Genomic DNA, 266,448 nt, shown 5'->3' on the forward strand with positions numbered 1-266,448 from the left:
AGTGGCTAAAGGTTTTTGCACCAAGGACATGGAATAGCGCCAGTCAAAACTGTTTTGCAATCTGGCCTACGCTCTCTGTAGTATCTTTATCTCTCGGTTAGTTGTTTACACACTGCATGTGCAAATGTCACTATTTGCAAGAAAAACAAGCTACAAAGATAACTTCTTTGCTTTTTAAAGCCTCAGATCTTAGTTGATTTGTTGCTGAAACGGACAGTTTCGGTGGCAGTTGATGGAGTGGGTGGCAGGTGGGTCTTGTCGCATTTGTTGAACTTTCAGCCTCGCTGGATCCGCGTGTCTTCCGGGGGCAGATTTGTTGAACAGGTTCGTGGGAGGTGCCACAGTGACACTAGAGTTGTCCTCTCGGTCGGGGGTGAGGGTAGGAGGATGGGTAAGGAAGATGAACAAGACAGGAGGACGTGGACGACTCCTCCCTTGGCTTGCTGTGGGTGAAACACCACAGCAAGTCCGTGGGAAGCTTGATTGCGGGGGCTTCTGTGAACCACAGCACTGAGGCCCACCCCCCACAGACTGTGTTGAAGGCTCCAAGATAAGGCGACCACATCCTACATGATGTCACCGGTGCACTAATATGCTACTCACATTTGACAAAGCGGCGCATTCTGGGAACTGTAGTCACGCAACTCCATACAGTCACGTGGACAGCCAGAACCAGAGTGCAGCTGCCAAAAACAGGAAGGCAGGAACCGGAAACAGTGTGCTGCTGACAAGTAGCAAAAGGACCAATGGTTAAGACCAAGACACCCTAATATGTTACTGTACACTGGTGCCAGGGGCGCGCGCCGGAAGTGCACTTGCCAGCAGGGTCCCTGATGTCACTCCTCTCAGAGAGCAAACATCTTCACACGTTCACAACTGCCCCGAGTTGCAAATATAGGTCTTTTTTTTAGCTATTTTATTCTTTAGTGAGGGGCACTTTTTTAGCTTATTTTTTTTAATGAAGGACACTTTTTAAGCTATTTCAATAAATAAATAAAGATTTATGAAATGAAATGAAGCTATTTCATTATTTAATATAGTCACTATATTTTGGTGCCTGGGCCTATTTGCTGTCCTAGTTCGATCCTGGACCCCCCACCACCTTCCACCTCCCTTCCCCCACCCAGCTGTCAGGAAATATATATAGCAGCAGGGAGAGCTACTGCTTAACATGCCGATAACAGCAGAACAACTTAATATGACATAAAGAGGCACTAACAGCCAACTTAGTAGTAATTGAAGCTGAGCTCGTTGTAATGCCACCCCCGACTTGTGAACCGGACTACTGCCCCTCGCTGGGCACACTCGTGACAGGCATTTCATAGGTTACTCGTGCCGCAACTTTGTAGCACAGTCCGTCACCTTCCTGCCCCCAAGTTTTGTTTTTAATTATAGCAGGTCGAGGCCTTCACAGCTGCTCACGAGTGGCAGGTGGGGCCGCTCCAGTCACATCTTATCCCCTTTGAGACCATTCTCTTAGAGGCAAACACCCCTGTCCATTAGCAGCCTTAAATCCTAATTAAAAGGAACTATATTTTCAAAAGGGCCAGGGGGCACAAGGGGTGTTTACAGTTGGCTTCCTTCCTTTGGGGTTATAAAGGAGGCCATAAGTGCATGAACCACCCTTTCTGCAAAGTTCATGCTGTAGGCACAAAGAATATTCACCCGTTCTGCCAATGGGTTCTCCTCAATGCACATGAAGAAACGTGTTTGCCTGGGCTATATGAAATATGCCAGCGCATATACAAATAGGCTTTTGAGAAGGCTGACCCAGTGCTTAATTTGAGTGGGTGGTTTCCGGTGCTCAGCACCAGCACTTAAATGTTAGCACCAGCTTCTTTGACAGTTTGCCACATGGTGGCACTGTCTGTCTAATTAAGGATGAGCACAACAACGGCTGCTCAATAAACGAATCAACACCTTCAGCGTGGCGCGAATTCTCGCGCTGTGCTGAAGGTTCTAATGAGCCAACGGGCTCATGACGGAACGGTTCCGTCATGAGCACAGGCCAACCGACGCTCATGACGGAACCGTTCGAAGGGGTTAACAATGGATAGTAACTGCCATCTAAGCCATTCTTATAGCTTTGGTGGCCTAGAATAGTGTGAATTGTCACATGTGTTAGAGTGTGATGCTCAGTAGTTGAGTTGGTATTGTCATTGGTGTGGCAATGGATGCTACTACAAGTGGCCGTGGGTTCCACACAAGGGCCCTGGCACCTACTTTTTTTTTTTTTTTTTTTTTTACAATTTAAGCACTAAGGTGACCAGATGGCTTTATATCAGTGGAACACCACTTTTCCTTTCCTAAACTTTACTTTTACTCATCAGGTGTATAGGTCCAATTGCCTGAATTAAAATGAACCAAGACTACAACTCCCAGTATGCACTACAAAGTAAAAGCAAAGTCCAGGAATGGAAAGGTGGGGTATCAGTGACATGGAGCCATCTGGTCACCTTCGCCTTTGATGGAAGTGCCAACTGCACCCTCAGTGGTGGGGCACAGTCAGTGTGCCCACAACAGGCACCCATTGGGAGGGAGACCAAGTGCCCAGGGATTAAGGCACAGACCCCCCTCCAATGGTAAGCAAGGTGTAGGAGAGTAGGGTCTGCAATCCTATGATCACCCAGATTTTTTGCTTTTGTTTCACTGGTTTACGACTTTCTCTGGCTGTGGGCCTGCCAATCAGACCCACAGCCTAGCTGTTCTCTTTCTAAATTACCTCATGTACCCTAGGTGCATCTACCAATTGGTACTGGGCCACCTTATCAGACCCTGTAACTCAGGGCATAGGTGTACCCAGGGCTGCCAGGGGCTGCAGCATGTATTATGCCACCCCTGGCTGGCCTCCTAAATTTGACACAACTGGCTGCATGACAGCTGGGGCAAAGTCGTGTAATCACCCTTTGCTGTAGGTGTAGTATACCTATACCTAACCCTAAAATGGACACACAGATTCCTATCAGTCACTCCTATGGCAGGCCTTGACAATCCTGAAGGCAGAGTGCTTGGAATCGTGTGAGATGGTGCTCTGGCATGAGCTGAGCCTGTCTGCAGCTTGCGGAACCAAGTCCTAATAGCTGTTCCATGATATCGCATACCATATACTCTTAAGTGCATTATAATCCTTGCGGTTAAATGCTAACTTTGGTATTGCTTTATCAAAACATGTCGAGTAAGGTGTCATACGAATTGGAATACTAACCCCTCGCCAATTCTGGCGACGGGGTTAGCATTCCACCCTTCTAGAGGGACACGACATGTATGTAACTGTGAACCCCGGTTAAAGTTAACTGAAGCCTCAGCTCCACAAAATGGATGCTGCCACCACAGACACGAGTCTGACCTCCTGCTGCTGGGAGTCCTTCCAGCGAGGGAGGCCTGGACAAAGGGTTTCCTGTCCGGGGCGGTGCTAGCACCGTCCCAGACATGGTTTTGTGTATCCTGGGTAGGCAGGGCTTTTCAGGAAGGTGACTGCTGAGTGGCACCCCGGTGCTCACTACGCATAGGCCAGTCAGAACCAGTTCCAGGGGCACACCAGCCCCTGGCCTGGGGAAGTCCGGCAGGGGAGAGGGGTGTAACCACCCCCCTCCTGGTCCCACCCATAGGCAGGACCTAGTCACCGGGTCAGCCCCCTTTTTTAGTATAAAGATAGGAGCGGGCCCCCTGTTCAAATTAGATCATCTTTGGAATCAAGATACCACTTTCTTCGAAAGGACTTCACGATTTCTTCTTCAAGATTCTCCCTTGTGGCTAAGGAGTAGTCACCCTGCATCCGCAGGCACCATCCTAAAGAACACTGCGGTCTGCTGCAAGTCCTTCATCACGAATCCGACGACCCAGCTCGACGAGACCCGGCTTCCCTGGCACCTCTGACCTCTACTCACCTCTACAGCCAAGCTGAGAACCGTGAGTGCGACGAGACCTCAAGGGACCGACGATCGCCAAGACTGCACGACATCTTTACTGCAAGCCCACCGTGTCTTCCACTGGTGAGTGCTTTGGGGTCCGAGAAGCCCCGACCCAGCGCAGCTCCAGCACCCAAGGTCAGCCTCCCTGCATCTCCACGATCGGCGTGGGGCCCTTCTGCTGTTTGCTGTGCACCGCGTTGTTTGGCTACTAGCCGGCTGGCTTGTGGCCTTCTGAACGACGCCCGACGACAACTCTTCTGCTGGTCTGGTTGCTCCAGGCTGGCCCTTGCTTCCTTGTTCAAGAGAGGCACCCCGGACCCTCCTGGTCCACTCCAGACGCCATTTTAGGTCCACCGCGTGGGCTTGAATTTGCCAAGGCTTTGTTGCCCAATCCTGGGTCCAGCGACGCCGACAGCTTCCATCTTCGTGGGACAGCTCGATCCTCCATCCTGGTCGCCGACAACGCCTCCTGGTCCGTGAGATCTTCGAGTCAAGCGTCACCCACTCACCTTGTCGAGGTGGCTACCATCCGGTGCCCTCCTGGTGCCCACTGACTACTGGCTAGTAGTCTCGAACTTGGTCCCCTCTGCTTTCAGGTGTCATCTATCTTCGAGATCCAGGCTTGGATCCAACTGAACTTTCTTCACTGGTCACCGGCCAGCATCTTTTCTTCCGGCTCCTGGTCCGTCTACGAGGATTCCCGACGTCTTTTCAGACCTATGCAGCTGCAGCCCCTGGGCTAGGTAACTTCAGCATTTCGGTGCCCCAGCATAGCCTCACTATCCAAGGGTCAGAATCTATCTTCGTTTTCTCCCTACCAGGTCGGGTTCGCCCGAGAACACTAACTTTCTATTTCCTAGCTACCATAGACTTTTGTCCGCATCTCGCGTGAGAGTGCACACACTGCACCCGAGTCCCCTAGGCCTCCTAGTCGTAATCTAACGATTCCCTAGTCAAGTCCTAGCGATTCCAAAAGCTATTAGTATTGTACTTACCTGCTAGGAATTTCACATTCCACTTTTAGGGTATATGGTTTTCCGTGCCCCTCGGGCATTTGTATATACTGTGCTAACTTAAGTATTTTTGTAAGAGTTTTGGTTTGTGCTTAGTACCCTGTCCTCATAAAGAGTACAGGGCTGTTGTGATTCTTAATAAATAACTGTTTATTTTCATAACACTTGTGTGGTGTCCTTTCACTTGGTATTCAAGGGGTATATGTGTGGTAAACAGCTGGCTTAACACGCCCTCTCGAGTCTTTAGCCTTAGACTGCTCGTATCCATGCTACTAGGATAGCTGGTCTATAAGGTTGACTTACAACCAATCATCAATAAGGGTTGCTGGACTGATACATAGTGTTCACTAGAATAGTGAGCACTGCATATCAGGCCACCTTCTCACATTGGTGAGCAGCGGTTGGGATTTGAGCTTGCTGTTGTTTTACCACACGTATCCTAAGAATATCTTGTTGAAAGATCACATAAGTACTGTTAGGTACATATAACTAAAGCTTAGAATACTCTGAGTTCTACTGAACCAGCTGTTGTAGCTCCTCAAGGCTTAGCACACCTTGGCTGCAACTCTAGCAAGGGATCAGTAGGTAACACATAGTGTAGGTAGGTGCATCACTTACACCACACTAGAATCAGCATGTCAGACAAAGGAGGAAACACTGAGTCTCCCCTTGTGTCAGTTGACCCTCCACAGGTCATACCTTCAAGATATGCTGTGCTTAGCTTCCAGGAGTTACGACAAGTATGTACCTCTAGGAAGATTAAGCAGGGATCTAACCCCACAACTGCTTTTCTGATTGGTCTCTTAGAGACTCATGATGCAAGGAGGGCTGGTAACCCAGACCCTTCTACTTCAGAAGGCAACATGCCCTCCCTACGGGGTCCCTTTGATAGCCAAGACCATCCCCTTCAGGAAGCAGATGATGCTGATGATGAGGATGATGACTTGGAGTCTAGGGGTGAGGCAGACCAGGGACAGGTAGAAGTCGTTAGACTAACCCGGACCAACTTAAGCAGACATGAGAGGGACTCTAGGGGAGCCCTGGGGCCACTCTCAGGTCAGCTTAACATTGGGAATGGACGAGTTAGGTCTCTATCTAGAGGCTCTAACAGATCCCTTCATACCAATGACTCTCAACGTTCCTCTCAAAGGGGAATGACATCTCCCCAGAGGAGAGTGTATGAAGCTAAGGAAAAGGCAGCCAATCTGAGGATTGAAAGGGAAGAACTTGCCCTGGCCAAAGAAAGGCTTGCCTTTGCTAGAGAGCAACAATTGAGTGGGGCAGTCCCCACTGGTGGCAGCATTGTACCTAGCAATAGGGAAAGGAGTTTTGATACAAAACACCTTGGTAAGATAGTGCCCCCCTTTAAACAAGGGGATGACATCCACAAATGGATTACTGCTTTGGAGAGGGCCTGCACTGTGCAAGGTGTTCCCCCAAGTCAGTGGGCAGCTATCTGTGGCTCTCCTTTGAGGGTAAAGGAAGAGACAAGGTCCTCACCACAAGGGTAGAGGATGCTAATGATTACCAAGTCTTGAAGAATGCACTGGTTGAAGGGTTTGGCCTAACCACTGAGCAGTACAGGGTGCTGTTCAGGGATACCCAGAAAACTCAGTCTCAAGATTGGGCTGACTTTGTAGATTGTGCCACTAAGGCTTTTGAGGGCTGGTTGCTGGGCAGTAAGGTTACTGATTATAAAGGATTGTACAATTTGATGATGAGAGAACAAATTTTAAACAATTGTCAGAACCAGTTGTTGCATCAGCATCTTGTTGACTCAGATCTGACCTCTCCCCAAGAATTGGGAAAGAAGGCAGACAGATGGGTTAGAACAAGAGTTAAGCAGAACCAGGGCCAGAATCAAGGTGGTCAGAAGAAAGCAGACCAGAAGGGTAAGGATTCTAAAGGGGAACAAAATGACCAGAAGTCTTCGACAGGTCCCCAACAACCCAAAGAGGGTGGGGGTCAGGCTCCCCAAAAGAAGAAAGAAGGCCAATCTAAAAGGTGGTGCCAATACTGCAAAAGTAAAACTCACTGGTTTAGTGAGTGCACCAAGAAAGGAGGAGGGCAGACTCCTGCCACTGCAGCCCCTAAGGCACCTGTGCCCCCTAGTACAGCCAGCAGTGGTAGTGCACCTCCCAAGGGTTTAGTAGGGTTAACCCTGGGTTCTGAGGGGAGTGACAACTTAGTTGGCACCCTTACTCAAGCTGTCCTTGTCAGTACAGGGGATATGGATATGTCCCCTGACATCAGTCCCAATACTTTGGGCAAATACAGACAGACACCTTTTATTAATGGAAAAATGGCTCAGGCCTATAGGGACACTTGTGCCAGTGTCACAATGGTGACACCTAGCTTTGTGGACCCTGGACAGATCATGCCAGGTACAGAATTCCTGGTGACCAATGCAAGCAATGTCACTACCAATCACAGTATGGCAATTGTAGCTTTCTCCTGGGGAGGGGTAACTGGCCAAAAGAAGGTTGTAGTTAGTTCAGACCTCCCAGTGGATTGTTTGTTGGGCAATGATTTGGAGTCATCACAATGGTCAGAAGTGGAGCAGAGGACTCATCTGGAAATGTTAGGCTTGCCAGCACATGTGTTTGCTGTGACCAGGTCACAGGCCAGAAGATGCCCCACTGAACAGGTGCTGGATCCTGGAACAATGGACCAGACACCTTCCAAGAAAAAGAGCAGTAGGGTTAAGGCTGTGCCTTCCCCCTTGCCCCAGGTTGTGGATCAAGTCTCAGAGGAGGCTGACCTACAGGAATTGAGGGAAACTGAGCCTAGAGAGTTTGAACTTGATCAAGTTGAATTCTTGGGTTCAGGGGGACCCTCAAGGGAAGACCTGGGGAAGGACCAGTTAGACTGCCCTTCTCTTGAACCCCTCAGACAGCAGGCTGCTGCTGAGGCTGCTGGGAACGCCACAGGTACCCACAAGGTATACTGGGAAGATGGACTCCTGTACACTGAGTCAAGAGACCCCAAGCCTGGCATGACCAGGAGGCTGGTTGTACCCTTGTCTCAGAGAGGTTTCCTACTTACCTTGGCCCATGAGATTCCCTTAGCAGGTCACTTAGGCCAGACAAAGACTTGGGACAGGCTTGTCTCACACTTTCACTGGCCTCACATGAATGAGGATACCAAGGAGTTTTGTCGCTCCTGTGTCACTTGCCAAGCCAGTGGTAAGTCAGGTGGCACAACAAAGGCCCCCCTTATACCAATGCCTGTGGTGGGGGTGCCCTTTGAAAGAGTGGGGATTGACATTGTTGGTCCAATGGAACCCCAGACAGCATCAGGGCACAAGTTTATACTGGTGGTAGTGGATCATGCCACCAGGTATCCTGAAGCTATTCCACTTAGGACCACCACAGCACCTGTGGTGGCAAGGGCCCTAGTTGGAGTGTTCTCCAGAGTGGGCTTCCCTAAGGAGGTTGTCTCTGACAGAGGTGCAAACTTCATGTCAAGCTACTTAACTGCTATGTGGAAGGAGTGTGGTGTCAATTACAAATTCACTACACCCTATCACCCACAATGCAATGGGCTTGTTGAAAGGTTCAACAGGACCCTAAAAGGGATGATTCATGGACTACCTGAAACACTCAGGCGTAGATGGGATGTCCTGATGCCCTGCCTTCTGTTTGCTTACAGAGAGGTCCCACAAAAGGGGGTTGGCTACAGCCCTTTTGAACTTTTGTATGGGCATCCTGTAAGAGGCCCCTTGTGTTTGGTGAAGGAAGGATGGGAGAGACCTCTCAAAAAGCCTGCAACCAACATAATGGACTATGTACTTGGTCTCCGCTCCAGGATGGCTGAGTATATGGAGAAGGCATCTGAAAACCTTAAGGCCAGTCAAGAACTTCAAAAAGCTTGGCATGACCAAAAGGCTGTCCTGACTGTTTACCAGCCTGGACAGAAGGTGTGGGTGTTGGAGCCAGTGGCCCCAGCAGCACTCAAAGACAAATGGTCTGGGCCCCACACAATTCTTGAGCAAAAGGGAGAGGTCACCTACCTGGTGGACCTTGGAACTCCCAGGAGTCCCCACAGGGTACTCCATGTCAACAGGCTCAAAGCATATGTCGACAGGAAGGACATGAGCTTGCTCATGGCCATAGATGAGGGACAGGAGGAGGAGAGTGACCCTCTCCCAGACCTGCTCACTCAGAATCCTGATGATGGGTCAGTAGATGGTGTTGTCTTTTGTGGCAGCCTCTCTGAACATCAGCAGAAAGACTGTAAACAGGTTCTTCAGTCTTTCAGACGTATGTTCTCTCTGACACCCAGTCAGACCAATTGGTGCACCCATGAGGTTGACACTGGTGACAGCCTACCTGTCAAGAGTAAAATCTACAGGCAGCCTGATCATGTTAGAGACTGCATAAAAACTGAAGTGCAGAAAATGTTGGAGTTGGGAGTCATTGAACCCTCAGATAGCCCCTGGGCTAGTCCAGTAGTTCTAGTGCCAAAGCCTCACACCCAAGATGGTAAGAGAGAGATGAGGTTTTGCGTAGACTACAGGGGTCTCAATGCAGTCACTAAGACTGATGCCCACCCAATACCAAGGGCAGATGAACTTATAGATAGATTGGCTTCTGCCAACTACTTAAGTACATTTGACTTAACAGCTGGGTATTGGCAAATCAGGTTAGCTGAGGATGCCAAGCCCAAGACAGCATTTTCAACCCCTGGTGGGCATTATCAATTTGTGGTAATGCCCTTTGGTCTGAAAAATGCACCTGCCACCTTCCAAAGGTTGGTGAATCAAGTCCTTACTGGGCTGGATGACTTCTGTGCAGCATATCTAGATGATATTGCTGTCTTTAGCTCCACCTGGGAGGATCACCTGGTCCACCTGAGGAAAGTGTTAGAGGCTCTGCAAGCAGCAGGCCTCACTATCAAGGCCACCAAGTGCCAGATAGGGCAGACACAGGTTGTATACCTGGGCCACCTTGTAGGTGGAGGCCAGGTTCAGCCACTGGAGAGCAAAATACAGTCAATCAGGGACTGGGCTCCTCCAACCACCCAGACTCAGGTTCGAGCTTTCTTGGGCCTGACTGGATACTACAGAAAGTTTGTCAGGAACTATGGTTCCATTGTGACACCATTAAATGAACTGACAAGTAAGAAAATGCCAAAAAAGGTTCAGTGGACAGCAGGCTGTCAAAAAGCATTCGATGACCTAAAGCAGGCCATGTGCACAGCACCTATCCTTAAGAGTCCAGACTACTCCAAACCATTCATTGTCCAAACAGATGCTTCTGAGTTGGGTGTGGGAGCTGTTCTTTCTCAACTGAATTTTGATGGTCAGGATCAGCCCATTGCTTTTATAAGCAGAAGGCTGACCCCCAGAGAGAAGAATTGGTCAGCTATTGAGAGGGAGGCCTTTGCTGTGGTTTGGGCCCTGAAGAAGCTGAGGCCATACTTGTTTGGCACTCACTTCAAGATTCAGACCGACCATAAGCCCCTCTTGTGGCTAAATCAGATGAAGGGTGAAAACCCCAAACTGCTTAGGTGGTCCATTTCCCTACAGGGGATGGACTTTACAGTGGAACATAGACCTGGTACTGATCATGGCAATGCCGATGGGCTCTCCAGATATTTCCACTTAGAACAAGAAGACTCACCTGGTCAAGGTTAGCTTATTGTCCCAAAGTTTGGGGGGGGGGTCATGTAGGAGAGTAGGGTCTGCAATCCTATGATCACCCAGATTTTTTGCTTTTGTTTCACTGGTTTACGACTTTCTCTGGCTGTGGGCCTGCCAATCAGACCCACAGCCTAGCTGTTCTCTTTCTAAATTACCTCATGTACCCTAGGTGCATCTACCAATTGGTACTGGGCCACCTTATCAGACCCTGTAACTCAGGGCATAGGTGTACCCAGGGCTGCCAGGGGCTGCAGCATGTATTATGCCACCCCTGGCTGGCCTCCTAAATTTGACACAACTGGCTGCATGACAGCTGGGGCAAAGTCGTGTAATCACCCTTTGCTGTAGGTGTAGTATACCTATACCTAACCCTAAAATGGACACACAGATTCCTATCAGTCACTCCTATGGCAGGCCTTGACAATCCTGAAGGCAGAGTGCTTGGAATCGTGTGAGATGGTGCTCTGGCATGAGCTGAGCCTGTCTGCAGCTTGCGGAACCAAGTCCTAATAGCTGTTCCATGATATCGCATACCATATACTCTTAAGTGCATTATAATCCTCGCGGTTAAATGCTAACTTTGGTATTGCTTTATCAAAACATGTCGAGTAAGGTGTCATACGAATTGGAATACTAACCCCTCGCCAATTCTGGCGACGGGGTTAGCATTCCACCCTTCTAGAGGGACACGACATGTATGTAACTGTGAACCCCGGTTAAAGTTAACTGAAGCCTCAGCTCCACAAAATGGATGCTGCCACCACAGACACGAGTCTGACCTCCTGCTGCTGGGAGTCCTTCCAGCGAGGGAGGCCTGGACAAAGGGTTTCCTGTCCGGGGCGGTGCTAGCACCGTCCCAGACATGGTTTTGTGTATCCTGGGTAGGCAGGGCTTTTCAGGAAGGTGACTGCTGAGTGGCACCCCGGTGCTCACTACGCATAGGCCAGTCAGAACCAGTTCCAGGGGCACACCAGCCCCTGGCCTGGGGAAGTCCGGCAGGGGAGAGGGGTGTAACCACCCCCCTCCTGGTCCCACCCATAGGCAGGACCTAGTCACCGGGTCAGCCCCCTTTTTTAGTATAAAGATAGGAGCGGGCCCCCTGTTCAAATTAGATCATCTTTGGAATCAAGATACCACTTTCTTCGAAAGGACTTCACGATTTCTTCTTCAAGATTCTCCCTTGTGGCTAAGGAGTAGTCACCCTGCATCCGCAGGCACCATCCTAAAGAACACTGCGGTCTGCTGCAAGTCCTTCATCACGAATCCGACGACCCAGCTCGACGAGACCCGGCTTCCCTGGCACCTCTGACCTCTACTCACCTCTACAGCCAAGCTGAGAACCGTGAGTGCGACGAGACCTCAAGGGACCGACGATCGCCAAGACTGCACGACATCTTTACTGCAAGCCCACCGTGTCTTCCACTGGTGAGTGCTTTGGGGTCCGAGAAGCCCCGACCCAGCGCAGCTCCAGCACCCAAGGTCAGCCTCCCTGCATCTCCACGATCGGCGTGGGGCCCTTCTGCTGTTTGCTGTGCACCGCGTTGTTTGGCTACTAGCCGGCTGGCTTGTGGCCTTCTGAACGACGCCCGACGACAACTCTTCTGCTGGTCTGGTTGCTCCAGGCTGGCCCTTGCTTCCTTGTTCAAGAGAGGCACCCCGGACCCTCCTGGTCCACTCCAGACGCCATTTTAGGTCCACCGCGTGGGCTTGAATTTGCCAAGGCTTTGTTGCCCAATCCTGGGTCCAGCGACGCCGACAGCTTCCATCTTCGTGGGACAGCTCGATCCTCCATCCTGGTCGCCGACAACGCCTCCTGGTCCGTGAGATCTTCGAGTCAAGCGTCACCCACTCACCTTGTCGAGGTGGCTACCATCCGGTGCCCTCCTGGTGCCCACTGACTACTGGCTAGTAGTCTCGAACTTGGTCCCCTCTGCTTTCAGGTGTCATCTATCTTCGAGATCCAGGCTTGGATCCAACTGAACTTTCTTCACTGGTCACCGGCCAGCATCTTTTCTTCCGGCTCCTGGTCCGTCTACGAGGATTCCCGACGTCTTTTCAGACCTATGCAGCTGCAGCCCCTGGGCTAGGTAACTTCGGCATTTCGGTGCCCCAGCATAGCCTCACTATCCAAGGGTCAGAATCTATCTTCGTTTTCTCCCTACCAGGTCGGGTTCGCCCGAGAACACTAACTTTCTATTTCCTAGCTACCATAGACTTTTGTCCGCATCTCGCGTGAGAGTGCACACACTGCACCCGAGTCCCCTAGGCCTCCTAGTCGTAATCTAACGATTCCCTAGTCAAGTCCTAGCGATTCCAAACGCTATTAGTATTGTACTTACCTGCTAGGAATTTCACATTCCACTTTTAGGGTATATGGTTTTCCGTGCCCCTCGGGCATTTGTATATACTGTGCTAACTTAAGTATTTTTGTAAGAGTTTTGGTTTGTGCTTAGTACCCTGTCCTCATAAAGAGTACAGGGCTGTTGTGATTCTTAATAAATAACTGTTTATTTTCATAACACTTGTGTGGTGTCCTTTCACTTGGTATTCAAGGGGTATATGTGTGGTAAACAGCTGGCTTAACACGCCCTCTCGAGTCTTTAGCCTTAGACTGCTCGTATCCATGCTACTAGGATAGCTGGTCTATAAGGTTGACTTACAACCAATCATCAATAAGGGTTGCTGGACTGATACATAGTGTTCACTAGAATAGTGAGCACTGCATATCAGGCCACCTTCTCACACAAGGTGCTGCTGCAAAGACACAGACGGGGCTACAGCAGGCGTCCTGTCTGTGCCTCTGCATGCACATCCTGCACCCCACTATCAGAAGTCTGACCCATCATTCCCCCCCCCCCCCTGTGGTTCTTTAGTACAACCTAAAGCAGTGGTTCCCAAACTTTTTTGACCCAGGGCTCCCTTGACCAACTGACTGTTTGCGGCGGCTTCCCGTTACATTACTTACTTTTGGCGGGGGATGTAAGCATGGGATCTGTAGTACTTGGATTTTTTTTATCCCTCAAAATAACTGGGATGAATGTTAGGAGAAAAGTGATTGCAATGCAAGGATATGTCTACTACCGCTTTTCACAATATCTGGCCATGCGTGACTGCATCAGTTTGCTGTTCGTGAGCGCTCAGCCTGGAGCTGGACAGATCTAGTCTAAACCAGCCAGAGGCACAGTTTGGAATCCACTGCCACATGTACTCCACGTTCCATACTCTTCCTGTGCCTGATTTGTCCATTTTTATACTCACTCACATCAACTCTCTCCATCTTACAGTTCCTCAATAAGCACTGCTATATAGCATGTTCGTACTCACTGAACTGTAAGCTCATCTTCCCTTTTATTCTCATACCAATGTCACTCCTTTTGGTGATTTTCTTCCCTGTTCTTCTATTTGTCACACTACTAGTGCCTTCCTTCTTTGCCTTCCTTCTTACTGGATAATTTGCAACCTTCCACTGCTGAGTCATTTTTTTCAATTGCCGTTTAGCATCCCACGAGGGGGTAAGGCTTTCTTCTCTTCCTCCCCAACATCCTTGAGCGTTCACCCCCACCCTAATTCATTCCTCCATAGTTCATCCAATACGCTTTATTTTTCGTAAATACTCAGTAGGAAGGCCAGCTGCTTTGCACTGCTACCAAGTTCTCACTTTTCTGCTCAGAAGTGCTACCAGTTCATGCTTGCTTTAGACTTTTTTTTTTTACTTTGTTAGAGAATGCCCTAGGATTTGGTAACCGCAGCGCTTTACAAGTGCATATAACATAACATAACATAACATTAACAGAGTAAGATATCAAACAGTGGCGAAGTGTTTCTGCATTGATACATACACTGCTATTAGCACTTGCTTTTAGGAATTGCAAATTATCAAAAAATATCCGAAACAATGCTGGAAATGAAATACTGTCCAAAACAGCATTGTAATGGCTACCAGCAGTTTTTGCAGCTACAAGGTGAAAGGTATGTCATAGGATCAGGTACACTCTAAGGCAGCCTCCAATTGCAAAGACCACACACACGCAGCAGGCAGTAAGGCAGTTCCAGCTTGCCAGCACCCTGCCTGTTTGAAAAACATCTCCCTTATCTAGATCTAGTGAAGTACATTTCCTGCACTTTTCGGAGTGAAAAGTTTTGATGACCTCCTCTGGATTAAAAGAGAAAGTAAGAGCGGGTTCTCCGGACGCTGTGAGGCCACCTAGTAATGCACCGATGCCATACACTCTTTTGTAAAGTTGAGCATACACATTTTTTTCACAAAATGACAAGTTACCTGCATCCTGTAGCCGCCTGTACATTTCTGCTTCGGATTTGTAAATCAATCCAGAGTGTCCATAGCCCTAATATGCACCGATGGCCAGGGCCGGACTGGGAACCAAAACCGGCCCTGGCAAAGTGCTCGGCCGGCCCCCCTCCCCACTCGGAGGGGGGGCCGGCCGAGCACTTTGCCGGGGCCGGTATACGGCCGATTTTGTTACAGGGCCGAATTTACAGCTATGCTACAAAAACGGCCCTGTAACAAAAACGGACCCCAGAGGCCCAAAACCGGCCCCTACCCGTGCGGCGCACCGGGGGATTGCCCGGTCCCCGCTATGGCCAGTCCGGGCCTGCGGATGGCTGAGAGACTGGCTCTTCTGCAGGACCTAACAGACAGCGCTGCCTCTTGTGGTGAAAGGGAAAGTTGCTGAAGCATAACACATTAGAAAGCTGCCTGCTGTAATGCTTCCTGCGTACAAGTGTGTCACTAAGTGCAAGCAAGTGGGCGCCAGACAAGGTGCACTCGGCCTGCAATTGATAATGTGCTCTGCTCAGCTACTGTGACCGCGGTGCCCCTGGACAGTTTTTGCGGCGCACTGGGGTGCCGCGGCGCACAGTTTGGGAACTACTGACCTAAAGTATGAGAGTTTAGTGTGAAACAAAGAGCGGCAGATTTATGTCTCCATCTCTCCCTCCTACAGTCTCACAGACAGTGATGATTTGTTGTTCTCATCAGGCATATGAACTAACCAAATTAATGCATTCTTCAGAGCAAACTAAATTAATGTTAGCCATAAATCACAGTCACATTCCAGTACAGTGCATTTCACCCACGTTGCCACTCTGGGTGAGACCAGTAGGGATGGGTGGAATTTGCGTAATTGCGTTACGCAAATCTCTGCAAAACGGTAAAAAATCTCTGCAAACATGCAGAAATTCCACGAACACGCGGAATTGCTTGTTCACGATGCTTTTTTACTGTTTGCAATCGCTGTTTGCATGCTCGGGGGGAAATATCTTGCGAATACGCATTTGAGAACGCGAGCAGGCAAAAAATTTCACGAACTTGTGGAACGCAGATTTTTGGGCAATTTTGCGTTCTCTGCGGAATGCGAAATTACCCAAATTCCGCAAATTCTGCGAACGGAACGGAATTTGCCACCCAGGCCTAGAGACCAGCCACATGCAAATCAGGCTTGGCCTTGCTCCAATAAGAACAGAATGGTCAAACTGTCAGGCCAGGTCCGCACCAAAGGGAACCACAAACAACCCCAGATCAGTTTTGCAGTGGCGTAACATTACCCCCAAGCTCCAAGCCCACCCTCCGGCACTGTCCCGGCAGTGCTTAATTTAAGCAGGTGGTTCCGGTGCTCCGCACCAGCACTTAATTATCAACACCGGAGCTTGACAGTCTGCCATAAGGTGGCGCTGTTGGGCTAATTTAGAGCTGACCACAACAACAATTAATAATAAATAAATCTACATTAAAATGACTATTGCGTGCCACACAAATTATTCTTATAGCTCTGGGGGGCCTGAAATAATCTGAATTGTCATGCTTGTTGGAGTGTGATGGTTAGTAGTTGAGGTGTTACTATCATTGGCAATATAGAAGGGGCAATGTGTGGTGCAAGCTTCAGTGGCCCCCTGGCTAGAGCCCTGGCAACTATCTTTTTATTTTTACAAACTAAGCCCTGCACGGTCGGTAAGCACCATTCCTGAGAGCTCCTGAATGGGTGGGTGGGGGGGGCGCCCTACATGTACTTTGCAGTGGGGCCCCTCAAGATCTGTTACGCCACTGCAGCGTTGATCTACCTGTCAGTAAGATATATATCTTGAGTCCTATGGCAAAGTGAACATGTGACCCACGTCCAGACATACCCTTTGACTTAAGGATGCGAATGCAAGCGAGGCTTTGCACCCAGTTCTGCTCTACCTTCCCGGGGACAAGAATTGTTTTTTTTTTTATTTGTTATCACCACTATTAAAAGCAGCTTGAAAATTAGTTTGTAATTGATCTTCAGGATCTTACTAGTATGACCCAACAGTCTCTAATGTTACCAGTTAACGCTAATCGGCTCTGTTGAATTGCGTAAAAACTACAGCTCCCAGAATGCACTGTCTAAACTAAGAACTGTTGAACAGAATCCCTCATGACAAGCGCCCATGTAATAAATACCGCTGTCATGTAACTTTAAGTAGCACACTAGGTAACATATATACATGCCAACATTTTAGAAGAGGCTAGTGCTAGAATTTAAAGAAATAATGGGGAGAATGTATTGCAGCAGAGGCTATTCCAGACGGGAAAAAGCCAAAACAAAGCAATTTTATATTTTTAAATCTGGAGTCTCCCGTATAAACCGGGATAGTAATACAGCATATGCACTATCTGTAGCTGCAAGCCAGGACGTTCCGCGCTGCCGCTGTTTCCGGGGGACGGTTTTCATCGATGCACAGACTCCTGGTAGCTCCACGTGTGCCGGGAGATGGAACTCCCAGAGCTTGTCTTTGTGCGTGCCCGGTGAGGGACGGGGGAGAACGGCGTTGCATATCAGGAAAGGCCGGGGATTCAATGAGGCCTACAAGCCGGATGTCACTCCCGCCCCCAGGGGCTGCCCATCTCTGCCCCGGTGCCCTCGCCCCCTCCCTCGGGTGGTATCACCCGCCCTGTGAGCGGCCCCCACCCCCTCCCCGCGGTTGTACTGCCCTCCTCCAGCACCTCCAGCGGGGCTCAGCTCGCTGGCCGGAGAGATGCAGGCTCTGCCGGGCTCCAACGCGCTGTACGCCTCGGTGCGGTTCTGGGACGGGCGGTACGGGGCGGACGGGCCCCCGCGGGACTGGTTCGGCGGCCTGAGCAGCTTCAGCGTCCTCCTGGAGGCGCAGCTGCGGACGGAGGACCGGCTGCTGGTGCTCGGTACGTGCCCGCCATCGCGCCGCCTCCCCGGGGGTCCCCGTCCTGTCCTTGTTAACTAAGCTTGCCTCCACCCTTGTGTAATTTAGTTATACATAGGGCTTAAAGTGGGCCGGGTCTTGCCGGTCTCAGCACAGCAGCTCTATAAGCAGGGGCTGAGAGAGACGGGTCCCTAAAGCCCAGGTTATACAGACCCAACAAGTTTAATCCTCACTTTGTTTTTCCCGCTATTTTGAGCTGGCTAACATTTTTAGACCTCTTGATTCATTTTCCACATGTATTGAGCTCCTACATTTCCCAGATTCACCCCTGAGTAGCTCACCCAGTACCTATCTGTATGTGTGTTTTGCATTCTGGGATTTGTAGTCCCATTGCCTCTGTAGCTATAGGACTACAATTACCGCACAGAGAAACTGAGGACCAAATGAGCTGCTTGCTTTCTGTGACAATTAAGCACTCTAATGTATTCATAAATTTGATGGTAAACGTTAAACATCAAGCCCCAGAATGCACTTAGTTCTTGGCTTATTAGCTAGAATTGGCTGGGGTGTTGATACAGAAGAGTTGTTTTGTAAAAAAAATGTTTAAACAATAATAATAATTAAAAAAGATACTGGCATGGGCGTTTGGGAAGTCTCGTGAACGTGAGGCTCTTTGGAAGGACTGACTCCTGGATACAAGTGAGAGGAGCCAGATAATTAACAGGGAGAGTTGAACCAGGAACCTCTGCGCGAGCTGACTCTACAGATAGATGGCATATGAATCATACATCATGTGAAGATATGACAGTCTCTTTAAAAAGTAGAAACCGTATTTCTTTAACATGCAGAAGCGTTTCACCTTAATAACTCAGATTATTTCTGTACAGTGCACACCCTGAATTCATGTATTGGATAGCACTATCATATATGATAACGAAGAAAAGAGGCTCTATAAAAACATTTTTTGCCTAGGATCACACAGTTTGGTCAAGCGGGGAAGGCAGCATTGATCCCACATTTTCTCATTTCACGTTATGCAATTCAAGCACTAGATGGCTACCTCTTTCGCTCCTGTTTCACACAGAAGCTGGTATTATGCAGACGCCTCCAGTCTAGATGGCTGCATGATTGGCACATGTCAGCTTTTTTTTTTTTTACAGTAATGAACAGTATTTTAATGTCCAGGTTGGTGCAAAAATTTGTATAATAGCCAAAAGCTGCCGTCTTCCCCTATATCGGTACATAATTGAAACAGAAAATATATGGGTAAAGCACTTTAAAACATATCCTAGAGCTGCCTTAACGACCCCTGAATTCTAAAGTAAACCAAGACAGAAAAGCAAGTTTAAAAATGAGCACAGGGAATTTAAAAACATTTTTAATTAAATATCCTGCTTTGGCGTAGCAGATTCTTAAACCATGAACACAAGGTTAGTATTTTTCTCAAAGGAAAGATGGCATCCCTAATGGCTGCTAAGCGCTTTATGCAGAGGAGGGCAAGCTAACAAATTAATAATAAGAGCCAAGTCAAGGTTCTGACTTGGCTCTGAAAGTCTTGAACATGCCATGTAAATCATGCAACAGCTACCATGTTAAATTAATAAGGTCCTTTACAATGTGTATTTATTTAACAAATAGAAGTGTTTGTTCACCTACGTTTATACCAATACACTGAGAGGTAGTTATTAAAAGTGATAGTTTTTAAATTGAACTTAGAAACATTCCCCCCCATAATTATAATTCGGAGGGCTGGCTCTACGGCATTGTGACCGGTGCAACTGCACTTGGCGCTGACTTGCAGTGAGGGTGTTGTGTTTTCTAGCTTATTATGGTTTTAAAGCACCTTCTGCCATGTTCCTGGCCTCCAGTCATTTTCAGGCAACAAAAATGTCAAGATAACGCCAGTGATAAATGTTCTTCCAATAGAGAGTTCTGAGGTTTGTCTAGTGGAAGTTTTGACTCAAAGTAAAGTTGGTCAAGTTTCACAGAGGGTTAATGTGCCTGCTGCAAAGAACATGTACCACGCAGATCACAAAGTGCATCACATTTAAATAGGTCAGTGGGTTACTGCTTTTATTCGAGAGATACTTTGGTTATTTACAGTTTCTAAGTTTAAATCCTAGCATATAGAAGGGAGCTATTAACTGTCATCAAAGAGCTGCATGCAAACTGCAAGGTCTAGATTAGAGCATTAAGATTTTTTTTCCCCATCCTGTTATTATCCTAATGTTGGAAAAGGGTTCATTTGGATACAAATCAATTCAAATCATTAAAGTTAGCCCCTAACCATGGTGTTACGTTTTAAATTCTGAGTTTGTGCTTCTTCAGAGCAAGCACTATTAAACAACACTGCTTTTCAGTATAGATAACATGTGACTCCTACACCTTGTAGTCATTGGCCTTATATAGAATTTACTATACACTGATTTAAACACGTGTGATTGATTGTCTCTGTGTAATGTGTGCGATGTAAAGTGCTCAGACACCCTACACTGGTATGAGTGGCACTATAAAACCAATTGAATGCATCTGAGAGAGAGTGGTTATGGAGACTTGAGGGGCACTGTTAATGGGTGGTAGAGAGGGAATCTGTGGTGTTGGTGGTCATTGGGGTGTGCCAACGAACATTGTTGCATTGAGAACCACATGTGCTAAAGCCGGCCCTGTCCATTAGTTGCCTAAAAGGCACGTCAGTTGTCCTAAACACCCTAATTGCGGCCTACATTTCTATTATAGATGGAGGAATATTATAGTCTATTAAATCAAATACGAAGGTTTTTATACAGCACATTTCCTGAACTCACTTATTTGAAGTTGTTCTCATATGTGATAATGAAAAAAAGGATGTTCTCTGAAATACACTATTTGCCTAAGGCTACTTGATTTACAAAAGTGTGGCAGTCGTGTTTGATCACAGGTTCTCTTGTTTCCCATTGTGCAGTCCTACCATATAAGGGTATATTTTCTGTCTCCAGTTTTATATTGAACAGTAATTCTTTGTAGTCAATTATATGTGTGTGGTTAGAGCGTGGGTGGCAGACCTAAGCCAACTCTTTCTGGCCTCAACGGTCCATGAAGAAGACCTTTAGTTGGGCTGAGCCAGAGGCAGGCACCTCCTCAAGCTTGCAGTGTCTCGCCCACCTTTAGTCGCGATGTAGTGTGTCACAAAATTGGCAGAACATTGGCAGCAGGCACTAATATCACTGGCAGACGTTTCTACAAATTTGGGACATGGAGGAAGATTTTAGAGGTTAACAAGAGGAAAGATTGAACAGTAGGGCAAGTTTCAGGTGGAAAAAGTCTACTGTAAACCATTTCGGACAATTAACGGAAGATGTAGGGTATGAACGGGTCAACGCCTTGTAGTACGTCTGCCTTTCCTGGTGATTTCAAAGTTTTAATGCTCCATCTTGTAAGAAATATGCTCTAATCAGATTACCTGATTTTTGCTCCTCTACAGCGTCGCAGGAAGATTCTTAATGTCTACCTCACGATGGTGGGTTAAAAGGGAAAGTACATATTTTGACGTGTAGTGGTTGGTGGGTAAAAAGTAGGTTAAGATGAAATTTAAATTACACAGGTTATATTCGCGAAATTTCGAGATTTTGCTTAATTTTGGCACAGGCAATGTCTTTTTTCAAGTGCTTTTCTACAGGAACCGTTCTTGTATTTTCCTTCACTTTTTTTGAAGTGAGGTATGTTTGCTCTTGTTTGGGAAAAAATCAGGGAAGGTTCTGGTAAACAACATTTCGTCCTCAAAATATAATTTCGCAAAGTTTTCATGACATTTCACCAAAAAAAAAATCTAATTTCGCAAACCGTTTTGCAAAAAGCCATGTCTGGCTAACTATGTTAGTCATTATAAGGGGACACTTGGCAGCTTTGCTAATAATGGGCGAAGTTCCCAGCATCCTATGTTTCTTGGTGTGTTCCCCTCAAAATACAGTTCTTGAAGGCGTGGCCAAGATGGTGGCGTGAGCAGACGTGCTTAGCGATCTCTCCACTCTGGCCCCGGATTAACACATGATTATCGAAGTGCCCCGTGGTTGAGTGGGGGCAGCTGTTGCATGAGGTGGTCTGAAATACGGGGCCCTGTCAGCAATGCCTGTGACCAGTCCTGGTGGGTGATCCAGATGACCCTCTGTGGGGAGCGAACCTCCGGGACGGCTGAGGCCTAACCGCCAAAAACTGAGAGTGGTGTACAGTGACTGACACCTGTGCCACGGGGCGCCCTGTTGGGACACTCGCTGCCCCCCTCGCGCGGCACTGTACCTGCTGGGCCTCCATTCCAGCGCTCTGATCCCTGCCGACATGGAGAGACTGGGCCCAGGCCGGGGATACCACGAGTCCGGCCCTCCCCCAAGAAGGCAAGTGCGCTGCGAGCCTCTGTGGGCCATCTTGATGTTGCCTGGCCCTGGCTGGCCCCTGAAGTACTTGGGCAGCCCTGAGGGTACCTTCAGTGCCCCCCCCTCGGCCCAGGGGCGTTGTGGGCCTGGCCTACGGTGCCCGGGTAGAGTGTGTGAGGGGGACCAGAGAGAGGTGGCAGAGCTCAAGGTGGATGGAGCCTGAAGGAGAGTGGCCCTGAAATTGGAGCAGCATGGCGTCCCTCGACCCCTGGAGGAGGTAGGAGCATCCATTTTGCCTCAGTGCTGGCCGAGCGCGGGGGACGAGGGTGGGACCAGGAGCTCAGCTGGTATCGGGCCCTTGACTGGGGCACAGACCTGGGTGGCGGGCACCGCTAGGGGAGGAGGGTCTGATCAGCGAGGAGGAGCAGGCCCCTCTACAAAACATAACCGGCTGGCAGGCGCAGGGGCCCTGGTGGTGAGGAAGAGCAGAAGCAAGAGACCCAGAGGACGGCTTGGTCCAGCTCTCTCGAAATATACCGCAATTAAATATTAGGAAGCAAGAGACTGCCAAAACTGAATCCTGGTGACGATCTTGGGAAATACACCGCTGGGCCCACCCCATTGCAGATCCACAGTACGGGGAGCCCCGCCCTGAACTCCCCAAAGAAGGACACAGATTTTAGACTTGGGTCCCCTTGCATGGGGGTCGGACTTTACGCTGGATTGCGCAGTTTGGGGGTTAAGAGTGCCAGGATACCGGCAACCCCTGCTTCGCATTTTTGAACGGACCTGCTTGGCTGTGGCGAACCGACTGGGAAGGCAGGGACCCTGCTCCCCCTGCTTCGTTCCTGTAGACGGGGATCACTCTCCTCCCTCCCTAAGCAATCCCTGGACCCTAATCAACAGAAAGGATGGCGACTGCCTGAGTGAAAAAAGATTGCACGTTAAAAGACAAGCTAGTCAAGGCACTGGCTCAGGACCTCCCGGACGCCCCAACAGCTTCTTTATCCTCGGAGGGTGCGGACGATGGAGATGCCCCATCGCTCGCTCCTGCCTCGAGTCCGTGCCTCGAGTCCCTATTCACGTCGCTTAAAGAGGATCTGCACTTGATCAATGGAGACTTGGTCCAGAATTTGCAGGGAGTCCGGAAAGAGAGCTCTGATATTGGTGGCAGAGTGGACACACTGGAATCGAATGAGACCGCCAGAGAAGAGGAACTGGAGCAACTTCAACAAAAAATAATCCGCCTCTCTGACCCACAGATTGAACTACAGGCCCACGCCGAGGACCTTGAGGAAAGGTCACGGCGAAACATCATCAGGATCCGGACCGCTCCCACCTCCGCAGAAGCAAGGAATGTGGAGCAATACGTGAAGGCTCTCTTCGCCCAGATCCTAGGCGGCACACCTGAGTCGCACATCCGCTTGGACAGGGTCTACTGGGCAGGGCCCTCGAGCGCCGAACATGCTGCCCCTGGATATTCTTGCCTGCATGCACAGTTTCCCCTTGAAGGAACGTATTCTTACGGGCTGTCAGAGGCCCTGATCTAACGCACTTTAGAGGGCATCCGCTTCAATTGTACCAGGAGGATCGCTCTCGAGAAGAGAATTCCACCCAGTGACCTCCTTTCTCAGAGACCATAACATCTTGTACACCTAGGGTCACCCCTTTCGCCTGATCTTCACATGGGAGGGAAAAAACCCGCCAGATGCGCTCCTTCAGTGCGGCCTGTGCCCTACTGCAGATCGAGCAGCTGGAGGCATCAGCGGGAGAGGCGACCGGAGCAGAGACCAGAGCTGGCCGTTGGGAGCAGCAAACACTGAGGCTGAGGGGCGGGGGGCCCCTAAAACCCGATCCTGAGGTGATGGCACAGGAGAGAAAGGCGGTCCTGGAGAACTTGTTGAGGGGTTGAGCGCCCGGGGGGCGGACTGACACAGCACAGCTCGCCCTGCTTACCGCTGGGGCACACACTGTGCTTTCCGGGGCCTTGAGGCGGTGATCCCCAAGAAGACTTTAGGTCACTATGGACCCCATCTTGTGGTTCCCTCGTTGGAGGGCGGAGGCTGCGTTACTGGCCATCTTCTTCCAGAGACTCCATCTAGTATCCCGGGGAGTTCTATTTTATTCGGTTTATGAATGTTTGTTCGAAATGTACCACTGTGCTGCCCTACTGAGGGGTACTGGTGTATCACTTTTCATATTTCAGGTTTTTGTGTTACACTGCAACACTGTAAGAGAGAATGGCGCCCACTATAGTGTTTTAAGGTCCAAGAGGAGGGGGGATAACAAAAGGTACTAACAGTGAAAACCTCTTGTCTGACCTATATTGCTTTTATCATGACCTATAGGTTCACTGTGTCAGTAACCCACCTATATTTTATAACATCTCAAAGTTTTAAGACAAACAATATATATTTTTAAAAATTTTATTAACTTTGTTACATCTTTTCTTTTTTCAAATAGATAGATACTTTTAATTCACATTTCATTATTATATCATTTAATACACACATGAAATAGAGAAAATGACAAAAACAATCCTAAGTGCAAAACAATATACATCTTCTGACAATCTAATCAGAATTCATGGCTTATTGCAATTAGGTTTACTAAAAATAACAAGAATACCTATACCAGCAGCAACCTATGATTCATTCATTCGCCAAGATTCACACTCATTCTAACTGCAAACATACTATAAATACGCATCACTGGCGATTCAGCCCTCGTAGAGGTCTCAGGTTGTTTTAGAGAGATCCATATTAGTAGATGTCATCAACCAATACTAGATGATGAAATTGTCTCTCCGAGACCACTTCTCTAGGGCAGGCTTTATCTACGCGTGTTTCAGTGGCAACGCCACCTTCTTCAGGACCAAAGATTATGAAGGTAGAATCTCGCATGCATGAGGGTTGTCTACAATGCAACTATCCGTTTCTAGAAGAAACCTCCTTTGGTAGAATTGCCAATGTACAATTAAAAACAGTCAGTCATTTCTGTACACTTTTTAAATCTTGCAACAATGTGTGGGTGCATGTGGGGTCCCACCACTGCTAACGATCCCGGTCGGTGTCAGCTTCCAGGCTGTCTGCCAGCCGTGGCTCTTCTCCAAGTGTAGGGGGGTAGCGGTCGACGGACAAAAGTGGTCACAAAGCGTACATTACGAGCAGGACCTGGAAGAGGCTGCAGCTGGCGCCGCGCTGCTGCTCCTAGGCACTGCAACACTGACAGGGGGGCGACGGGACAGACCAGTTCTTCACAGCTAGATCACACTCACCCGCAATGACTATAGGCAACACCTTAAAGGTGACCTCTCAGAACATCAAAGGGCTAAATAACCCAGTGAAATGCAAGGCTGTCCTCTCTTAACCTAAAGCCCACTGGGCAGATATTTGCCTCCTACAGGAGACCCGTCTCCTGGCGGGTGACTCTCAGCGGCTTAAATCTAGATCCTTCCACAGCAGCTGTTCTCATCAATCAATCAATCATAACATTTGTATAGCGCGCTACTCACCCGGAGGGGTCTCAAGGCGCTGGGGGAGAGGGGTCCGTTACTGCTCGAAAAGCCAGGTCTTGAGTTGCTTCCTGAAGGAGAGATGGTCCTGGGTTCGCCGGAGGTGGATGGGGAGGGAGTTCCATGTCTTGGCGGCCAGGTAGGAGAAGGATCGTCCTCCAGTGGTCGCTCTGCAGGTGTGTGGAACGGCGGCGAGGGCGAGGCTGGTCGATCGTAGCTGGCGGGTGGGAGTGTAGAAGGTCAGGCGGTTGTTGAGGTACATCAGGGTGCAAGACGGCAGGGGTGGCCATCTTATACACACGCACATTTCGAGGCTCAATTGGCCCCAAACTGATGGAGCTTAAAGGACGTCTTCTGGCTTACCAAATACAGTTGGGTTCACACATGCTTACACTGGGCACCCTTTGTGCACCTAATGAAGGGTGGGAATGCTTTATCCAGGAGGGGACGTTAACAGCGCAGGGGAGCCTGGTCCTGATAGGGGGCAACCTTTTATATAATTCTTGACAAGAATATGGACCGCTCCGTACATAGGGAGCAGGGATCTGGGTCACTGTCAATGGATGGCCTCGCCTGGTTAAAAGAGGCGGGCCTAATAGATCTTTGAAGAGCATCCCACCCCGCACTCGGGACTTCACATTTTACTCACACGCCGAATGAATGAGTGCTTAGATTCTTTTCTGGGTACCCAAGGCACAGCATCCTTTGTTTTTACCCAAGATTTACACCAACTCTTCTGCATGGTTGACATCGAGCCAAGAGCCCTCTCCGATCACTCGGCACTGATGCTCGAGATACACAATCCCCAACAGACGCACGTACGGTGACACTGGCGGCTCAGGGAGTTGCTGTTGCCTAAACCTGAGGTGATATCGCGGCTTAAGACGGGTATCAGAGACTACTTGGAAGCTAATGACAATTAGGAGGTGCCGCTTCTGGTCATTTGCACTAAAGTCAGTGGTCAGAGGGGAGTTGATATCCCTTTCGGCCGCTGAGAACAGACAGAGGAAGCTTTAGCCGGCTGAGCTGCAAGAAAAGGTGAGGGAGCTGGAGTTTATCCACCACCGTACCGGTGCCCCCAGGGTCTGGCGCCAGCTGGAGGCTGCACGAAAACAACTGGCTGGTTTGGACCTTGACAGGGCGGAATTCGCCCTGTTGCGCCTCAAACACTCATTTTACCTGAACGGGAAGAAGAGCGCCAGATTCTTGGCCACCAAGCTCAGTGCCCAACGACAAGCCAATACAGTCCAATCTCCCCTGACAAAGAATGGAGAAGAATTGGTGAGCGACGCTTCCATATCAGCCCGGCTTAGGGACTTTTATGCAACGCTCTACTCGGACCAACCCGTCCCCCCTGAGGCCATAGCACACTATCTGTACAGCTCGCCCCTGACCAGACAGACCGACTCCCAAACATCTTCCCTTGATGAGCCAATACGAGTGGAAGAAGTCATCTCCGCCATTTCGAGGCAGAAGCCATTGAAGTCCCCGGGCCTGGGTGGCTTTTCCTCCGGGTTCTACAAGGCCTTCTGCTCGGACCTCGCCCCAGTCCTCACTCGGCTGTTTAACGCTATTGCGTACTCTGGCTCTCTCCCGGCCTCTATGCTCAAAGCGACCATCGTAGTCATCCCCAAGCCTGGGAAGTACAAGCGGTCCTGCGCCAACTACCGCCCCATATCGCTCCTAAACACAGACTCAAAGCTTTTCACAGGCATCCTCGCAGCTCGCCTCAAACCCTTGATGCAGGGTCTTGTCCACCCTGATCAAGCGGGATTTGTTCCACAGAGGCACTGCGCGTAAAACACCAAATGACTCCTGCACATTATTGACAAGGTGCATCGCAGGCAAGGCTCCAGCATATTCCTTGCAGTGGATGCGGAGAAGGCCTGTGATCGGATCCACTGGCCCTTCCTTCAGGCGTTACTGGTGGATTTCGGTTTTAGGGGGAAATTTCGATCCTGGGTTGTTGGTGGCTACGGGGCCCCGTCGGACTTGGTGAGAGTCAACGGGATGGCTTCAGAGAGCTTTCCTATACACAGAGGCCCGAGACAGGGTTGCCCGCTTTCCCCTCTCTTATTTGCTCTTTATATGGAGAACTTTGCGCAGCGGGTGCAAGACCATCCCCAAATTAGTGGAATTCCCTTGGGAGGGGAAGAACACCGCATTAGCCTGTTTGTGGATGACGTTATGGTAATGCTGCATAACCCAGTCAGGAGCCTGTCCCCCCTTTCTTATGAATTACCGGATTCTGGATAAATCTCCACACGTCTCAGGCTCTCAGCCTCACAATCCCCCCTGTTGAGTTGTAGACACTAATTCGAGTGTCCGCGATCTGCTAGGCATCCAACTCTATCCCCTACTGAGGAGTTGAGCTATGCCGGACATTAGAGAAGACAAACGTCCTAAAGTACGGAGCACTGACGGGTCGAATTTATACTGAACTGGACCGATGGCGTCACTACCCCTTTTTCGTCCTGGGCCGTGTTGCGGCCATAAAAAGGACTACTCTACCCATGATCTTTTTATTTCAAGCCCTACCACTGCCCCCCACCCGGCTGGAACGATTACGACCCTTCAGACAGCACTGAGCCACTTCATATGGGCAGGTAAACACCCCATAATGAGCAGGAGGCGGAGTTGGCTCCCCCCGCCCCCTGGTGGAGGGGGAATTGGGGGTGGTTTGCCTTATTGGGTATTACCAGGCCACCCAGCTTCCCAGTTTAGTGGAATGGACTAGGGCCGAGTCAGAGAAGCACTGGCTATTTATGGACAGGGCCCTGGCCGGAACATCGCTGGCGAAGGTCCCGTTTCGGCCACAAAGTCACCGAGCTCCCAGCCTATACATCTCTCTGATAACACATTCTCTACTACAGGTATGGGATAGTTGAGTACGCAAGGGGATGCTGACCTCCCTGCCGTCCCCCCTGACTCCATTAGCAGCTAACCTTGATTTTACACCTGGATTGGGAGCATCGTTCCAGGTATGGCGGGAGGCGCCCTGCAGCGCGATAGGACATTCTTTTCACCAGGAAGGGCTGGTTCCATTTGAACCCTAAGAATGGATTAAGCTATCCCTGTATCTGAACGCTTTAGATACTTCCAAATTAGGCACTGGGTAGTACACCCGTCCATCTGTCAGGGAGCTGGGAGGTTGCCAACACTGTACCAGAAATGGCTCCTGGGCAAACGCACAGACAAACCCCTCATCCTCTCCTAAGGAATGGCGCGACATATACCACCGAGCCCGACACCACATACAGCATAGCGAGCACTGAAACAGCCGTTAAACGTACCTCCTAATGGTACTTAACTCCGGTGCGAGTTCATAGGGGGAACCCGGCCCGCAGTGACGTATGCTGGCGCCAGTGGGGGGCAAAAGGCACGCTCCCTCACTTATTTGGGGTCCGGGGATTGCCCCTGGGGTCACAGCATTCTGGGCCTCTGTATTGGATGACATTTACTCTCACTTCTCTATACAGCTTCCCAGATTACCATCATACACACTACTAGGCCACCCTAACCCTCTCACTTTCCCTCTCTCATCCTGCAGAGGGCGCCAGATAAGCATAGCCCTGGGGGCGACCCATCAGACTATCCTGACCCTTTGGGGGTACACCCGCTGCTACGACACAAGTGGCTTGGCTCAGAAGCCTATGGGACATATTGGTAGAGTGACCAGGCGTCCCCGTTTTGCCAGGACGGTCCCTGTTTTTAACCAGCTGTCCGAGCAAATTTCAAGAAATTCAGCTCACGTCCCGGTTTTTAGAGAGGGTCGACTGAAAACGGTGGGAGGTGTTTTTTATGTTTTACAAAGCAGGGATAATTAGCAGTTGTTTCAAGAAAGCAATTTAATTAACAGGCATGCTACTGGGCTTAAAAATTGCATTTTATGTACGTAAGCAGCACTGTAAAATATTGTAATGTTTCCTGTATTGCACTGGCCTCTCCAGGGGAGAAAAGGGGGGCTCTTCTCCTTAAAACTTCTTTCCTTAAAAAAAAAAACATGGGGCCAGATTGGTCATTGTCAACAATTTTGGATGAAAAGTGTAGCCTCCGAATACGCACCCCACTTCATTCGGTGTGCCCCCCGCCCGTCCCATATTTGAATCCTATAAAAGTTAAAACTGGCTTGGGCTGCCCTAATAGTAAACCCTGGAAAGAACGCGGCGGCGTTGGAGCTGGCTGTGTGCCGGGGTAACTATGTTAACCCTCTCCTTGCAGACGAGGCATCCACCATCAGAAGCATGCCAGCACCAAACAAGGGCTGAAAAGGATCAACATTCTCCACTCCGGCCTACAGGTGGCGCTGTTTGACTAGTTTTGAACACAGAAAATGAACACCAGTGCACGCCCTGCATTCTTTCAACTTTATTTCAAAGAGGCTACAAACGTCCTCTCAGGCACAATGGCCCTCTGACCTATTCCAATACTTCAAGGCCTGACACAGTAGCCAGGAGTATTATTTCTCGGCAGCAGCTAATGATTCCTTTCATGGGAGGATGTGGCCTAACGGCTAGAGCTGACCTTCGAAGCTAGGGAACCGGGTTCGAATCTCAGCAGGGACGTTCAACCTCCTGTGATTCTGGGCAAATCACTTAATCTCCCGGTGCCAAACAAAACTGAATGTGTCCGTCTGTAACGCAACTGGTGCTCATGTAAAGCGCTTTGATACCTTCGGTTCGAGTTTGTGCTTTATAAAACTAAAACAATAATAACATGTACGAAAACTGCGTGCTGCACCCCTTGGACTCCAATTGGGGCTTTTTAGAGATAGGTTCTCCCTGCCCAACTATTGCAGAAGTAGCTGCTGGAATTTACAAAACTTTGTCCCAAATTATATTAGTTGTACCCCAGGGTCCTTGCACGATAGTCAGATGCCACTCCCTAGCCACGTTTGCCCTCCAAAATATATGCATAGAGAGCAGTCAAGACGTCAAACACAGGTATTGTCCCCTATGTCTCAGGTGGTCAAAGAGTCTCATAGGATGCCAAAGTGTATGTATGTATGTGCTCCCTCCTCAGAACCCACTAATGACAACTCATGAGGAACTGTTGCACCATCTGTGCCCGTGCAGTACCACTGCCCACCTCAGAGAGGATCCGGTGTGCCCACTGCCACCACCATGAGTCTGGATGGGGGCGTTGGAGAGGAGGCTCCAGGAGTCATGACACCTCTTCTCCCCAATACACCGTTACATTAAGCATGCGGGTAAAGTGCAATGTACACCATAGCTTTTTGGCGCTATCGATTAACAATGTGTGTCTCAGGTGACAACATATTTGGTTTTGCGCCTTCTGCAAGCCCCAGTTTGGAAGACTGCGGGGTACAACATGGCTAATAAAGGTTAAAACTTTGCAGCCAGGAAAGGCATTGCGGATTTCTTGAACTACAAGTAGTGTCTTAATAAAAATATGTTCTCAGGTCGGTAGACAGTGTAAAGCATGCATGATCGCCGGGTATGACCATACCCCTGGCTGGGGCCTGCCATACAGTACTTAATTTCTGCCAGTGTTTGCCTGTGCTCAGCACCAGCACCTAGGGCCAGATGTAGGAGAGGAAATACCGGTCGGTAACGGCCGAATTTGGCCGTTACCGACCGGTATTTAGGAATCGGCATGTAGGGGCCAGCATTTTACAGAATCGGTAAATTTACCGATTCTGTAAAATACCGAATCGGTAATTTTACCGATTCGGTAATTCCACATGTAGGTGGCTCTCCTGAGAGTGCCACAGGCCCTTTAGAGTCAGTATTTTACCACCCAATCCTATTGGGTGGTAAAATACCGAATGCAGGTGTGCATGCACATCTGTGCATGCACACCTGTGCCATGTGACACACAGACATGCCCTTAGGGCATGTCTGTGTGCCACATGGCACACATGCCCGTATTTGGGGTGCTAGAGGGTGTCAAAGTGACACCCCCTGCACCCTTGCAGGATTCGGTATTTACCGATTCGGTAAATACCGAATCGGTATTGCCCATTGATTCCTATGGGCTTTGAGGCCCAGATGTAGGTAAAATAGATTTACCGAATTTTAACTACCGAATTCTACCGATTCGGTAATTAAAAATCGGTAAATCTTAGGGGTGGATATGTAGGAACATCCAGATGTTCCTTTTACCGAATCGGTAAATATCTGTATTTACCGATTCGGTAAATACCGACCGGTAATGCCCCATTCATTCCTATGGGCTTTGAAGCCCATAGGAATGAATGGGGCATTACCGGTCGGTATTTACCGAATCGGTAAATACAGATTTTGACAAGGGTGCAGGGAGTGTCACTTTGACACCCTCTAGCACCCCCAAAAAAGATTCTGGGGCCATGTGGCAGGCATACCTGCCCTAAGGGCAGGTCTGCCTGTCTTATGGCACAGGTGTGCATGCACACATGTGCATGCACACCGGAATCGGTATTTTACCATGAAGTTGGATTTCATGGTAAAATACCGATTCTGTAAGGCTTGTGGGACTCAGAAGTGTCCCACCTACATCTCATTGTTACGAATCGGTAAAAATACCATTCGGTATTTAACAAATTCTGTAAATTTACTGATCGGTAAATTTACCGAATCTGTAAAATATGTGGCCCTACATACCATTTTGTGAATCTCGGTCGGTAACGGCCGAAAATACCGATTTTCGGCCGTTACCGACCGACCTACATCCGGCCCATAGGCCCATAGGAATCAATGGGCAATACCGATTTGGTATTTACCTAATCGGTAAATACCGAATGTTACCGATTCGGTAATTGAAAATTAAATTTTACCTACACCTCCCACCTTCTATTTTACCGATTCATAAATACCGAATCGGTAAAATTCGGTATTTATGAATCGGTAAAATAGAATTACCTACATCTGGCCCTAATTCTGAACAACAGCAGTTCTTTATGCCAGTTCACCACATGGTGGCACTGTTTGACTATTTGTGAACCAGGACATGAACACCAGTGCTGATAGTCCCAGTGGTCACATTTGTAGGAGTGGGCTGACTGTTGGGAGTACTGGCAGGGGCAGTGACTGGTAAAATCTGCAGTGGCTTCTCATAAAACACTGTGGGCTCAGGTATTTTTGTTATTATTATTAAACTCTGCTGCCATTCAACGCTCAGATCATGTCACTTTGTGATTCCCTCTCCGCCATATTGAAATAGCTGTCCAGTAGGCCCACATCTGGTGGATTAATGCAGCTGGTTTTGGATACACCCCCTTCGACAGAACCTTAAGTTGGCATCTCGTCACCAGTTTTTTTATTTTAATAATATTTCCCTCACCACCATAGGATTAATTACTCTCTCTTCTTCAGAGTATTCTATTCAGACCCCCTTGGCATTATCGGCAATGTTGACAAAAAATGCGGAAACAAAAGGCAAATAACGCAGCACATTTTGTGATAGTATTACTTCATTTTTTTGTCATTTTTATACATGATAACACTGTCTAGGAAAAGATTTCACCCATTAGTACCAGTTTAATACCCAAATATAGCAATTTGCAGCTGAAAGATGACCAGTCACCATTTGTAAATGGCCTTCCACTGCGCAGGAACGTGCTTCAGTATACTTTTAGTGACTTTTAATCAGTTTGCGGTAGAAACAATTTTTATGTTAAAATCTGCTGAGGATTGTGGAATATGTGGCAAATCCTTAATAATACAGAAAACGCTGCATAATCTCATAATTCCAGTGGTCTTGATTATAATGTAGCTCCATCATTTATTTTAATGTTCAGCTGAATTTTGAATTTTCAATCTCAGAATAATACCTGAGCATTTGTCATAATCTCACTTCATCACCAGTCATTTAAAACTGAGCTATCACCAGTCTTTAAATTTCTACCTGTTGGGACAGACATGTCCTCTGTACGTTTCTGTAATGTAGGAAGCTGGCTCTGTATATAATATCCCAAAGTAAGGTATAGTGTGCACGAAGTCCAGTGGAACCCAAAGGTAGGCAGAGGTCAAAGTAGATGGCACCTTACTCTCTGTTTGTGGTAGTGTGGGCGAGCAGTAAGGCTTTATCAGAGGGTAGTTGTAAGCATTTATTGCACACACTAAGGCAAGGAATGATGTCACATACTCGGAGATTGAACTCAGACCAATTTGTTTGTATAAAAATATTATTTAGTTGTATTTTATTTTCTAGAACCAAGCCAGGCCTGGTGCAGGTACGTATAATAATACTTTGTAATATTTATGCAGTAAATTACAGTTGCATGCAGGTTTAATGCAGTTGGTTGATTTACAGGTAAGTCATCATTCAAAATTACTTTTCAGTTACTTTGAAGATTACAGTGTAGGTTACTTCTTGGATTAATTTTTAAGTTACTTTTATCACTGCGTGTGATATGTTTAGATATCACATTGGGACATTTCCTACACAAAAGGTAAGTAATTCAGTTTTTACACATTTGCAGTTTATTAGGGTTTTCATACAAACCAACTCCATATTCAGAAGTTATTTCATAGAAAAGCAGTCAATGCAGTCCTAATGGGAGAAAACAGTGTTATCGGTTTACGGATAAGTGTTCGGTCTTGGGAGTTGTTTACCTTGGCTTAGAGGCAGGGTTCCCCCAGGGTCAAGGATGCACTCTCAGCTGCACGAGTGCAGCCGGGTGCAGAGTGCTGAGGCCCAATGTTATCCATTGGGGAATAGCAGGCCTCCGGTTGGTGGCTGCTCACGAGCGGGCCACAAGGCTGTGGGAGTAAAGCTCCTGGTGTTAGGCTCGGGGCAAAGGGGAATCTGATTTAGCACACAAAGTGCACCCACAGCGGAACCTGGCTGGCCGGGTGCAAGGTGCTTATTGGCGTTGGGTGCCCTGTTGATTTTCAATGGGGATTCTCCGGTTGCAACAAACACTGCAGGCTCGGGAAGAAGATCTTCTGGAGGCGACCACCAGTTGGAGAGGTAAGTTGGGATGTCTTGGGATGCCAGGACACCGTCGGTTGGGACACCCAAGGCCGTGGGTCGTCTGGTGCAGGGGTGTCATTTGGCGTCAGGTTTTTCTTCCCGGCTCCAGTCGTGGTTTGGCATGTCTTCCAGAAAGGGTCTGCAGGCGTCAGTTGGAGACTTGAGGCAGATCAGGGGTCACCAGATCCCTGGGCAGGATTTCCGGGGAGACCTCCTTGTGGTGATGGACCACTCGAACTCGGGCCGTGGCATCAAGTGCAGAGAGGTGCAGACTTGCGGATTTGGCCGGAGTCAGAGTCTGCGGGTGAGCAAATCCGATGCTCACACAAAGTCTGGATTGGTAAGGCAGGGCAGGTCCTCCGGGTTCTCTTAGTGCTGCTGGTTGCTGGACACATCAGGATTTTGCTGTGGTCGGTTGAGGTCGGGACTGGCCGGTAGGGCTGGGGCCAAGTCCGTTGGTGTCCTCCTCTTCTTCCTCAGCACAGCTCTTCAGTCCTTCTTCTTCTTGTTTCTTCTTATCTGAGGAGGCAAGGTTCGGGGTTGCCCCTAAATACTAAATTTAGGGGCGTTACAGGTAGATACAGGTCGGGACCAACAGGTCCCTTCTTTGGGGTGGGTACACCCCCTATTATGCCACCCTCCAGTGGAAGGGGGGCATAAGCCTCACTCTGGATGGCTGTGTCCACCCATCTGCAAAATGCTGTGGACTGAGAGTTGTTCTTCACCTTACCTCCCCACCTCAGGGGTGGAGTTGGCAAAGGTGGACACACTTCTCCTAACATGCTTTTCCCGATGATTCTACCACCCAACATGTGGGTCAGAACCGGTGGGGGCCAGTTGCTGGGAGCAGCAAATAGCTGCAGTAGCTCACAAAGGCAGAAAGCCTTTGAAGCTTCCACTTCGTGGACCCTGCCCAACCTGGTGGAGGAGGCTTGGCACCTCGTCCCAGGATGTGCTTTGTTTCAGTACCCTGAGAGCAGCAGGCTCTCGAGCCAGGGGTCCAGAAACATGTCTGGTGGTGGCGGCTGGCAAGCAGCCACTCAGCATAGGAAACTAAACTTAGGTCTTTTTTCAGGGGGCATCTCTAAGTGTGGGTTTAATGGGCTGAGAAGTTTGATACCAAACTTCCTAGTTTTCAGTAAAGACATTATGGTGCTGTTGCGTTCTTAATGACAAACTCCCAGACCATATACTCTTTATGGCATTACAACACGTACAATGTCTAGGAATTGGCTTAGACACTGTAGGGGTATAGGGCTCATGCACCTGTATCCTCGCCACTGTTATAGTGCACCCAGCTAGAGGGGAGGCTGACCTATGCCAGGGCAGTGGGTTGTTGGCTTGGTACACAGGGATTTGTGCCATGTTGACTCTTCACTTTGTTTTTCACCAAAACACGCAGTCTGTAATGGCAGTATGTGTGTGTGTAAAGGTACAGGGCCTCTAAGGGTGTCACAATAAGTGCTGCAGCCCTTAGAAGCCTTCCCTGTTCCTTGGTGCCTATAGTACTTTTTACAAGTGACTTACAAGTGGCCAGAGAGTTGCCAATTGGGTTTTGCAACAGTACAGTTTGGAGAAAGAACATAGGCCTTGGGTACCTGGTTGGTAGGAACCCAGGTCACACTCCGTAAAAGTACATCAACATTAGGCAAAAAGTTGGGGCAACCATGCAAAAAGGGGCACTTTCCTACAAAGCACCCCTATTGTGAGTTTCCTTAATCACGAGGCTCTGTGGGGATTTTGCCGAAGGGTGCACAACCATTCATGTTCACTGCAGGAAACACTTGATGTGAAGCTCCGATTGGAGCTCTGTGGTCCAGAGGGACACCAAAATGACTACCACCATCTCCCAGAGAAGTAAAATGCTGTCAGTAGCTGCAGCATATTCATTCTATTGGGAGGGCAGGCCTTTGTCCTTTTACCCTCCGTGAGAGAGTGCTTTTTGGCCTCCCCTGTGAAAATTGTTCTGCCAGTCTGCTTAAAAATCTGGATTCTTAGCTCTATGTATGTGGGACGTAGATGATAAATGCTTGTTTATTGTGTCTGCATGTGGTAGGTTGAGCGTGGAGGGTATGTGTCTGCTTAACTATGGACAGAGGACTCCATTTTTAAACTCCTGTGTATAAGTGGCTGCCAAAATGGAGGACAGAGTGTGCTTGCCATACATGTATTTGAATTGTCGGAAGCCCCAAGAAAATTGGATTTTGGGTGGACCAGGCGCCCCTGTAGGATGGGTGGGGATCAAATTGTCGTTGGATGTGTCTTCTTCCTGCTTTCCTCTTCTCCAGAGTTGTGGTTGCAGACAATTATTTGTGGTGGCCAGGTGGGGCTGGGCCATTTTCCTTTGGTGGCTTTCTTCTTTATGTTCAGTCAGGGCTCATTCTGTTCTGACCCTCTTTACTGGCAGATCAAACGCTTGATGCCTGATCAGCACCTGGCAAAGGGTGTGGTCCCCAAAATCAGAAATTTCCCAAAACAAAGCAGTGTTCTGGAATACACATTTTAGTCTGCTGGCCTAGTAAGAATGCTGGCTAATGTTTTCGGGGCAATGGTCACAGGATTTCTTACTGACCAGTGTCCAAACTGCATGCCTGGTGCACTTGAAAACATTTCTGAGCACCCGGGTAGGTGTTAGCCAATGTCCTTGTTGGAAAGGCCTGCTAGTAGCGCTGCTTGGGAGGAGGAGTGTGGGAAGGAGCTATCACTGAGAAGAAATCGGCATTAGAGGTATTACTACAGCCAGGGCACAAGTCCTAAAAAAGAGAAGTGGGGGGACTAACCTAGTTAGGCAGTATGCAAGTGGCATCACAGTGTGGGACATTACGGCGCGTGACATCACGGCGCATGACATTACATGTGACATCATAGGAATTGACATCATAGGAAGTGGCATCACAAGCCACGACTTTATGTACGTGTGATGTAAAGTGCTCTGACACTCTGCTTTGGGATGAGTAGCGCTATACAAGAAGAAATAGTGGTACTTCAATTATTTCAATACCTCCTCAGGGGTAGTAAGCGCTATATTAATTACATTTCGTATTACGTAACTGCTGGGAGAGACCAACACATCTGACATTCTTAGAGTGCATGCATATCTATTAAACAGAGCCTGAACAAAGTGGAAAGCAGCCTCTCTTAAGTATGTGTGAAGTGCTAACCTTTCTTCCCCCTCCGCTGCAGTTGCTTCTAGGTGTGAGGCTCCTGACTGCTCCCAGCAGGAGACTCGAACAAAAGGAGGCCTTATGATCCCACAGATTCGGCCTTTGTTATGGGCCCAGCAGGAGTCTAAAATAAGAAAGCCCTGTCCCCCCCCTTCACGTTGTTGCTTGTTGCAATTGGAAAGCAGACAAAGTGCAGGCACTGCTGAAAATGTCCTGTTGTTTGGAAATTACACCGTTCGGCACATTATGTAGTGGGGCCCAGCTTCTTGGCAGGGTGAAAATAGTGGTTGGACGCCATCCACCAGCGTGCACCCCCAACTCGTGCCCTGCCTACAGCAACAAAATATAGAGTATTTTAATACTGCTCTGTCACCAGAGACTTTTAAATCTACCTCGTCGCCAGAATGTTTTAATACTGCCCTGTCGCTGAGGGGGCGTGGCTTGGCAGCAACCAAGATGGCCGCATAATTTCGCGGTGCTCCTGAGGCCCAATTACCGACCCCTAAAATCCGGCACATATCCTGCTGCTACGCCACATTCCACGACGGCATCTGCGAGCCGCCGTGCTTCGGTGCAGAAAGGTGTACTTCCCGCCCCGCTCCGACGCCGGGAAGTCGAGTACCGGTGTTTGGCGAGTTGGGGCCTATTGGGGCCTCGGCGGCTGAAGCGTGGCTAAGCGTGGAAGGGTATTCTCAGATGTGAGACCCTTGCTCATTGCACCATCAGGATTCAAGCAAACCGGGCCGAAGACGGCTGCAATGCCAGAAACCGGTCCCCGGGAGCTTGTTTCCTTCCCAGTGTAAGAATTGGCTTTTGTAGTTTGGTTTGCTCTGTTCCCATCATGCACTGGGACAGGAACAGACTAATTTGCATACAGCCAGGTTCTGAAACTGGGATGGTGCAGTGAGCTAAAAAACGGTGTTGGATCTAGCCCTGATCTCTTGACAGGGTGAGAGCTTTCAGCTTAATTCTGAGACTCTGTCCCTCACCACCCCTTGTTGTAAATATTTTTGTCCACCCTAAGCGTGGAAGGGTATTCTCAGATGTGAGACCCTTGCTCATTGCACCATCAGGATTCAAGCAAACCGGGCCGAAGACGGCTGCAATGCCAGAAACCGGTCCCCGGGAGCTTGTTTCCTTCCCAGTGTAAGAATTGGCTTTTGTAGTTTGGTTTGCTCTGTTCCCATCATGCACTGGGACAGGAACAGACTAATTTGCATACAGCCAGGTTCTGAAACTGGGATGGTGCAGTGAGCTAAAAAACGGTGTTGGATCTAGCCCTGATCTCTTGACAGGGTGAGAGCTTTCAGCTTAATTCTGAGACTCTGTCCCTCACCACCCCTTGTTGTAAATATTTTTGTCCACCCTAAGCGTGGAAGGGTATTCTCAGATGTGAGACCCTTGCTCATTGCACCATCAGGATTCAAGCAAACCGGGCCGAAGACGGCTGCAATGCCAGAAACCGGTCCCCGGGAGCTTGTTTCCTTCCCAGTGTAAGAATTGGCTTTTGTAGTTTGGTTTGCTCTGTTCCCATCATGCACTGGGACAGGAACAGACTAATTTGCATACAGCCAGGTTCTGAAACTGGGATGGTGCAGTGAGCTAAAAAACGGTGTTGGATCTAGCCCTGATCTCTTGACAGGGTGAGAGCTTTCAGCTTAATTCTGAGACTCTGTCCCTCACCACCCCTTGTTGTAAATATTTTTGTCCACCCTAAGCGTGGAAGGGTATTCTCAGATGTGAGACCCTTGCTCATTGCACCATCAGGATTCAAGCAAACCGGGCCGAAGACGGCTGCAATGCCAGAAACCGGTCCCCGGGAGCTTGTTTCCTTCCCAGTGTAAGAATTGGCTTTTGTAGTTTGGTTTGCTCTGTTCCCATCATGCACTGGGACAGGAACAGACTAATTTGCATACAGCCAGGTTCTGAAACTGGGATGGTGCAGTGAGCTAAAAAACGGTGTTGGATCTAGCCCTGATCTCTTGACAGGGTGAGAGCTTTCAGCTTAATTCTGAGACTCTGTCCCTCACCACCCCTTGTTGTAAATATTTTTGTCCACCCTAAGCGTGGAAGGGTATTCTCAGATGTGAGACCCTTGCTCATTGCACCATCAGGATTCAAGCAAACCGGGCCGAAGACGGCTGCAATGCCAGAAACCGGTCCCCGGGAGCTTGTTTCCTTCCCAGTGTAAGAATTGGCTTTTGTAGTTTGGTTTGCTCTGTTCCCATCATGCACTGGGACAGGAACAGACTAATTTGCATACAGCCAGGTTCTGAAACTGGGATGGTGCAGTGAGCTAAAAAACGGTGTTGGATCTAGCCCTGATCTCTTGACAGGGTGAGAGCTTTCAGCTTAATTCTGAGACTCTGTCCCTCACCACCCCTTGTTGTAAATATTTTTGTCCACCCTAAGCGTGGAAGGGTATTCTCAGATGTGAGACCCTTGCTCATTGCACCATCAGGATTCAAGCAAACCGGGCCGAAGACGGCTGCAATGCCAGAAACCGGTCCCCGGGAGCTTGTTTCCTTCCCAGTGTAAGAATTGGCTTTTGTAGTTTGGTTTGCTCTGTTCCCATCATGCACTGGGACAGGAACAGACTAATTTGCATACAGCCAGGTTCTGAAACTGGGATGGTGCAGTGAGCTAAAAAACGGTGTTGGATCTAGCCCTGATCTCTTGACAGGGTGAGAGCTTTCAGCTTAATTCTGAGACTCTGTCCCTCACCACCCCTTGTTGTAAATAATGAAGACCGTACGTGAAGCACCGGCCTCGAGTGGTTGGCTGGCCGGCGGAGGAGCGCCCTTGGGCGACAGCGGAGAGTACTGGGCTTGGCAGTTCGGGCTGGACTGTTCCCATGAGGCACAGGGTCAGACTGATTTGCATATAGCCATGTCTGAACTGGGGTGGCAGAGTGGGCTAAAGAACGGTGATGGATTAAACCCAGATCTTTTGACTGGGTGTGAGTGTTTGATTGATTCAGATGCTCCGTCCATCACCACCCCCTTTTGTACCGCTTTTGGCCGCCATAAGTGTGGCAGGGTATGCTCAGACGTGAGCCCCTTGCTCACTTTGCCACTGGATTCAAACAAGCCAGACTGAAGACGGCTGGAATGCCTGAAACCGGTCCTCGGAATCTTGAGTCACCTTAGGGATTTTGTACAGGCGATGGGCTTGGTGGATCTATGGAGGGCGCACAACCCACAGCTTAGGCAGTACACGCATGTCTTTGCGGGTCACGGTTCAGGATCCCGGATTGATTATTTATTCACACAGACGGACTGCATGGGCCTCTTCCGAGATGGACACCATAAAGCAAGGGGGATATCTGATCATTCACCGGTGGGGGTACAGTTGACGGGTCCTAGGCGTGATTGGAGTGTTCCCCCACGGCTCGACACCTTTTTATTTAAAGATCGGGAGTTCCAGGAGAAGTTCCGGGAGAGGGTAGATCAATATTTTGCGGGAAATGTAGGCTCAGTTAGTTCCCCTGGATATAGTCTGAGAGGCGTATAAGACCGTGACTAGAGACTTTGTGCAGGCGGAGGTCGGACGACGGCGTAAGGAAAAATATGCCCAAATTGATTAGTTGGAACTGGAGCTTCAAGCTCTGGAGGACGAGGGGGGCATTCCCAGGAGCAGGAACAGGACAGGCAACACAGGGCATGCCTCTTGAGCAAAGAACTGAGGGATGTACTTACGGAGCAGGCACACTCACGTGCACTTGCAACCCAGCGACGAGTGTACGACTTGGGGGATAAGGCCAACAAAACAATAGCATGGCTGGAGAAGAGGGATAGGGAACGAAACTGTGTGCCGGGAATAGAGCGGCCGGATGGGACAGTGCGTGACACTAGCGCGGCGATAGCGGAGGAGTTTGCGCTCTATTACGAGGCCGTATACCGGTCTCAGACGGCTAGGGAGTAGCGGGAGTGTCGGGATTTCCTGGCCCCCTTACAGCTGCCCACACTGGATCCAGCTGACAGAGACATCCTGGACTCTGATATTAGATCAAGGAAGTGGAGGAGGCCATGGAGGACTTACAAACGGGAAAGGCCCCGGGACCTAATGGGTTCCTGGCAGAAGCGCTTGGGTGTGTGGCAAGTAGAACGGCACCACACATGCATAGCATGTTCGTCGAGGCGCAGGAGGTTGGGAAGCTTCCGAGGAATTTACGATTGGCGACAATCATAGTGATCCATAAGGCAGGAAAGCCACAGGGGGAGTGCAGCTTCTACAGACCTATATCCCTCCTTAACTATGAGACAAAGGTCCTTGGAAAGATCCTGGCCACAAGACTTGGGGCGGTTGTACAATCTTTGATCCACCCGGATCAGTCGGGCTTCATGCCTCACAGGAGCACGCGGCTCAGTCCTGCAGGCGGTGTCTGCGCGTCCCGAGGTACCTGCAGCATTATTGTCCCTCGATGCCCATATGGCTTTTGACAGCATGGAATGGCAGTACATCTATGCGGTCTTGGAAAAACTAGGATTTGGAGACAAGTTTTGTTCATGGGTGAAACTGCTGTATACGGAGCCGCTTGTGCGGGTCCGAGTTAATTTTGCTATGTCAAGGGGGTTCCGGCTGGGGCTCGGCATGAGGCAAGGCTGCCCCCTTTCCCTGACCCTATTTGCCCTAGCGCTGGAGCCGTTGGCCCACTGGATTCGGGTGGACCCTGTGGTGTGGGGCATAGATTTAGGAGGAGGATGGGAGGAACGCATATCGTTATATGCCGACGACATTTTATTGTATGTCTAACAGCCGGCTGCGTCCATCCAAAGGCTGATGAATATTTTGCGCAAATTCGGGGAATACTCCGGATACCGCATCAACTGGGGCAAGTCCCTGGGATATGTCTTGACGGGACCCCAACCGCAAGTGATGGACGATTGCAGGGGTCTGGTTTGGCGAGAAGTGTTCCGCTATCTGGGAATATGGGTCACACCATCCGATACCGAATTTATCCGTTTAAATGTGCTGGCACAACTAGAACGGCTCCATGGTGACGTGGCACACTGGAGGACTCTCCCGCTCTCCTTGATGCGACGTGCCGTCTTATTCAAAATGATGGCCCTTTCACGGTTGATATACGTCCTGCAGAGCTCACCCTTTCCGATCCCGGAGCAGATTTTTAGAACGGTGGAGTCGGAACTACGCTCCTTACTGTGGAGTGGAGGATGCCCAAGAATAGCTCTTAGAAAACTGCAACAGGGCCATATGAGGGAAGACTGGCTGTTCCAGACATCCGCCTGTACTACTGGGCGACGCAGCTGATCAATGTTAATGGTTGGGTGTTTTCCCCTCATGAGGAACCTGCCTATTGGGTGGACCGTATGGCCCTAGGAAGCGAGACCTACCTAGCAGCTCTCTACACCAAGGGTAGGTGCAGCCGGACCTTGCCGCCCCAAACAGCAGTGGTAGTAGGGGTGTGGAAGCGGGCGACGAAATTGTTGAGTTGGGAGGCGAAGCTCACGGAACACACGCCATTATGGGCTGGCAATTTCCTCCGGGAAGTTGCGGGATCTACGCCAATGGAGTCTGATTGGTATTGACGTGCTGGGGGATGTGTGAAAGAGGGGGACTATGGTGGACTTTGCGACCTTACAGACTGAGTATCAAATGGGCAACGGAGAGTTCTTGCACTATCAACAGCTCAGACACGCCATAAACGTCCACATGAACCAGGGGGATCAGCTGCCCGAATATGCCCCACTTGAGGATAGGCTACTGTTGGACCCCATGAGAGATAAGGCTATCTCCCTTACTTACAAAAAGCTTGTTAACAATCTTCCGGACCCGCTGAGACCCCTGAGAGAAAAGTGGGAGTCAGATCTCGGGCTGTTAGAGGATGATGATTGGAATGAGGCCTTGCAGTGTCCCAGAGAGGTGGCGATTCACGCTAGATTCAGGCTGGTCCAGTTGCGTATCCTCCATAGGTCCTACACCCCACGTACGGTGCAGTATAGGATGGGTTATACAGCTTCGCAATTTTGTTTACGGGGATGTGGGGAGGAGGGCACTTTCTTCCACATTCTATGGGACTGCACCAAAATTCGAACATACTGGGTCAGACTGATAGGCATCATGGAAGAGGTAGTAGGGGCGGAGGTCCCGCTAGAGGCCCGATGGCACGTTCTAGGGGGGACGAGGGATGCTACCTGGCCAAAATGGGACAAGACATGGTTAGCCCTAGCAAGTATGGTGGCCAAGAGAAATATAGCTAGGCTATAGGGGAGTGACCTTTTGCCAACGGTGGAAGAGTGGGAGCGGGACCTGTACTGGTGCCAGCGGGCGGAAAAGGTTATTTATAGCAGCCGGGGTTGCCCCAAGAAGTGGGAGAGAATATGGCTGGCGTGGAGGCGATACAGGGGGGGCTGGATGGACACCCAAACTGGATCAACGGTGGGGTGATGGGGTGTTCGCTAACGACATTTTCCTTTCTGTCTGATTGGTTTGTGATAAAGAAGTGGACTGCTCTGTACACTCGGGGCTTAACCAACCGCAACCAAGGATGGCATGGACATATTGAGGCGCGGGGGAGAGTATGGGACCGGGAGTGGTTGACAGTGTCCGGGGGGGTTAGGGGTACCGGAGGTGCCTTGGTACTGCATACTGGTTTCTGTAGGGGTTTGATCCATGGGCGTAGGCCGCTTGGGTACTGAAGAGGGGCCTTACTTGATTGAATTGTTTGCATTTGCCAATGAACTTCCGATGCTGACTGATGTGCACTGTAATGGAGCTGTTTTTTGTAATAAAAAGATTTTCACAAAAAAAATACTGCCCTGTCGCTAGTTTTTTAATACTGCCCGGTCAACAGAGTCTTTTAACGCTGCCCTGTTAGTCTTTTGCCACTGCCCTGTCATCAGAGTCTTTTGATACTGCCATGTCATCAGTCTTTTGCCCTTTTGTCAAATTCTTTTCACACTGCCCTTTTGTAAGAGTCTTTCAACACTGCTCTGTAGTCAGCGTCTTTTAACACTGGTTTTAACACCGTCTTTTCATACTTTCATTTGACCAGTCTTTTAATACTGACCCATTGCCAGATTTTTTTAATACTGCCTAGTTGCCAGAGTGTTTATTAACTATCCCGTTGCTAGTATTTTAATAGTGCCTGTATCCAGAGTCTTTTAATAGTGCTATTCGCCAAAGTTATTTATCGAGCCCCATCCCCAGAGGTTTTTTTAATAGTGCCCCATGTGCCAGAGTTTTTTTTAATAGTGCCATAGTTTTTTATTAGTGCCTTGCCGCAAGAATTTTTAAATAATACTGCCGGTCGCCAGAGGCTTCTAATGGTGCCCCTTCATCAGAGGCTTTTAATACAACCCTATCAACAGGTTCTTATGATCAGGGCCACTGGAATTATGCGGTAAGGGAGGCTCAAATAATGCGGCAGGGGTGAGGAAATTCTGGAGCAAGAAAAGACAAATTACGCTGCACATTTTGTGATAGTATCATTTCATTATTTAGTCATTTTTCAACTTGTTAACATTTCTGGGCATTAGTTGAACCTCATTAGTATCAGTTTAACACCCAAATATAGCAGTAAGACACAGAAAGGTGACCAGTCAACCTTTGCCAAGGTCCTTCCACCGTGCTGCAACACGCCATTGCATTTTAACTAACTTTTGAACCGTTTGAGCTAGAAACACATTTTTTTCGGTTAAAAATCTACAGATTACGCGTCAGATGATGCATTATGAGGCAAACAACATCACCCACAGATTCACCGTTTCACCAGCGGTATTTGCTGGCCTTCATCCCACCTGAACTCAGCAGGGAGAACTTACCTGTAAGCAACTTGGGGTGAAGTCATCTTTCAGGGCTGAAGCGCTTTGCCTGGTGTAGCGGTTAGAGGGCAACCCTTGTCTTCTACTGGAGGGAGATAGCTGCATTATTATTGCACTCTCAGTAAGGGAATGCGCAGATGGGGTTTGTGTCCTAATCTAACCAACAAATAGTGTGTACTAATTGTGCCAGTATATATATATATATATATATATATATATATATATATATATATATATATATATATATATATATAATATAAATGTGTAGTTTTTTTCTCAAATAGCTTCGAAATGAAGCGCACTCTCAAACGTCCAAGTGCAGGAAGCAGTTAGCTCTTTATTTCTCAAACGTTACCCGTTTCGACAAATTAATGTCTTGATCACACGATGAGTTTGACGGAAGTACGTGCATAAATAAACAAACAACATGAACGTGCAACAACATATGCAGTAATATGTATGTTACAATATGGGCGCTGCCTTCACCAACCATTGTGATTGACATGTATCCTTAGTCCTGCGTTCATGTTGTTTGTTTATTTATGCACGTACTTAAGTCAAACTCATTGTGTGATCAAGACATTAATTTGTCGAAACGCGTAACGTTTGAGAAATAAAGAGCTAACAGCTTACTGCACTTGGACTTTTGAGAGTGCGCTTAATTTCTAGCTATTTGGATTACCTAAGTCCGGTTTGGGGTATTACCCGCACCATGCACCACCCACTTGACCACAGGCTTGATCCTGGAAGGACCACTCTCTGTGATGAATATATGAATATATATATATATATTTGTATTGTATTTATATAGCGCTTACTACCCCTGACGAGGTGTTGAAGTGCTTTTTCGGCTATATGTGCCAGGTCTCTCGTCAGGAGGCTGCTACAGATTACAACACACATTGCCCCTTCCACTGTTCACTAACCAACTCTTCAAGACCCTCAAACGTAAAAGAATGGCTTGGCCAGCAGGTAATTTGTAATTTTTAATTCACAAAAATTCATTTTAATTTAATTTCAATGTATACTGAATTAATAATTAACTTGTTGATGTTGTCTCTAAATTAGACAACGCCACCTTGTGGCACACTGCCACAAGCGCCGGTGTTGACAAATAAGTGCCGGTGCCGAGCACTGGAATACACCAGCTCAAATTAAGCACTGAGTTGTGTTTTGACTTTGATGCTTGGTCCTTGGAAATGAGTGATCTGAGCCAGCGGTGATACTTAATTCATCACGAAAGTCCACATATAAGCATCTGTCCTGCCCTCTTTGAAAATCAGGACTCCTGTATTACCGAGGGTTTCCCCGGACTTGGCAAACGCTGAAATACCACATGTAAGCTGCTGGTAGATACATCCAGGGTTTAAAACAGAAAAAATGTTTCCTGCACTGTGAGAACACGCCCTGTTGATGGGGAGGGGGGTTGGGCCTTTGTCAGCAGCAGGAAACAAACACCTTACATACGTAAACGTAATTCAAACAGGGAGGCAAGAACATCCCTTCTTTGCCACGTTCATATTTTGTTTCACTCTTCTTGCAAAGTCACGGTTACATCACCGAATAGGTCCTTAAAGCAGCAGTTATTTCGCAGGCACTGTTGCATCCATGCCCACATTTTCAAAGTGGGAGATTTTTAAAAAATTCGGGAGATTGTATTGTCCCCATTGGGTTATATGGAAGCAGCGGCAAGTTTAGGCGGGTGACACCTAACTCAGGGGCGAGGGGGTGGTTCATCGTGGTGAAGGCCGCTGAAAAGTCCAGAAGACTGAGAAAACTTGAGTCCCTCGTGGTCTACATTCGAAGGACTTTGGTGACTATTTTTAAAGTTGAAGTTTCCGTGCTGCTTCCGCCTCTGAAGCTTGAGGGGAGTCCCTTTGACCGGTTATTTTAAGTAATGTATAAATCGTTTGAGCTTGGTTACAATACAACTTTCCAGCATTTGCACCAAAAACGCCAGTGTGTTGGGAAAAATGTTTTCAAGTGACTTAAATTTGGGGCCTAAGGTCCATAATACGTCAAACAGACTTAGTTCAACTTTATGAAAAATTAAAAGAAGCAGGAGAGATAAACAGATCTTTATCGGTTTCTTTTTATTTGCATTTGCAACTACGTTCCAGCAGGGGGCACTGTTGCTCCTTCGAACGCGCCGTGCTGCTTGCTTCTCTGATCATTAAACACGCGGGAGGGACTTCTCATCTTCTCGCTCCCCGCCCCTCCCCCACCTGGCCTTTATGGTGCATCCCCAGCTACTGTCTGCAGGCTTTTCAGAAAAACAAATCTTTTTTTCCAGTTCGTGGTGGTAATTGTAAGCCCCGGTGCTTAAGGCGGCAGTCAGCGGCTCTGATGAAACGACAAGGCGCTATTGCACGAGTCGAAGCACAAAACGGGGCTTTGCAGGAGATAACTGTCCAGGGGGTTCACACTCGCCAGGAAAGCCACCTTGTGAAGGATAGGTTGTTAAGATTTTCTTGATGGGGATCATCACGTACTACGTAAAGTCCATGGGAGAATACGACTCCCGGCGTTACCCCACCATCCTGTGATTCTGAGCAAATCACTTTATATCTCTCTCTAAACAAGAATCCGATTTTGTGTAATATAACCAGGTGTTTATGTGAAGCTAGAGTCCAGTTCGCGCTCTGTAAAACTGCTCAAACAAAAGTTTAAATTCACTATATGTACATTTTGCTTTCATTGCTACTCTGAAAATGTGACTGGTCTGGCCCGGTATGACCTACCTTAAACAACCCATCCCTGTCCAGATGGAAATACGCATCAAAATTAGAACCTCTAAGTGGGAAATATGCAGTCTCTTCGTTTATCACCGTTCTCTAAGCTATTGAAAGTCCAGGGAAAAAAATCACAACATTGTATAAGAACCTATAGATCAGACATTTATGGCATTGTGATTAAACTATGACTTCCAGCAACTAAGAGAAGTAACCTTAAAACAATGACGTCCAGTGTTTTTCCTTTCGGCTGATTGGGTTTCATACAAATGCGTCGGGGGACGTTGACGATCAGTCGGGCGGAGGCGTTTTGGATGCGTTGTAGTCGTCATAGGTGTTTGGCTGGGATCCTGCGTAGAGTGCGTTGCCATAGTTCAGTCTGCTGCTGACGAGGGCCTCAAGTCAAGTCTAAATTTGTATAGCGCACTACTCACCCAGAGGGTCTCAAGGCGCTTGAGGGAGGGGGGGAGCTTTACTTATCAAATATCCAGGTTTTTAGTTGTTTTCTGAAGGAAAGGTGGTTCTGTGTAAGGCGGAGGTGGGTGGGGAGAGAATTCCAGGTCTTGGCCCCTAAGTAGGAGAAGGATTTTCCCTCCATGGTGGATCTCTGGATGCGTGGAATTGCGGCGAGGGCTTGATTGGACTATCGAAGTAGGCGGGTGGGGGTGTAAAAGGACAGGCGCGTGTTGAGGTATTCGGGTCCTAGGTCGTAGAGGGCTCTGTGTGCGTGGGTGAGAAGGCGGAACGTTATTATCTTGTTGACGGGGAGCCAGTGGAGGTCTTTCAGGTGACCTGAAATGTGATCTTGGCGGGGAATGATGTCAAGGATGAGTCTGGCTGAGGCGTTTTGGATGCGTTGGAGTTTTTTCTGTAGTTTGGCTGTGGTTCCGGCGTAAAGGGTGTTTCCGTAGTCCAGTCGACTTGTGACCAGTGCATGGGTGTCTGTCTTTCATGTTTCGGTGGGGATCCAACTGAAGATTTTTTTGAGCATGCGTAGGATGTTGAAGCATGATGATGAGACGGCGTTGACTTGTCTGGTCATCGTGAGGGAGGAGTCCAGAATGAAGCCCAGGTTACGTGCGTGGTCCGTTGGTATGGGTGCGGTTCCCAGGGGCGGTGGCCACCATGAGTCGTCCCAGGCGGAGGGGGATGATCCTAAGATGAGGACTTCCGTTTTGTCCGAGTTCAGTTTTAGACGGCTGTTCTTCATCCACTCGGCTACTTCTTTCGTACCTTCGTGTAGGTTGGTTTTGGCGGTGTTTGGGTCTTTGGTGAGGGAGAGGATCAGCTGGGTGTCGTCTGCGTAGGAGATAATGCTGAGGTTGTGTTGGCGAGCAATGGATGCGAGGGGACTCATCTATACGTTAAAGAGGGTGGGACTGAGTGAAGATCCTTGGGGTACGCCGCAGAATGACTTCGGTGGCCTCTGATCTGAAAGGGGGGAGGCGGACTCTCTGGGTTCTTCCGGCGAGGAACGAGATTATCCAGTCCAATGCTTTTCCTTGTATTCTGACGTTGCTGAGGCGTTGTATAAGGGTGCTATGACAGACTGTGTCGAAGGCTGCGGAGAGGTCAAGTAGGATGAGGGCAGCTGTTTCTCCGTTGTCCAGTAGGGTTCGAATGTCGTCTGTTGCTGCGATGAGGGCGATCTCGGTGCTGTGTTTGGCTCGGAAGCCGGACTGTGAAGTGTCGAGGGATTTGTTGGATTCGAGGAAGGCGGCGAGTTGACTGTTGACGGCTTTCTCAATGACTTTGGCACGGAATGGGAGGAGCGAGATGGGGCGGTAGTTCTTAAGTTCAGTGGGGTCTGCTGTAGGTTTCTTCAAGAGGGCGCTGAGTTCGGCATGTTTCCAGCTTTCCGGGAAGGTAGCGGAGTTGAGGGAGCAGTTGATGACGTCTCGGAGATGGGGTGCGATAATGGAGTCTACTTTGTTGAAAATGTGGTGGGGACATGGGTCGGTTGGTGATCCTGAGTGAATGGTGTTCATCAGGCGGATGGTGTCTTCAGTGGTGATTGGGTTCCAGGCGCGAAGGTAGTTGGAGGGGGGTTCAAGTTCGGAGGTGGGTGGGGTGGACTGGTCTCCAAAGCTGTTATGTATGTCAGCAATTTTGTTGTGGAAGAACGAGGCTAGAGAGTCGCAGACGTCTTGGGAGGGAGTGATGTCGTTGGTGCCGGCGGTGGGTTTGGTAAACTCTTTGACGATGTTGAATAGTTCTTTGCTGTTGTGGGCGTTGTTGTCGAGTCGATCCTTGAATGATGATTTCTTGGTGGATCGGATCAGTTTGTGGTGTTTGCGGGTGGCGTTCTTGAAGGTGGCCAGGTTGTCAGTGGTTGGGTTTTTTCGCCAGGCTTTCTCGAGGGTGCTGCAGATCTTCTTGGATTTCTTAAGGTCATCATTAAACCAGGGGGCTTTTTTGCTGCCTTGCTTGATTTGATGGTTTTTCAAGGGTGCTAATTCGTCAGCGCTGTGGGTGATCCATTGTGTGAGGTTGGTGGCTGCTTGGTTTGGGTCCGATGATTTTGCAGGAGGGTTTTGGTGAAGCGATGTGAAGAGCTGGTCGGTGGTAATTTTGTTCCAGTTTCTCCGTGGAATTGGTTGTGGGTCGTAGTGTTTTTGAAGTTAAAGCGAACGCAGCTGTGGTCCATCCAATGGAGAGTTGTGGTGTGATTAAAGGAGATGTGCTTTCTGGAGGTGAAGATTGGGTCGAGCGTGTGCCCGGCATAGTGGGTGGGGGTGTCAACAAGTTGTTTGAGTCCGAGATTGGCGAGGTTGTCCATGAGGGTGGTGGTGTTGCTGTCGTTGTTCTTTTCCAGGTGGAAGTTGAGGTCTCCCAGTAGAATGTAGTCCTCAGAGGGGAGGGCGTGAGGGCTGATGAAGTCAGTGATGTCTTAGCTGAATTGTGTACGGGGTCCGGGTGGTCTATAGATGAGGGTGCCTCTGAGTGTGGTCTTAGGGTCGGTGTGGATCTGGAAGTGAAGGTGTTCGGCGGTTGTGAGGTTGTCATCGGAGCTGGTTGTGATGTGGATGGTGTTCTTGTGGACGATGGCGATTCCTCCTCCTGTTTGCTTGATGCGGTCCTTTCGGATGATTTTGTAGCCGTCCGGGATGGCTATGGCGATGTCGGGCGTTGATGAGGTGTTCATCCAGGTTTCTGTAAGAAAGGCGACGTCCGGCGATGTGGTGTCGAGTAGGTTCCAAAGTTCAATGGCGTGTCTGTGGACCGAGCGGGTGTTGAGCAGGATGCACTTCAGGTGGTTAGTGTTGGAGCTCTGTTTGGAGTCTGTGGATTTGCTGTGGGTCTTGATGCAGTCGAACTTGCAGGACTGGCAGGTGAAGGATCCATGGGTGTGTCCTGGGGCGGCTTGGTAGCAGTTGGGGAGTCGGCCGGGGTTAAGTGCAGGGAGGGTAGCGGCGCTGTACGTTATGCGGGCGGAGTGGATTGTGCGGGGGCCAGGGGGTCTGGCGCTGGGCGCCGGCCAGGCGCAGACGGGCGTAGACGGACTTACCTTTGGCACACCTTCGGCACGCATGGGGCGCTTCCGCTGCGCGTGAACGCTGCGCGCAAGTGTATCAGACATAAGTGGATAGTGGAGGGGGGCGGAGCGAGGGAGGAGCAGCTGGGAGGCGGGAGCGGGGTGGAGAGCCGGGCTGGGAGGCACAACAAACAAAATGGCAGCAAGCCAAAAGTGAAACAGGACGACTTTGGGGCACAACCTGAAAATCGCTAAGTAAATGGGCAGTGGCACTGGCACAATCAGGCACAAAAAATTTAAATAGGCAAAGCGAGCAGTGCATACATGAATAATTAATGAACAGCAGTCTAGCAGTCAAGCGCTACGGAAACAATATAATCAGGCACAATACAATGCAGGAAGCAGTGCGCACTTGGAATGAAAGGCAATGGGAATGAAAGGCAATGAGCAGTCTGGCACTAAGTCTGGCAGTAAGCGCTACGATACCAATCAAAGGGCAGGGAGCAGCGTGAGGAGCGACCGCTTCTGAGAAGTCAGGACGGTCACAGCGCTTGAAAGATCGGGTAGAGCCTTAAGGTACAGTGGGAGGGAGGAGCAGCTGGGAGGCGGGAGCGGGTGGAGAGCCGGGCTGGGAGGCACAACAAACAAACAACATGTTGAGGTCGTTATGGCGGGCCACTTGTGCGAGGGGGGCCATGTAGACGTTGAACAGCGTCGGGCTGAGGGATGAGCCCTGGGGGACGCCGCAGATGATGTAGGTGGCTTCGGATCGGAAGGGTGGGAGGCAGACGCTGTGGGTTCTTCCGGAGAGGAAGGACGTGGTCCAGTCAAGAGCCTTCTCTTGGATTCCGGCTTCTAGGTGGCGTGTCTTAGAGTGCGATGGCAGACCGTGTCGAAGGCGGCTAACAGGTCCAGGAGGAGGAGGGCTGATGTTTCGCCGTTGTCTAGTTGGCACCTGATGTTGTCTGTGGCGGCGATGATGGCTGTCTCGGTGCTGTGGTTTCGTCTGAATCCGGACTGGGACGGATCCAAGATGTTGTTGTCTTCCAGGTGGCGGGCCAGTTGCATGTTGACAATTTTCTCGATGACCTTTGCCGGGAACGGGAGCAGGGAGATGGGCCGGAAGTTCTTGAGGTCCTTGGGGTCCGCTTTGGGCTTCTTGAGGAGGGCGTTGATTTCGGCGTGCTTCCAGCTTTCCGGGAAAGTCGCTGTTTCGAAGGAGATGTTGATGACCTTCCGTAGTTGGGGTGCGATGGCAGAGTCTGCTTTATTGAATACTTGGTGTGGGCACTGGTCAGATGGGGATCCTGAGTGGATGGAGTTCATGACCTTGCGTGTCTCGTTGTCGTTGACCTTGGACCGGGAGGTCAGGCGGTTGGCGCTGGTGGTGTTCGCAGGGGGGTGGAGTCTGGCGTAGTCTGGGTGGTCGTGGTGTTGAAGCTGTTGTGGATGTCAGTGATCTTGCGGAGGAAGAAGATGGCTAGTAAGTCGCACAGTTCTTGTGAGGGCGGGATGTCGTTGGCGCTGGGTTTGGAGAGTTCCTTTACGATGCTGAAGAGCTCTTTGCTGTCGTGTGCGTTGGTATCCAAGCGGTCTTTGAAGGAGGATCTTTTGGCTAATCTGATGAGGTGGTGGTGTCTGCGGGTGGCGTGCTTGTGGGCTGCGTGGTTGTCCGGTGTGCGTTCGTGGAGCCATGTCTTCTCCAGTTTCTGGCATGCGCGTTTGGAGGCTGGAGCTCGTTGGTGAACCAGGTGGCTTTCTTGTTGGCGTGACTGTTGGAGGGTTTCTTGAGCGGGGCGAGGGTGTTGGCGCAGTCGTCGATCCACTGCCTGAGGTTGCGGGCTGCGGCATCTGGGTTGGTGGGGTCGGTGGGTGGGTTCTTGGTGAGGAAGATGATCAGCTGGTCTTCGGTGACTTTGCTCCAGCAGCGGCGAGGCAGCTGTTGGATGCAGTGGTGCATGGTTGGTTTCTTAAAGGTGAAATGGATGCAGCGGTGGTCGGTCAAGTGGAGTTCGGTTGTGTGGTCAAAGGCGATGTGGGAGCCTGTGGAGAAGATGGTGTCAAGCGTGTGGCCGGTGGCGTGGGTGGGTGCGGTGATGAGTTGTCTGAGGCCGAGGTTGGCGAGGTTGTCGATCAGGGTGGCAAAGTTGGCATTGTTGTTCTCAAGGTGGAAGTTCAGGCCCCCGAGGAGGATGTAGTCCGTGGAAGCGAGTGTGTGGGTGCTGGCGAGGTCGGCGATAGTCGCTGAACTGAGCCCGGGGTCCGGGGGTTCTGTAGATGAGTGTTCCTCTGAGGGTGGTGTTAGGGTCGGTGTGGATCTGGAAGTGCAGGTGTTCGGCGGTGTTTAAGGTGTCGTCAGCGTGGGTGGTGACCTTGAAGGTGGACTTGTGGACGATGGCTATTCCTCCTCCGATTCCGTTGGTGCAGTCCCTGAGGGTGATCTTGTAGCCGTCCGGGATGGCTATGGCGATGTTGGGCGCCGAGGAGTCGTTCCACCAGGTCTCGGTCAGGAAGGCCACGTCTTGGGCGGAGGTGTCGAGCAGGTCCCAGAGCTCGATGGCGTGTTTACGTGCAGAGCGGGTGTTGAGGAGTATGCAGCGGAGGTGGTTGGGTCCAGTGTTTGGAGGTTTGGTGGTTCTGTCGCAGGTGAAGCTGCAGGTGTGGCAGGAGAAGGGTCCGTGGGTCCGTTTCGGGGCGGCCTGGAAGCAGGTGTGGTTTCGACCGGTGTTGAGTGCGCGGAGGGTGCTGGCGTCGTAGTGGATTCTGGTGTTGTGTCGTTCGCGGGGTCCAGGGGTTCTGGCGCTGGGCGCGGTCCAGGCACGGACGGGCGCAGACGGGCTTGCCTTAGGCGCGCCAGCGGCACGGCCGCTGCGCGGCTGCTTCTCGGCCTACATATGAGGTGGTTTGGGAGGGAGGAGCAGCTGGGAAGCGGTAGCGGGGAGGCCAATGGGTGTGCAGGGGTACGGGCCGCAGGGAAGCAGCTGCGGGAAGGGCCGGAACTGGAGCGGAGGGGGGCGGGGGAACTGGCGCACGGGTAGGGGGTGGCGAGAAAAAACAAACTGAGGAGCACAGAGGCAGCAAGGGCAATCAGGTGACGAGCAGCGGCGTGAGGGCGACCTGCATGAAAGCAGGGTCAAAGGTCGCTCATATCTTCTTGTCAATTCACCGCTTAGGACTGCCAAAACTATATTTTGAGATTGTCCCCCTCTTTTTGCTACCCCTTGTGGACAGGCACAATAACAGAAAATGTGATTTTTGTAACATTTCACATTTGAATTTTAAAAAAATCACTTCTTACCTGTGGAATATTTTGGTGAAAAGCTATGCCTCAAATGCTGCATTTCATCAACACAACGTTTGAGATGCAAAAGACAAATGTGCCTTCGCCAATTTATTTTTTTTGAGAATAAGTGGAGTCGTAAAATGGTATATTTCCACATTTATTTAACTGATAAACATGCACTCCTACTTTGCTGCCTGTCGATTTAGCAAATTACCCAGCCACATATAACACATTGCTACACCAACAGGTAAATATTGCCATTATATACAAATATATTTTAACCTCTTCGATGCGTTGGACGTCACAGAGCTCGTGTGCGTCGGACGGCTGGGTGCCGTCCGAACTGCGCACGCGTCAAATTCCTCCGCACCACGGCGGAACTTGCGCCGCATAGAAAAGGTTAACATATTCCTGTATGTAAAGGAATCTCTCCCTGTTTTTACATCCTCATATTGTCTGTCTGCTTAGTAGTTGGTCTTGAGTTCAAGGACAACAAGGAGGGTCACTCATAGGAAGCACAATTTTCTATATTTAAAAATAAATACAGCCAGGAAATAGATTGTTTTTTGTCTGTATTTATCTTTAAAAATCAGTAAAAACAAAAAACTGGAAGTCTTAGAAATATTATAGGTTGCAGTGAACTTTCCTAGTTGGCTAAGAGACTCATGAGGACTGTGTTAAGCCCCTTGTATTTTGGGGTTCAGCAGATGTTACGCATCACATCCCTGGAGTCTACCACTTCTTGAAGGATCCTGACCGCATTACGTGAAGTCTGACATTGCACTATCCTAGCTAATCAAGTGTCCCAAGCTGGAGTGTTGCACAAACCTGCTGGCCAGGGGGTTGGTAATTGGAAAGAAGTTGTCTTCAGCAGATGACAGGCCGGCACATCTCCCTGATCCAGGCACAAGTCAGAACCATTTCACTCTCAGCAAATGGAACAAAGTTGGTTTATATTGAAAAAATGTATCTGGATTTACACTGGCAGACAAAAAAAATGGCAAAATAAATTTGCTGGAGGTTTTTCCTTCCAATATCTTTGTTTGTTTATTTATTTATTTAGAAGGTTTTATATAGCGCGAACCAGACTTTTGCGAGCATCAGAGCGATTTACATGACAAGTAGAAATATATACAGTATATATTACGACATAGTGACCCACGCAATAAGTAAGTACTAGATACATCTAGATCAAGAAAAGGCAGTGTGATGCAAGAGCAAAACGGCAAAGATAAACAGAAGGACGAATATCAGCGACGAAAAGCAAGTAATATAGTACAGTGAATAGAACAAAGAGATCACGTGGATTGAGCCATGAGGATAGCTTTCACTCCTCTTTTGAAGGAAGCCGAGGAAGGGTTCATTCTAGTTTCACTGGGCAGAGCATTCCATATCCTTAGAGCTATGCCGGAGAAGGACCGGTTATAAATTTTTTTCTTGGTAAATCGTTGAGGTTGTAGGAGAAGAGTCTTGGCACTCCTGGAAGCTCTGCTGCCGGCTGAGAGCACCGTTTCTGAGCTAGGTATTGTGGGGCGTTATGGTAGAGAGCCTTCTGTGTCATACAAGCGATTTTTAAATGAATTCTGGCTTCAAACAGTAGCCAGTTGAGGGCTCTCAGTTCTGGGGATATGTGGACGTTTCTCTTAGAGCATGTGATAAGTCTCGCAGCTGAGTTGATCGTGGCTCTTAGCGGGGCTGTCGAAGACCTCGGGAGTCCGCTTAAGGTTACTGCGCTGTATTCCAAGCGAGGGATAACTAAGGCTTGAACTGCTTGTTTGAAATCCAAGACGGGCAGATAGGGTTTCAGTTTTCGCAGGGTCTTTAGGTGGGAGTTGGCTCCCTTTGTTGAGGCGCCGATGTGTTTCAGCATCTTGAGGTTATTGTCCAGCGTTACCCCTAGAGATTTTGCTGAGTCGACTATGAGTGGTTGTCCATTGAGAGCTGTTAGGTGCTTCATCCAGTCTGTGATAGTTTGAGTTTTGTTCGGGGGGCGTTTCCAAGGAGTTCCGTTTTGAGGGAGTTAAGTTTCAAGTTGTTTTCGACCAGCCAGATTTGGGTTTTTTGTTGTGTGGATTTGAGTGATTTGTTGTCTTCCAGAGAGTGAATTATTGATGTAGATGTGGGTATCATCAGCATACATGTGGAATTGTATCTTGGAGAGGCTGAGAAGATCAGTGAGGGGTTCCATCTTCCATGAAAAGGTTGAAAAGGGTGGGGGGGAGGGAGGAGCCTTGAGGAACTCCCAGAGAGACAGACGAGGGGAAGGACAGGGATTGGTTGACCTTGAATCTTAGGGATGTGTTTTGCAGGAAAGCGGCAAACCAGTTAAATACACTTCCAGATAAACCCATTCTGTGTTTCAAGAGATTCAGCAAGTTGCCGTGTTTGACGGTGTCAAATGCTGATGACAGGTAGAGTAGGATTAGCAGACAGGCTTCATTGGGGTCAAGGATTTTTAGAGCGTCATCTAATACATGTGTCATGGCTGATTCTGTGCTGTGACCTGCTCTGAAACCAGATTGATATTGGTTCAGCGGGTTGAAACGGTCAATCTGACTGTTCAGTTGTATGTTAACGCATTTTTCCAGGAGTTTAGCTAACATAGGGATGTTGGAGATCGGGCGATAGTTATTAGGGGCCGCTGTGGGTTTCTTTAGGATAGGAGAGACATGCCCCATTTTCAAGGTGTCTGGAATGGATCCTTGAAGAAGGGAAGTATTAATGATCTTGTGATCTTGGTCCTGAGGGGTAGTAAGAGTGGAGTGAAATCTTTTTTGTAGTTTGCCGTGAGCGGGTCAGTGAAGTGATTGGAGGGTTTCAACGCGTTTAGCATTTTTAATATGGTATCTTCACTGTAAGTGTTGAAGTGGGACCATGATGCATTGTTTTTTAGTTTAAATAGCGGAGATCATTAGCTGGGGCAGCGGCAAGGGACAGTGATGGGCTCTCTTTCAGGCCCGAGATGTATATAAGGTCCTTGGGTAGATATGATTTAATGGATTCTGTCTTAGAGGCGAAGAAGGAGGCAAATTCATCACAAGTGGGAGTAGCGAGAGGGTTGGTGTTAAGGACCTTCGGTAGGCTCTTGGTTTGGGCTTTGATAAGATCGAAGAGTTTTTTGGGGCGGTTCTTGGCTAGGTCAAGTTGAGACCTGAAGAAATTGGTTTTAGATTTTCTGATTTTTCTAAACTAAGTGTTTATGGAGGTTCTAATAAGTTTGAGGAGGTCAGTTGAGGGTGTAGCTCTAAAGCGTCGTTCAATTATTCTAAGAGAGCGTCTGTCATCATTTAGCCTCCCATCGTACCATGGTTGGGAATCTTTTGAGAAGGTTCTCTTCAGTTGCAATGGGGCAATTTTGTCTAGGAGGTTGTTCACGGAGTGAAAGTGGTGATTTGTCAGCGCCTGAACATCAGCTAGGTCTTCCGGGGGACTAAGAGGGTTTGAGTTTTCTATGGCTGTGAGGTCAGACCCTACGTTTTTAAGGTTTCTCTTCCAGATCTTGGTTCTCAGGGGTTGAGTAGGGAGTCGAGTAATGGTTTCCGAGATTTGGAATGTAATGATATGATGGTCAGACCAGTCGCAAGGGAGTATCGAGTCGAGCTGGGTGGAGTCCGCTTTGGATATTATTAGGTCAAGAGTTGCAACCTTGTCGTGTGTTGGGCTGTTACATAATTGGATGAGATTGAGGTCTTTAAGGAAGGCTTTGCGGCTGTTTACCCCTGGGTCGTTCTGGTCGTCCCAGTGAAGGTTGAAATCCCCTAGGAAAATTTGCTTAGATTGTTGAACAAAACTCTACCATAGAACCCACTGACTCATTTATCTGGATACTGATTCAATGCAATATCTTCAACCCGGGTATCACTCACCGTCTACGTCCTGGTTTGTTAACTCAGTAACCCTGTCCTGATTTGCAACGGGTATTGTCACCGTTTGTGTTTCTCGGTTGTCCTGTTTCTTCTTGCTTAACCATTTGTAAAGCAGTGTGATACCCTTCTAGGGTCAAGTTCATGATATATAAAACTTTATCAATAAAAATAAATATGTGCAGAAGAAATGCATAGTAGCTACTCTCCAGTTATGAGATACTAGGTCGAAGAGGGCAATTGCACCAGAAGAACACAGCGTAGACACGAGAGCTCCTATCCATTGGAGAACGTTTGCAGAATGTGGGGCAACCACCTCACAAGTAACCTTCAAGAAACCATGGTGCATGAAGGCGACACACCAACAACTTTGTGACATTCTCAGATATTAATGACCAAGAGACGAGCACTGGCGGCCGTCTTCACACGAAGTACCAACATGGCTGACTGACAGCCTGTATGAAAAACAGATGGGTTTGATCCTGTAAAAGTAGAACCTCAGCTCCTCCTGACTTCAGTGAACTGGTTTAGGAAAAAGACAGGGATCACATTCTACAGGACAACATGAAAATCTGACAGTGCCTGTTGGAGAAGTGAATGAGAGGCAGATACACAACTTTATATAAGGCTAGGAACAAGATGGAGTCTGTAAATTACTCATTCTTTGCACAAGGGTAATGGCGTCCAGATAAACACATTTTAAAGCCACTAGTTTGATGTTCTTGGTACTTTAGACATACTAGGCGTATAAGGCAAGACTGAAAGCACCTAAAATTCTATTCCCACACAGTGTGAAGCCCCAAACAAAGACAAAAGCCTATCAGACATTGAAAATGAAGTATCATGATAGGTTTTGAATTTCCCATTTGGGCCTGATTCTGCGTGTAAGAGGAATATGCGGGTTTTCCTTTTTATCTCCGACTTGCTCAGATGCAGACATAAGAAAACTCATTATCGAAGGCGCAAGAGAGAGGGTCGATGTTTTTGTCTTGAAGACCTTACTGCAGCAGCCTGGACAACACCCAGCTAGTCGACTGAAATGTTTGTAAACTAAGATCTCTTGAATTACCTTGGCAAAGCCAAGGGACCGGTGCCAAGGGGCCCAAACTGGTCCACCATGCTGCGTTACCTGGTGCGCTCTGTCCAGAAGCTAGCTGTCACCAATAAATGACTCCAGTCCGACCACCTAAAGTGGGGATATGAGAGCTCCATAGCGGGGCCATCAGAACGAAGGTGCATTTGAGCGAACTAACAAACTTCAGTATCACTCGGGATTAAAGAGAGAACCTCGAAAGCCGTATAGGAGCCAACTTTGCAAGCTCGACAAAAGAGCATCCGCCATAGAACACCGATCACTGTCAATTCAGGGCGCCATCTGTTTTCATTTTCACTTCTGATAGTGAAGTCCACTTGAGCGGCTCATCAGCGATGGAAAAGACACTAGTAAAAGTCCGGTGAGCTACTTCTCCGGCATGCCAAGCACGAGCCTGATCAATGGAGTCCCTTTGGATGCCGGATGACCCCGTTTGATGAACCACAGCCAATCACAAACCATGAGCGGGCAAGACCCAAAGTCTATTGGACAAGGAAGACCCATGACTAGGCCAATCGTCGAGGAACAGAGAAAATAGTCATTGTTCTGAATAGCATAATTTAATCCAATTGTGAAAGGCTTATGTGGAGTCTGGAGTTAGAGGCCGCCCTTACTTAGAAACCTGCTCTGGGAAGAGACATGGGTGTGCAGGTGCCAGAAGAAAGGACTTCATTTTGGGGGCTGGAAAAGCATGAAGAGCTGAAGGTCTTCTATGGAAAAGGTGCTCTCTTTGCTTTGATGTTCAAGTGCTGGGGTTGCCGCCAAGACATGTGATGAGTCCAGAGGAAGGGGACATGTGCATATTGGTTACACACAAGTTCGTAGGCCAGGTTGAGTGCGTGGTTTATTTGTTGGTATCCTTGAGCTGAGAAGAGTGCGTAGTCTTTGGCCTTTTTCGCTAAATGGGGAGCAGTAGGGAGGACTGGTGAGAGCGGGCAATTCTAGGTCTATGCCCAAACATGCCATGAACCAATCTGAATGGTGTCTAGGCGAGTCATTGTTGACTGCTATTATTACCCAATTTACGAGTGATCACCTAAATGGTACTTCTTTTTATTGGACTCCGAAATATGATAGGCTAAGTGTGCCCTAGTCAGGTTTGAATCTGTGATCTGCTAAAATACCCATTCCAGGTGGGGTTCAGGTAAAATCCATTCGAGGGACATCACATCCTTTTTGCTGAGGTCCAGGAAGTTTCTGTGGAACATTAGTATAGGAGAGCGGTGAGGCGGTAATGCTTAGATTACTTACTGTCTTCTCGATAACTGCCATGCCTACTCCATTTTGTCAGTCCTTACAAGCCACCGTTGCTTCCATGGGGTGTTGGCTTCGACATTGTTGCTTGGTTTATGGTTACAATATCGATGATTTTCAGTATAACTGGGCAGGTATCCCTTTAAGAGAGAAGGGCACAAAGTCGCTGGGCCAGAATTTTAACTAAAACTGAAGAGGGACTGTAACAAGAGTGGGCCTTGGCGTGATGGGGATGGCTGGTAAGTAATTTAGATATGATTGTATTGTCTCTGTAGAGGTTGGCCATTGGTTGGTGGTTTGCGGGCCGGAATGCGGTGCCCTATTGGGTGGATAGCCAGGCAGAATGGTGACCACCTCACGACAGGTCATATTGGACATTGTCGACAGCCCTGAATGTTTCACTTACACATCATTCATTTCAGGTGTGTTTAGGGTGACCAGACTTCCCGGATTTGCCCAGACGGTCCTGGTTTTTCACCAGCTGTCCCAGCAGATTTTGGCAATTTTGCTCATGTCCCCGTTTTTATAAAGGGTCGACTGAAAACTGTAAGAGGCACTTTTTTGGGTGTTGTAAAACTGTGTTAGTTAGCAGCCGTTATAAGTAAGCAATGTAATTAATAGCTATGCTGATGGTTGTAGAAATTACATTTTATTTATTTTCTTAATGCATCTTCTGTGATCCTATGTTGATGAGAGCTGTCATTCTGCGCCATTCCGTGTATGAAAAATTGTAGTATTTCTTCTATTTTTCCAAAATGTCCCAGTTTTTGGTTCTCAAGATCTGGTCACCCTAGGTGTGTTAGACTAAGTGGTTCAGTGGAAGCACAACATGGAACCAACACACACACAATGCCTTAACTCCTTTACCGCGGCGCGAATTTCACCACGGTGCAGGAGTTCTAAAGAGTGGGCGGGCTGCTTTGGCTAACGGTCGCGCGCAGCACTGGGCAGGTAGTGCTCACGTCGGCCGTTGGCCGAATGCGAGCAGGGAACAGGTTAAACTATCAGATAAAAGTCCAGGACTGGAAACAGTGTCTGTAATGACCTGGAAGTAGATGGCCCACCTACCTGCCGAGCCTCGACTCGCTGGACGCTGACTGACGGTGTGAGGATAGACGTCGCAGCTTAGCACCATTCATGCCTACAAAATTGACACCCTGGGCCCAACTCGCAAAGATTTACCTGTGACTTACTGTTTGATACGCCTGGTTTATTCAAGATTTCAGGAGGACGTCATACCTACTCATAGCAAAATCTTTGTGAATCAGGCCCGCTGCGTTAACGCAAACGCCGCGGGGTGGTAATTTTTCAGTGTGTGCTATGCAATAAAAACTCTGAAAGAAAAAAATTACTATGGAACACACCATTTGGCTCCACAAAACACGACAAATTCACTAGCTTCATAAAGCAGTTGAATATGTGGGTTTTCCAAGAGCGTTTATTGCCTCCCCCGTGCTTTGTTGCTTCTCTGTTGGTAGAAAGACCTGCAGAATGCAGGAAAAAATATGTATTCTGTGCATGTTATTACATTCTTTACGTACGCGACATGACTCACGGAGAACGTATCATTTTCTCGGTATGAAATTGTTCATAAGCTCTGATCTCATTGCACTTGTCACTGCTACCTTTTTGTGGGAGTCATAAGGAGGCAGGGAGGTACACTAAGCTATGAAACTGTTTAAAAGTAACTATATGAAAATGCGTAAAAACATGGCGGGGGCGGGCCTGCGTCCCCATGCACTCGCGAGCTTGGCGCACTGCGACCCCGGTTATTTATTTGTATATTTTACACGCTGTTTTAAATGTTCCTAGTGGCTGCTTCATAGCACTGAATAATGCCTTTGTATTAAAATTTGGCTGTTCCTAAGTACCTGCTGGGCAGGCAATTCATATAAAAAAAACACATTGTTTGGCAGCATTATTAGGTCTTGCTTTAGCCAAGACCTTTCCATTTTACTAAGATTATATATATAATATACTTATGGGGGCTTATAGAAAGCCATCCTCATCCATTGGTATCTTATCGTGTCATTCACATTATTTTCACCCACTAAGGCATACATCATGAGGCAGTGGGTCAGCCCACTTCAGCCATTGGTTAACTTCATTGTGAGTGATGGCGTTCTTCCCTTTCACAGAGAGCACATCCACACAAAGTAGTTCCCCCTCAGGAACTGGTTGGCAAAGCGTGCTTTGTCCAGACCAAAAAAAGATTCTTGCTTTTAATAATAATAATATTACAGTTTATAAAGTGCCTAGCTACCTCACACGAGGTGTCCTAGCGCTGGAAGCAGCTTTCCGCACCCTACGTACCACTTTCAAATTCTCGAGCATCCTGCTCCAATAAAACATGTTTTAAGTTTCTTCCTAAAAAGCTTTTCCAACTGCCCCTGAGGAACAGGGCCGCACTGGGAACCAAAATCGGCCCAGGCAAACTGCTCGGCTGGCCCCCCAGGACGGAAGGGGGTTGCGGCCAAGCTGTTGCAAGGGACGGTTTCGGACAATTTTGTTACAGGGGGCGATAGCGCCGGCCACCCATAACAAAAATGGCCTCCACCCTGGCGGCCCACCGGGAAAATGCCTGGTGCCCGCTATGGCCAGTCCGGCCCTGCTGAGGAACCCATAGGGGCAAGGCGTTCCAGTTTGGCGCCAGGTAGCTGAAGGAACTCCCTGCCAGAACGCACTTTCTTTACCTTTAGAACAATCGCCTGCACTCTCCCCTACTGATCGTAACACCTTCGCTGCTTGGCACATTCCCCCACTGTGCTGGGGGGAGGGGGGGAGGGGCGCGCACAGCGCCCCCGTGCTCATGACGAGCTCAGCTCGACATGTAGCACAGTGCTCATGTGCTCATGACGAGCTCAGCTCGTCCTGACCACACTCGTTTTCATAGAACGCTCACAGCAGGGGAATAAGCCCAGCATGCGAGCGTTCTAAAGGTCATGACGAGCTCAGCTCGTCATGAGCACACGAGCACCGTGGCTCATGACAAGCTGAGCTCGTCATGAGCATCGAAGGAGGTAAATTCCTAAAAGGTACATCTGGTTTCACTAGGGATTGAAGGTATCCCAGTCCTCTATTGGACAAAGCTTTGTGACAGTAACACAGAGCTTTAAAAGGCGATCTGTGCTTTACTGGCAGCCTATGTAGTTTATTTAGCACAGCCCAATTGAAGACCGCCTCAGTAAGTTCAATAATAGGCATGCCGCAGAGATTTGCTCTCTCTGGAATCTTTTGATTCATTGTTTTGAACCAATCTTTATTATTTTTATATATTGGCGACGGCTCAGTTCCTCCTTGAAAATAAATATTTCCAAAAAATGGCAAAACACAAGCATTGAAAATGCCAAAATGATGGAAGGCAGTCCCAGAACTTTTGGATTGCCAATGGTTGTTTTTGTAGTTGTTTTCTAACCGTGGCGTATCCTGGAGAAAAGTAATTGACCATATACTAATGGCAGCAGCGGCTGCTACTGGACGCGGTGGTGTGGGTGGAGGGGGGGGGGCGGGGTTTGAGGTGGGGGGATGAAAATAGAAAACAAAAACCCACTTACTGGGAACGGCCGGCGTCCGCCTCTCCTCTGTCTTCCGTCAACTTCCATCTTCCTGTAGCCCTGGCCGGCAGCAGGAAGCACCCGGGCTCCCCGGCTCCCCTGAGCCAATCGCAATGCTGCAATGCAGCGTTGTGATTGGTCTGAGGGCCAATCCACGGTGCTCAGGCGGGGACTAGGAGGCTTTACATGCTCCTTACCAGTCTGTGTAATGCAGCCCGGTGGGGAAGATGCATAATGCGCATGACTGTTTGACCGGCCCAAGAGGTGCGCACGACTGTATGGCCTATACAATCGTGCGCACTTACGGAAGCCAGTCCTGCCCCGCCCGAGAGCTACTGACTGCAACAGGAAAACGAAAATGGTAATAACGCTAATTATTATCATTTTATCTTTTTCCTTTTGTTCAGTGGGGCGACACTCCTCCGCCTTAGCTGAGAAGCCGCCACTGACTAATGGTTTCTGTAGGCTTCATGCAAAATAGCCAGGTCTTTAGGGCCTTTCTAAATGGGAGGTGCTGGGAAATGGCTTTTATGTTTTTGGGCAGGGTATTCCAGAGCTTACTGGCGGCAGTCGAAAAGGCTCTGCCGCCCCATCTCTTCCTTGCTGTTCTGGGGACCGTGAAGATGTAGATTAGAGGATGAGCGAAGGGATCTGCCCGTGGAGTACACGTGAACATGGATTTTAGACTGGTTGGGTAGGGGAGATGGAGAGCCTTATGGACCATACATAAAGATTTGAGTTTCATCAGGAAACTTCATCTTATGTGGATGTTTCAAAGCTCTGGCCTGGACACTGCCCTTGCCGGAGGTAGGTTGATAAACATCTCTGAGCAATAAACATCTGTTACTCAGCGCCAAGATACCCTTGTGGGTGAACGTGCGCTACAAAGACACGTTATGGTATGTTATGTTATGGTATGCTTGCCTCCGCCAAACCTTTCATCCTGCTGATGGACATGAAATGAGTACGGTGGGTGATAGCATCGGCCATCAGCGCCTAGAGACCCATGGAGTGGGTAAGTGTGCTATGAATGTAATTTTGAAGAGTTTCAGAACATGCGAGGTGGGGGGGGGGGGGCAGGTACACCGAGGTATTTACGTAGCTCTAGAGAGGTGGAAGGCCCCCCCCCCCCCCCCCCCCCCTGTGTGTCTTCTCAGGAGCACACGCTCCTCCGTCTCAGGAGTGACGTGCAGAGAGAGCCCGCCCCCCCCCCCCCCCCGTTAATTTAATCAGCCGGAGGGGGGTGTATATTGTACTGAATGTCTTAATCTATTTGATGAAAATTACTGGAACGGGTCTGATGCGCCGCTGAGTCACCCACGAGGGGAAGCGACGCCGGGTGCGTGTGGGTGATGGATGGAGGGGGGGGGGGGGTATAGGTTCACTTCAGGGCGAGCCGCTGAGGGGGGTGGGGGGTCGTGGGGTAAGGAATTGCTCTGGGTGGGGGCGGCGTTTGTGACAAGAGAGTGGGTTCTTCTGTCCAAGGGAGTAATGGGGTGCTCGGAGGTGCAGACGGACTATGGGGACCCCACTTTGAACAAGTGAACCCCGGCTCATGCATGCCTTAGGAGAGGCCCACTTTCAAACGTGTGGCGTGACAGCTGTCACTCAACATTTCACTGTTAGCCACTGAAATATTTGAGGGGGGGGGGTCACGTGAGTAAAATTTGACTTTTTTTCCAAGTAAAAGTGTTTGCAAAATTGCATTTGTGCTGTGCTGTGTATTGTAATTGCATTTTTTGAAGTGCTTTTTATTCCCCGAGACGAGGCACTAAGGCATGCTCATTGTGTTAAGGATGTGTTCATTCTTATTTTTCTATTTTAGTCCCAAGAGCACGTACAGGGAGCATTTTATAGTTTTCTCTTTTTATTCTGAACATTGTCATTCGAGATTCTTGTGCTTTTCTCTTTTATGGTATTGCAAAACCGAAATAAAGATTTTGATGATGGGTAGCTGAGCTGGAGCAACCAACTGAATCTTGTGCATAATCCATTCCTGCGTTCTTGTCGTGACGGCCTTTCCAGGCAGCTAGGCTTTGTGTATTTTTTTTTGTTGCCAAATTCAAGCATTTTATAACACGTGTTGGTTTCAAGAACACCAGATGTGCTCCTTTTCCAAGAGCCTACCTTATTTTGTGTGCCCGCCACCTTCCAGCTCAGCCTTCATACCCTTTGTTTGAAGGATCTTGTCTTGCAGCGTGCTGATGGCAGACTTTTCTGCCCTCTTGTCACAAGTCAACACAAAGGCCATCAGACCCTGTCATGGTTATAGTAAGTCCTGGTGGGTGCATCTTTCCTCAGACTTATAGCAATGAAAACTGGCTAGATGAAAACCTGCTCTCCAAGAAATGCCGAGATATGAGCCAAAGGGGAAAGCCCTTCCAACAGCCCACTGCCAGGTAGCCGGGTCCGTTTGTGACATTTCTGGTAGGTAGTTTGATTTTCCCTTTTCCTTCGGCGGCTGCCACCTTAAAAAAATTTTTTCTTTCAATTTCATAACTTCCAAATACACTTTGGCCGCATTCTGCATTTCAGGGTAGTGTGCTGCATAAAAGGCATCTGGTGAAATACCATTTGTACTCCTCTTTGGGTAATTTTTAGCTTCAGTTTATATGTTTCATGTTTTTTGTTTTTTTATTTAGTTTTTTTAATGTAAGTTTTTTTCTGGGGTGGGGGGGTGATTTTGCACATATTTTTCCTACACTGCACTCTTTTGTCCATGCATTTATTTCCCTCCCATTAGGACCTGGAGTAAATTTCTCATGAACCTCCGGAGTGCCGGCTACAGTTGCTTCGTGTAAAAATGCAGCAAAAAAAAGTTTGCAGCAGATTTCACACTTGCCGCACTCAAAATGCGTACTTTTGCATTTTCTTATTTTAACACCCTTTCCTGGGCCTTTTCTTTGTCCTTCAATGATATTGGAAATCCTGTCTTGCTGGCACCTCCTCCCCTAGATGTCCAGCTGGTTAAGATTGATCATGCTGGTTACATTTTGACCTATCACCCCAATTTTCAAGCACTTACATTAGCTGCCTTTGCATTCAAGAATTAAATATAAAGCAATGCTCTCGTTATCCCACCAGGAGCATTATAATTTTGGCTTCTGGCCATGCTTTTAGGGCCAGAAATTAATTAGTGCTCAGATTCTTATATGCAAATTGCCCCTCACTAAATTGTAGGCCATCTCTAGCTTGGAACCCACTTTGTTGAAATTGAAATCCAATTTGGCACAGCAAAAGCAATGGCTCTTTCCAGTGCCTCTCTCGCCAGGTGGTGTTGGCATTGATAAGGCGGGTAGATAATATTTTAAGATGATGTACATAGATGCTTGTGGAGGTTTTGAAACTCTTCGAGAGAACTTGGAGGGCCTTATCGTTGTCACCGGAAGGTGTGCTATAAGAGACATTTTCGTATCCTTTTAGGTAGGGGTTGGAAGAAACACAGCTTTTAGCATCAATCTGAAACATTTTGCGTTAGTTACAACTTTTCAGTCAGGACAGGAGTTGCTTGGCAGACAGGGTACTGGAACAGAATGGCACTGGGCACACGCTCTCCACCTGAGTGCCCATATTAATATGGCGTTGGCGACACACTGCTATAAGGAGTCGGCGTGCGGGACTCTTGGCCAACTTTTCTCCGCTGCTTCTTTTCACCTGTCTGCTCCACCTAGTCTCTTCTTGATGTTATGTGAGTTCTTAAAATTAGAGGCAGCACACAGCGGGCCCCGGGGCCCAATGGCCTCCGAACTAGATTATTTAAATGAGACACATATTTTTTTAATGTTATCTTGTTCTTTCAGGAAGCCATTCCGACTCCTCCTTACTCTAAAAGATCATCTTAAAAAGATGGCCCTCACATGCTTTAAATTTCAGTTGAGCCGATCCCAGATGGCGCAATACAGTTGTCAATAAATTGATTGATAAAGACTGCACCAAGCAAGCAGCCAATCATCCCCTTTGTCTTGGAGTAGGGTTGCCATGAGGGTCTTGTCTGTGGTCCAGAATTCCAACACTTTCCCAACTGTGCTGTCACGGGGGTCATCCGATGAATGATGTCACAATACACTCAATACCCACGCAAATGTCATCAAACAAAGCACCATTCTAGAATACCTAGTGTACGGGGATCACTGTCAAACAGGGAGTGAAAAACTTCAACGCCTGGATCACCTGATTGATTGATTGATTGTTCCGCCATGGACCACGCCCGAAACCTCGGCATCGTACTCGACTCCTCCCTCTCCATGGCCCAGCAGGTCAATGCCGTCGCCTCCACCTGCTTCAACCCCCTCCGCATCCTCCGAAAGACCTTAAAATGGATCCCCCCCGAATCAAGGAAGACCATCATCCACGCACTCATAACCAGCAGACTGGTCTACTCAAACGCCCTCTATGCTGGTATCAACAAGTCTCTGCTCCGCAAACTTCAGACCATACAGAACACCGCAGCCAGACTCGTCCTCGGCATCCCTCGCCGCAAACACATCACCCAACGCCTGCATATCCTCCACTGCTCCCCGTTGAGGAGAGAGTAACTTTCAAGATACTCACCCACGCCTACAAGTGCCTCCACAACACCAGACCTCAATATCTCAACGACAGAATCTCCTTTAACATACCCAAGAGGAACGCCGATCTCCCCTTCGCCGAACACCCGTGCATCCGCAGAGCTAGAACAGGTGGAATAACCTTCTCCTACATCAGGGCCAAGATCTGGAACGAGCTGCTGAGCAATATCAGACACGCCCCCACCCTGCACATCTTCAGAAAGACCCTCAAGACCTGGCTCTTCGACTGACTGAAGCTGCTCCCTTCTCCCCCAGCGCCTTGAGACCCTCACGGGTGAGTATTTATTTATTTATTTATTTACGTAATTTTTATAGCGCAACAAATACCCTGGGGTGTCTCGGCGCTGTGGAGCTACTGGGGTCAGTCATCCTCTCACTGATTAAATAACCACGTTTTTAAGAGCCTGCGGAAGCTCATCAGGTTCGGGGCAGTTTTGATGGAAAGTGGCAGAAGATTCCAGAGTTTTGGGGTGGCCACCAAGAAACGTCCTTGTGCGTGGCACAGTGAGGAGTTTGGTATTGGCCGATCTTAATTGCCGTCTAGGGGTGTATGGCTGAAAGGCTTCCGTCAGGAACCTGGGTCCTATGCCGTGTACTGCCCTATATGCAATGCAGAGGGCCTTGAATTTAATGCGGCTCTCTACTCTCAGCCAGTGGAGTTGACGAATGCCAAGAGTGGTGGAGTTGCGGCGAGGAATGCTCAGGAGAATCCTGGCGGCTGCATTCTGGATGGATTGCAGCTTTGTTATAACACGCTTCTGGGTATGGAGAAAGAGAGCGTTTCCATAATCCATTTTGGAGAAGACTAAGGTAGAGACCAGAGTCTTCCCAGCTGAGGGAGGGAGATAAGGCAGCAGCTTCTTAATCTTTTTCAGAATAAAGAAAGAAGACGACACAACCTTGTTTGTATGAAGGTCAAATACCAACTTGCTGTCAAAAATGATTCCCAGGTTTCTGGCTTTTTCCACTGGGACAGGCGGATAGCCAAGCTTTTCCGGCCACCAGTTAGAAGACCATTCTGGAGAGAGTTTTCCAAAGGTCATAACCTCGGTCTTGTCCGAGTTGAGCCTAAGACAATTAGAGGCCATCCAGGTACTGACCTCAAGCATAGCTCTCTGGAAGTTGGCTGCCACAGCGCAGCCGTCCTTATGGATGCCCAGGACCAGCTGGGTATCATCTGCATAAGATGTTAGCCGTACTCCATGTGCCTTTATTACCCTCGCTAAGTCTGCTACATAAATGTTAAATAGCATGGGACTTAGCGAGGAACCTTGTGGGACTCCACAGGGGAGTACAGAGGTGGGTGAGTAGAAATCTCCCAGCCTTACAGTCTGGGTACGGTCTGCCAGGAAAGATGAAATGAGATCCTTGGCCAGACCTCTTATACCCAGAGCTGTGACACGGTCGACTAGGGTGACATGGTCGACCGTGTCAAAGGCCGCTGACAAATCCAACAGGATGAGGACAGCCGCCCCCCCCCCTGATCCATGATCGCCCTGATCTCGTCAGAGGCCTTAATCAGGGCGGTCTCTGTCCCATGCCCTTTCCTAAAGCCAAACTGCGATTCATCGAGAAGTTGGTGGGTCTCAACGAACTCTGAAAGCTGTCTATTCATCATGGATTCGCATACTTTGGCGGGAAAGGGTAGACACGCAATGGGTCTATAGCTGGCGACGGCTGTAGGGTCTAGGGAGGGTTTTTTCAGAAGGGGTTTTATAACAGCCTTCTTCCATATACTAGGAAATTGGCCTGTCTGAAATGCAGTGTTGCAGATCTCCATAAGGGGGCGTGCGATCACCTCTGTGAGTTTTTGCATCACAGAAGGAGGGCAAGAGTCCAAAGGGGAACCCGATTTAGTGGATGAAATGAGAGTGATAACGTCATCAAGTGAGGCAGGTGAAAAACATAAGAAAGGGTCATAATTATGATGAGAAGGTACCTCTATCACACTACCGCCTCTGTGTTCAGTTTTAATATCCCCTTCAAATGAAGCATATATATCTGCCACCTTTGTGGTGAAGAAGGTGGATAGATCATTACAGAAGGTCTGTGAGGGCTCTACCCCAGGGCCAGAGGGGGGGTGGACAGAGTCGTAACAACGGAGAACAGCTCTCTGGCAGAGTTGGCGGCGGTTTCAATTTGTGCCGAAAAAAAGACCGTTTTTCGGGCCACAATTGCCTTTTTGTAAGTCATAAGGGCATCTTTATAAATTTGTCTGGCTATCGGGCAGTAAGCTTTTCTCCATCGCCTTTCTAGGTTCCTACAGTGTTGACGATGGAGTCTTAAATCTTCATTATACCAGGCAGCCGAAGGAGATGCTCTGTTAGGTCTCGTAAGTTTTTCTGGGGCTCCTAATAATTCCCTGATTGATTGATTGTTGGAAAGTCAGGACTGGCTAAAGGGAACTGTGTATTCTCTACACTGGATGGCCACTTTAATACTTATTTGCTCCATGTCTGACCACTGGCACTTTACCACTTCACAGGGACACACCTCTGTCCTAAACGGATGTCTGAAGCACAGGCCTATATGCTGGATGAACAGATCACCTTCTTCATCAGAAAAATATTTATTTCAGAAATCAATCTATAACACACAGACCTACATTAATATATGCAGTGGACGCAGTTGCTATAAAAATGATATTCTTATTGTAAATGTGTACATAGTATCACTAGAGTCTCGCTCAAGTGCAATCCATTAAATAAATCACAGAAATGATTTCCAAAATCAACAATCCAACATGATGTACAAACACCCTAGTGCCAGAGAAGCTACTTAAGGCACAAGTGCTGCCTTTACACACTCTGACCACAACCATTTGATATAAAGTGCCTCAACGAAATAGACTTGCCATATCGCAGTGGTTTAGACCTGCAGATAAGATGGTAGTCTTACTGCATAAATCTGCCAAATCCTAATGTTTCGGATTCAAATCTTGACTTTTTCCCTTCAGTAAAACAGGATATCGGTGTTATCCAAGGCAGCCATAAGATCTAGGAACCCCAAAAGTAGCCACGGAATCCAAGATTCTGACGGAACTTTGAACCCGAGTTGTGGTTAACGGGTGGAACTAGTTAAACATGGAGACAACCACAGATCTTCAAACCCCACTAGAGATACTGAGCCGAGGTTTAGCCTTTGCAGGTCTCGTTTGTCGACAAATAGAATATGCCTCATGGTATCCGGTAGCGTCTTTCGCATCCAGCTATTTGATGATAGACCAGTATCCGTTCCTAGCCTCTGAGGAGTCCACACACCATTGGCTGGAACTCTCCTCTCTTCTGCCTTGTCACTGCTGAGATCCCCGGAAAGTCTGCAGTTTTCTTGGAGACTTCTGCCCACCTTCTCTCTTCTGCATCCTTCATGTTTTGGTGACCTGCTAAAACAATATCCAGGGCTAACCATAGCAGACAAAATGTTATATCAAAGGACTACTGGCCTCAGAGTTGTGTTAAAGGTTGGGCCTCATTTTTTACTTTATGTCACTCCAGCCACCCGGCACACCCCAAACAAACTCGCTGTCTCACAATGCTCTGCTTGCGGACACAATTCTTCCAAGAAACACCCGTCTCATTGAAGTTTTGAAACACTTGTGCTTTGAAACCTCTCCTAAGCTTCTGTTGTGTCCACGAGATTTCTGAGTTCCTTTGCCTTATCCAGAATCTTACCAGGAGGGACTCTCTGATCTCTGGATAGGATGAGATTTGAGCCTCATCTTAAAACCGCCCCTTCTGTGTCTTGAATGCTGTGAAGGGTACTCTACCTTGTTTTCTTAGGTGGTACTTTCCTCACTGTCCTTTATTACACTGTGCTGCAAGATACACGTAGCTCTCAGGATTGAGTAAACTGCCTTCTTCCTAATTTTCTGCTTCTTCTTTTAAGTGGTTGCGCCTTCAGCTGCAATGGCGTCCGACAGTGCTTAATTTGAGCCGGTTGTGTCCAGTGCTTGGCACTGGCACTTCAATGCCAGCACCAGTTCTTATGACAGTCTGCCACATGGTGGCACTGTCTGCCTAATTGGGGATGAGCACAACAACAGCTGTTTATTAACTGAGTATACATTAACAATGACTCATACCGGCCACCCAAGCAATTCTTATAGCTTTAGGGGCCTGGAATAGTATGAATTGTCTCACTTGTTAGAGTGTGATGGTTAGTAGTTTAAGGTTAGTTTCAAAATAATGTTACTTATTATTTTAATTATATATTACTTAATTTGTTTAAATAATTATTTAGAGTAGGGTTAGTGTTAGCAATGGATCAAAATAAGAGTTATATTTTTAGTTTAATTTAGTGTTAGTCTATGAACTAGGTAAGTGTTAGCGTTAGGAATATAATAAGGTAAGTACTTGATGTTAACCTGTATTGTAGCGCGAGGAAGCTAGGGAGTGTGTGGGATTGTGACGTGGGCCCTTCTGGTTTTCTTTGTATTTCATTTTCTTATCTGTTCTCAGTGTCCTTTCATTCTCCTAAAATATTTCATGGACCTAGAAGTATTTGAGTCCTCTGTGTTGTATGGTAATGAATCTGAGTCTCTAAGCCCCTCCCCTCTGAGAGTCAGTCTTGACTGCTTGCCCCTGCTACCTTGAGAGAGTCCAGTGCTTACAGGTGGTCTGTCGGTTATCCAACTTGGAGTGCACCAGGATTGTGGCCCTGGTCGCCAGTGATAAACCAGTATACTAATACGTGGTAATGCCAGGTGTTTTTTTTCTCAGTGGGGGGCTGGCCCTTGATAAACCCCAGACAGTCAAGGTTCACATGTGCCTTATTTCTTTTTTCTGTTGTAGGATTGCTCACAGACCCAAGTCTAGGGCTGGTGTGAGATCACCCAAGCCTGATTAATCCTTTCCTGATCGATACACCACGTCCCTTTGAATTGGCAGACAATTAAACCATTATTCAGGTGTTAAGAGACAGCCTGGTGAGTGGCTTGTACCTTTCAAACGGCCAGTACAGGCTGAAAATGCCTCCCCTTCAGGGCTTTGAAATAGCCACAGTGTGACATTGTACCCTCTGCCTCCCCCAGCGTGCTCTATCACTCATTATTGTTTCCACTCCTCTCTCCCTTGCGTTCTTCCTTTCCTCTCCTTGCTTTTTCCCTTCCTTTCCTTGCTTTTTCCCTTCCGTTATTTGCTTTTTCCTTTCCTCTCCTTGCTTTCTTCCAATCCTCTACTTGCTTTCTTCCTTCCTTTTCTCTCCTTGCTTTTTCGTTTCCTCTGATTCCTTTCTTCCTTTCCTCTACTTGCTTTCTTCCTTTCCTCTCCTTGCTTTCTTCCTTTCCTCTCCTTGCTTTCTTCCTTTCCTCTCCTTGCTTTCTTCCTTACCTCTCTTTGCTTTCTTCCTTTCCTTTCCTCTACTTGCTTTTCCCTTTCCTCTCCTTGCTTTTTCCTTTTCTCTCATTGCTTTCTTTCTTTCCTCTACTTGCTTTTTCCTTTCCTCTACTTGCTTTTTCCTTTTCTCTCATTGCTTTCTTTCTTTCTTCTCCTTGCTTTTTCCTTTTCTCTCCTTGCTTTTTCCTTTCTTCTCCTTGCTTTTTCCTTTCTTCTCCTTGCTTTTTCCTTTCTTCTACTTGCTTTTTCCTTTCTTCTCCTTGCTTTCTTCATTTCCTCTCCCCTGCTTTCTTCCTTTCCTCTCCCCTGCTTTCTTCCTTTCTTCCCCCTTGCTTTCTTCCTTTTCTCTCCTTGCTTTCTTCCTTGCCACTCCCCCGTGCTCTCTCCCTCCTTCTCTCGTTCCTGCCCTCACATCTGCCTCCTTCCATCACTCCTGTTTCCCTTCCTCTGCTCCATGACATGCTGGTTGCCCTTCTCATTATTTGTACACTGTACATACGTGAGCTGCTCAGCCTTTTAGCAGAGTAGCACTTCTTGTAAATAAGTTTTAGCAAAGACAATTGGTCATGCCCATGATACCCGTTGCAGAACAATTTGCTTTGACTATGCTTTTTCCTGCCCAGACGTCTGCCAGGTGTGAGCACATGTGTTTGACATCTTGACATGCATTTTTCTTTTAAAACGAAGGCTTCCATGTGCACACGTAGTGGGTATCTTGGAATGCTTTCACTTTTGCTTGAAGAAAAACATTCTAAGATGGTTGTTGTGTATGTGAATGCACAGTAGCAATCTTGGAATGGTTTTCTTAAAGCCAAAACTGTGGGCCATATGTATCAAGCAAAATTGCGATCGCAAATGCAGAAATTCGCAGAATTTCGGCGTTTGCAATCGCAATTTTGCTAAATGGTATGTATGAAGGCAAATCTGTGTGCAAAATAAGGAATCGCAAAATTTGCGATTCCTTAAATGCAATGTAAGAAACACAAAAAAGTGCTATTTGGCCTTAAGGAATCGCAAATTAACACCAACTTCAAGTTGGTGGTAATTTGCGATTTCTTTGAAAAATGCACTTTTTAGCATTTTTCAAAGTGCAATGTGAAGCACATACATGCCCTTAGGGCATGTATGTGCGCCACATGTGCACCCATGCTTATTTCAGGGGTGCAACAGGGTTTCCTTTTGACACCCTTGCACCCTTGAAATTGCATTCTCAATTTGCGATTCTCTAATTGCTAATTGCAAATTGGGAAATTGAAAAGTTATTTGTTGCAAAAGTATTTCAAAATCTGATGATGTGGCAATAGAGAATGCGTTGAGTGTGTTGGTGCGATTATGAGTAGAGATGAGCAGTGAAAAATGAGGTTGTTAGATTTTTGGGAAGTGGAAGAGGTTTTCTTATTGCCTTTGGATCCGATTCACAAACTACATTTTGTGGTACGTTCAGTAGTACTACAGTAGAAGAACTCATTTACTACAAAAAGCAATTCACAAACCTATCTTCAGACATCTCTGCTGCCGTCACTCCTATATTTTATATGCAGAGATCACCACAACGTGCAGACATCTCTGCATAAGTATGTATATGTTTAGTAGTGAATGTGGAAAGGACAAGGGGGAGTGGTTGGATAATGGGGAATACTAGGAGCAGCGGGTGAACATAAGGGGGGGGGTTGAGAAGGGTGGGTCGACAGACTACGACGAGAAAAAAAAATGAAAAAAAAGATAACTACTTACCTTGCGCTCGCTGCATCGCAAACCTGGCGATGCGGTAAGCGCAAAGTAAGTGGTTATCTTTTTTTATCTTCCCTCTTCATCGTCAGTCGAGTTTCCCTCACCCTGCCCCAATGCTCTTACCTGCACGGCCGCTCCTGGGGAATACTTACTCCTAAATGGGAGGGGTTTGAGTGGAGTAAGGAGTGGTCTAGAGAGGCAGGTGTTATGTTATGTTATGTTTAATTTATAAAGCGCACAGCTACTCCAAAGTGTCCCGGACCAAATATAAACACCTGCTACTTTTTCGAGAGTTTCCAGTGTTCCAGTCCGGAATTTGCCGCCGTCCGTCAGTCAGCAGCGCAGCTGAGCAGTGCGAGGAGGCGAAGGACGCCGCCGTTCCTCGCTGCCTTGCCGCTTTACTGCCTAGCTTACTAGCTTACTGCAACCGAATACGTCCGCCAAGCATTGACAGCGTGGCCGAAGCCTAAAAGCCACAAAGATATTATTTCTACGGCGGGAGCCGTCAAGTCCTCTCTAACGCGGCCGGAGCCGCTAATTCATCACCCCCAGCGGCAGGAGCCGTTAAGGCTTTCCCATCGCGGCCGGTGCAGCCAAATCATTCCCCCCGCGGCAGCAGCCGCTAAGTCCTGCTCTGTTCCGTACCGGCTGCCACACACTAAGCGTTCAGGTTACCGGGAATCTTTCACCAGCTGCAGCGAGACGCTCGATCGAGCCCAACGCGAAGGCGCGCTCTCACAGCTCCTGCGGCTCGCGTCTCTCGCGTCTCTCGCGTCCTCCGCCATCATCGAAGAACCCCGCAGCAGTTAGTAGATGCGGGGAGGGAAGGAAACATTCCCACAACGCCCAAAACACTTCCCCTGGGGAGAGGATACACGGAAGTTCGGCGGGACGGCGCTGAAAGGGCTTTTTAGCCTGCGAGCCTGGGGGAAGACGAATTTTGGCGAATCTTGGCTGCAGACCCCGCAGGCGTTGGAGGAAAAGGCGCCAATAAAGAGCTCAAATACGATTATTGATTCAGTAGCCGGGCAGAAGGAGGGCCCTGGCAAATCTGTGTACCCAGGCGCTGATTGGACTATACAGTAAGGCTTTGTGGAACATTGGACCCTGACATGTGGTTTTGAGTGTGTGTGACGGCAGACCGAGGAACAGAGGTAAGTGGGGTGTAGTCTATCCAAGTTCTACCCGTAATTTAAATACGGGAAAATTGTAAGTTTGGTCCCCAATACAAAAAAGCTAAGCCTGGTGAGAAGGAGTTGCTCTCCCCCGTAACAGCGGGAGTGGAAGGAAATACCATCACTCCAGGCCTTATCAGTGCTAACCCGAGACCGGAGAAGGAATATAAATTAATAAAAATGGCACTGGCTAAAACAAGAGGCAGTAAAAACTTAAAAACGGGGAAAAAGCCAGAGAAGAAGTCCTCGGAGTCCGGGCATGATAATGAGACAGGTATTCCGGATGCAGTGCTAAGTGAGCCAACAAGAAAAAAGAAACAAGCCTTAAGAGTTACCCAATCCTTGTCACTAACACCTTCATCCGTGAAGCTTAAAGGAACAAGCAATGACTCGTCAGTATCAAACCCAATTAAAGTCTTTCTGGAAAATCACTTTAAGGGGAAGGATGTAATCAGTAAAGAGCCAAATACTGTCATAGATATAGACATAAACTCTGAGTCCAGGAGCGACGATGTCTTAGCCTCCCTGAATCAGTCCACCCTTAATTTATCAGGAGTACTGCTGAACCCACGTTTGTCGTCTTCACCTAGATTATTCCAGCAGTCACTTGAAGGGGATTTAGAGGACGAAGGAGATGACATATCCATACATGCTAATGGTCTAAGCGCAAATGTTCTAAATGGAACTATGAAGCAACCTAAGGAAAATGTGGACGTGAATGTACATGTGAGCTGCTCCCTTGATCTAGGAAATGAACATATAGGAAAGGAACATTTGCAATCACCACTGCATGGGCTTGAGGTTACAGGAGCCTCAAGCACCTCTATGCTTGAGGTTATGTGGATCCTCCAAAAAACCCTGCAAGGCTTGCTAGAGGTTTCCATTGTAAATAACGATCTTTTAAAAATTCAGGGGGACCAGTCTAAAGCAATCTTGGGTGAGCTGACCCAAATTAGAGGTTTAATGCCAGCCCTGGCTAGGCCAATAAATGGAAGCCAGGTGGGGGACGGCAGTAATAAGGCGGAGGAAGATGTGCTAGGGGCCCCAAACTTAATGAAAGAGGAACCATCAGTATATATATCTAGGCAGCCAATGATTGTGAAAAAATGGGGGGAAATGAGATATCATACGGGTAGATTCCCGAGAAGGGAGGCTACTCGTATAAAAAGTTGCCTAGAAAAAAACCCTACCAGGATCTTGAGTAGAGGGAAAGGAGAAACGAAGGAAGTAGGAGGTAACAAGGGGGAAAAAATTCAGAGATCAAAAGTGAATAATGTAAAGCCACAAAGGGAACAGAAAGAACAATGGAACAGTTCAGTAAAACCAAAGCCTAATAAAAGTGGGGTGGCTCCTATAACAAGGGAGTTAGAGGTTATAGAGGAGGGAAGTATGAAAAGGAAGCCCTCAGGATCTCGAGAAACGCCAAGGTGCAGCAGGGCCGCGATTGACGACAACAAAAGGAACCAAATGTCTATGAAAAGGGAAGCTACCTCAAAGGGGGTTAACCACGGGGTCAGGCAAACAGGCTCTAACAATTTATGGATTTTCCTAAAACCCGAAAATGGTGGTAAAGGGGGGAAAAAAGCTAGGAAACTATATCCATTAAATCGATCTCAGCTTTTATACACAATGGGTAAATGTGCAAGTCTTAGGAGTATTGGTACATCGGACCTCAAAGAAGTAGGTTTTGTTGCAAGCAGCACAGGAGAAGAGGCGACTAAAGTCCTCTTTCATTCTGCTTGGGTGAAAGAAGCGGTGGAAAAAGCGAAAAATGAGTTACATAAGGAGGGGATCAGACTGGTAAGGAAGGAGGAAATTCAGGGACAGTACTTCCTGACAAACCATGCTGGTCTAGGGTTACGGCAGATAAGAATAATTAATTTGAACTGGAATAATAAGGAGAATATTGCAATCACTGTAACTGACTGTGAAGCTGCAGGGTATGGGGAAGGTATATATGCTAGAGATAGATATGAAGTCCTAGCACCCCTAGAATCTAGGGAGTACGATGAGGAGGGATCTCTAAGCGAAATCGATTAGGAGAATGGGTCGTCACACAGCCTTTCAATTCTATCATGGAATATAAATGGCTACAAGAAAATATCGGCACAGATCGAGTTCGATAAAATTATAAAGAGTAATGATATTGTGTGCCTTCAGGAGACATGGCTGTGTGACGATACCCTAAACTCCTTGGTTATGGAAGGATTTGCCCAACACTCTAAAGCAGCAAAGAAAAATAATCTGGGGAGGCCTTCAGGGGGTCAATTAACGCTAATCTCCACACAGATAGTCAGGAGGGTTGAAAGGTTAAAACTACTTAGTGATTGGGCACTAGGTTGCAGAATCTTATTGCAGAAGGCAGATCCCAGATATGAGGGAATATGCATTATAAATGTGTATATACAGAAGGGAAAGGCCCACGAATATAAGGAGAATTTGGGTAAACTGAAAGAAGATCTGGAGTCAACTAGTGCCAAGCATCTAAAGGATTTAGTACTAGTAGTAGGTGATTTTAACCATAGATTGGACCCCAAAAAGGTAGATAGTTGGCACAAAGAATTGCTAGAAGCATATAACATTGAAGCTGCACTCTTTCCAAGGGGGGAGCTCTCACAGCAGGATGAGTCACTTAGTCAGCTAATGGGGTCCTTGGGCATGGTATGTGCAAATGGTAGATTTCAGCAAGACCAGCCCGCGGGAAAGACTTTTGTGAGGGGCCAGCAACCTTGCCCAATAGACTATATGTTCTGTCAGGCCTGGTGCTTTAATCAAATAACAAATTTTGAGGTGGCGAAAACGACAGGTAGTGACCATTTCCCTTTGAAGTTAGAAATACGCATCCCGAAATGTAAACGTAGAGAGAGAGTTTTACAGGTCCATGTGGATTACCCCAAACGATTAACAACCTGTATATCAGACGAACAGATAGAAAAGCTTGGGCTAATTCAACAATCAATCCCAACTGAAGAAATTCAGTCTAATGCAGGAATCCCGTGGTTTGAATTGACCATAGGTAAGCTGGCAGATTCTCTCAAGAAGGAATTCAAGGTAAAAAAGCCAGGACTGAGCAGCTATGTAGTTAATAAAAATAGGAAACCCTGGTTTGACGAAGAATGCAGGGTAGCTAAGGCCCTGATAAGACAGAAGGAGAGAAGAGTAAGGGCCATGTTTAAAGTGGACCTATATCAAACACTTCAGCAACTAAGGTTAAAGTATAAAACATTAATTCGGAATAAAAAAAGAAGGTATGAAGAGAAATGTTGGGCAAATATGTTGGAGGTGATTGAATCCAAGGATGTGAGAGGGTTCTGGAAATTAGTCCAAGAGAGTTTGGGCGGTAAAGCCGGTTCCCTCGCTTGTAAGGTCCCGGAAGATGATTGGGTAGGATATCTGGAATAAATCTATGGAAGATGGCCGACACAACCAATACCGGGAACCTTAGGTTGGCCACGGATGAGGGATGAGATAAAGGACCATTTTACCCCAAGGTATATAACGGAGATTATAGCTAGTTTGAACCTTACACGTGCCGCAGGACCAGATAACCTCCCAGCAGTGATAATTAAAACGAGGCCTGAATGGTGGGCAGAGTTCTTTGCAAAGATGTTCCTGGTAATCTTGGATACGGGAATCATCCCAGAAAGTTGGAAGGGTGCAATTATTAGGCCTATTCATAAAAAGGGTAGCCACACAATGCCGAAAAATTATAGGCTTATAAACCTCCTCGATATAGGGGAAAAAGTCTTTGCAAAAGTAATTTTAAATTTATTAAAAGATTGGGCAGAGGAAAACCAAACCATCCCCCCGGAACAGGGTGGGTTTAAAGCCGGCCACTCTACTATCGACCATTGTTTTGCTCTTTGGGCCATAGCACGGAAGTCAATGGAATCGCGGGGTAGGTTGTTCTGTTGTTTCGTTGACTTCCGTGCAGCCTTTGATCTAGTGGACCGGGAGCTGCTGTGGGAGGCCCTAATTAGTCAGGGAATTCCTAATGATATACTGCGGCTGCTTCAAATGCTCCACACTAAAAACTGGGCACAGATAATTTTAGACATAGATGGTAGTCTATCAGGGAAAATAGAAATTGGAAATGGTCTGCGTCAGGGATGTGTATTAGCTCCCCTATTGTTCTCCTTGTTCCTAGCAGACCTACCATCAATGTTGGGGAACACAACTGAGGCAAGCCCGAAACTAAATGGCAAGCAGATAGCATGCCTACTCTACGCCGACGATCTGGTGATTATGGACCAGACCGAGGTTGGCTTGCAAAGAAAATTAAATGCTTTCAATGACTACTGCTTAAGAAAAAAACTTGTGATAAATATGGATAAGACCAAAACATTGAGCTTTGGCCGGAGGAAAACTGAGTTCTCATGGTGGATCGGGTCAGAAAAAGTGCAATCAGTATCAGAGTATAGATACTTGGGGTTATGGTTCCAGCAGAATTTGAAATGGAATACCCACTTAGAGGCATCTAAAGTAAGAACCTCTGCATCGATTAGCGGTCTGAAATTGTTTAACAAAGCCTATGGTGCTATGACCGACAAACCAGTACTAAAAGCCTATGCTGCTATTGTACCCCCACAATACTTGTATGGTGCTGAACTGTTGTTCCTAAGTGGTAAGGAAAACTGGGATGTGGAAGAAGGCAAAAACCTAAAAAAGTTATTTACGCTCCCCCGGTCAGCAATGGTTCAGGCAGTAAGACTGGAACTAGGCCTGACTTCATGGGGTATACAAGTTGGTATGGCCCTTTTGCGCTTTTGGCAACGCCTAGAAATAGGCGCAATTACCAAAATATCTCAATGGGGCAAAAATGAAATACAGGACAGCGAACTAAAATGGGCAAGAGAGACCAGGGGGAAAGTAACAAAGCTATGCTTGAAGATGAGAGTTAATGTGTGCCCTACTGTCTCCGTGGCTAATATTGATAAAAAGTTACTCAGGTCAACGGGAAAGGAAATATCGCATGCACAGGACAAAATCTATCTTGCAAGTAAAACCTCGACCAGTTTTATGATTGATGCATGGAATAATGTTTATTGCTTCCCCTACATAGATAAGTTACCGGACCGTCAATTACGAAATGAGGTTCTGAGGGCTAGAATTGGGGTTAACCCTTGTTATATGAACAACTCGGTAAAGCGGACCATGATCAATGAGGAGGGAAGCTGTACTTGCTCTTTAGGGTCCAAATGTGATATGCTGCATATCTTATTTGATTGTCTGAAGTTTTTGGACTTGCGTATTAAATTTTTAAAACCAATTCTTATGAAATATGAGATTAAAACTAGGACCCAGGCTGTGACACTGATGACAGAAATGTCCCACTTAGATATTGCTGTGGCAATGGGGAAATATATGCAAAAAGTGAAGGCAGTTTTATATCTTTTAAACAAGTTTTAATAATTAGCATTTTTAAAATATGCTTTTAGGGTGTCTGTGTGTAATGAAATGTTTTATTTAACTTTTTGGATGAACTTTTTATCGATATGTATTGTTTGTGGACCAACGGTCCAAATAAACGTGAAATAAACTTGAACTTGAACATTGCTACTCTCAAACTGAACTAATAAAGTTACTACACCCAGAAAGATCCCAAAAACAGTAATAAATGCACTCCAGCTCATCCTTGGAGTAAGTCTAGCACCAGGCATCGCCCCTCACAAGTACTGCAACCCAGTCCCATAAAAAAAATGGAGGCAGGGTCTTAATATAACACCCTATAGATGATAATATTAAATAAATGTTATTATTTCAACTTTTAAATTAAGCATATGTAAAAACTGAGGCAGTGTTAAAAAGTTGGATTACTTTACAAAGTAAATATTTTATAGTTGTAAAAATTAAAATAATTAACTTATTTTATTAATTAAAATTGTAAACATCTCTGAAAGTAAAATTATTTTAATACAAAAATACAACTTTAAAATGTAATAAATATTAAAAAAGAACATGCTAGCGGTTTTCATTTTGATGACAACTATTTATAAATTGATTACAAACTAATTATTCCATAAGCATTTAATTTGATGACCTAATGTGCTGTAACATTTATTTTTTAAGTTCTCGGTTAATGATCATTTTAAATAGGCTTACAATTTTATCTTACATTTTAATATTTTTCGTATTTTGTAGGATTGAATAAACTTGATTATTTTTCCCACTTCTTTGTGATAGGGAAATTTCTGGCTCAGTAAGGATACAGGGGAGGCGGGGTCCATACAACATGTGAAAGAGAAATTGACCATTGGGGTCATATTAACGGTCTCACTCATGGGTTGCCTACCATGCCGAGTAATGAGTGACGTTCTAGTTGCGTTCAGCAGGTGTTGTTGGGGTGTTCCTGTTGTCCATCAGTACATCTTCCCATATCTCAGGTGGGAAACGTCCTTTAGGACGAAGAGGGAATCACGATGTCACAGCGCCAGCAACAGAACAAATGCGTCTTTAGCACACATTTGTTCTGCACGCTAGTCGTTACAACGACTTGCTTTAGGAGGGCGCAATGGTGGAGCGGTGTTGGAATTAAAGTCCAGTATCTTCCACACTGTTGCGCAGACTGGAGTTGGAACAGTAAATTGAACTATTCCATTATCCATCACCCCCCAAGGCAAGTCTTTAAAACCACTTGCGTGCAGAACAAATGTGTGCTAAGGACTCGTTAGTTCCAGTGACAGAGTTCCTAAGGCATGCCTGAAAAACGCATGCAGAATTCCGTCATACATTCATCTCAGGTGTGTGCTTTCTGTTGGGCTGCTGTTGAATTTAGTGATTCTTTCGCGTAGGCAGACTGCTGCTCTTATGATGATTTCTCTTTATGACGTACATACCACACTGCATTACCTTTTTTTGGAGGCATTTCAGGCTTGGGTCAACTTTTACGAGATGATGAATGTTATTGCTAAAGTATGTGCATCGGCCGCGGCCCGTGCAGGTAAGAGCGGTGGGGCCGGGTAGGGGGGATTTCAAGAGACGATGACCAGGAAAAATTAAATAATTTCCACTCAACATTGTCCGTTGAAACCCCACCCAACCGGCCCCACCGCCAGTGCCGGCCTGGGAACCAAAACTAGCATTGGCAAAGTGCTCGGCCGGCCCCCCCCTGGTGGTTGGGGGTGCGGCCGAGCTGTTTACCACGGCCGGTTTGTTCCGATTTTGTTTCAGCTGCCGATATTGCAGCTATACTACAAAAACAGCCCTGTAACAACATCGGCCCCCAGGGGCCCAAAACCGCCCCCCAACCTTGGCGGCCCACCGGGGAAATGCCTGGTGCCCGCTACGGCCTGTCCGGTCCTGCCCACCGCTCTTACCTGCACGGGCAGCGGCTGATGTGCATATTGAATATTTCTCCTTTAGCTTAAACTGGCACCGGTTGGCTATTGCTTTAGGTTTTTTGCTGCGAAGTCTTGACTTTGTATTTTGAGTTGATAATTATCAGGTGCCATAGATTATAAGGGCTTTGCAGAGCCCAAGGCTGCGTTGTAGGACTTCCACTCTAGTGCTTAGAAGGGCTCAGTCGTCTGAGAAGGGAGTTATTCTGTGTTTTATTCGGCCATAATCCCAGACTGCTGGTATTTCATGTGCCTGTTGCATAGGGTTGGGGTAAGGGTCCTGTCCTCTCTCTTTTCTTTGGTCTCTATCCTCTTATCTCTCCCCCTCCAACTCTCCTGTCACTGCCCCTGTGCGTTTACTCTCACAGGCTGGCTCTCTCTCTCTACCACCCTCTCCCTCTCTCTCTTCCTCCTCTATTTGTTCTTCCCATCTCTCTATCTCTCTCCCTCTCTCCCTCTTTTTCTTTCCCCCTCTCTCCTGCTCTCTCTCTCCCTCTTCCTCTCTCTCTCCCCTCTCTCTCCTTCACTCTCTTCTTCCCCTCTCTCTCTCTCTCTCTCTCCCCTCTCTCTCCTTCAATCTCTTCTTCCCCTCTCTCTCCCCCTCTCTCTCCCCCTCTTCTTCCCCCTCTCGCCCCCTCTCCTGCTCACTCTCTCTCTCCCATCGTCTACCACTCTCCCCCTCTCTCCCCCTTATTCCTCTCTCTCCCTACCCTCTCTCTATTTTCCCCCTCACTTTTCCCATCTCTCTCCCGTTCTCTCTTCTACCATTCTCTCCTCCTCTCTTTCTCCTGCTCTCTCTCTCTTCTTCCCCTATCCTCTCTCTCCCCTTCTCTCTTCTTCCCCTATCCTCTTTCTCCCCTCTCTCTTCTTCCCCTATCCTCTCTCTCCCCCTCTCTATTCTCCCATCTCCTCTCTCTTCCCCCGCTCTCTCTCTCCCCCCCTCTCTACCTCCCCCTCTCTTCTTCCCCTCGCTCTCTCTCTTACTCTCTCTTCCCCTCTTTCTCTCGCTCTCTCTCTACCCCCTCTATCCCTCTCTCTTCTTCCCTCCATCTCTTTTCTCCTCTCTCTCTCTCTCTCTCTGTCTCTCCCCCTCTCTTCTTCCCCTCGCTCTCTCCTTCTCTCTCGCTCTCCCTTCCTTTCTTCTTCCCCTCCCTCCCCCTTTCTTTCCCCCTCTCTCTCTCTCTGTCTGTCTCTCCCCCTCTCTTCTTCCCCTCGCTCTCTCCTGCTCTCTCGCTCTCCCTTTCTTCTTCCCCTCTCTCCCCCTTTCTTTCTCTCTTTCTCTCGCTCATTCTCTCTCCCTCGCTCTCTCTCTCACCTTCTCTGTCTCTCCCCCTCTCTCTCTCTCACCTTCTCTGTCTCTCTCCCTCACTCTCTCTCACCTTCTCTGTCTCTCCCCCTCTCTCTCTTTGTCTCCTTCTTTCTCATATTATATCTCCCCCTGTACCCTACACTTTGTACGGATCTATTCTGTGCCCTGTGTCAGTGTATATAGCTATCCTGCATCCTGTTTCATTGTAGATACCTTTCCTGTGCACTGTGTCTTATCTGGCTATCACGTGTCCTACATCTGTGTGTGTATGTAGCTATCTCATATCTATGTATATCAAATATACTTATCTTGTGTCTTATGTCTTTGTCCAGCTGTCCTTTGTTCTGTATTTATGTATATATTTATCCTGTATTTATGTGTCTAATTATCATGTGTTCTAAATCAAACAAAGAATCCTTTAATAGAATTAATTTGATTTCATTATGAATTAAAAAAACTGTCTTATGAGTAAAGCAAATCTGTAATGACGGCCAGGTTTTGATCTTGCCGGGCGGGATAACCCATCACAAATAAAAATTTGTAAATTGATACTTGTATAGCACACTACTCACCCGCAAGGGTCTCAAGGCGCTTGTACGAATACCGCTGTGGAACCCATCCTGGCTTTCCCTGTGAGGCGTCCACTCCTGGGCACCCCCAGGGTGAAGGCCAGGCATCCTTAGCATTGTGGGGGCCGTTGTGGAGATTAAGCAAGCTATTGCCCAGAGTTGCAGAGTGGGACCCCATGATTAGAATAGGCACCGAGGCGAGAATTATCAGGTCAGTGGAATTTTGAGCCCAAGACCCGCCAAGGCGGGGAATTGAACCCTGGTCCCGGGCTAGACCTCTGCATCAGGGTCTGCCACTCTAACCATTGAGCCACACTTCTCCACCTCATCATCAATCATCAATCCCGTTCAGAGTGCTAGTTCTAGAGGGTAGAAAAATAAATAAAGGATAAAGACAAAAATAAAAGGAAGATGAGCAAATTTCTCCAAATATGTCTAAAACCAGACTGCTAGTGAAAGTTATAATTATGCTCACATCCCGGTATGAGATAGATGATTTTGGCTTTGTACTATGTGAATATTAGCACGTGTCTGTATCGGTGAAAAAACACCAGACCAAGTCGAATGAAAACAGAGTACAATAAGTGAGATACCAGATGTGCACATTGGAAGTCTTAAGTTATGAAATTTACTGTAAGTTCAAGAAGAAATATTATCAGTACCACAGAGAACAGACAACTCCTTGAAAAACTTTAGCATTTGATAGATCAAAATCATTGAGAAGGATATAAGATTCCAAGTCCTTGCTAAGGGGAGTCCTGAATTAATGCGAAAAAGAAGTACTGCATATAAGACATTATAAATTACATTGAGATGAGATAACTATTAGTGGTGTACAGCGTGTTTTTTAAATTGTAGAAAGTCCCACAGAGGTTTTTCATTATTGATTTTTAAGTCTGAACAAATAATTGGACTTTGAGTGAAACATAAATATAAGTAAATATTAGTGAGACGAAAGAGATGTATTAAGCAGGATCATATTGGCGGAACAGGTAATGTCTGATGGAAGAGGAGGGAGTTATATTTAAGAAAAATGGATTAACACGCTACAAACCGTTAAATATGGGCTCAATAAAGATTGTAAATTACATACACTTATGTGTTAATGTGTCCAAGATATGGAGTGCTGGGGGATCACTGAAGACAGTCTGAATTCTTGATGGACTGCAGTACAACAATCAGAGATTTGGTGTTTATGGTGTCTCTTACCCGCCTAAAGATATGTTTTGAATTTACGTTGAAGCTGATAGTATGTGGGTCTTGATCTTGGCGTTTCAGTGCTTTTCGGTCACAAGAAATGTGTTTTTTTGGCCAATAAAAAATCAAAGGCCTGCATAAAATCTTAAAAATATCAAGAAAAATCATCAGATATATGAATGAGGCTTTTCTTTCAAATAAAGATTGATGTGCATTTCCTTAGTTAGCACTTATTTTAATATCTTTTGTTTATAAACTGCGTGGCTCAAGATGCTTTAAGTGGAGAAAATGAAGGGATCCAATTCAGGCGTAGCTCCTCCCACCTCTACAGAATAGTCACGAGTGGGCTTTCTTGCACACAAGAAGTGCCCTTATTGGTTCCACAATGGGATTATATAAAGGCCCATCGCTCTACAACTCATAGAGAAGGCATTTTGAGAGCCCTAGATATAGAGTTGCATGGACTACGCAAGTTCGGTTGCAGGCCCTTCTAGGTCTCCCAGTTACCATTGAGTGATCCACTGTGATTTGTAAGAAGACATCTATACATCAAGAAGCCTCTTCCTTAAGAACGTGTTTTGTGTTAAGCCCACGTTTTAAAAATGATCACTGTGTACTTTATGTGTGGTTTGCAGATTGAGACAAACCATCATACAATGTCATACATGTGCATGCCCGCAACAGACATGATAGTGTGATACCCTCATGAAGAAGCAAAAGTAAGGGAATAGCATCACTCTAACGCCCTTTTTTTTAGCATACCGGTATTAGGGTAATGGATTGGTTAGCTAGTTATAATTCGTTGACCACAACACCTACTGAAGTGTAAACACTGACACAAAGCTCTTTCTTCCAGGTTGTGGAGACAGCTCTCTGAGTTATGACCTGTTCCAGAAGGGCTACACCTCAATCACCAACATCGATTACTCACCAGTGTGCATAGAAGCAATGAGCCAGCGGCACGCCCATTGCCACGGAATGGCCTGGACCGTAATGGATGCTCGAGCGCTGGCCTTCCCTAACGAGAGCTTCGATGTAGTGCTGGAGAAGGGCACCTTGGATGCCATGATGGTTGACGAGCGAGATCCTTGGAACGTGTCTCCGCAAACAGCCAAACTCCTCGACCAAGTTTTGAAAGAGGTGAGGAGATGTGGTGCAGTGGCTCAGTTGTTGGCCTTGAGATCCAGAGACCAGGGTCTAACCCTGGCTTCAGTACTAGCGCCACAATCATATGATTCGACTAAGTTCATCGTTTTCTCATGCCCTCCATTGCAAATACCTCCAATTGTTAATAATATGATGTAAAATGTAATGATGTGCAAAGCACTTTTATATGTAATGTTCTGCCCTACTCAAGACCTTTCTCTCTAGCAATTCCACAACCAATGACCTCATGCATCACAGTGTTTCTATATTCAGCATTTCTGGTGTAAATGCTATATTTTAAAAAGTACAAAAGACAGCCTAATGTAACAAAGGAGAAATCTGAGTCACAAGGTATTTTTATGCAGAAAGGTGATTGAAAGAGGGCTAGGCTTGCGAAATCAGTTTGCAGCTTCCTGGAGATCTGGAGAATTGATATGTTCAGGAACCACCTGGAATTCTGAGAGAACCGCACAGATGCATCAACAGCGCCCACTTTCTCCTGTACTGACTAATCCTGACGTAAGATGGGCAGCACATCTCTTTTGAGGGTAACAGTAACAAATTGGGGGACTTGTGTGAATAATTAGGTCTCTGCCTGTGGTGGTGAGGTGAAACTGGACACCAATGTTTCACCTGTTGCATGTGTACCAAGGCATGGTTGAACAAAGGTCACTTCTGCATCATCCAACAATCGGGCTACTGATAGTGAAATTACGTGGGTTCCTTCTTGTATCTCCAAGGTATCACCAATTGTTTCTTATAGCGACTCCCTGTCTTTACCCCGGGGATCTCTCCAGACTTCTTCAGAGTTCGGCCTATGAAAGGACTTCAGATACTTCACTAGCCGACATATGTGCTCACCAGTCCCTTACGTTGGGTCAAAATTACCTCTGAACCTTACCACAAAGCTGGTGCAAACTTCTCTCCAATCTACTCATGATGCTGGCACTTTCTGCACCACCTAGATTACTCTACCTTTTTTCCTACTTAGGCCATCAAGGCCTTCTGTACATCACCTTCTTAACCTACTCGTAAGCCCGAGTCTTTCAGAATTCCCTCTCTGACACCATCCTAAGAGCTTGTCCTTTGATAGACCTTGCAGACCTTTCCACCTTCCCATAAACATTTACCTTCGATACAGCAGTTCTTGTTCATACATAATCATGCAACATATTGTCACTGAAAATACAAGATTTGAAAACAATATTATTGTCTACGGGTGCTTGTGGAAGACAGTTTCCATGGACTGGAATCTAGAGAATGCTACAGTGATTCTGGTATTTTACTGACCTCCGCTGGTCGTTTTCTATCAAGAAATTTAAATAGAGGCGGTCGCCAGAAAAAGAAAAAAAATCCCTCAGCAAAAAAGCGATTCTGGTATTTCACTGACCTCTACTGGTCATTTTCTATCAAGACAGTTAAATAGAGGTAGTTGAACAGAAAAAGAAGTCCCTACATGGAAGCAGACAAGTGCCAGGTCTGATCTCCAGACCCCACAAAGTACATACACATATAAGTATATACAATAGGTCTTGAATGCTCGACCTAAAAACAGTTTGTCTGGTACATTCCAAAAAAGAAATCTGCCATCATCCACTGACAAACTTGCGGTGATCCCCAGAACTAAGAGAGCACACTGGGGAGAGAAAAGTTTCATAGTAGGAACAGCCAAGCTGTGGAACAGGCTACCTTTACATTTAAAAAACTGCCCCAATGTTTCAGGAAACTATTGAAAACTTGGCTCTTTGGAAATCATTTATAGGTCACTAGTGACCAGCAATAATTTATTGCATAAGCAGCGCCAAGACGCCTCCGGGCATTCGAGCGCTATAGAAAATATAAAATCAAAATTAAATGAAAATAACCTTTCAATGCAAATGTCAACGTCTGTACCTCCCATCTCTACAACCTTCGTACAAGTATGTCCCTTGCTGTCCCTCTGTGATTTTGGTACTGCTTCTGGCATTTACTGTGTCCCCGGCGCTATTGATTCCACAGAACTAATTTCCCTCTTGAAGATGTGTGAAGTGGTACTTACCCTGATGACTGGTATCTCTCCATCAAGCATAACCAAGCCTTGTAATTATTCCTGAAAGAAAAGCCTACATCAGTGACGCGTAATACAGAACCTTGAGCTACAAGATCACGAAATTACAGCAAACACAAAACACTCCAGTTTCTCTGATTGGAAATTGTCTTCTGTTTTTGATTGTGAAGTGAAGGACGCCATCTTGTTTATATGGAGCTATCAATAGAGCTTGTATCGTCCACATGTCAAAGCACGTGTTCTATTGAAGATCGTGAGTCGAAGGCTGACCGTTCAGAAGAGGGTTCCGGGGCAACAGGACTCAACTAAAGGCAACCGTTGAAAATATTCGGTACTAGCCCCATTTTGGACCACGCATTCACGGCTACTGAGACCGAGCCTACGCAAGACCAAATGATGGATTTAACAGCACTCATCTTCTGATAAATTGGCTACAAGAGAGAGAATTAAAGAGCAGTGCTGAAGCCAAACTAGTTTGACATGACAGTATTTCAGGATCTGGCAGAGACTGAGGGGAGTTATTTGTCCCCAGCAGCAAATCCTGTATATGCTTCTCTGGACTCTTAGACCCTTGTATCTTAGAAGCAGCCCCTTTTCTTGCAGCCCATTGGGGGATGTTTTGGTATTTGTATGGCAGGTCCACTGAATTGCACTGCTTCAGGAAAAGTGGGCGTCTGATGGGGAAGTATGAAAAAGAGCAGAAATAACAGCCCATTATTGCCAATGCGACTATATATGCTAGGATTTGATAATACGCTGCAATTATTCCAAACTAAAACCCCTGGAGACTCTTGACATGGTCAAAGTTTTATTTCACTGCAAGTTAAGCAACATTTGAGTGCTGCTTGTGTATATGTTTACCCCTGACCCTCTGTACCAAGGGATGTGTGACTGCCCTGTGGTCATCTATAACCGTGGACCCCATAAAGGAAGTCAACCCATTTTGTTCTGGTTTGATATGTACGTAAAAGGGCTCTTTCTGCCACTTGGTTCAAATCTGCATCAACCAGGATCTGTTCCGAGCAAAGTTGAAATGAAATTAAATGGAATCCAGTATTTGTAAAGCGCGAACAATTACCCGAGGGTGTTAAGGCGCACGGGGGCCGTATGGAAGATCAAGCGAGTTATAGGCCAGAGTCACATGGTGCTCGGCTAACCTGCCATTGGGATTTGAACCGTGAGCCCCCGTGGTCCGGAATCAGGCGCCTGGCCGCTGCGCCACACCTCTTCCCAGTTCCCCTCTATGTCAAAACTGGGAGTAAATCTGTGATGCTGAATTAGCAGGGAAAAGAGCAAAAGGAAGTACAATGGTAAATAGATCTTTTAAACCCCCTGTCAGATCCTGTTCACAGGGCTACAGGGGAAGTAGCAGCCACTGGACCTTAAAGCGAGGAGGGAGGTTGTTTGCCTCTGATGTCCCGGAGTCCACTCTACAATGGCTCTGCTAACTCGTCCAAGTACAACCCCTTCTGCACTTGACTCTCAGTGATAGAGATGGGAAGCAGCCACAGGCTTCTCAGGGTGGTAGGGTAGGGGCGCTTGAGGTCAGCACTCAACAAACACAAACCAGCGTAATAAATGATTGGCCACCCCTGTTCTTTTACTTTTAGGAAGAAAATGACAAAATACTGCACATACAACATGAAGAAGATGTAAGGTAATGTTTTGGGTCCTTGAGGTTGTCGGCACACTTTCCGACTGTTGACCCATATGTCCAGAAGGTCCCCCAACACGGTCAGTGCCGTATGTGATTAGCCTACGATGCAGAACGTTCCTACTCTCTCAATGCACAGTTTCTCCCAGACTTTTCTTCCACCCACAAACCAAGGCTTCTCAGAAGGAGTTTGGTTTGGGCACTCCTGTGGTTGATTCTGCGAGCCAACTCTCTCGCTTCTGAGAGCGTACAAGCCAGCACTCCTCGATGACTGTGGCGGCGCCTCACAGGCAGTGATGGTTGTTCCAAGAGACTCTGGATTGCACATGAGTTGACTAAGAAGGTATTCAAAGATCCGTGTAGCCCTTCTTCAGCCAATTGGACCCAGGATGGTGCAACCACACACGTCCAGTCCTGGGTTAATGCAGCCATACACAGGCCAGTCTTGTTGAGGTGGCCCTGTTGTCACTCTATGGTGAATGGGGCTAATATCACTCTGCGGGGTTGTCTTTGGGTGCGGTATCTCCGGTCATGCAGCAACTTTTTTGTTGTCGCAGTTTCTGAGGTCACATTGCAACTTGTCTCTTCTGGCACGGCGCCTCAGTTCACATTGTTGAGTATCTGAGCCCCTACTGCAATCCTGTGATCTTCGTCCCTGCACCACAGAGGGGAGAGGCTTCTTCCTGACAGCTGTGGGGCATGCAGATTGCTTTCCACAGTTTACGCCTTCTGGTAGACCCCATCGGCCTCATGCTGCACCGCTCTCCTCCTGGACAGTCAGTCCTCTGTGGGTCGGTAGGCTCCTTCCCTCTCTCAGCAGGCAGGCAAGCTTCTAGACCCTTCAGGACTGGTGAACAGTTCTTAAACAAGAGATCCAGACTTCGGGTAATGTCCCCTCACCTCTGGGAGATTGCCGGTCAGGCGTACCTGAGCTTGCACAGCAGTCCGCTGCGAAGAATCCTATTTCTTGACCACAAAGGACTTGGAACTGGAACAACACGTAGGGCTCTCAGTCCCATTTGTATACACAAATGTCAAAAAGGAAGATATGAATCCACAGTCTGAAACTGTAGAAGAGGTTTACGGTGGTTCTTCTTTCAATGGTCATTTACTGGCTGTTCTCCAGACACAGCCTGTGTGCAGGGTGATGCTTCTCGCAGCACGGCAGTTTAGAAGATGGAGCAACCACATGAGAGGCACAAAGAGCTGTGAGGTTTTTGTTCTTGGCTGTCATCAGCCCACTGAAGGGGTAATTAGGGAAAAGTCTGTGCTCCATCTAAAGGTTTCTTCTCCTTGCACAACACAGGGTGCAGTCCCACTCCCCACCTTTATCCTCCACCAGATAGCAATGTTCAGGAAGACTAATCAATAGGTCCCTGCTCAGCCAAAGGCCTGGAGGATGTGGACTAATGGCTAGAGTGGTCAACCTTGACGCTGGGGAACCGGGTTCGAGTCTCGGCAGGGACGCTCAACATCCTGTGATTCTGGGCAAATCACCTAATCTCCCGGTGCCTCACAAAATGAATGTGTCCATCTGGAATACAACCTGTGCTCATATGAAGCGCTCTGATACCTTGTCAAGTACGTGCTACATAAAACTACAACAAAAAAACAATATCTAAAGGACCCCTCTCTCCTCTGCCCTCACTTCCATGCGTTGGACTCCTCCCCCAGCTTCAGGAATGTGATCAATACACATCCACTATCTGGGAACACAAGCTCCTCTCTATCTTGTGCAAAGCAAATGTAAATGTAAATCCGTATTTGTAAAGCGCAAACTACTCCCCCTTACGGGTTTCAAGTCGCTGGGGAGTGTCGAGGAAATTAAGTGAGCTATTGCCTAGAGTCACATGGTGCTGAGCTGAGCAGCCGCGGGAGCCGGGGATCGAACCGTAATCCCTATGCTCCAAAGTCAGCTGCCCTGGCCGCTGCACCACACCTTTCCAAGCCAGGCCATTGTTATCCTGAGTGGATTCCACTGGCATCTATTACTCCGGTGCACTCACACACCACGAATGCACAATGCAGGCTACACATATCAACATTCATCACCCATGTGAGTTTTTAACGCAGGGAACTGGGTAAACTCATAGATAAAACTATATCTTTATATGAGTGGGCCACAGTGTTCACTCCAGTGACTCGGGTAAAAAAGTCTGATCACACTATAGTTTATCAAAATACGGTACACTGCCGCTACCTCTCCGTAAGTTAAACTCATGAGAGGGATGGTAGTACATGAGGGTACCCTTGGTGCCCCCCTGCAGAGGGCCTCTTAATGTCAAGTAATGTAATGTCAAGTCCTCTGTGCACGTGCTAGATTAGTGTGACACAAGGGCCAAAAATCAAACATCAGGATTACAGATTCACGCAACTGGGTACTCAAGGGCAAGGGAACATGCCTGTACACCATGCAGGCGACATTCCAGCCAGCACCCCTCTACCCACAATAACTTTGTCTGCCATTTCCACTTAATTTGTGCAGAAAATTTGAAAAGGTGGCCCCTATGCTGGGTTGCCAGTAGCCAGAACTCACCTCAGACACGCCGGACGCCGAGGACCTTTGCCTGTGCATTTCACTGCTGGGACCCTTGCCTTGCTGCCTTTCCTGCCGGGGCTCTGCTTGCGGCTACACCGCCCTGTTGCCCTGTTGCCCTGTTGCTGTTCCCCCTCGCCGCAAGTGCCGCAGGTCATCAGGCGCAGAGCAGGGGGAACGGTGCACACTACAATACCCAGTAGGTCGCAGCTGGCCACGCCCCCAAACACGCCCGGAGGCGCTTGAAAAGGGCGTCTCATCTACCGGCGAGTGGGTTGCCAGTAGCCAGAACTCACCTCAGACACGCCGGACGCCGAGGAGCTTTGCCTGTGCATTTCTCTGCTGGGACCCTTGCCTTGCTGCCTTTCCTGCTGGGGCTCTGCTTGCCGCTACACCGCCCTGTTGCCCTGTTGCCGTTCCCCCCCGCCGCAAGCGCCGCAGAGTGGGGGGAACGGTGCACACTACAATACCCAGGAGGTCGCAGCTGGCCACGCCCCCAAACGCGCCCCGAGGCGCTTGAAAAGGGCATCACATCTCCCGCCTCGCGGGACGCGTGCGGGCGGTCGCCGGGCTGAGCCCGGGCAGAGGGCGGGCCGTCTGTGGCCGTCCGGGGCCGGTTAAGGCCGGGCTGGGCCGCCCTCCTTAACTTTGACACATTCCTAAGGTACTTTGTTTTCATTCTGGATGATTTTCTTGCTGGGGGCATATTAACAATAATACATTGGCTTCACTATTGAACTCTCTGTTGAACTCGCCTCATCTAACACAAAACTGTGAATTGGGTTAAGGGCTGGATCAGACTGCTCTAGACTCTATGTGTACCTACGAGTAGGAATTCAGGGTGGACAGGTTGGGCGATAATCCTTCGAACCCCAGTCATGACCAAACCACCAAAACCACGCTCGGTTACGAGCAAAGCAAACCTAGTTGATACACCAAATCAGGTCATTGCTGGAACAATTGATGTACCCCCTAACAAAGTTAAAAAACCTACTGCGATAGACCTGATGTTGAGGAAAGTCTCGGGGGAGATTGAGCGCATGGAAAGGAGCTTGTCCTCCTCACCAATCCCAATAGTAGTTACACCCACACAATGTAGAGACCAAACTCTCTCAGAAAGCCCAAACATAGAAACAGTGAGCAACTCAATTAAGGGTATTCCCTGTGCTCAACAGCCAGCACAACATGGGGCAGGAGAGTCAAGGGAGAGTAACCTTACTACACGGAGTAGACCCAAACAACAACGGGGGAGGGGCAAGGGACAGCCCAGGAAAAATATATCAAATACAGGTGCTCGTAGACCCAAAAACAGCAAGGAGACCATCACTGAGGATGAAGTAGGAGCTCCCCACGTAAGACCGCCAGGGTGGATAGAGGAGGCAATTGGCGATCTAAAAAAACATCTGGAAGTCTTTATCATCAGCCAGATGAAACCGATAATCAGTAGGATAGACAAAATTGCAAACGAACTGACCAAACAGGGCAAGACAATGGCCCCGATAACCAAGAACCCTACTGTAGGCTCTAACCAAGCCATAAACACGCCCACTAATCAAACTGCGGCTATTAACAATTGTGTTAGTTACACACAACACACGATTGCACAGGTCCATGATCCGCCTAAAGCACCAGTACACCCAGAGAGGGGACCTCCCAGAATGGCGGAACTAAACATTTACATAAAGCCCAACAGCAAACAACCACACAAATAGTGCAGGAAGGCCAGCATTCAACTCAAGGCCCAACTAGCTTACCTCTATACGAATATGACCCATTTGAGAGATTAAAAAGCCCCCCACCATACATAAATCTACCCCCGGAAGCTTGCCTCTACGTCATAGTATTTGCAGGGGTGCCGGAACTCAGACCCGCAGAAAAAGAAACCCATTTAGAATTAAAATCCAAAATAATAAAATGGCTAAATATTCACAGGCCCTTGAATACCTGGGAAAGGGGGGAGATTCTACATGTAAGAAGAGTGAATTGGCTAAGAGGCAGAAAAAAAGATATAATAGGGAACTGTATTGTGGCAAACTTCAGAGATGTTAATTTGGTAGACTACATATTGGGAAACACAAACAGAAACCACACTAGTACAATCTGCACTCTCCCCCTGGAATATTTTTACCCAAGGAGGCGGAGCATTAACAATCAGATTTACCCAATCTGGAACATAGGAAAGGCACCATTCAGACAAAGGGACAGAAGGCTTAATCAGACAGGCCAATTCTTACCAACCAGAGACTACCCACAGTGGAGAAACAGATTTGCCCTCCTACAGTCGCTAGATGAAAACAAGTGACTACCTCCCGCTGAAAATGGACAACAAAATATAACCACAGGAGATGGACCTGTTTGCAGCACGAAAGGGGTGGGGGAAAGCCTGGAAGTCTGGAGGACAGAAGTCCCCCCAATGATGAGAGGCGAGGATGCTATTGAGTTCACGACTCATAACAAGAAAGTGTGTAGACGGATCGATCAGGCATCAGAGGGAGGAAAAGCTTCCAAGGCAGGGCTAGCTCTACTGTCCTGGAATATAGCCGGCCTGGGGGGAAAATTTGATAACAAGGACTGGAGGGAGTATATCACTGGCTTCCATATCATAGCCTTACAGGAGACGTGGGCACAAGACCTCTCTCTCTACCAGCTGGAGGGTTACAAATTCTTTTTTTATGCCAGCTTTGGAAGGTAGATCAGGAAGGGCGAAGGGAGGGCTAGCCATATATGTCGATTTAGATTTAAAAGGCACATGGTCACAACCCTCATGGGTATCACACACTCTACAAGCAGTGATATTCCAGGGACAGGGTAAGAGGTTCCTAATATTAAACGTTTACAATTCAGGGACGATAGATGGGAACTACCCAGTGATACATGAACTAGAGAGCAGATTAACCGAAGAATTTGATCAAAGGCAGGGCGGTCAAGAACCAATAATCCTACTCATGGGTGATTTCAATTGCCACTTATGCCAGAAACCTCTGCCCGTGAGCCCGGATTGGTCCTCCTGCCCTGTAGAAAGTGGCCCACATTTTGAACACAATAAAGGGGGAACACTCCTTATGAAGCTACTTGATAGGTTTGCTCTCACCCACACTATTGACTTGCTGGATCTGAGAGTAGGAGATACTCTTACACCAACATTTAAGGGAAGGGGCTGCTCATCCATCATAGACTTTATTCTAATATCGAGTTCTGCAAAAGAGCAAGTCAAAGATGTAAAAACGGAATGGAGCCCCTTTAGTGACCATAACCCCCTAACCCTTGAAATTCCCTACAATGTGAGGACAGTAAGGAATGCTCTTTCAGACATTGAACTTCGCCCAACTGACCAGGGGAGGCGTTTAAGATGGGCAAAGATCAATGCACAGGAATTTTACTGCTCCTTAATGGAAAGAGGGAAAGAACAAATAGAGGCCTGCCTCGAACTTACAATAGAAGGTAGAGAGGTGGTCCTGGCATTTGAGTCTCTAACCAAGGTGGTTGACGGATTGTTAAAAACCAAGCGTCCGGTAAAGGATTCACCAAATCCACGTTGGTTTGACTCCAACTGCTCGCGGGCTCTGAGGGAGCTAAAACTCTGCCTAAAGATGCTCCCGAGAGATAAAAACAAAGTAGCCCGGTGTAGACATAACTATAAAATGCAGGTTAAACAAAGAAAGATCACGCTCCAAAAGGAAGTCTGGGCAGACCTACGGGAAGCAGGTGAAAATAGGGATTATGCCCAATTTTGGAGAATCATCAATAGTCCCTGCTTTCAAGATTCTAGTTCCCCTGTTATCAGCACTAATATTCTTCCTGAACAATGGGTCACCCACTTTGAGAGTTTATATAATCATCAGGGCGAAACAGCTAAGACCGGACCATGGGTGGGGGCGAGACCCAAGGAATTGGAATTTTCTCTATTGGAAATCACTAAAGCAATCCAAGGTCTCACCAAAAATAAGGCACCAGGGCCGGACGGCACCCCCCCCGATCTCTACCTAAGTAACACCGAATTATGGGCGCCGATTATGACCAGAGTACTAAATGCAGCGATTAGAACTGGGCTTCCACAATATTAGTCTACAGCACAGATTGTCCCTATATACAAGAAAGGGAGTAGGGACAACCCGCAATGCTATAGACCAATTTCGCTGATAGACGTGCCAGCCAAATTATTAGGCAGGGCAGTCTTAAATCGCCTGGATGAGTGGACTGAAGCACACCACACCCTAGCAGACACCCAATACGGATTTATATCCGGCAAACCAACTAGTGATCAATGTCTCAATCTCTACCTCCTATTTGCCAAATATACTAAAGCCAGCAACGGAACTCTGTATATGGGGTTTATGGACTTGGCGGCTGCATTTGATAATGTAAACAGAAGCAAACTCTGGGCCCTCATGTTCAAACTGGGAATTGACCCTGAACTTATAAACATCCTAAAAGAACTACACTGGAACACCACTGCCAAGGTCCGCTATAGCGCGGGGGGTGAGTACTGATCCCTTCCCGTGCACCAGCGGAGTGAGGCAGGGGTGTATCCTGGCCCCTTTTCTGTTTTCCCTTTATATAAACGACCTAGAAAGCTCCTTGTTGGATATGAAGACTGACTGTCCTAAAGCAGGATCACGCCATATACCAGTTCTGCTGTACGCGGATGACGCGGTCCTACTGGCACGAACAGCAATGAGCCTACAACATCTGGTGAATGGATTTGTAAAGTTCATGGAGAATCTGGGCCTCTCCGTGAACTTGACCAAATCGTTTGTTATAGTGGCAGGGAAAAAAACTACTAAAAGATTTGGATTTAAAATAGGAACACATGTCCTTGAAACTGTTTATTTATTTATTTATTTATTTTATAACACTTGTAAGGCGCACAGCTACCCACAAAGGGTTTCCCGGCGCCGGACCAGCAAGACACAAAAATACAACTGGAGAGAGAACAGTCAAAGCACTTATTTGTTGAACAGCCAAGTTTTTACGCTTTTTCTGAAATTCATATAGCTTTCCTCCTTGCGTATATGAATGGGCAGTGAGTTCCACAGCGTTGGGCCCAGGTAGGAAAAGGATCTCCCGCCTATTCTGTTAATACATTCTCGTACTTGGGCCTTCTGTTTGATGGAGAGATTAGGTTTGCCCCCTTGTTCGAGGAAAGATGCCGGAAATTGATCTCAGCAAATGGTGCTATTTAAATTTTGCACGTAGACTGGGTCAGTGGTCACCAGAGCAGGTGATGACGCTTTATAGAGCGGTTAGCACCGCCAAAGCCACGTATGGGGCAGAGGTCGGGGGTTTTAGGGACACACACCAGCTGCAAGTAGAGGAAGATAAATTCCTACGTAAGATGCTGAAGACACCACAGTGCATTCCAGCAGCGATTGTACATACGGAACTTGGTATTTCATACATTACAGACCAGATAAAAGTAAGACCTATTCTGACCTGGCTCCGAATCGGAGTAAACCCAGAAGCAGAGCTTATCAGACAAATAATCAAAGATTGCCTACAGAGAGATAGGTGGCTACAAATTCCCTGGCTTAAATATGTCAAAGAAACCCTAGGGTGCATAGATCATCAAACACTATTCACAGATCCATCTCTGATAGACCCATTCTGCAAAAATCGGATCCAGAAACTGTTATGGGCAAATATGATTCGAGCAGGAAACAACTTGACTCTACAAAAACATCTGTAATATCACATTCTCTAGTTAGTAACGGAGAGGGTATGGAACCATATTTATTTTTAATGTATAATCAGCAAGATAGATTTTTAATGTGTTGTTTTAGGCTTAATTTGTTACCCAATATTTTAGCTTACCCATCTGGTTTTACCCTAACAATTGAGCAGAAGGGTGCCTGCGGCTGCGACAATAGGTCTCCGCAGGACACCCTTCATTTTGTATTATTATGTTCATTTTATCGCACCCCCCGTCGTAGATTCATTGTAAATATTTTAAAAGAGTCAAAACTACGTCACGCTAAAACTGCCCTATCATTTTTGCAGAGAGCAACTGACACACGCACTTTGTGCTCTATCTTGAGCTTTTTAAAACTTGCTGTTAAATTAAGAAATACCAGGGGCTGACTCGGGCTGTATTGAATGCTTTTTAATCAATCCTGTTTTTAACACTGTACGGTTCAGATATGTAATGCTATTGATGATTCTGATGATTTGTATTATGTACTATGTATTTTTATGATGGTTTTTAATCATCGAAATAAAAATTTACTGAACTGAACTGCACTAAGTTGCTGCCAGATTTCACACTTTTTCATCAAAAAGAAGGAAAATTATTACCTAATGAAAAAGTGCGCTTCTTGTGGACATAGCAACCAGAGTTGCAGTCTCAGACGGTAATGTTATGATATAAATGGATAAAGTACCTCCTGCATACATACGGGTATTACAAGCTACCTTGGCCTTCCTTAATAGGGTTATGGAACTCCAAGGTGGACTTGCAATACTCTTATCATGTACACCAGGGGATACTTTATCCCATGTAATACAGGGCCACACCATCACCATTCCCACTAACCACTTAAAACCGTGGTGCATAGCTCTTTCACATGAGAGTGAGAATGCTTACAAACATGAAAAAATAATAATAAACCTCTAGTGCAAAATTAAGCACAGCAAAAACCAGTCAGATATTTGTGGAAAACAGATATTAGAAAACGTTCAATACAAGTCAATTTAAACAAACAAAAACAAGCATCTGCAATGCAATAGGACTCACATTTATGTGAGACCTATTGCATTGCATCACGGACAACGGGAGGGGGGGAGGCACAGACAACGAGAGTGCCGGCGGGGGGCGGTCGGAGAAGGCATAGAAAAAGATAATGCTCACAGTCTAAATAACACATACCCTACGGCGTAACACTCGTAGTAAAGGGGCCAGTAGCCATTGGAGGGCACAGATGACGACATGGCGATAATAAGGCAGGACTAACAAGCCTCATAATCCATCAGAAGACAGCATTTACAAGGACAAACACACAAGCCAATGAAAAATATAGGCGGGGCTTGTCTCCCGTACTGAACTACCCCAGATCAACCCCAGAGCAGCGCTTGTGTGCTAGCTCAGGGCTCGACCTACAAAAAGCTGCTGTAACTGAATTGTGTAGAAGCATGCAAAATATTCTAGCTTTTCTCTATCAAAGGTGTGCAAAAAGTAAACATATTTTCCGTGCTTGTCATTATAAGCTATTGAAATAACCAGAGAAAATAAAAGTAACATTCTGTTGTTGTTGCTTTAAACATCTGGTTTAATTGTACGCTGTAACCTGACCTGTCTTTCACCTCAGCTGCTGGTAGGAGGCATTGCGACACCAGCCCCCGACTGTAATAACTGATAATAGTTGAGTTCTGATGTCCTTTCTTTATTGGTGCTTCGCCGATTGTAAAGAAATGAGAGCCTGACATTTATAAAGGAATTACAGAGTGCCATGTATTATAATGATATAATATAGTGTCTCTTTTGGGTCATCGAGCCTCTCAAATAAAGTGGCGCCGCCATTTAACAATCTCCAGCCAGCACTTTCTATATAACTGTTGTGACCCTCCCCATCTTCCCAGGAGTCCCAATCAATGCCAATAAGCTAGAACCAATCGCGCTGCAAACCGCGATTAGTTCACAATCAGTGTCTGCTCACTCCTGGAGTCTCTCAACGGGACCATTATACCCAAAATCAATACCCATGCTCTAAAGAACGTTCAATCCTTGAAATCAACACTCTTCGCTGTCTGGTGCATCCAGAAATTCACCAAAACAAGATGTTCATTCCTCAAACGTACAATTAAAAGGCACAAAACACAATCCCAAGATGGCCTGTTAAAACTCCAGTTTCTGACCCACATTCAGAAACATACCACTGTATTGGCAACTTTCTAATACATGTTTACTGTTTACAGAAGACTGTAATGGAAGCAAAACCATTTCCACATGCACCAAACACTCCATCCATATAATGAGCTTTCCCCCACTCTACAGACAAATTCCAGGCCATGAACACTTTTTTCGTAGATAAAATCAACACCACCCAACAATACCAAAAGCACTAAGCCGAAGGCCACCCCGCCACCAACAGAACTACAGACTATATGACAGTGGCCATACGCTTGAGAATGCTTTCGATGACAAGCATCACAGGCAGTCTTGAAGTTCTAAAGTTAACCTCCTACAAAGGTGACATGTTCGCCTCCATCACCCTGGAAGCTCTCACCTTGCTTCTCCCCGTAGCGGTCACCCTCCTGTAAGGCATCTTCCTGGACACAATTGAAACAGGATAGATGGCTCTCCTACTAAAAAGAGCCAATTAACTTCTCTGCCATCACATATTTGTTGTTCACCTGAAAAATAATCAGTAGATTTGAACTTCTTGTCACCTGTGAGGGTATCCAAGCACTATAATAGACAAAACAATCCCATCCATTTATAAGAACAATCAACATAAACTGGCTTTTTGTACTGCCATCCGTCCGGCTTCAGACCTCACTCCAGCATAGAGATAGCTGCTGTCCAGATTGTTGATGATTGCATTTCGTTGCTCACTGGAGGACTCCTACATCCTTGTCCTACTCAACACCTCAGCAGTCACAGTTACAATTGACCATTAAACCCTCATCAACACCCTTTAAGCTTGTGTGAGATTTACTGACAGCATACAATACTAAGTTGTCCACATTGGCATCTCCAGGGGGTACTTTATCTCATATAATACATGGTCACAGTATCACCTTTCCCACAAACCATGTAAAAAGTTGATGCATAGCTCTTTGATTCGGCAGCCAGGGAACTCTAGTCCAAATGGATACATCCTCTCCCTTGTGACTTCACCCGCACTTGGAGGCACTCAGCGTATTCATTCCTATTGGTGGAATCATGATCTGGAGATGTTACGTTTACCTGACAGTCTCCACAATCTAATGGTATTGAATAGCCCTCTGCAACCCATCATGGAGCGAATCGCTGACCTCTCAAACTGTAATTGAATGACATGGAATGCAATCTTATCGTCGTCTGCACCAGACAAGTCCAAATACAGCACTGGGACCACAACGTAAACCTGGACTCCCCAGATACTTAAAATCACTAAGTGACCATGAACTCTAACCTGTAGTCAGGGCCACTGGAATTATGCGATTGTGCGGCAACTGCGTTTTTTGTATAATTATAGATTTTCCGCATTTAGCACAAAATCCACCCTCTGCTGCATAATCTGCAGATTTTACCAAAAACAATTGTTTCTTGCTCAAACCTTTGCAAAAATTGACTGGCCACCATTCTGTTACTTATTGCTATATTTGAGTGTTAATCTATATCAAATAAAGTACAACCAATTTCCAGACAGTGCTTACAAGTGTTACGAGTATGCTCTGTGAGGTGATGTGACTCGCACAGTATTATTGAAGGGATGACCAGGAGAAACTATTCGTGAATACTACAGGGTAGTGAACAGCTTTAAAAGGAGGAGGGACAGGAAGCCCAATTACCCACTTGCAAGGCAGGATTTTTAAAAGACAACCAGTTAGACAAATCCAAACCCATGGGAGGAGTCAGACCCAACAAAGTACATACAACAGATTAACCGACAGCGCAAGTGCTGTCTATGCTCTACCTAAAAATGACAAAGTAATGACATAATACGGTCATAAAAAGTGCTGTATTAAGCCACATACTTTGCCTTTTCTTGCTGCATAATTTACTCAACCCTACCACATAATTTGACTCTCCCCTGCCACATAATGCCAGTGCCCCTGCCTATACTGTCAAGAAAATACAGGCAGCCTGGTGCTAAGTATGAACCCTAAGCAGGGTCAGGTGATATCTTCCCAAAGTAGACTTGAGAATACTTCCCAGACCCTGGTCTGGTTTCTCACCAGAAAACTAGGAGATTCCAGTAGATTTCTTGATGCCTACCAACACCACCAAAAGCATCCTTAATACTCCTCTCACCACATGATCCACATCACATAACTGAAGAAATACTATAGCATCTCTCCCTACCCCCAAGATGGATTTACCCTGGCCGTCCCTTCTGGCATCCATTTTCTTCAAAGGCTGCTCTAGCACCTGAAAAGCAGAGACAAACTGAACACCGTATCCGGAGAGAATAGAGGTTCCCTTTTTGCCGACACACCAGCAGTTTTTTCCTCGCTAGACGCCTGTACCCGCCCGTCGATCGCTGCTCTAGTTTTTATGGGAGCATTGTATTTATAATTTTCCCGCCGCCACTGGCGTTCTCACGCATTATTACCTGTTTTGAACCGGGTTGGAATTATCACCGGTTCCACTATCCCTTTGCCATTGTTTACCTTTCAGCCCTGAAGAGTCCCAGGCTAATACCCGATTGACGAAACACGTGTTGGCTGGTTTCTCCTGGGCTTTTTCCTCTTGAAGGAAATACAGAGTACATAAAAACAGGAAAATCAACTATTGTTTGTCAACCTTGTCTTTTATCATACTTAGCATCAAGATAAACCATTAATTCACGTTACTTTTGATTGATTATTTTACGTGTGCACAGGACTTGTTTTCTTTAAACAGAACACCAACCAACCTGCCTGAAAGAAAGGCCATCTCTAGTTGGCCAATGCCTTGCCTCTCAAGGTACCAGAGCATTGCCATACTTGAAGCCAACAAATGACACCTGGAGAGGAAAAAGTACAAATGCAGCTTTTGGGCATATGTTTTTCTTGAAACTTTGCATTTTGAAGGATTCTGTCGGTCACTATAGCCCGGCAGAGAGTAAGATATGCATGCTGTGCTTGTTTAGTTAATAAAGGCCTTCTTCTATTACAACATATTCAAGGGTTGCTTGGCACTCCTTCTGCAGCTCTGATGAAGTTGAAGGCAATCGACTAATTCTGTCACCCACTAAAATGGTCGCAAAATCCGCCACGCGATTTCTGCTGATCTGCCGAAAGACGGCCCTTTGGCTGCATCCACCCCTCTGGAGGATAGACTACCACTCGACCCAGTGCCTTCAAAGGCCATATCCCTCACATACAAAAAGCTTCTGAACAATCGACCAGATCCATGACCCGATTGCGCCAGCGCTGGGAAGAGGACCTGGGAGAAATCGGGGATGAGGACTGGTGCGATGCCCTGGCGTCCCCAAGAGAGGTGGCCATCCCCTTGCGCCTGCGCTTCGTGCAACTTAAAATACTACATCAAGTTTATTTTGACGCTCGCGCACTGTTTAAAACAGGAAGACGACCTGACCCTCTGTGCCTCCGGCGCTGTCATTTGCAAGGCACCTTCTTTCACATATTGTGGGAATGTCTCAACATGCAAACATATTGGGGGAATATTAAATAACAGATGGAGAGGGCATGTGGTAGACCTGTGAAGGCTGCCTCCCAGCTCTGTTTACTCAACATATGGGATGCCACTGATCTTACACAGGTGGAACTTGGGCTTGAACGGGGTGGTCGATTGCGAAACGTAACATTGCGCAGAAATTGGGAGCGGAGGTGGCCCTGGCCCAGTGGGACTGGGTGATAGATATGGATAGGGCAGTGATTGCCGAAAAAAATGTTTTCAAGCACAGAGGGTGCCCTAAAAAATGGGACCATAAGTGGGGGACGTGGAACAAATACAGAGGAGACTTCTGTGTATCCCCTACCATTGAGCTACAGCGAGATCCACGCTTCATGCTGGAGGTTTAAGGATTTGAAGATACACTCCCGCCCTGATGAGAGCGTCACGCTTGCTCTATAGTATGTCACCGAAAGAGATGGGACTCTTTCTGCGTATGACTATGTGCCCAGGTGCGGATTACTGCCTAACAGTTATGTTATGCACATGTATGTGGGGTGGCGGACTGTACTCAATTCATACTATATAAGTTATATTTGCCTTGTTTTCACGATTGACCAATATGCTGACTTACCAATGCACCGTACCATGTCTTTTTCTTTTTGCCTAATAAAAATAGTTTTAAAAAAAATAAATGGTCGCAAAAACAGCAGCACTGCAAGCGACAAGAAAAAAGCTGAAACAAACTTTTCTAAAAGATATTTTAAAAAAATACAGTACATCTGTTTTATTTAGCAGAAACTCTGAGTAACAGTCTGTGATTGGCACGTTAAGTGTCATGGTATGCACCAGTAGCTGTGAATTACAGCTAAATTTAGCCCTCACGAAGGGAGCCATCAAACAGTGTCACAAGTTTTCAAGATCTGTCAGGAATGTTTCTGATTTGTGACTGGATGTCAGCTGTGCATTTGTTCGCTTTAAAGAGCACATGCCATAAAAGCGGCCCCTGCCGCCACTTTCGCGACCTTTTCTAGGCCTTGCGCTTCAGGGCCTGGGGGCTTCTGGCAGGAGGAGGAGCCTCTTGAAGTCCGCGGTGAGCCGGACCGCCCCACAGCCACACCCTCCAAGCAACGAGAAGTGCAGTGCTTAATCTGTGACAAAACATAAGTACTGGAGCCCAAATCTTTTCATTGGTGTCCACCGCCATGGTTGCCAAACGAAAACTGAGCTGGACTACAATTGATGCCCAGTGGCGTCTGCATGACCCGCGGGGGGTGGCGCGGGTACGAGGTAGCGCAATGAAAAACAAGATTATGTTTTTTTTATTGCTCACTTACCTTGTCGCCAGGTCCCGTGTCTCTACAACTTGCTCCTTCTCTCCTCGTGGGACAGGAAGCAAGGAAGAGCAGCTAGGCTCCCTTGACCAATCACAATGCTGAAATGCAGCATTGTGATTGGTTTTGAGCGTCCTGGTTCAACACTCAACCAGGGAATGGGGGCTGGGCTTGTTCTACAGGCAGGCTGTAATGCAGCCTACATGGAGAAAGGGGAAAGTGCGCATGACTGGTTTGGGCGGCCCGAGTGGGCCAACCATACAGTCATTGCGTACTTAGGAGTGGGCAAACCACTCTTCCCGATCCCTGCTCCGAGAGCAGAGCAGCCCTGCCCACCAGCCTGCCCGCAAAAGAAGAAAACATGATATGATAATAACTAAAAGTTATTATAATTTTATATTTCCTTTCCTTCACACTGCTCAAAGCAGTGGGGCAACGCTCCTCCACCAAAGCGGATGAGCCGCCACGGTTGATGCCAACTTACGCTCTTTCTTTCACCACCCTACTCTTCCTATCTCTTTATCCCACTCTTGCAGGCTCTTTTTCACTCCTGCGTTCTCCCGGTCACTGTTTTCCTGTTATTCTCTTTTGTTGCATCCTTCCCGCTGTACACACTGCACCTCCGGCCGGCTGATTTAGGGCCTGTCCCCTCCCCCTCCCCAGCTGCCATGAACTTGGAGGTTTTGATAGACCCTGCCCTCTTTTTTGAACCCTAAATCAAGGCCCCTCCAGGCACCAGTTTTGGTCTGCTCAAATCCTCCTTAAGTACCTGCCCCTGGACACTCAAAGGAATCAGACACCACTAATCACCTCCAGACTAGATGGTGCCAAAGTACCCTACCTTGGCACCCCCCAGTATCTGCTGTCTCGTCTACAGCGAGTATAAAATGCCGCCGCTAAGCTCATTCTGAGTATTCCCAAGCACCAGTCCATCAGACTAGGACTTAAAGATCTTCACTGGCTCCCTATCAACTCCAGAATAAAATGTAAGATATTTATGACCAATATTAGAGCTCTCCACCAGAAAGGTCCCAGATACATCCAAGACAAGCTCAAACGCTACCCTCCCGCAAGGGCTCTTCGCTCCTCTGTCCTCCACCTTCTTTGCATTTCCAGATTCCACAATCCCTGATCAGGTGGCAGATCTTTTGCGGTGCTGGCCGCCCGTCTCTGGAACCCTCTCCCACCTTCCCTTGGCACCATCTCCAGTGAAAGCCTGTTCAAGGCTTCGCTAAAACTACTCCTGATTGGAACCTTCCAAGCTTACCTGACCCGTGCAAGCACCAGGACGCTTCTTCTGAAGCAGACGGTTTGCTTTATAAGTAGGGTATTTATGTATTTATTTATTTATTTATTTATTTGACATTTCCGTCTGTATTCATCCATATTTACTTTTTTCAACTTTATCTGTGTTTATCCATTTTTATTAGGGTTGTAGGGTATTTATTTATTTGACATTTCCGTCTGTATTCATCCATATTTACTTTTTTCAACTTTATCTGTGTTTATCCATTTTTACTATGGGTTTTGTTAAGAAAAATAAAGCGGAAACTGGTATATTTGCACATTTATTTAACCAATAAATATGCAGTCATGCTTGAATGCCTGCCAGGTTTCAATGATCTGAAAACCCGCAGAAGTTAAATCCATGCACTTACACGAAAATATATAAATTTCAGTATCAGCCTGGTGTATATCTACTTCTGTTTAAGCTTCTTTACAAAATTCCTTTTTTTAATCCCTTACCTCTCAATCCACACAGTTATTGGTCTGGCAGTCATGGCAAAGTGTATTTAGAATCACTCAAAAAATACCCAATTTCCGTTTTTATCCACAATTAAAAATAAATGCAGATAAGAAAATAAATGATTTTCTGTCTCTTTATCTGTACAGATCTCTAAAACCGAAAACAGGGAGCCTTATTTATAAGTAACTCTTCATTCATTCTCTTCATTATTTTTCTCCCTTTTCTACATTGCTCTCGGTCAAAGTCTGATGTTGAAAACACGACCCAGACCCCAAAAATTAGTGCCGGCGACCGCCACCTGCTCAAATTAAGCGATGTTTGGTTCAGACAGACATCATATCATTTCCAGTGTTTGTCTCACATCCGCTCAATCTGTATCCACATCAGCCTAGTGACAGAAACAAGGCCCTTGGAATCCATCTCCAAAGAAGTCATATGTAGATTAGATCATTATTACATTATCTTTCAGGATCCTTAATAGCCGGGTGACCATGGTGATGCCGGGAGCCATCTACCCAACTAGGTTGTTAAAAGTTTATACAGATGATTTCCTACCAAAATGATGTCCCTGTTTAAAAAAACTTTCGAAATGGCATTCTCCATGGTAACAGGGGGCAAAGCCATTACAGAGGCAACAGGGACGCAAATTGTGCATCGAATGCCAAACATAACTGCTAAGGCTGGCAGAGAAAAACTCACCTAATGAGACAAGAAAACATTTTTTTCTATGCCGGTGAGGTCTGGAAGCATCAGCTCCTGTAAAGGTGCTTTTAAAATGTTTGTTGCTGCTACCTGACAGCACAAAGCGTACAGAGAATGCCTTCACAGGGGTTGTATATCGATACTACGCATGCTTTTACAACGCATGCCTTTACCAGGCAGGTTTTACAACGCAAGTCGTTACAATGACTTGCGTTGGGGGGCGCAGGATAGTGAATAGTTTAATTTACTATTCCAACTCCAGTCCCCGTGGATAGTAGGGAAGGTTTTGGATAGTAAATTAAACTATTCCCTATCCTACAGCGCCCTCCAGCGCAAGTCGTTGTAACGACTTGCGTTGTAAAAGTTGCGTGGTAAAGGTACTGCGTGGTTAAAGTTGCTTTGTAAACGCTGTTCCCCTTCACAGGTGTTATGTAACTAACCTGACTCTTTTCTTAAATAATGTTACTGCTGTGGACTGCCGAATTGAGAATAAACCCCTTAGGGTATCTATCATTTACTTCCTCGGAGGACCCTAAGAAGTCCAACATTGTTCTCCAACTAATTCTGGACTCGGTCAACCATCTTTCAGGGGATGAATTGCAGTTAAAAGTTTTCCCAGGGATAACCAACGAATGTAGGGATGCCCTAATTTAATCCAAAGTGTAGGCCTATCCACCATTAGCTTCCAGTAACCGTGTGTTTACAACATGCCCTGTCCCTTTATGCCTCAAAATGGCATTGACACCATCATCGGCTGACCCTAAAAAATATAGGGGCACATGCATCAAGCATTTTTGTCTTTGCAAACGGGCCGATTCGCGAAATCGGCCCATTTGCGAACGCAAAAAATGCTTTTTAGATGCAGAAAACCCTATTTTGCAATTCGTTTGTTACCGAATTTCAAAATGGGTTTGAGAATCGCTATTAGGATGGGAAGGGGCGTGTTTAGGACATCCCTTCCTAATACCGAAACGTATCGGTATGTAGGAATGTTTTGTGACCAAAATACGGTTGCAAAACATTCACATTTTACCACCTACTTTAAGAAGGAGTAACCCATTCACAATTGGAAAGGTTTCCCCAAGGTACCCCTTCCCCTTTGTGAATGTTTGTTACAGCATTTTGTAGGAGCAGCCAGTGGTCCCACGGACCACTGCCTACTCTTAAAAAATTAAAAGAAAACTTTATTTTGTAAAGCATCTAGATTTTTTTTTTAAGGAAAATGGGCTGCTTTACCAAAAAAAATTGCTTTATTTAAAAGCAATCCCAGACATGGTGGTCTGCCGATCTCAGCAGGACGCCATCCCTGTGATTTTTGTGATTCCCACTGGATCGCAAATTGCGACTTGCCTCATTAATATTCTTGAGGTAGGTCATTTGCAACCCATTAGGAATCGCAGAGAGTGTTCAAAACAGTTTCATGCGTGCCGTTTTGCGATTTCCTAATTGCGAATTGCAAGGATTCGCAATTGGGAAATCGCCAAAGGGATTATTGATACATCTGGCCCATAGTGACTAGAATACCGGTTTTCAATTTGCCAAATACCGGGCGAAAAAAACAGTAGTCTGTCCTCACATCTTCATTCCAGATAGCCCATTTTGTGACATGAGGCGGACAAGCTTTCGGCAGCCGCAGAAGATGGATCGACTGTGGTTGTCTGCCCTCGTTGGCTTACTGGACTGGTCCACATCAGCACAGTTGTTACTGGAAATCTTTGCGCCCTTCGCCAGTGTGGACCACACTGTCCTAATCCTGTGACTGTTGTAAATAGGAGTTAAGGATATGGCTTCCCAGTGTGTTAATACTTTTTCAAAGCATCATGTCCCAAAGGAGAGGATTTACCTTTTCAGTCCTCTCTTGTGACATGTTTTTGAACGCTTATTCTGTGTTGGTATCACAGCTGTGACCAGAGATGTTTTAACCCCTTCCAAGCTGGTGACGGAACCACGCCGATACGAGCCACTGGTGGCGTGTGCTCGTGACGGCCTGGTTCCGTCGTACCCTGGCCGCTCCGCCCACAAGGCACTGATTCCCCGCCAGTGCGGGTGAATTAGTGAGTGGGCGGAGCCGTGACGGAGCCACCCCGTCATAAGCACAGCCCGCTCGTGATGGCGTGGTTCCGTCACAAGCATGGCGGCGCCGCGCGACCCTCCCCCCGCACTGAGGCGGAATTACCGCAGCTGCCAAGGGGTTAAAGCATGGGCAGCGTGCTCTCTGGCCCAGGGCCCTGGTCTTTCAGGGGCCCTCTGATAGAGCCAGCTCTGTTCTGCAGAGAGTCTTGCCCTGATGACCTTGAATAATTTTTAAACAGATCGTTCTAAATACTGTTTTCCTTCAACTTTTTGGGGTAATGTGTGAGAGCGTATTACAGACATTTTGCAGAGAAATGTTGTGTTTATGTTTCTTGCAACATCGATAAAAAAAATTCTTTTAGATCAAAACAGGATCTCACTTATGAGAAATTGGGGGGTGTTGGAGATTATTTGCTGTAATAGTAGTGAGGTGCTGTTGTGTTACAATACGGAAAAAACAGGTCACTCTCCCTGAATATTAGATGTAAGCACATTTAGAATTTGGACGAGTGCGACTGTGCACTGTCGGTGACCTGGCAGAAGGGGGCATGAAAGAGCTGAAACTGGATCATAAATTCAAAGCTGTTGAACAGGGGCCCCCAAAATATTTTTGGCCCAGAGCCCCCAAAATCTTTAACCTCTTCCGTGCGTCGGACGGCCCCTGGCCGTCACGGTGGGCATGTGCGTCAGACGACCCCCGGCATTCATGGTGGGCATGTGCATCGGACAGCTGGGGGCGGTCCGATCCGCGCACTCGTAGAATTCGCCCGCACAGCGGGGAAATGTGCGCCGCAGTGAAGCGGTTAAGATGCCCCAGGCTGTGACATGAGCACGCTTCTTCTGTTTAGTGCTGCTGGGAGGTCTCTCCTTACTCAGCCTACTCTAGAAAAGTTTCTTTATTTGTGATGCTAATACCCTGCTACGGCTGTTGTGGTTGTGATTCGAAGTTGGGTGGGGGCCTAAGAGCAGTGTATTTTTCGGTTGGGGAGAGAGCACAAGCAGGGACTCAACTGCATATGTCCATGCAACCAAAGATTGCACAGGGTCTCTTGTGCAAAGATCAAGAAAGTTTCACTTATCTAGCTCTCCCACTGTCTCCAGGCCAAGGAATGAGGCCCAGTTTTTTCATCCCACGTAAAGCCCTGATAATAGGACAGTTATGATGGGGCGTGGCGGGTGAGGATTGAGGTGCAGTCGTAGGAGCTGCCTGCTTTGCGGCAGCACCATGGGTACATCCAGGGCTTTTAGTGGGCCGGGTCTTGCCGGTGCTCAGTTCTCAAAAGCAGGTGCTGGGACGGGTCCCTATCGGGCTCTCCAATCATGCCCTCACAGTCAGGGTGAAAAAAATACATCTTAACTCTGCAGCAGTCATGCTTGTTGCTTATTTATGATATGCACCTAACAACCATTGACAACTGCAACAGTCCTGGCTTGTTTTAAGCGTAATGTTACTTGCTGTAATATATATCTGGATGTAATGGACAGAAGTAGCAAAATACTAAGTGGATATAGCACACCAAGCTAAGCATATATTTAGTACTTATGTGATTTTAAGCCACGCCCTTAATTACATCGGCCACGCCCCTTTGAGAGACTTTCCCATTTTTGTCATCCCAGTTAAAGCCCTGGGTGCATCAGGCCATTCGTCAGAGGTGCACTGGAGGAGCTGAGATTTTCTGTGTGTGGTGTCGGATCATGCCCAGGGATGCTGCAGCCTCTCATTGGGGCAGGTGAGTGCCTCAGAGGGCAGCCTGTGCTGCCCAGCTCCAGAGAGGTGCACCTCTTCCCAGAGTCTACCCCATGCCTGTTTTTCCCCAGCCCCCCTGGTGCTAGGCCGGGTGGGTGCTTGGATCCCTGCCGGAAGGGGTTAACTCTGCAGCCCCTGCCTATGAAGGTGTAAAAATCCCTTCCTTCCCCAGACTTTTCTCTCTGTGCTGGGATGAGTCAGCCGTTGCCATGGCAGCGCCGCAGAGCCCGCGCGCTCTCCTGGCCAGTGGCGCGTGGCCGGAGGAGCAGGGAAAGTCCAGGACTGGGCTGCCCTGGCTGGGCCTGTGAGTCGTGCATGCGCAGTCGGTGAAGGTGGGATGCTCTGTGGACACCTCGGGCTCAGCAGCGGTCCCTGGAGGGTCGTGAGCAGCGTTCCGCCCCCACACCCCCTCAAAGAAAGCCCAGTGCCAGCAGTGTGTACTTCCTCCTGAGTCACGCAGAAACTACTAATATTGCTGATATAACTCGCATCCGTTTATTCGATTTAATTTACTTTGGAAGGCAGGCGCGTGGCCTCTGTACAGCCCATGGTCTTTAAGTGGAAGCGAAGATTGTTCCCATTTGCACGAATCGTGGATACCCTTGGTGCAAGGAATGGCTTCCAATGGTGCAGCAGGTGCAGTGACACCGGGGCCCAGAGGTTCAGTGGGCCCTCTAAATACTGATTATTACTTTATTTTGCAATTCAAACAGTGTCTGTCTGGACCATTTCCTTCCTTGCACAAGGACACATGACGCACTGGCAATGCCACTGATCTGGCGGGTCAATGATCTGGGTGGGGGTGGGGGGTTCGGGGGGTGATAGAGAGGCTTACAGCAGTTGTGCCTGCCGATAATGGTGCATTGTGGCCCGAAGACACCCTCAAGAGGCTATGTGGACATTAAATCACAAAGCTAAAAGACATTAACCATCAAGTATTTTTAGATCACATCACACCCCACCTCAGGAACCTATACTACCTCCGGATTCAGAAGAGATGCCTGTTCAAGATGTTGACCCACGCCTACAAGGCCAGCATACATCAACATAGTTTATCTTTGGTCTGGGCTGTAGATGCTAATAAATGCAGTCCATTATTATCCAATTCAATGGCGCTCATTGTATCAACCTCTGAAGGATGAAAGGCTAAAGGATTTATCTGGATACAAACCTGTGTCCTTCAGATCAAAGTTCTCTCCAATGGATTCATTAGACCTGTGAGCCATGTTATTGTATCAGTGGAAAAAAGGATCTTGCAAAGCACTGAATCGGGGGCATTCATGAGTAAATGAGGCTTTCAAGTTTGGTAATGCGTGTGTGCTGCTGCAGCTGTGCACGCAGATGAAGAATGCACCATTGCCCTTGTTGAGAGAGGGGGGACACATCCCTCTGCTGAGTCGGGGATCTGCCAAGACACTATTCTAAAGACTTATCCCTGAAAATCTATACTGCAGAGGTGTAACTTAAGTGCATTCTGGAAACAGGGTGCCTAGTCTTTGGTAACAGTGCGCTTTACAAATTCCATTCATTCATTCACGCATTGGCTGGTGGAGGCACTTGTAGCATGGGGCCAAAGCAGTATGGAAGCCAGTGCAAAGCCTGATCAGGAAAATTCTTCTGTGGTGTAGAAACTGTCCAGTGACTCCCAGATAGCGCCCAGAAGCCTCCCTCTGTAGGATCCTGCAGGCGGACACAGTTTCAGTAAGAAAAGGAAGGAATGACGGAAGCTTTTGTGCTTCTGCCCACTGCCGCAGAAGACCTGCAATCTTTCCAGCCCCTTAATAAGGAGCATCTGATCGTTCAACACATTTAGCCCCAACCCATAACATCGGTTACTATAGGAGAACTAATTGATCCGATCGGCTAATTTGAATCTAGAAACCCTTATGCGCTGCATGCAGTTTGCTGCACTAAAAACAAAAAATACTATTGTCTTTTATTGGTCAGCACAAATTAATTGATTTTAACAAGCTCTTTACCTCATACCTGGCCCATAATATTGGCTACACTGGTCCCTATAAGCTGGGGGTGCAAACTGAACTCATTTGCTAATCTGCGTCTGGAAACGTACGTTCTGAACCATCTCGCGTCTTGACTAGAAACATTTATTGCCTCCCACTACTGTTCTGTATCAACTGATTTTAATATTAGCCTGTACTTTATTATATGTTTTAATCTGAATTGCACAAACTTCTAATGATTTAAGGCGATGCTTCCACTTAATTATGCATTTTTATCTTGAATTGCACAAACGTGTAATGATTTTAAGTAATCATACAATAAATTATTCATTCATTCATTCATTCACTCATACGATCTTTCTATGAACGAGAGCATGGTGGCCCTCGCCTACATCTCTTGTTATCAGACAGAAAACCTCATGGGCTTCCAATAACCGAGAGAATTGATTTCAAGATGCTCATAACATTTCATCGAACAGTGTAGGGCATTAATACGCCTCTCTGTTTAGGAAAACAAATTAAAGCTGACAAGCCATCAAGAGCCCTCGGATCTGCTGATAAAGAGGATTTTGTGTCCCAGTTCTTGGAATCCTCCTCCTCCTGTTCTCACTGCAGAGATGTCTTCGTTGAAACAGCCTTGAGGCCAATTCCTTTAATAACCCTCTGGCACCGGATGCTCACTGCTGCAAAGCATACCTGCCAACTCACACGGTGCCACCGTGCAACACACGATATCGGCTCCCATCACACGGTCACCCGGTGAGGATCTGATTTCACACGGTGGCAGGGAAAACGAGCTGAAAACAACTGTAAACAGTGGATTTCCACCTTCTTTTCGGAGGCTTTGACCTGCCGACGTCTGTTAAGGGGTCTGAAAACATCCCAGGACGCCGGCACCAGCAAGCTTTTTTTGTGGGGGGGTTTGGGGGCGGGGTTGAAAAGTGCCTCGTCGGTACTTCTCGGCACGAGGCCCTGCCCCCTACACGAACCCGCCCCCTCCTCACACAGTGAGATTGTTCTTCAAGTTGGAAGGTATGTGCAAAGCATCAGTTTCCATATACAGAGACACACCAAATCACATTAGTGATTTGTTTCTAGTAAACATTATTGATAATTATCTCAAAAGCCATAAAAATGGATTGGTTTCTTAGTAATTCTTCATCAATAGTGGTTAATAATCTTAAGTGCTCATAAACACTTAAACGCCAATTACTATCCAGGTGCCTTCCTGCCAAATGTTTATGTTTATGTTGGTGGATTTTGTGTCCCAGTTCTTGGAATCCTCCTCCTCCTGTTCTCACTGCAGAGATTTCTTCGTTGAAACAGCCTTGAGGCCAATTCCTTTAATAACCCTCTCGCACCGCATGCTCACTGCTGCAAAGCATACCTGCCAACTCACACGGTGCCACAGTGCAACACACGATATCGGCTCCCATCACACGGTCTCCTGGTGAGGATCTGATTTCACACGGTGGCAGGGAAAACGAGCTGAAAACAACAGTAAACAGTGGATTTCCACCTTGTTTGCAGAGGCTTTGACCTGCCGACGTCTGTTAAGGGGTCTGAAAACATCCCAGGACGTCGGCACCAGCAAGCTTTTTTTGTGGGGGGGCTTGGGGGCGGGGTTTAAAAGTGCCTCGTCGGTACTTCTCGGCACGAGGCCCTGCCCCCTACAAGGGCCCGCCCCCTCCTCACACAGTGAGATTGTTCTTCAAGTTGGAAGGTATGTGCAAAGCATCAGTTTCCATATACAGAGACACACCAAATCACATTAGTGATTTGTTTCTAGTAAACATTATTGATAATTATCTCAAAAGCCATAAAAATGGATTGGTTTCTTAGTAATTCTTCATCAATAGTGGTTAATAATCTTAAGTGCTCATAAACACTTAAACGCCAATTACTATCCAGGTGCCTTCCTGCCAAATGTTTATGTTTATGTTGGTGGATTTTGTGTCCCAGTTCTTGGAATCCTCCTCCTCCTGTTCTCACTGCAGAGATTTCTTCGTTGAAACAGCCTTGAGGCCAATTCCTTTAATAACCCTCTCGCACCGGATGCTCACTGCTGCAAAGCATACCTGCCAACTGACACGGTGCCACCGTGCAACACACGATATCGGCTCCCATCACACGGTCTCCAGGTGAGGATCTGATTTCACTCGGTGTGACAAATGCAAAAACAACAGTTAATGGACAGAATGCAGAACAATGTCATACATTCACCCCAGTACAGAGATCTGGGCCTAAATCCATCCTTTTTTTGCACTCCACACCACCCCAGTTCAGACATGGCCATATGCAAATAAGCCTTGACCCTGTGCCCTAAGTTGGCAGGGTATGCTCCGTCGTGAGTCCCTTGCTCACTTGGCCACTGGATTCAAGGTAGCCTGGCTGATGAGGATTATGAATCCGAAACCGGTCCCAGGATGCTTGTTTCCGGTCCAGGGAAGACATGGCTTGGCAGTTCGGGCTGGACTGTTCCCATGAGGCACAGGGTCAGACTGATTTGCATATGGCCATGTATGAACTGGGGTGGCTGAGTGAGCTAAAGAATAGTGATGGATTAAACCCAGATCAGTTGACTGGGGGTGAGAGTTTGATTGGCTCAAACGCTTCGTCCATCATCCCCTTTTGTATCGCTGATTTCACACGGTGGCAGGAAAACGAGCTGAAAACAACTGTAAACAGTGGATTTCCACCTTGATTTCGGAGGCTTTGACCTGCTGAAGTCTGTTAAGGGGTCTGAAAACCTCAGAGGACGTCGGCACCAGCAAGCTTTTTTTTAGGGGGGTGAGGGGGCGGGGTTTAAAAGTGCCTCGTCGGTACTTCTCGGCACGAGGCCCTGCCCCCTACAAGGGCCCGCCCCCTCCTCACACAGTGAGATTGTTCTTCAAGTTGGAAGGTATGTGCAAAGCATCAGTTTCCATATACAGAGACACACCAAATCACATTAGTGATTTGTTTCAAGTAAACATTATTGATAATTATCTCAAAAGCCATAAAAATTGATTCGCTTCTTAGTAATTCTTCATCAATAGTGGTTAATAATCTTAAGTGCTCATAAACACTTAAACGCCAATTACCATCCAGGTGCCTTTCTGCCAAATGTTTTCTCCCAGGAGCTCCGGGGGCATCAATAACTCAGGTGGAAGTGCAGGGGGTAGAGGGGTGATTCTAATATACAGAATTTGGGTTATAACAAACAGAAATGGGTGTTCACGTACCTATTTCCGCATATTTCTGCCCAGTATTTCACCAAAGATTTTGTCTGACTTCAGCAGTCTAAATCTGTGGGTGAAAGACCCCTGATGCCTGTACTCCCACTTTAACTGGCATCTCCCTTTATGGACCAAATCTGAATTAACACAAGGCTCGTAATGAGGCCTTTAGTGACTACTATCACAATAAGCATAAAAGAGGAGAAGGTGTATCTTAGCATCATCAATTACTGACCAATATATTAATGGTGTGCATTACCCCAGCAGTGCTTAATTTGTAAAAAAAGAAAATAAGTGCCAGGGCTCTTGTCAGGAGGCCACTGCAGCTTGCACCACACATTGCCCCTCATGCTGCCAATGATAGTAAAAACACAACTACTAACTATCACACTCCTACAAGTGTGACAATTCGGGCTATTCCAGGTTCCCAAAGCTCTAAGAATGGCTTGGTCAGCAGGCGATAGTCATTTTAAATGTATTTTGAATTAATAATTAACTGTTGTTGTGGTCGTCTCTAAATTAGCCAGACAGTGCCACCTTGTGGCAGACTGTCATAAGCACCAATGTTGACAGATAAGTGCCAGTGCAGAGCACCGGCAACCACCGGCTCAATTTAAACACTGGCCTTCACCCATCCTTAACATCACAGTCCTTGGAATAGGAGATGCCTCGCCCCCTTGAGACAGATTCTTCCCTACACTCTCCAAAGGAAGTAACTCTTTTATTTTCATGATTCCACTTCTTTCTCCAATCATAAATGTCCACTCCCCCTCGATCTCCTCCACCTTCGTTCTCTCTCATAGTACCAACACTTGGAGGAAGAACTATTTCTGCGTCACTTAGCGCGCTGAGGGACATAACTTTAACTAGCACTAGAGTAGGTTTTCTAGGGTCTACCAGATCCTGCAAGAAGATATTTGGTTGCTATAAGACCCCCTAGGAACCAGTACCCACTGTTGTGAACACAATAGTTGGGCACTTACCATGAATTTGGTGCCCAGAAAATTCTCCTAAAAGTGGGCATCTCTTTAACAAGAAACGAGTTACAGACAGTGATTCAGGAGGCGGCAACAGCCACTTTAAATGAGCCATGTACCCAAAAGTGGTTGGACTATCAACTGGCGACGATTGAGATGCAGTGCCAGCCTGCAGAGATGTGCAAAAGGGCTTAATTCCAGGATGAATGTGTGGGACGACATTCAGCAAGCCGGAATCACGCTGTGCCTTCACAGCACCATTAGAACCAATGCATCTTTAGTACACATCCATTCAGCACGCAAGTCATTATAACGAATTTCCTTAGAGGAGCAGTGGATTTTGGAATAGGCTAATTTACTATTCCAAATCCATTATGCGCAACAGTAGGGAAGGTGTTGGACTTTAAATCCAACACCGTTCCACCAATGCGCCCCCCCCTAAGGCAAATTGTTATAACGACTTGTGTGCTGAACGAATGCTTACTAAAGACGCGTTCGTTCTTTTGCCGGCACTGTAAAGGCACAGCGGGATCCCGGCTTCGGTCTGAAGGACATTTCCTTTCCAGGATATGCTGGTCCTCTCAGTTAACTCTCAGTGGCAAGCGAAGGATTTTGTGCTTAACGTGATGCCCAGGACATGGAGCACCTTCCTTTTCATGTAATTTTAAAGAACTTTTTGATAAAGAAATAAAAGTCTACAGCTAAATCCGGTTTTCCTCGTTTCTTTTGAATGAGGTATCACCTTGAGGCCTTCCCTCAAGTGCCCAAAGTAAACATAGTCCTATCCCATATGGCTTCTAGCTCTTACCTGGCCTATTGGTAGGGTATAATTTGTCCAAGGAACTCGTCAAGAGGCCACTGCCGCTTTCACAACCCGTTGCCCCTGCCAGCGCTGCTAAGGACAGTACCAACACAAGCGCTAACCTTCACAGTCCTATCAGTGTGACAATTCAGACTATTCTAGGACCTCAAAACTATAAGAATGGATTGGGCGGTAAGTATTAGTCATTTTAGTGTATTTCGAATTTATAAACTACTGTTGTTTTGTTCTTCTCAAAATTAGACAAAATCACCACCATGTGGCAGAATCTTAAAAGTGCGGGTGTGGACAAATAAGTTCCAGTGCCGAGCACAGGAAACCAGCGGCTCAAATTAAGCATTGATTGGGAAAAATGGAATCCTGGCAAAATGTCTATCGGACTCGTCTTTTGACTCTGTGATCCTCTGCAACTTGGACAGGAGCTTCTGCAGTAGGCAGGAGGCTGTTATGGCAACATTTTTGGAAACTGGATGCAGGTCAGAGATTTCTTATGCATCAACTTCCCTTTTTGTCAATCTGAAGATTCAAGTCCAGACTTAATGACCTAATTCAAAAACAGTTTGAAATGAAAAAAAATTGCAGCCTAAGAGGTTGTGGTGAAAATATGGAAGTTGGGGTTCTTAATATCTTTTTAGGTCGATCCTAGGCAGCGCGCATGCGCTGTCTGCAAGACCTGTTGTTATCTCCTCTATCTAATGGTGTGATGCAATGTATGTCTCTCTGCAGTCTGTCCCCCTCCGCAGTCTGTGGTGTGATGCAACGCATGTCTCTCAGCAGTCTATGCTCCTCCGCAGTCTGTGGTGTGATGCAATGTATGTCTCTCAGCAGTCTATGCTCCTCCGCAGTCTGTGGTGTGATGCAACGCATGTCTCTCTGCAGTCTGTGCCCCTCTGCAGTCTGTGATGTGATGCAATGCATGTCTCTCTGCAGTCTGTGGTGTGATGCAATGCATGTCTCTCTGCAGTCTGTGGTGTGATGCAATGTATGTCTCTCTGCAGTCTGTGGTGTGATGCAATGTATGTCTCTCTGCAGTCTGTCCCCCTCTGCAGTCTGTGGTGTGATGCAATTGGTGTCTCTCTGCATTCTATGCTCCTCCGCAGTCTGTGGTGTGATGCAACGCATGTCTCTCTGCAGTCTAACCCCTCTGCAGTCTGTGGTGTGATGCAATGTATGTCTCTCTGCAGTCTGTCCCCTCAGCAGTCTGTGGTGTGATGCAATGTATGTCTCTCTGCAGTCTGTGCCCCTCTGCAGTCTGTGGTGTGATGCAATGTATGTCTCTCTGCAGTCTGTGGTGTGATGCAATGCATGTCTCTCTGCAGTCTGTCCCCTCTGCAGTCTGTGGTGTGATGCAATGTATGTCTCTCTGCAGTCCGTCCCCTCTGCAGTCTGTGGTGTGATGCAATGTATGTCTCTCTGCAGTCTGTGCCCCTCTGCAGTCTGTGGTGTGATGCGAAGCATGTCTCTCTGCAGTCTGTGCCCCTCTGCAGTCTGTGGTGTGATGCAATGTATGTCTCTCTGCAGTCTGTGGTGTGATGCGAAGCATGTCTCTCTGCAGTCTGTGCCCCTCTGCAGTCTGTGGTGTGATGCAATGTATGTCTCTCTGCAGTCTGTGGTGTGATGCGAAGCATGTCTCTCTGCAGTCTGTGCCCCTCTGCAGTCTGTGGTGTGATGCAATGTATGTCTCTCTGCAGTCTGTCCCCTCTGCAGTCTGTGGTGTGATGCAATGCATGTCTCGCTGCAGTCTATGCCCCTCCGCAGTCTGTGGTGTGATGCTATGTATGTCTCTCTGCAGTCTGTGGTGTGATGCAATGTATGTCTCTCTGCAGTCTGTCCCCTCTGCAGTCTGTGGTGTGATGCAATGTATGTCTCTCTGCAGTCTGTGCCCCTCTGCAGTCTGTGGTGTGATGCGAAGCATGTCTCTCTGCAGTCTGTGCCCCTCTGCAGTCTGTGGTGTGATGCAATGTATGTCTCTCTGCAGTCTGTGCCCCTCGGCAGTCTGTGGCGTGATGCGAAGCATGTCTCTCTGCAGTCTGTGGTGTGATGCAATGTATGTCTCTCTGCAGTCTGAGCCCCTCCGCTGTCTGTGGTGTGATGCAATGCATGTCTCTCTGCAGTCTGTGCCCCTCTGCAGTCTGTGGTGTGATGCGAAGCATGTCTCTCTGCAGTCTGTGGTGTGATGCAATGTATGTCTCTCTGCAGTCTGTGGTGTGATGCAATGTATGTCTCTCTGCAGTCTGTGGTGTGATGCAATGTATGTCTCTCTGCAGTGTGTCCCCTCTGCAGTCTGTGGTGTGATGCAATGTATGTCTCTCTGCAGTCTGTGGTGTGATGCGAAGCATGTCTCTCTGCGGTCTGTGCCCCTCTGCAGTCTGTGGTGTGATGCAATGTATGTCTCTCTGCAGTCTGTCCCCTCTGCAGTCTGTGGTGTGATGCAATGCATGTCTCGCTGCAGTCTATGCCCCTCCGCAGTCTGTGGTGTGATGCATGTATGTCTCTCTGCAGTCTGTGGTGTGATGCAATGTATGTCTCTCTGCAGTCTGTCCCCTCTGCAGTCTGTGGTGTGATGCAATGTATGTCTCTCTGCAGTCTGTGCCCCTCTGCAGTCTGTGGTGTGATGCGAAGCATGTCTCTCTGCAGTCTGTGGTGTGATGCAATGTATGTCTCTCTGCAGTCTGTGGTGTGATGCAATGTATGTCTCTCTGCAGTCGGTCCCCTCTGCAGTCTGTGGTGTGATGCAATGCATGTCTCGCTGCAGTCTATGCCCCTCCGCAGTCTGTGGTGCGATGCAATGTATGTCTTTCTGCAGTCTGTGGTGTGATGCAATGTATGCCTCTCTGCAGTCTGTCCCCTCGGCAGTCTGTGGTGTGATGCAATGTATGTCTCTCTGCAGTCTGTGCCCCTCTGCAGTCTGTGGTGTGATGCAATGTATGTCTCTCTGCAGTCTGTGGTGTGATGCAATGTATATCTCTCTGCGGTGTAATGCAATGTATGTCTCTCTGCAGTCTGTGGTGTGATGCAATGTATGTCTCTCTGCAGTCTGTGGTGTGATGCAATGTATGCCTCTCTGCAGTCTGTGCCCCTCTGCAGTCTGTGGTGTAATGCAATGTAGGTGTCTCTGCAGTCTGTAGTGTGATACAATGTATGTCTCTCTGCAGCCTGTGGTGTGATGCAATGTTTGTCTCTCTGCAGTCTGTGCACCTCTGCAGTCTGTGGTGTGATGCAATGTATGTCTCTCTGCAGCCTGTGTTTTGATGCAATGTATGTCTCTCTGCAGCCTGTGGTGTGATGCAATGTATGTCTCTCTGCAGTCTGTGCCCCTCTGCAGTCTGTGGTGTGATGCAATGTATGTCTCTCTGCAGCCTGTGTTTTGATGCAATGTATGTCTCTCTGCAGCCTGTGGTGTGATGCAATGTATGTCTCTCTGCAGTCTGTGCCCCTCTGCAGTCTGTGGTGTGATGCAATGTATGTCTCTCTGCAGCCTGTGTTTTGATGCAATGTATATCTCTTTGCAGTCTGTGGTGTGATGCAATGTGTGTCTCTCTGCAGTCTGTGGTGTGATACAATGTATGTCTCTCTGCAGTCTGTGGTGTGATGCAATGTATGTCTCTCTGCAGTCTGTCCCCTCTGCAGTCTGTGGTGTGATGCAATGCATTTCTCTCTGCAGTCTGTGGTGTGATGTGAAGCATGTCTCTCTGCAGTCTGTGGTGTGATGCAATGCATGTCTCTCTGCAGTCTGTGGTGTGATGCAATGCATGTCTCTCTACAGTCTGTGGTGTGATGCAATGTATGTCTCTCTGCAGTCTGTCCCCTCTGCGGTCTGTGGTGTGATGTAATGTATTTCTCTCTGCAGTCTATGCCCCTTTGCAGTCTGTGGTGTGATGCAATGCATGTCTCTCAGCAGTCTGTGGTGTGATGCAATGTATGTCTCTCTGCAGTCTGTGGTGTGATGCAATGTATGTCTCTCTGCAGTCTATGCCCCTCTGCAGTCTGTGGTGTGATGCAATGTATGTCTCTCTGCAGCCTGTGGTGTGATGCAATGTATGTCTCTCTGCAGTCTGTGGTGTGATGCTATGTATCTCTCTCTGCAGTCTGTGGTGTGATGCAATGTATGCCCCTTTGCAGTCTGTGGTGTGATGCAATGCATGTCTCTCAGCAGTCTGTGGTGTGATGCAATGTATGTCTCTCTGCAGTCTGTGGTGTGATGCAATGTATGCCTCTCTGCAGTCTGTGATGTGATGCAATGTATGTCTCTCTGCAGTCTGTGGTATGATGCTATGTATGTCTCTCTGCAGTCTGTGGTGTGATGCAATGTATGTCTCTGTGCAGTCTGTGGTGTGATGCAATGTATGTCTCTCTGCAGTCTGTGCCCCTCTGCAGTCTGTGGTGTGATGCAATGTATGTCTCTGTGCAGTCTGTGCCCCTCTGCAGTCTGTGGTGTGATGCAATGTATGCCCCTCTGCAGTCTGTGGTGTGATGCTATGTATGTCTCTCTGCAGTCTGTGGTGTGATGCATTGTATGCCCCTCTGCAGTCTGTGGTGTGATGCTATGTATGTCTCTCTGCAGTCTGTGGTGTGATGCATTGTATGCCCCTCTGCAGTCTGTGATGTGATGCAATGTATGTCTCTCTGCAGTCTGTGGTGTGATGCAATGTATGTCTCTGCAGTCTGTGTCCCTCTGCAGTCTGTAGTGTGATGCAATGTAGGTCTCTCCGCAGTCTTAGCTTGTGGGGAGTTTGCACCATTCTGAAGTCAGTGGTCCATGGCAGTCTGCACCTGCAGCATTGTGCGTCCATCAGCAGCCGGTGCCTTTCAGCAGTCAGTTTGTACTCTGCAGAGCTCTGGGCTCACTCTGCTCTTGATGAAAGGACACCCAGCACCTTGTAGGTCTGCAGTACAAGGGACTGCCAAGTCCAGATCACTGCAAACAGCAGGCTCTGGTGGCCAATCACAAAGCAAGATGCAAATACACTGAAGAAGTCGTAACCTACTGTTTGGATATCTGGAACAAAGAAGCGTTGACAAAGCCTAGTAGGTCTTCTGCTGGTGACCTTTTGGCTTTGTCATTGGTTTGTAGCCATGCTGTACAGCACCCGAGGGTGTGCAGCATGCCTAAAAAAAAAGTGGTAGGACGTGGCAGACACGTTATTTTGTGTATTTGTGCACCATGCATGCACTTGCCTACAAAATGATGCAAGCACTTTTTTTGTATTATTTCCTGAGCTGGGTCAGTACATAAATAAAACAATCATTTACAATGCTACGGTCTCGCCTTTGCAAAAGTTAGAGCTATTGGCATTGAAAATGACAATATTTTTATTTATGTGTTGGTTTTGAAAACAGATAAATAAATGGCATTGTCATTTACAATGCCAATAGCTTAATCTCTCGCAAATGCCACACACACACACACAGAGCCACACACACAGAACCCCCCCACACACACAGAGCCCCCCTACACACACACAGAGCCCCACACACACACACACAGAGCCCCACACACACACACACAGAGCCCCCCCCACACAGAGCCACCCACATACACACACAGAGCCACCCACATACACACACAGAGCCCCACACATACACACACACAGAGCCCCACACACACACAGCCCCACACACACACACAGCCCCACACACACACAGCCCCACACACACACACAGCCCCTCACACACACAGTCCCACACACACACACACAGTCCCACACACACACACGCAGAGCCCCACACGCACACGCAGTGCCCCACACACACACGCAGAGCCCCACACACACACGCAGAGCCCCACACACGCAGAGCCCCACACACAGAGCCCCACACACAGATCCCCACACACAGAGCCCCACACACACACACAGAGCCCCCCTTGATTACACCAACCGATTTAACCTAAGAACCCCTGTCTTATTGCTATCCAGGTGCATGATGTACCACTATGCATTGCACAACGCCTTGCACGGCAGCGGCCAATCTTTAAACAATACAAACTTTGCAAATGCCACCCAATAAGGGACAAAAGGACTAGAATGAGCCTAGTTTTAACCAATTCCAGGTTCAGAAAATCTTCTATTGCTGTAACATACATTGCTGTGCAGGCAAACTGTACAACTCACACCCAGATAAAATAATAAAACCTGCCCACACTATTAGACTTCCAAAAGGAAGTGGAAACTTAAAGGTTTCCAAACTTTATTACTCAATAGGAACCACCCAACCACACAGCCCCTCCCCCATAAAGAAATTCAGAACAATTTAACTAAGGAAACCAAAGGTTAATAGAACATAGGTATGACGCAGTTCTGTGCTGCTCTTTCTAGCTTAAACAAATTTGCATCACTCTGTGCAAGCACAGTGACAAATCCACAGAAACTCAAATGGAGCAGCCCAGAGGTACGATGCCTAACATTTTCCATATAGCTCACACTAAAAACATATCCCTTACTATCCATGCATAACACGCTGCATACTCTAACTGTACTGCAAAGACGCCAGTGATATGAAGCGCTATACAAACGCTAAACACAATCAACCAAGAGGAGGGTGCAGCACAGAAGCATAGCAACATAAAGAAAGATTACATTATACTTAATACAAATGTTTTCAATGAGCTGCAAGAATATGCAGAATCAGAGCAAGAATACGCATTGGGGGATAAGAGGATGATGTATATCAGGTAGGTGGGGGGCGTGCAACACCAGAATTACAAGAGTAACAGCAACAGTGGGACGGCAGGCGGCAGAAAAAGGGTGACTGCGCAAACCAACCACAATAGGATATTAATTTGTATGCACTCCTTGCAGCATTTGAATTAATATCTGAGGCCGTGCATTGGGGTTCGGTGTATTGACTAAATTGGTTTGGGACTGTATCTGTACAAATGTTGGAGCCAGCAATGGGGGGATCATAAAAGGAAGAGGCTACTCAGTTGCTGAGCGACGGGTTAATCAGCTGCTCTATCGCAGGTGTGGGTTAAGGGGCTGTCCCAGTAGTAGGGGGTGGGTCAAGTGACTGCTTAGTCTCAGCAGAGGCAGTGTTGAAGTCAAATGGTAAGGTTTTCATACAAGAGTCTAGAATTACTTAGGTAGGTGTACGTTCTTTATTTCATGTAAGGCCCTGTTGTGTTCTTACTTGAACGTATTGCTTAGCAATTGAAGATTCTCTGTTGGAATACTGTATTAGCGGTGAGAGAATGTACATGTCACTTGAAGAAGACAGGCCCTTAGGTGCAAGCCACACCAGGTAGGTTCTATCAGGGCTCCATTATCCCTCCAATTGCAACAGTCTCTTAGCTCCCACTCAATGCCAGACCTTTGCTCAGACAGTGCCCTGGGCAGGAAAATAATTTGCGTCTAACCTGCTGCTGGTAAATGGAAATGAGGCAGCAAGGAACCCTGTTTGTGTTCTATGACCTCTAAAAACAAATAGCTCTCCGACTTGCCCAAATCACTCACTGCTGAGTTCCATTATGCTGGTGCCAATTCGTTTTTGGGGGGATGGAGGCTGATATGTGATGGCTTGTGGGGGTAAGGGAAATGTGTAGGCATGGAAGGGGGCTTACTAAAAACAGCGCCTGCACCATGTTAAACAATGTTTGAATATATAAAAACCTAATACTGTGTGGAGGGTCTAAGGGAAGTTTATAGACCAGCCTAGGTTACAATCCCCAATAATAATATTCACAAGAAGAAAAACCTAGGGGTCTAGTCTATGAGGAAAAGAGGAGCCTCAAGAACAGAGTAATGATAGCATACTAGTCTATCAATTACCAGAGCGATTTACTACTAATATAAGTACATAAATAATACACACAGAACCAAACAGTGATTGTGGGTGAAACCAATATACAAATGTAGGATTCCCATCAAAGTCTTGTTGTGATCAATACTATCATCTGGTCATCCTTCGGGGATGGTGTGTCTCTAGATCATTGAGACATTTATACCAACCTCCGGTCGGAGTTGGGTTCAGACCCACAGTCACTCCTGCACAGTGTAGATAGTATTTTATGATGGGAACTTGTGCAGTGCAAAAACCAAAAGAGGGGGTGTATGAAAGTGGCGAGTACAAAATAGGATAGAGGACAAAAGAAAGAACTTTATTAGAGATTGGCCTCTTCCTAATTAAAACCAGGAACAGTGCATGAGGAAACAGTTTCAAACAAATAACTGTATTAGGGCCAACATGTTTCAGCCGTTTGGGGCGGTGCCCTCGGCTTTCTTCAGGGCCTCTGTTCTTTACATTTCTTATGCTACTGCATGTGTTAATCACAAAGAGTGTAAAATATGCAAAAAGGATATATGTGACCGGATTTATTCTTTTCTCCGTGTCAATCCGAAATGTCTCACACCTAAAAATAATAAAACAACAAAACACCATTTGATTCATACTATGTGCAAGAATTCTAATACTACTCATCATTATTAAGTACATGATAACTTGTCACTCACCCGGGTAGACCGGAGACCAGACCTCACCTCTCCAGGACCAGGCTCAGGAATTAGGAGGCCCGCTCTAAAAACATGAGGAAGAAGGTGGCTTAACATGACTCCTGGAGCTTAACCTCATATCTCCATATAGTCTCACTGTATAACCACCTAAAACTTCCCTCACATTCAAGATTCCCAATGGGGAGATGATAGTATTGATCACAACAAGACTTTGATGGGAATCCTACATTTGTATATTGGTTTCACCCACAATCACTGTTTGGTTCTGTGTGTATTATTTATGTACTTATATTAGTAGTAAATCGCTCTGGTAATTGATAGACTAGTATGCTATCATTACTCTGTTCTTGAGGCTCCTCTTTTCCTCATAGACTAGACCCCTAGGTTTTTCTTGTTGTGAAAACAATGTTTGAAAGCATTTTGAACTGTATCACTGTAGGCAAGAAGCAGCTGTTTTCATGATCTTAACGTAGATCGCGCTATGCGCCACATTGAAGCCTGGAGCCCTGTGCATATAATCACTGCTCCCCCATACCAAAAGCCGACCCTTCACTCATTTCAGACCACATACAAACATTCTAATAAGTATTTCACTCTGCATTCCAGACATTAGCTCCGACATTAAGGGAATGAGCACAGAGAATACTATATGCTGCTACGTTACTGAGGAAGGAGGGCAAGTGGCTGCCAACAACTGCAAGGATAAATATCTAAATCGTTGTTGCGCAGTATGTGGGACAAGTTACATCGCAGCCTTGGGCATAACGGGCCGTAATGTAGTAGGGACATGTCAATGCACAGCCCTATGGGCTTGTATACAGCCTGTTGGAGGGGAGGGGTGACACCACAGACAGGTGTGTTGGGGGGCGGGGTCAATGAATGCACTGGCTTGGGATACAGCGACTGCAAAAATGACAGGGGAAGAGTTCTGTGGACTTGCGGGAATATGTGACAGTCTCCGCTTTGGCAGTTAGTGGCTCAAGAAGTGACTGTGGAGCAATAACGGACAGCAATGATTTGTGCAGTGGGTTGTGTCAAGTGTCTGCGTTGTTTCTGCGATATAGCGGTTGGAAGCAGCGAGTAGCACAGTGACTGTGCAGTAGCTGGGCAGCAAACGCAGAACAGTAACGGTGCACTGGATGGGGTGTAGTACCAGGAGAAGGGGGTAGCGGCAGTCTCAGCTCTGGAGCTGTTGCAAAGGATACCTGTGAATTGCGGCATGGCACTCCTTCTCCCGCAGTCGCCACTCAATGACGTAACGGGCTCCAGCTACCCAGGGATAGGTGTGTATCTGTGTACTAGGAATGTAGCCTGTTAAAGAGCTAGTCTTTCCTAAAGCCACTCCCCCTCCTCTGCCCCCTTCCATACACCTGGCCGTCGGCTCTCTGCCCCTCTCGTCTCGTACAACACTTACCACGGAGGTCCAGTGTTAAAACAATAAACACCGCCTGAAGACTCGAAGAAACAGGCCGGCTATCAAAGAATACGCTGCCAGTTTGGCGTGCCTCTTCTGCGCCACTGCAGGAATTACTCGCTGCTCCGCATTTTATCCAGGCGGACGGCGAGCCATTTAAAATATCAACAAGCACTCACCTGAGGACAATTTCTGGACGATTTCTTCTGGTGGGCGGCGGTCGGGGGAAATGAGTAAGGCCTAGATGTATCAAGCCTTTTACGATTCCTTAAGGCCGAAATTCTGCGAATTTCGGCCTTAAGGAATCGCAAACGGACATTTAGCATCTTTTGGGATGTATCACACATTAGCAAAATAAGGAATCCCAAAAAATTGTGATTCCTTATTTTGCTTATGCATTTAAGGAATCGCAATTTTGCGATTCCTTAAATGGCATGTATGAAACTTTTTTAAATTGCGAATTTGGGTTAAGGAATCGCAAATTAACACCAATTTGAGGTTCGTGTTAATTTGCGAAATCCTTTTAAAAAACAAAATATGACTATTTTGAAGGTGGCATGTGACACACATACATGCCCATAGGGCATGTATGTGTGCCATATGCACACACATGTAAGTTTCAGGGGTGCAGCAGGGTGTCCATGAGACACCCCTGCACCATTGAAATAATTCTCAAATTGCGATTAGCAAATTGCGAATTCGCAATTTGAGAATTACTGCACAATCATTCCTATGGGCCTCCTGGCCCATAGAAATGAATGGGAAAATTATTCCTTAATTGCGATTAGCAATTTGCTAATCGCAATTAGGGAATTTTAAGGAATCGCTAAAAAATAGCGAAATTCTACATACATACCATTTTGCACTTCTCAAATAGCGATTCCTTAACAATCGCTATTTGAGAAGTGCAAAATGGTTTCTTGATACATCTGCCCCTAAACGCCTACCTCCGAATGACGGAGAGAAAAGGGGCGGGACTTAAAAAAAGACCCAGAAACACCCACGAATCGCGTCTTGACGGGGGAAAGAGTGATTGACAACCATCTCTTCCAATGGCTAGCCTCCATTTATGGAGCTAGCCAATGGAAGAGACAGGCGGAACAAAGCCCCGTACTGCTAAACAAAAGATTTCGCCTACGCGAACACTGCTGCGCAGTGGACGCCAGGCGAAACCTAAAAAATAGGTAGCCCAAAAGCATTTTTTGGGTTTTGTATTTTTTTGATGCACAGGAGGACGGAGCACTATGGATGTTGCGGTGGGAGGGTGGAAGCATCACAAAGTAGATGGGTGGGAGGAAGCAACATGTAGAGCGTGGGTGGGGAGAAGCAACATGGGGGATGGAGGCAACACGCATGGTGAGGTTCGGGGAAGAAGCAGTGAGAGGAAGAGAGCAGCGTAGAACGGGTGGGGAGAAGCACACTGGTGAGAAAGCGTGAGCGACAAAGTAGATGAGAGTGAGTTCAGCATGGAGAGGGCGGAGAAGACGCAAACTAATGACACGGTATGCAGTCGAAGCAGAGAAGTGCACAAGGGAGGGGCTAACCCCTCCATGAGAGGGGTTACCCCTTCTCATGAAGGGGCTAACCCAAAAGAAAGAAATACTGCTTGAAAAGCCTACAGTGAAAGGGCACAAGTAATTGTCCTTGCTCCAGGGGTGGGACAAACAAGAGAAGAGGAAGGAAAGCCCCCACAAGCTGACCAATGAATAGCAAGCAATTGAGAGTGCCAGTAAAGCCAACCAATGGTAAGCAATGGGCAGGTTTTAAGCCCACTGTTAACTGACAGTCTGTCTTTTCGATAACAGACAGCTTGTGCGAAACAAATTTGGTCTTTTGTCTGTGCGGCTATTTACTAGCTAATGAGAAACGTATGGCGTGAGCTCGGCTTGTAGAGTGTGGGTAACACACTATTTACAAGCTACTGAAACACAGAGGGTGGCAGCATGGCTTGTAGAGAATGGCTAACACGCGCTGTCTATTAGCAACGGATACACAGGGTTCAAACGCAGCTTGTAGGGTGGGGGTAGCACACAATTTGTACTTGCTACAGATACACAGAGGGTGCAAGTGCAGCTTGTAGGGAGTGAGAAAGATGATCTGTTTACAAGTTGGAGAGACACATAGTGTGCCAGCTTATAGTGTGTGGATAATACTCTGTGTACAAGCCACGGGTACATATAGGGGCCAGCAGAGTGGAGGTAACACTGTTTACAAGCTACAGATATTCACAAGTGCTTGAAGAGTGTGGGTAACATGCTTTGTTCAGAACTTGTGGATACCCAGCATGCGTTTTAGAATGTGGGTAATACGCTCTGTTTACTAGCCACGGATACGTATAGGGTGCCAGCGTGACTTCTAGAGAGTGAGTAACACGCTCTATTTACTAGCCACAGATATGCATAGGAAGCTTCTGCCTCTTGAAGAGTAGGGTGTAACGTGCTGTGTTTACTAGCCACGGATATGCATAGGGTGCCAGCATGCCATATAGAATGTGGGTAACATGCTTTGTTAACTTGCTATGGATACGTATAGGGTGCCAGCATGCCTTTTAGAATGTGAGTAACACACTCTTTTTACTAGCCACGGATATGCATAGGATGCTTCTGCCTCTTGAAGAGTAGGGTGTAACGTGCTGTGTTTACTAGCCACGGATACGCATAGGATGCCAGCATGCCATATAGAATGTGGGTAAGACATTCTGTTTACTAGTCACGAATACCATTAGGGAGCTCCTGCCTCTTGAAGAGTAGTGTGTAACATGCTTTGTTAACTTGCTATGGATACGCATAGGATGCCAGCATTCCTTATAGAGTGTGGGTAAGACATTCTGTTTACTAGTCACGAATACCATTAGGGAGCTCCTGCCTCTTGAAGAGTAGTGTGTAACATGCTCTGTTTACTAGCCACGGATACGCATAGGTTGCCAGCATGCCTAGTAGAATACGGGTAACATGTTCTGTTAACTAGCCACGGATGCGCATAGGGTGTCTAGTTCATGAAGACGCCTTGTCCAACAATTCCCAAATCATGACTAGTTGATGAAAACTTCTTGGCCAATGATTCCACAATGAAGGTGAGCTAATGAAGAGGCTTGGGCAAGTATTCCATAATCAAGAAAAGTTGGCTCAGCGGTCTTGGTTTGTGACTATTATAATTGTAAGAATCTTCTTTCGGCTGCACCCTTGAGGTGGAACTGCCCTCATGGAAACTTGAGAGAGGTTAGAGAAAGGGCTTCAAGGTAAGGGGTTTGCAAATGGGAGCCTTTTAAACCCTACTTTTGGAATCCATGAGTTAAATTATATTTTCTGGTGTAATAAAGTTTTACCCATTCAGAATGAACTTGGCTGTCACATGTATCCATGCTTTCATTGTAGCTGGAAATTACTGTTAAAAAAACAGATACATTTATCAGGTGATAACTGCCCTCTTCTGTCCAGGCCGTATTGTAGTTGCTTTTTAGGGCAGCTCGCGGCTGATCAGAGCCGCCTCTAGGGCTGTGTGGGTGGAGCTTCTCAAGAGATCCCTTTCTCTCTGTCTGTCTCCAGTGCATCTATTTGTCATTGGGTGTAGGGCTCACCTGGTGGGCTGCTTGGGTATGTGTCCACCCCACTGATCTCTTTTGTCAAACCATTTTACCTTTGGAGAGGCCGCCAGGCTGACCATGCGGCCATCCCTTACTGACAATATAGGCTATTGTTAACATAGATGATGCTATGGCCTCCTGAGGACTCTGAGCATGCTCAGTCTTTTGCGGCAACTTGACCCTTGACAGCACGTATAAAGCGCACTCTGAGCGGTAGGTGTCTCCACTCTGTCATTGTGACCTATTGTGCAGCCGGAATGAGGTGTAGCGCCGGGGCCAGGGCGACTGACACTGGACGCTGGGGATCACGGTTAGATTCCCGGCTCCGCCGGCAGGGGTCTGCCCAGCACCATGCGACTCAGGGCAATAGCTCGCTTAATCTTCCCAAGGACCCCCAGCTCCGAGATACCCCTTCTGGGGTGATTTGTGCGCTATACAAGTACTGGATTTATTTACTTCAATGGCGCGCTCTACTTGCCTTACTTTGCATTCCACTATTACTTCTTTGTTCTACTACTGAATGTTTGTTTTCTGTAATAGAGCAATATGGGGAGAAGCCATGTAATAGCCTCGTGTACTATCTGGTGTAGTCCTCGTGTAACATTTTGTATAGTCCTCGTGTAACATTTGGTATAGTCCTCCTGTAACATTTGGTATGGTCCTTGTGTAACATTTGGTATAGTCTTCGTGTAACATTTGGTATAGTCCTTGTGTAACATCCGATATAGTTCTCATGTAACATCCAGAATAGTCCTCGTGTAACATTTGGTATAGTCCTCGTGTAACATTTGGTATAGTCCTTGTGTAACATTTGGTATAGTCTTCGTGTAACATTTGGTATAGTCCTCGTGTAACATTTGGTATAGTCCTCGTGTACCATTTGGTATAGTCCTTGTGTAACATTTGGTATAGTCCTCGTGTAACATTTGGTATAGTCCTCGTGTAACATTTGGTATAGTCCTTGTGTAACATTTGGTATAGTCTTCGTGTAACATTTGGAATAGTCCTCGTGTAACATTCGGTATAGTCCTCGTGTAACATTTGGTTTAGTCCCTGTGTAACATTTGGTATAGTCCCTGTGTAACATTTGGTATAGTCCTCGTGTAACATTTGGTATAGTCCTTGTGTAACATTTGGTATAGTCCTTGTGTAACATTTGGTATAGTACTAGTGTAACATTTGGTATAGTCCTCGTGTAACATTTGGTATAGTCCTCGTGTAACATTTGGTATAGTCCTCGTGTAACATTTGGTATAGTCCTCGTGTAACATTTGGTATAGTCCTCGTGTAACATTTGATATAGTCCTTGTGTAACAACCGATATAGTCCTGGTGAAACATCTGTTATGGACCTGGTGTAACGTCCGGTATAGTCCTTGCGTAACATGCAGTATGGTCCTCGTGTAACATCCGGTATAGTCCTCGTGTAACAGTCCTGAGCAGTGCCCTATAACGACCCCTGTCTACATGTGATAGGCCCGAGCCAAGTGGTTTGATCACTGAATTGCCCTTCGTTTGATTGCGTATCCTACTGAATGGTTACTTGATTTCTTACGGATTGGCACTTTACTTTGTTACTGAATTATTCTTTGCCCTGTTGATTATACCACTGAATTGTTATTTCTTCTGTTATGAAATGGCACCTTCCTTGTTGCCGAATTCTCCTTTGCTCTATTGCTTATCCTACTGAATGGTTATCTCCTCTGATACAGAATACTAATTTGCCTGCTTACTGATTCTTTCCTTTGCTTCATTTTTGATGGTTCCAAGCACTTCTTTGCTGAAGTACGAAATGGTACTTTTCTCTGCACCCAGGGCCGGACTGGGAACCGGCCCTGGCAAACTGCTCGGCCGGTCCCCAGGAGGGGGGTGCAGCCGAGCTGTTTGCTACGGCCGGTTTTGGCCAATTTTGTTACAGGGGGCCGATATTGTCGGCTCACAAATTGCTGCCTAGCACCAATGTAGGCAGGAATGTTACCCCTTCCTGCACAAAAATAATATCAAGAGGGGCTTTCCTCTTTCTATGTGAGCGACAGAATGCAACACACATGGAAAGAGGAAAAAACGAAGAGAATGAAAACATTTCTCTTGTTACGCCTGCTGTGGGGAGGCGTTCGGTTTTGGTGCACATTGTTTTGTAAATCTGGGGCAGCGTAAAAAATCCATGGGTGTTGCGTGGGAACATCCACCGCAATGCCCATGGAACGTCTACTTGACACACTAAGGCAAGACAGCGACTTGCGCTGCTTTATCTTACCCCATATCTATGTGATCATTCAAAGCCAAGCAGAGTGACTTTGCGTCATCTCATAGATATGATTGAGACGCTTGTGCCGCCGGTGCTTCAAAAAAAGTGGCGCTCAGGGGGTGCAAGCGTCTCATAAATCAACTCTAAAATATTTTGCCCGTTTTATAGGTCTTTCACCATCAGGTAGCTATATATAAAATAATAGGTGGTTAATTGAAAAATAAATTTATAAAAGTTATTACTCCGTGGGAAATGCACTGTAGTACATTATGAAACCTATATTAGTTAATGCACTGCAGAGGTCTCTGTGTAACCTGAGAGCCGCAGAATTAAATTTGGTTGGTGCAGTGGAGAATAGTGACTTGTGTATTTGTAGTGCTACGAGGTCACAGCCTGTGACAGAAAGTACTGTGATTGTGTCATTATGTTATTCTTGCATTACACACATTATAAGATAGACTACTACAAACTGTGCATCTAGTTTTAGGATAAAATGGAGCTTCCAAAATGTAGATTTTAGTAATACCGGACCATAAGTAATTATTTTTTTGTTTTTTGCATAGCTGTCCCTTCAACACCTCCTCAGGGGTACCAGGTGGATGTGTAAATTACGATCAAAAGCATGCACGTTACAGCCTAGTTGTTAACTCTTCCTACTACCGCTCAAAACACAACCAAATCTTTGCCATGGCAAAGCAATTAAAGCCAGAACCACTCCCAAGCATCCTTTACATTTTCAGATTAACTCATAATGCACAATTGCATTTCATTCAGGCACCCTGGCATAAAGGATTGTTTCACCTGTCTGCCCAGCCTCTTTGTTTCACAGAACAGGAGGCTCAATTACCTTCAGCTGAAGCATTTTAAGGACCGGAATAAAGCATCACAGTTTCCCAAAGGAAGAGCACATGTTTTAGATTCCAGGAAGAACTGAGGCCTGGAAATGTGTGACCCCCTTCCCAGGGCTCCACAGCCCCCCCTGGGGGTCGCACCCCACAGGCTGAAGACCTCTGCTCTACAGTAACCTTGCTATTCAAGTTTACTGTAAGTGACCGGCGGTCCGTAGGTTAACGTGGACTGGCTACCGGACAAAACAGGCCTGCTCCACAATGGTACCACCGAATTTAGTTATGTTTGATATCAAACACCGTGCTTTTTCACTCCAAAACTATATATGTCGAGGGTGAGCGGGCGTGCATCTCAGTGGTATTCTTATAGGTTGCCCACCAAGTTACCAAGTTCTCTTGTGCCTTGGCGGGCTTTCTGAGCCCTTTGCAGCCAAGACAGAAGTCTGACCTCGTGCTGGTGAGTTCTGTCACTCCCAGAGGATGTGGGACAAATGGCCTGGGCAGGAAGGAGGTAACACCATCTCCTTTCCACGATGACTAGTGAAAGACCTATCAGGGCAGTGAGCCTCAAAGACTTCACCCCCTCTGATATGTAAGAGGCTTGTCTCCCAGTAAAGACAAAGGCCCACCTGCCCCCAGGCACTTGTGTTTCAAAGGAAAGTTGGGAAATTAGGTATTCAGGAGGCGTACAACTCCCAAAGGCGCTCCGCGCCTCTAGGGTGCACGTGAGTGCGGCACGTGGTGTCTAGGCCTCATATGTGCACAGCATGTCACCATTATCTCATTAATGCCATACTCGAAGTGTGCACTCATTGGCTAGTCCCTGAGGTGCCACGTGACCTCTAGAGAAGCTTCGATAACAAGGGCACCATGTAAGAGACACTTGGGCAATCAATCCAACACCATGACGTGTGCAATCCTCGACATTTCATTGGCGTGACTCTGTTTTTCACTATTAACCGTGATCTGACACCGTTATGATCCCAGAACCTCAATTTTTCATATAAGCACTTGGGCTGGATTTGATCAGTCCCATCGTGGCCTTCAGCAGACCCCAGCTGGGAAACTGACTCACAGCAAGGGGTGGGCAGAACTCGCAGACTTTCGCTCAGTGATATTCCACGGCGTTAAATGAAAACTATGCAATATTGCACCGAGTTCCTCAAATGGGCGGAATTAGGCGTGGTATTCTTGTTCGTGCTGATTTTTGGCGCCAGGACCTCGTTCTACGATGAAAAATCAGCTCGAACTGCACTATGCGTCACACCAGAGGGCGCTGCTTCTCAAGTTGATTTTGCCTCAACTTAAGTTGAGTTTCTACTCGAATGGCAGCCCTCTGACCCGGAACAGTGGCGACCACCTGTGGTGGGGAAATCTCACCGAGTGCCATTTTAGCAATTGAAAATCGCGGAGGAGGATGCAAAATTTCGCTCACGCTCTGTTGTTGAACTGCACCCAAAAAAACTCAGCCACTCAGCAGTTCGCGTAAATTGTCCAAAACTCTGCGGGCCCGATTCTCAGAACAAACTTAGGACAAAATCCTAAACTTACTACTTTTGGTATTCTCAGAAGTTAGGATTTTGTCTTAAGACAAATTTAAGACAGACTTAAGACAAACTTAATTTAGGATTTTGTCTTAAGTTTGTCTTAAGTCTGTCTTAAGACAAACAAGACAAAATCCTACCTTCTGTGAATACCAAAAGTAGTAAGTTTACGATTTTGTCTTAAGTTAGTTCTGTGAATCGGCCCCTGCGTTATTAAAACTCTGCCACCTTTGCCGGCGGAGCTGAATTTATCGCCCAACCCATTTTCACAGCACAGATTTGAAAGAAACCTGGCTTAATGTTTCATTTATCAACTTTAAGAGCGGGAGGCTAGATTACTCTTCCACCTGGACCAAACACTGTGATCCTCTGCAAATGCTGTTATTTCTCTGTGCACAAAAATCCCTTGTGTGCTCAAAGCCCAGAGGCCTTTTGAAAGAGGCATTTATATCAAACTCCGTTTAAAAAATATAGACATTTCTATGTAGTCAGGAAGTAAAACCCAACATTCAATATTGTCTTTTTGTCATAAGGCAAAAAGTCCACTAATATTTAATAAAATGTCCAACATGATTGGTACGATTGAATACATTTTGGGACTTTTCCCAAGTGGGTGCATGATTGTTTTAGCTCTTTCCTTGCAAGCACCATTCAGTGTAAAACAACGATAACAGTTACCTCTGGGTAACTAAAGCTCCAGGCAGCTCTTAGTTGAGCAAGTATGCATAAGTCTCCTTTTAGTGTGCAACAATCTTTGTCATTATTCTGATCACAAAACAGATTCATTATTTTTTAAAGAAACCTCAGTGTGGGCTTAAATGGCTGCACCAGTATATATTTTCCCATAAAGTGTTTAAATCGTAATGCTCCACTTTTCGTAACCCCACTGCCATAGAAGTCACACTATACGAGAAGAAACTTCTCTTTGAATAAAGAAAGCATCGGAAACATCACTTACAACGCATTTATTACAACGCACTACCATTACAACGCAACCATTACAACGCAAACCATTACAACGCATTGCGCTGGGGGCGCTCTAGGATAGGGAATATATTTAATTTACTATCCAACACCTTCCCTACTATCCACGGGGACTGGAGTTGGAATAGTAAATTAAATAAATCACTATCCAGCGCTTAAAAGCACTATGCGTTGTAGTGGTATGCGATGTAAAAACCGCGTTGTAACAGCAGGCGTTGTAATAGCCTGCGTTGTAACGACACCAATCCAGAAAGCATGAAAAGGAGCATATAATCAAATGTAGTACATTTATAAATTATAAACTATATCAAATTCATGCGAATTGCAAACAAAATTAAAGTGCGGGGAGTCACTCTACGCCAATACACTCAACACCAGTCTACTCTACTCTATGCTACTCTACTGTACGCCACTGTACGCACCGCTAATCTATGCCACTCGAAACACAACACTCTCTGCTACTCACTCTACTCCACGCTTTGCCATTCCACTCTATGACACTCCACGTCACTCTCCTCTATGCCACTGACTTTTAGGCATGCTGATCAGCAGCCACGCTGGTGTACCACTATACCACATTGGCAAAGCCAATAGCTCTTGCATAGGCAAGACCTATTGGCTTTGTCAATGATTGTTAGTTCGAGTGAATCAAACACGCATATTGTGTGCTCACCAAGAACTTGCCGAGGCCTAGACCCCCCCCTCCCCCAATGCTTACCTATTGTTGGCTTTATTGCCATTCTCACTTCTTTACTTCTTATTTGATGGTTTTCCTTGTTTATCTTCGGTTTGTCCCCCCCCTGAAGTAGCATATTCTCTTTACTATCCTTTTGTCTGGCAGACGTGTATCCTTCCACTGCTCACTTTTAGGGAACTACTTTTTTATTTTGGTTAAGCACTCTATCAAAGTGCATGTGCTCTTCAACTCTCTCCCACTTGTGTGTCTCTCCACTCCCCCCCAAACATACCCACAACACCTCTCGCGCTCTCTCCCTCTCTCTCTCTCATGGCTGCTCACTCTCTCTCTCCCAAGCACTTCTCTACCCTACATCCTCCCCCGCACTCTGTGTTGATGTCTTTCTCTCTTTCATGTGCTTCTCCTCCTACACCATGTTTCTTTCTCGCTCATGTTCTTCTCCCCACATACCCCTATGTGGTTCTATTCCTCGTGCCCCCGAATACTCCCCGTTGCTTTCCCACAACTTGTTTCCACTGGTGTAGGGCTCACTTTGAACTGCGGCGCCTCCAGGTGTCTAAGTGCGTTTAGGTTGTGGGTGGGTGTTTATGACTGCGCACAATTGGGAGCCCTGAAGATGAGGCAGAAGGCAGGGAGAGTGTTGCACAGTGCCTGTGCAGCCTACCAGCACATACAATTCTTGGCCTCTCTGCGGAGCACCCAGTGATGGGCGCATATCTGTAAATTTCATAAAGTGTGAGATGTGCAGATAGATGCGCGGAGATAAAGGGTGTCAGTGTCTCACAGAGTGTGAGACTGCAGAAGTAAATGATGTGAACGGGGGGAACAGGAGGAGTGTCTGAGACACTCCGAAGACCTCTACCCCTGCCACAGACCATAGTAGTGTTTATTTCACAGTAATATATTTCCAGAAATGTAATATTGTCAATTCTAATTGCTCACAACAAAATTGTTGTTGTTCCTTTATTTGATACTATTAACAAGCACTAGCAAAGCCAATAGATCTGGCTTGTTTAAGGTTAATAAGACGGTTGTTCTATGGCATGTCTTGATGCAGTAACAGAAAATTAGCAGAAGCAGAGCCATATACCGCTCCGGCTCCACACTGTTATGTGCAGGATTTTAGATGAAATGTTTAAACCATGCCCTTAGTTGGATAGGCCACGCCTGTTTGAAAGGATTCAGAGTAACGGTTATTTGGCCACTCTGCTTTCAGAGAACCCCCTATCTTTCTCATCCCCCTTAAAGCGCTGTTTGTACCCACAAATAGAAAACTGTGGCCCCTTATCTTCAGCCATGGCTTCCACAGGGTCCTTTGCCAGTGTTCGCCTCTCCACTCTACTCTGCACCGCTCCATGCTACTGCACTCTACTCTGCACCACTCCACTTTACACCACTCCATGCCAGGAGCACTTCTGGCGACCACGCGGGGACAGTTCAGGCACCTACGGATCTCAGTAGCTCTACCGTAGCCTGCCCAGCCAGACTAGTAACCCGTCCACTGGAGGAGGCCGCGGGGCGCGGGCCCATTCTTTTATTCCCTGCTTGTGGTGCAGCTCCCTGCAGCTGCCAATGTCGCGACACCCTGTCGCGGGCCTCCCAGGCGGCCATATTGATTGAGGCAAACCATCTGCGTGCCTCTTTTAACATTAGTTTTAATTAAAGCGCCGCCATTCCCTCTCCGCGCAGCGGAGCGCCCGCCGCCCCTGACGATCTTCTTGGATGAAGACACAAGTTGTTGAGGGAGACCTGGACCAGATCACACTCTCCACCGGTTGCCATGGAGACCATCCTCAGTATTGACTAGGCACTGATGTTGCTATGGAAGCAAAAGATGCCTACGGGGCTGTTATTAATTAGATAGTGAGAGACGCTCTCTCTCCCCACACACTTGTCCTCCCCCCTTACCGTCTTTATCTTTTAACAGATCTCTCCCGCTCTTTTTAACATGTCCACATGTTTTCAGACTCTCTGTTCACTCTATTCGTCATTCCTTTTGTACATTTATGTGTTTTCATTTTCTTGTTCCGCCTTTCACTCTCGCCTCCTTTTATCCTCTCACCCGGGACCGCCACTCTTGAGTCTGACTCAGCCCTCCCTGCCCGCTTTTATCCTTTCAACAACTCCACGCCCTTTTCCTTTGCTGCCCTCTCTCCCTCCAGCCACCTCACAATCCCAGGCTACCGAGGAGGTATTTTTCTGAATTAAACAGTTTGAATGTTGGGAGCTGAATTGAAGACAGTGGTGTGGGGCGGGGCAGTAGATCGTGACGCAGGCCATCTGCACCATGAAAGGTTGTTTTATCTATCTGTTTCCAACTAGTATAGAACATTCTGCCCTCGGTTAGTGGAATGTTCTAGTGGCATCACATGCTATCTGTATTGGACTAATCTGAGACTTTAAATGTACTTCATTATAGGCCTTCTGGAAGGGGCCTTTAACGGCCACCGTAGTCCTCAGCAGTGGGCTATAAGGCTACAGAGTTGCTCCTTTCACCCTTACATAACATAACATGTGTATTTGTAAAGTGCACGTTCACCCAGAGGTCTCTTGGCGCTAAATAACAGATGTTCATTGTTATCCAACTCAGTGTTACTCATTTTATCGACCTCAGATGGATGAAAGGCTGAGTGGACCCGCCGAGATTTGAACCTGTGACCATGAAGTCAAACACAGGCCCCTGCAGTGGATGCATTAGTCCACTAAGCCACCAGACCTCTTCTAAGGAGGACTTCTAAAATTTTAACTAGGAAGCAAGCGACAACCGGAAACTGAGATACTCACCCAGGCACATGCAACGGGCAGGCTGAAATCAACTTAAAGTAAATGCTTGAAGCCTATATCGAGTTTAGAACTGGCGGAAATTGGAAGCACAAGTATCTGACGTCAAAACCCGAAGGAGTGTTCGTAAATCAATTTGTGAGCCGATGAGTCAATTTCCAACATTATTACATTGGCTAGGACTTCTAATTAATTAAATTGATGTCCTAAGACAAAGAGAACCTCTCCACAGCCTTCAGTTGAGGTCATGTGTCTGAGATACCCTGTCTGAGTCCCTCGAATTGATTTTGGAAAGGTGTATTGGCTCGTCCTACAGATGGAGGCCTGTGTCGCGTGCCAACATTTTCAGACCCAATTGTCATGTAGTGTTGAGATGCAGAAACTGGCTAGATGTCGGTGTTGCGAGCAGCCATATTCTGACTATCTGGTGCTTCGTAGCCATTTCCAGACAAACAGCCAGATTCATGAAGCCCAAATCGGCTCGCAAAGGGCCAGATTTTGAGAATCAAATAGCAAATAGCAAATCGCAAATAAGGAAGCTGTAGAAATCGCAATAAATATTGCGATTTCTACATGAATCCCGTTTTGCAAGTCTTGAATAGTGATTCCTTAAAAATCGCTACTAAGGACTCGCAAAACAGGACAATGATGAATCTGGGGGAAAGTCCTAGTTATAAAGCGTTGCTGTAATCAGGGGCGGCTCCTGCGCTAAGGTGGGAGAGCAGCGCCCCACTGCCTTCAGCACTGCAAAAAAAGGAAAAATTAAATGCTATTAACTGCAGCAGCTTTGTGGGCGGGGCGGGGCTGCTCTGCCCACAGAGCAGGGCAGGGGAGGAGTGGGTTGCCCTCTCCAAGTGCGCATGAATGTTTGGACGGCCCTCTTGAAGTTGAAGTTAAAACATTTATAAAGCGCTCGTATGCCAAGCGGTTTCTTGGCGCTGAGGACGGACAGACCGGAAAGAGCAGGGAGGGAGGCCGCCTATTGAGAAAAAGCGTGTGAAAAGAGCTGGGTCTTGAGAGCCCTGTGAAAGATCGAGTAGGAAGCAGCTGTTCTGATACTCAAGGGAAGAGCATTCCAAAAGACCGGGGCCAGGGTAGAGAACCTCATGCCGCCATGTTTTTTCTTCCTAAATCGGGGAACACACAAGAGGAGCTTGGAGGAGGTCCCTGTTAGGAACATAGGCTGTGATTTTCCGGCCAAACACTCATGTGCACTTTGCATGTTCTCCATTAGGGCTGCATTACAGCCTGGGTGGAGAACATGCCCCAGGTTCCCATTCCCTGGCTGAGCGCCGAACCGCGGTGCTCAGACCAATGGCTCCGGGGAGCCTTTGTGAGTGCTTCCTGTTCCCGCTTCCTGTTATGCAGAACGAAGGAAGATGACGCTTAGGACCGAGGAGAGGCGGCGGCCGGCCGGTAAGTGTTTTAATTTAAATTTTTAACCCCGCCCCACTAATGCTATATTCGAAGGCGAGGACGGAAGGTGTCTCTGTTCTATAAGCACTCTGAGATGGTAATATTTTGGTGAGACCACAACTACAGCCAGAGAACCGACATCAAACTAGGATGAAAGAGTGTCACTAGGTTGCACCCCAGGCCCCTGCATTGAACTCCATATGGAAGATCCCTCAGAGATCCCATGCCCGCCTTGTTGGTCTACCTCTCCTTCAACAAGAAGAACTAACTGAATGCTAGCCTCCTCACCCCCCATCCTTGAGAATTAGCCTTCTGACTTTACTAGTGTGTGATCCAGAATGCCTCGAAGTCCTCTGTCCATGGGAAGCATGAGGCTGTCAGCCATCAGAGAAATGAAATAATGAAATACGGGTATTTTTAAAGCGCAAACAATTACCTCTGAGGGTGTCAAGGCGCTGGTGGCCGTCAGGAAGATTAAGCGAGCTATTGCCCAGAGTCACATGGTGCTGGGCTAACCTGCCGCCGGCACCAGGGATCGAACCGTTCGCCCCGGTATTCCAGAGTCAGCCGCCCTGGCTGCTGCGCCACACCTCTTCCACCTCAGAGAAAGTTTAGTCCAACTGTCAGGTGGAAAACCAGGTGCATGCTTCCACCTGTATGTGACCACAGCTGTCAATTTCTTCTGTACTTAGGGAGTTCGGAAATGTTTTGATAATTGGAAATATTGTGGTTTGCATTCTTCAGTACTGGGAAAATCTGTCTATCAAGTTCATCAAGGAAGATGTTCGGCCTGAGGAAGAATCTGACTCTGCGCTTCTCCGCGGAGAGGTTTTCAATGCGTCAATGTCATCTTCACGAGTAGTGGCTTTGAGATTGATAAGTGTCACTAAGGTCTTTGTTCAAGAGCCTCTTGAGTGTAGTCCTTTTGTAATATGATGTATGAGGTGATGGGTCATTGATAAGAGCCGACATGTTTCTGCTGATGCTGCGCCTCACAATGTCTACTTTCGTCGTGATGAAGCATTTACGTATGTTGCACTTATCAACTGAGTACGGTGTACGCGAGTCTAGCCCGTGTGAATGCACATGCTCCCACTTCTGAAGCAGGCTTGGCTTCTGTAGAACGTTTTCATCATGTATAATGTTTAGTAGCCAATTTTGGTTTTGATGAGTTTTTGTTCTTTGTAGGAACTCAACAGTTGCTTGGTCGCCACGATTTGTCCTTGAGTGGTATATGGTGACTGATGAACTGGATTCCATACGATCTGTCTCGTTCAGTGTCATACTCGAGTCGCGGATAGGTTTAGCATTTGCGATAGAGACATAGGATGTTTCCTTTGGAAGGGGTTAGTTTTGGTGATGTTTCGGTTGAGGTAGCGCTTGTGAAGGAGGTTATAGAGAATTTTCTTTGATTACTTGGTGGAGAAGTCTTTTGAGATCTGTTTTTGGAGTAGTTGACAGGTGTCATAATGAGGAAATAAATGATTTCCAAGATAAACATTTCACTTTTCTTCGATGAGGTGGACAGTGACCAACTTGGGGCTAGATGGGGTAGTTTCTGATAGAAGCGTGGAACAACCTCCCCCTGCACCTCAGGACTGCCCCCCCAAAATCGATCCAGAAATTCAGGAAAGAACTCAAGACCTTGATGTTCGAATGAACAAACCACCACATATCAGCCAGTATCTCCAGCGCCCCGAGACCCTCGTGGGTGGTTTGCTGCACTCCATAAATGTTTGATTGACTGGTGAATTGATTGACACTTGGAAGACCACTACCCTTTCCAGAGGCCTCCGTAATGTCTCACCATTTCAGAATTGAAATATTTTTAATACCATATACAAAAAAATGATTGTTGCTACTCATTTACCTTAAACAGCTAATACCGACCAGATGCGAGGAAGAACATCCTCCGCTGTTGGTTCGGCGATCTGCGAGGAAGAGGGAAGCAGATAGTCGGTGTCTGGTCGGTTGGTTGAAGGTCAGGCGTTTGTAGCCCCGAAATTTCAGAAGGCCCTAAAGGAGGTGGCCAGTTGGATGACGAAGAACTGTCTCCAACTTAACGCATCAAAAACAGAGGTCTTAGTTCTGGGCAAACAGGCTCATCTTTGGGGAGACCACTGGTGGCCACCGGAGCTAGGCCAAGCCCCCACTCCTGTGACAGAGGCTAAGAACCTCGGGTCTGGATTGATTCCAACCTGACTTTCATCCCCCATACCAAAAGAGTCGCTGGCACCTGTTTTGGGGTTCTGCAGAGCCTTAGACCCATTTTTAAATTTTTCGATGCTCCTACAAGACAACTCATTGTCCAAGCTACAGTAGTACTCTCTAGGTTGGATTACGCCAGTTCGCTTCTTTTGGGCGTTAACCAAGCTGAACTAACACGCCTTCAGCGTGTGCAAAATGCGGCCGCCAGAATGCTGGTAGGCCTGCCCAAATTCTGTTCTGTCAGACGCACCATTTACGATCTTCATTGGTTGCCTGTCGGACAGAGGATCAAGTTCAAAGCTCTGTGCCTGGTCTTTAAGATTCTAAAGGCCTCTTCACCTCACATCCTTGCACAGGCAATTACCTACTACACCCCTGCTAGAGTACTACGTTCGACGGGTCAATTTCTGGCCTGTGTTCCTCGCTTCAGGAAGGCCAGAGTGGGTGGTCGCTCCTTTGGCGTTCTGGCAGCGAGTCTCTGGAACACATTACCCGTTGACATCCGCGCCATACCTGACATACTGTCTTTCCGAAGAGCTATCAAAACTTTTCTGTTTCCACTACTCTAATCTTGGCTCTGTCTAATTTCCTCTTCTGGTTGTGTTATTTTGTCCAATATAGCGCCGGGACGCCACTTTGCTGCGGCAGCTGAGCGCTCTATAAATTTTATAACATAACATAACATAACATAACAACATATGCTGGTCCTTCATTGTGTGAGATTTTGTAAGCATCTTGAACGGGCATCTCTTCTGGATCGGGAGCCAGTGTAGTTTCTTGAGGTGTGATGTGGGTCCTTCTGGGGAGGTTGAGTCCTGCCACTGAGTTTTGTATTATTTGTAGTCTCTTCAGGAGGGACGTGCGGTGATTCCGACGTAGAGTGTCTTCCCGTAGTCCAGCCTGCTGGTGATGAGGGCCTCTGTGACGGTGCTTCTGGTGGTGACTGGAACCCACCTGACGATTTTGCGGAGTGTCTCAAATACACCCGTTATATTCACTCTGTTAGACATTTACTCGGCTTTTCTCCCCACAGCCCCTCCATCTGCTATCCTTCACTGCATCTCTTTCCTAAGCAGCACCCACTTTTCACTCTTTCCTTCACACTGTTCCTCGTGGGAAACATCCACTACAACGCAGTCATTACAACTCACTAACTATACAATACAACTGTTACAGCGCAACTGCCTTTACATTGCATACCATTACAACGCATGCCATTACAACGCATGTCACTACAACTCATGTAATTACAACGCATACCATTACAACACATGCCAGTACAACGCATTATAAGGTAAGTAATGGAGATTTTTTTGTTTTAGGGTGGGGTATGGGTTTTGGGGTACATGGGAATAGTAATTTTTACCCCTACACTATCCAACACTTACCCTACTGTTGCCCTCGCTGGAGTGGGAATAGTAATTTGTACCCCTTCACTATTCAACACTTACCCTACTGTTACCTTAAAAGTAGTATGCGTTGTAATGGTATGCGTTGTAATGGTAGTTTAAAATATGCCTTGTAATGGCCTGCGTTGTAAAATCATGGGAAGTAATGGTAGTTGCGATGTAACAACTGCGTTGTAAAAGCATGCATTGCAATTGTTTGTGTTGTAACGTCATATATTCTTCCTTTAATCTCCTTCCTTGTTTTGTCAACTCCTAATTCAAACACATTTGCACAAAATAGCAATTGCAACCGGAATACAAGACCGCTGTTCTGTGCCCTCTGCAGAGAGGCCAAAGATTGGATGACCACGTGTTCTGAGCACCTTTTTGACCCACTGACAGGCAGTCGGAGAACCTTGCACGACCTTCAAACTCAACTCCAGACCTCTCAATTGTGGCCCGTTATAAACAGCTGGAGGCGACTCGGTTCAAAGTATGCTCTATCCAAGATTAGTATGCAGTACGAAACAAGCATTTACAATGCAATGGTTTTGCCTATGTTAAAGTTAGAGCTATTGGCATTGCTCTTGACATTATTTTTATTTATGTTTTTTTTAACATAAATAAATGGCATTGTCATTTACAATGCCACTAGCTTTATCTCGCAAATGACACACACAAACACCCACAGAGAGCCCCCCCCAAACACACACAGAGCCCCCCCACACACGCACCCACACAGAGCCCCCCACACACACAGCCAAACATCGTATTATATTACACCATCTTTTCCCTTTTGATCCGAAATAAAACTAAAACAAGAAACTAAAACGACACGTGTGAATGCTCAGGAAAGCACTAAATCCTCAAACTGCTTTGACATTCTCCTGGCACGTGAACCCACCGAGCTCATACGTGGACGCCCACAGGAGAAACTCACTTACACAAGAGCTTCCCTGAGTGGAATTCAAACAAGTATTTCTTTCACCTAAGGTTTAAACAGAGGGTTGTAGCCAGTGTGCCCAATCAGCACTCATGACTCCATCTCGCCTTTTAGACATAATCTCAACCTGTTCTGAAGTTAACTTAACCAATTGTCGCTTGTTCCAGTAATCCTCAGATCCCAACGGCTTACTGGCTTCAGTCACAGAAAACAAATTAACTGCACACAAAGCGCACGTGGAGAACATTTCAAAGTAAACACTGCACTATGCCAACATGACAAGCATAGATTCAAAGATAAATATAGCGCTCTACAATAATACCATGAGGGCATGCAAAGGATAAGGCCATGAACACAAACAGCGCTTTGGGGCCCAGCAGACCAGGTTGATCTGAGAGAACAGTTCCCAACTCTTTCAGGGCAGATCTCAGAAACCTGCGCCTTTCTCGGTGTGTAGCCCCTGCATGGGACAAAGCTGCTTCCTTGCACTCCCTGATGTCGCTGACTCGCTTGTTGTAGCCTTTGAGGTTTGCAAACAGATCTTCTGCTGCTTTGTGTATGTGAAACACTTCATCTCTGAAGAGGGAGAGGCAGGAAGTACTTTGAAGTGCAAGCTTCCAGAGATTCAAAGCGGTGGGCTCACTGTTCAGGGCTCCATGGCACAGAATGAAGCCCAAAATAATCCATTTCTCCATGGTGTCCAGGGACAGGTACTCGCAGGGCATGGAGTCGGACTGGGCAGGGTTGAGCATGGTACTGGGGGCGCTGATCAGACTGAGCAGCTGGGCGTTCCTCCACTGTTCTGCCACCTTCAAATGCTCCCTCAATGGGAACAGAAAAGGGAAAAGGGACACTTTCCCCCAAGTCTTCACAAATCTTAAAATCGTGATAAAAATAATAATCATTTCTTCAACGGGCTCCGGAGTATGAAGCGAAAATTCACGAATATGAAATGCCGCAGTCTCCGCCATCTTTAACACATTGATGTTTTCATAAACTAATAACAAAATGCTCGTTTAACAGCCCTTCAGTACATCACGTTTTATGAACAATTTCTGCTGAAAGCGAACCACTAAACTGTACAATTGTAGTTCAATACGTGTTCTTATATTAGCACCTCATCAAAACAAATAATTTACAGCGATCCCAGTTAAATATTGTTTAAGCGCTATACACCTCTCGGCTCTCAAAAGCACGTATGCGTCCCGTCCACCGTTCAAAACTCGCTATATTTTGAGCACTAGACCACTGTTCTCTCTTCGGAATTGGCAACTGTCCCTTTTCCTGGAACCTGAAGATTCTCTAGTCCCAGACTCGCTGGATCTCTTCACCGCCGAGTACAAGGCCCGTCGTAAAGCACGGCACTGCACTCACGAACAGGAAACTGAGCCCAGTACATCGAGGAGAGACTTCTGAGGGGAGCGAGCTAACCCCCAAACAAGGCACCCGCAACAAACAGAAAAGACTGAACCCACCTCTGAACTACCTCTTGATATGTGACGAATAAAAATTCAATTACTCAAAGCCGTTAAATAACATATCTCTTACAGCCCTACAGCCTTTACCGGGGCAAGGAAAATATATACGTATTTATGTACATAGACCATCCTTGTAGCACTTGATTTTCCGAAAGTTAGAGACTTAAGACACTTTAAATAGCTGCCGAACTGGGCGTATATTCACATTACTTTACTCTGATAAACGTAAGGAAAAACAAACAACATAAATATATACATATATCCAAGCAATGCATACGGAAATATCAAAAACGTGAAAACGGCCTACTACCATGAAAAGACAAGGATGGCAAGTATTTGGCAGTTCGGGGGAGCGAGCAGGGCAGTCCGGGCGTCCTCGCTAGTGCTCCTTGCTGCCCTTCTCCTTGTTCATCTTCTTCATCTTCATGCGCCGGTTCTGGAACCAGATCTTGACCTGACGCTCCGTCAGGTTCAGGATGCGGGCCACCTCGTAGCGCCGGTCCCGGGTCAGGTACATGTTGAACAGGAACTCCTTCTCCAGCTCCAGGGTCTGGTACTTGGTGTAGGGGCACCGTTTTTTGCGAGTCGAGCGTGCGTGGATCCAGTTCGCTGCCGGGTTATCTGGGAAGCAAAAGAGTGGGGGATGGGAGTGAAAGATTAATAAACTCATGTGCACTGTGGGTACCCTCAGCATTCGCGGCTTTTCAGGAATTATCGTAAAGGGGGGGGGGGTGCGGGCGGCTTGTTTACTGCTCCGCGGACGCCTCGTGGTAGAAGGCGCTTCTGTCAGTCATATAACTGGTTTATAGCAGCCCGGTGCTGCGGGCTCTATGGTAGGCGTCTTGACGGCTTTATAGGTTAGTAAAACTCTCTGTTTTGCCCACTCTGAGGCGCGCAGTTTCCGCAGTAAATCAGGAAGTTATTCCCACTCTTCCCCCTGCCTTCTCGGGCACTTACTTGAGTCAAGTTGCTGCGGTGGCTGCTTCTCCTCCTTGAGCGGGGCGCCGCTGCCGGCGCTGCCCGGTTCCGGGCCGGCTGCTGGGGGACTACTCCTCGGCCGTCGGGGACTGCTCGTCGTCCAGGGCCGGGCAGGGGAACTCGGCCAGGGCCAGCCCCGGCTGGGGCTCGAAGGATGAGCACTCGCTCTTCTTGGCGGGTATGCTTTCGGGCTTGACGCCCGCGTACGGGTGGTGGAAGGCAGGGAAGGCTGCGGCGGAGGAGGTGGAGAGCGGTTCCAGCCAGGGTCGCACCGCATAGCGCCCACCGCTGGGCGCTGGCTGGGCCATGTAGGGCTGGTAGAGACCGCTGACGGCGGCAGTAGGTGGCTGTGAGTGCACCGCAGACCAGGCAGCCGGGAAGACTGCGGAATTGGGCGCAAAACTGCAGGCGGAGAAGTCGGACGCCTCGGTGCCACCCGGGGCCCTGGAGGCCGCGCCGTGCCCCACCTGGACGCAGCGGGCCCCGTAGACCTCCTCGCTTTCGTGCCCCATCAGGGAGTCCACGTAATAGTTACTTATGGCGCCACTGGATGACATTTTAGGCTCCCCTCGCTGGAGCTCTTCTTCTCCGGCACTTCCGCTTGTCCCGCCCCCGGCCTGCCTGACTTCCGGGTCGCGGCCAATCGCAGCGCGGCCCTGGGGTCGGGAGGCCGGACAGCGCCTCCTAATCTCCCACCGGGCCGGCGGCGGTGTAAACACGGGGCAATGCCGGGTGGGCACCGGCTTCAATTAAAATATAAAGCGAGGTGGCACTCGCTCAAAGGCGGCAATGTCCCTGGCAGGGTGGGCACCTGCCAGGGGGCTCAAAAAAATCGCCAAGGGACGGGGCAACTGTATTGAGGGCGGGTGCCGTCAATGCCGGAACAGACTCGGGGGCGTTCCCGAGAACTGGCTTTCGGCTGACGTCGCCAAAAGCCAAAAATTCTCGGGAACGCCCCCGAATCAGGTCCTGCATTGACGGACAAACGTGTCTTCCAATGGCTAGCCTCCATTTATGGAGCTAGCCAATGGAAGACGGGGCGGATTCCAAGCCCCATATACTATATCTCATTAGGTTTTTTCCTAGCACATGCGTACTTCGTACGCATTGGCTAGGCAAAACCTAAAAAGTACAGAAACACAACATCCTGGAAATAGTGAACACTCTTAAGGAATGCAAAATTAAATAAAATATAAATGAGAACTAAATTGCGGATGTTGATTCACTTAAGTTGTCTGCATTCTTTGTTCAGAAATCAATCAGTGTTTTTGAGGGCAATAACACGTTAAGGATGTGAACAGAAAGCTGCTAGGGACCCGTTTCAATATCCGTTTTTAATTACTACCAGGTCTTAGACCCGGAAGTACCGCCTACTTAATGCCCTGCAAATTACTGCATTTCCTAAATGCTGTAACTGTGATACCACCACTTTGCTGTATTTATTGCTGTTTCCCTTTTCAAAGGAGGGTATCTCTGTTTTTTTTGGGCTGATTTATTTTTTTGCAGTTTTATAAAGCGCAAACTCGACCCATAGGTATTGGAGCGCTTCACATGAGCCCCTGCTACATTACACAAGGACACATTCATTTTTGGTAGGCACTGGGAGATTAAGGCATTTGCCCAGAATCACAGGATGTTGAGCCGACGCCGAGACTCGAACCTGGTTCCTCAGTTCCAAAGTAGGCAGCTCTGGTCGTTATGCCACATCCTCTTGCTCTGACTGTGCTTTGACCTGGATGTGGAAATCTGACTTCGAATAATCTGGTTGTGGCTTGGGACGAAGGGACTTTCCAGCCAGCGCCTCTAATCCCCTTACAGATCCGCTCTGAGCTCTCGCTTTAATGAGATTAGCGGATAAACAGCGGCATGGAGCTGGGCCGGCTATCCCCGGAGGCGTGCACGTGGGTTGGGGCGGGGCCTCCACCATCGTTTCCAACATTCTGTGACCAAAAAGAGGGAGGATTTTTCAGTTTTCAAATGGGGTGGGGCTGTCATAGGAAATGACAACGACATCAAAGGAAATTACGTCACTGCCTCCATCAAACCACAGGAGATACCTTGAAACTATAGCTGTTAAGTATACAGCCGGTAAGTAATTAAAGTAATCTCATTGGGTTAATGAGCCTGTTACATAAAATTGTCAGCTAAATAATAGGTACCCTTTCAAATGAAGCAAGCTCCAGTCAGAGCCTGTGACGATGAAAACGCAGCACAGTGACGGAAACTGCGTCAGTGTAAATCTCGTTAGTCGCTCTTTGTGTACATAGTTATAACGTGATGTCATTTCCTGTGGTGTGATTTTTAGGTCAAATGTCATATGCCATTTACTCTGACATTACAATCAGGACCAGACTGGCCATAGCGGGCACCAGGCATTCCCCCGGTGGGCCGACAGGGCGGGGCCCGGTTTTAGTCCCCTGGCGGTCGTTTTTGTTACAGGGCCGTTTTTGGTCCCTGTAACACAATCGACTGAAACCGGCCTTGGCAAAGAGCTCGGCCGCACCCCCAACCCCTGCGGGGCCCAGCAAGCACTTTGCCAGGGCCAGTTTTGGTTCCCAGTCCGGCTCTGATTACAATACTATTAGCACTTTAAAAACCCGAAAAATCTCACTTCTTTTAGATCAGAAAATGTTAACAAGTTTCTGTCAGGTGCACAAAACTCCCTGTACACGGGCCGGTACCTGGACACACTGTCAGTTATAGAAGCTCGCATGTGGGTGCAGGTACAGACGTTCCTTGTACATGAAGCCGGAGCCCACACAATGTGTCCAGTACAGAACCTGCAGAGGGTGTTGCCTAACAGCTAGAGCGGTGATTGACCTTGAAGCTGGGGAACCGGGTTCGAGTCTTGGCGGGGACGCTCAAAAGAATGAGTCCGTCTGCAACGCAACTGGTGCTCCTGTATATTATTTATTTATTTATTTATTTATTTATTTATGCGTTTTTATATAGCGCAGACTTTACCCGAAGGCGTCAGAGCGCTTCACACAAGGAACAGAACTGTTACATGTGGAGAACATTACACATGAACAAATTGCAAAAGCAGACGTTAAGTTACATGAGGTAAAAGTGACAATTGTGAGCAAACAAAATACATGAGGTAGCAAAGGTGCCATGAGTAAAAAGTGACAAGTGTGCAGGTTATAAGAGAAAACAAAGTACAAATAGAGGTATAATACTGCAAAATGTGCTAGACACTCAGGCACAAGAATAAACGTAACGTAGGCAATGGTGGCACTTGTGCAAGTATTAAAGGTAAACAAAATGTGAGAGGTAGCATACTGTGTGTTACAAGGGAAAAGTGGTGTGTGCAAGTTACAAAAAGGTACCAAACACAAGTACAAGGATAATACAGCAGTGAATGTTAAACACTCCAACCACAAGAACTCACTGGGAAGGCACTTCCTTAGTCAAGGAGAATAGAATTTTCAGTAAAGGGATGTCTGATACCATCAGGTCGAGTTCACACTATATAAAGCTCCCAAAGAAAACTGGTATAGCTCAAGGCAAAAGGGATATATGTCTATTAGAACATTCCACCAACTGAGGGTAGAATGTTCTAAATTAAAAAGAGAGAAACATTTTGAATGTTGGAGCAGAAGGCTTATACCAGCCATTATAATCCCGAAGCCACTCCATTCTCTTTAGTGGAGCTCTCAACGTTCCAATGTTCTAATATTTAGCACAATGATCAGTGGACATTGGTTTCTAACACAATATTAAAATATAACAAAGTCTTGAGTTATTAATGGCCCCATTAACCAACCCAAGACCATGAAGGTGAGGGAGGCAATAAGCGTCATTAAGGTCAACACGAAGAAGTCCATTACCTGCACTGCCAATGAGCCGAACCATCTGTAGCTTGCAATACTCATACGTATGTTGAACATGCACAGTTTCAAAAACATACTTTGTATGCACCCAAAAAGCACCACATCCTTGGATATTTTCCGAAGAGGAGGGTTCGGCTGTATAAGAACCCATAAATATTGATTTCCAAAAGTTAATTAAACACTGGTAAACCACCAGAGGAATCAATACAAACACCCTCTGGCAATATAAGATGTGTGTGTTATATAAATTCAGAGACTTTGTATTGTACGAGCATAGGTGTCACACCTTTATAGCGGAATCCAGATCCTCTCGGGTGACAAAAGAGCCGTAGGGTACCCAGTGGTATGTTCTAGATCAGTGATTCTCAACCTTTGACTTCTGGGAACCCCCAATTAATCATTCCTGGAACCCAGCCAAAATCATTATTTGAATCCGAGGAAGCCCCACAGAGTCAAGACTGCTAGCCGCGGGCCCCAGCCTAAGCATTGTCGATGATTTGAACTGCAAAACAGTACACACAAAAATTACAGAAACAAATATTCAAGCAAATATACAAATGATTACACATTTTATTTAATTTGCAAACACATATTAAAATTTACATTTTGATTTTTTTTTATTTATATGAAGGTTGGAGCTTCTCTAAATTCAACTAAGGCCCCCATCGTCCATACTATCTCTCTTTGATGCACCTGCACTGCTCCCACAAATCAATCTGAGGATAATAATACAATTTTTAGTCTCCAATTTTCAAATTCCTTCACATTTACAGTACATTTTAAAATATTCAATTGTGCATTTAGCTTCTTTATTTATATACGCTTTATTAATCTGTTAATATTATTTAATTGTCTAAGTAGGTGCAGACCCTCTGAGGAGGCTTCGCCGACCCCACGTGGTCCCCAGACCACATGCTGGGATCCACTGATCTAGATATAGCACTAGTGACAAGCGTTCTGCATGTAATCCCTATAAAGACTGGGACGGGATCTATAAGGATGCACTATATAGAGCTGCCGATGGAAAGTGATCCTGGAGCCCCCCAAACGAGTGCCTGGAGAAGCTTCTAGGTCTGCAGCGGAGAAGCATAAACATAGTAGAAGTTCTTAACCCGTTGACCGTGGCCCAAATTCTGCTGCGGTGCGGGCGTTTTAATCAGTGGGCATGGTTCGGACGGCCCCCGGCCGTCCTCCGCACACGCCCACCGTCACGTGGGACGGCCGGGGGCCGTCCGCAGCACCGAAGGGGTTAAGTGATAGAGGAGTGACTTACCACCATGCAGTGTTTATCGATAGATACGGGAGGTGCTCAATGGGGTACCTCCGAGATCTAAAAAGATGAAATCGTTGGGTTTCTTTCTAGTATGTAATGGTCTCACCTCACCTCTTGTTTGCCTGTACTTGATTGTGTTATCCTCATCCAAAACAGTACAGCGGTGATCGTTGCCAAACTTATTCTTCGCATGATGCACCCATCTGCAGAGCCACTGAATATCTTGTCGTTTCAACAAATATTATTAGTGCCGGGCACTAAAGGTGCACCTCATTTGTACCAGGTTAACACCAGAATGAATTCACCAGTAACTTTAAGGTTCCCAGTTAACCCTTGCAAAGCTTCTGCCACTGTGCGGAACCACGTGTGGCACTTTTTGTTTAGTAACTTTTGATCCGTTTGAGCTAGAAATATTTTATTGGGTGAGAATGTTCTAATCACATATTAAAGGAAGCACAACTCTCGCAATAGCGCACAGAAGTCTAACGTGTCCAATGCACAAATAGCCGGCAAGGTTTAGAAATTAAGCAAGGCAATTGCTGTTTTAACAGACCAGAGCTTCCCTGGATCACGTAATGCTAAAATCCACAGGTTTTCAGGCTGCATTTATAACATTTAACTCTGATACAAGAGATGAGGAAAAAAAAACATGTGACCGAAGTGAACTGTGATTTTAGGGCCAGATGAACCCAGGATTTTTCCAGTCACAAAAGGACTGATTCGTAAATGTTTTTTCTGATACGCGAAATGCGATTCAGTAACTTGTTGCCGAAATGCCTTTTGCATTTGTGATTTGATATTTGAAAAGGGCATGTTTAGGGCATCCCATCCGAATACCGAATTGGTATGTCATGTATACCTTTTTTGTGACCAAATTCTGGTTGCAAAATAGTAATACTTTACCACCAGTTTAAAATAAATTAATTAATTAATTGTGGGTTTGTAATGTGCTAGAAGCGACTCCCGAAGGAGTATCTCTGCGCAGTAGACCGCTGGGGAACCCGTCCTGGCTTTCCCTGTGAGATGGTCCCTACTGGGTATCTCCAAGGTGAAACCAGGCATCCCCGGCGTATGTGGGGGGCCGTTGTGGAGATGAGGCAAGCTAATGCCCAGAGTTGCCGAGTGTGATCGCTGGTTAGAGTAGGCACCGAGATGAGAATTATCAAGTCCGCTGACCCTGCCGCGTCGGGAATTGAACCCTGGTCCCGGGCTGTCCTCTGCTCTCTAGTCTGCTGCCTCTAACCAGTGATTCAGAAAAGGGGTAGGTGATGAACAGAGTGTCTGAATTAAGCAGACCACTCTTACCCAGTCCAAAGATCAGGGCTTGATCCATCACCGTTTTTTAGCTCACTGCACCATCCCAGCTCAGAACCTGGCTACATGCAAATTAGTCTGTTCCTGTCCCAGTGCATGATGGGAACAGGGCAAATCAAACAACCAAGCCAATTCTTATACTGGGAAGGAAACAAGCTTCCGGGGACCGGTTTCTGGCATTTCAGCCGTCGTCGGCCCGGCTTGCATGAATCCTGATGGTGCAGTGAGCAAGGGGCTCATGTCTGAGTATACCCTACCACACCTATAGTGGCCAAAAACGATTCAGAAAAGGGGGTGGTGATGAACAGAGTGTCTGAATTAAGCAGACCACTCTTACCCAGTCCAAAGATCAGGGCTTGATCCATCACCGTTTTTTAGCTCACTGCACCATCCCAGCTCAGAACCTGGCTACATGCAAATTAGTCTGTTCCTGTCCCAGTGCATGATGGGAACAGGGCAAACCAAACTACCAAGCCAATTCTTATACTGGGAAGGAAACAAGCTTCCGGGGACCGGTTTCTGGCATTTCAGCCGTCGTCGGCCCGGCTTGCTTGAATCCTGATGGTGCAGTGAGCAAGGGACTCATGTCTGAGTATACCCTGCCACACCTATAGTGGCCAAAAACGATTCAGAAAAGGGGGTGGTGATGAACAGAGTGTCTGAATTAAGGGTATACTCAGATGTGAGTCCCTTGCTCATTGCACCATCAGGATTCAAACAAGCCGGGCCGAAGACGGCTGTAATGCCAGAAACCGGTCCCCGGAAGCTTGTTTCCTTCCCAGTATAAGAATTGGCTTGGTAGTTTGGTCTGCTCTGTTCCCATGATGCACTGGGCCAGGGACAGACTAATTTGCATGTAGCCAGGTTCTGAGCTGGGATGGTGCAGTGAGCTAAAAAACGGTGATGGGTCAAGCCCTGATCTGTTGACTGGGTACAAGTGTTCTGTTTAATTCAGATACTCTGCCCATCACCACAACCTTTTCTTAATCGTTTTGTCCACCATAAGCGTGGAAGGGTATACTCAGATGTGAGTCCCTTGCTCATTGCACCATCAGGATTCAAGCAAGCCGGGCCGAAGACGGCTGTAATGCCAGAAACCGGTCCCCGGAAGCTTGTTTCCTTCCCAGTATAAGAATTGGCTTGGTAGTTTGGTCTGCTCTGTTCCCATGAGGCACTGGGCCAGGGACAGACTAATTTGCATGTAGCCAGGTTCTGAGCTGGGATGGTGCAGTGAGCTAAAAAACGGTGATGGATCAATCCCTGATCTGTTGACTGCGTACGAGTGTTCTGTTTAATTCAGATACTCTGTCCATCACCACCCCCTTTTCTGAATCGTTTTGTCCACCAGAAGCGTGGAAGGGTATACTCAGATGTGAGTCCCTTGCTCATTGCACCATCATGATTCAAGCAAGCCGGGCCGAAGACGGCTGTAATGCCAGAAACCGGTCCCCGGAAGCTTGTTTCCTTCCCAGTATAAGAATTGGCTTGGTAGTTTGGTCTGCTCTGTTCCCATGATGCACTGGGCCAGGGACAGACTAATTTGCATGTAGCCAGGTTCTGAGCTGGGATGGTGCAGTGAGCTAAAAAACGGTGATGGATCAAGCCCTGATCTGTTGACTGGGTACGAGTGTTCTGTTTAATTCAGATACTCTGTCCATCACCACCCCCGCCTCTAACCAGTGAGCCACACCACACCACAAAACTGGTGGTAACCTGTTTGTTCCCCTTTGAGAATGTAAATAATACTTTTTTAAGACCACTACCTACTCTTAAAAAATGAAACTGCAAAGTTTCATTTTTTCTTTTTAATGCATCCTGTTTTTCTTTAATGAAAGCTGGCTGCATTTAAAAAAAATAAAAATAAAGATTGCTTCATTAACAATCATTGGCTAAGCAAATTGGTCTTGGCAATGCCCGAGCTATTGGCCTTATCAATTTGAATGTCTTTTAGCCATGTTGTCTAGCAGCACATCTGCTGTTCAGCATGGCTGAAAATGATAGAAAGCCCAGAATCACAGGATGTTGAGCGGACGCCAAGTCTCTTCGTCCCCCATGTTCAGTTTATTGTCCTGCCCCTCCTAACACAAAAAGCGCGATGAACTTGCCGCATCTTAGTGCTTTTTTCGGTTGTATGTCAATACAACGCGGTGTTTACACCGCACTACCATTACAACTCTGGTTTTACAACGCAAGTCGTTACCACGACTTGCGCTGTAGGGTGCTGAACTTAGGAATAGTAAAATTTACTATTCCAACACCAGCCTACGTACAGTAGGGAAGGTGTTGGAATAGTAAATCCACTATTCCTTAGCCTAGAGCGCCCTCCAGCGCAAGTCGTGGTAACGACTTTCGTTGTAAAACCAGTGTTGTAATGGTAGTGCGGTGTAAACACTGCGTCGTAATGGATGTTCCCCGCTTTTTTCATTGACTTTCAGCCATGCTGAACAGCAGATATGCTTCTAGACAACTTGGCTAAAATACATTCATATTGACAAGGCCACTAGCTTGGGCCTTGCTGCGATCCATTGGTTTTGCCAATGCTTTATCATGGAAATGACAGTGAGAAACAGTTGAGCTTTTAAGTGAAGCAAGCATGTGGCGTAGCGGCCAGAGCTGGCAGCAGGGGAACTGAAGAACCAGGTTCGAATCTCGGGGTCGACTGAACAATTTGTGATTCTTTGCAAGTCCCTTACGCTTCTCCCTAGCTAGGACAGTGAATGTGTCATTGTGTAAATTAACTGATGTGGACTTAAAGCACTCCAATACCATCGGCTGGTGTTAGCCCTATGGCCAGATGGAGGACAGAACAAGCGCTCCAATACCATTGGATCGAGAAAAAAAAACTACTGCTGTTCGTGTTTTAATAACTATTTAAGAAATGCATTTTTTATGCACACATGCACGCTTTTTCGTGGTTTGTGTATGTGTATAAGGGGACAGCCTGAAAACACAAGTACTCCTATGGAGTGCTTGAAAACAAAGAATAAAATGGCTTCGCAAACCAGGAGCAGTGTAAGTAGACATGTACTTGGGCCATGCGTTATGGAAGGCCACACACAAGAAGAGGGCATGGCGCCAGCATGCCATGAGGAATGGCATCAAAGAAAATGAGAGCGATGCTGAAGTTTTCCAGTGGTAGGAGATGGGCGGCCTGTAAGCCCACAGATAGAACACAACACGTCTCTTTGAGACAGCGCATGTGCTGCCTAGCCGAGACCTAAAAAGCAATCACAGACATGGCGGTCTGCTGACCGGCTGCAGGCCATCATCCCTGTGATGGCTGCTATACGTAATGGGTCGCAGATTGCGACCTACCTCTTAAATATATGCACGAGGTAGCTATTTACAACCCCATAGGAATCACAAATAAAACTCAAAAGAGTTTCATGCATTAGGAATTTGTATTCCAAATGTTAGTACATCAGGCCTATAGTCCCTAACGAGCAGGTCCAGGATCTTCTATAGGAAGGAATGAGAAGAGATGCCGTAAACAGTACCAGGAGGCGATTCTGCTCTTTTCCAAGTCTTCTCCAGGCTATGGTTTGCTAGCATAGTTCATCAGAAATGTACAGAGTGCAAGAAGGAATAACAGAACTATAGTTCATTTAAAATGTTTGCAGATGTGCAATGATACTAAGATTTTAGTGGTCTTCAAGCAGGTACAAGAACGAATCGTAAACAACTGTCAATGTGCGACTGCGCTCTTAACATCACAGAGGAGTATTCGCATTCTCAAAGTAAACACATAAGCATCATCGCACATATTGCCTGTGAGCTCACTTTCTCAGTGTCAACATCCGCAAGCTGTTCTTCTCCACTGCAAAAATATTTGGTTTAATATGACATATGTGCAGGTAGATGTAAAATAGACGTACAGGAAATAAAAAAGTGAATTTGTACCCGTTATGTTTTTCAAACCACCCAATATGGTGAAGTGTAAATAACACCGGGGAGGCTCCTCTTAAATTACCCCAAAAGCCCCAGAGATAAAACATTAAATGGTAATTCAGAACAGAACATCGGGGAGGAGCCTGCTGAGTGACAGCAGCAGGGAGGAGGGTGGGCTGTATGTGCTCTGTTTAAAGTGCACATGTCTTTTAGGCCGGCCGTCTTGCAACACCCAGCCACACATGCTCACTTTAACCTTCAATAACACAGCAGTATAAAAAACTGGATTAGAGCAAGTGCAGGCCTCCAGAGCGTTGTGGGGCGCTGAGTGAGGCTGTCCCCTCCAATCAGGACACTTGTCTCATACTGCATGAGAGCAGTGCCAGGGTTGGTCAAAGCAAATCCTGGTGGCCAGGCTGCAGTTGAAGGAAGAAGAGGTCTGGTGTGGAGGACTCTGTGTTTCATTTAATGTAATTTATTTTATTTGCTGATCACCCCCGCAGTAGATGACAGCTGCCGCTGAAATAACATATAGCAAGGAAAAAACAAAACCTGGTAATCCGAAGGCAGAGGTCTTGGGAAGACTTCTGGATCCACTACGTACTAAACCAAAACACACAAGCACATTTTAAATGGTACAAGCCAAGTAAACACAGGTTTGATTCTGCTTGAGGAAGGGGCCCATGTAGCTCTGGAACCTGAATTTAAGATATGCGTTTGAATTGAAATATTGCTTGTTTTTTGCTTTCTTAAAATACAACCTGGCTTTCCCAAGGGTGCCCGGCTTCACCAAGCCACCTCTAGTTGGTGCTAATCCGAGCATCGCTGCAGCCTGGCTCCCTAAGCGCGCGCCAAGATGTCGGCGTAGGCGACGCCTGCTTTCTTCAAACATATTTTCGGGCAGATGGAAGATGGAAACGACATGTTTTCTCAGAGCTGCTAACTTGCAAAAAGGCCTGAAATGTTTTTATTTTCCCCTACTGGCTGTGATATGGCGGCGTGTGAGACACTGTCCGCGTTTGTTGTGCATACGCGTAGGGACAAGGCTCAAGATCTAAAAATAGAAGTTGGGGGACTCACCAAGTTAGGCAGAATGGGTGTGACATCACCGAATGTGGCATCACCACATGTGACACATCACAGGAAGTGACAGCACAACACATTACCTCACAGGACGTGACATCAGATCTTTTGACCTCAGATAAGTTTAGCAGGTCTATCATGAGTACATTTGAGCGCAATACAGTATTTAACACATTTGATTTTTGAATTTAAGTTTTGCCAAAATTTTGACGAAACCCCAACGCAAAATCTGGGCCTGATCTTATACATTTATTTTTTTAAACCCTGCCACAAAGAAATTGGCAACCAGGAGAAACAAGTAAATCTGTTCTGCTTAATTGGTTGCAATGACTGTTTTTTAAAATATCTTATGAGGTTAAGGCACCTGCTGCAGAGATCTTTGTGTTCCAGCTCAATCTCGGGGAATAATAATGATGGTAAGATAACTGTGGAGGTTTACGCATTTGCTGGAGAGATCCATGTTTTGCTTAGTCCTAGTTTTGAATCAAAGTAGCATAGAGGGTTAATATGTCTCCTGCAAAACACATTATGTAACACGCAGATGACAGATTTTCATTTTATGTAATTGGGTAAGTGGATTACTGCTTTTAAGACAGAGATCATTTTGTTACTTGCAGGTCATAACTTGTAATCCTTCCAATATAGCAAAGTGAGGTATAAAGGACATGGTGCTCCCTTCACCTTGTAACCATCACTGTCTTATGTAACACGCCCTTTACATTGATGTACACACATATGATTTACTGTCAATGTATAATCTGACCGTGCAATGTAAAGCGCTCTGACACCCTGCATGGGGACGAGTAGTCAGTGTGTCAGAGTGCTTTACATCACATGTACACAGATAACAATTTAAATACCACTGTTTTGTTTTATTTCTTTAATAGGGCTTTAGCACCACTGTAGTGCTAAAGCGCTATAAAATAAATAAAACAAAATAGTGACATTTAAATTGTTATTTGTGTAAATACTGGGGCAATCAACACATCTGATATTCTTGCAGTGTAGGCAAACCTCTTATATACAGGGACTGAACAAAGTCAAAAGCATTTCTCTCTTTAGTACCTGTGAATTGATAAAATGTGGGCCTTTGTTTCCCCTCCATTGCATTTCAGCGTGAGGCTCCTGATAGCTCCCATCAGGATACTCCAACAAAAAGAGGCCTAATTGGGTGGTCTAACTCCGGCTTTTGTTATGGGCCCTGTTGGACTCCTATTAGCCGCTTCCTCGCCTGCACGTTGTTGCTCGAAACAAATGCAGACAATGTGCAAGCGCTGCTGAAAGTGTCCTGGTGTCAGAAAATGACACCAGTACGAGTTCCGCGTATGCGGCACTCCGCTGAAATCGGCCAGCTTTGCAGCAGGGTAGACGGCGTCTACCCACTGAAAATAGTAGATAGATGGCGTCTACCCGCGTCTAGCTTTGACTCAGGCCCTGCAACTTTAAGAACAATCTCACATGTGAGGTGGGGGCGGGGCCTTGTAGGGGGTGGCGAGAAATACCTGGGAGGCACTTTTGAACACTACCCCACCTGCAAGCTCTCTCCTCCCAAAAAATAAAGCTGGGGCGCCTGGTGCCAATGTCTTGGGGTTTTTTTACACCTCTTAACCCCTTGCATGCTTGTGACGGACCCATTCCAATTCCATCACGAGCCACGGTGGTGCTGTGCAGGTGACGGAATGGCTCCATCACGGCCTAGCCGCAGCGCCTGCGTGGCGCTGATTTCGTGCTTGCGCGGCGCTGATTTCACGCCTGCGCTGAGCGTTTCATTGAGCGGGCGGGGCCGTGACGGAACCATTCCGTCACAAGCACAGCGCCACCGCGGGTCGTGACGGAGTATTTCCGTCACGAGCATGGCGGCGCCGCGCGCCCCCCTCCCCCCCCCTAGCGCCGCAGCGGAATTACCGCCGCGGCCAAGCGGTTAATGGATGTGGGCAGTTCAAAGCCTCGGAAAACAAGCCGGAAAACCACTATTTACAGTTGTTTTCAGCTCAGTTTGCCTGCCAATGTGTGACATCGGCTCCTCACCGATAGACCGTGTGATGGGACTCGATATCGTGTCACACTGTGGCACCGTGTGAGTTGGCAGGTATGTAGGTGTTCAGTCAATGTATTGATGCTCTCTTGTGCGTGCATAGGCCTATTCACAAAAGTATTTATCTGTCTGGGAGGGAGTATTATAGGAGTATGCTAGATGTGCGTGTTTTTAAGAATCAGCACAGATGCCTTCAACTTCCTATTTTTTTAAAATTAACGAAGGCAGAGTCCTTTCTATTTGTACTAAGTGTAGATGAATGTTCCCTGAATAGTCACATTTTGTTCCCATTTTATATGTTTTGGGGCCTAGTCTCAAAGTCATGTACAAGTGCATAAAAGATACTGCAGGAACAGTGGCATAACAAGAGGTCCCCTCCGGCACTGTGCACAGCGGATGGCCTCTGGTCTGAGAGCTCCTGGCCGGGTCTGGAGGAGAGGGGGTACTCCCCTTGTACTGTGCAGGGGACCCTTTCAAGTTTTGTTACGCCACTGTGCAGGAATACCCCTTTACGTACTCCATAATTCCCTCGCGAATAGAAATCTATAGTACAAGAAGGTCCTCGGGAGAACACAGTTTCACCAGGCCAACTTTTTTTTTCTTTTTTTGCATAAACTAGAGGTTATGTTATGTTATGTTAATATAGTCTTTTATAGCTCACGGCTACTCCATAGAGTGCCCCGGCGCTTTTATTGACGAACCTGTAACAGAGAAAAACACAACACAGTAAAATAAAACACTTCTCACCTTCTGGGTTTCTCATTTAGAGTGCACTGGTAATTTCTAAATTCCACCAGAGATTACTGCATCTACATACTTAAATGTGGCTGTACTATCCTAAACGTGGTTATAATCCCTGTGTGGCCTCCCCCGATAAGCTTTAAAACCCCTCACAGTAGCTCTACTGGATATACATTTTTGTAACATTAAAACTAACCGCAGTACCTCGGAAAAATACCACCACCAAACAGCAGGCAAACAATTGGCCAAAGTGAAACCATCAGCAAGGAAGCCAAACCAAGGGATGCTGCTGTTTGCAACGATCAGATGTCATTCCTGCTGCTGCTGATGTACCGTTTTATTGGCCAAATATTATTAAACAATTGCTGTTCTGCTTATCTCTAATTTATACAAACAGCGTCACCATGTGGCAGCTGTCATAAGTGCCAGTGTCAACAATTAAGTGCCGGTGCCGAGCACTGGAAACCGCCAGCTCAAATTATGCACTGAATAAATCTATACTCCCGATGTATTTACCTTGATGTTAGGTTTTTAAGTAGATATTGTTGATTCTATGAATGTGCAGGTACTCTATATTATGACATACTTGATATATCCCTCTTTGTGGTGTTTAGACCCTGTAACGGCTCCTCTTAATCTTACGCCTGTCTGCAGCTGGTCTTTCCTTTGACTTTTTGCTTGTCTTCAACCTTTTCTTCTCCTTCTCCCTGTCCTCATTCTGTTTTGCTCCCGCCATCCTTTGCTCCTTTTTGCTCCATTCATTTTTTCTCAGTGTAAAACCCTGTAATGTATAATTCAGTATCTAGGATAATTGTGTCCCTCGGGAGCTTGGTATCTGAAGCCCGTGTTCCCTTGTCTTTCCTAATCTCCTGTCTTTGCTGCATAACAAAACAAGGAGAAAAGTGTGTCCGAACCACGGAAGGCGGGAGAGACAGAGAAAGGGGAACATCGGATCCACTGGTGTTTATGTGTCGGACAAATACGAACAGGGGAGAGGATGTGGCGTAACCACCATATCTGTCGACTTTGGAGCTGGAAATCCAGGTTGAAGGCCCTCGCCTTCAGCTCAGTCCTTTAACGCTGGAGCGGGCCGTTAATGGCCAGTATAGCCCGCTACGGCGGGCTATAAGGCTATATTATTGTAGGACTGCAGGGCCCTGTTGTGTGAAAGGCACTCTCTACACCCCGCAGTGCCTATCTAAACATACCAGTGTGTTCGTACGGATTTAGCACCTCTTGCTTACGTCTTGTACATTGTAATGTATATATATAGCGTTTACGACCCATAATGAAGTATTGAAGCGTTTTTTCAGTGAGCCGCACGCAACTCCGGAAACCAAGATTAGTAATTAGTATAATTTTTTGTTCTTTCATGTGCATTAGTTATGTTATGTTTGTGCTCTACGTTTCATACGTGTTTATTAGAGTTTGGAGTAGGAATAGCACGATAGGAGTGGAATTGAAAAGGGGAAATAGTACTTTTTTTGTAAGAAGTGGTCTTGTGTGCCTGTTAGTTGGGCTACATGGCTAAAAAAAGAGAGACGAAGTTTAAGAAGGATGTTTGGGGGTTCACAGTAGAGCAAAATGTTTGGGATGAGGCAGAGGGATACATTAATATAAACAAATAGCATATGTTTATACAAGATGCTTGGTAAATTTGTGTTTGTTTGATTGAACCCCTCTGTATGAGTGCCCATATGTACTCATTGTAGCGGCAATATTCTTGCCAATGAATTACCTTTTAGCATCAAGGCGCAGTGGCCATTTTTCCTTAACTTTGACTTGCCTTCTCTGTCTTACAAAACAATTCTGCACCAGAAAGGGCCTTTCAGCATCGGTTCTTCCTTTCCCGCCACTTCTCTTCCCGTGTGCTCCCCTCCTTCCACCTCGCAGTGTGTCTTCCTTCCATTCTATTTACCCTCCCCGTCCTCCTTGCACTCTTTCTTCCGTTTTCTCCCTTCCCCTCTACGCATTCACAGCCCCGCGCCGATGCTCAATCGCCTGCCAGATGAAGTAAATCTCTAGCCAGGTTAGCAGGTAATTAAAAATCCAATTTCTCTGGTCAGCCAAGTGGTGAATTGGTCCAAGCGCTCCCCTTTGATTTACGAACTTTGCGCTCGTTCTGCGGCGTTGGGGCGGCTCGTTGCTGGTGTTCGCCGCACGCATGTGCAGTGCAAACCCAGTGCCCTGCCAGGTAGCCATGGTATGGCCCATCCGGCACCCCGTCACCAGGAGCTGCACAGCCTTTCTTCTGAAATGTCTAGCTCTCTGGCAGAGGGATTGCTGCTTACAGATACCTTGGATAATCGTCCCCTCGTTGTCTAAGGTCTACCACAAACAGTGGTGGCTCCTCTGCTAAGGCGAAGGAGTGTCGCCCCACAGCTTTGCAGCGGTTATTATCATTTTATTTGTTCCTGCTGTGGCCGCATGGGGGCGGGGCAGGGCTTCTCTGCTCACAGAGCAGGTTAGGGGAGGAGTGGCTGGCACACTGAAGCGCACATGAGGTTTTGGCTAGCCGTCTTGGGCCGGACAAACAGTCATGCGCACTTATACAACAAAATGAACCTGCAGCTGACTCTACGCTGAGCACATTAATCATAAAGTCCCTTGTTGAGTAAAGTCATGTGCTAGCCCACCACGGGACCTGCTGCAGCTCGGTCCCACTGGAAGTCCAGAGACAAAATTCAATGCAAAAGTGGAGGCAGCACCAGGGATGAAGTCACAAACTGGTCACTTTATTTGAAAAAGAGTTCTTTATTTTTCTTCATACAAACACTCAACAACAGCCAACGCGTTTCGTTCCTATAAAAGGAACTTCCTCAGGGCAAGAAAAAAAGTGTACAGCTAGATCCGTAGAGTGGACCCAGACTACTGACATTTGGATTAAATAATCCCAATCTTTTTATATCTGAAACCTTCTTATCTCTGATTTTCTTATCTCTCAGAATTGTACTCAGGCGTAGTTAGACAAAACGGGTATAATTTGTGCAGGCCGAGACCTCCAGCTCTAAAAGGCCACCGCCTTTGTCACACCGTTGTAACGCTAACATTTTGCAGTCCCGCAGTAGGTAGTACAACTTCTACGCGGGGTTTAGAGTCAATTGCGGTGGGTTTAAAAGAGTGTGGTTCCACCAAGAAAGTCAATTGTGCTATAACAGTCTCGCCACACAAAAGTCTGTACTGTACGTTCTTATGTCAATAGCCACAGAAGATCATGATAAATCTCAGAGACCTACTAATGCTCAGAGTCACGGCGTTCTGGTCCATTGGTCTGCAGAGATAGATCGAAATAATAAGAAATCAGAGAATAGAAGGTTTCATAAATAAAAAGACTGGGATTATTTCGTCCAAATGTCAGTAGTCTGGGTCCACGCTACGGATCTAGCTGTACACTTTTTTCTTGCCCTGAGGAAGTTCCTTTTCTAGGAACGAAACGCGTTGGCTGTTGTTGAGTGTTTGTATGAAGTCAAGCACATTTAGCATGTTCTCCACCCAGGCTTCGTTACAACCTGCATGGAGAACATGCCCAGGCCCTCAGTCCCCCAGTCCCCATCTGAGTGCCGAACTACAGCACTCAGACCAATCACAATGCTGCATTTCAGCATTGTGATTGGCTTAGGGGAGCCAGTCACAATGCTGAATTGCAGCATTGTGATCAGCTCAGGGGAGCCTGGCGGCTTCCGGATCGGCCAATGCGGAGGAGATATGACTTGGGATAGAGCGACGAGGAGGTAAGTGTCTTTTTTTTTTCGCCGTCCGTCTTTTTTTTTCTCGCCGGGGCCACTGACCGCAAAGCCTTCCTTTCATCCCAAAGGGGCACCATAAAAAGCCTCTTCTCTCCCACAGATTCCTCTTTGGAAGAGCACCAAATTGGGTGTAAGTCCTCAGATGTGTATGTGGCTGGGAATGGAGGTGAGTACCTAGACGAGACAAACTTTTGGCTAAACACACCCAGAATTGGCGGCAAACACTGAATCCATTGGATGCTAATGGCCAATCTTGACAAATCTCCCCAGATACCGCATAACTTTATAACCCCCCGACCCCGCTCACTGCTCATCCCTTCAGCTATATTTTACAAGTACCAAAACACTCCAGCATTGGTAGTACATTCTTCAAAAGTCAGACTCTTCCTTGCTGGTTGTGGCAAATCCCTCTGGTTACCACATGCTCCCCAGCCCATCTCTGGGACAGAACTTGCTGATCCTCAAAGATGTACTCACATGCTATGCTGCCAGTTCATACCGGTCACATATACCTACCTCTGTTTGCATCAAAAATGCTAGTGGTAGACTTTACTACTGGCTTGCCATTATTGAACCTCTGGTAGTCACATGCATGCTGAACACAACACATCTTTTCTGAACCAGTGTCTCAAGTGTTCAGCTGACACTTGTGTTTGAATAAACTCCACATAATGTCAGTATTTAAAAACTCCTAAAGTTTACAAACGTTGACACCTGTGTCATCTAATAGCTCAATCTTATTTAATATGGCTCTAGCGTTCAGCTAAATATGTCCCAGTGACCAGCACTTGGCGCTATAATCGGTATGAAATATCAGAACAATGGGTATATCATATTAAAATATAATATGGCGCCCAGATTGTGCTATGTTGAAAGCCATCGGTTCCACGTCTGGTCTCCACAATTATTCATGCAGATGCTTGTGCAGTTTGATCACAACAGTTTCTCTGCCAAGACAGTCTGTTCTGCTCGAGCGAGCTGCACAGCCTCATCCGACTGTTTTCATCATCCTCCCTGGAACAATAGAACTCCTTACTTACGTCACGTGGGCCATGGACATGAAGGGGCCCTCAGAGAAAATGAGGAAAAAACTTTATTTTTACCCATTCCTTCATCAACATCAATATCAAATCCAGAATGACTGAATGAATGAACGAATGAAAACTGTGTGTGGTTATCCAAAACCATTACAATAGAAAAAGAAGAACACTGCATTTAAAAGAAAACAATGGAATTAATTCCATTGTTTTCTTCTAAATGCAGTGTTCTTCTTTTTCTATTGTAATGGTTTTGAGTAACCACACAAATAAAGTTTTCATTCATTGAAATCCAGAATGCTTCTTTAACTTGATAATGTCTCTGTGGGAATTGAGACCCAATGTGACGTCATTCACTGGCTGGCCCTTCTAACAGATAACTCGCCATTCCCCAAAACTCTGTTATCCCCCTGCTTATGCAAACTGTAATGCAGGAACATAAGCATAGTTGTTACATCTGGGGGTGCAGTGTTACAATATACATTACTCCTAATAACGCTTTAAAATATTGGGATGCCACTGCCATGAATACGACGGGTAGGGTGAAAGTGCAAAGCAGGACTGCTTGTAAGTACATGGTTGATCCCTGCGGTTGCAAGGAGACCTGTAACAGCATGGCTGTGTAAGGTTCTAGAGAAAGGCTAGTGTCTTCTGTAACACAAGCGCTCATTAGCTAGTATCTAGTATCTAGTTCTTGACACCCGATTGTATCATAGTCACACCTAAGTTAGTTGTGCATGTGCCCATCCTACAACTAAGTGGCCAGGGTGTGCCCAGGCGTGGGTCCCTTGCTCGCTGTGCCCCCCGATTCAAGCTAGCTTGGCTCACAAGGGATGATACTCGGAAACCGGTCCCAGGATTCTTATTTCTGGTCCAGGAAGGACCTGGCCTGGCAGTTCGGGCTGGGCTGTTCCCATGGGGAGAAGGGTCAAGACTGATTTATAAGAGGCTGGGTCTTAACTGGGGTAGTGAAGTGAGCTAAAGAACGAAGGGTTAAACCCAGATCTCTTGACTGGGGGTCAGTGGTTGAAAAGTTTCAGCACTCTGTCCATTATCTTGTTGAGTTTGCTCTGTTCGTCCTAAGTTGCCAAGGGCGTGCCCAGACGTGGGTCCCATGCTCACTGCACCACTGAATACAAGCTAGCCTGGCTGACGAGGGGTGATACCCAGAAAGCGGTCCCAAGATGCTTGTTTCCTGTCCAGAGGGGACCTGGCCTGGCCTGGCCTGGCCTTTTGGGCTGGACTGTTCAAATGGGGAGCAGGTTCACGACTGATTTGCATATGGCTGTCGTCCAAACTGAAGTGGCATGGTGAGCAAAATAATGATGGATTCAACCCAGATCTCTTGACTGGCGGTGAGTGGTTGAAAAGTGTCAGCGCTACAGCCATCATCTTGTGTTTGAAACCTACAACTATGCATGCTTTTTTGCAGACCTGTTCCATCTGACTTGTCAAGGCTTGTTGGGCTGTCAACTCCCACCCAGCTTAGGTTCAGAAGCTGCCCTTTGTGGTTGAAGACGTGATGACTGTTAGCGGCTTATTGCAGACTGCTCCTTGCATGCTTAAGACTCCCTCACTGCAGCTAAGTACACTCAGTGTGAGAAACACCAGTGCCTGTCTGGACTCAGTGCAGTGTGGAGTTGAGGAGGGCAATTGACTTGGGGGATGTGCAGGTCTTTTGTGCAATGCCAGACCCATCCAAACAGGTCCCATGATCCGTGATTGGTAGGTGTTGCAGAAGTGGAAAGCCACACACAAGCTAGACTTCGGTGCAGTGGGCTTCAACCAATCACTCTCTCTGCTGGATTCATAGTGCTAAAGTAACCCACAGGCTGAGGGCAGGCACATCTTCACCCATCCTTTGGAGAGCTAGAGCGCCTACTGACAGGCACCACACACACCCCACATGCGTAATGAGAATTATAGGTTTAACTGATGATAAATATGCAGATTCCTCAGGCTAGCAAACAGCTAATGCTCTCCAGTTAAATCAATTCACTCACTAGTAGGTAAGATGAATTCTCAAATCATGGGGTGAAATATACACGTTTGCAACCGCTGTGTAGTCCTAAACTCTCATTTAACACTAATGTAAAACTTCTCCATAGTCCTATAAATGTCCGATGCATATGCTTAACACCTTGACTGCGGTACAAAAGGGGGTGGTGATGGATGGAGCATCTGAACCAATCAAACACTCACACCCAGTCAACAGATCTGGGTTTGATCCATCACCGTTCTTTAGCCCACTCTGCCACCCCAGTTCACACATGGCCATATGCAAATCAGTCTGACCCTGTGCCTCATGGGAACAGTCTAGCCCGAACTGCCAAGCCATGTCTTCCCTGGACCGGAAACAAGCTTCCGAGGACCGGTTTCTGGCATTCCAGCCGTCTTCAGCCCGGCTTGCTTGAATCCAGTGGCAAAGTGAGCAAGGGACTCATGTCTGAGCATACCCTGCCAACTTATGGCGGCAAAAAGCGGTACAAAAGGGGGTGGTGATGGACGGAGCATCCGAACCAATCAACCACTCACACCCAGTCAACAGATCTGGGTTTAATCCATCACCAATCTTTAGCCCACTCTGCCACCCCAGTTTAGACATGGCCATATGACTACGGCACGAATTCTGCCGCGGTCCTGGACATTCGATTCTTGGGCGTGGTTCGGACGGCCCCCGGTCGTCGTGCGCACACGTCCACCATGACGCATGATGGCTGGGGGCTATCATGAGCACCGAAGGGGTTATACTAGCAGCAGTCTTACCCGCACTCAAACTCCCATACACACGCGATGTTTATAATATAGGCACCGACAGACAAACGATGGCCAGGCTGACCCATGATCCAGAGAAACATTTAAGCCATCAAAAGTTCAGACTATTCCACTGGAAATCACGTTTCGTAGCTGGTTATGGATGAATTACATTCTTGAGCAAGGCCTTAAAGGTAAAAGGGTTACAGCTTGAGCAGGAATCTTGGATTACATGGCTAATGTCCTTGGTCAGGGTTCTCCAAAGTCGCTCCTGGAGTGCCGGTCCATGCCAGATTTTTTGCATATCCCCATTTAGATAAATGTAGTTATCTTAAAAATCTGGAATGGATACGGTCCTCCAGGAGTGACTTTGGATAACCCTGTCCTAGGTAATGAGGGGAAAACACACCTAATGTCAAAAGAGTCTATTTGCAGAGCTCTCGCCCTTGGGCTCGCATTAAAAGTGACCCAGAAAATGGCTCGAATTTTCTCCACCCCCCTAAAGTTACCAATGCCTCCGTGTCCGGGGTCTTGGGAAAATCTGGACCATTATAAGTTTGATTCTTAAGGTCCCTCTAGAAACGTTGACTTACTGGAGGAATTATTAATTCTGTGTCCTATTTCCTAAGTAATTCCTTATGTACCCATGTCTGGCCCCATCAGTAACTACTGCTTCCTAAACAGAGCAAAGTGTTGTTCCTCGCAAACCCTAACACATTTAGAGTGAAACTCTGGATTATGGGGAAAGTTTGAGCTCCTGGTGATTCTGCATCACATCTCTAATGGATTGTCAAAAAGTACAAGAACCCCATTGAATTCCGTCGCCCATGTTCTTTAGTTCCTCATCCCAGTTGGCCAGGGGCAAATCAACTTTTTTAGACCTTTACAAAAGTCTTAGATATCTGTATGTTCCACCCAGTGACGTAGCGAAACTTGAGGGGGCCCCCTTGCAAGGTAACTGGAGAGGGGGGTCTTAATCGGGAGCTCTCAGGTCAGGGTACTGTGTTGAGGGGGCTACAGGGGCCTATGTGACACCACTGGTTCCACTGTACAACAGATGTACATGACCCACATAATACATACAATGTGAAAGTCATGGGCTCCAAGAAAATACACAGTTAGTCCAAGACCGGTTCAGTGCTTAATTTGTTAAACAAAAAGATATATGTATCTACGTGCCAGGGCCTTCGTCAGGAGGCCTCTGAAGTTTGCACCACTCATTGCCCCTGCCATGCTGCCAATGACAGAACCAACACAACTACTAACCATCACACTCCCACAAGTATGACAGTCCAATCTATTCCTGGCCTCGAAAGCTATAATAATTGCTTGGGTGGCATATATTAGTATTTTTTATTGTATTTCGAATTAATAAACAACTGTTGTTGTGCTTATTTCTAAATAATACAAACAGCACCACCATGTGGCAGACTGTCATAAGTACCAGTGTCTGCAATGAAATGCTGGTACCGAGCACCTGTAACCACTGTCTCAAATTAAGCAGTACTAGCCCCCCCACGCCCGCCCTCCCTCATATGGTTAATTTGTGACTGGAAGTAGGTGGATTGCTTCCTCTGTGCTGGTTGCAGGCGGTTGAGTCAGGGAAGTTGGACATCTGCCAAAAGGAATAGAATTTTTCTGGAGGGGGCATGACCTGGAGCGTGACCTCTTGTCACTCTCTCTCATAGGCCCCTGTGTATTGTGAGCTCTCCAATCACAGGACTCACCTTTAAACAGCCAAGCAACATGGTATATTATTTTCATATTATGCATGAGATGGTTCTGATTTTCCTCTGCTTTTATCGCACCTTATAGATTTTTTTTAATGTTTTGACAGAACTAGAATGTTATTTTTCAGAGCCGATCTATTTTTGTCACTAGATATGCTAAAGATGATGTTTTCTGTTTTTCAAACATTTTAATTGGCCAGACTAAACTTGCAATTTTAAAAGTCTATGCAGCTAAAACAGAAGGTGGAGAGGTGGAAAATGTTCTTGCTACTTTCAAGACAGGAGTTAGCTGTCAACAAAGAATTCAATTAGCATTTTACAAAATGCCACATGATGTATCTTCATTTTTACATGAACGTAGTATTATACAAAACGTGTTGTTTAAGTTTGAAGGAAAGCGAATTAATGCAGAAATTATAAAAGATGTGGATTTAAATAGTCTCCGAATTAAAAAAATATTGAAGTATCTTTATTGGTTAATGTTTGTTTCAAAGTAAATTCATCATTTTTGAAAATCAGCACTCTTTTCCCTACTTTTATACAATTTCTATAACATCTTACTTTTGCTCACAACATTACAAATTGCATCTCTCCATTTTCTCTTTCTCTCATTTCCTATTTGTCTCATTGTTTTTCTCTTTGTTTTTCTCTCCCTGTCCTTCAGTCTCTTTCTTCTGGTTGTTCTCCCACTCACTCTCTCTTACACACAAGCAGGCACACTTTACATAGTTCTCAATCGCTTCCTCTCTCCTTCTCTATCGAGTCCAATTCAATATTCTTATATTGGCATTCCTTGAAAATGTTAGTCTTTCTTGTATTTTGGGTTATCTTTTTTTTTTTTTGCTGAGTTTTATATAGCGAAGAACTTGACCCGAATCGGGTATCAGAGCACTTTACATAGCACCAGTTAGATTACATGAGGACACACATTCATTTTTTGTTAGGCATAGGGCGATTAAGTGATTTGCCCAGAATCACAGGATGTTCAGCGTCCTTGCCGAGACTCGAACCCAGCTCCACAGATCCGAGGTGGACCGCCCTAGTTGTTAGGCCAACTCCTCTATCCTATTGTCCACTGATATTCATTTCCTTACATGGATGACTGTTTCTTCCATGATTCTTTTCTACTTGCCTTCAGTCAACTAGCTCATAGTGTACTACTGGTCTATATGTCTCACTATTTCTAGTATTCAAAAAATCTATTCAAGGCCTCACCATCACCTTGCCTTGCAAAGGCTACCACCTACTCCCACAGGATCTCAAATCCAGTATCACGACACCGCTGCAGAACCTGTACAGACCTCCACCAGATTCAACCCTTGCTGCTTCCGAACACCACTCCACTGAAATGAAATTAAATACTAGCTCCTGTAAAGCGCACAGCTACCTCGTAGAGGTGTCCCGGCACTGGGGGCCGTCGGGAAGATTGAGCAAGCTATTGCCCAGAGTCACATGGTGCTGGGCTAACCTGCCGTCGGCACCGGGGATCGAACCGTGAACCCCGTGGTCAGGAATCGGGTACCATGGCCACTGCGCCACACTCAGCCTCACTCTGAAACTCATACCACCCTCAGCTGCCTTAAAATAGCCCCCAAGCATCACTTCTTTCAACAGGAAGTGCCCCCTTCCCCCTCCTCTACAATGATTGATATAACTGCTACAATCTCTCTCAGACCTCGATTTAGCCTTATAACCATCAGGTTCTTGGGCTTGTAATGGTCCAAGTAACACCTACACAGTTTTTTGTTTGTGTTAAATGCTCAAAAGCTGAATCACTACGAATAAAAATATCATATTTGTTGGCCTATTGTCCTCTGATTTGTTGACTGGTATGTGATTGTCTGATAGGGTCTGTTGGTCCCTGGGTGAGTTGAATCTTGAGTAGTCATGTCCATTAGTCGCTGTACGTTTGGAAATCTTCTGGACTTTGTGTCTGTAAGTGCTTGCTTGGCTGTCTTGCAGTGGTGTTCCTCTTTGAATGTCTGATAGTGTTCTGTTCGTCTTTGAGTTTTATTGGGTAAATGATGGTTTCTGTGTGTTGATAGTAACTATTTGTATTGAGTGTCTAATGAAGTAATGATTGGCTGATTGTATCTGAGTGTCTAATGTTGGCATTTGCTGTCTGGGTTTCTTAAATTTGGGTTTGAGCTTTAGATGTCGGATGCTGTGTTTTGAACTCTGTACCCCTGAGACCTCTGTTGCTTTTAAGATATATGATCTGAAAGTGTGTATATATATATATATTCGATCAGCCCTGTCTTTCTCGCTGATTTGTTGTGAGATTTGTCAGTCATTCAGTACCTGCACTCTGTGTGTTGGGTAAGTGAAAAGGAAGCTGTCCGTGAGCATAACAAGCAGCATGCAGGTCCCCTCTTGGATCAAGCCAAACAGTTGATCCATTGCAGCCAGACTCTGACAGCGGGCACAAGAGGACGCGAGTGTCATGCCGGCAAGTCACAACATATACAAGTATCTCAGTAATTAAGTTTAATTTAGTTGTGTTTTGCTCCAGTACATCAGGCTGGGCATCCATGGAGGAGGCAATACTGCATTTCCTGTGTGATGTACCATTCTATGATCGGGATATTCCCAAGAGGACAGGTTGACTTAGCCACAGCCATATTGCTGAGAGAGTGAGACCCAACTAGATTACATTCATTGCCAGTGTTTATAAATGGGAAGGGTTCATGATTCACCGGCATCCGATAGGTTGTGCTTAGTGCCTAGAGAGCCGATAACCATTGGATAAAGAGAGGCACAGGAGGATTGTGCCACAATCCCACCCTAAACACACAGAAAGTTACTTTCTGTGTGTTTAGGTTTTTGAGAATGGTTGGTGTTTGGTGTGGCCAAGGCTTTGTGGCAGGAAGGCTATGGTTGAACGATGAAGTAGGGTTTTGGAAACCAAAGTCCATCTCGAAACTAAAGCGTGACTAAGAGTCCTGTGTAGCTGTGTTGCAGATGCCTACTGGTGAACAGCGGGTTGTAGTTTCTTTGGCTTTGTCAGGGGCAGACTGAATTTGCCCCATTAAGCAAAACATTTGGAGGATGTCAAGACTAGGGCTTAAGTGGGGCCCAACTGTGGAGTCACCCCATGGTAAAGTATAGAGAAAAATAGAACAGTTGTTTAAACTTGCAAATTTTTTTTAAAAGTATTTTTGTTAAATATTAATGTAAATTAATTGTATTTATTTCTTTTAAATATAGAACTAAAGAAAAAACGTTATTAACAAAGTTTTTAAATAAATCTTTAATGTAACACAATAAAATTTAAATGTTTTTTCTCCAGATGAAATTTACAAAAATTCCCACCAAAAGTTAAAAAAAAGTGTTTTTTATGCATTAATATTTATTTAAGTGAGTTCTTAAATTAATTCAAAGTAATTAAATTAGATTTAATAACATTTATTACGTTAATGCAAATAAGTTATTACAATTGTTTTAAATGAAATTGAAAATATGTACTATTTTCATATTTTTTAACATTATGTTTATGTGCTTAACTATTTAAAATAATTTAATATAACATTAAACATGTTTACATTATTTCCTACAGGGTGATATTTTAAGTCTCTACTTCGATTATTTTCTATGGGAGGACGTTGCAGTTCCCGTGGTTGGCCATGTGTGGTGCAGGACTTACTTCTGCTCTGAAGTGGAGTAATTTACAGTCGTTTTGGGTCCCTTTTTGGCTGTAGTAACTTTAGAAGGGCAGTTTGTGAATAGCAATGGGCTAACTCTTTTTGTGAATGGATACACCCCACCCACTTAAATCCTCCCTGACCCTACATTAACCCCTATTTACACCTCAAGGGACCCTAACCTTCAGTGATGAGTATTCCCCATTTTCCAACCATGGTCATGGAAAGGGCCGGCTCGATGGCGGGGTGATCGGTGCCACCGCACCGGGCGCTGACTTGGGGTGGGGGCGCCATGTTCATCGTTTTAAAAGTACCTGATGCTGTGTACATTGTCCCAGCAGTTTTCAGGCATCAATAAAAATGACAACTCCGGAGATTAATGTTCTTCCTGGAGATAGACCAGAGTTTTGACTCATCATAGCGCAGAGGGTTAATATGCCTGCGGTAAAGAACGTGTCCCATTCACCTCACAAAGTGGATATACTATAAATAGGTCAATGGGTTACCGCTTTTGTCAGAGATCCTTTTGTTACTTGCAGTTTATAAGTTAAAACCCTAATATAGAGCATTGAGCTATTAACTGCTATCAAAGAGCTGCTGGCAAACTGCAAGGAAAATATTAAAGCCATATATTTTTAGCCCAGTCTTTCGTTGTCCCAATAATGCAATAGGGGTTCATTTGGGGAGAAATCAATTCTTATTATTAAAGAAAACCCCTAGCAGGGGTGTTTCATTTTAAATTCTGAATGTGTGCTTTGCCAGTCCAAGGACTCTTAAGCTATACTGCCTACCAGTATGGATGAAATGTGACTCCTACTCCATGTAGGCCTCTGTCTTATGTATCATTTCCTACACACTCGATAATTGATTGTCTCTGTGCAACACGTGTGTGATGTAAAGTGTTCTGACATCTTAAACTGGTATGAGTGACGCTATAAAACTAAATGAATCTAAGAGACAGTGGTTATGGAGACTTGAGGGGCACTGTCAAATGGTGGGAGTGAGGGAATCCGTGGCAGAGGGGGGTCAATGGGGGGGCGCCAACAAACATTGTTGCATGGGGCACCACCAGTGCTAAAGCCACCGCTGATCGTGGGATTATGCTCAGTGGCGGCTGCTGCCTATTTTATGTGGTAGGGCGGCCGCCGGGGGAGGGCAGGGGTTAAGGGAGGTGGGATTGAAATAATATAAAATAAAACTTACCTGCCGCTCCACTCCAGCTTACGGCCACCCTGCTGCTCCTCTCATTGCCATTGGGTCGGAAGGGGATGGCCCATAAGGGCAAAGGCTCCACCCCCAATCCAGACGCTGCTCTCACATGAGAGCAGAGCCAGGATTGATCTGCGCGGCCTCGTTTGCCACTCAGTTGGTGCATTGGAGCCTGCACTTTTTCTCCAACCGTGCTGTGTAACTCAGCTGGTTTAGAGAAATATAAGTGGGCATGTGTGTTTGGCAGCCTAGGACGGCCGGCCAAGCACACATGCGCACTTATGAGTGCACGCTGCTCCTCCTCCCTGACATGCCCGGCCTCGTCCCACCCTATAGTCATTGCAAGGCTCAATCAGACAGCATAAAAGAAAAAAATATTGTGTTATTGTCAATTTATTTGTCATCTGCTGGTCCGGGCTGTGGGGCAACGCTCCTTCGCCATTACTGAGGAGCCGCCTCTCCATCTGCAAGCCTTCTCCGCTGATGTGATCATGCACCATTTAGATGTAAAGCCCGCTTTCTGAATTTTATTTTGATCAAAGAGGGATATGCGTTCATCAATTCAACTATTTGTGAACTTTAGGGTACATATACTGACTGAGCAGTTGCTTATGCCCACATTGCCGATGTATAACATTATGCACGACCCTTTGGTACTTTCTGCATGCAGTCTGACCTTCATCGGCAGTAAGGGCTCACTTCACCCAGGCAGAAGTTCTTCCGGAGTCCAATCTATTATGTAGCATCAAGGCGCTTCTTAGAAGCAGAGTCTGTTTCAAAGTTTGCAAATATTTCTGGTAGGGAACACAAAAATAAGGCAGATCTGCGTCTAGCACCATCTATTGGCGTTCACCTTGTCAGCTGCCTTGTTATTAATAAAGACTAGCTTTTTGAAAATAATCTATTTATAAATATCTTGCAAGTATAGGGTCAACTCAAAAAGCAGAGGGCTTGGGGAAGAATGACCCCTCTGGCTCCCACTCTTGACAGGACTGGGACCACAGGAGGGTTGGTGGCATTCTGTAGGCATGCGCCCGCCTGAGAAATGTGGTTGGTGGCATGCTGCATACCCCACATGTATACTTCTGACACCATGCCCTAGAGGCTTACTCCTGAAATTATGTAACATTCGCCCAAAAAGTTTCACAAAACTTCTGTCCCTATGTCTGAGCTGCCCAATGATGCCTTTAACCCCCTCCTTGTCACCTTCTCAGTTCCTGTAGAACCTACTCAAAGTTTTTGAAAGGAAAAGGACCAAGTTGTGAGAGTAGGAGGAAGTTAACTTTATGATGACTCCATTAATCTCATGCAGACTAATTCATTGGTCAAAGAAAACCTACTCAGATTGGCTCCTACATTAAAATAAATGGTGACGGCGCACATACATGCAGAAATGGCGGTGTGCCTCCTATGATGTAAACATGCATGTGCAATATTGTTGCTCTAAGGTCTGTATTTGTAAAAATAGCTAAAGCAACCGCTTTGTGGAGTGCCCCTAAGGAACAGGGATTTCCACAGGTTGATAATGGAAAGAGACAAGAGACTAGGTTCAGGTGAGTTACCCTAGTACTAGAACCAAAGTATAGCTCTTCATGGCCAGTAGGGTGTTTCCACATCTTCGCCCTGCACCACGGAAGGAGGGTTACGACAGAGTGCAGAGTCTTGTGTGAGGGCGCCTTGTAAAATGTGTCCCACCTTCTGCAGTGGCAGAAACACTGGGTGCAGACGCAGATCCCAGTGGCATGGCAGGGGTGCATGGGCTAGTACAATAAGTAAAATAAGCCCACTGACTGCTGTTTGGGGGGTAAAATATAGCAATAATCCGAGTTCAGTGGGCCCTTTAGGTATTCCGCCACCGCACCTAGAGGCGCAAATAAAGCCACATTTCGGGAAGGAGGGGAGAGGGGCTAATTCATCCAGCAATAGGCAGAGTGCAGATGCAGGGGCTCTAAGAAGGGGTGAAAAAACAACAAAGCCTCGTTTACAAGTAAATGGTCTTTTAACCTCTTCCATGCTTGTGACGGAACTGCTCCGTCACAAGCCACGGGTGAGCTGTGCTTGTGACGGAACGCTTCCGTCACGGCCCGCTCGCCGCGCCTGCGCGGCGCTGATTACGCGCCTGCGCTGATGCTTTAATGGGCGGGCGGGTTCGTGACGGAACCGTTCCGTCACAAGCACAGCTCACCCGCGAGCCGTGACGGAGCGGTTCCGTCACTAGTATGGAGCCGCCGCGCGGCCGCCCCACCCCCTTAGCGCTGCGGCGGAATAGCCGCTGCAGCGAAGGGGTTAAAGAGCTGTGAAGTACTCGGGTGCGGCTGCGATAAGACAGACTCCAGACCAGCTAGCCCACAGCAGCTCAAAAACTGTGTGTGTGTGTGTGCCCGGAAAGCTGTCTCAGCCCGGGACACATACACAACGGGGTGGGGCTGAAGCCCTTTGAGCCCTGCTGGCGCTGCGCGCCTGACCACGCTCCCCATCTCCCCCACCCACATACCACCCCCGGTTTCATTGCACCTGCTGCACCATTGACAGCTACAAACTGTCAAATTTCTTTTTCAGGTGCCATGATATGGACACATACAGGTAACTCTCAGCGCATACGTATGTGCACGGTGTGCTCCTCTTCCAATGGTCTAAAATGGACCCCTAGTACTCCCATTGGAAGGGGGTGATCCCAGTCCTGGTGGGCGGTGTCCTCCCTCTCACCCCCCTCCTCATGACAGCTCTCCCCCCGAGCCCCCTCCCCACCTTGCTCCCTTGCACATTAGCATCATGTCTGAGGAGGCCTTCCTGGCCCGCCGCCCACGCGCAGGGCATGCTGGGTGCGCCAGGCAGGGAGATCCCGGCGCTGATGGCCCATAAGCAGGCCGTTAGCACCCAGAGCACGTCAGCCGCAGCCTGAAGAGCGTCCCTTTGACATTGGAGAAAGCCGAGCGGGGAAATTAATGCTCTTCTTCGTCCTATTAGCGGGAAGTCGAGCTCCTCCTGCGCGGGTAAAATGGCGCTTGGCCGCCTCGCGCCTCGGGATGCCTGGGAGAGTGTTTTATGTCCCCAATGCAGAGAAAGAGAGAGAGAGAGAGAGAGAGAGAGAGAGAGAGAGAGGAAGAGAGATAAGATCCTGGGTGGAGGGCAGCCCGAATGCTGCGAAAAGCGACCCTGCAGTGGAAACCTGCACCAGGCCAATGGCGTAACAGAACTTGAGGGGGGTCCCCTGCAAAGTACATGGAGGGGCCCCTGCTCCGGAAGTATTTCGTACTCAGTACTCTGCTGAGGGGGCCCCCCTTGCAGGTCGGGTCCCCCCCGCACTCCGGGGGCTGCGGGGGCCTGTGTTATGCCACTGCACCAGGCCTGTTACCTCATATCCAGATGGTGAGAATTCCACCACTACTGACCAGTGCACTACTGTACTGCCCTGGGCTGTGATGCACCATACTTGTGATCTGAGAGTGTAAATGACAACACTCGTGATACACGCACTAGTACCATACCCGAATACTCTAGACTGACCTCTTGTATCGAGATGTTTCTATGGTGGCATTAGTGCACAGTGCGCCATCATTGTGCCCGGTAGCGCTTGCTATCCTCAGTGACTAGAATTGCGAAGGATGATATTATACGCTTGTCTCATGGGTCAGAATCTCTAGTACTTTTGGGGACAGAGTGTATTATCATATATGCTGGTGCCTTGAGCACCAGGGCCCTGGGTTGTCATAATCTTTGTTGCCCTGAGATGGTCGAGCTGGGAATGTTCAAGAGGGCATTCTTGAGGCGTCCAAAACCTTTTTGCGGGCGATCTGCACTCAGGGGGCAAATTTCAGGCTGACGCAGGCAAAGGAGGCTGGTGCTTTTTTGGTCTAGTTTTACAACACAACTCTCTGCTAGAGCTTGTGTGTTCACCAGAAAAAGAGCTCTAAGAAGCAATATTGAGAGGAACTTTGACTCCACCCACGTGTTGCTCCCCTTCCTTACAGCATTTGATTGGGTAGAAGTTATGTGCTTCCACTGATAAAGAGTGCTTTTAGCCTTACGCCTCAATAAAGCGGTCCTTACATGACATTTCTCTGTTACTTTTATTTCTAGAACCAAGAGAACTCAAATACCAGTTTTAAAATAGCAATATTTTTCAGGTACAGTGGAAATGTGTCTGAAAAAGCAGTAAAAATACTTTACGGTGATACTGAAAATGCTTTGTGGTGTCAATCAGCACTAGCAGTAACTTAGCATTGTAAAAGATAGACAGTGCAACTAACAAGAAATGCAATGCAATCCTATGGGAGGAAAAAAGTTAGGTACATTTACAGGCAAGTACTCAACTTATACATTCAGTCTTCGGGGGTTTAGACTAACCCTGGGCAAGGGTCAGATCAAGGTTGGGGTTGCACCACCAGCAGCACTGGGGTGGCCGGGTGTAGAGGTCACTGGGCCCAGTGTTAGTCAAGGGAAACGCAGGGCACCCACAACACATGGTAGTTGCAAGTAAGTACCTACGGTTTAGGAAACAGGCCTTGGAGGTTAAAGCAAGCAAAGGGGGGGGGGGCACAAGGCAGCACCAACCATTCACCAACAGCGGCACAGGGGCAGCCGGGTCCAAATCGGCGGCTGGCGCCCAGTGCAAGCAAATGGGAATCTTGGGCACACAAAGAGGCTGCAGGCTCGGACCAGGAGGCTGGACGAAGGTGATCAACAGCTGGGTAGGTAAGTAGAGGATTCGGTGGATGCCTGTGCACTGCCGGCTGGGATCCCCAAAGTTAGGGTCTGAGCTTGCAGGGGTCCCTTTTGGTGTGGTGTTTTATTTACTGGAACCGGTTGCATTCAGGAGGACCCTTTGTGATGACTCTGCAGGCGTCTTTGTGGAGTCCAAGAGAGGTCAGCCACCGATGGTGTTGAGGTCAGTATCGCAGGTGAGACTTTACTGGACAGGTGAGCCACTCAGGCTCAGCCATGGGCGTCGGGTGCAGAGTGGGCAGGAGTCCAGGTTCCAGCTGGATCCGGAGTCCTTTGCAGTTGCATTCTTCTGGACAGGGCTGCTGTCCTCGGAAGATCTGGTCTTTGTTGAAGAGCAGGCAGTCTTCCTCAGGTTTCTGGAAGTCGCTAGCCACAGGACAGGTGTAGTCTTCTTTGCAGGGTCTTTAAAGCTGAAGACATGCCGATAGGGTTGGGGCCAAGTCAGTAGTCGTCTTCAGGCTTTGCTGCACGGCGTCTTCTTCATAGGTTGCAGGAATCTGAGGGTTAAGGTTAAGTGGTGCCCCTAAACACTGAATTTAGGGGCATTACAGACACTGCCAGGTTGTAGCCAAGGGGCTACACCCTTTGTGTTCCCCCTCCTTTGGGGAGGGGGCATCCCCTAATCCTATTGGCTAAAATATTTAATCCATTGTAGAGGATTTTCCAAGCAGGGGGTAACTTCAGCTCAGGACACCGTAGGGGTGGTCCTGACTGAGAGGGGCACACCTCTCCTGACTACTAATGTTCCCACCAACCTTGCTCCCAAAAATGGGGCTTGGTCAGAGGGTAGTCCACCTCCACTAGCTGGAGAGGCCCTGGCTAGCATAACAAAGGGCAGGAAGCCTATGAGGCTCACTGCACTGAATGTTGTTCCTGTTTGGGGGTAGGTGAGAAGCACCTCCACCCCACGTAGGCTGTGTTCCTGACCCACAAGAGCACAATGGCTCAGGGGGGGGTCAGAAACATGTCTGATTGTGGCAGTCTGGTGCAGACCAGTCAGCTGTACAGTAGGGAGCTGGTCATTTTTCAGGGGGCATCTCTAAGATGACCTCTGAGTGTGTTTTACAATAAATCCAACACTGGCACCAGAGTGGGTTTATTGTTCTGGGAGTTTGATACCAAACTTCTTAGCGTTCAGTAAAGTCATCATGGAGCTGTGGAGTTCGTAATGACAAGGGGCTGTACAGTGCTTTGACAATTGTAACTTTAGGACCATAAGCCTGATGGTTGCCGTGCAGGACCGAGTATGTTCAATGCAATATGCTGGAGTTAATTAAGATAAGTCATTGATAAGGCAACAGGCCTGATGGGTTCAATGGGAATGTCCTACCAAAAGCAATAGGTCTGACCTGTTTTTATGTAAAGTTACAAAAATACAAGTAGATCTAAATTATTTCCTTTGAAATACAGATGTTAGGGCTTCCAGGCATTAAATGGTGGATTATTATTGTACTCTGTTAAAGCCAGTAGATATTTTTTTTAGTTACATGGCATCTCACGGATTTAAAGTAGGCAAGACTTTTGATGTTGATTAGCCTCGCTGGCAAACCCTGGGGGGCACTGGAAATGTATCTTGCATAAACAGTAAATAATTGCCTCAAGATATGTACAGATTAAAGTGTTTTTAGAAGTATAATGGATATGCATGGTATAATCAACCGTAAAGGGAATCTCAATTAAAAGATCTGTCAGTTTTCTTTAAAAAGTTATATCACAACTATCAATACACAGACCTGAGCCACTGCCCTTCCTACATGTTTTTTTTTGTATTGGTTGTGAAATTGTTGCCATTTGTTGAGCACTTGTGTCACAAATGATCTACCCTAGACATTAGTATTGAATGTAAGATGGTGCCAACATTGATTAGATGTTAATATATTGTGTGCTTCTATCGTGACTACAGGTGAGCCGAGTTCTCCGCCCAGGAGGACGATTCATCTCCATCACATTTGCTCAGCCGCACTTTCGAAAGCGCCACTATGCCCAGCCGGGTTATTCGTGGTCCATCAGCTGCTCCACCTACGGCAGCGACTTCCACTTTTTTTTCTACGTCATGCGCAAAGGGGAGGAGCTGTCCGCTGAGGACCACGAGCTGGGACAGAAGCTCTGGCAACCGATCATTCCACCACCTCACGGCAGGATGCTCGATGCAGAAGAAAACGAGGACTACCTAAATGCCATTGACTTGTAGAATCAACCAGAGTTAATCAAAAGTGGATAGGACACTTGTAACCACTTATACCAAGAGAAGTATTGAAAAACCCTCATAAACGTTGTGTACAACGAGAAGCGGTATATCTTATTGTCCGCCCCACACAAACGTTTTGGCAGTAGTCATTGGGTTTAACAATTTGTGTCTTGCCAGCCTCACCCGAGGCGTTCTCTGGTTTTTTCGTGGCAGTCTCCAGAGAATTTTTATAGTCACCCCACTGAAAGTGCACAGAAAAAGTAAAATAGTTGCCAGACGACTTGGATGTTCTTTATTAGTATCGCTGGACTCACTAAGTTAAAAAAGATGGGTATGCTCACAGGAAATTTAGGAATCCATAACATATATTAATTGGATTTTCAATCCAATTAATATATGCTATGGATACCTAAATTTCCTGTGAGCATACCCATCTTTTTTAACTTAGTGAGTCCAGCGATACTAATAAAGAACATCCAAGTCGTCTGGCAACTATTTTACTTTTTCTGTGCACTTTCAGTGGGGTGACTATAAAAATTCTCTGGAGACTGCCACGAAAAAACCAGAGAACGCCTCGGGTGAGGCTGGCAAGACACAAATTGTTAAACCCAATGACTACTGCCAAAACGTTTGTGTGGGGCGGACAATAAGATATACCGCTTCTCGTTGTACACAACGTTTATGAGGGTTTTTCAATACTTCTCTTGGTATAAGTGGTTACAAGTGTCCTATCCACTTTTGATTAACTCTGCCTAGTTCTGGGGAACAGATAGGACAGCTATTCCTCTTCCCTCACATTGATGAACTCTTGTAGAATCAACCACCAACACTTTTTGAGATCCTTCAGATATAAAAACAGTAGGGAATCCTGATATTCCACTACTGAGTGATTGTACATTCGTGTTTCGATTGTAAGAGATTTACATCACTCTGATGAATGTTAAAAAATGTAAAGGGGACCACAGGCTCGATTCATCTTCCGCCACAGTATGCCATATTTTACACGCAGAAGGAAACAAGAAAATTGATCACGAAGGCTTGAAAGAGTATGGATCCAGAATAATACCTTACTTAGGGTGTGGGATGGGCACAGTCTTATACCATTATGCTAATTTGGGTGCAGTCAATAGTGCCAATCGGAGCATCCCCTGGGGGTCCCTTACAATGACCTTTTGATATATGCCTAAGGACCCCAGGACTGGTGTTCAGTCAAATTGCTCAACAATCCGAACATTTCAAAACAAATCAATGCAGTTGTTGCTTGCAGGCACACAAGAGTGACACTAGTAATTTAGCCAATAACTTCAGGTTAATAAATGACAGGGTAAGCCAAGACTCACATGTATTTCCTTACAAATGGTGGTCTGCGTACAGTAGTGTTCATTAATCTCGCAAAATGCTGTGACTTCTCAAAATTGGCACCGAGACCCTAATGCGATGCTCTTCACAAGTCCATTGGATCCGAGGCCCTATAAACAATAATAATGGACATAAAATGGACTATATATGTGATAAAATGTAGTTTTAATTTCTCTTTTTTAACATTAAAATGATTTGGTGTATATAATTTACTGGCGTCCGAGTTTGCAGTTTTGGTTGGTCAGGGAACCTAGTTGTCTTACAAAGTTTGATGGGAATCTATTTATCACATTCTTAGCTGTTGACTGAAATAAAATATTGTTTTTTTTAGAAACATTTATTTTCGAGATTTGATAATTTGGGGTATTGATGATTCAGAAATGTTGGTGAGTAAATACTGTACGTTTTTAAGTAACCTTCAGGTTCTACCTAAGAATTCCCTTAACCTTGATTTCAATTCGTGACAGCCATTGTCCATTTGGAATTTGAAGTGTTACATTAAAACGGTTGTTACATCGGCACACGCATGACCAATAGTGTACACGGATGATTGGGCAGAATGTGTATGTACTCTGTTAGCCACAGACTCAAGAACTCTTTGCATTAATCCTATGATAAGCTCTTGATCATTTAGTAGGTAGTGCAATAAGTATAAACTAAATCCTATGACTTATATTCCTAAATTTTTTAACCTTTATGGTATACATTTTTTATATTTACGGTTATTTCCAAGGCATGCCAAAGACAAAATACTAGGAGTGAGACTTTTTGGTTGAATCATTCTACAAGCACCTCACAGTATCTATCATCTATCAAATTACTATATTTTGTCCTATATGTTAATGGAAGAATACTTTTTGTCATTCCACCTCTGACCTATGTGGACCTATGTGTATGGGTTCCCTACAAGATTGTCAGATTAGAGACCTTGTTAATCTCCAAACTGTAGGGCAAACACCCTGTTGCTTTAGATAGATCAAGTATTAGTTCTCTTCTGGCTACAACCCTTAGTCAAACTGTCAGCCAGAACGTACAAATGAGACAATAGTACACCATATGACGTATATAAATACAATTTACCAGTGAGATTAGAATTCTGTGCCGCTTGCAGCAGGATTTGTGTAAAATAATGTTCAGATTTGGTGTCCGTCCGCAGTGAAAAAAATGCCTTCCAAACTGGATTAGCCCTGTTGGCTAGCAGGAGCAACACCGTGAGTTGAAGGGCCACCTGGAGTGGGCTATACTCCAGGTGATGGTGGAAATTAACTTCAAATTTGATCCAAGCCTTTTAGAAAATGTCTGTTGTACAAATTGTACTATTGATTGCACCAAAGTGGTGATCACCTCCAGTGCTGGCGGTATGTGATGTCAATCTTTTGTTCAAAAATGTTATCACAAAACTACAACAAAGCCGCTACAATGGACCAATACAAAACATTTACGAGGTACGTTATGAGGTAAGTTACACCACTTTACATTTGCAACGCATTTAAGCGTAGAAGGATGGGTAGTGGTTGGTGGTATTTGGGGGTAATAAGAACGTTAGGGATGGTTTACATTTTGGGGTGGCAGAGAATTTTTAGGAATATGGGGTGGGTGGTGCAAAGGGGTAGTAATGTATATTTAGAGTTCAGGGAGGGGTAGTGAATGGGGAAGTAAGGAGTTTTTAGGGTTTGGGGATTGATAGTATATGGGTTAGTAAGAGTTTTTTTAGGGTTCAGGGTTGGGTACTGTATGGGGTAGTAAGACGTTTTTAGGGTTCATGGCTAGGTAGTATACAGTGATTCTAAGGGGTTGGTTTTCTGTGGGTTAAGGTATGGGTAGTGTATTGGGGTAGTAAGATTTTAAGAGGTCAGGGATGGGTAGTGTATGGGCAGTAAGATTTTTAGGATTCAGGGATCGGCAGTGTGTAGGGGAAATAAAGGTTTTTTTAGGATTAAAGGATAGCTGGAGTATAGGGCTGTAAGGAATTTTAGGGTTTATGGCTGGGTAGTGTACAGAGGTAGTATTGGGTTTTAAGGGTTATGGGGTGGGTAGTGTATAGGAGTAGTAAGGGGGTTTGGGGTTAAATGATGGGTGGCATAAAGGGGTAGTATGGATTTTAGGGTTCAGGGGTGGGAAGTGTTTAGGGAAAGTACAGATTGTAAAAGTTCATGGATGGTTAGCGTGTAGGGTAGTAGTAAAGAGTTTTTAGGTGTCATAAGTTGCTAACATAACAAAATAATGTGGGGTTTACATGGTTCAGGGATGGGAGAAGTAGTAAGGGGTTTTGGGGCTTAATGGATGGGTAGTGTGTAAGGATAGTATGTATAACTATACACTGGGTCGGTTAACCTTCCTGATAAGAGCTTTAGTAATAATTAATGGGTCGAAACTTGTCGAAGACAAACATGTTGAATTGAATGATTAACTAAAGGTTTATTTATTTATATAGTTTTATATAGCACAAACTAGACCCGGTGAGGGTATCAAAGTGCTTTACAAACATTACATCTTAAGAAATAAGATCAATTCAAAAATCATTCCCGGGTGCTACGTACTTACTTTTGCCCCAGTCATCCTTTTGACACCAACCCAACCGCTTGAATTTAGAGAAACAAGGGCTAATTCAATTAATTACCCCCTGAGGTCATTTGAATTAAACTGACCCTATAAGCATACATGTTTTCTATATTATTCCGCAAGGCAGTGATTTGTTTTTCTATGACAACTCACTCATTCACCAAGTGCGTTGGATCACTTGCACTCATACACTGAAAACTGCAGACACGTTTCATATATATATATATATATATATATATATATATATATATATATATATATATATATATATATATATATATATATATATATATATATATATATTCTAATAAACCTGTATGTTTTAAGGCTTCTTGCATTACATTTAACTTGGATTTTGAATGTCTCTGAAAGAATGCATTTAATTGCCCCGGAACTAATATTGTGTACCAATTTACAAAACCCAATATTCTTCAATTTATAGTCCTGGCTAAAATTGCATTTCCTTCATTTACATTTGTTTCCTTTACATTTTTGCTCATTTTAACACTTTCTCAAACGTCTGGATGACCTCATAATTGTTTAGGTAACAAGGTTTTCATGAAGCATTTTGCCCTGACTTTCTATTAAGGTAATGAAAACATATGTTTGCAGGGCTACCTAACATATCCTTGAATGAATTGGGGTGTGGTGGAGTGTATGATGTACTACTCACTTGTAATACATAGCATAAAGGATTTTTTTAGGTTGAAAACTTCAGCAAAAGTCACTGAAACTTCACATAACTTTGACTTGATGGCATAGTGAGTTAACGCCGATTGGTGGCATCTGTTGTGATATGCAGGGCACAAGTCTGAATTCTGATACGGCCGTATCTGCGTTACATAGTTTCAAAGTATGTAATTTGAGTGCCTAAAAGTAGCAGCTCTTCCTTAAATTGTTTGGAAACAGCAGAAATGTAGTATTAATGCCTAAGTAAAGAAACACGTTTTTAACAGTATTGTGTTTTCTTATGTGGGGTAAAATTAAATGTGGCATAAGGTGTGAAAGCCACGTTTTTTCTGTCTTTCATCTTACAAGTGTCACACCCAGACTGTTTGTCTCCCCCAATTTAAGCCAATCCTTCACAACAGGGGAGACCTGTCTACCTATTACGCTGCACACTTAGGCATGGCCTATTTTAAAACTCCCTTAGCAGCAAAGATCCCTCATTCCTCGTCATATCCTGATTGGCACCCCCTTATAGTGCAGTTTGGGAGAGTTCCCCTGTGAGGAAACCAAGATCCATCTGGAATATCTGGTAGAATTGCTCAGTGAGTTAAATGCTGCACACTGTGCATCTGCTTTAACACCTCCGGTGCTCATGACGGCTCTCGGCCATCATGAGTCACAGTAGATGTGTGCTCATGACGGCCGGGAGCCGTCTGAACAGTGCCGCTCCGCCCACGCGCAATTAATTCCGCCCCTGTGCGGGAGAATTAACCAGAGGGCGGAGTTCTGATGGCTCCCGGCCTTCATGAGCACACGCCCGCCATGATTTATGACTCCCTGGAGTCGCATAAGTACCTGAGTGCCAATGCCCCCCCCCACCCCCCCCCCCCCCCCCCGCACAGAGGCGAAATTCACGCCGCGGCGAAGGGGTTAAGCTGTAAGTTATGATTTCAAATCCTGAAAGGTCAACTCAGTTTTCCATCATTCCAATATTAGCTAATTAAATGTTGTTAAATTGGGTAACAGTAACACCTGTTAATTGCAGGGCTTTGGAGCTATGTGGGAACACAATGGCTAATGGGAGCTATTCAGTAAGTCTTAAGCGGGGCTTTGGGACAATTTATTTTGTGCATTTGCTGGAGGATTCAATACTTTGTTGTAACAGGGAAACTAAATCAGATATTTTGTTTAACTGGAGTAAGATTTCTTATACATTTATGCCATATACCTCTCCAAGTTAATGTAATCATTGTTTTTTTCAAATAAAATAACCGATTGGCGCTGTTATGAGGAGCTGCAGTCGTCTGTTAGTTCTTGGAAAGAGGCATTACATTGGCGACGAGTCCGCTAGTTTGCTAAGTCAGCCGGATCAAAGGAGAATATCTGGTTTAACAGCGAGACAATGACCGCCTTTTCAGAATCTTCCAGGAAACCGGTCTTGATCGAAGGAGGCCTTTGTGCGCCATTGACCGGAGCGCGCGATCGCAATAACGAGAAGTGGACACAAGGCCAGCAGAGGTGAGGAAGCTTTCATTCTGCTGATGACAATCAAGGCATCATGGAGAGGTGAGCGTGAGCAGGAGATAAAATGACAGAATGACACCCTTTACAAACAGGAAATCTACCACTGGTCCGCTGATCCATCAGCGGCGGCTCCTCCGCAGTGGCGGAGGGGCGTCGCCCCACTGCCTGACTCTGAGCCAGCAAATTAAAAATAAAACTATGTTCTAGCATTGTTTTATTTTTCATTTGCGGGCTCTGAGCGAGTGTGTGCAGGGAGGGGCGGGGCATGGGGAGGAGGACTGCTATGTGCACTCCCTAAGTGCACATATGTGTTTGGCCGGCCAGCTCGGGCCGACCAAAACACACATGCGCATTTAGGTTTCTCAAGCCCGGCTGCATTGATCAGCTAGGCTGGAGAAACCCCCACAGACTCTCTAGTCTGTGCGGAGAGTCTTTCCAGCGGCTCAGGCCAATCCACGCGCTGCTCTCATACTATGGGTACCGTCAGAAAAGAACTGTCAGCAAAAGTCAAATGAGGCACCAGGAAAAGAAGTGGAGAAGAGAAAAGGCCACAGTTGTCTAAAAAATTCTGTCCACTACCAAAGCCCAACCACCAGTCATCCAAACCAAGGCTGCTTACTGCTGAAACACCATCAGCCGGGGGTCTCTAACAAACCTAGAGAGCTCTTCAAATCCACTAAGCACTGCATCAACGTCTCGGCTGGCCTCACAGTCGCTGACTCGAAGAACAGGTATTCTGCTATCAACAACTTCTTCAGGAGTAAGATCAACAAAATCCAGCACCATATTAACAGAACTTCAACACCACACATTTCCACTACAGTACCTCCACACAACATACCTAAATGGACCACTTTCAAGCCCCTTCGCAGAGCACCTTGCAAGTATAATCCTGTCTTTGTATGCCACATGTTGCACAAATGACATATTCCCTAAACAAAAGAGAGGAAAATAAATGGAGAACCCCTCATTCTGATAGTTTGTGTGATGAATGTGTCACTTTTAGAAGGCACATTCCCAAATGCCTTAAAAACTGGACAAATCCTGGCACTCCTCAAAAGACCTCATCTGGCTTTTAATAATCTGGCCGTCTATAGCACAATGAGGCATCTACCATTTGTCAGAAGGATCACTGGGAAAGGTCTTGACCAAACTTCTCCATCACAAGGTTAAATGCAGCACCCTCTACAAATATACCAGCCCAGCTTCCAACCACAGAGCAGCATGGAGACAGTGACTGTCCAACTAGTGGATGAGTCCGCAGATCACGGACTACTACGACTGCAGACTTATCATCCTACTTAGCATATCAATACTGTTGACCACCAAACTATGATGTATATCACGGCGCACACATGGGCCTATGAAGGCATCGTATATCAGCGGTTTATGTCCTCTCAGATGAACAGAACCAAAGAAGTCCAGGTGAGCTCCCCATACCCAACACCATCCTTGTGACATGTTTCATCACTCAAGGATCCATCCTTTCGCCAGTCATGTGCCACCTCTTCGTGGGAACCTCTGGTAGTCCGTCTGGTGGTCAAGGACTTCAGTATCCACCTATACACACGTCACATCCAGTTTTCACTCATGAGTCACTCCACCCGACTGAAGCCCTCGGTCACTACCATTCAAGCTTGGATGCAAAGGGCTTGTCTCAAACAAAATCTAGTTGTGTGTGTCCTCCTCTCTTCTTTTTGCATATGTTGCCCTAAGTTGGCAGGGTATGCCCAGACGTGGGTCCAGTGCTCGCTACGCCACTAGATTCAAACAGCCTGGCTGATGAGGGGTGATACCCCAAAACCGGTCCCAGGATACTTGTTTCCAGTCCAGGGAAGACCTGGCCTTGAAGTTCGGGCTGGACTGTTCCCATGAGGAGCAGGGTCAGGACTGATTTGCAAATTGCTGGGTCCAAACTGGAATGGTATGACGTGCAAAAAAAACGATGGATTTAACCCAGATCTGTCACTGGGGGGTTAATGTTTGGTTAATTCAGCATTCCATCCATCATCTGTCCTTTTGCTCTTCACTAATGGCAGCAGAGAAGACCAAGTCTAAGGCTGGCTGCATCAATGGAGCCTTAAGAAATTCACCCATTAACTTGTCAGCACCGCCATGTTGCTGCCTCCAAATCAACAACTACCTCGGTATTAAACCAAACTTGCACACAACAATCAATGCCACCTTAGACAACTATCCATGTTCAGCAGAGTCAATGATTCCTGCATGAAGATGATTTTGAAACAGCTGTAGAAGCAGTGGTCCTATCTTATCTAGATGGAGGGAATGTCCCCCTCAAAGTCATCCAAAGTTCTGGCTCAGCTAAGCTTTTGAAAACAGGGCACTTTATTTCAAGTTGCACGTGGGCTTGCACTAGTCTTTGAGCTGCCCTCCGCTAACTTTGTGACCAAAATACCCGAGGGACGCTTTGTCTGAGCACAAAGCCCTCTTCGTCATGGTCATAATAAGGAGCCCTAGGAAGGTGGGGAGTGAGTTAAGGGGCAGTGCCAGGTGTGGACAATCTGCTCCACCCCCACAGATTACCAGTGATGCACACACCAGTGTCATGTGCTGCTTTAATCCAGTTCGGCGTACATCTGTACAGCGCCAGTCACTTAACTTTCCCGGTGGAATACACGTTCACAGCACTTGGCCAGAGGGGCGGTTTCCCTAGCATGCAAAGTGGTGAAATCTCCTGAATGCTATCAAGTACGTGTGTGTGCACATAGACCAACATATTTGAATGAGGCCTTGTTAGTGCAGTGCTTAATTTGAGCCGGTGGTTTCCAGTGCTCGGCACAGGCACTTATTTGTGAACACCGCAACTTTGACAGCTGCCACATGGCGGCGCTGTTTGTGTATTTTAAAGATGAGCAGAACAACAGTTGTTTATTAGTTCAATATACATTAAAAACAACCATGGCCTGCCGCCCAGGCCTTTCTTATAGCTTTGGGGGCCTCGACCAGTCTGAATTGTCACACTTGCAGCAGTGGGATGGTTAGTAGTTGTAGTGTTACTGTCATTGCGGTGCTGGCAGGGGCAAAGGGCGGTGCAAGCTGCAGTGGCCTTGTGACCAGAGCCTTGGCACTTATGTTTTTTAACAAACGAAGCACTGATGACATCTTCTCATGGGGGGGTGAACAATGCAGCGTTGGAAGGTTTACATACCCTACTTCAGTCCTACCTCAACGTCAGGAACCCAGCATGCACCGGGTCCGCACAATGCCGTTAGCAGGTTCACTGCATGATGGACGTTATCAACATGCATTTAAGTGGCCGTTCGATACAGAAGCCACTTTACCTGAACTATGTCCCAATCAGGCTCGCAACACCCATTGGGCTCACGGGGCTTCAGCCCCCCCCCCCCCCCGTTGTGTGTGTCAGCCCGGGCTGACACAGCTTTGCGGGCTGGCGACCATCTAATTGCAGCCTCACCCGAGTACTTAACAGGTCTTTAAAAGACCATTTACTTGTAAATTAGGCGTTTGTTCTGTTTTCACCCCTTCTTACAGCAATTCTGTCTATGGTTGGAAGAATGAACCCCCGCCGAAATATTTTTCCGCCTCCCCCTAAATTTGGCTCTAGTTGCCCGCCTGGTCCAAGTGCCGTGCAATTTTGCACCGACCTGACCATTGAAAAATCTACACTTACACTAACGACTGATGTAAAAAATAAAAGGGCATTTAGAGTGATCGACAGGTGCAAGTGTGACCATTTGCAATGTCAGTGCACGTTGCAGCACCGTGGTGGACCTATGTTCACTAATGTGCCCCTTTGTTCTCATGTGCTTCGTTTCCTAAACACAGCTAGGGCACCTTTTGTGCGCGTGCATGCAGCAGTTTGATTTCCGCTTCTGCAGACATTTGGTTGCGTGGATTCATGGAAAACCTTCCAGCGCCTCGGATTCAAAAGGCGCTGCTGAGAAACAAGGCGCTCTTCCGGGCTCTTTACTCGCAACAGGCGGGAGGATCATCAGAGGTTTTGATGGATCCGGCTCTCCACAAAATCGATGTCCTCCTTCATGTCCTCTCTCGGAGGCCGCCTGCTGGGGGGGTGGGGGTGGGCAGCCGAAGAGGAGTTTAACCACTTCAGCTGGCTGGTACACATTTAACGATAAAGTGATGCATGCATGAAGGGCTCAGCGAAGGCGCTCGAGCGGGACGCGCCATATTTATCAACGGAGGCGGCGGGCGCGCGCGGAGGGAAGGGCGGCAGCACGAGAAGGGCGTCAGCACGAGACGTGCTCGCGCGTACACTCCTAAACGCAGAGGAGCGGGAAGCGGCACGAGGACCCCAAACATAGGGGCAGATTTACAAGCCCCTTGCGCCTCTTTTACGCCGCCGTTGCGTCACTTTTGTGACGCAGCGGCGGCGCAAAGCCAGCACCATGCTGCGGGGTAGATGCGTCACGTTGTAAAGCCCTGCACCACATGTAGGCGTTCCGGCGCAGGGGGGTGGGGGCGTTCCAGCGCTGGAACGCCTCCTAAAAGTGGCTGACCGAAATTTACAAGATTTCACTAAGTCACTTTTCAGGCCATGCTGCGTCAAAACCCTGCGCCTGCTCGAAGCAGGCGTAAGGATTGATGCAGCATGTTAGAGATAGGGGGGCACCCCGAGCCTTGCTGGAGCTGTGCCGGCGACGCAACTCCAGCAATGCGCCGCCTTTCCAACGGGGGATGCGAAACGCATCTGCCCATCTGTGCGCCACAATGTAAATACAGCGCATCAGTGGTGGCGTACGGTGGGCAGATGCATTGCAACTCTTCTGGCGCATCCCTGCTGATTAGCAGAGATGCGCCAGAAGTAGTAAATTTGCCCCATAGAGTGTGCATGCGGAGCAGCGCAAGGAGTTCGCGCTGGCGCACTCCTAACACACACAGCTGCGCAGTACAGCAAGACGTAAAGCAGGATGCGCGCGCTCCCAACCCACACACACACCCATCAGAGGCTTGCCAAGAATGCCCAGCCTGGGCATAGTGCAAGCAAGGAAGGTGGGCCCTAGACTGCTGCTTGGGTTGTAAATTACAGCAATAAACATGGTTACCTGGGCCGTCATGTCACTAGAACCTGGTGTAGCTGCACCTACTGCACCATTAATAGCTCTACCCCGGACTCATAGCCAGAAAATGTAAATATCCCCCACTTGGAAGCAAAGGGGCATATTATCAACGGCCAGCGATAATTATCGCTGGCCCTGCTTAGCGATAATTTTGTTATCGCAGGCTATCTCTGGTATTTGTCGCCCTGGTAGCTCGTTATTAACAACGCATTTCTCCAGGGCGATCAAAATTCCAGAGATAGCGAGCCCCACAGGGTCGTATCAGCATAATCCACCCCAATGCTAGGGATAGGTAAGTCTGCATGTTAGCAGACGTTCGTTTTTGGAGAAAACAGCAGTGTTCTCCAAAAACTAACCTGTGCTAAAATGCTGGGGCAGCCTTGTAAATATTGCGATGTGAACGTCAACGATATTTGAAAGGTAGTCCATCGGGGTACGCCCAGTGACGCCCACTTTGCATCTCATTAGAGATGCAAAGGGATGCGTTGGGAAAAAGGGTTCTAACATGCGATTATGCATGTTAGCACTCTCTTGTAAATCGAGCGATAGTTTTATCTCAGCTTTTTAAGCCAAAAGAGCGAGATTAAGTCCTTGTAAATATGTCTCAAAGTTCTTATGGGACCCAGCAAAAGAAGCAAGTCAACACAACGCTCCCCAGAGGAGCTCTTTCCTTTCTCTCACCCAAGCATCCATCCATTCATCCCTTTCATCCTTCCATTCACCAGCTATCTGCCATTTCACCTTTTCATTGTCAAACATTTATTCTATCCATCTATCCTTTAACCTGTTCATCTCTCCATCCACCCCTTCACTCATCCATCTATCCTTTTGGTCATTCACTCATCCATCCACCCTTTCACTCCATCCGGCCTTTCACTGTATCTATCCTCCCTTTCACTCATCCAACAGCCTACCCTTTCACTCATTCATCCTCCCTGTCACTCATCCACCCATCCTTTCACTCAGCCATCCATCCTTTCACTCTACCTATCCTCCCTTTCACTCATTCATCCTCCCTTTCACTCATCCACCCATCCTTTCACTCAGCCATCCATCCTTTCATTCTATCCATCCTCCCTTTCACTCATTCATCCTCCCTTTCACTCGTCCACCCATCCTTTCACTCAGCCATCCATCCTTTCATTCTATCCATCCTCCCTTTCACTCATCCACTCATCCTACCAGGGTTCGATTCCCGGCGCGGCAGGTTTCTGGACCAGGGTCAACGGACTCGATAATTCTCTCGCCTCGGTGCCCACTCTGATCAGCGTTCACACTCGGCAACTCTGGGCATTAGCTTGCCTCCTCTTCACTAACGGCCCCACCAGACCGCCGGGGATGCCTGGTCTCACCCTGGAGATACCCATTAAAAAAAAAAAGGGACCATCTCTCAGGGAAGCCAGGAAGGGTTTTGCAGCGGTCGAAGCGCCTTGGGACCCTACGGGTAAGTAGTGCGCTATATAAATGCCTATACATACATATACATACATACATCCTTTCACTCTTCTGGCATTCCCATGATCAGACCGAACTGCAAAGCTTCCTTGCTCACTGTGCCACTGGATTCAAGCTAGCCTGGCTGATGAAGGGTAATACAAAGAAACCAGTCCCAGGATGCTTGTTTCCAGTCCAGGGAGGAATTGGCTTGGCAGTTCGGGCTGGACTGTTCCCATGAGGCACAGGGCCAAGACTGATTTGCATATGGCTGGGTCTGAACTGGGGTGGCATGGTGAGCAAAAGAACAATAGATTTAACCCAGATCTCTTGACTGGGGGTGAATGTATGCTTTATTCAGCATTTCGTCCATCATTTGTTTGCGTAGTATCTTCTGGCCACCATTTTTTAAATCTGAACAACTGCTTGCTTTTTCCAGATGTGCTCTAATAATCTTTCCAAACTGAAAGAATCTCTGCCCCTTCATCTTCATTAAATATATCTTATGAGACAAACGAAAGGCTGACACCAATTGTGTTTATGTATACCTCTTGTTAGAGCTTATTTACTTCCTGAGTAAAGTGTAAGGCATATTTACCACTCCATTGTTGTGTTGAGATGGCTGTTTGTGCTGCTATTTCATATTCCTGACATTCTGTAGGATTTTCCAAGCTCTTTCTTGTGCTGAATGGGTTTTAATTTGCCTCTCAATAAAATATGTTTTCTTTTTTAGTGAGCTTTTTATGCAGTATCTGTTTGCATGTGTGTATTGTTTTTCTTGTGAATTGTGGTGTCTGTGTAAATGTGGCTGATTCCTGTTTGACCGTTTTTGAATGGGTTACTTTTGGGGAAACCCATAGGTTTTCCTGATGGCTGGAACCCCTGCCTTCTAGTTCTCCTAGGAGTTGCAGGGGCATGTGTTAAAGCACCAGGTGTGCCCCGATCTTCCCCAATTATCGCATGCACCGTGGACAGTCATACATATAGTTAATGTTAATGTTAAAGTATTAGCGCATGGCTGTCCCAGCAACGGGGCGTCCCAGCGCTAAGATGAGCACCAAGTGAGACGACAGAACAGAGTGGGGATTAGCCTAGGGTGAATAGCCATGTCTTCACCAGCCTTCTGAAAGGTAGGTGGTCAGGGGTACCGCGGATGTGAATTGGGACGGAGTTCCAGAGGGCGGGAGCTAACCCCCTAAAAGAACACCCGCCTGCTCTGGACCTATGTATCCGGGGAACTCTGGTCAGGAGCAAGTCTGCCGAGCACAGCGAGCGTGAGGGAGGATAGTGGGTGCATAGATCGCCTCAACCTGCAGCGGGTTGAGATGGCCCCTATGATGAAGCATGTCACTTTGGTGAAACCCTGGTGAGTGAGGGTTCTCAAGAAAGGACATTTTTCCTTTCATGCCAGATTTTTTTACTCTGGCTGAGTGAAAATCATTTTTCCTTGCTAGGTCCTTTATCCGAGATTTCAGATTTTGTAGGTCTACGATTGGATTCCATCCAACCATTAATGTTCATTAAAAAAAACTGAAGTGCAGTGGAAAAAAAAGTTAAAAGAAATGTATACTCAGATAATACAAATAATATACCATTCCCATGTTCAACAGCATTGTACTTGGTGTGCACATTATGGTTTGCATATCCGTTGTGTGGATTGGTTGCTGGGCCATAGGTCAGGCCTTGCAGCCAATCCCTGCTATGCGTGCCCCAGAAGCCAGGCGCATGATTGGTTGGCAGTCTGATGTGGGTTGGGCACAAGGCTGGTCATATGCCAATCCCTGCTGAACACAATGGGTTGCAAGAGTTTTTCAAAAATTTGGATGTGATACAATATCCAAAGACTAGTAATTGAACTGAAAAAAATATGCTATTGCAGTGAAGGGCAAAAAAGTGAAATTTATTTGAAAAAACACCTTTAAAGTACAATTATGGTTAAAATAAAAAAAAAATTTTATTTCTTAAGTTATGACCAGCTTACCGATCCATAAGTTCGAAGGAGCCAGGCAACCCACAACCGGCAAACAAAATGCAACCCTTATGATCTCACAATATATACTAGTAAGTGACACCACCTAAAAGCAGTGTCATAAAAAACACCAACACATATTCATTCCAATAAATAAAGCTATACCATAGCTGCTTCATGTATAAAGTTAATGGTAATGTAATATGGCATGATATAACCTAACGTGTAAAGCGCACGTTCACCCAAGAGTATCTTGGAATTGAATAACAGATGTTTAATATTACCCAACTTAATGGTTCTCATTTTATCGACCTCAGAAGGATGATAGGCTGAATCTGAAACGAAAGCTTATTTATGATGTAATTGCATCTCCTACCTCGAGTGAGGTTGTGAGGGAATTGGAAGTGTGTGGATGTGGGCATATAGAGAGAGAGACTATGAAAGAGGGGAGAGAGAGAGGATATGGAGTGGAGGGGCATTGCACAGGTAGGTGAGCGGAGCTGGTGTACTGGGAGCTGGTAAAGAACCGGAAGATGAGATCAAGAAGCAAAGGGACACTGGTGAAAGAAGAAGAAGAAGAGATATCACAGGGAGGTAGTTGAAGTAAAGATAAGAGGGGGTTATATACAGTGCTTTAAATGGGCCGGTACGGAGTACCAGCACTTTTTTATTTTGAGAGGGAGAGTACCGGCACTTCTCAAGAGAGACGTAATACTTTTAATTGGAGAGTACCAACACCTTTCAGAATCAAGCAGGTACTCTGCTACAGAGTACCTGCAATTCTATGTTTCCATTTCAAGCACTGGTTATATAGAGAGCTGTCCAATGCAGCCCAGAGACAACAGCACAAGTAGCTTATAATTAGGGCACCCGGTTTTATGGTATTTTTTTTTTTTTACATTTCCGTCTGTATTTATCCATATTTATTTTGTGTTTTGTGTATAAATGAAGTTGTAAAACTGTACATTTCCACATATATTTAACTGATAGACGCGTACTCATCCTTTGATATCTGTCGTGATGTAGCTATATAAGCTGCCAAATATTACAAATACGTCCACTAAATGTTAGTATTATATGACAAATTATATATATATATATATATATATATATATATATATATATATATATGCCATTATTTATAGAAATGTCATCCTGCTTTTTAAGTTCTCATGCTGTCCATCTGCTCAGCTGTTGGGCTACAATTCATGAAATATAGTGTCACTTGAAAAAAGCACAATTTTCTGTATTTATCCACTTTTAAACATAAATGCAGACAGAAAACACATTGTTTTCTGTCTGTGTTTATCTGTATAAATCCGTAAAAACGGGAAACAGAGAGCCTTACTGATAATGCAGTATGGGAAGACCTGTCCTCACAACACTGTGCCTGAACAAGCGAGGGAGAAGGTCCAGAAGGAATGAGAACCAAATACAGCCCAGTGGCGAAGTGTGGCTCAATGGTTAGAGATGCAGAGGTCTGGCTCGGGACCAGGGTTCAATTCCCCGCCTTGGCGGGTCTTGGGCTCAAAATTCCACGGACCTGATAATTCTTGCCTCGGTGCCTATTCCAATCATGGAGTCCCACTCTGCAACTCTGGGCAATAGCTTGCTTAATCTCCACAACGGCCCCCACAACACTAAGGGTGCCTGGTCTCCACCTTGGGGGTGCCCAGGAGTGGACGCCTCACAGGGAAAGCCAGGATGGCTTCCACAGCGGTATTCGTACAAGCGCCTTGAGACCCTTGCGGGTGAGTAGTGCGCTATACAAGTTTCCCAGGTCTATGCGTGAAGTGCCCCAGTCCAAGTTTTGTCTTTGAATTCTGGGACTTGTAGTCTTGTTTCTTCCATTCAAAACACCTGGACTGGAGCAGCACATCACACATGGATCTGGGAAGCTTGGCAGCTACACAGAGAGAGCGAAAAAGAGACAAAAGCGTGGAAGGTGACTCTAAGGCCCAGAGAACAGAGAGGTGTGGCTGGAAAGGAGGGCACAGGCTCACGTGAGGGGAGAGGGAATTGGAGGAGAGACAATGAAACAAGTGAGAGAATGAGATGGGCGGCACGTGGAGTGCGAGACGCGCATAGAAGCATGGGTGAAACTGGCTGTGAGGAGAAAGGGTTGGTGAAAGGGTGAGCACTATAGGTTGTATAGGAGAGGGATTTTTGGTGAAAGGGTGAACGCTATAGGTTGTATAGGAGATGGATTTTTGGTGAAAGGGTGAGCACTATAGGTTGTATAGGAGAGGGATTTTTGGTGAAAGGGTGAACGCTATAGGTTGTATAGGAGAGGGATTTTTGGTGAAAGGGTGAGCACTATAGGCTGTATAGGAGAGAGTTTTTTTGGTGAAAGGGCGAGCACTATAGGGTGGAAGGGGTTTTGGTGCAAGGGTGAGCACTATAGGGATTATAAGAGAGAGGGATTTTGGTGAAAGGGTAGGCACGATAGGCTGTATAGGAGAGGGGTTTTTTGGTGAAAGGGCGAGCACTATAGGGTGTAAGGGTTTTGGTGCAAGGGTGAGCACTATAGGGTGTATTTATTTATTTATTTATAACATTTATAGAGCGCACTGTTACCAAAACGGTGTCCTGGCGCTAGAATGAGAGCTCCCCTCGCCTGGCCTGAAACTTAGTAAACGAAGAGCCATGTTTTCAGAGTTTTGCGGAAGGTCATCAAATCTGTAATCTGTCTAAAAGGGAGAGCATTCCAAGCCCTTGCTGCCCCAAGACAAAGCTTCTGCCACCCCAGCGTGCTGTCCTTATCCGAGGGGTCACGATCAGCCCCAGGTTGGCTGACCTAAGATATCTGCCCGGCAGGTACCATTGAAAGTACTGTGTTAGAAACGAAGGGCCAAGACCACGAAGGGCCTTGAAAACTATACACAAGGTTATAAAAGAGATCTGTTTCCGCACTGGGAGCCAGTGCAGCTTCACCAATTTCTGGGAAACGGATGCAAACTTTGGTATGCCTGTGATGAGATGAGCTGCTGCATTTTGTAGTTTGTTAAGGAGCCCCTGTTGGGCATTAAGAAATAGGCTGTTGCAGTAATCAAGGCGAGATAAGACCAGGGCGGTCACCACTGTTTTCTTACACTCATCGGGTAAAAAAGGAAGGATCTTCCGGAATATTTTCAGTGTAAAATGAATGGATGATGTCATTGCATTGACTTGGGGCCTAAAGGTGAGATTATCATCAAACAGAACCCCTAGGTTCTTGACCGTGGTGACTGGAATGGGGGGTACACCCATCCCTTCAGGCCTCCAGCTCGGACTCCAAAAGTTATCACTGGAGCCAAAAAGTAAAACTTCGGTTTTAGCAGAGTTTAACTTTAAACAGTTCCTGGCCATCCAGTTGCTAACCGCTGACATGCACTCTTGGAATTTACTGGCTATGCCTTCCTCTCTTCCTGGTAGCAGTGAGACCACAATCTGCGTATCATTCGCATATGATGTGAGCTCGAACCCATACTGGGGGCCAGTGAGGAAACATAAACATTGAAAAGGGTGGGACTTAGGGAGGATCCCTGCGGAACCCCGCAGCGAAGCACGAATGGTTTAGACTCGAACTCCCCCACTGCCACCACCTGGATCCTATTGGTGAGGAAGGCTTTCATGATCTTGAGGGCCTTCCCTTGTATCCCGCAGGCCTCCAAATGGTCCACCAAGATCGTGTGGTGGACCGTGTCGAAGGCCGCCGACAGATCCAGCAGGATCAGGGCTGCTCCACCCCAACGTCCATCACTTTTCTGATCTCCTCAGACGATTTAATTAAGGCAGATTCGGTACTATGACCTGCTCTGAAGCCATGCTGCAAAGGATCTAGGGCTTGTGTGGCTCCTAAAAATGCGCTAAGCTGACTGTTCATGGTTCTTTCTATTAGTTTGGCCGGTAGCGGTAGTCTGGCAATGGGACGGTAGTTATTGGGATCAGTAATGTCCAGATTGGGTTTTTTTAACAGAGGACGGATCGAGGCCCATTTTCAGCTAGATGGGAATTCACCAGCCACAAACATGTTGTATAACAAAGTGGCTAAAGTGGTGGCTATAGGAGCCGCGGCTAACTTTGCCACCGTGGCCGGGCAAGGGTCTCGGGGAGAGCCTGATTTTGTACCTAACAGCAGTTTCTTAATCTACTCCATACTCACCGGGGAGAAGTTCCGAAGCTTGCCCTCATTTGAGTAGGCAGTTGAGTTCCCGGCCTAGCCACTGGCAGGTTATCCCTAACTTGACCTTCAAGGGAGTTGAAGATAGTCTCCACCTTGCTTAAGGAGAACTGAGCTAGATCCTCGCACAGTTCCAGACTGTGAGGCGTACTCGCCGGCTTGGGAGTGGCCAGACTCGAAACCGTATGTATAAGAGAGAGGGATTTTGGTGAAAGGGTGAGAACTGTAGGGTGTATAAGAGAGAGGTGTTTTGGTGAAAGGGTGAGAACTGTAAGGTGTATAAGAGAGAGGTGTTTTGGTGAAAGGGTGAGAACTGTAGGGTGTACAGGAGAGTGGGGTGTTGGGGAAGGGGTGAGTAGTGTGGCTTATATAGGCTAGAGGCAGAGGTGGAAGGGTTTATGGTAGGAGTGAGCGCTGTGGGGTGAGTAGGAGAGGGGGGAGAGGGATTGTGGAAGGGGTGAGCACTGCGGTGGGTGTAGGTTAGCGGGACAGGGGGTCATTGAGGACAGTGAGGCACCGGTGAGAGAGGAGCACGCCGTCTGTGCACAGAGAAGGACACGGACAGCAGAGCACCCTGCGTCACACGGGAGGTGCTCGGCGTGACGTCACTTCCGGCGCCCCCCTCCCGCTCTCGCCGGGGTGGCACGCTGCCAGCGGCCCGGCTCGTTCTGCCTGGTAATGGATTTGCCCGAGAATCCCTGAATCACAGTAACTCCTCCATCCATCATCTCTGGGCCTGGGAGGGGAGGGGGGACCTTGCGCTCAACTCGCGGCCTCCTCTCCCCTCCTCTCTCCGCCTTCTGTAAACGCCTCTCCCCGGTCCGTGCACCCCTCTGTCCTCTCCTCCGCCTGCCCTCATGCCCGACACAGCTCCCCCAATCCCATCATCTTTGACCTTGTCTGTGTTTCACTCTCTCTTCTCTTCCCCCTTTTCACAGTTGATGTGTTCTCTTTTTTTTATCTCACGGGGCGTGATTTCTCTCTTTCACCCTGTCTCCTCTGTCGTTCTTTCTCTTGTGCCCTCGCTTGCTATTTTTTCTTTTCCATAATCCCCCACCTCGTAAGTAACCCTCTTTTGCTCGTCATCCCGCCCTGGTATTGTTTTCTCCTTCCTCTCACTCTTCACATTTCTGTCTGCTACCTCTTTCATTTGTCTCATTTCTCTTGACATCCCTGTCTGTTCCTTCCACAGACTGTCTTTGTTTTCTCATTTTGCTCTTACCTCGTTTTCTCCTCGCTCTGGCACAAAACCTCCTCTTTTTCTCCCTTTCCCGCCTCACCTTTCTGTTTTCACCCGTATGACCTTCTTTTCTTCCATTTCCATCTTTCTCCCATCTGTCCTTTCCTCCATTCACACACTGTACTCCACCCCCCCCTTTCTTTAAAATATTTCTTTATTGTTAAAGCCAATCCTTGTAGGGCGCACACAAATATGTCATCCACATGCCCATGCCCTCCCCACCTCCCATCAGTACATATTAGCACTTAATTAGACTCTTAGGAATAATGCTCAATTAATTTACTTCCCAGGAAAAAATCAACATACGCTTTCACACATCACTTTAAAAAACTGCCGGTGCTCAGTCCCGGTGAGACCCGGCCCACTTAAAGCCCTGCAGAGAGTTATCGTTGTGCAGGGTCAAGTGTGACTGTGGGGGGGGTGCGGGGTTGGGGGGGGTGACCGAGGGAGCCCGTATGTTCAGAATCTGGGCTTCCGATTCGAGCCATGTCTTTGGGGTGAGCAAGGGGGGAAGAAAGACTTGTCCTTGTGTGTGTGTGTGTGTGTGCGTGCGTGCGTGCGTGCGTGCTTGAGAGAGATTGCAGATCTGTGTTCAAGGTGTGTCTGTAGAGCGGCCGGGCGAGAGAGATCTGACTTGGTGTGTGACCTTGGGAGACCGGGTGCCTCGAGTACAGGCCGCAGATTCCAGGCGCGCGCTTGCATGTATGTTTTGATCATGCATGTTTCAGGTAACAGGTGTCTTCCAGACCATATGACGTTCGTGCGCGCGCCTCAGTCCATGGCTGGCTGTGAACACCCATGCTTTGGAGCACAGGCCGCAGATTCCAGGCCTGCCTTCAGGGGTGTGTGTGCAGAGGGTGTCGTATGTGTGCAGACACCACAGATGTGCCCGGGTGTGTGGGGGATGCAGAACCCCAGGCTGCGGCCCCCCACCTTCGGAGCTCTCCCACATGCTCCAAGCAGCAGTCACTGATGCGTCCCACCTTTGCGTGGGGAGGGGTGGGTGTAGGGGCGTTGACGGGGGGTGGGCGCTGCAGGGGAAGAGGGTGGCTCCCAGGGGCGGGAGGGATGTGCCTGCATTCACTGTGTGATTCAGTGTTGTGTCCCCGTGACGTGCATGCAAATTGTGCTGTATAGTACACGCGTCACCGCCCCACGGCCTGTGTGGGGACAAGCGCCTTCCTGCAGTGTATTATAGCGCTGCGTTAATGTCCCATTGTGTGAAGCGCACGAGTAAAGGGGAGGAGGGGGGGGGGGGGTTGGGGGGTGAATGATTCTGAGCAGCGGGGCGCGGCGGGGCTGAGTCCCGGCTTCTGTCTCATCTCGGACCCCGACCGTCGCGGGAGACTCGACCGCCGCACTCACCCGCCTGTCACCTCTGAGTCAGAGCGCTCTCTGCTGTCACCGTCCCTGCACTCTCGTCTCAGTGTCAGACCTCTCTCACTCTCGTTTCACTGTCAGACCTCTCTCCCCTCTCACTCTCTGCTCTCTCTTCCCTCTCACTCTCTGCTCTCTCTTCCCTCTCACCCTCCACTCTCTTGCTCCTCTCACTCTCCACTCTCTCTTCCCTCTCTCTGCTCTCTCTCCCCTCTCACTCTCCGCTCTCTCTTCCCTCTCTCTGCTCTCTCTCCCCTCTCACTCTCCCCTCTCTCTCTGCCCTCTCACTCTCCACTCTCTTGCTCCTCTCACTCTCCACTCTCTCCTCCCTCTCTCTGCTCTCTCTCCCCTCTCACTCTCCCCTCTCTCCGCTCTCTCTTCCCTCACCCTCCACTCTCTTGCTCCTCTCACTCTCCGCTCTCTCTCCCCTCTCTCTCCCCTCTCACTCTCCACTCTGTCTTCCATCTCTCTGCTCTCTCTCCCCTCTCTCTCCCCTCTCTCTCTCCCCTCTCCCTCTCCACTCTGTCTTCCATCTCTCTGCTCCCTCTCCCCTCTCTCTCTCCCCTCTCTCTCTCCCCTCTCACTCTCCACTCTCTTGCTCCTCTCACTCTCCACTCTCTCTTCCCTCTCTCTGCTCTCTCTCCCCTCTCACTCTCCGCTCTCTCTTCCCTCTCTCTGCTCTCTCTCCCCTCTCACTCTCCCCTCTCTCCGCTCTCTCTCCCCTCTCACTCTCCACTCTCTTGCTCCTCTCACTCTCCACTCTCTCTTCCCTCTCTCCGGTCTCTCTCCCCTCTCACTCCCCACTCTCTCTCCCCTCTCACTCTCCGATCTCTCTTCCCTCTCTCCGCTCTCTCTCCCCTCTCACTCTCCACTCTCTCTCCCCTCTAACTCTCCACTCTCTCTCCCCTCTCACTCTCCGATCTATCTTCCCTCTCTGCTCTCTCTTCCCTCTCACTCTCCGCTCTCTCTTCCCTCTCACTCTCCACTCTCTCTCCCCTCTCACTCTCCGATCTCTCTTCCCTCTCTGCTCTCTCTTCCCTCTCACTCTCTCTGCTCTCTCTTCCCTCTCACTCTCCGCTCTCTCTTCCCTCTCTCCGCTCTCTCTTCCCTCTCTCCGCTCTCTTCCCTCTCACTCTCCACTCTCTCTCCCCTCATACTCTCCGCTCTCTCTTCCCTCTCACTCTCCGCTCTCTCTTCCCTCTCACTCTCCACTCTCTCTCCCCTCATACTCTCCGCTCTCTCTTCCCTCTCACTCTCTGCTCTCTCTTCCCTCTCACTCTCCACTCTCTCTTCCATCTCTCTGCTCTCTCTCTCCCCTCTCACTCTCCGCTCTCTCTTCCCTCCCTCCGCTCTCTCTCCCCTCTCACTCTCCACTCTCTCTCCCCTCTCACTCTCCGATCTCTCTTCCCTCTCTGCTCTCTCTCCCCTCTCACTCTCCGCTCTCTCTTCCCTCTCACTCTCCGCTCTCTCTTCCCTCTCACTCTCCGCTCTCTCTTCCCTCTCACTCTCCACTCTCTCTCCCCTCATACTCTCCGCTCTCTCTTCCCTCTCACTCTCCGCTCTCTCTTCCCTCTCACTCTCCGCTCTCTCTTCCCTCTCTCTGCTCTCTCTTCCCTCTCACTCTCCGCTCTCTCTTCCCTCTCTCTGCTCTCTGCTCTCTCTTCCCTCTCACTCTCCGTGCTCTCTTCCCTCTCACTCTCCACGCTCTCTTCCCTCTCACTCTCCGCTCTCTCTTCCCTCATACTCTCTGCTCTCTCTTCCCTCATACTCTCCGCTCTCTCTTCCCTCTCACTCTCCGCTCTCTCTTCCCTCTCTCTGCTCTCTGCTCTCTCTTCCCTCTCACTCTACGCTCTCTCTCCCCTCTCACTCTCCACTCACTCTTCCCTCTCACTCTACCCTCTCACTCTCCCCTCTCACTCTCCCCTCTCTCTGCTCTCTCTCCCCTCTCACTCTCCACTCTCTCCCCTCTCACTCTCAACTCTCTCTTACCTCTCACTCTCCGCCTCCGCTCTCTCTTCCCTCTCTCCGCTCTCTCTCCCCTCTCTCTCTGCTCTCTCCCCCCTCTAACTCTCCGCTCTCTCTTCCCTCTCTCTACTCTCTGCTCTCTCTTCCCTCTCTCTACTCTCTGCTCTCTCTTCCCTCTCACTCTCTGCCTCCGCTCTCTCTTCCCTCTCACTCTCCGCTCTCTCTCCTCTCACTCTCCGCTCTCTCTTCCCTCTCACTCTCCGCTCTCTCTTCCCTCTCTCCGCTCTCTCTTCCCTCTCTTCGCGCTCTCTCCCCTCTCACTCTCCGCTCTCTCTTCCCTCTCTCCGCTCTCTCTTCCCTCTCTCCGCTCTCTCTTCCCTCTCTCCGCTCTCTCTCCCCTCTCACTCTCCACTCTCTCTCCCCTCTCACTCTCCGCTCTCTCTTCCCTCTCTCCGCTCTCTCTCCCCTCTCACTCTCCACTCTCTCTCCCCTCTCTCCGCTCTCTCTTCCCTCTCTCCGCTCTCTCTTCCCTCTCTCCGCTCTCTCTTCCCTCTCTCCGCTCTCTCTCCCCTCTCACTCTCCACTCTCTCTCCCCTCTCACTCTCCACTCTCTCTCCCCTCATACTCTCCGCTCTCTCTTCCCTCTCTCTACTCTCTGCTCTCTCTTCCCTCTCACTCTCTGCCTCCGCTCTCTCTTCCCTCTTACTCTCTGCTCTCTCTCCTCTCACTCTCCGCTCTCTCTTGCCTCTCACTCTCCGCTCTCTCTTCCCTCTCTCCGCTCTCTCTTCCCTCTCTTCGCTCTCTCTTCCCTCTCTTCGCTCTCTCTCCCCTCTCACTCTCCGCTCTCTCTTCCCTCTCTCCGCTCTCTCTTCCCTCTCTCCGCTCTCTCTTCCCTCTCTCCGCTCTCTCTCCCCTCTCACTCTCCACTCTCTCTCCCCTCTCACTCTCTGCTCTCTCTTCCCTCTCACTCTCTGCTCTCTCTCCCCTCTCACTCTCCGCTCTCTCTCCCCTCTCACTCTCCGCTCTCACTCTCCGCTCTCTCTTCCCTCTCTCCGCTCTCTCTCCCCTCTCACTCTCCGCTCTCTCGCCCCTCTCACTCTCCGCTCTCTCTCTCACCTCTCACTCTTTGCTCTCATCTCAGTGTCAGACCTCTCGCCTCTTTCACTCTTTACTCTCTTTACCGAGCAGACCTCTCTCCTCTCTTAGGCCATTAGGGTTGAGCTGTATAACATCCATGTCTCACCCAAGGCCCCATTTGAAACACATACACGCACGCACTCTCTCTCCCTCTTTCTTCCCTTCATCCCCTTTACCCATCCTCCCTTCTCCCTCCCTCCTGCTTTACATGAGCCCTCCCCACTCACCTATCACCCCACTAGAGCACACTAAAGGTGTGTTAAATCCAGGGCTCGAGCCGGGGGTACACACAGGTACACAGCGTCCCACCACTCTTTTCACAGGGTGGACGCCGTCCCCCCTGCCAAGAAGCTTGACCCCACAGAAATATGCTGACCATGTCCCGGTGTACTTTTCAGAAACCGGGATACGTTCAGCACGTGACGTCATAAGGTCATTTGCATATTGTCAGTCCCCCTACTTCTTTTTATAGGACTTGTGCCCTGGTTAAACCCCCTGGAATAGGGACTTCCATGCGGCCCTGACATTCCGGGTCCGCTGACCTCTCTAGTTTCCCGGGGCCATATGTGTCCACCTCTTCCAATTCCGGGTTTCACTTTGCATTCATGAATTGTAGGCTAGATTTTATAATGGGATAAACAGAACTACAAGCGGTAGAGAGCAGAGCAAAGACCTGGACTGGATCACCAACTCGGATATGGACCTAGGCAGGGTCGGACGGGCCTCATTTGGCAGGGCCGGAAGGGCTGGTCTGACAGGTCAATGCGTGGACTGCTTTTTTGCTGCCTGTTGGCCTGTTGAACCTGAAAGCTCTTGGGATAGCGGCTTCCATATTTTCATGGTGGGGAGAGGTACCAGTGACGTGAGGATGAGATTCGTGCGAATGGGCGGTCGCTCTTTCTCGTGTCTGGGTCCACCTTTATGGAACTCCCTTCCTATGGAACTTCGGAACGAACTCTCTTTTGAGAATTTCCGTAAGAGAGTAAAAACTTTGCTCTTCATCTTGTAGTACTTGCCCCTTTATTGCTCTTAGCTCCTTTCATGTGGCGTCGGGAAACCCTTGGGCAGGGCCGGCTCTAGGCTCATGGTGGCCCTGTGCTGGGAGCGTAGGTAGGGGGCCCGGAAGAGGGGGTCCGGGCGGAGCGCGCAAGCCAGTAAAGAGGGGAGGGGGTCAGGGAGTTTAGAAGTGGAACAGAGCCGAGGCCGCCAAATCCCTGCCAGGGGCCACCACGCAAATATGTATCCATCCTCAGAGGATTAATATATTAAGGATATATATTGGCGTGGTGGCCCCTGGGGTTTGGTGGCCCTGTGCAGGTGCACAGCTTGCACATGCCTAGAGCCGGCCCTGCCTTGGGTAGCTGTGCGCCTTATAAATTCAAAATAACAATAGGCAAACGCAACTGACAATCTCACAGTCACTCATATCTTACAAATATCCTGAGGCCCAGAAAAGTTTGTTAAGAACTTTTAGAAGTCATGGCCTTTGTTAACAACCTGTAACCTGCTCTTAGGTTCCCCCGCTCACATTATGCTTGGGTCAGTGCTTAATTTGAGCCAGTGGTTTCTGGTGCTTGGCACTGGCACTTAATTGTCAACATCGGCACTTATGATAGTCTACCACATGGTGGCACTGTTTGTGTAATTTAAAGATGAGCAGAACAACAGTTGATTATTATTTCAGTATGCATTTAAAACAACTTATACCGACTGCCAAGTCATTCCTATTGCTTTGGGGGCCTTGAACAGTCTGAATTGTCATGCTTGTAGCAGTGTGATGGTTATCAGTTGTGTTGGTTATGTCATTGGCAGCGTTGACAGTGGCAAAGGGTGGTCTAAGCTGCAGTGGCCCCCTGAGGAGGGCCCTGGCCTTTAGTTTTTTTGATAAATTAAGCACTGGCTCCAGCAATGCTCGTTATGAGCTTCAGCGGTCCCTGGCCAGGATGTTGCTTGGACAGAAGCATTTCATCATCCATAAGGGAGTCATTTAGATCTCACCTGCAGGCTCATGGAAGGACGCGCTCAGCGTGTACGGGCGCCACTTCCCTGTCCTGGCATCCGCACTGAGACACCAAAGGAAGATACAGCAGGGACCGGCCTGGTTCCCGGATCCAGATCAAGAGTAAATGTGGGAGAGAAAATTGGGAGGGTATATTGGGGGGAGGATGTAGCCTTATGGCTAGATGGGGCGACCTCGAAGCTGGGGAACCGGGCTCGAGTCTCGGCAGCGATGCTCAACATTCTCTGATTCTGGGCAAGTCACTTAATCTCCCCGTGCCTAACAAAAATGAATGTGTCCATTTGTAACGAAACTGGTGCTCATGTAAAGCACTCTGATACTCAATTTCTCAGGACTAATTTCCGCTATATAGCTGGCAGGCTGGCTTTATCTCACTCTTTTCCAACAATGGATGGACCACTCTCCACTCTCACCTCACAGTCAGACCACTCTCCCCTTAGATGCACTACTCTGCACTTTTATCTCAGCATCAGCCCTCTCCTTCCCTCTCAGGTACACCTCTCTCCTCCAAGCATCACACCTCTCCCCCTTGTGCTTACGCCATTCAGTGATCTTATCCCAGCATCAGACCTCTCTCCCGTGTTAGTTTCACCACCTTCATCTCAGAATCCAACCTTTCTCCCCTCATAGATACTCAAACAATCTTTCGCTGTCATCTCACAGCCCCAACCACTTGGGGAACAACTACTTTTATCATTAATAGTGGTGAAAGGAATGGAGACATTGCCACAATTTGTGTTCTCTTAGTGATGTAGGACGGGATTCATCGTAGGGCTCTGCCCTCAAGCATCATCTGGTCATTGGAGTAAAAGTTGGTAGCCGGCTGTAACAAAGTCTGCTGATAGGGCAAGCCGGAGGGATGCATCAGCTCCAAAGCAATCAACTGGCTTCTTGAGTTTATCCCCATAATTAATGCTAACTCAGAGTGTCTTCTGGGTTGTAAGCCTGTCTGTTGGTCAGAGAGAAGGTCGCTTCTCCTGAGGAACTATGAGATATGACTGAATGCTGCTTTTTCTACCTGTTCACCCAGAAGTGGTCCATTTGAAATAGGTCTGTGTTTAATCAATCAATCATTCAGTAGATTTGTAGGGTGCTACTTGTCATCCGTGAGGGGCTCCAGGAGCTGTTCAGGTCTTTTGTGGTCAGGTCCATGGTTCTTGAGGGTTGGCTTGATGTAGTGCTTAATTTGAGCCAGTGGGTTCCGGTGCTCAGCACCAGCACTCAATCACCAACAGCCTTTTCATGAGCACCAGTTAAGAACACAACCATGGTAGGCACAAAAAATTTAGTGATTTGCCCAGAATCACAGGACGTTGAGCAGATGCTGAGGCTCGAACCTGGTTCCCCAGCGCCCAAGTCAACAGCTCTGGCCATTACACCACATCCCCTCCCCACTTTAATGGTTAGTAGTTGGTTCTGTTTTAGGCGGCGCTAACAGGAGAAATGGGCTGGTGCAAGCTGCATCCTGAATCGAGCCATTGCACGGATTCTTTTTACAAATTGACCACTGGCTTGATGTATGATGTTTTTAACGAGCTGGGGGTTCTCCAACCAAATGGGACAGAGGTGGCTACAAAAATGTACTTGGGCATACTTGGGGGTCAAGGGTCAACAGGTGATCCAGCCCTGGAGATTGTCATAATTAGCTCTGTTTTCCTTATGGAGAGAAGGTGACATAGTCTTGGATGTCTAATAATGAGCTAATTCCACCTGATTGGCAGGCTGATGTTGCTACTGACTTTCTGTTTGAGGAAGTGGGTCTACAGTTCTTTTGCTTTTTTTTGGGTCCAAATTCTTCTGTGATATGGTTGCACAATTCTTGAAAGTAATGGGCACGGTCAAGGCTGCAATCCGGTTTTTGAAATTTGTCAGTAATTTTGAATAGTCCTTTTGCTAGCTGGTGGCAACTGAGATTCTTAGGAAGTAAATAGAATTCTTCACCTTCTTAATTGTTGCCTTCTAGTTTTTTTTGTTTTGCTTCTAATCCAGGGTGTCTCTTCCAGATCATGTTTTCCTCTACTGTTTTTCTAGGATTCTAATTTTCACGTTTTTCTAGGGTTCTGTTCAAATTGAGTCAGTCCACTTTCTTTTGTGTTGTAGCTCCCTCTTTAGAGAAGCATAAAGAAGCACTTTATTGAAAACATCAGTGGGCCAGAGGTAAAATTGGTTAAGAAACCTCAAGGGTTCAGTACTCTTGTCGCAGAGAGTTCTAAGTAGAATGCGTCAACTTTGAAACCCATCTATGGTTTACTTTTTTGTTGCAGTTTTATATAGCGCAAACTCGACCTGAAGGTATCGGAGCGCTTTACATAGCACCAGTCGTGTTACAGACGGACACATTAGTTTTTGTTAGGCACAGGGAGATTAAGTGATTTGCCAAAAATCAAAGGATGTTGAGGGTCTCTGCCGAGACCCAAATCTAGTTCCCCAGCATCGAGGTCGCCCACTCTAGCGTTAGGCCACATCCTCTAATCTGTTAAAAGAGATGGCGCTGGATGGGCAGGCCGGTTATGCAGATGGGAGGCTTACGTTGAAGTGACATGACGACCATTCCCAATAACGAGCTGTGTCCTTTTGACCACAAAGATGTCCTTTGTGGTGAATATGCCATGAGGATATGAACTGCTCCGTTGATTGAGAAGGCTCGTTTCAGCGTGCCACACGTGAGCAGAGATTGACAAAGAACTTCTTTGGTGGTAGTTCTATTGCAGGGTCTCCAACCTTTTCTGTCTTGATAGCCACTCATGCTCAATTAAACGCTTTGAGAGTTACTAATATTATTAGCGTTGTATGATTTCAATTTTGTTATATGTATAAAAATTCAACCAAGCAAAAGCTTTCTAATTTAATAAGCTGGGCTTCACACAGGTGAGCTACTCGGAGGTAGCTCGAGAGCTACAGTAGCTCACGACCTACTGGTTGGAGACCCCTGTTCTAGTGGTTGCTCTGAGGGTTTCTCAGTGTTTTGCTCCGACAGCTGCTCTGATCAGTACGGCTTAAATGATGGTGTCCAGGATGGCCTTCTGTTTATATGATTTTCATGCCTGAGAGTAAAGACCTGGGCTGTGTCTTCCCTGTTGGGCGAGATGTTGGGTGATTTGTGGCATGGTGGTTGTACCATTGCTAGCTCGGACCAGTTTGTTGGCAGAGTTTCTAAGTATAGCGATAACTCCTGTTTATCAGACTCATCCAAGAGATGAACTAAGGATTTTGCAAAGTTAGGGGCGGGGAAGAGATGAGTAGTAAGATAGTAGAGGTAATAATGCTAAGACTAGCAGGGTATATGATGAATTGCCATTAGACAGACCTGGACTAAGAACCTGAAGCAGCCTGGATTTTGTTTTAATAAAAGCCACAAACTTCAGCACCCAAACATAGCAACAGACAATCTCTAGTGTGCAAAATGGGGAGGAACAATGTTTTGGAAAAAATAGGTCAAATAGTGCACTATGCAACAAAATCTTTTAAAAATGATGTTAAAAAGCAATAGATTTTACTTGAAGTTCTGAAGGGTAACTAATGAGATAATGAGATATGCTAGTATTTCAGAACCACCCACAGGACCCAAAAGACATATTTTACCCTTACAATAAATCACCTGCCTCCATAATCAGGCATGTGTTTGCGGTTTCTGAATCATATGCAAAGAGAAGGGGCCCTAGTTTCAAATACTGTAGCTGGCAATACCACATCACTGTTTCTATGCAAATTAACATCCAATGTATGAGCCTAAATACAAAGTACCGATAGGAGTTATGTTGCTTCATGTCGGCGACTCATTATGCCCCTCCGCTTCCTCAACAATGGTAATAAATAGCATATTATACTCTGCGCGTCTGCATATATGGTTTATTGCCATGGAGTTTTTTCATATGTATTTGCTCTAAGAAATGAATGTAACAAAAACCAGGATGCAGGGTTCCAATTTGTGCAAAAAGGTAAAATCACACGCAAGAGATATTGAGACTATTGGGAGTGTTGTCTGCAGGTGTAAAGTAATGGATACATGCACCTGTGAGGCAGTATTTCCCAGTAAGTAAAACACCACTACAAGCTGGTTTCCATTCCATGGGAGATGAACATATGAGGCGCCTTTCCCTCTTAGTGACTGGAAGCCATGGATTGGGCCCTATTCACAAATGTAACTATACAAGTGTAGATTAAGCCACGTAAATTATTACTACTACATCTAGGTTAAAGGCGAAACCTTTTTTTTGCTGTTTACTATTTCCGAGTGTAGATTTAGTAGCGCTTAGAGACCTGTCGGTGATAATTGCGCTCTATAAATGTAAAATACAAATACAAACACAAATCTATATCTATGTCTCCACCCCGGTGAAGCCTCCTTCAAAGGGATTTATGAGTGTAAAGTTACTACTAGAAAATTATCACATGCAAGTGAAGATCTACACCACTGTTGTATGTTGCTTTTTTGATTTCAACTGATGGCGCTAGCCATAGCCTCATGCAGTGGGTTCAAATTGTCACCAAAATGCCCAAAAGTAAGAGTTCTATTTAAATGTCCTGTTATAGAAAGGAGGAGATAGGGTTCCATTGACTCACATAAAGATGTTGCTACTCTGCACTAGTTCTGTAAACAATTACTGTTAAGCCTCTCTAAATATGGATGATTTTGTTTTAGGTGAATTGTCAACATTTAATCCGTATTTAGTGCATTTAAGTGCACACTTAGGATTGCTTGCACCTTAGCAGTTGACTTGTGTAGAAGATTTCACCCTCCCCGGAAGTGGGGAGTGGTTGCCACAGAACATGGAGCTCTCTGACACCCACGAGAAATCCAATAGATGTCAGTGCGATCAATATATGTGCAGAGTGGAAATCGATGGCTCATCAGAGGTCAAAGTTCGCGAGCACATCTGCATTCAGATGAGATGAGGTTGGAGGGAGTTAATTGTTTTTCTTAACACTAAACTGGACTCATGGGGCAATCTCTGCAAAGTGCTGCACTCAGTCAGGGACCCTATTGGTATTTGAATTTATTGTGAGTAGTTCAAATCTCAGGCAGCCTTTGTGCTGATTTCCGAACCTCTTGAGGATCTCAGATTAAATAAAGATTATCATATTTTTTTTAATCGCTTGCAGTGACTCTTTGCCTTCTGGTATTTATAAAATTCGAGTGGAACAGACATTAAAATCAGGAAAGAATGAGGGCTGGCTGGAGAAAGGAATAAAGGGCAATAATTGATCCTGACAACAAAGACTAGCGTGATCTCCCAAAAAATACTTTCTAGACTCTTCCCTCTTCTATCCCTCCATTATCCTATTCAGTCTAAATAACAGCCTCACAAGTTCACCACTCAAATTAAATCATATTTCTACAGATTTTTACAGATAAATACAGACAGAAAACCATTTACTTCCTCCTCTGTATTTATTTTTAAATGTGGATAAACATGGAAATTGGGTTACTTTTGGGTGATTCTAAATACTCTCTCTTATGGCTGCCAGGTCAATAGCTGTGTGGATTGATAGATAAAGGGTTAAAAAAGAAAGGGAATTTACTAAAGAGGCTTTAACAGCAGTAGATATGCACAAGGTTGATACTGAAATCTGCATATTTTCACTTAAGGCGCATTGATTTATCCTCTTCGGATGTTGGTAACACTGAAACCTGGCAGGCTTTCAAGCATTAGTTCATATTTATCTGTAATTCGGCATTCGGCTGTCAAGGTGGCCCCGATGATGAAGCATGTCACCGACCAGGTCGGTGAGTGAGGGGTTCCTTAAAAACAAAGAAGGACTTCTTCTTTTACATTAGCGTCTCAGCCTCACAGGGAGTCTGTGCAGCCTCACAGGGAGTCAGCGCAGTCTCAAAGGGGGTCTGCACAGCCTCACAGGGAGTCTGCGCAGTCTCACAGGGAGTCTGCACAGCCTCACAGGGGGTCTGCGCTGCCTCACAGGGAGTTTGTACAGCCTCAAAGGGAGTCTGCACAGCCTCACAGGGGGTCTGTACAGCCTCACAGGGGGTCTGTGCTGCCTCACAGGGAGCTTGCATAGTCTCACAGGGACTCTGCGTAGCCTCACAGGCAGTCTGCGCAGCCTCACAGGGAGTTTGCACACCCTCACAGGGAGTCTGCACTGCTGCACACCCTCACAGGGAGTCTGCACACCCTCACAGGGAGTGTGCATAGCCTCACGGGAGTCTGCACAGCCTCACGGGGGGTCTGAACAGCCTCACAGGGAGTCTGCACAGCCTCACAGGGAGTCTCTGCACAGCCTCACAGGGAGTCTGCACAGCCTCACAGGGAGTCTACGCAGCCTCACAGGGAGTCTGCAGAGCCTCACAGGGAGTCTGTGCAGCCAGGGCTGCTCAGCCAGAGCCACGTTACCACCCTAGTGAGGCTTCCTCCTAACCTCTCGAGTATGTCCTACTTTCTTGGAATTACAGACACTACCATTAAAACAAGCAAGAGCGAGCTATATAGGATGTTTGTGAGGGGAGCTGTGGCCATGGTTTGAGGACACTGTGGGCTCTCAAGAAAGGTGGCTGTAAAAGGGGCAGACACCAAGGTCTGAGGATACAGGGATGCTGTACACATGAAAAAGGGGAGAGGGTGTGTCACCAAGGATGCTGATTCACTAGACATCCAGGGGTTCCAGAAGTGACTTCTTTGACCATTTAACCACCTCCCACCGAAGACCTCCATTTATCGAGGTACTCGTAGTCATGGACTTCGTTTCTATTATCCAGTAAGACGTGGTCTTCGTAAAGTTTGAGATACATGTTGATAAGGGAGCCACTTTGTTACTTTCCTACTAATACCCTTCTCGGATTATTGTCCTAGTTAATCCTGAGTTTAGTTTTCTGTTCAGAACCCCAAAGTAAGACATTTAAGAGACTGTTTTAAATTCAAATTGAATGTTCTTGGATTTCATGTTTTTTAAATCTCTGTTTCTATTAGTAGTCGTAGTTAATATAATAATTCCCAAAGCCAACAACTCTGTCAATTTTTCCACTGTCCAAATGTTGTGACCTCAAAGCGAGGTTTTATATGCATCCCACCGTGCTGGGGGAGCAATTCCTGAGATGGTATTCATCTGGAATAATTGGTCGATTATGCAGATCATCAGATCTATGTCATCACCATTAAAGATGACGTAGTATTAACTGTGGTCCATTCAGTTCAGCGACTCTTGCAGTGGTGCTGATGCTGAGCATCACACATGCTTGGCCGGGATGACCCTAGGAGTCAAGTGGGAAGCAATGACCACTTTTATTGGACTGATGAAAATGTGGTGTTCAGTTCAAGAGTCAAACTGGTTTGTGGCAGAAGTATTCATCACCATTTGCCTACGGCAAGTACAGTAGGTCTTAGTGAGTGTAACAAGTATCAAAGCCTGGCCGGGTCAGTTTGGAAAAAGGATCAATTGATCGACAGAATGCAGAACAATGTCATACATTCACCCTAGTACAGAGATCTGGGCCTAAATCCATCATTATTTTTGCTCACCATGCCATTCCAGTTTGGACCCAGCCATATGCAAATTAGTCTTGACCCTGCGCCCAATGGGAACAGTTCAGCCCAACTGCTAGACCATGTCCTCCCTGGACTGGAATCAAGCATCCTAGGACCGGTTTCGGTCTTTTAGCCCTCATCAGCCAGGCTAGATTGACTCCAGTGGCATGGAGAGCACAGAACCAACGTCTGGGCATACCCGTCCCACTCAGGTGACAAATGCAAAAAGAACAATTGATGGACAGAATGTAGAACAGTGTCATACACAAAAGGTGGTGTTCAGTTCAAGAGTCAAACTGGTGTGTGGGAGAGTTGAATGGGTATTCATCACCACTTGGCTAAGGCAAGTACAGTAGGTCTTAGTGTGTGCAGATCGCTAACGTGTACCAAAGCCTAACTGGGTCAGTTTGGAGACATCAGGGACTCTGTGACTTGACTGGACTTGAGGCTAAAAACAGGGAGTGTGTCTACTGAGTCCACACAATTCATTCTTCATCATTTCAGTAAGAAAATCACAATCTGTAGGTGATATTCCACAATGTACAATTATTGCATCCACAGACGGGTGCAGTAAAGTCGGATCCAGTTTTCTTTATGGTTACACTATATGTAGTAGTGCAGGTATTAGCTCAGAAAGCAGTTCCCAAATGAATAAAAAACATTATCCTGTTGTTTCCATGTATTGTGATATAGTGTAAAGGTCCCTCGTGTGGGTGTCTGTGCTGTGTTGAGATGGTGCTCTACGTTTGTGGACTTTATATGATCACGGAGTCATATCTCTTCACCCTTTACCAGTTGGTCGAAAGAGCTTGTCGAAGCTCTTTACCCTACAGAGCGCATTCAATTAAGCTAGCAAATGCTGCCCCGTTGGGCAAATGTACTGGGGTAGGTAATACTGTAACCGGCTCATTGAACCTAGGAGAAAGTGCTCTTGGATTGACTTAAGTGGCATATTGCTCTGAACCTCAGGTCCAACCTGGACCTCCAGTATAGTGGTTAATATTGAAAACAAGGCTGAGATTGCTAGAGATTTTTCAAGTTGAGATTTGTGCTCAGTGTAAGTATTTTGGGACCAAGCAAGCAAAGGCATGATCAGTAAACAAGGGGGCTATAAAATTCTAAAGTAGAACTAAGAAAAAACATGGTGCATTTTTGCAGTTCGGCAGAGAAGATGACTGAGAATGAATACTAAGCATGAGCGGATTTTGCGGATTGGCAATCCGCGAATTTTGCGGATTTGCGGATTCGCAATCCGCAAAATCCGCGAATTCCCGCGAATTTGCGGATTTTTTTTTTTTTGTGTTCGCCCGTGTTTCTGCCAGTTCGCGAGGGTTTTTACAATTTCGCAATTTGCGAACTTACCTGTCGGGTCGCAAGTTTTGCGAACTTGTTGTTTCTACGTGTCCAGCCTGTTTGGGACACTCTTCTTCATCACTGCCACTCTCTGTCACCACTGCCACTCTCTGACTACTCATGCCACCCTCTGGCCCACCCATGCCACCCTCTGTTTCATCACCACACCCTCTGGTTGTCCAGTGTACATTATTTTCGGCAAAGCAAAGCACACCTTCCCTGCCTCAAGTGACCTGAATTAATTTGGGGCTGATTAATGTGTCACAGAATATTTTTTTAGCTGGCACCTGCTTCCTTAGTGCGCCCTGATTAGTGATCTTTTGCACTTGCTAAGTGCTTTCATTGTTGCAAAATTTGTTACAACACCTGCCCTGCCCCAACTGACAATAATGAATTAGGGGCTGATTAATGGATTTTAACTTCCAGCCTGGCTCCTGCTTGTCTCCCTTAGCTGTAATTCAGGACCTTTGTGGCATATGTGTAACTATTCTGAGGTTCAGAGCAGGGTCACATAATAGTTTCAACTGGCAACTGAACTCTGGAGGGGCCCCTCAGGAAGCACTACAGGAAATGGCTACTAATGATGAGCCTGAACTTTTGAACCTGGTAAGTAGTTACTTTCAGTTTTGCTAAAATCGTATTTCTGCAATTTTGCACTTATTCGCGGGGCGCGAACTCACGCGAACAGTGCGAGCAGTGCGAGCAAAATCCGCTGCTCGCGGATTTGCGGATTTTGCGGGAGATTCGCGAATCTCGCGGATTGCGAATTTCCCGAAAATCCGCAAAATCCGCGAGCGGAACGGATTTTCCGCCCATGCTTAATGAATACACAAAAACAAATTAAATGCACCAGCCTAATGCATGCTCCAAATATACTGTAAATCCAACCAAAAGCCGAAGTAGGAGCAATGCATTTGAAAAATCTCAATTTTAATATCCTGTTGGGGTATTTTCAAAGTCAATATCTTTAGATAGGTGTATGAAATTAGCTTTTTCTGTATCATCACACTGTATTTCTTGCCTTTTACTGGACCCTTTATTGTTGCTAGTGTGAGACCTACGTGCACTTTAACCCTGAAAATCAGTGATAATGTGCCTTGGTTCCTCCTTTAAATCTGGTCAATTTAGCATATTGCTAATTGGTATGTCTAACTTAATATAAGTTCTTAGTTTATGTACAAAAAGGCCCCAAGGCCTGTATTTTAAATGCCACCAATGGCCTACAGCACCTACTGTGCCATCCCCTACTGTGGCAGTGCAAACATGACTTTAGGCCTGCCAATCTAGCCTTACAGCAACAGTGTTAAACTGCAATTCGAAATGTCAAAACAAACATTTTTGAAAGGTCAAAACCTCCCTTTTAAAAAAATGTAAACCACCCTTATGTAGGCTTTGTCCCCCACAAGGCAGAGTGCATGGTATTTAAAAGTAGGACATGTAGAAATGTAATGTTAATATGTCCCGACAGTACATAAGTGTATGGTAATCGCACACAATAAAATAACTGTCCAAACTTATAACTTCTATTTACATGTGAGGATGGACACATAGAACAAGCCCAGATAAACTAACACAAGATGTAGCAGTTTCCATGACCGAAATATGACTGTGCATACCATTCTAGCCCTTTAAAATGTAACTGTGAACTCTCGATTTATCAGAAGAGGGGTGGCAAGTAATTGTGAACAGAGCCAGTCTTTAGAAGTACCAACACAAAGAAAAGTCTGCTGAAGGGGCACTTTCCATACAATTCAAAGTGTTGTTGGTATCAAATGAATCCAATCACTGAAAACAATGAAAAATATCAGAAAAGAGAAAGCCTGTATACATATCATTGGAACATGCTGATGTGTACTCTGGATAAGTTAAGAGATATATAATGTTTTTAATAATGATGTTCAATTGATTTTACTGTAGGGTCACAAATATAAATTGTATACCATGTGTACAGTGGTCATAAAGTATTGCAATCAAAATTAATCAAGAGGTAACTAATGGCAACTGGTCAATCGACCCAACCTATTTATATCTATAAGAAAAACAGTCCAATTGCAAACATCCATGGCTGTTAAGTGTGGTTGAGCGATTGTTAAAGTGAATATGTCGTCAACGTTTCGATCTCTCATGTCAAATGGGTATGCAAGACCATCCTCAGGACAAGGTGTCGATAATACAAAATTGGCTGAACCCTAGCAATAGCCAGGTTTTCTTGAAAGGCATTGAATTCAGGTGAGCCAACTGTAATGAATAACTATAGCATAGCTGAATCTAGGAATCAGCAATCAATCCATAACCCCACATCGGGAGCCCATCGAGACAAGAAGGTCTTGTGCACTCATTTGACGCGAGAGACCACAATATCAACAATAAGGGATACATAGATGGATAGATGGGTAGCTATTCGGACTAATAGATAGACATGACTAGACCCAAGACAGACTGTCACTAAAACCCCAAAGGCACTGCCCTTCTCAGCTAATCCATTTTCTAAGAATGTTACATAAGGCCATTTTCTCTCCTGCCCAGGCGCACATCACAATTGACTTCATGTTTGTCCTGGCTCAAAGAGCTGTGTGTTTCCCTCTAATCCTCTTAGCTGCAGGCCTCTGCATTGTTCTCCTCTCAGAGAAGAGCTGCTGCTGGCGCTCATTCCATCTTAATGTCATTATTTCTGGTTATCCTGACCTCCAGGGGGAGATTCCCCTCCATGTTGCCCTTGACTGCACACTCCAGCGGATGTGCAAGGCCTGATGCACGTGACGTTTGGCGCTGTCCTTCCGTGTGACCGTGCACCGAAAGCCATCATGGAGTGGTACCTGAAAGGGGGACTAGGAAAGAAAAAAATGAGGAGAAGAGAGTGGGGGAGGGGTGCACAGCGAGAGAGACTGAGGGGAATGGAGCTGCGGCATAGGAAGTGTGGCATGGGCCCTAGTGCATAGAGGAAATGGGCCCCTGGACGATGTTCGAACTGTGAAACACAACACTGATCGGGATTCAGTCGGTCCCTCGGGCCCCGGTGCACTGCGCCTTCTGCACCAGTACCAGCTACGCCCCTGGAATGGAGGTGACCTTGCGTGGCTTCATAAATCGCATTTTAGGTTTGCGTCACACTTGCACCACATTGCATGGTGCACGAGCCACACAACTCCAGTCATAAATATACCACTTACTTTTGTTCTTTGTGTAACTTACTCCATAAACACAGGTGCCTGTAGTAATTTCAGTTACTGGTAATTACTCGCCAGCATTCCTGTTCCACGTATCTTTCTCACTGTGCACCAGAGAGAGGGACCAGCCATGTGCAACCAGCCGTGATTCTGCTCCAGCAGGGGCAGCCTAGCCTGAACCGTTGGCCACACCCCAGGACGCAAGTCGAGGGTACACGCGGGTAGATGGTGTCTACCCTGTTGAGAAGTTGGGCCCCAGAGAAATATGCTAAACTTGTTGCAGTGTAATTTTAAGACACTGGTGCCCATTCAGCGGCACCTGGCAGGGACGGACTGGGAACCAAAACCGGGCCTGGCAAAGTGCTAGGCCGGCCCCCCTCCCCACTGGGGGGGTTGGAGGTGCCGCCGAGTGCTTTACTAGGGCCGGTTTTCGGCCGATTTTGTTGCAGGGCCGGTTTTTTGCAGCTATGCTGCAAAAACGGCCCTGTAACAAAATCGCCCCCCAGGGGCTCAAAACCGGCCCCCACCCTTGCGGCACACCTGGGGATTGCCCAGTGCCCGCTATGGCCAGTCCGGGAGGGGAAAATCAGATTCCAGATGGGGCCATAACAAAGGACGAAGTTAAGGGGCCATCAGGCCTCCTTCTGTTAGAGTATCCTGGTTGGGAGATATTGGGAGCCTCACACTTAAATGTAATGGAGGGGAAAGAAAGGCACACAACTCATCACTTCACAGGTACTCAAGAGAGGCATGGTTTTTAATTTGTTCTGTTCTTGTACATAAGAGATATGCATCCAATATTTACACAAATAACAATTTAAATACCACTATTTTGTTTAATTTCTATTATAGCGCTATAGCTCCTAATACTGGGCGTCCAAGCACTTTACATCACACCTACACATTAAACATTGACAATGAATCATATGTGTGTTGATCACTGTGTGAGGATGTGTTACATTAAACAGTGAAGGTTATAAGGTGTAGGAGACACAGGTCTTTCATAGGTCACTGTGCTATATTAGAAGAACTGCAATTTATGAACTGCACGTAACAAAAGGATCTCTGTGTTAAAAGCAGTAATCCACTTACCTATTTACATAAAATACAAATCTGTCATCTGCGTGTTATATAATGTGCTTTGCAGGAGAAACATTAACCCTCGGATTCAAAACGGGGACTAGACAAAACACAGATCTCTCCAGCAAATACATAAACCTCCAGAGTTATTTTACCATTATTATAATCCCACAAGATTTAGCTGGCACACAAAGATCTCTACAGCAGATGCCTAAACCCCCATAAGATATTTTAAAATGCAGACTTTGCAACCAATTAAGTAGAACATATTTACTGCCACCTTCTCTTTGTTGCCAATTTCTTTGTGTCAGGATTTTAAAACATAAATGTATAAATTCAGGCCCAGATTTTGTGTTGGGGTTGTGTCACTTTTTTGGCACAACCCGGATACAAAATCTAATTTGTTAAATATCGTAAGGTGCTCAAATGTGCTCATGATAGACCTGGTAAACATGGGTTTGCGGTCTTAAAGTCTGATTTCAGTTCTTGTGATGCCACTTCCTGCTATGCCACGTGCAATGTCACTCAATGTGATGTCACGCACTGTGATGTCATGTGCCATGATGTCACTTGCATACTGCCTAACTAGGTTAGTCCCTCAACTTTATTTTTAGGACTGAGCCCTGCCACACCCCCTAAGCAAACACAAGTAATCCTAGACAGACTTACGCCTTCCAGTGCCTCTTCAGTGAGGAGGAGCTTGACGCCTACCACACGGCAAGCTACAGGTCCTATGTCATGGAACACCTGGTCCACTTAGGGCTAGATTACGAGTGCCAGACTCGTTGCACAGCGGTGACGGATCCAGCCACCGCTGCACCCGTGGTCCGACCGCATGATTATGGCTAGGGCAGTCGAACCACACTAGGATTGCATGGCTCCACCAGGGAACCGCCGTTCCCTGGTGTAGAAGCGGTGGTCAGAGGCCGCAATATGCTTGGCGGGACCAGTCTTGCCAAGCATATTATGAGTTTCCTCTAAGTCAGGCTTTTTATGGCGATTCCACCGCCATGATAAGCCTGGCAGTGAGTAAACAAAGGGGGCCCTATGGGGCCCCTCTTTGACCTAGACATATGTGGATGCACACAGGGGGGCATAACATGTGCCCCACGTATGTGCATGCACATAGATTCAGGCACAACAGGGACGTAAGAGTGCAAGCCGTGCAGGAACCTTGTGAGGCGTTCCCTTTTTAAAGGGCACCACCGCCTTGTAAAGGGCACCGTAATGGGAACCACCACACCGCCCGCGTACCAGACTATGAGTAAATCAAAATCTGGCGGGAGGGAAGTGCAAGCTTTGGCGGAGCAGTGGCGTGGGAGTTTGCACCGCCATGCCACCGCTCCACCAAATTCTTGTATTTTGAACTTTTGTGTGTTTCATTGAGAAAAACAAAGCGGAAACTTCTGGCCGGGAATCTTCCCTGCACCTCTATTTCAAAATACCTGTTGCTCTTTGTGTGTCCCAAGTGCTCCTTGTGCTTCAACCGTAAAGCATCCCTACATTGCATGTGTTCCACTCTGAGAAACTTTTAAGCTGCTTCCCACGTTTCCCTTCTTCTCCCTCTGCCTCCCTAAATCCTGGCTTGCCACAAATGTCCCAACATTCTCATTGCTCTCCCTTTACTCCACGCTTTCCCAGTGAACTTCCTCAGCAGGTCACCTTTCTATGCATCCAGACAGTGCTGTTGCTCTCCCCAGCATTCGGAATGTCCCCTGGCCTGCAAGTGCACTACAACATGGATGTTACCCTCAAAAGCCGCCCTAACATTCACCCTGGCCTGCATGTGCACCCTGACATTCCTCTTGCTTCTCCTACCTATCCCAACATCCCCTTTCCTCTCCATTTAATCGCAACACTTTTGCTACTCTCTTGCTTTGCCATCCAATTTTCCCCTTCTTTTCTCTTTGCATCCCAACATTTCAGGTTCTCTCCCTGGGCCTCTCTTGTGCTACATTTGGATCTCAACCTTCCCGCTGCTCTCTCTGTGCAATCCAACATCCCAACTTTTCAGTTTCTCTCCCTGGGCCTTACAAGCTCTACATTTGGATCACAACCTTCCAGCTGCTCTCTCTATCCTTGCTGTTCAACTTTCCCCACCCCACTGCTCGCCCCAACCTCTCCCTGCATTAAGTGTTTGTTGTTGTTGCAGCCATTTGCTTCCTGTGACGTCCTAGCCCGTCCCTCAAATCACGCTCCCGCCTCCCAGCTGAGCCTGCCTCGCCCCTCCCCTTCGACTATCCACTTATGACAGTGGCTTTTGCGCGCAGCGTTCACGCGCAGCGATCGCGCCCCATTTGCGCCGAAGGTGCGCCAAAGGTAAGCCCGTCTACGCCCGTCCGCGCCTGGACCGCGCCCAGCGCCAGAGCCCCTGGTCCTCGTAATGTCCATCCCTCCCGCATTACTTACGATGCCACCACCCTCCTAGCCCTTAACCCCGGCCGATCCCCCAACTGCGCCCAAGCCGCCCCTGGACACACCCATGGACCCTTTTCCTGCATCTCCTGCAAGTTTGACGGCACCAAGAACAACTCCTCATCTAAGAACACACAACAGATACCCGACCCCAACCACCTACATTGCATCCTGCTCAACACCCGCTCGGTCCACAGGCACGCCATTGACCTCTGGAATCTACTAGACACCATCTCTCCGGACGTCGCCTTCCTAACAGAAACATGGATGAATGCCTCTTCAGCCCCAGACATCACCATTGCCATCCCGGAAGGCTATAAGATCATTCGCAAGGACCGTACCGGCCACACAGGAGGAGGCATCGCTATCATCCATAAGAAATCCATCCGCATCTCAACCAGCTCAGACGTCAATCTCGCTAACTCTGAACACCTTCACTTCCAGATCCACATCGACCCCAAGACCACACTCAGAGGCACCCTCCTTTACAGGCCACCAGGACCCCGCGCACAATTCAGTGAAGACATCACGGACTTCATCACTCCACACGCGCTCCCCTCCGAGGACTACATCCTTTTGGGAGACCTCAACTTTCACCTTGAAAAGAACAACGACCGCAACACCACCACCCTTTTGGACAACCTCGCAAACCTCGGACTTAAACAACTTGTCACTACCCCCACCCACATCGCAGGTCACACACTCGACCCTATCTTCACCTCCAGCAAGCATATTTCCTTCAGCCACACCACAGCTCTCCTTTGGACTGACCACAGCTGCGTTCACTTCACCTACAACAAGCCCACATCCAACAACCACCCCCAACCCACTCTGCAAAGAAACTGGAACAAAATCACCATCGACCAGATCTCCTCATCGCTTCTTCAAAAGCCCCCCGCCCACTCCTCAAACCCAGACCAAGCAGCCACCAACCTCACCCAATGGTTATCCAACAGCGCCGACATCCTAGCACCACTGAAAAAACGACAAATCAAACTAGGCAGCAAGAAGGCCTCCTGGTTCAACGATGATCTTAAGAAATCCAAGAAACTCTGTCGCTCCCTCGAGAAGGCCTGGAAAAAAGACCCAACCACCAGCACCAAGGACGCCTTCAAAAACGCCACCCGCATACACCACCAACTAATCCGAAATGCCAAGAAAGCAGCCTTCAAGGACCGTCTAGATAACAACGCCCACAACAGCAAGGAATTATTCAACATCGTCAAGGAATTTACCAACCCCTCAGCCAACTCCAACGACATCACCCCCTCTCAAGCCCTCTGCGACTCCCTAGCCTCATTCTTCCACAACAAAATTGCAGACATCCACAACAGCTTCGACAACCAATCCGAAGACCAACCCACCCAATCCCCTGCAGGACCCCCACCCCCCCTGAACATCCTCAATGACTGGATGCCAATCTCCACTGAGGACACCATCCGTCTGATGAACTCTATCCACTCAGGATCCCCCACAGACCCTTGCCCTCACCACATCTTTAACAAAGCAGACTCCATTATTGCACCGCACCTCCGAGACGTCATCAACTGCTCCCTCAACTCCGCAACCTTCCCGGAAAGCTGGAAACATGCCGAACTCAGCGCCCTCCTGAAGAAACCCACAGCTGACCCCACCGAACGCAAAAACTATCGCCCTATCTCACTCCTTCCATTCCCGGCCAAAGTCATCGAGAAAGCTGTCAACAACCAGCTCGCCGCATTCCTCGAAACCAACAAATCCCTCGACTCCTCACAGTCCGGCTTCCGAGCCAAGCACAGCACCGAAACCGCCCTCATCGCAGCAACAGACGACATTCGAACTCTACTGGACAATGGAGACACAGTCGCCCTCATCCTCCTCGACCTCTCCGCAGCCTTCGACACAGTCTGCCATAGCACCCTTCTACAGCGCCTCAAAAACATCGGAATCCAAGGAAAAGCACTGGAATGGATCACCTCGTTCCTCTCCGGAAGAACCCAGAGAGTCCGCCTTCCACCATTCAAGTCAGAGGCCACTGAAGTCATCTGCGGCGTACCTCAAGGGTCCTCACTCAGTCCCACCCTCTTCAACGTCTACATGAGCCCCCTCGCGGCCATCGCACGCCAACATAACCTCAACATCATCTCCTACGCCGACGACACTCAACTGATCCTATCACTCACCAGAGACCCTAACACGGCCAAAACCAACCTACACGAAGGAATGAAAGAAGTAGCCGAATGGATGAAGCACAGCCGTCTGAAACTGAACTCAGACAAAACAAAAGTCCTCATCTTAGGTACCTCCCCCTCCGCCTGGGACGACTCTTGGTGGCCAGAGGCCCTTGGAAAAGCACCCATCCCGACGGACCACGCACGGAACCTGGGCGTCATCCTGGATTCCTCACTCTCGATGAACAGACAAGTCAACGCCGTTTCTTCATCTTGCTTCAACATTCTTCGCATGCTCAAAAAAACATTTCGCTGGATCCCTACCGAAACTAGAAAAAGAGTCACCCACGCTCTGGTCACGAGCCGACTGGACTACGGAAACACCCTCTACGCCGGCACCACCGCAAAACTCCAGAAAAAACTACAACGCATCCAGAACGCCTCAGCCAGGCTCATATTAGACATCCCGCGTAAAGAACACATCTCTGATCACCTGAAAAACCTCCACTGGCTCCCCGTCAATAAGAGGATCACTTTCCGGCTCCTAACCCACGCACACAAAGCTCTCTACGAAATCGGACCCGAATGCCTCAACACACGACTATCCTTCTACACCCCCTCCCGCCAGCTACGATCCTCCAACCAAGCCCTTGCCACTGTACCTCGCATCAACAAAACCACCATGGGAGGTAGATCCTTCTCCTACCTAGCAGCTAAAACTTGGAATTCACTTCCCACTCACCTTCGCCTTACTCAGAACCACCTAGCATTCAGAAAGCAACTCAAAACGTGGATATTCGACAAGTAACTCCCCACCCTTCTACAAGCGCCTTGAGACCCTCTGGGTATGTAGCGCGCTATATAAATCTTTTGACTTGACTTGACTTGACTACATTTGGATCATCACAACCTTCCAGCTGCTCTCTCTATCCTTGCTGTTCAACTTTCCCCTTCTATTCCCTTTGCATCTCAACATTTCAGGTTCTCTCCCTGGGCCTCTCTTGCGCTACATTTTGATCTCAAACTTCCCGCTGCTCTCCCGCTTTGCTGTCCAAATTTCCCCTTATTTTCCATTTGCATCCCAACGTTTCAGTTTCTCTCCCTGAGCCCCTCTTGCTCTACAGTTGGATCTCAACCTTCACGCTGCTCTCCCTTTTTGCAGTCCAAATTGCCCCTCTCTTCCCTATGCATCCCAACATTTCAGTTTCTCTCCCTAGGCATCTCTTGTTCTACAATTTGATCTCAACCTTCCCGCTGCTCTCACTCTTTGCAGTCCAATTTTCCCTTTTTATGCTCTTTGCATCTCAATATTTTAGTTTCTCTCCCTAGGCCTTTCTTGCTCTACATTTGGATCTCAACCTTCCAGTTGCTCTCCCTCTTTGCAGTCCAAATTGCCCCTTATATTCCCTTTGTATCTCAACATTTCTGTTTCTCTCCCAGGGCTTCTTTTGCACTACATTTGGATCTCAACATCGCATTACACGTAAGGGATCCTCACGGTGGGATTCCTTTTTATACATTAATCTAATATGACTGGTGCTTGCTATTTCACAGTTGGGATGTAATCTATATCCACTCACTATGTCTGATTAGGTACATTAGGCTCAATCTCATTATCCTGATGAATGGCCATTGGCTTCTTCCGGAGCAGTTTCAGGCGCGAAACATTTAGACCTTACCCTGAACCCAGGATTCATTGGCGTCCCTCTGGGGTTGTTTCTTTTTTTTTAAAGCATGGCATGAGTTTTCAGTTGTTTTCATTAAAGTTGTCCCTCATCTTGAACCCATTGCCAATATTAAACGACTGATATTCCCAATAAACCACTTCTTCATCCCTCTCTCCAACTTGGTGGAAGGCAATACCCTTATTTTTGGGTAATAAAAGATCTCTGGCAAAGAGCCTTCTCGTAGGGCCCGCTGCGCATTGCAGCGCCTGCCCAACGAGGAGCACAGCCCTATGATGAAGCATGACACTTCGGGGTGAGGGATTGTGTATCCGATAAGGGATGCTTCCCCATTAACGACCTGTAAAAAAATGTAAATAAACATACAATAAAAGCCAATTTTGGTTCTCTGTGAAAAATTTTCACATGGCAAAAAAACTCCACCTTTAGGGATTTTTTTACACACATTTTTTCTTGGAACAGCACACCATTTTGTGGTTTTGTTCTATATTGAATGAGGGACGTATGCTGTACCAGATTAACCCCTTGCGTGCTGATGACGGCACCTGTCCGTCATGCGTCACAGTGCTCCTGTGCGGATGACGGCCGGGAGCCGTCATGGCCACACCCGCGATCGGAATGTCCAGCACAGGAGCGGAATTCTAGCCGCCGGCAAGGGGTTAATCCCTGAGCCCCCCAACCCCTTGTTTAGATTACAAAATATGACATTTTTTTACCTCGACCTGCACTTACATCGACTGCACATTATCAATTGCCAACATATCAGTGGAAAGGGTGGGTGTTTGTGTTCCTGTCAAGTAGTGTGTATGCGCACAAACTGGTGTGTTTGTGTAGCTATGCTTGTGAATGGGTGTGTGTGAACATCTGTTGAAAAATGTGGCTGGTAGAGTGGGGTGTTCATGTGTTTGTGTGTGTTATGTGGTGGAATTCTTTGGTGATATGTAGATAATGTTATGTGTTCCTAGTGGATACTTGTCTGTGGCTGTGTGAAGCAGTGTGTATGCACATAAAGTGGTTTATTTGATATATTTGTGTGGGTACTGTAGGGACATCTGCAAATGTGTGTTTCTGAGTAATGTGTGACTGGTATGGTGGGGTTGTTGTGTGTGTGTGTGTGCCTCTGTGTGTTAGGATGTGCTCTGTGTGCATGATAAGATATGAGTGAGCACAGTGGTATTTATTTTATATATATTTATTTATTTTTTATTTTTATTGTAATGTTTTTTTCTCAGACCCCGCTTAACGAATCACCCCCAAACTTTCAGGATAGGAGCTGACCTAGATAGACTTTTTTGGGGGGAGAATTTCACGAAGATTCGTCAAACGACGCCAAAGTTATTAGCAAATCAAAAAATGCTTTTCCTATGGAAACTAGGTTCTAACTATAACTACCTACTGGTGACCGCCAGTTGTAATATATTCTGTTTGCAGAATTGACATATACAGATTATATATGTTTTGTACTAGGCTATGGTTTTATATGACAGTATAAATGCATTCATGCAGATATAATAATTAGTCATTATATTGTTATCAACTCTGAAATATACGTTAGAGGTGTACACGTATATGTATAATGAAAAACGTGTTTTTTCTATGTCTACACCATTACAACTCACGTGTATGGGTGGAGCATCACTGACAAAGAGAAAAAAACTGTATAAATTGGTAGCTGACCAGGTGCGCGGTGTGTGACCAAGAGCACAAGTTGCTCGAAACGCGTAACCGGAGAGGTCTGAAATAAAATCTCCTTGCCTGCAACCATTGGGTCCGTGTCTTCGTGTCCACTGAGTGTGGTTTTACTGAGGATTTGTTCATATATATATATATATATATATATATATATATATATGTGTGTGTGTGTGTGTCTATATATATATATATGTGTGTGTGTGTGTGTGTATATATATATATATATATATATATATATATATATATATATATATATATATAGTTTGGGTGGCACTTCTTTTATTTGGAGTGTGAGGATTGGGTCAGGGAAAGCCCAGGTGACTGCCAATGGGCTGTATAGGTACACTAACATGACACAGTACCCTGTCCTCGAAACCCTAAGTATGCCTGACTCCTTTAGAGTTGGGAAAACCATCAGCTGTCCAACGGCAGAGACCCTGTTGGTTCAGTCGACGGAATCCTTCCTCCAATTGCCCAATGACGTAGGGGCCATCTGAGTTAGGGCATTACATCAAAACCCTTGGCGGCTTTTCACCTACCAGCTCGGGAGGAGTGGTTGTAGACGCTGTTGTGACCACTGTTCTTCTCTTAATGTTCTCTTTTTTTTTTGAGTGGATACATTTGAAGGTCTGGTTTGACATCTCAGCTTCCTGCAAGACCAGTAGTTAACAATTCTTTAAAATATGCAGAGTATACTTTGACGCCGACAAAGAGTATTTTACCTCTTGCTATTGGCTGCATAGTGCATCATTCCACTTCGTATGCAGGAAATTCCTTATTGCATAGATGCATTGCAAACAGAAAACAATTATTTTTTTTGTTTTTTTCACTGCAGCGGGATGTTGTTAAATTTACGACCAGGATGAAACGCAAGCCAGACCTATTGGCTCTGCACCTTTTATTAAATTTTTTTTTAATTTGTATGCAGCTTTCAGAATTCTCATATTATATAAGGTTTTTCACTTCACTCCTGGGTCCTCCCCTCCTCCCCCCCACTCCTCAATCTATTTGCTGCAGGGCGGCAAATGGAGAAAACTCACCAGCAACCCCCCCCCCCCCCCCACCCCCCCACCCCCAGCTAGCTACGCCACTCTCAACACCGGCACAAATTAAGCACTGTCCACATGATGAAAATCATGGCTTCTATTACACAGCCTCGTGTAATGATTAAAAACACACGTCTACAGAAATATTCGTAGTAGACAACACTTTTTTCCATCTATAAAGTCATTCTGCATAGAAAAGCTGTGAATAATGTTAGCTTGTTCTATTTATTATTATATTATATTTGTGTCTTCTTTGTTACTGTGGCATTTGCCCTGCTTATGTTTGAATACTGTGAGTAAGCAGTTGCTGTAAGTTCCATATCCCATTGTAAGCAGGTGCTATGCTCTGCAGGATTCCCCTGAGCAGTCTGCGTGAACTGTGCTGTATCTATTAACCCCTTCGCTGCTGGGGTTAATCCCCCGCAGCGCTGGGGGGAAGAGGGCGCGCACAGTGCCCACATGCTCATGACGAGCTGAGCTCGTCATGAGCTACAGTGCTCCTGTGCTCATGACGAGCTCAGCTCGTCACAGGTGCATTGGCTCCGTGGAACGTTCAGCACAGCGGGGGAACTCTCCCCGCACCTGAGCGTTCCACGGGGCATGACGAGCTGAGCTCGTCATGAGCACCAGAGCGCCGTGGCTCATGACGAGCTCAGCTCGTCATGAGCGTCGAAGGCGTTAAACCTTATTTATATATATCTTTGGTTTCCTGAACTTCGTGGAAATATGTCCCAAATATTCAGGTAGCATACCTGCATGCAGCTGCTGCTGTGTGACGTGGTTCGATTACTGTCAAAATGCTCTTGCTGCATAAAAATAAAACTGCATGAGAGAAGGTGGAAAACGTTGCCTGCTTCGTAAGGATGAAAATGAGAAACTTCGCAAAATTATGGGCAAACTTGGTGAATTGTTTGAATACACTCCTGGAGGTCAAGGAGTGATTGGTTATACTGGCTGATCCACCAGGTTTTACTTTAACTGTTGAGCGGAAGGGTTCCTATGGCTGCGACAATAGGTCTCCCAGGATACCCTTCATTTTGTACTCTTATGCACATTTTATGTGTTACCCAGGCGCAGTTTTCTAGTAGGAATTTTAAAACAGGCAAAGTTTTAACATGCCACGGTTGCCTTATTATTCTTGCAAAGGGCTAAAGATCCTCACACACTGTTTTGTCTTATGAATTTTATTTAGGTTGTTTTAAGGTTAAGGAACTCAAGAGGGCGGTGTTAAATTAATTATCGGTCAATTGTCTACAACTATTGTGTTATGAACTGTATTTTATCGATTTTAATTGTATAATATGCACTTTTATGGTATTTTTCAAATACCGAATGAAGGACTATTGAATTGAATTGAATTGTTAGGCTGATCAGAGAAGAGGCTGCCTTTTTAGGTCTCGGCTAGACCGCGCATATGCTGTCTCTACGTGACATGTTGTATTCTTATTCTATCTGTGGGCTTACAAGCCACCAATTTCCTACTATTAGTCAAGGGCGGCTCCTTCACTATGGCACAGGAGCGTCGCCCCACTGCTGCTACACAGCAGAGGCTACCATAAAAAATGAAATGGTAATAAAATAATTTTATAATCATTTTCTTTTTCACCACTGCCTCTGCTGAGTAGCCGAGTCACAGGGCGGGGCCAAGCCGGCCATCCTGAGCTTCAGGAGGAGGAGTTGTGGCCACCACTAAGTCTTAGGCCGGATAAACTGACATGCGCACTTAGCATTTCTCCACCCAGCTGTGTTGCACAGCCGGTTGGAGAACAGTCTAAGGGCCAGATGTAGGTAAATCCCATTTACCGATTTTGAAATACTGAATTTTACCGATTCGGTATTTCAAAATCGGTAAATGGGATGTAGGTACCAACATCTGGATTTTTTACCGATACCTTGAAATTCGGTATTTACCGGTTCGGTATATACCGAATCGGTATTTGCTATTGAATCCTATGGGCCTTGAAGCCCATAGGATTCAATTAATTTACCGATTCGGTATTTACCGAATCAGTAAATACCGAATTTGTCAAGGGTGCAGGGGGTGTCACTTTGACACCCTCTAGCACCCCCAAAACGGGCATGTGTGCAATGTGGCACACAGACATGCCCTAAGGGCACGTCTGTCTGTCACATGGCACAGATGTGCATGTACACAGGAATCGATATTTTACCATGGATTTGTATTCCATGGTAAAATACTGATTCTGAAAGCCATGTGCCAATGGAAAATTGGCTACCCACATTGCATTTTCGGTAATTTTACCGAATCAGTAATTATTACCGAATCGGTAAATTTACAGATTCGGTAATAATAATGATTCGGTAAAATTACCGAATATGTGACCCCCTACATTTCCATAGCCCTTTACCGATCGGAAACGGCCGTAAATCTGTATTTTCGGCCGATTCCGATCGGTAAAGGGCTACCTACATCTGGCCCTATGGCACTGTCTGAGCACCGAACCAGGCCACTTGGACCAATCCCAATAGTATTCCCAGCATGAGAGAAGCACTGGGATTGGCATCTGGGAGTCTGCGCTGTGTGCACCAGTCGAGTATTGGGAGAGGAGCAAGAGGAAGCGGACACAGCTTAAGGGGAGTCGTAATTCATCTATTTGTAAAGCAGGATATTAGGGCTGGTGTAAAGTCAGAGGCATGCCAGGGCAGCAGGGCTGGGGCAGAGTCTGTTGCATGACTTGCCAGGATATTAGGGCTGGCGTAAAGCCAGAGGCCTGCCAGGGCAGGAGGGCTGGGGCAGAGTCTGTTGCATGACGTGCCAGGATATTAGGGCTGGCGTAAAGCCAGAGGCATATCAGGACAGCAGGGCTGGGGCAGAGTCTGTTGCATGACTTGCCAGGATATTAGGGCTGGCGTAAAGTCAGAGGCATATCAGGACAGCAGGGCTGGGGCAGAGTCCGTTGCATGACTTGCCAGGATATTAGGGCTGGCGTAAAGCCAGACGCATGTCAGGACAGCAGGGCTGGGGCAGAGTCTGTTGCATGACTTGCCAGGATATTAGGGCTGGCGTAAAGCCAGACGCATGTCAGGACAGCAGGGCTGGGGCAGAGTCTGTTGCATGACTTGCCTCGATATTAGGGCCGGCGTAAAGCCAGACACATGTCAGGACAGCAGGGCTGGGGCAGGGTCCGTTGAATGACTTGCCAGGATATTAGGGCTGGCGTAAAGTCAGAGGCATGCCAGGGCAGGAGGGCTGGGGCAGAGTCTGTTGCATGACTTGCCAGGATATTAGGGCTGGCGTAAAGTCAGAGGCATATCAGGACAGCAGGGCTGGGGCAGAGTCTGTTGCATGACGTGCCAGGATATTAGGGCTGGCGTAAAGTCAGAGGCATGCCAGGGCAGCAGGGCTGGGGCAGAGTCTGTTGCATGACTTGCCAGGATATTAGGGCTGGTGTAAAGTCAGAGGCATGCCAGGGCAGCAGGGCTGGGGCAGAGTCTGTTGCATGACTTGCCAGGATATTAGGGCTGGCGTAAAGTCAGAGGCAAATCAGGACAGCAGGGCTGGGGCAGAGTCTGTTGCATGACTTGCCAGGATATTAGGGCTGGCGTAAAGCCGGAGGCATATCAGGACAGCAGGGCTGGGGCAGAGTCTGTTGCATGACTTGCCAGGATATTAGGGCTGGCGTAAAGCCGGAGGCATATCAGGACAGCAGGGCTGGGGCAGAGTCCGTTGCATGACTTGCCAGGATATTAGGGCTGACGTAGAGTCAGAGGCATATCAGGACAGCAGGGCTTGGGCAGAGTCTGTTGCATGACTTGCCAGGATATTAGGGCTGACGTAAAGTCAGAGGCATATCAGGTCAGCAGGGCTGGGGCAGAGTCTGTTGCATGACTTGCCAGGATATTAGGGCTGACGTAAAGTCAGAGGCATATCAGGACAGCAGGGCTGGGGCAGAGTCTGTTGCATGACTTGCCAGGATATTAGAGCTGACGTAAAGTCAGAGGCTTAGCAGGACAGCAGGGCTGGGGCAGACTCCGTTGCATGACGTGCCAGGATATTAGGGCTGGCGTAAAGCCAGAGGCATGCCAGGGCAGGAGGGCTGGGGCAGAGTCTGTTGCATGACTTGCCTCGATATTAGGGCCGGCGTAAAGCCAGAGGCATGCCAGGGCAGCAGGGCTGGGGCAGAGTCCGTTGCATGACTTGCCAGGATATTAGGGCTGGCGTAAAGTCAGAGGCATGCCAGGGCAGGAGGACTGGGGCAGAGTCGGCTGCATGACTTGCCAGGATATTAGGGCTGGCGTAAAGCCAGAGGCATATCAGGACAGCAGGGCTGGGGCAGAGTCAGTTGCATGACTTGCCAGGATATTAGGGCTGGCGTAAAGCCAGAGGCCTGTCAGGACAGCAGGGCTGGGGCAGAGTCTGTTGCATGACTTGCCTCGATATTAGGGCCGGCGTAAAGCCAGAGGCATGCCAGGGCAGCAGGGCTGGGGCAGAGTCCGTTGCATGACGTGCCAGGATATTAGGGCTGGCGTAAAGTCAGAGGCATATCAGGACAGCAGGGCTGGGGCAGAGTCCGTTGCATGACTTGCCAGGATATTAGGGCTGGCGTAAAGCCAGAGGCCTGTCAGGACAGCAGGGCTGGGGCAGAGTCCGTTGCATGACGTGCCAGGATATTAGGGCTGGCGTAAAGTCAGAGGCCTGTCAGGACAGCAGGGCTGGGGCAGAGTCCGTTGCATGACTTGCCTCGATAGTAGGGCCGGCGTAAAGCCAGACGCCTGTCAGGACAGCAGGGCTGGGGCAGAGTCCGTTTCATGACTTGCCAGAATATTAGGGCTGGCGAAAAGTCAGAGGCATATCAGGGCAGCAGGGCTGGGGCAGAGTCTGTTGCATGACTTGCCTCGCTATTAGGGCCGGCGTAAAGCCAGAGGCCTGTCAGGACAGCAGGGCTGGGGCAGAGTCCGTTGCATGACTTGCCAGAATATTAGGGCTGGCGTAAAGCCAGAGGCATATCAGGACAGCAGGGCTGGGGCAGAGTCTGTTGCATGACTTACCAGGATATTAGGGCTGGCGTAAAGCCAGAGGCCTGTAAGGACAGCAGGACTGGGGCAGAGTCTGTTGCATGACGTGCCAGGATATTAGGGCTGGCGTAAAGCCAGAGGCATGCCAGGGCAGGAGGGCTGGGGCAGAGTCTGTTGCATGACTTGCCTCGATATTAGGGCCGGCGTAAAGCCAGAGGCATGCCAGGGCAGCAGGGCTGGGGCAGAGTCCGTTGCATGACTTGCCTCGATATTAGGGCCGGCGTAAAGCCAGACACATGTCAGGACAGCAGGGCTGGGGCAGAGTCCGTTGCATGACTTGCCTCGATATTAGGGCCGGCGTAAAGCCAGACACATGTCAGGACAGCAGGGCTGGGGCAGGGTCCGTTGCATGACGTGCCAGGATATTAGGGCTGGCGTAAAGTCAGAGGCATATCAGGACAGCAGGGCTGGGGCAGAGTCTGTTGCATGACGTGCCAGGATATTAGGGCTGGCGTAAAGTCAGAGGCATGCCAGGGCAGGAGGGCTGGGGCAGAGTCTGTTGCATGACTTGCCAGGATATTAGGGCTGGCGTAAAGTCAGAGGCATGCCAGGGCAGGAGGGCTGGGGCAGAGTCTGTTGCATGACTTGCCAGGATATTAGGGCCGGCGTAAAGCCAGACACATGTCAGGACAGCAGGGCTGGGGCAGAGTCTGTTGCATGACGTGCCAGGATATTAGGGCTGGCGTAAAGCCAGAGGCATGTCAGGACAGCAGGGCTGGGGCAGAGTCTGTTGCATGACGTGCCAGGATATTAGGGCTGGCGTAAAGCCAGAGGCATATCAGGACAGCAGGGCTGGGGCAGAGTCTGTTGCATGACTTGCCAGGATATTAGGGCTGGCGTAAAGTCAGAGGCATATCAGGACAGCAGGGCTGGGGCAGAGTCCGTTGCATGACTTGCCAGGATATTAGGGCTGGCGTAAAGCCAGACGCATGTCAGGACAGCAGGGCTGGGGCAGAGTCTGTTGCATGACTTGCCAGGATATTAGGGCTGGCGTAAAGCCAGACGCATGTCAGGACAGCAGGGCTGGGGCAGAGTCTGTTGCATGACTTGCCTCGATATTAGGGCCGGCGTAAAGCCAGACACATGTCAGGACAGCAGGGCTGGGGCAGGGTCCGTTGCATGACTTGCCAGGATATTAGGGCTGGCGTAAAGTCAGAGGCATGCCAGGGCAGGAGGGCTGGGGCAGAGTCTGTTGCATGACTTGCCAGGATATTAGGGCTGGCGTAAAGCCAGAGGCCTGCCAGGGCAGGAGGGCTGGGGCAGAGTCTGTTGCATGACGTGCCAGGATATTAGGGCTGGCGTAAAGCCAGAGGCATATCAGGACAGCAGGGCTGGGGCAGAGTCTGTTGCATGACTTGCCAGGATATTAGGGCTGGCGTAAAGTCAGAGGCATATCAGGACAGCAGGGCTGGGGCAGAGTCCGTTGCATGACTTGCCAGGATATTAGGGCTGGCGTAAAGCCAGACGCATGTCAGGACAGCAGGGCTGGGGCAGAGTCTGTTGCATGACTTGCCAGGATATTAGGGCTGGCGTAAAGCCAGACGCATGTCAGGACAGCAGGGCTGGGGCAGAGTCTGTTGCATGACTTGCCTCGATATTAGGGCCGGCGTAAAGCCAGACACATGTCAGGACAGCAGGGCTGGGGCAGGGTCCGTTGCATGACTTGCCAGGATATTAGGGCTGGCGTAAAGTCAGAGGCATGCCAGGGCAGGAGGGCTGGGGCAGAGTCTGTTGCATGACTTGCCAGGATATTAGGGCTGGCGTAAAGTCAGAGGCATATCAGGACAGCAGGGTTGGGGCAGAGTCTGTTGCATGACGTGCCAGGATATTAGGGCTGGCGTAAAGTCAGAGGCATGCCAGGGCAGCAGGGCTGGGGCAGAGTCTGTTGCATGACTTGCCAGGATATTAGGGCTGGCGTAAAGTCAGAGGCATGCCAGGGCAGGAGGGCTGGGGCAGAGTCTGTTGCATGACTTGCCAGGATATTAGGGCCGGCGTAAAGCCAGACACATGTCAGGACAGCAGGGCTGGGGCAGAGTCTGTTGCATGACGTGCCAGGATATTAGGGCTGGCGTAAAGCCAGAGGCATGTCAGGACAGCAGGGCTGGGGCAGAGTCTGTTGCATGACGTGCCAGGATATTAGGGCTGGCGTAAAGCCAGAGGCATATCAGGACAGCAGGGCTGGGGCAGAGTCTGTTGCATGACTTGCCAGGATATTAGGGCTGGCGTAAAGTCAGAGGCATATCAGGACAGCAGGGCTGGGGCAGAGTCCGTTGCATGACTTGCCAGGATATTAGGGCTGGCGTAAAGCCAGACGCATGTCAGGACAGCAGGGCTGGGGCAGAGTCTGTTGCATGACTTGCCAGGATATTAGGGCTGGCGTAAAGCCAGACGCATGTCAGGACAGCAGGGCTGGGGCAGAGTCTGTTGCATGACTTGCCTCGATATTAGGGCCGGCGTAAAGCCAGACACATGTCAGGACAGCAGGGCTGGGGCAGGGTCCGTTGCATGACTTGCCAGGATATTAGGGCTGGCGTAAAGTCAGAGGCATGCCAGGGCAGGAGGGCTGGGGCAGAGTCTGTTGCATGACTTGCCAGGATATTAGGGCTGGCGTAAAGCCAGAGGCCTGCCAGGGCAGGAGGGCTGGGGCAGAGTCTGTTGCATGACGTGCCAGGATATTAGGGCTGGCGTAAAGCCAGAGGCATATCAGGACAGCAGGGCTGGGGCAGAGTCTGTTGCATGACTTGCCAGGATATTAGGGCTGGCGTAAAGTCAGAGGCATATCAGGACAGCAGGGCTGGGGCAGAGTCCGTTGCATGACTTGCCAGGATATTAGGGCTGGCGTAAAGCCAGACGCATGTCAGGACAGCAGGGCTGGGGCAGAGTCTGTTGCATGACTTGCCAGGATATTAGGGCTGGCGTAAAGCCAGACGCATGTCAGGACAGCAGGGCTGGGGCAGAGTCTGTTGCATGACTTGCCTCGATATTAGGGCCGGCGTAAAGCCAGACACATGTCAGGACAGCAGGGCTGGGGCAGGGTCCGTTGCATGACTTGCCAGGATATTAGGGCTGGCGTAAAGTCAGAGGCATGCCAGGGCAGGAGGGCTGGGGCAGAGTCTGTTGCATGACTTGCCAGGATATTAGGGCTGGCGTAAAGTCAGAGGCATATCAGGACAGCAGGGTTGGGGCAGAGTCTGTTGCATGACGTGCCAGGATATTAGGGCTGGCGTAAAGTCAGAGGCATGCCAGGGCAGCAGGGCTGGGGCAGAGTCTGTTGCATGACTTGCCAGGATATTAGGGCTGGTGTAAAGTCAGAGGCATGCCAGGGCAGCAGGGCTGGGGCAGAGTCTGTTGCATGACTTGCCAGGATATTAGGGCTGGCGTAAAGTCAGAGGCAAATCAGGACAGCAGGGCTGGGGCAGAGTCTGTTGCATGACTTGCCAGGATATTAGGGCTGGCGTAAAGCCGGAGGCATATCAGGACAGCAGGGCTGGGGCAGAGTCTGTTGCATGACTTGCCAGGATATTAGGGCTGGCGTAAAGCCGGAGGCATATCAGGACAGCAGGGCTGGGGCAGAGTCCGTTGCATGACTTGCCAGGATATTAGGGCTGACGTAAAGTCAGAGGCATATCAGGTCAGCAGGGCTGGGGCAGAGTCTGTTGCATGACTTGCCAGGATATTAGGGCTGACGTAAAGTCAGAGGCATATCAGGACAGCAGGGCTGGGGCAGAGTCTGTTGCATGACTTGCCAGGATATTAGAGCTGACGTAAAGTCAGAGGCTTAGCAGGACAGCAGGGCTGGGGCAGACTCCGTTGCATGACGTGCCAGGATATTAGGGCTGGCGTAAAGCCAGAGGCATGCCAGGGCAGGAGGGCTGGGGCAGAGTCTGTTGCATGACTTGCCTCGATATTAGGGCCGGCGTAAAGCCAGAGGCATGCCAGGGCAGCAGGGCTGGGGCAGAGTCCGTTCCATGACTTGCCAGGATATTAGGGCTGGCGTAAAGTCAGAGGCATGCCAGGGCAGGAGGACTGGGGCAGAGTCGGCTGCATGACTTGCCAGGATATTAGGGCTGGCGTAAAGCCAGAGGCATATCAGGACAGCAGGGCTGGGGCAGAGTCAGTTGCATGACTTGCCAGGATATTAGGGCTGGCGTAAAGCCAGAGGCCTGTCAGGACAGCAGGGCTGGGGCAGAGTCTGTTGCATGACTTGCCTCGATATTAGGGCCGGCGTAAAGCCAGAGGCATGCCAGGGCAGCAGGGCTGGGGCAGAGTCCGTTGCATGACGTGCCAGGATATTAGGGCTGGCGTAAAGTCAGAGGCATATCAGGACAGCAGGGCTGGGGCAGAGTCCGTTGCATGACTTGCCAGGATATTAGGGCTGGCGTAAAGCCAGAGGCCTGTCAGGACAGCAGGGCTGGGGCAGAGTCCGTTGCATGACGTGCCAGGATATTAGGGCTGGCGTAAAGTCAGAGGCCTGTCAGGACAGCAGGGCTGGGGCAGAGTCCGTTGCATGACTTGCCTCGATATTAGGGCCGGCGTAAAGCCAGACGCCTGTCAGGACAGCAGGGCTGGGGCAGAGTCCGTTTCATGACTTGCCAGAATATTAGGGCTGGCGAAAAGTCAGAGGCATATCAGGGCAGCAGGGCTGGGGCAGAGTCTGTTGCATGACTTGCCTCGCTATTAGGGCCGGCGTAAAGCCAGAGGCCTGTCAGGACAGCAGGGCTGGGGCAGAGTCCGTTGCATGACTTGCCAGAATATTAGGGCTGGCGTAAAGCCAGAGGCATATCAGGACAGCAGGGCTGGGGCAGAGTCTGTTGCATGACTTACCAGGATATTAGGGCTGGCGTAAAGCCAGAGGCCTGTAAGGACAGCAGGACTGGGGCAGAGTCTGTTGCATGACGTGCCAGGATATTAGGGCTGGCGTAAAGCCAGAGGCATGCCAGGGCAGGAGGGCTGGGGCAGAGTCTGTTGCATGACTTGCCTCGATATTAGGGCCGGCGTAAAGCCAGAGGCATGCCAGGGCAGCAGGGCTGGGGCAGAGTCCGTTGCATGACTTGCCTCGATATTAGGGCCGGCGTAAAGCCAGACACATGTCAGGACAGCAGGGCTGGGGCAGAGTCCGTTGCATGACTTGCCTCGATATTAGGGCCGGCGTAAAGCCAGACACATGTCAGGACAGCAGGGCTGGGGCAGGGTCCGTTGCATGACGTGCCAGGATATTAGGGCTGGCGTAAAGTCAGAGGCATATCAGGACAGCAGGGCTGGGGCAGAGTCTGTTGCATGACGTGCCAGGATATTAGGGCTGGCGTAAAGTCAGAGGCATGCCAGGGCAGGAGGGCTGGGGCAGAGTCTGTTGCATGACTTGCCAGGATATTAGGGCTGGCGTAAAGTCAGAGGCATGCCAGGGCAGGAGGGCTGGGGCAGAGTCTGTTGCATGACTTGCCAGGATATTAGGGCCGGCGTAAAGCCAGACACATGTCAGGACAGCAGGGCTGGGGCAGAGTCTGTTGCATGACGTGCCAGGATATTAGGGCTGGCGTAAAGCCAGAGGCATGTCAGGACAGCAGGGCTGGGGCAGAGTCTGTTGCATGACGTGCCAGGATATTAGGGCCGGCGTAAAGCCAGAGGCATATCAGGACAGCAGGGCTGGGGCAGAGTCCGTTGCATGACTTGCCAGGATATTAGGGCTGGCGTAAAGCCAGAGGCATATCAGGACAGCAGGGCTGGGGCAGAGTCTGTTGCATGACGTGCCAGGATATTAGGGCTGGCGTAAAGCCAGAGGCATATCAGGACAGCAGGGCTGGGGCAGAGTCCGTTGCATGACGTGCCAGGATATTAGGGCTGGCGTAAAGCCAGAGGCCTGTCAGGACAGCAGGGCTGGGGCAGAGTCTGTTGCATGACTTGCCAGGATAGCAGGGCTGGCGTAAAGCCAGAGGCCTGTCAGGACAGCAGGGCTGGGGCAGAGTCTGTTGCATGACTTCCCAGAATATTAGGGCTGGCGTAAAGTCAGAGGCATATCAGGGCAGCAGGGCTGGGGCAGAGTCTGTTGCATGACTTGCCAGGATATTAGGGCTGGCGTAAAGCCAGAGGCCTGCCAGGGCAGGAGGGCTGGGGCAGAGTCTGTTGCATGACTTGCCAGGATATTAGGGCTGGCGTAAAGTCAGAGGCATATCAGGACAGCAGGGCTGGGGCAGAGTCTGTTGCATGACGTGCCAGGATATTAGGGCTGGCGTAAAGCCAGAGGCATATCAGGACAGCAGGGCTGGGGCACAGTCTGTTGCATGACTTGCCTCGATAATAGGGCCGGCGTAAAGCCAGAGGCCTGTCAGGACAGCAGGGCTGGGGCAGAGTCTGTTACATGACGTGGCAGGATATTAGGGCTGGCGTAAAGCCAGAGGCATATCAGGACAGCAGGGCTGGGGCAGAGTCCGTTGCATGACTTGCCAGGATATTAGGGCTGGCGTAAAGCCAGAGGCCTGCCAGGGCAGGAGGGCTGGGGCAGAGTCTGTTGCATGACTTGCCAGGATATTAGGGCTGGCGTAAAGTCAGAGGCATATCAGGACAGCAGGGCTGGGGCAGAGTCTGTTGCGTTGCATGACGTGCCAGGATATTAGGGCTGGCGTAAAGCGAGAGGCATATCAGGACAGCAGGGCTGGGGCACAGTCTGTTGCATGACTTGCCTCGATAATAGGGCCGGCGTAAAGCCAGAGGCCTGTCAGGACAGCAGGGCTGGGGCAGAGTCTGTTGCATGACGTGGCAGGATATTAGGGCTGGCGTAAAGCCAGAGGCATATCAGGACAGCAGGGCTGGGGCAGAGTCCGTTGCATGACTTGCCTCGATATTAGGGCCGGCGTAAAGCCAGAGGCATAATAGGACAGTGGGGCTGGGGCAGAGTCCGTTGCATGACGTGCCAGGATATTAGGGCTGGCGTAAAGTCAGAGGCTTATCAGGACAGCAGGTCTGGGGCAGAGTCCGTTGCATGACGTGCCAGGATATTAGGGCCGGCGTAAAGCCAGAGGCATATCAGGACAGCAGGGCTGGGGCAGAATCTGTTGCATGACGTGCCAGGATATTAGGGCCGGCGTAAAGCCAGAGGCATATCAGGACAGCAGGGCTGGGGCAGAGTCCGTTGCATGACTTGCCTCGATATTAGGGCCGGCGTAAAGCCAGAGGCATGCCAGGACAGCAGGGCTGGGGCAGAGTCCGTTGCATGACTTGCCTCGATATTAGGGCCGGCGTAAAGTCAGAGGCATGCCAGGGCAGCAGGGCTGGGGCAGAGTCTGTTGCATGACGTGCCAGGATATTAGGGCTGGCGTAAAGTCAGAGGCATATCAGGACAGCAGGGCTGGGGCAGAGTCTGTTGCATGACGTGCCAGGATATTAGGGCTGGCGTAAAGCCAGAGGCCTGTCAGGACAGCAGGGCTGGGGCAGAGTCTGTTGCATGACTGGCCAGGATATTAGGGCTGGCGTAAAGCCAGAGGCCTGTCAGGACAGCAGGGCTGGGGCAGAGTCCGTTGCATGACTTGCCTCGATATTAGGGCCGGCGTAAAGCCAGACGCATGTCAGGACAGCAGGGCTGGGGCAGAGTCCGTTGCATGACGTGCCAGGATTTTAGGGCCGGCGTAAAGCCAGAGGCATATCAGGACAGCAGGGCTGGGGCAGAGTCCGTTGCATGACTTGCCTCGATATTAGGGCCGGCGTAAAGCCAGAGGCATAATAGGACAGCAGGGCTGGGGCAGAGTCCGTTGCATGACGTGCCAGGATATTAGGGCTGGCGTAAAGCCAGAGGCCTGTCAGGACAGCAGGGCTGGGGCAGAGTCCATTGCATGACGTGCCAGGATATTAGGGCTGGCGTAAAGCCAGAGGCCTGTCAGGACAGCAGGGCTGGGGCAGAGTCTGTTGCATGACGTGCCAGGATATTAGGGCTGGTGTAAAGCCAGACGCATATCAGGACAGCAGGGCTGGGGCAGAGTCTGTTGCATGACTTGCCAGGATATTAGGGCTGGCGTAAAGCCAGAGGCATATCAGAACAGCAGGGCTGGGGCAGAGTCCGTTGCATGACTTGCCTCGATATTAGGGCCGGCGTAAAGCCAGAGGCCTGTCAGGACAGCAGGGCTGGGGCAGAGTCCGTTGCATGACTTGCCTCGATATTAGGGCCGGCGTAAAGTCAGAGGCATGCCAGGGCAGCAGGGCTGGGGCAGAGTCTCTTGCATGACGTGCCAGGATATTAGGGCTGGCGTAAAGTCAGAGGCATATCAGGACAGCAGGGCTGGGGCAGAGTCTGTTGCATGACTTGCCAGAATATTAGGGCTGGCGTAAAGTCAGAGCATATCAGGACAGCAGGGCTGGGGCAGAGTCCGTTGCATGACTTGCCAGGATATTAGGGCTGGCGTAAAGTCAGAGGCATATCAGGACAGCAGGGCTGGGGCAGAGTCTGTTGCATGACGTGCCAGGATATTAGGGCCGGCGTAAAGCCAGAGGCATGCCAGGACAGCAGGGCTGGGGCAGAGTCCGTTGCATGACTTGCCAGAATATTAGGGCTGGCGTAAAGTCAGAGGCATGCCAGGACAGCAGGGCTGGGGCAGAGCCAGTTGCATGACTTGCCAGGATATTAGGGCTGGCGTAAAGCCAGAGGCCTGTCAGGACAGCAGGGTTGGGGCAGAGTCTGTTGCATGACTAGCCAGGATATTAGGGCCGGCGTAAATCCAGACACATGTCAGGACAGCAGGGCTGGGGCAGAGTCCGATGCATGACTTGCCTCGATATTAGGGCCGGCGTAAAGCCAGAGGCATGTCAGGACAACAGGGCTGGGGCAGAGTCTGTTGCATGACGTGCCAGGATATTAGGGCTGGCGAAAAGTCAGAGGCATATCAGGACAGCAGGGCTGGGGCAGAGTCCGTTGCATGACGTGCCAGGATATTAGGGCTGGCGTAAAGTCAGAGGCATATCAGGACAGCAGGGCTGGGGCAGAGTCCGTTGCTGGTCAGGGCATAGTTTCACATTCAGAATCAAGGCTCCCTGCCGGCAGGTCCAGGCTTCAGACCGCTCCTTCCGACCTCCCATCATCGTCCAGGCCCCCGGGGAGTGCGCGCTTCCCCCCGTAAAATGTTTTAAATTCATCCCCAGCGGCGCCTCTGGGGCTGGGCCTTTCTTTCTCTTGTTTTGTATCGGGCACAAAGTAGGTCAATTGGATTCTCTGGCAGCCCCCCGCCTTCCGAGGGACGGGGGGACTCGGAGACATGGGACAGAGGGAGAATGCAACGAACACAAAGGCGACCCCCAAAGCGTGCACGAGAGTGCTGCAGGGGGCAATGGACTCTCGCAGTCTGCTGAGGACTGCTGCAGGGGCAATGGGCTCTAACAGTGTGCTGAGGACTGCTGCAGGGGCAATGGACTCTCACAGTCTGCTGAGGACTGCTGAAGGGGCAATGGGCTCTAACAGTCTGCTGAGGACTGCTGAGGACTGCTGCAGGGGCAATGGACTCTCGCAGTCTGCTGAGGACTGCTGCAGTGGCAATGGACTCTCACAGTCTGCTGAGGACTGCTGAAGGGGCAATGGACTCTCGCAGTCTGCTGAGGACTGCTGCAGGGGCAATGGACTCTCGCAGTCTGCTGAGGACTGCTGCAGTGGCAATGGACTCTCACAGTCTGCTGAGGACTGCTGAAGGTTGAGTAAGAACAGGGTTAACCCAAGAAAGTCGCTGGGACCTGGGTAGCTAACGTTTAGGTGTAAGGGGTCCCAGTGAAGGAGGAGCATATAGTTATCTATGTAGAAGTAGTGGGTTGAGCGGGGCTGTTAAAGGGTAGGTGGGTATGTCGACGTTTCGACCCTAGAAAGCAGGATTGGTCAATTTCCTTGCACATGGGTCTTCTTCAGGACAGGCGGTAGGATAGGGGCAGCCAACCTGTGTACATCCAGTTGAGGATGGAGTTATTCCAGAGAAAGGTCCATGATGTGATTCCAAAACTATTAAGGAGAAGTCGGAATTCCCTGTTGGGTCCACGTGCTGAGCGGGTTACTGCTCGAACAATCGGAAGGCTTTGAAGTCCGCTGTTGTATATGATTTGAAGAGGGATCGCCGAAAAAATCAGGCGCGATTCCGGTCGGCTCGAAAGCTCGGCGTATCATGCGAGTTCCTCTTCAAATCATATACAACAGCGGACTTCAAAGCCTTCCCGCTCAACCCACTACTTCTACATAGATTGGACATTGGGGCATGTTATTGTAAACCATGACATTGATTAATTGTTTATTTGTCTACTATTGAACAGTTTGAATTTGACCATTAATATCTGATCAATATCACGTTTTTATTGTCACCAAACCCTCCCCCCACCATACCTTCACTACTGCACGTTTTCTTCCCCCCTTCCCCCTCAGGGGCACCAATATCACTATGAATGTGAAATCTTTGTGAATATGCAAAATTGCTCCTTTCCTATAATGTGATTAAAACGTTATAGAGGTATTTTCTTTGTTGATTAGTATCATTTTAACAATTTGTATAACTATATGCTCCTCCTTCACTGGGACCCCTTACACCTAAACGAGGACTGCTGAAGGGGCAATGGACTCTCGCAGTCTGCTGAGGACTGCTGCAGGGGCAATGGGCTCTCACAGTCTGCTGAGGACTGCTGCAGGGGCAATGGAGTCTCGCAGTCTGCTGAGGACTGCTGCAGGGGCAATGGACTCTCGCAGTCTGCTGAGGACTGCTGCAGGGGCAATGGGCTCTCACAGTCTGCTGAGGACTGCTGCAGGGGCAATGGACTCTCGCAGTCTGCTGAGGACTGTAGCAGGGGCAATTGACTCTCGCAGTCTGCTGAGGACTGCTGTAGGGGCAATGGACTCTCAGCCTCCTTAGGGCTACTGCAGGGGCAATGGGCTCTCACAGTCTGCTGAGGACTGCTGCAGGGGCAATGGACTCTCGCAGTCTGCTGAGGACTGCTGCAGGGGCAATGGACTCTTGCAGTATGTATGGGAGGGCTGCTGCTCGGGACAATGGACGTCCACAGCCTCCTTGCGGCTTTTGTAGAGGCAATAGACTCTCACAATCTGCTAAGGGCTGCTGCTGGGGGAAATGGGCTCTCATAGCCTTTTTAGGGCTACTGCAGGGGCAATGGGCTCCCACGGTATGTACAGGGATTGCAGCTGGGGAAAATGGGCTCTTACAGCCTCTGTAGGGCTTTTGCAGGGGCAGTGGGCTCTCGCAGTCTGCTGGGGGCTGTTGCAGTGGCAATGGACACTCACAGTCTGCTGAGGACTGCTGCAGGGGCGATGGGCTCTCACAGCGGGCTCTCACAGTCTGCTGAAGACTGCTGCAGGGGCAAAGTATTCTCACAGTCTGTAGGGGGCTGCTGCTGAGGATGTTGCTCTTACAGCCTGCTGAGTACTGCTGCAGGGGAAATGGACTCTCACAGTCTGCAGGGGACTTCTGCAGGGGGCAATGTGCTCTCACACCAGGCTGAGGACTACTGCAAGGGCAAAGAGCTCTCACAGTTGGCAGAGAACTGCCGAAGGGGGCAATGTGCTCTCACAGTCTGCTGAAGGCTGCTGCAGGGGTAATGGGCTCTCACAGTCTGCTCAGGGTGTGCTGCAGGGGCAATGGGCTCTTACAGTCTTCAGAGGACTGCTGCAGGAACAATGTGCTCTCACAGTCTTCAGAGGACTGCTACAGGAGCAATATACCCTCACAGTCTGCAGGGGTCTGTTCCTGGGGCCAATATACTCCCACAGTCTGCAGGGGAATACTGCTGGGGAAAATGTGCACTTACCATCTACTGAGGGCTGTGGAAGAGGCAATGTGCTCTCACAGTTTGTCATTGAAGACTACTGTGGGGGCAGTGGGCTCTTACAGTCTTCAGAGGACTGCTGCAGGGACAATGTGCAGGGACAATGTGCTCTCACAGTCTTCAGAGGACTGCTGCAGGAGCAATGTGCTCTCACAGTCTGTAGGGGTCTGTTCCTGAGGCCAATGTACTCCCACAGTCTGCAGGGGAATGCTGCTGGGAACAATGTGCACTTACCATCTACTGAGGGCTGTGAAAGTGGAAATGTGCTCTCACAGTTTGTCATCGAAGACTACTGTGGGGGCAGTGGGCTCTGACAGTTTCCAGAGGACAGCTGCAGGGTGCAATTTTCTCTCACAGCATGCTGAGGACAGCTGCAGGGTACAATTTTCTCTCACAGCACGTGGTGCCCTGCTGCAGGTGCAACGGGCTCTCACAGTCTGCTGAGGACCTCTGTAGAGGCAATGGGCTCTCACAGTCTGCTGAGGACTGCTGCAGGGGCAATGGGCTCTCACAGTCTTATGAGGACTGCTGCAGGGGCAATGGACTCTCGCAGTCTGCTGAGGACTGCCGCAGGGGCAATGGGCTCTCACAGTCTGTTGAGGACTGCTGCAGGGGCAATGGGCTCTCACAGTCTTCTGAGGACTGCTGTAGGGGCAATGGGCTCTCACAGTCTTCTGAGGACTGCCAAAGGGAAATGGGCTCTCACAGTCTTCTGAGGACTGCCGCAGGGGCAATGGGCTCTCACAGTCTTCTGAGGACTGCTGCAGGGGCAATGGGCTCTCACAGTCCACTGAGGACTGCTGCAGGGGCAATGGGCTCTCACAGTCTTCTGAGGACTGCCGCAGGGACAATGGACTCTCGCAGTCTGCTGAGGACTGCTGCAGGGGCAATGGGCTCTCACAGTCTGCTGAGGACTGCTGCAGGGGCAATTGGCTCTCACAGTCTTCTGAGGACTGCTGCAGGGGCAATGGGCTCTCACAGTCTTCTGAGGACTGCCGAAGGGCAATGGGCTCTCACAGTCTTCTGAGGACTGCCGCAGGGGCAATGGGCTCTCACAGTCTTCTGAGGACTGCTGCAGGGGCAATGGGCTCTCACAGTCCGCTGAGGAATGCTGTAGGGGCAATGGGCTCTCACAGTCTGCTGAGGACTGCTGTAGGGGCAATGGGCTCTCACAGTCTTCTGAGGACTGCCACAGGGGCAATGGGCTCTCGCAGTCTTCTGAGGACTGCCACAGGGGGAATGGGCTCCCACAGTCTTCTGAGGACTGCTGCAAGGGCAATGGGCTCTCACAGTCTTCTGAGGACTGCTGCAGGGGCAATGGACTCTCGCAGTCTGCTGAGGACTGCTGCAGGGGCAATGGGCTCTCACAGTCTTCTGAGGACTGCTTCAGGGGAAATGGGCTCTCACAGTCTTCTGAGGGCTGCCGAAGGGCAATGGGCTCTCACAGTCTTCTGAGGACTGCCGCAGGGGCAATGGGCTCTCACAGTCTTCTGAGGACTGCTGCAGGGGCAATGGGCTCTCACAGTCCGCTGAGGACTGCTGTAGGGGCAATGGGCTCTCACAGTCTGCTGAGGACTGCTGCAGGGGCAATTGGCTCTCACAGTCTTCTGAGGACTGCTGCAGGGGCAATGGGCTCTCACAGTCTTCTGAGGACTGCCGAAGGGCAATGGGCTCTCACAGTCTTCTGAGGACTGCCGCAGGGGCAATGGGCTCTCACAGTCTTCTGAGGACTGCTGCAGGGGCAATGGGCTCTCACAGTCCGCTGAGGAATGCTGTAGGGGCAATGGGCTCTCACAGTCTGCTGAGGACTGCTGTAGGGGCAATGGGCTCTCACAGTCTTCTGAGGACTGCCACAGGGGCAATGGGCTCTCACAGTCTTCTGAGGACTGCCACAGGGGGAATGGGCTCCCACAGTCTTCTGAGGACTGCTGCAAGGGCAATGGGCTCTCACAGTCTTCTGAGGACTGCTGCAGGGGCAATGGACTCTCGCAGTCTGCTGAGGACTGCTGCAGGGGCAATGGGCTCTCACAGTCTTCTGAGGACTGCTTCAGGGGAAATGGGCTCTCACAGTCTTCTGAGGGCTGCCGAAGGGCAATGGGCTCTCACAGTCTTCTGAGGACTGCCGCAGGGGCAATGGGCTCTCACAGTCTTCTGAGGACTGCTGCAGGGGCAATGGGCTCTCACAGTCCGCTGAGGACTGCTGTAGGGGCAATGGGCTCTCACAGTCTGCTGAGGACTGCTGTAGGGGCAATGGGCTCTCACAGTCTTCTGAGGACTGCCGCAGGGGCAATGGGATCTCACAGTCTGCTAAACACTGTTGCAGGTGCAATGGGTTCTCACATACTGCAGGGGGCTGCTTCTGGTGCAGTGTTCTCTCGCAGCATGCTGAGGACTGCCGCAGGGGCAATGGGCTCTCTCAGTATTCTGAGGACTGCTGCTGGGGCAATGGGCTCTCTCAGTCTGCTGAGGAGAGCCGCATGGGCAATGGGCTCTCTCGGTCTGCTGAGAACTGTTGCTGGTGCGACGGGCTCTCAAATACTGCAGGAGGCTGCTTCTGGAGCAGTGTTCTCTCGCAGCATGCTGAGGACAGCTACGGGGGCAATGGGATCTCACAGTCTGCTGAGCACTACTGCAGGTGTAATGGGCTCCCACAGTCTGCAGTGGACCGCTGAAGGTGCAATGGGCTCTCAAATACTGCAAGGGGCTGCTTCTGGGGGTAGTGTGCTCTCACAGCATGCTGAGGACTGCTACAGAGGCAATGGGATCTCACAGTCTGCGAAGTACTGCTGCACGGGCCATGCACTCTCACAGTCTACTCGGACTGTTGCAGGGAAATGGTCTCTCACAGTCTTCAGAGGACTGCTGAATGGGCTCCCACAGTCTGCTGAAGACTGCTGCCGGGGCAATGGGCTCTGACAATCTCCAGGATTCTGCTGATGGGGGGAGCAATGTACTCTCAAAGTCTGCAAGACTGCGACAGGGACAATGTGCTCTCATGGTCTCCTGACGTTTGCTATATGGGCAATGTGCTCTCACCGTCTACAGGGGGCTATTGGTGGGGTGTGCTCTCGCAGTCTGCAGGGGACTGCTCGTGGAATGTGCTCTCGCAGTCTGCAGGGGACTGCTCGTGGAATGTGCTCTCCCAGTCTGCAGAGGCATGCTTCATGAGGGCAGAGTGCTCTATCTGCAGAGGACTACCGCTGTAAAGTGTTCGTACACTCTTCAGAGGACTAATGCAGGGGAAATGTGCACTCACAGTCTTCAGAGGACTGCTGCAGGAGCAAAGTACTCTCACAGTCTGCAGAGGACTGCTGCAGGGGCAATGTACTCTCAAATTCTGCAGAAGCAAAGTACTCTCACAGTCTTCGGGGGGCTGCTGCAGGGGCAATGTACTCTCAAAGTCTGCAGTAGACTACTGCAGGAGCAATGTGCCCTCCATGCCTGCAGAAGACTGCTGCAGGGTTAATGTGCGCTCACAGTCTTCAGAGGACTGCTGCAAGAGCAATGTGCACTCACAATGTTCAGAGGACTGCTGCATGGGGCCGCTCTCACATATATTTTTAGAGATATATATGTGACAATGTTCATTGTTTATACTTTGCGGTCAAGCCTGGCCAACCAACCATTGAGCCACCTGACCATTTCCGTGTCCTAGGACATGCGGTCAAGCCACCTGCATCAGAAAGTGCATCAGAACAGTGTCAGTTCTTCATTTTTCAGGTATATTAGATCCAACACTGCAATTAGAAGCCAGAACTCTCCTGCAAGTGCTTGGCACGTGCGTGGGTTCTCCGGCAGGCCGGCCGTTTATCTGATTTGGGACCTCAAAGCCTCTTCTCTCAGGTGGTAACTCTCAATCTAGATAAAACCTTCTTGAATTTTTTTAATCTCTAACTATACTCTGTATTTTTCATCCACACCCAATTCCTTGCATTTAAGGTCTCTTTAAATCATTAGATCCTGTATGGCTAGTTTCCCTAGTTAGGTTGTCTCTAGGCACTGGATTTTTTATAGAATGTGTTCTGTATTCTCTAACTAATTTCAATTGTACCTTTTAAAGATCCTAGTCCCTTGCATCTTGGGTCTCTTTATGATGTTAAAACATCTGCCTGGATGATTTTCTTCAGAAAAGCTTGTTTCTAGGTGCTATATTTTCATAAAATTTATTCTGTGCCTTTTTTGAATCTCTAGCTAATTTAAACATGTCTTTTAATAGATCCTTATTCCAGCCTGCCTTATAAAAGTTTGAGCATTTGTCATCAAGCATTTATTCCTGACAGAGTGAAGTCGGGTTTTCTTAATGGGTTTTGTTTAGTTACATGAAATGATATGCATTTAGTGATGTACTTGTGATTTAATAATAAAAGTGCCACTTCAACATGAGTTTTCGTCATCTCATATCTTTGTTCCTTGTTCCTCAGTGAAGAGTTGCGTTGGTGGCCTGTGAAAACTGTTGAGATGACCACACCCCAAAGGGCATCTCGATTCTCCCTTTGTCATAGTGTACCATGCTCTAACAGTCTGCAGTGGGCTGTCACGGGGAGCACAACCGATCTCAGTCTGCAGAAACTGCTGCATGGGCTAATGTGCAATTACGGCTCGTAGACTGAGACTGATGTGGGGGTAATTAAGCTCTCACGGTCTGGAATGAGCTTTTACAGACTGCAACATTCTGGTACTGGGATAAGGCAGTGTGGACTTCCTTAACAGTCAGTCAGAAGGACAAAGTCTGTTCTACCTCGAAACCCTCAACTTTAAAATCAGAAGAAAATAATCCATTCTCCCATTTCTCAACTTCTCTCATTTTCGCCCTTCCGCGCCTGGACCGCGCCCAGCACCAGGACCCCTGGACCCCGCGCACTCCACAACGCCAGACTCCAATACGATGCCAACTCCCTACACGCTCTCAACACCAGCCGAGACCACTGCTGTTTCCAGGCCACCCCGAAATGCACCCACGGACCCTTCTCCTGCCACACCTGCAACTTCAATGGAATCGGAGGAGGAATAGCCATCGTCCACAAGTCCACCCTCCAGGTCCACACCCTTGCAGACGACTCCCTCAACTCCGCCGAACACCTCCACTTCCAGATCCACACCAACTCCAACACCACCCTCAGAGGAACACTCATCTACAGACCACGGGCCCTGTTCAGCGACTCCATCACTGACCTCGCCAGCACCCACGCACTGGCCTACACGGACTACATCCTCCTCGGGGACCTGAACTTCCGCCTCGAGAACAACAACGACGCCAACTCCGCCACCCTGATCAACAACCTCGGCCTCAAACAGCTCGTTACCGAACCCACCCACGCCGCCGGCCACACGCTCGACCCCGTCTTCTCCACAAGCACCCACGTCGCCTTTAACAACACCACTGAACTCCACTGGACCGACCACCGCTGCATCCACTTCACCTTCAAGAAACCAACTACGCACCATAGCACCCAACTGCTGACCCGCCGCTGCTGGAGCAAAGTCACCGAGAACCAACTAACCTCCAGCCTCGCCCAGAACCCACCCACCGACCACACCGACCCAGACGACGATGCCCGTAACCTCAGACAGTTGATCGACAACTGCGCCAACACTCTCGCCCCGCTCAAGAAACTTTCGATCAACCACCCCAGCAAGAAAGCCACCTGGATCACCGAAGAACTCCAGACCTCCAAATGGACATGCCGGAAGCTAGAGAAGAAATGGCTCCACGACCGCACACCAAACAGCCACACAGCCCACAAGGACGCCATCCGCAAACACCACCACCTCATCAGAGCAGCCAAGAGATCTTCCTTCAAAGCCCGCCTAGATAACAACGCACACGACAGCAAAGAGCTCTTCAACATAGTGAAGTAACTCTCCAACCCCAGCGCCAACACCAACGGCATCCCACCCTCATCCGATCTGTGCGACTCACTGGCCACCTTCTTCCATCGCAAGATCGCCAACATCCACAACAGTTTCAACACCCCGTCCGCGCCGACCACAACAGACCCCACCCTGAACGCCACCTGCACCAACCAGCTAACCTCCTGGACCCACGTCAAGGATGACGAGACATGCAAGGTCATGAACTCCATCCACTCAGGATCTCAGTCTGACCCCTGCCCGCACCATGTCTTCAACAAAGCAGACGCAACCATCGCACCCCAACTACGGAAGGTCATCAACATCTCCTTCGACACAGCAACATTCCCAGAAGACTGGAAGCCAGCCGAAATCAACGCTCTCCTCAAAAGGCCCAAGGCGGACCCCAAGGACCTCAAGAACATCCGGCCCATCTCCCTGCTCCCTTTCCCGGCGAAGGTCATCGAGAAAATCATCAACATACAGCTGACCCGCCATCTCAAGAAAAACAACATCTTAGACCCATCCCAGACCGGTTTCAGACGAAACCACAGCACCGCAACAGCCCTCCTCGCCGCCACAGATGACATCAGGAGACAACTTGACAACGATGAAACTTCGGCCCTCATCCTCCTGGACCTGTCAGCCGCCTTCGACACGGTCTGCCATCGCACTCTAAAGACACGCCTCCAAGAAGCCGGAATCCAGAAAAAGGCCCCGGATTGGACCACGTCCTTCCTCTCCGGCAGAACCCAGAGAGTCCCCCTCCCACCCTTCCGATCCGAAGCCACTGACATCATCTGCGGCATACCCCAGGGCTCACCCCTCAGCCCGACCCTGTTCAACGTCTACATGGCCCCCCTCGCACAACTGGCCTGCCAGCACGACCTGAACATCATCTCCTATGCCGACAAAACCCAGCTCATCCTCTCCCTCACCACGGACCCCCACACCACCAAAACCAACCTCCACAAGGGAATGAAGGTCGTCGCCCAGTGGATGAGTGGCAGCTGCCTGAAACTGAACTCGGACATGACGGAAGTCCTCATCCTCAGCCCCACCCCCTCTGCCTGGGACAACTCCTGGTGGCCGACCACACTGGGAACAGCACCAACACCCACCGACTATGCACACAACCTAGGATTCATCCTCGACTCCTACCTCTCCATGTCGAAGCAGGTCAATGCTGTCTCCTCCTCCTGCTACAACACCCTCTGCATGCTTCGCAGGATCTACAAGTGGATCCCGACCAAAACCAGAAGAACGGTGACCCAAGCCCTCGTCAGCAGCAGGCTGGACTACGGCCATGCACTCTACGCAGGAATCCTGACCAAACACCTACAACAACTGCAACACATCCAGAACGCCTCCGCCCGCCTGATCCTCAATATCCCTTGACGCAGCCACATCACCTCCCACCTAAAAGACCTGAACTGGCTCCCAGTCAACAAGAGAATCACCTTCAAGCTCCTTACCCACGCACACAAAGCGCTTCGCAACACCGGACCAGCCTACCTGAACAACAGACTCAACTTTTACACCCCCGCCCGCCAGCTCCGCTCCGCCAGCCTCGCCCCCACCGTCCCACGCATCCAACGAACGACCTCCGGCGGCAGATCCCTCTCCTTCCTCACCGCCAAGACCTGGAACACCCTCCCCACCCACCTGCGGCAGACCCAGGACCTGCTCACCTTCAGTAAGCTCCTCAAGACCTGGCTCTTCAAGCAGTAGCAGCACCCCCTCCCCTCAGCGCCTTGAGACCCTCACGGGTAATTAGTGCGCTTTACAAATTCACTGATTGATTGATTGATTCTTTTGTTTTTATTTCATTCTTTCTTCCTAGGTGTTAACTTTTCCTTTTTTGTTCTCTTGTGAAACACTTTTTTTTAATGTTTTTTTTTGCTCCCTGACACCATTCTTAGTCCAGTCCTTTCCTCCGCCATTCCTTCTCTTCCCTTTACCGCCAATCCACCTTTCTATCGCTTCCACCCTCAAGTATTAACTTCCACTCAATTATTTTCCTCTTTATTCTTTACTTTCCTTCCCAATGTCCATACTTTCCTTTTTTGGCGTTTCTTTTAATTTCTTCCTTAGTTTATCCATTGCTTTTCACCTTTCCCTCTTTCTCTTTATTTCTGTCTTCTTCTCCACCCTTTTCCTTCTTTTCATGATTTTCGTTCCTTCCCTTCCCCTCTTCCGCTTGCTTGACCCTTCCTCCCTACATTCCACCTGCCCATGATCACCCTTTCTTCTACCCTTCTGTCAATCTCCTCCCCTTTCTTCATCCCTTCCTTTTCACCAGTCTCTCCTTCCTTACGTCTTTCTCACTTTAATTCCTTCCTACTGCCCGCCCTACTTTCTTCTTTTGATCACTTCCTAACACCTTTTCTTCTTACTCACTTTTTCTTTTTCCTTTCATCACTTCCTTCCATCACTCCATTCCTTCTTTTTGCAGTATCTTCTATCTTTTTCAAACTTTTTTTCTTTTACAAGTTATTTTGTTTTCCTCATCCTCCCAGCATTTCAGACACATTTGACCAGAGGCGCCAGGTCTGGATTTTACCGCTATATTTTATTATTTTTATTGATTCACCAAATACAGTGAAAATGGTGTGTCAAATGTACAATGGGTCATTCTTAGAATGTCATGATAAATTTTTTGCTTCGTTGTATTCATAAAATGACATCGTATTATTGAAAATATTCAGGTTTTCCATGCACATCAGACCATAGTAAGCGTTTTTTAAAAATAAAAAAAAATACAAAATTAAAAACACAGCTATTAACATCCCAAGAAAGAGGACTCAAATAACCAACACGTTATTTGGCGACATTCGTAAACAGTGCAATAGAATTCTTGGACTTTTTCGGGTTACAGTCTCAAATTCCATCAACAAAGCGGAAATCACAGTTTCAGATTTCGGAAATACCACCAGGGCACGCGACATCTTCTGCCAAATATACAGTCCTTTTAAAAAAAAATGCTCCTTTTTTGCTTTGTGTCGTTTGCAATGCGGTCGCTTCTTGGTGTTACGATTCCACTGCTGCAGACTGCATCGCGTGCCCAATCGATACTTGCATCAACATTGTTGTGCGCCAAAAAAATAAATAAAACCCGAAAAATGTCCAACAAGTTCTTCCCGCGCCTTCCTTCCCTCCCGCCCCAAAAATACTGATATATGTATATTTATATATATATATATATATGTAGAACAGAGACCAGCCACAGGTTTTAACAGCCTTGTGTTCAGAAAATCTCGCTCCGTTGACTGTCATGAAAAATAAATCTAGGGTCGACCCCCTTAGATGCAAATATGAGACATCAGACGAGCATATATCATTTATAACAAAGATTTGGGTATAAAAATACAAATATGAGGAGTTCTGTTAAAAAGGAGCGTGCCAAGGTGAGGATGACCATTTGGCACCAAGACCGGAAGCTCATGCAAAAAAGATGGAGCAAATAATGTCTTTTGTTATCATTTTTTTATTTTTTTGCGGTTTTTGTAGGTTTTTTTTGGGTGACAGCAAAAGGAACCACTGTCTTGAAAGTCCGCCTTCGCCTTCCCATCGTCGCTGCTGGCTTTCCGTCTTTAAATGTTTTCCCTCCTTTCTTTTTTTTTGTTTTTGCTTCCGATCTGCTGGTTTGTTGCAAAGTGACGGCAGTGTGAGGGTTGAAAATGGCGGTGAAGTTTATGGTTGGTAGGTCTTGTCCAATGACAAGCGGATGGAGCGTAGATAAACCTTCGATCACGGACAATTGTGTATCTATATACATACATATATAGATAGAGCTATAAGTACATTCCACGACTATATACTAGTACTGGACTAGATTAATATAGATGAGACGATAAAGTGCAATGCTAAACAATACTGCCCCCTATTGGGGGCGCTAATGGTTCTATCAATTTGGAGTGAAAAGTCTTCAGCTCACACATGAACAGCACCTTTACATATGGGTTTCAGCCACCTGAGGTGGGGGTTGTGTGGCCTCTAGAACCCCCCCCCCCCCAAATCGAGGTGCAAGGTGCGGGGGGTAGGTGCCTACATTCTCCCACCAAAAAAACCCTACATATTGGGTTCACCATGGAGCAAAACAAGAGGCCTCAGAAATAGGAGGGTAAGGGCGTAACAGGAGTAGCAGCCTATGGATGGAATAATTAATTTTATTATTATGGTTGGTGCGAGGCAGGAGCTATAGCAGAGCAGGGTGTGGTTCTAAAATGGGAAATTCCTTCAGAGGTGATGTGTTCTGAAACAACAGTTGCCTAACAGCTGGGTAGGTTCTGAAATGGACAGACTGTAAAGAGCTGGCCTTGTTCTGAAGTGGGCAATTCGCAAAACAGCTGAGTTTGCATGGGAATGGAAAGTTTGTAAAGTGCTGAGTATGCTCTGAAATGGGCAGTTTGGAAACAGCTAGGCATGTTGTGAAATGGGCAGTTTGTAAAGAGCTGGTTATGTTCTGTAATGGACAGTGTGTTCTGAAATGGACAGTTTGTAAAACGCTGGCTATGTTCTGAAAAGGACAGTTTGTAAAAGTGCTGGGTATGTTCAGAAATGGACGGTTTGTAAAAGTGCTGGGTATGTTCAAAAATGGACGGTCTGTAAAAGTGCTGGGTATGTTCAGAAATGGACGGTTTGTAAAAGTGCTGGGTATGTTCAGAAATGGACGGTTTGTAAAAGTGCTGGGTATGTTCAAAAATGGACGGTCTGTAAAGTGCTGGGTGTGTTCTGAAATTAACAGTTCGTAAGGAGCTGTGTAGGAGTTGAAATGGACAGTTCATAAGAGCTGTGTGTTCTGTGATTGACAGCTCCTGCAGAACTGTGTATGTTCTGCAATGGACAGCACCTACAGAGCTGGCCAAGGTGCTGAACTGGAAGTATCTATTGAGAAAGACATGGCCCTAAGATAGACGGCTCCTAAAGAGCGAGGTATTGCTTTGAAAATGACAGCTCTTGTACAGCTAATGAAATGCTGAACTGAAGTCCTTTGAAAGAAAAACGGGGGCTCATATGTGGAGGCCTTATAGAGAAGGCGGCTACTGAATACCGGCTGCTATGGAGCTGGACAACGTGCTGGGATGGGCAGATGACATAATGATAAAATGTACAGTTCACATAGGTGGTATTGTGTTCAAATGGACATCAATTTGAAAGCTCCTCCCCTTAAAGCTTCTATGACGTTACATTTGGTCCTCCCCATAAAGACCATGCTGAAAACCTACAGAACTTAGTGTTATGTGATTGACAAGGTACTGTAGACTGAGGGGTGTCCTAATATCATTTTGCACCTACTCAGTTTACCCAAAATTGACAGCCCATGTGGAGTGGCCCTAAAGAGTTAAGTGCCCCGTAAAGTGGATATTGGCCGAAAGGTCCATCTTCTACAGACACAGGTGATGCAGCAGTAAGCACATCATCTGGACCTGAGGATATGCAGAAATTAATGACTCTAGGGAACGGGTAGACAAAACGTTGACAACACTTGTATAATCAGTGCATCAAAGCTACCACCTGAGGTAGGGACAATAGGACCTATGCTAATAGGACAAAGCTGTTCTTTCCAAGCAGAGAAACGATCCAGTGGGTTTAGTGCTGAAACGGACAGCTACCTTGCTGCTTGTCATGAACCTATAGAGCTCCCCTGGACCTAGTGCTGAAGGCGGCAACTACTATCTCTTAAGGAGCAAGTATTAAAATGAACTGCTCTCCAGCGGCTGATCCTGCAGAGGCTACCTCCATGTGTGCTGGTGCTGAAGCATGCAGCTGCCATGCGGCTGGGTGTTGACAAGGACAGCTACTGAGACCCTTATGCTGAAGTGAACAGCTCCCAAACGGCTGCTTCTGCACATAATTGCTCCAATGGGTCTCGTGGTTAAATGCAGGACTACTTTATGGCTAGAAAGCTTTCACAGGGATCGTGCTGAGAAGGGCAGCTGCTAAGGAGCAGGTACTAAAGCGGATAGGTCACCAGGAGGCTCATGCAGCTGCAAAAGGACAGCACCCACTCTACCGGTCCTGAAGTGGGCAGTCCACACGCAGCTGCTTCTCAACCAAATACTTCGAGTGAAGATGTTGGTGATGTGGGCAGCTCAGGGTTGGTGCTGAAATAGGCAGCACCCCTGAAGCAGGCACTAAAGTTAATAAGTCCCTTGCTGCTGGTCCTGCTCAGGATAGTACCAAATTATTCTAGTGCTGAAGGTGATAGCTTCTATGCAGCCAGTTTTCACTCGTGCTAAAGTGGCTGTTGCTAAGGAGCATGTGCTAAAGAGGACATGCAGTTGGTTCGGAGGATGGCAGCTACCCAGAACCTGGTACTAAAGGTGATGCACCCATGGGCCTGGTTCTAAAGGATACAGCCCTCTTGAGCCTGATAGTAAAGATGACAGCTGCCTTGCACCTGGTGCTAACGGTGACAGCTTCCCTGGGCCTGGTACTAAAGGGGTCGGCTCCCCGTGGGCCTGGTACTGAGGGAGTCGGCTCCACTGGGCATGGTACTAAAGGTGTCGGCTCCCCTGGGCCTGGTACTAAAGGTGTCAGCTCCACTGGGCATGGTACTAAAGGTGTCGGCTCCCCTGGGCCTGGTACTAAAGGTGTCGGCTCCACTGGGCATGGTACTAAAGGTGTCGGCTCCACTGGGCATGGTACTGAGGGAGTCGGCTCCACTGGGCATGGTACTAAAGGTGTCGGCTCCCCTGGGCCTGGTACTAAAGGTGTCGGCTCCCCTGGGCCTGGTACTAAAGGTGTCGGCTCCACTGGGCATTGTACTAAAGGTGTCGGCTCCACTGGGCATGGTACTAAAGGTGTTGGCTCCACTGGGCATGGTGCTAAAGGTGAAAGACCCCTTGGGTGGTGCTAAAGGTGAGAGACCCCTTGGGTGGTGCTAAAGGTGAGAGACCCCTTGGGTGGTACTAAAGGGGAGAGACCCCTTGGGTGGTGCTAAAGGTGAGAGACCCCTTGGGTGGTGCTAAAGGTGAGAGACCCCTTGGGTGGTGCTAAAGGTGAGAGTCCCCTTGGGTGGTACTAAAGGGGAGGGACCCCCTTGGGTGGTACTAAAGGGGAGAGACCCCTTGAGTGGTGCTAAAGGTGAGAGTCCCCTTGGGTGGTGCTAAAGGTGAGAGACCCCTTGAGTGGTGCTAAAGGTGAGAGTCCCCTTGGGTGGTGCTAAAGGTGAGAGACCCCTTGAGTGGTGCTAAAGGTGAGAGTCCCCTTGGGTGGTACTAAAGGCGAGAGACCCCTTGGACAGATGGTAAAACAGATGCTTCTTGGTGAAGGTGGGGCTGGGTCCAGCAGCTGGGTGCTGGTGCTGAAATGAACAGCTCAAATGAAGCAGGTTGTGACGTCGAGCGTGCCCCCGGGGCTGGTCCTAAAGTGAAGCGCTCCCGGGGGCTGCTGCAGAAATGAATGCGTCCCCGCGCAGAGGGGGGGTGCGCACAGCCCCCACAAGGCCGGAGGTCGATGCTGAAATGGACAGCTCGGCAAGGACGTGCATTGGCAGCGCGGAGGCGCCCGGGGGGGCCGCGCCCCTGCTGGCCCGGGCGCCATCAACGAAAACCGTCCATTGGCTTGCCTTCTGCTCCCGGAGAGTCGCCAGCAGCCTCAACGCCTTCCCCGCCTCTCATCGCGGTGTCCACAATCCACAAACATGCACAGCCAAAAGTGCTTGAAAAATCAGAGAAAACAGTCTGCAGATCTCGCGAGTGCAGCCTCCGGCTCGACGCCTTACACCCCAGACGAGGACTTGTCCGCCATCCCTTTCAGCACCTCGTCTATCCGATCGTCCTCGATGACCACTGCGGGGGGGGGGGGGGAGAGGGGTGGGGAGAGAAGACAGAGCGAGGGTCAGAATGTGCAAAGATGCAACAGCGTTAAAGAGACAACCCAGGCGGAGCCCCGCACCCCTCCGCCCCATGCACATCTGTCCGTCAATCC

At 47.7% G+C, this 266,448-nt stretch overlaps 1 protein-coding gene and 1 pseudogene across 1 annotated transcript; one reads left to right on the plus strand and one right to left on the minus strand.

The window, feature by feature from the left end:
• The first annotated feature begins 17,365 nt into the window (after positions 1–17,365).
• On the plus strand, positions 17,366–187,343 carry EEF1AKMT4 (EEF1A lysine methyltransferase 4). Its single transcript, XM_086949477.1, has 3 exons — positions 17,366–17,748; positions 88,780–89,063; positions 187,011–187,343. The coding sequence occupies exons 1-3, from the start codon at positions 17,586–17,588 to the stop codon at positions 187,296–187,298; spliced, it is 735 nt and encodes a 244-aa protein (XP_086805603.1). The 5' UTR covers positions 17,366–17,585; the 3' UTR covers positions 187,299–187,343.
• LOC147665800 (homeobox protein Hox-D9a-like) lies at positions 151,500–152,655 on the minus strand (annotated as a pseudogene).
• Positions 187,344–266,448: the final 79,105 nt, after the last annotated feature.

Source organism: Lissotriton vulgaris, unplaced genomic scaffold (assembly GCF_964263255.1).
Source record: "Lissotriton vulgaris unplaced genomic scaffold, aLisVul1.2 SCAFFOLD_1206, whole genome shotgun sequence".
NCBI lineage: Eukaryota > Metazoa > Chordata > Amphibia > Caudata > Salamandridae > Lissotriton > Lissotriton vulgaris.

Coding starts and splice junctions, on each gene's coding strand:
- EEF1AKMT4 (XM_086949477.1), top strand. CDS start 17,586: ATGCAGGCTCTGCCGGGCTCCAACGCGCTGTACGCCTCGGTGCGGTTC. Junction 17,749..88,779: donor GGACCGGCTGCTGGTGCTCG/GTACGTGCCCGC, acceptor TCTTTCTTCCAG/GTTGTGGAGACAGCTCTCTG. Junction 89,064..187,010: donor TCGACCAAGTTTTGAAAGAG/GTGAGGAGATGT, acceptor TCGTGACTACAG/GTGAGCCGAGTTCTCCGCCC.